The following is a 288,358-nucleotide window of genomic DNA, read 5'->3' as shown; positions in this document are numbered from 1 at the left end:
AATCAATCAATGGTTTATTTATTGAGCTCTTCCTGGGTGCAGAGCACTTGGGAGAGTGAAATACAACAGAGTTGGCTCATGGTGCAGAGGGGAGAGGGAGCAGGGGGAAGTGGGGAAGGCCTCTTGGAGAAGAGGTGACCTTAGTAGTGCTTAGAAGGTGGGGACAGGGGTGGTCTGGCTTATATGGAAGGGGGGGAGAGGGAGTTGCAGGTTAGATGGAGGGCGTGGAAAGGGGTCGGCGACGAGATAGATGAGATCGGAGCACAGTTGAGCAAGCTGGCGCTCGAGGGGCAAAGTGTGCAGGCCAGGCTATAGTGAAAAAAATTCCACCTACACAACCTCAACACTTCTCTGTCTTGCCTTGAGATCAGAGTTTAAAACCTTTCTACTAAGCTGTCTAATGTCATCAGTGCAACTAAGGCGTAGGTGGAATCTGTAAAAATAATTTTCACCCCGGAATACGGCTTACCTGAAGTGGGCACAGCTTGGCCAGTGTGCTTTGAAAGGAACATCGAATGGAACACTGGCCATCTTTGACCACAAAGACTGAGGAGTCACAAGTCCTGGGTTTCATTCCTGGTTCTGCCACAGACTTGCCTTTTGACTTCTGACTGCAACTCAGTGAAAAAATCAGAATATAAGACTGCTGAGGCTTTTAAATAAAATGCATCTCATTCATATAACACCTATTGCTTAATTCCTAAAATACTATCGCTTTCATTACCCGTCAATGAAATAAGCCTCTGTGGCATAATGAGATGTAAAACTACTGCATTATTTATTAGGGATCAATAGAGAAACTCACTTGTCCCTTTCTTTGCCTTTCTTTCTACTGATTGGTCTGCTTGTGGCAGCACTAAATTGCTACTGTTAGGCATTCCCTCAGTTATTGACACACCAATAGGCACATTAAGTCCAGCCTTGTAGGTAAGGACAAAAGAACAGTATTGATCCCACAATATATATATTTTTAGCTAGTTCACCCGCCCCTAATTTTACATCCTCCTCAAAGAAATACAACTCAAGATCACGTGCTTTTCTGTGGGCTCATGGAAATTATTTGTTTCTGACTTAAACCTCAAAGAAGTGTTTTTTCTTAACAATTTAAGTTCTTGAACAATACCACAAGGTACTACTCTGTCATCTGAAAATGGCTTTTCAGTGGAATGAAATGAAAACTGTACATCCTCTTTAATAGCAGCATCTGCTTTAAGCTAAACTAAATAGCAAAATAACATAATCACCATCATGGATTAATATCGACTGTGGTACTCTGGATAGATTAATCAATCGATGGCATTTATTAAGCATCAACTGTGGGCAGAGTTCTGTACTAAGCACTTGGGAGAGTATAGTACAATGAGTGGGTAGGCATGATCCCTGCCCACAGAGAGTTTACAGTAGATTAGAGGGAAAGAGAAACATGAAAAGAAATTACAGACAGATATATACATAATTGCTGTGGGGCTGGGGTGAAAAAGTGCTTACTGGGTACAGACCCAAGTGCATAGGCCATGGAAAAGGGAGGTGAATAAGGGAAATGAGGGTTTACTCAGGGAAGGCCTCTTGGAGGAGATGTGCTTTTAGAAGGGCCTTGAAGATGGGGAGAGTAGTGGTCTGTATGAAAGGGGTGGGCGATCCAGACCACAGGCAGGGCCCAGGCGAGATTGAGGTACACTGAGAAAATTGGTGTTAGAGGACTGAGGTGAGCATGCTGAGTTGTAGTAGGAAATCGGGGAGGAAAGCTGAGAGAGGGCAAGGTGATTGAGTGCTTCGAAGTGGAGGGTAAGGAGTTTCCGTTTGATGAAAAGAGGGATGAGCAACCCCGGGAGGTTCCTGAGGACTGGGGAAACGTGGACTGACCCTTTTTTTAGAAAAATAATGCAAGCAGCAGAGTGAATTATGGACTGGAGTGGAGATAGACGGGAGACAAGGAGGTCAGCGAAGAGACTGATGCAGGAGTCAAGTTGGGATACGGTAAATGATTGAATCGCCATGGTAGCAGTTTGAATGAAAAAGAAAGGGCAGATGCTAGAGGTGCTGGGCGGGTGACAGGATTTGGTGACAGACTGAATATGCGGGGTGAATGAGAGATGAGTCAAGGATAATGACAAGATTACAAGCTTGTGAGGCAGGGAGGATGGTAGTGTTATTTGCAGTTATGGGAAAGTCAGGGAGAAGATGGGACTTGGGTGGGAAGATGAGGAGTTCTGTTTTGTCGTGTGGAGTTTGAAGTGTCAGCAGGACAGCCTAGTAGAGATGTCCCAAAGCCAAGAAGAATTGTGAGATGGCAGAAAGGGAGAGAGATGGCACTATATAAAGATATGTGTAGAGGATGAATTAACAGGAGCTAAAGAGGATGAACTGAACAACCCTGCTGCTCACGTGGATTTTAGAATCTAAGGGAAAGTCTTTTATGCTATCAAACTGGGAGATTTCCCACATTTACAAAATGCAGAATGCATGAAGTGGTTAATGTGGATATAAATCCATTTCTTTTAATTATATATGAAGTCAGCAGCAATATCAAATACCCGTTGATGTTCTTCTTCTTATTGTTGTATTTATTAACCCTGCTATTGGTTGGGTTTGAAAGAGCAACATTCTGGAAATCAGAAGACCTGGTTTCTATTCCTGGTTCTGCCCACTGGGGCTATGCCAAACACACCTAGGACTTGTCACCTGGTGGTCAGAGCCAGTAACAATGCTGAAAAATAGCTAACAGGGATGACAAAGACCACAGTACTTGCCAAGACAGCTGCTTTGGTATCTTGATGTATGGCAAATTGCCAGCTTTATGTTGCCTTGTAGATTGTAAACTCCCCCTCTAGACTGTAAGCTCCTTGTTGGCAGGGAATGTGTCTACCAACTTTGATAATAATATTAATAATAATAATAGCACTTGTTAAGCACTTACTATGTGCCAAGCACTGTTTTAAGCACTGGGGTAGATACAAAGTTATCAGGCTGGCCGCAGTCCCTGTTCCATTTACTCTAAAAACTACGACTGACTAGTCTCTATATTGTGGAAATGATAAGCAAATTGCATTCTCTGCCCTTCTCCTTCTCTCACCTCTCTCCCATCATTCCAGTATTTACCACGGGGCACAGCGACTGTCTTGTCAAATGAACAGGACGCCAATACAAGCAAACAGAACTGCTGTTGCCAGTGTAATTTAGTATCATCTTTGGACTACATGCTATCTTTTAGCCATCACATTCGTTGTGTCTCTGAATCTCGCTGGTTCTTCCTCCTCAATGTCTCTCCGATCCCCCCCTCTCTTTCCACCCCAAGTTGCCTCTACTTCACCTGAAGCTCTCACGGCCTCTCAATTATTTTAGGGTATTATCCCTGTCTCCAACTTCTTTCCTCCTCTGACTGTGCTATAGACACACCATGGCCCAGATCATCTTCCTAAAATGTCATTCCATTCACCTTTCTCTCCCCTGCAAAAACCTCCCAAGCCTCATTTTCCTCCCCAACCAGCCAAAGCCCCTGACCATTACCTTTAAGGCTTTCCATCAGCTCTCTTCGTACTTACATGCCTTCTTCATTCACTACTCCTTACTCCGCTAAAGCAAACTTCTCTCTCCCTTTTCTCATCTCTCCTGCCTCTGGCCCACTGCTTATGCTTTCCCACCGCCCGGAACGGCCTCCCCTTTCAAATCCACCAACCCCAGCATTGGCCATCTTCAAATCTCTCTGGAAATCCCACCTTTCCTCTAGACTGTAAACTTACTGTGGGCAGGAATTGTTGCTGTTCATTGTTGTATTGTACTTTCCCAAGAGGTTAGTACAGTGCTCTGCACATAGTAAGTGCTCAATAAATATAATGGAAAGGATGAAGCTAACCCTAATAAATTCCCTTCTATCCAAATCATATTCTCCCAACAATATCTCAGCATGTAGACTCAGAGCCACCCAAAGAAGCACTTATTTATTCCCCTATCCTTCTCTCCAGTTTCTTTTTCCTCTTTTTCTTTGATATGTAAATAATTTCGCATCTATCTTTTCTGACATCCTTCGGGCCAGGGATGGTGCCTTTTTCCCCTATTACCTGTCCTCACCACTTAGGAGAGGGTCCTGCTGTTAGTCCTGTGGTAAGAACCATGCTCTGGGAATCAGGAAACCTGGGTTCTAGTCCTAGTTTTGGGTTTTTTTTGTTTTTTTAATCATTATTTGTTAAGCACTTACTAGGTGTCAGGTACTATATTAAGCAGTGGGGTAGATATAATCTAATTAGGTTGGACACAGCCCCTGTCCCACACGAGGTTCACAGTCTTAATCTCCATTTTCCAGATGAGGTAACTGAGACCCAAAGAAGTGAAGTGACTTGCCCTAGGTCACACAGCAAGCAAGTGGCAGAGCCTGGATTAATAATAATAATTATAATTAAGCACTTGTTAAGTGTTTACTATGTGCCAAGCACTGTTCTAAGCACTGAGGTAGATACAAATTAATCAGGTTGGACACAGTCCCTGTCCCAGATTGGGTCCCTGTCCCAGATTGGGTCCCTGTCCCAGATTGGGCTCACAGTCTTAATCCCCATTTTTTACAGATGAGGGAACTGAGGCACAGAGAAGTGAAGTGACTTGCCCAAGGTCACACAGCAGACAAGTGGTGGAACCGGGATTAGAACCCACCACCTTCTGACTCCTAAACCCATTTTTTATCCACTACACCATGATGCGTCTCTATTTACTTTGTTAATGAGGTGTACATCCCCTTGATTCTATTTATCGTGATTACGTTGTCTTGTTTTTGTCCATCTGTCTCCCCGGATTAGACTGTAAGCCCGTCATTGGGCAGGGATGGTCTCTATCTGTTGCCGAATTGTACATTCCAAGAGCTTAGTACAGTGCTCTGCACATAGTAAGCGCTCAATAATTACTATTGAATGAATGAATAAAGAATCTAGCTCCTCTACTCCCAAGGCCAGCTCTTTCTACTAGGCCACTCTGCTTTTGGGGCTAAGCCATCAGTGGTAAAAGAACTGGACTGAAAAACCATCTGGTCTTTCTGTGAGGTAGACGGACCCGGCAGAAATTTTAACTAGTAGCTGGCTAGCGCGGGCACCAGAGACACCCCCTCCCCTGGCCCCCTGCAGCTACCAAGGCAACCGCCTTCTGGGTCATAATGCTACCGTACAACCTCAGCATTATGCCAGGCTCACTTCAGCTGCAAATGAGTTACTGCACTGAAAATATCTTTGTGCACACTTCGCAATGTACACAGTGCATACTTGCTGCATTCTGTGCTCCAGTGGAAACGGGACTGACTGAGAAAAGAGTGTCACTCGATCGTTTTTATGGAGCGCTTACTATGTGCAGAGGTTGGGGGAGTACAATGGAACCAGCACAAAGCACTTAGGGTCATATCTGTAATTTTATTTATTTGTATTGATGTCTGTCTCCCCTACTCTAGGCTCGTTCTGGGGAGGGAATGTCACTGTTTACTGTTGTATTGTACATTCCCAAGTGCTTAATACAATGCTCTGCACACAATAAGCGCTCAATAAATACGATCGAATGAATGAAGGAAATTAATGGAAATATTCTCTGCCAATAACTGAGAAAATTATTAGCACTATAATCAGTTTGTACACCAATGAACTACTGTATTGTAGAGAGTAAAAGAAAATAGTACCATAATAAGAGTAATAATGATAGTATTTATTAAGCACTTATTTGCCATGCACTGTGGTAAACCTGGGGTAGAGACAAGACAATCAGGCCAGACAAATGGCCCTATCCCACACAGGGCTTATAACTAATCAATCAATGGTATTTCTTGAGCATTTACTATGTGTAAAACACTATACTAAGCCCTTGGCAGAGTACAATTCAACAGAATTAGCGGGCACGTTCCCTGGCCATGAAGAGCTTACAGTCTAGAAAAGGAGGGAGAACAGGTACTTCATCCCCATTTTATAGATGAGAAAACTGAAGCTCAGAGATGTTAAGTGACATGGTCAAAGTCACACAGCAAGCCGATAGAGGAGTCAGACTAGAACTCAGATTCCCAGTCTAGTACACTTTCCTCTAGGCCAAGAAGTCAAAACCTATGTGTTGTGCAGCTAAAACAGCATGAAAATTTAGAAACACTACAAATGTCATTCAAATATCAGAGACGCAGTGTGGCCTAGTGGAAACACCATTGGTCTAGGAATCAGGAGACCTGGGTCCTAGTCCTCTCCTTTTGGGCTGCTGTTTGAACTTGGGCAAGTCATTTAACCTCTCTGGGCCTCAGTTTCCTCATAAGGATGTTGTGAGGTTGAAATGAAATAAAGCTGTGTGACTTTGGGCAAGTCACTTAACTTCTCTGTGCCTCAATTAACTCATCTGTAAAATGGGGATTAAGACTGTGAGCCCCACATGGGACCACCTGATTAACTTGTATCCATCCCAGCGCTTAAAACAGTGCTTGGCACATAGTAAGCACTTAAATACCATCATTGTTATTATTATTATAAAAGTAATAATCAAAAAACAAAGTATTATCATTAGGATTATTATTGTAACTCAAAACATTTTAAGTAGGGACTGTTTGTATCCAGTTCCATAGTGCTTTCTGGCAAGATAAAAATGTTAGGGATAATTGGGGCCGCACAGAATCATTTCCCACAGCAGCTGCAAAATTCTCTTCCTTTTTTTTTAAAATGGTATTTGTTAAGCAATTACTATGTGCCAGAGACTGTACTATGCACTGGAAGAGATGCAAGTTTATTAGGTTGGGATGTAGTCCATGTTCCACATGGAGCTCACAATCTTAATCCCCATTTTACAGATGAGGTAATTGAGGCACAGAGGTTAAGTGACGTATCCAGGGTCACACAGCAAACAAGTGGCAAAGCCGAGATTAGAACCCAGGTCCTTTGACTCCCAGGCCACTGCTCTTTCTGCTAGGTCACTCTATTTCTCAAGGAAAATTTACTCAAAGAAAGTTGTAGTTGTTGTACCCACGCATGAAGAGAAAGAAATAAAAATGTTCAGAACTGTTTTAATTAACATTTTCTAGCTTCTGGGACAGAAATCTTATTTTTAAGATAAGCAGTGAGGAAAAAAGGATTTAATTTTCCTTGGAAATGATGGTACCTCTCAGGTTCCCTTGGCACTTTCCCTTTGTTTTTTCTTATAACTCTGAATAGGTTATTGCAAATTCTATCTGAAAAAAATATAATCCCTATCCCTTTTGAAAAAGTTTCTTTTTTCCTTAAAAATTCTAAAACATTTAATGCATTTCCTCTACCCATTTCAGAGACAGCAGAAGCTCTAGTTTCTGAACTTTGATTTCCGGGATGCCAGAGGGTACCTTTAGTATGAACTCCCTAAGCAATCTCTTTAAGTGGTGTGTTTCTTACCCTCTGCCTTAGTGCGCATTCAAACCTGGATAAAACCATTTTTGACCAAAGTGACAATTCATAGTTTTTCCTCATTCTCCCCTTGGAGTGTGAGCTCCTCGTGGGCAGAAAATGTGTAATTTCTTTGTTATGTATTACCACTCCAGGACCAGGAAGAAGAGGATGGGGTGAGGGGGAAGGGGGTCACTAACCAAGAGATCCAACCACGGTGGTCCTCTGGCTCTCTATTCTGTGACTCTCTGCCAACCCTTCCGGCTCCCCAAGGTCACTTATGATGCTGCCATACTTTCCGCTTTGCTGCTGTCCACTCTGTGGCTCTTTTTCCTAATGGTGTTTGTTAAGTTCTTACTATGTGCCAGGCACTGTACTGAGTGCTGGGGTAGATACAACAATCCCTGTCCCACAGAGAGTTTACCATCTTAATCCCCATTTTACAGATAAGGTAACTGAGGCACAGAGAAGTGAAATGACTAGCTGAAGGTCACACAGCAGGCAAGTGGCAGAGCTGAGATTAGAGCCCAGCTCCTCTGAGTCCCAGGCCTGTGCTCTTTCTGCTACGTTATGTTGCTCTTTCACCAAAACTATTTATTCTTATCACCCTCATCCGTCGCTTTCTTCCCCCTACTACTTCAGGCCCCCTATTCCAAATCATTTTGGGGGGCTTTTTACATTATCACAGACATGAAAGGAACTAACCTAGGGAGAGGTAGTCAGAAGGACCTAGGTTCTATTGCAGCTCTGCCACTGTGTGACTACAGGCAAGTCAATTGACTTCTCTGTGCCTCAGTTACCTCATCTGTAAAATGGTGATTAAGACTGAGTCCCGTGGCTGAAACAACATATTTGACTCTGTCCAACTCGATTAGTTTGTATCTACCCCAGAGCTTAGAATAGTGCCTGGCACATAGTAAGTACTTAAAAAAATGCCATGAAAGAGAAAGAGAGAGACAGAAAGAGGTGGTTCAGGAAAGGCACTGGGGACAAAACAAAAAGGAATAATGATAATAATAAGAAGAAGAATATGAACAAAACACTGGGGTGGATATGAGCAAATCGAGTTGGACGCAGTCCCTGTCCCAAGTAATAATAATAATTGTGGTATTAAGCTCTTACTATGTGTCAGGCACTGTACTAAGTGCTGGGGTGGATACAGACGAGCTCGTTGTAGTTAGGGAATGTGTTCGATGCTATATTGTACTCTCCCAAGCGCTTAGTACTTAGTACTTTTCACAGAGTAAGCGACCAATAAATATGATTAATAATAATAAGAGCAAATCAAGTTGGACACCGTCCCCATCCCAAGTAATAATAATTGTGGTATTTGTTCAGTGCTTTCTATGTGCCAGGCACTTTACTAAACGCTGGGGTGGATATGAAAATGTAAGCTCGTTGTGGGCAGGGAATATGTTTGATGTTATATTGTACTCTCCCATGCACTTTAGTATAGTGCTTTGCACACAGTAAGTCCTCAATAAATATGATTAATAATTTATGAAGTGCTTACTGTGAGCTAAACCCTGAAGTTGATACAAGATGATCAGATTGGACAAAATCCAATAGCCTAAACTATAGCATATGGCATTTAGGTAAGAAAAAGAAAGAATTTACTGACAGGCAGGGAATGTAAAACCTGGAAATGATTATCGAGGATGGTTTGACCATGATGGAGACGATGATGAGGACAGCACTGTAGATAGACGCCTTTAAAATGGAAGATAGAAATGGACTGCTCTCTCAGCATTTCTTATAGCCCTCACATCCTGGCATATTAGGATTTCCTAGGCATAATCATCCTCTGCATCAACTCCATTTATAGAGCACTTACTGTGGTGGGGGACAATAGACAGTAATACCCTGAGAATGAGAGAATAGTTACATGTAGTAGATACAAGGGAATAAATAACATATTTGCATAGAGGTGTTGACATGTCAGATGAGATGGCTTGACTAAGGAAATGAAGATTAGAACAGGCCTCCTGGAGGAGGAGGTTTTTTAAGAGGCTTTAAAGGAGTGAAAGCAGTGTGGTCTAGTGGATAGAGCATGGGTCTGGAAGTCAGAAGGACCTCTACCACTTGCCTGCTGTATGAACTTGAGCAGGTCACTCCACTTCTCTGTACCTCAATTACCTCATCTCTAAAATGGGGATTATAATTGTGATCCTCATGTGGGACGAGGGCTGTGTCCAACCCGATTGGCTTGTAACTGCTCTGTGCTTAGTACAGTGTCTGACTCACAGTAAGTCCTTAACAAATACCATATTAAAAAAAAAAGAGAGAAAGAGAGAAGGGCAGTATTTGGTGAAGCTGACTGGGGAAGGTGATCTGGGCAAGGGAAAAGACGGGAGCCAGGGATCAGAGATGGGAGACTCGGGCAAAGTGCAGTTAGGGAGGTTTCCCTATTAGTTTGTATTAATGTCTGTCTCCCCCTCTACACTGTAAATTCAGTATGGGCAGGGAATGTGTTTATTGTTCTATCGTACTCTCCCAAGCACTTAGTACAGTGCTTTGCATATAGTAATTGCTCAATAAATACCACTGACTGACTGACTGAAAAGCAAAGAGGTCATATGGGGGCGGGGTGGCACAGGGGAGCAGACCCGCAAAGGGGAATCACCCCTACAGATGACTGGCCAGGGGAGATTTTGTTAAGTTTGAACCACATGGCACCCCTGGCTCTGGCCCCGCCTGTCTGCCTATACCCCCTTGGCACTATTTCTGGGCTACCAGGGAGCGGGCCAGTCAGCCCATCCCTAGCTGGTGGGGGCCCTGGGCAGAGCTCCAACGAGCCGTTTTGTTTTGTGAGCTGCCGGTGCCAGGTTGAAGCCCATTTCCTCTTGTTCTATCCTCTGTGGAGATGGCGAACAGCTGGTGACCATCCTCGGTATAATAATGATCTATTCCAATCTCTCCATTGCTGGCGCCTGACCAGGAACCAGCTGAATCCAGAAAAACGACACCATTAAGGAAACCTCAACTCTCCTCTAGTCCGAAGATGCCCAACCAACAATCTTTCGGCTCCTGGCACGCCTGACAACAGACTTGAAGTCGAGGCATCGCCTGAGCTTAGAGCCCCCTCATCTGTGGGGGTAAACGGCTGTTCCAGCCTGACCCAGTGAAGCAAGGCCAAGGAAACTAGCAAAGGAGAAGCAGCGTGGCCTGGGAGTCAGAAGGACCAGGGTTCTGATCCTGGTTCCACCAGTTATCTGCTGCGTGACCTTGGGCAAGTCACTTGACTTCTCTGTGCCTCAGTTACCTCATCTGTAAAGTGGGGATTAAGATTGTGACCCCCCCACGTGGGACAGGGACTGTGTCCAATCTGATTAGTTTGTATCTCTCCCAGTGCTTAGAACGATGTCTGGCACATAGGAAGCGCTTAACAATGTTGTGGGCAAGGAATGTGTCTGTTTATTATTGTACTGTACTCTCCCAACACTTAGTACCGTGTTCTGCACATGATAAGTGCTCAATAAACATGATTCAAAGAATGAATGAAATGCCCTAAAAAAATACAAAAACAGAAGACCGAGCGCCAAGTGGACAAAGGAGAAGCTGATAAGGGCTTTGGGCATGGAGCGACATTTGGACATTTACACTTTTAATAAATAAGAGGGAAATAATCTGCTCTATTACTGTGGGAAGACCGATCCTCGGTTAACAGAAACCTGGGCACATGAAGGTTTTGATCAATCCGCATCGGCCCGGATGCTTCCCTTGGGGAGACTCGGGAGGGTTGGTGGGAAGATCAGGTGGAGGAGTTCTGCTGAAGAGCGGCAGGGGCTGGGGAGAGACGGAGCCACGGGAATCTGGAAGAAGGCCTTGCTCCGGATCTCTTTGGAGCCGTCAACACAGCTCTCTGGCTGCGGAGCTGGGGAGAGGCCAACTGAGTTGGATCCCCCTGGCTGGTCTCCCACCAGCCTGTCTGCTTCTCCCTCTGCAAACTCCCTTGCACCATCTCTCTGACTGCCTCTCCTTCACCCGACCTCCTCCCTGCCCCCCGTCCCACCCCCAGAGCCACCCCTCTGTCATTTGACCAAGTCTTTGGACTAAAGTCCCCACAAATTCTGTAAGACCCTGCAGCCCGCATCTCTCCCCGACTCCCAGCAAACTCTCAGTCCTCCACGATAATAAGAGATCAGACTTTCCACAGAGAATTCAAAAACCAAATTACTCCAAAGGCCAATTACTTCGACCTCCCTGACCAAACGGCTTGTCTGAGCTACTTCCAAGCAGCAAAAATAACTGATTTGAGTTTCATTTCCTTTTATTTCCCCTGTCCCCCTCCTTCCTTCCCTCCCTCTCCAGGGAGAGGGGTTAATAAACAGTAAAATGAACCAAGGCCAGAAGGCGGAGTGGGGGGAAGGGTAATAAAAACTTCCAACCTGGGGGATCAGCCCGCAGAAACCCAAGAGTTGGCTAGGTGGGACTTTGTAGCAATCGGAGGATGAGTTCAGGCAGGGTGAAGAGAGATGCTATCTCTTCCCCCTCCCCAGACGCTAGCTCCGTCTTTGGGATGAATCTGTGGGATAGACTCAATTGGTGGGGAAACCAGTACAGCCTGAGGGGAAGGGAAAGTAGCAACCTACTCCTTGGAGAGCCATGAGTTTTGGGTGGGCGTCTTTTGTTTTTTTGTGTGTTTTTTTTGTTTTGTTCTTGGGTTTGTTTTTTTCCATTAACACCAGTGCTTTTGGCTGGAACCAAGCCAGTTGTGCTGGGTGATTCTGTTTTGAGCTTCCTGCTCTGCCCAGCACAGCTGCAATCTGCCATCATCTCATCTTAGCATTGCATCACGGTGTATCATTGCATCAACCCCAAAAGCTATTAGGGGAGAAGCCTGTGGTGTGTGAGTTACTCACTGGAGTCTGAGAGAGAGTGAGAGGGTGGGAGACTCGAACGGGGACACCACAGGGTCTGTAGTGGAAATCTGGCAGGGGCTCTGTCCTGGGGGAGGGATTTTTTGGGGAGAGGTCTCTCACATCCCAGTGATCTGAAGGCAGTGAGCCCACCCCCCCCCCCCCGCTTCCATAGCAGGCTAGAAATGGATTGAGGTTCACTAAAGATCCGTGAGGGTTTCCAGGGGGTGGCTTCCAGGCAGAGCTCCAGTGGGGTATATAGAAAACGTTTGCTCCATTTTTAGCTTTCTCCTTCCACCACACCGAGCCATCTAAAAATTCCCATCGGCCCCACTCGCTCAGGGAAACCCAAACGGCAGATTGAAACAATCCGCCTCCCCATCCACCTCTGTCTTCACAGCCCTCACTGTTTCTGAGTCATTAGACAGCTAATGCAGGACTTCCTCCCTGCGCTTTTTGTCCCGGTTCAGTCAAAAATAAAGTTTTCACTTCAAAGAAGGGATTGACTTTGAAGTCCCCCATTTTTTTAATGGTATTTGTTAAGACTTTACTATGTGCTAGGAACTGTACTAAGCACTGGGGTAGATACAAGCTAATCAGGTTGGACACAGTCCCTGCCCCACACGGGGCTCACAGTCTTCATCCCCATTTTACAGATGAGGTAACTGAGACACAGAGAATTGAAGTGACTTACCCAGGGTTACTCGGCAGACAAGTGGCAAATGAATTGGCAGATGTTGGATTAGAAGCCAGGTCTTTCTGACTCTCAGGCCCCTGCTCTATTCACTAGACCACTCGCCTTCTCTGCCTCTCCCATGCCCAGTCTTGGGAGTTCAATCGATCAATCGGTGGTATTTATTGAGCTCCCTACTGTGTGCAGAGCACTGGACTAAGCCCTTGGAAAAGTACAATATAACAGAGTGGGAGTTACCCTGAAGCTAAACCAGGGAATGCAGGAATGAATGATAGGTCCAAAGGGCAGGTGGGTTTAATTAAGAGGAAAAATATTATCTCACTCAGGGAGTCCCATAAGAGGGTCTAGGAGCTTCTAAGAGATACCTTCCCTTCCTCATCAATTCATGAAGTGGCCCCAGGGCTAATGGCTGGGAGCCATGAGAGTCTGCAATGTAAGGAGGAAGTAGGCAGGGGATTTCCGATTGGAAAGGCGCAGCTGGGAGAGGGAAGAAGGAGAAAGAAAGATCTGGGCCCAGAGACACATAAAGGTAAAGACTGAGAGCTTTTAAGGGAAGGAAAAGGTAGAACTGAATGTGAGACAAGGCTTGTGTCCAACCTGATTAGCTTGTATTTACCCCAGTGCTTAGTAAAGTGCTCGGAACAAAGTACGCGCTTTACAAATACCATAAAAAAGGCACAACTTCTCTGTGCTTCAGTTACCTCATCAGAAAATGGGGATTGAGACTGTGAGCCCTATGTGGGCCGGGGACTGTATCAAACTTGATTAGCTTATATCTACCCTAGTGTTTAGTACAGTGCCTAGCACATAGTAAGCTCTTACTAAATACCCTGGAACAGAGTAAGCAGTTACTATATACCCTGGAACATAGTAAGCACTTACTATATACCATTAAAAAAAAAACTGAAGAGTTGGTGGGTTTCTGGAGGAAAAGACTGGGGAAATTCTACCTCCTATTGGAGGACAAACTCATTTATCAGTCAGTGGTATTTATTAATAATAATAATGTTGGTATTTGTTAAGCGCTTACTATGTGCAGAGCACTGTTCTAAGCGCTGGGGTAGACACAGGGGAATCAGGTTGTCCCACGTGGGGCTCACAGTCTTCATCCCCATTTTACAGATGAGGGAACTGAGGCACAGAGAAGTTAAGTGACTTGCCCACAGTCACACAGCTGACAAGTGGCAGATTTGGGTTTCGAACTCATGACCTCTGACTCCAAAGGCCAGACTCTTTCCACTGAGCCACACTGCTTCTCTTTATTAGCACTTAGCACAGAGCTTGGCACATAGTAAGCACTTAACAAATACCACAATTATTATTATTAATATTGTTGACCAAGATCACAGAGAACTGTAATTAGAGTCTGAGACACCTGGCTCCCAGTCTCCTGGTCTTGCTATTAGACCACACCACTGTACAAAGCGCTTGGGAGAGTACAATATAACGGAGTTGGCAGAAACGTTCCCTGCCCATAATGAGTTTATCTGATGGGCAAGGTCCAGTCGGTAGGGCAGCTTAGCTGCTGCAAGCTTGCAGGGGGTCTTCGTAGATAAAAAACTCCTGGTTTACTCACCCTCCCAGTTGGTGGTTCCACCCCCGTACCAGCCTTGCTCAAAACAACACCTTACATTCCTTGTTGACTGACTACAGAGGAGGAAGCTTGAGCAAGCCCTTAGTACAGTGCTCTGCACCCAGTAAACACTCAATAAATACCACCGATTGATTTCCAGTCTGAGAGGTTTATCTTAAAGTGAAGCACTTCCCATACTTTCTATCTAGACTGTAATTTCACTGTGGGCAGGGAACTCTTCCAAGTGCTTAGTACAGTGGGTAAGGATTATCTCTAACTGTTGCCGGATTGTACTTTCCAAGCACTTAGTACAGTGCTCTGCACACAGTAAGCGCTCAATAAATACAATTGAATGAAGGATCTGCACGCAGTAAGCACTCAATAAATACCACCGATTAATTGGCTGATGCTCCCTGAGGATCATCTCATGAATGAGCAGGAGTTGCCTTCCAACTTTCGAGCAGGAATGAATACTCCCTCGCCAAATTTGATCATTTAGGTCTGGGCTACATCTCTCTCTCCCCCTTTCCCTGGGGCGAGGGAGTTCTGGCAGACAATGCCAGTGGAAAGCAGTATGGCCCAGTGGGAAGCAGCGTGGCCCAGTGGAAAGGGCCTAGGTCTGGGAGTCAGAGGGCTTGGGTTCTAATACCGGCTCTGCCACTTGTCTGCTCTGAGACCTCGGGCAAGTCACTTTATTTCTCCGTGTCTCAGTTACCTCATCTATAAAATGGGGATTAAATCCTTTTCCCTCCAATTTAGACTGTGAGCACCATGTGGGACAGGGACTGATTATCTTATATCTACACCAATGCTTAGCAGAGTGGCTTAGTGGGAACAGCGCGGGCTTGGGAGTCAGAAGATGTGGGTTCTAATCCCGGCTCTGCCACTTGTCTGCTCTGTGACCTTGGGCAAATCACTTCACTCTGTGCCTCAGTTAAGTCATCTGTAAAATGGGGATTAGGACTGTGAGCCCCACGTGGGACAACCTGATAACCTTGTATCTCCCCCAGGGCTTAGTGCTTGGTACATAATAAGCATTTAACAAATATCATTAGTATCATCATAATTACTACAGTGGCCGGCACACACTAAATGCTTTAATAAGCACCATAAAAAAAAAAGGAGGGGGAGGGAAGGTGAGCCTGGTTAGGCCACATCCCTGCGCACCCCTACCACTTTTGACCTTGTGATGGTCCATCTCGATCCGTGTCCCGGTGGAAATGAGCCGCGGAAGATGAGGATGGAGCCAGATCTGGCTCCAGGGAGGCAGCAAGGAGGCAGCAAGCGAGGCCGGCTCCTGCACGTCCAGCTGGGACTCTCTAGTCTCGTCCCACCAGGGACAGCTGCGGGACCTAGGCCAACCGCAGTGCAGCCTCCTCCTCTTCCTCAACACTGGATCTTGGCAAATAGAAAGTATGTGGGGACAATTATGCTTTTGAAATGACTCAAACTTGGCAAAAAAAGAAGGACCAACCCAGAAGCATCACCATCAACCCCGAGTGGCATGCTGGATAACAGACTGTCTGATCAGCTCCGAACCCTTGGCTGCAGCAAAGCAGCAGCAAAGCAGCATGGCTTAGTGTGGATAAAGCACGGGCCTGGGAGTCAGAAGGACCTGGGTTCTAATCCTGACTCCACCGCATGTTTGCTGAGTGACCTTGGGCAAGTCACTTCACTTCTCTGGGCCTCAGTTACCTTATCTGTCAAATGAGGATAAGACTGTGAGCTCCCATGTGGGACAGGGACTGTGTCCAACCTGATTAACTTGTATCTACCCTGGTGATTAGAACAGTGCTTGGCACATAGTAAGTGCTTAACAAGTACCATAATTATTAGAACCCTGATATAGAGTGATCAGGTCAGACACAATCCCTGTCCCACCCAGGGCTCAGTCTCAGTAGGAGTGTATATATATATAATTCTATTTATTTATAACAATGCTACCGATGCCTATTTACTTGTTTTAAGGTCTGTCTCCCCTCTTCTGGACTGTGAGCCCGTTGTGGGGAAGGATTGTCTCTTTTTGTTGCTGAACTGTACTTCTCAAGTGCTTAGTACAGTGCTCTGCACACAATAAGTGCTCAATAAATATAATCATAATCATAACTATATCATAAATATAATCATATACTGACTGAATGAATGAATAGGAGGGAGAACGGGTATTGAACCCTTATTTTACAGATGAGGCAACTGAGGCACGGAGACGTCAACTGACTTGTCCAAGGTCACACAGCAGACAAGTGGTGGAGCCAGGATTAGAACCTAGGTTCTCTGCCTCCCAGATCTGCATTCTTTCCACTAGGCCACTCTGCTCCTCTGGGAGAGTTGCAATCTAAGGGAGGGGTTTGCTGCATCCTGGGGGTTCTAGCCCTGCCAAGGAGAATCAAAAGTCAACAAAGCACACGGGGCAGGAGCTTCAGTGTGGGAATTTCAGCCCATCGAGAAAGGAGGGAAATGCACGACAAAGCTGCATTTCAGCTATGGGACAGCTGAGATCGTGGGATTCCAAGTGCAGGCACTTAGTTGGAACCAGCAGTGGTTCAGCAGTGGTTCAGGAGTGAGTGATTACTGTATGCTGAGCGCAATACTGTACATTCCAAGAGTTTAGTACAGTGCTCTGCACATAGTAAGTGCTCAATAAATACGATTGAATGAATGAGTGAATCCTGGGAGAGTCCAGCTGAGTAAGAGTCATGGTCCTTGCCCTCAAGTGTCGTACAATCTAACAGGGGAGACTGACAGACATAAATCTATAGAAATGTGGAGGAGAAAGAAACAAGGCTTCAGCTGTTCCTCAGCATCTGTAAAATGGGGATTAAGAATGTGAGCCCCATGTGATGCATGAACTGCATCCAACCTGATAAGCTTGTAATAATAATAATAACAATTATGGTATTTGTTAAGTGCTTACTATGCGCCAGGCACTGTACTAAGCACTGGAGTGGATATGAGCAAATGGGGTTGGAGAGTCCCTGATCCACATGAGGCTCACAGTTTTAATCCTCTTTTTACAGATGAGGGAACTGAGGTCCAGAGAAGTGAAGTGACTTGCCCAAGGTCACACAACAGACAAGTGGCAGAGCTGGTCCTAGAACCCATGCCCTTCTAATTCCCAGGCCTATGCTCTATCCACTACACCCCAGCTGTATCTACCCCAGTGCTTATTAGAATAGTGCCTGGCAAGTGCTTAACAAATACCATAAAAAAGTGCTTAAGGGGTACAGATCCAAATGCTTAGGAAACAGAGGGGAGGGTGGATAGAGGAAATGAGGGTTTAGGGAATTCATTCATTCATTCAGTGCAGAGCACTGTACTATACCAATAAACTGGCACATTCCCTGCCCACAACAAGCTTACCATCTAGAAGGAGGAAGGCCCCTTGGAAGAGATGTGATTTTAGGAGGGTTTGGAAGGTGGCGAGAGTGGTGGTCTGTCGTTCAAAAAGGGGGAGGGAGTTCCAACCCAGAGGGAGGACTTGGGCAAGAGGTTGGCAACGGGATAGGTGAGACAACGCAGGGGGCAGTCAACTGGGGCAGATAAGCCCTACCTGGCAAGTGGCCTTCAGGAGACATGGGCCAGCTTCTCTAGCAGAGGGAAGATCAGGTGGCCAGAAGGCGGATTCGGAAACAGCAACGGATACCTCCAGTGTAAGGTGACCGGACATACCAGTTTCATAAAGATGCCCCTCTCTCCCTCCTCCTTCTCCCCTTTCTTTCCCTCTCTACACCAGCTTCAAACACAAGGGACAGAGCTCTTTAGCTGTTAAAGAGAAGGAGCACAGCCTAGTGGATAGAGCACGGGCCTGGGAGTCAGAAGGATCTAGGTTCTAATCCCACCACCGCCACTCGTCCGCTATGTGCCCTTGAGCAAGTCACTTCGCTTCTCTGTGTCTCAGTTACCTCAACTGTAAAATGGGGGTTAAGACTATGATATGGACTGTGTCCAACCTGACTTACTTGTATCCACTTAGTACAGTGCCTGGCATGTAGTAAGAGCTTAACAAATACCACAATTACTATTTTTATTATGTCCATTTAGTTGTTCACAATTTGTTGAGTATTAGTAATATTCTAGGCCTTGCTCGCAATGTGGAAGCTTTAGGAGGCTTTCAGTATGCTAGGGCTCTTCAGGAACTTCCAAGTGGTCTTTAACCATGAGGTAGCATGCTCTAGAGAAAAGAACGTGAGATCGAGAGTCAGGAAATCTGAGGTCTGATGCCACCTTTGTTCCTGACCCTCTGTGTGCAAGCTGGAAATCACTTAATCATTCTATGCCTCATTCTCCTTATCTGTAAAACGGGAACAAGATACCCACTCTTGGAACCTCTTCGATTGTGGAACAGATTTGATTTTGATTAACTCGTGCTTAGCACAGAGCTTAGCCCTTAGTTAACATTTAATAAATCCCATAAGTACCTTTTGATCTTTGCCATCCTTTGGGTTAGGGTTTTGCTGGGCTTGTTAGCACTTGACTTGCACTTGATTAGCATTCTCAATCCTCTAGTAATTAGCAGTTATGCTATAAAGTCCTCTGATAGGCAGTGACTCTATGGAACATAAAATTAGACACAACTGCTTACATTAAGTTCCCAATCTGATGATGAAGGGCAACTCATGCGTGGAAAAATACAAAAGGGGAAATGGGATCCTGGATGATCTCAAGAAAATCCTTCAGGTCATGTGGGATCCAAGCCCTTGGTGTTGGCAAGGTCACCCCAAATCAATCAATTAATCAATCAATCATATTTACTGAGTACTTACGGTGTGCACTAAGTGCTTTAATCAAACCCAACCACGGCAGGCCACACCTCTTGACCCACCTTAACCTTTTTTTGTTGTTATGATAGTTGTTAGGCACTTACTATGTCCCTGTCTCACATGGGTCTCACAATCTTAGCTCCCTTTTGACAGATGAGGTAACTGAGGCCCAGAGAAGTGAAGTGACTTGCCCATGGTCCCACAGCAGACCACAGAGAAGCAGCGTGGCTCATTGGAAAGAGCACGGGCTGGGGACTCAGAGGGTCATGGGTTCAAGTCCCAGCTCCATCGCTTGTCAGCTGGTGACTTTGGACAAGTCACTTAACTTCTCTGAGCCTCAGGTCCCTCAACTGTACAATGGGGATTAAGACTGTGAGCCTCACGTGGGACACCTGATGACCTTGTATCCTCCTCAGTGCTTAGAACAGCGCTTTGCAAATAGTAAGCACTTAACAAATGCCATCAGCAGCAGCAGCAAACAAGTGGCAGAGCAGAGATTAGAAACCAGGTCCTTCTGACTCCCAGGCCCGTGCTCTATCCTCTAGGCCACAGTGCTTGACCTTGGGTAAGTCACTTCACTTCTCTGGGCCTCACTTCTTCTGTAAAATGGGGATTGAGACCGTGAGCCTCACCTGGTTCAGGGACTGTGCCCAACCCGATTTGCTTGTATCTACCTCAGTGCCTAGTTCAGGGCCTGGCATATAATAAGTGCTTCACAAATACCAAAATTGTTGTTGTTATTATGTGTTTGGTTGGGGTTGGCCTGGATTGGAAATGTCTGGAAGGAGGGGGTGGAGGCTTGAGTATGTAGGAGGGCATCCAGCCCCCACCTCAGACACTTTCCTGAGAATCGCAGTGTCCCTGGAAATGTTGTCATTTCCCATCCAGATGGGCTGACTTGGTCTTCAGCGGCTGCCACGCTGCAGTTGGAACTGGGTCAAGCATGAGAAGAGTCCGGACCAGGCTGGGCCAGGCCTCAGCTTTCCGACCCATGCAGAAGTCAGTCAGTCAGTCAGTCAGTGGTGTTTATTGAGGGGTTATTGTGTGCCAAGCACTGTACTAAATGCTTGGGAGAGTACAATATAACAGATATATTCCCCACCCACAGTGTGCATAGTGGAATGTGCACGGACCTGGAAGTCAGAGGCACTGGGTTCTAATTCACTTGCCTGCTGTATGATCTTGGACAAGTATTTTACTTCTCTGGGCCTCAGTTACCTCATCTGTAAAATGGGGTTGAAATACCTGTTCTCCCTCCCCCTTAGACTGTAAACCCCATGTGGGACAGGGGCTGTGTCTGACTTGATTAACTTGATTAACCCCAACACTTAGTAGAGTGCTTGACACATTTATCAATCAGTCAATCAATGGTATGCATTGAGCACTTGCTTGTGCTGAGCACTCTACTAAGCATTTGGGACAATCCAACACAGTAGAGTTGGCAGGTTCGATTCCTGCCCACAAAGAGCTTATGGTCCACAGGGGAAGTTAGATATTAAAATAGATTAGAGATAGGGGAAATAGAGTTCAAGAGTATTTACACAAGTATTATAGGACTGGGTAGAGTATCAAAGTGAATGCTTAACATATGCATAAGTAAGTGCTTAACAAATATTATCATTATTATCATTGTAATTAATATTCCAATCTCTATCAGTGGTCCAGAGCAAGAGCACATTTCATCCTGAAAAGTAACATAAATAGTAACTGAAGAATCAATCAGTCATACTTATCGTAGGCGCCCTGTATGGAGAAGACTGTACTACGTGCTTGGAAGAGCACTAACAGAGTTGGTAAATAGAGTTGGCAATTAGTTGAAGATACTTCCCCCTCAAAAATATTCTTTGTCACAAACAGAAATCAGCGGGCTCCAGTGTAGCATACCAACAGATTTCAGGCATATCACTAAATTTGCAGAACACAAATTTAACCAACAACTAAGTTTTCTGGTTGCTTAAGCAAACAGAAACCTGATTATAGACTCTTCATCCAGATTCTCAAGACCACCCCGAACACCAAGCACACACGATCCCAGTTCTTCTACAGGTCAAACACCTCTGGCGAGCGTCCTTAAATCGTAAACTCCAGGAGGGTAGGGACTGTGTCGTTTTGTTTTTGATTTCTCTATCATCCAACTGAATGCCACACACTCTCAGACCTTGAATCAATTATTTTGCAGATGATCTGGAAATGGAGGAGGTTGTTCCAATAAACTGTGCTATTTAAAGAGACCTTTCATCCTTTTTGTTTGAGTGAAGGAGCCCGAAGACTCAAGAACTGACGACTGAGATGTGTTACGACCCTGAGGAGAAATGTGTGTTACCTAAACAGATGTAAACTGATCAGCACCGGGCTAAACCACATCGCCCTAGTCCCCGGCAGCTCAGAGCCAGCAGGTTCTCCCCTTCCCTAGGAAGGAGAGCCCCCAAGAGCCAGGGGACAACTTTGAAATGGAATAATCACATGCCAAAACAGCTAATTAATTCCAGAGCTGAGAAAGCTCTCAGTTCAATCATAGCCAGGAGTATATGGCACCAAAAGTCCCCGAAGTTCCATTTGGAAACTAGTTTCTAAAACGGATGATTATAAGATTATACGACTTGGCCGGATTCTTAGAAGATGTCTCTTTCATAGTGGATGGGGAGGTGGCCTGGTGGGAAATAGCACAGCTTCTTGTGAGCAGGGAACGTAGCAGCATGACCTAAAAGAAACAGGCCTGGGAGTCAGAATCACCTGGGTTCTCATCCCGGCTCCGCCACTTATCTTCTGTGTGACCTTGGGTAACTCTCTCAACATCTCTGTGCCTCAGTTAACCTCCTCTATAACATGGGGATTAAGGCTGTGAGCCCCACATGGGACATGGACTGTGTCCAACCTGACTAGCTCATATCTACCCCAGAATTTAAAACAGTGCTTGACACATAGTAAGTGCTTAACAAATACCATCATTATTATTATTATTATCTAACAAATCTATTGGATTGTACTCTCCCATGCATCTAGTACAGTGCTTGGTCCAGAAAAAGAGCTCAATAAATACCACTGATTAAATGGCAAATCGATATATTAACCTCTAGTCTGTAAGCTCATTGTAGTCAGGGAATGTGTCCACCAGCTCTATTAAATACTGTTATATAGTATCAATCAATCAATCAATGAGATTTATTGAGTGCTTACTATGTGCAGAGCACTCTACTAAGCGCTTGGGAGAATACAATATGGCAGAATTAACAGACGTGTTCCCTGCCCGTAAAGAGCTTACAGTCTAGATGGGGAGATAGACTTTAATATGAATGAGTAAGTAATTTATAATATATAATTCAAAGATGTGTACATAAATACTGTGGGATTGGGGGTGGGGTGAAAATCAAATGACCCAAAGTCACAGATCCAAGCGCTTAGATGATGAAGAAGGGAGAGTCAGGCGATAAAAGATGGCTCAATCAAGAAAGGCTTCTTGGAGGAGATGTGGCCTTAATAATGATTTGAAGATAGAGAGAGTGATGATGTGACATATATGGAGGGGAAGGGAGTTCCCCTCCCAAGGCCTGCAAGGGAGTCAAGAGACCTGGATTTAGCTAGTCCAGCTGTCCTGTGTGACTTTAGGCACACCACTCAACCTTTTTAAACTTCAATTTCCCCATCTGCAAAATGGGGATAATAGCAAACCTGCTTCTCCTTTAATATGGTGTGGATACAAGGAGATAATTGAGGTCAAAGATTTTGGAAAAATGAAAGTACTGTACAACTCAAGGTAATTTTTAAAAGTGCATTTGTAACATAAAAAGCAGGTTGTTTGACCTAAAACAAGCCTGATTTTCACATATAGCTATGCATGCATTTTCTGAGAACCCATTTCGAGATCTTCAGATGGAAAATGTAAGTGCAACAGAGTGTGAAAAAGAAGTTGGAATGGATTTGTAATAATCTCATGAATCCATTGACTTGAAAGTATTGTATCTGTAAAGATTGGAAGGCCCCAAAATTTGATTTTATTATCAGTAGGTCTGATAAGAAAGCTTAGGTCTCAGAATTTGGCTTTAATATTGTCTTCTTGAGATTTAATGTTGAAGTCCAAAGTTCACTGTAAGTCAACAAAGCAATATAAATATATTGTAATTAATGTGAATACTCAGTGTGGGAAAACTTGGAAAGAAAACTGATTTCTTATTTTCAGGGCCCACTGAATATCACAAACAACAGTATACCCTAGTGGATACAGAACGGGCCTGAGAGAAGGACCTGGGTTCTAATCCCGGCTCCACCACTTGTCTGTTGTGTAACCTTGGGCAAGTCACTTCACTTCTCTGTCTCAAATGCCTCATCTATAAAATGGGGATTATGACTGTGAGCCCCAGGAGGGACAGGGACTGTGTCCAACTCGAATACCTTGTATCTACCCCAGCACTTAGAACAGTGTCTGGCACATAGAAAGTGCTTAACAAATGCAATAAAAAAAGGAACTATTCTTTAAAAGACTGTAAACTCATAGCGGACAGGGAATATGTCTACCAACTCTACTGTATTATACTCTCTCAAGCGCTTAGTATGTGTTCTTTATGCTCTGCACATAGTAAACGCTCAATGAATTCTAAATAAAGGAATGAAAGCTACCTTGAGCCTATGCTCAATTGCTGAGGAAACCAAAGTCCCACTTCTTTCATGCCTTTTTTTCACCACTCTAACAAAAATGTTAACACCATGGCAGGTGTCTTCTAAAGGCAATCACTGGAAAGGAAATATGGTATTCAATTGATATTTTACCCCCTCTCTCCCTTTCGGGAGTGATGAAGTGAAGTATTTTCCAGGGGAGAGGGCTGTGCAATCTCTGCAGAATTTACCCTTTCACTGCCACAAAAATCCAGACTTTTCATCCTCAAACCTTTAGGGAAAGTGCATTTCATTTTGTACTTGGTAGTTTTGACTGATAGGAGAAACAGTCATTAGTTTGCCGATAAATGGTAATTCACCGGACACACCATTTTCATAGATTTTATGAAAATCTAAAGAGTTGGGGCTTGAAAAAAAAATGTACCTTTCACATAGTCGCTTCTACCCTCTTTGGTGTTGCTAGAATCTATCTTGAGATGTTAACCCAAAACAGAGAATGCTGAAAGCTTCTGCATGATTTTTTTTCTGAAAAAGCTGAAGGAATATTTTGTTCCTACCCAAGAAAGTACAAGCAGGTTTCCATTTCGGTATAGCTTGGACTGCAGTCTTTCTTCCAATTCTTCCAAAAGGCAAAAGAGAGTTAATGGTCGAATGCAACTCTTCTCTCTTCCTCCCCATTCTGATTCCTGCAGACTCATGTCAGGAAGAAGATGATTCAGCTAAGGGTTTAGAGAACCCTCCATGAATGGGAAAGTTTTAGCAAGAGCTTTTCCGTGCAGGAGCACTGTATATTTAGATTGATTGACTAATTCCCTATGATTTCTGCTTTTAAACTCTCTGGGCACTTGTACTTTTCTAAATATATATTTGCCATCTTCCTGAGGACAGGAAAAGACTCTGCTACATCTTCACAAAACCAAATTTCAATATACAAAAATAATTCTCCAGAAAATTTAGGAACATATAAGAACGGTGTAGCCCAGTGGAAAGAGCACAGACCTAGGAATTAGGGGACCTGGGTTCTAAACCTGGCTCCACCTCTTGTCTGCTGTGTAACCTCAGACAAGTCACTTAACTTCTCTGTGCCTTGGTTTCTTCAGATGTAAAATGAGGATTAAATCCTACTCATCATCATCAATGCCATTTATTGAGTGCTTACTGGGTGCAGAGTACTGTACTGAGCACTTGGGATAGAATAATACAATAGAGTTGGTAGACAGGTTCCCTGTCCAACAATGTGCTTATTAATAATAATAATAATAATAATAGTAATAATTCTGGTATTTATTAAGTGCTTACTATGTGCCAGGCACTGAGCTAAGCACTGGGGTGGGTACAAGCAAATTGGGTTGGACCCAGTTCCTGTCCCGCATGGGGCTCACAGTCTCAATCCCCACTTTACAGATGAGGTAACAGGCACAGAAAAGTTAAGTGACTTGCACAAGGTCACTCCACAGACAAGTGGCAGAGTCAGAATTAGAACCCATGACCTTCTGACTCCCAGGGTCATGTGCTATCCATTATGCCATCCTGATTTCCATAAGCTGCTTACAGTCTAGGGGTGAGGCAACAATATTAACAAGTAATTTATAATGTATAAATTATAGGTATGTACATAAGTCCTATGGGGTTGAGGGTGAAGCAAATATCAAATGCCCAAAGTTCACAGATCCAAGTATATAGATGATGCAGAAGGGAGATGGAGCCAGGGAAAAGAGGGTTTAATCATAGAAGGCCTCTTGGAGGAGAGACAACCTTAATAATGCTTTGATGGGGGAAGAATGGTGGCCTGGCATATCCGGAAAGGGAGGGAGGGAGTTCCAGACCAGAGGGAGCACGTGGGCAAGGGGTCAACAACGAGATAGGCAAGATCAGAGCACAGTGAGTAAAATAGCGCTACAGGAGTGTTGTGTGCGGCCTGGGATGTAGGAGAGTAGTGAGGTGAGATAGGAGGGGGAGAGCTGACTGATTTACTATTATTATAGTAAATGCCACTACTAGAATTTTTCTCCACAGTAGCACCAGGGTGCTTAGCAGCACAGTATGCTGGTTGCCCTCCAGGACCCCTTCCTTATCAATCAATCAATCAAGCAAGCAAGCAATTAATAGTATTTACTGAGTGCTTACTGTGAGCAAAGAACTGTAGTAAGCACTTAGGAGAGTACGATACAACACTACGACTGCCCTTAAGAGGCTTACAGTTTAACAAACCAGCCAACTCCTCCACTTTTCCCCTATCCATCCCTGACTTTCCCTCCAGCGACCCAGCCTGGACTGCTCATCCAAGGACCCATGCCAAATCCCCTTGGAATTTACTTATATTTACACACTGCATAGCTCTCTGTAGGCATCAATCAATCAATCCATCCACAGTATTTAGTGAGCACTTACTGTGTGCAGAGCATTGCACTAAGCTCTTGGGAGAGAACACTATAACAGAGTTGGTGGACACATTCCCTGCCCACAATAAGCTTATGGTCTAGAGGAATTAATTCCATCTGTTGGAAATGCTTCATCTTGCAGTGTGGCCTAGTGGAAAGAGCACAGGCCTAGGCTCTGCCACATGTCTTCCGTGTGACCATGGACAAGTCCCTTCACTTCTCTTTGTCTCAGTTTCTTCATCTGTAAAATGGGGATTAAGACTGTAAGCCTAGTGTGGCCAGGGATTGCCTCTCTAATGCTAAACTGTACTTTCCAAGAGTTTAGTACAATAAATATGACTGAATGAATGAATGGGACAGGGACTGTGTCCAACCTGATTACCTTGTATCTACCCCAGTGCTTATTCATTCATTCATTCAATAGTATTTATTGAGTGCTTACTATGTGCAGAGCACTGTACTAAGCGCTTGGAATGTACAAATCGGTAACAGATAGAGACAATCCCTGCCCTTTGACGGGTTTACAGTCTAATCCGGGGAGACAGACAGACAAAAACAATAGCAATAAATAGAATCAAGGGGATGAACATCTCATTAAAACAATAGCAAATAAATAGAATCAAGGTGATGTACATCTTACTAGCAAAATAAATAGGGTAATGAAAATATATACAGTTGAGCGGACGAGTACAGTGCTGAGGGGAGGGCTTAGAAGAGTGCTGGGCTCATACATGGTAAGCACTTAAATACCACAGTTATTATTATTATTATTAGAATCTACCTCTCCCTCTCCATCCATGCAAGCCCTTCTCATTTCCCGTCTCAGCTATTACATCAACCTCCTTGTGGGTCTCCCTGCTTCTTGTCCGTGTTTCACTCTGCCACCTGGGTCATTTTTCTAAAAGATTGTTCAGTGCTGTTCTCCCTCTCCTCTAAAACCTCCAGTGATTGCTCACCTTCTCCACTTTAAACAGAAACTCCTATCCAATGCCTTTAAGGTACTTAATCTGTTCTCTACCCCTTCCCCCCTCCACAAGTATCCTTATGTCTCTACCATTACAACCCAGCCGTTATGCTCTGCACCCCCCCAAGCCAACCTATTCACTGCCTTGTTCTCATCTCTCTTGCTCCCTCCCTTCTTCACATCTGGTAGACCTCTGTACTACACATTCTCCCCATCTTCAAGGCCCTTCTGAAGGATAAAATTGTCCAAATAGTTTCTACCTCTCCTCCAGAAAGCCCTCCTTGGTTAACTTCTCATTTCCCCTCCCTATAACCTCACCCCACTTCTCCAACAGCCATTTCAGCATTTCTACATACTTTAAGCATTTGGATACTCACATAGCCTCAGTACATTTAGGTACAAGAAGCAGTGTGGTCTAGTGGATAGATCACAGGCCTGGGAGTCGAAAGGACCTGTGTTCTAATCCCAGCTCTGCCACTTATCTGCTCTGTGACCTTCAGCAAGTCACTTCACTTATCTGGGCCTCAGTTCCCTCATCTGCAAAATGGGGATTAAGGCTGGGAGTCCCATGTGCAACAGGGATGGTGTCCAACCTGATTGACTTATATCTACCCCAACTCTAAGTATAGTGCTTAGCACACAGTAAGATCTTAACAAATTCATTCATTAACTTAATTCAATCATATTTATTGAGCGCTTACAGTGTGCAGAGCACTGTACTAAGCGCTTGGCAAGTACAATTTGGCAACAGATAGAGACAATCCCTACCAACAATGTGCTCACAGTCTAGAAGGGGGGAGACAGACAACAAAACAAAACAAGTAGACAGGCATCAACAGCATCAAAATAAATAAATAGAATTATAGATATATACACATCATTAATAAAATAAATAGAATAATGTTGTATATAACAACAAATACCACAATTATTATTATTATTATTATTACTATGAATATTGCTACACCCTACCAGCAATTTATTTTAGTGTCTATCTCCCCAGCTAGATTGTAAATCCTTTGAGGAATTATGTCTACTAATTCCATCCCAAACTCTTGCTACAGTGCACTCATTAAATACTTTGGATAGATCAGAGGAAAAATTCAGCCTTTTGCAATATTTGAAACTCTATGTTAGCTTTGTATATTAAGCACAAACATTTTTCCAGTACACATAAGTCTTTTCTAAATCCAGAGGGGTCTGAGCCATGGCTGGACTTTAGGAATGTTTGCAAAAACTTCTGGCTGTCTCAGCTACCCTGGAAACACATGTTGGTTTTATTGCAGTGTAGGAAACAAATGTTATTCTTGGCGATCCTTTCCTGGCGAAACAAATGTTTGCTTCTGAAATCTATACTTTTTTTTCAATGGTATTTGTTAAGCACTCACTATGTGCCAGCCACTATACTAAGTGTTAGGGAAGAGAAGCAGTGGAGTCTAGTGGATAAAGCAAGGGCCTGGGAGTCAGAAGGATATGGGTTCTAATCCCAGCTCCACCACTTTTCTGCTGTGGGACCTTGGGCAAGTCACTTCACTTCTCTGAGCCTCAGTTACATCATCTGTAAAATCCCCATTTTATTCTTAATCCCCATTTTACAGATAAGGTAACTGTCAGCTCCATGTGGGACAGGGACTGTGTCCAACCTGATTAACTTGTATCTACCCCAGTGTTTAGTACATTGCCTGGCACATCCCTATTGTAATTGCTGAACAAACACCGTACAAGCTAATCAGGTTGGATTCGGTCCCTGTCCCACATAGGGCTCACAGTCTTAATCCCCATTTTATAGATAAAGTCACTGAGGGTCAGAGAAATGACGTGTCTTGCCCAAAGTCATACAGAGGACAAGAGGCAGAACAAGCATTAGAATTTAGGTCCTTTAGATCGTAAGCTCATTGTGGGCAGGGAATATGTCCGTTAAAGTGTTGTATTGTACTCTTCCAAGCGTTTAGTACTGTCCTCTGCACGCAGTAAGCCCTCAGTAAATATGACTGACTGATTCTGACTCCCAGGCCTATGTTCTTTCTAGTAGGCCCTGCTCCTTCCCTGGGACTGCCAGGTCAGAACCTTGCAACCAAAGGAAAGTGAAGAGTCAAGCAGCTGCCTGGGAAATTTAGTTGGGTAGGCAAGATAACAAACCTTGGAGACTGAAAACCCCTGGCCTTGAAGAGGGTCCACAGGAGGTGGCCACAAAAGACCACAAGTGGGGAAAGAGCAGAACCCAGAGGACCTGGGTTCTAATCCCGGCTGTGCCACTTTCCTGCTCTGTGATCGTGGGCCAGTCCTTAATTTCTCAATATCTCAGTTTCCTCATCTATAAAATGGGGATTAAATCTGTGAGCCCCATGTAGACTGTATCCAAACTGATTATGTTGTATCTACCCAGAGCTTAGTGCAGTGCCTGGCACCTAGTAAGCACTTAACAAATACCATTTAAAGAAAAAAACCAGAAGAAACTTGTATCTACCCCTGTGCTTAGAACAGTGCATGACACATAGTAAGTGTTTAACTAATGCCATTAAAAAAGCTGGAAAGAACTTGTTTCTACCCCTGGGTTAAGAACACTACTTGACACACAATAATAATAATAATAATTGTGGTATTTGTTAAGCACTTACTTGGTGCCAGGCACTGTACTAAGCGCTGGGAGTGGATACAAGCAAATCAGGTTGGTCACAGTCCCTTTTCCAAGTGGGGTTCACAGTCTCAATCCCCACTTTACAGAGGAGGTAACTGAGACCCAGAGAAGTGAAGTGACTTGCCCAAGGTCACACAGCAGACAAATGGCAGAGCTGGGATTAGAACCCACGACCTTCCGACTCCCAGGTCCATGTGCTATCCACTATGCCATGAACAGACTAAGCACTTAACAAATACCATGAAATAAACAAACAGAAGAAAACTTGTATCTACCCCTAGTGCTTAGTTCAGTGCCTGGCACGTACAAGTACCACAGTTATCATTAATTATTATTCTACCCACTGCTCTATTTGCTGCACCAGGGCCGAGGAATCAGTGAGAGGAGCTAGTAATCCTTCATTCTTCCCTGCTCAGCTGGGAAGTAAGGGGAGTGGACCAAGTTTTGGGGGTATTTTTAATGGTATTTGTTAAGTGCTTACTATGTGTCAAGCACTATTCTAAGCACTGGAGAGAGACAATCTCTGCCCACAACGGGTTTACAGTCTAAGTCCATACTTCACTCTGCTGTCTAGATCACTTTTCTAAAAAAATTCAGTCCACATCTCCTCACCCCTCAAGAACCTCCAGAGGTTGCCCATCCACCTCAGCATCAAACAAAAACTCCTTTCCAATGGCTTTAAAGCACTCAGTCACCTTGCCACCTCCTATTTTACTTTGCTAATTTTCTACTACAGCCCAGCCCACATCCTTCACTCCTTCATCCTTCACTTCAAGCTCATTATGCCTAGATCTTGTCTATCACATTGACGACCCATTTCTCATATCCTCCCTCTGGCCTGGAACTCCCTCCCATTTCACATAAACCAGACTCACCCCACCTCAAAGCCTCACATCTCCTCCAAGAGACCTTCCCTGATTAAACCTAGAGAAGCAGCATGGCTCAGTGGAAAGAGCACGGGCTTTGGAGTCAGAGGTCCTGGGTTCGAATCCAGGCTCTGCCACTTGTCAGCTGTGTGACTGTGGGCAAGTCACTTAACTTCTCTGTGCCTCAGTTCCCTCATCTGTAAAATGGGGATTAAGACTGTGAGCCCCACATGGGACAACCTGATTCCCTTGTGTCTACCCCAGCGCTTAGAACAGTGCTCTGCACATAGTAAGCGTTTAACAAATACCAACCCTCATTTCCCCTACTCCCTCTCTCTTCTGAATCATCAATATACTTAGATTTGTACTCTTTAAACACTTGAAGCACCCCACCCTCAACCCCATAGCACTTATGAAAAATAGCCATAGCCCATTTATTTATGCTAATGTCTGTTTTCCCCTCTAGGCTGTAAAGCTCCTTGAGGACAGGGAATGTGACTGTTGTGTTCTCCCAAGCAGTGTGGCCTAGTGGAAAGAGCACAGCCCTGGGAGTCAGAGGAGAGGGTTCTAATCCTGGCTCTGCCTATTAATTGCTTGCTGTGTGACTTTGGGCAAGTCACAACTACTCCAAGCCTCAGTTTCTTCACTGTAAAATGGGGATTAAATCCTACTCCCTCCTACTTAGACTGTGAAGCCCGTATGAGATGGGGATTGTGTACAACCTGGTAAAGGTGTATCTACCCCAGCACTTAGACACGCTGACACACTGTAAATTCTTAACAAACCTCTTAAAAAAAAAAACCCACTTAGTAGAGTGCTCGGCATACAGTAAGTGCTCAATAAATACCATTGATTGATTGTTTGCCCCAGTCATCTCTTGCTCTTAATTCTTTCTCCTCTGACCATCCCTCCTAAACTCTGCCAAACCACAACCCTACTCTCTTTCAAAGTCCTTCAAAAAGTCACCTTCACCCAGAGGCCTTCCTTTTTTATTATTAATAGTATTTGTTAAATGTTTACTATGTGCCAGGCACTGTGCTAACCACTGGGATAGATACAACCTAATCAGGTTGGACGCAGTCCATGTTCCACATTCATTCATTCAATCATATTTATCGAGTGCTTACTGTGTGCGGCACTGTACTAAGCGCTTGGAATGTACAATTTGGCAACAGATAGAGACAATCACTGCACAACAATGGGCTCACAGTCTCAAAGGGGGAAACAGACAACAAAACAAAACCAGTAGACAGGCAGCACATGGGGTTCACAGCCTTAATCCCCATTTTACAGCTGAGATAACTGAGGCACAAATAAGTGAAGGACTCGCCAAGGTCATACAGTCAACCAGTGGCAGAGCTGGTATTAGAAGAGCTGGTATTAGCTGGTATGAGAAGCAGCGTGGCTCAGTGGAAAGGGCACAGGCTTTGGAGTCGGAGTTCATGGGTTCGAATCCCAGCTCTGCCCCTTGTCAGCTGTGTGACTGTGGGTAAGTCATTTAACTTCTCTGTGCCTCAGTTCCCTCATCTGGAAAATGGGGATTAAGACTGTGAGCCCCATGTGGGACAACCTGATTCCCTTGTGTCTACCCCAGTGCTTATAACAGTGCTCAGCACATAGTAAGCGCTTAACAAATACCAACATTTATTAGAACCCAGGTCTTTCTGAGTCCCAGGCTTATGCTCTATCCACTAAGCCGCACTGCTTCCCTGAGTAGTACTCGCATCTTCCCAATCTTGTCAGACCAGCAGCTACTTTGGGGGCCATGTTTATGGCTTTCCAGCCTGCTCTGCACCCGCCGGGCTGGAGATAGAAGCTGCTTTCTCATACTCTTGGACTCTTCTGTTGCCACCTTGAAAAGCATCCATGGTAACTGCTACTTTCCCCCCTCCAAGGGTCCCTGCTCCCGGCAGGCTCCCGGCATATGCTCCATGCACGCCTGAGCAGGGACAAAAGCCAAGACGTCAATCTCCCCCGAGACTTTTAGTCTATTTGTGTGTTTAATGTTTCAATATTCCTGATGTGTCTGTCTCCAATCCCTTCTCCCCACTTTAACTCTTACTTGATGAGCTCCCCGAGGGTCAGGGACTGTGTCTAATTCTGACCTGTATATTCTCTCCTAGGGCTTAATACAGTCCTCTGCACACAATAAGCATTTAATAAATACTAGGACTACTACTTCTAGTATTTATGTGTTGTTGATTAATAATGATAATATTAATAATTATGGTATTTGTTAAGCACTTACTATGTGCTGAGCACTGTTCTAAGTGGTGGGGTAGATAAAGGGTAATCAGATTGTCCCACGTAGGGCTCACATTTATTAATCCCCATTTTTACAGATGAGGCACAGAGAAGTTAAGTGACTTGCCCAAGGTCACACAGCAGACAAGTGGTGGAGCTGGGTTTAGAACCCAAGACCTCTGACTCCCAAGCCCGTGCTCTTTCCACTATGCCACACTCGTTTCTGTGTTCCAAGAACTCTGCTAAGCACTAGGATAATAATAGTAACAATGGTAATTATGGTATTTGTTAAGCATTTACTATGTGCCAGGCACTGTACTAAGTGCTGGGGCAGATACAAGCAAATCAGGTCGGGCACAGTCCCTGTCCCACATGAGGCTCACAGTCATGATCCCCATTTGACAGATGAGGTAACTGAGGCCCAGAGAAGTGAAGTGACTTGCCCAAGGTCACACAGCAGATACGTGGAGGAGCCGGGAATAGAGCCCATGACCTTCTGACTCCCAGGCCCGGGCTCTATCCATTGTGCCAAGATCAGTTTGGACAGAGTTCCTGATGCTAACAGGGCTCACAGTGTAAAAGGGAGGGATGGAAGACAGATCTTTTATCCCCATTTTACTGGGCACCAAGAAGTTAAATAATAATAATAACAATGATAATTATTTAAATACCAATTAATTGTTAAAATTGTAGCAATTTATAATTGTTAAAATACCAATGTCTGTGGTATTTGTTAAGTGCTAAATATGTGCCTGACACTGTATTAAGCAGTAGGGTGGATTCAAGCAAATTGGGTTGGACACAGTCCCTGTCCTACATGGGGCTCACAGTCCTAATCTCCATTTTACAGCTGAGGTAACTGAGGACCAGAGATGTGAAGTGACTTGTCCAAGGCCACACAGCAGACAAGTGGCAGAACCAGAATTAGAACCCAGGACCTTCTGACTCCCAGGCCTGTGCTCTATCCAGTAGGCCATGCTGACTTGTCCAAGGTCATACAGCAGGCAAAGATAGGACTAGAACCCATGTCCTCTAACTCCCAGTCCCATGTTCTTTCCACTAGTCCAAACTGCCTTCGCTATATCAGGTTCCTCTCCTCCAATTGACCCCCTTCCAATCTGGCTTCCATCTCCGTTCACTCCACAGAAACCTCCTTCTCAAGGGTCACTAATGACCTCTTTCTTGCCAAATCAATAGCTTCTATTCCATTCTAATCCTCCTTGATCTCTCAGCTGCCTTCAATACTGTTGTCCACCCCCTTCTCCTGGAAACATCCAACTTCTGCTTCACCGACACTGTCCTCTCCTGGTTCACCTCCTATCTCTCTGGTTGCTCCTTCTCAGTCTCTTTAGCAGACTACTCCTCCGCCTCCCGTCACCTAACTGTGGGTGTCCCTCAAAATTCAGGTCTGGGCCTTCTTCCATTCTCCATCTATACCCATTCCTTTAGAGAACACAATGTTTGGCACATAGTAAGTGCTTAACAAATATCATTATTATTTACTCCCATGGCTTCAACTATCACCCCCATGCAAATTATTCTCAAATCTATATCTCCAACCCTGAACTCTCTCCCTCTCTGCAGTCTCGCATTTCCTCCCACCTTCAAGACATCTCTATTTGGATGTCCTGCTGTGACATCAAATTTAATATGTCTGAAACAGAACTCCTTTCCTTCCCACCCAAACCCTGTCCTCCCTCTAACTTTCCCATCCCTGCAGACAGCACCACTGTCCTTCCTGTCTCACAAGCCCATAACCTTGGTGTTATTCTTGACGCATCTCTCATTTCACCCACATATTCAATCTATCACTAAATCCTGCTATTCAACCTATACAGCATCGCTAAAATCTAAACTTTCCTCTCCATCCAATCTGCTATCATGTTAATCCAAGCACTTACCTTATCCCACTTTAATTACTGTCTCAGCCCCTTTCTGATCTCCCTGCCTTCTGTCTCTCCCCAGTCCAGTCCATACCTACTCTGCAGGCTGGATGATTTTTCAACAGAAACATTCAGTCCATGTTTCCCCAGACTTCAAGAACCTCCAGTGGTTCTTGAATAAACAGAAACTCCTTACTATTGGCTTTAAAGCTTTCAATCACCTTGCTCCCTCCAAACTCATCTTGCTACTCTCCCACTACCACCTAGCCCTCACACTTCACGCCTCCAATGCCAAGCTACTCACTGTACTTTTATCTCATCTATTTCACCACCGACCTCTCCCCACATCCTGCCTCTGGCCTGGAATGCCCTCCCTCTTCATATGTGACAGATAATTACTCTCCCCACCTGCAAAAGTTTACTGAAGGCACAACTCCTCTAAGACGTCTTTCCTGACTAAGCTCTCATTTTCTTTTCTCGCATTTCCTTTTGTGTCACCCTGACTTGTTCCCTTTATTCACCCCCACTCCAGCTACACAACACTTCTGTCCATATCATAATTTATTTATTTATATTAATGTCTGTCTGCCTCTCTAGACTGTAAGGTCACTGTGGGCAGGAATGTGTCTATGTTGTTGTGTTGTACACTCCCAAACACTTAGTTCAGTGCTCTGCATGCAGTAAGCGTTCAGTAAATATGAGTGATTGATCGGTTGATTGAAACTACATACTTTTATTATTATCTAGTCCCCTGCTTTTTAAACTATTGTGCATTTGGTGGACCAGGGAAGGGGCATGGAAGGGAGATGATTGGATAAGTCCCCAAAGAAAGTCAGCAAACAAGTAATTTGTCCTTGCTTTTTAGGAGTTGGCTGGTCCCTCTTTATTCCCTCCATTTTCAGAGACTGTAGCTCATTTCTGGAATGTAACTATTTAAGCCAAGTATAAGATCTGGGTTCAGAACTCCAAGCTAGCAAACTCACAGAAACAATCTCAAAACTGCATTTCTAGAATTGCAGAAAAAGTGTCCACGAGAGTAACTACAGTAGACTATAAGCTCGTTGTGGGCAGGGAATGTGTCTGTTTATTGTTGTGTTGTACTCTCCTAAGCACTTAGTACAGTGCTTTGCACACAATAACCGATCAATAAATGAGATTGATTGAATGAATAAATGAATTTGTTTGTCGATGTCCACTTTTTTATGATATTTGTCATGTGCTTGTTACGTGCCAAGCAGTGTTCTAAGTGCTGGGGTAGTTACAAGGTTATCAGGTTGGATGCAGGCCCTGTCTAGATAGGAGGGGGAACTGGTGTTGAATCCCCATTTTGCAGATGAGGGAACTGAGGCACAGAGAAGTTGTGACTTGTCCACAGCAAAGTGGCAGAGTTGGGATTAGAACTGAGGTGCTCTGACTCCCAGGCCCATTCTCTTTTCACTAGACTGCTTACCTCCCATACTAGATTGTAAACTCCTTGAGGGCAGAAACCTTGTCATTTGTTTTTGTTTGTCTTCCAAGTCGCAAGTAAGTCATTCTGCACACACAGAAGGTACTCAGTCAGTACAGCTGAAAACTGTAATTTGATATGGAAGAGTTTTCCAGCATAGAGGTGGTGGTTTTTGCATAATTAGTATTGGGAAGCAGCGAGGGCCTGGGAATCAGAGGACCTGGGTTCTAATCCCAACTCTGTCCCTTGTGTGCTGTGTGACCTTGGGCAAGTCATTCACTTCTCTGTTCCTTAGTTACCTCACCTGTAAAATAGGGATTCAATACCTGTTCTCCCTCCTACTTAGACTGTGAGCCCCATGTGGAAGCTGATGATCTTGTATCTTCTCCAGTGCTGGCACAGTGCTCGACACATAGTGAATGCTTACTAAACACCCCAATTATCACAATTATTAGTTTCTCAGTCTATCCTGACTTACTCCCTTTGCTCTTTCCCCCACCCCCTGCCCCAAAGCACTTATGTATATGTCTGTAATTTTATTTATCTGTATTGATGTCTGGTTTCCCAATTCTATACTGTAAGCTCATTGTGGGCAGGGAATGTTGTATTTTCAACAACAAATTATTGTTGTATTTTCCCAAGGGCTTAGTACAGTGCTCTGCACAGAGCAAGCTCCCAACAAGCAGATTCTTCAGTAAATATCCTTATGGTGGAAATAGATTAAAGCACTTAACAGTCAAGCAATCAATCAGTGGTATTTATCGAACACTTCCCGTGAATAGAGCACCATACTAAGGGCTTAGGAGAGCACAGCAGAATTGGTAGAAGTGATCCCCTCCCACAAGGGGCTTATAGTCTACAAGGAGACATGGATATTAAAATATATTACAAATAGGGGGAGTGGCAGAGAATAAGAATACTGACATAAGATATAAACAAATTAAACATGTCCACAAAAGAACTCCTCATCTTCCCACCCAAACCCAGTCCTTCCCTTAGTCTTTCCCATCAGTGTAGACACTACACTAGCCTCCCTATTTTACAAGCCCATTATCTTGGCATTATCCTCCATTCACCGCTCATTCAACCTACATATTTGACCTGTCATCAAATCCTGTCAGATCCACCTCCACAACTTCACTAAAATCTGCTCTTTCCAGTCTACCCAAACCGCTGCTATGCTAATCCTGGGCTCTGCCACTTGTCAGCTGTGTGACTGTGGGCAAGTCACTTAACTTCTCTGTGCCTCAGTTACCTCATCTGTAAAATGGGGATTAAATGTGAGCCTCATTTGGGATGACCTGATTACCCTGTATCTACTCCAGCACTTAGAACAGTGCTCTGCACATAGTAATCGCTTAGAACAGTGCTCTGCACATACTAAGCACTTAACAAATGCCAACATTATTAATCCAAGCACTTATCCTAGCCCACCTTCACTCCTGCATCAGCCTCCTCACTGACCTCTCTGCCTCCTATCTCTCCCCATTCCAATCAATCAACCAATCGTATTTATGAGAGCTTACTATATGCAGACCACTGTACTAAGCACTTGGGAGAGTGCAGCAGACACGTTCCCTGCCCATAATGAGTTTACAGTCTAGAGAAGAGCTTGTTTTCTAGAAACGTGTTTACACTCCAGTCCATACTTCACTCTCCTTCCCAGGTCATTTTTCTAGAAAGAAGTTCAGTCCTTTTTTCCCTACTCTTGAAGAACCTCCAGTCTTTGTCCATTCACCTCCGCATCAAACAGAAACTCCTTACCTTCAGTTTTAAAATGCTCAATCAACTCGCCCTCTCCTACTGTACCTCACTGATTTCCCACTACAGCCCAGCCCACACACTTTGATCCTCTAATGCCAACCTACTCACTGTTCCTCAATCTCATCCGTCTGGCCGCCAACCCTGTTTCCACATCCTTCCTTTGATTTGATTTGAAACTCCCTTCCCCTTGGTATCCAACAAACCACCACTCTCCTCACCTTCGAACCTTATTAAAATTACATCTCCATGAGGCCTTCCCCGATTAAGCCCTTATTCCTTCTCCTCTCTGGCTCCCCTACATGCTTATAATAATAATAATTATGGTATTTGTTGAGTGTTTACTATGTGCAAAGCACAGTTCTAAGCACTGGGTTTGATATAAGGTAATCAGGTGGACCCACGTGGGGTTCACAGTCTTAATCCCCATTTTACAGATGAGGTAACTGAGGCACAGAGAAGTTAAGTGACTCGCCCAAAGTCACACAGCTGATAAGCAACGGAGCCGGCATTAGAACCCATGACCTCTGACTCTCTTTATCTGAACCCTTTAAGCACTTGCTATTCAACCTATCCAGAGCCCCACAGCACTACCCATAATTTATTTATTTGTATATGTCTGACTCCCCCTCTAGACCATAAGCTCCCTATGGGCAGGGAAGTTGTCTACCAGCTTTGTTCATTCAATAGTATTTATTGAGCACTTACTGTGTGCAGAGCACTGTACTAAGTCCTTGAGAGAGTACAACATAACAATAAACAGACATATTCCCTGCCCACGACAAGGTTACAGTATAGAAATGAGCTTACAATCTACAGTGTCTTGTTGTAATGTTACTCTCCCAAGTACAGTGTACAGTACAGTGTTCTGCACACAGAAAATGCTCAATACAGTACACACCATTGACTAATTGATTGGTAAGTACCGTGGGGCTTGTAGAGTGCTTCCTCTGTAAATGCCCACACCTCGACCTGGGATGAGCTGAACCAATTTTCACAGAGACAAATTTGGACAGCCTCTGTGATTAAAGAGTTAAGAGAAAGAAACAAAATAATACCACGTAAGTTAACAGACTGAAATGGTAGCTATGGTGACAGAACATAGACAAAGAACAAACCATTCCAGTTGAATTCGCCTGACAGACTCTCCTAATAAGCTGTAAATATAAACTTTTGGATGGATAATCACATTTCTCCAGTGAGAGAAATGCTGACCGCCTCCCCACCCTCATTTAACTCCTTCTGACCCAGCCACTCTGTCCTCTCATTCGGATGACCCAATTAGTTGGGAAGATTTGTATTTACAGGTGTTTTTTCCACATTTCACTTCCCACCGTTCCTCCGAAGCCAGCTGTGGGATGTCGCTAGGTTGAAGGGTTCCTGTCAGAGCAATGGGGAGATCAGTTCCACCCAGAAGGAGAGCAGATTTCCCAACTGGAGAAAAAGGTTCAGAACAAGGGGCCCAGAAATGTGTCTTCCCCGTGACCCATCCTCGCTCTCATGGTGGAGCCCAAACCCAGTCTTGCGGGGTGGGGACAGGGGAATAAACTGATGAGATGTTTGGATAATTAGGGATTTCGCCCTAAGGGAGAAAGCCACAGGATCAAGCCGCGGGGTTATATTTAAAAGCCACAGCATCCCACAAGTAAATCCGTTTTTAGCAAGATGATTCTAAAAGCAAATATTTTCCACAATCCCGAGAAGCGGATGATGCCAGAAGGTCAGGGGAGTCGAGCCTCCTGTCTTGAAGAGAGAATTGCGTGCAGAAACCCAGAGGAACAAAGAGACCGAGAAAAATGGAGAGAGAGACAGAGTCCTAGCCTAGATGGGCCATCAGGCTGACCCTGGATGGTCAAGCCAAGGGGACTAACATTCCCACCCCAAGCCAGGCTACAAGCTACCTCTGGCCTTGTTTTGCTCCACTTCACTTTGGCGGCATTGTCTTACCCAAAGGCTGTGAATTCACTTCACTTCTCTGTGCCTCAGTTACCTTATCTGTAAAATGGAGACTGAGACTGTGAGCCCCACATGGGACAGGGACTGTCTCCATCCCAATCTGTTTGTATAAACCCTAGTGCTTAGTATAGTGCCTGGCACATAGTAAGACCAAAAATACCATTAATTATTATTAATTATTATTATTATTATCTTTCATGTTGAGCCTCTGCACCCTACATCTCATCACCTAATCCAGCTGCTTGCAGATGCTCTCAAAAAACTACTTGCTCTACAGGGACCCAGTCAATCAACCAATAGTATTTATTGAGGGCTTATTGTCCTGTTGTAAGCCTCTTCAGTTTCTTGCTCATTTGTGAGCATGCTATTGAATTGGAAAGCTGGTATTTCTTAGGTGTACTTTCAACTCAAGATAATGCTGCCAAGTTAACCTTAATCATAAGTATTAATTTTACATTATTATGGTACCTGTTAAAAGTTTACTATGGGTCATGCACGGCACTAAATATTGGGGTAGATACAAGATAATCAATTTGGACAGAGTCCCTGTTCCACACAGGGCTCATAGTTTAAGTAGGAAGGAGTAGGATTTAATCCCCATTTTACAGATGAGGAAAGTGAGGCACAGAGAAGTGAAATGACTTGACCAAGGTCACCCAGCAGACAAGTAGCAGAGCGAGATGAGATTCCAGGTCCTCTGACTCCCAGAACCGTGTTCTTTCCATTAAGGTATGTTGCTCCCTTGACTTCAGCATTCATCAATCAATCAATGGTATTTAATGAGCACTTACTACGTGCAGACCACTGTACTAAGCACTGTACTGTACTAAGCATCTCCCTTCATCTCCCGCTGAAGTATTTTGACCGACTTGAGAAGAGTGATTGAAGTCTACTTCAGTGTAGTGTCAGGTAATGATAGATCTAGTTAGCATAGGTAATGGCAGATCTCTAATATGTTAGGACAGGAGACTTCTGTTGCATAGGTTGTGAAAGAGAAAACATTTATAATTAATTATTCACTTATATACAAGATAGCAAATATCTAATCTTTTAAATGGCATTTGTTAAGCACTTACTATGTGTCAAACATTGTTCTGAAAATTTGGATAGAGACAAGTTAAGTTGGACGTAGTCCCTGTCCCGCATGGGACTCACAGTCTAAGTAGGAAGGAGAACAGGAGAACTGAGGCACAGAGAAGTTAAGTGACTTGCCCAAGGTCACACAGCAAGCAATTGGCAGAGCTGGGATTAGAAGCCAGGTCCTCTGACTCCTGGGCCCTTGCTCTTTCCGCTAGGCCCAAGCTGCTTCTAATTCCAAGTAATTTACTATTGATGCATATTTACATTGCTATTGGATCATGTAACTATTACTAGTAATGGCATTTATTAAGCATCCGCTCCCTGAGTGCTTGGGAAAGTACATCTGAAAGAAGAGACACTTTCCCCGGACATTTATTACAAATTGAGCAATCAGATTGAATAACTAAATGTCCAGTTGAATAAACATGAACACAAGTGCTGAGGTTGGGTACAAATAATTCCATAAGCATTAGAGAAGACTTGGAATTAATAGGCAAGGGGGAGGGATGTTGGGAATTAAATCGGAGGTAGGATTTTAGAGGGCTTTGGACAGGGAGAGCTGTGGTCTGCTGGATTTTAGAACGAAGGGAGTTTCTGACTGAGGAACTGTGGGAGTGAAGAGACAGAGGCAGGAGAGACTATTTTATCATTTTCAACATAAGATTAGAGAGCTTGTGTCAATTTTTTTGAATGTTGGAAATAAATTGTACTTTACATTATGTCTTATGGGAAACAGTACTCTGACGTGCTATTTTCATGGAACCAATCTAGAATGCTAAGGGGATTATAGCAGTACTAGCCCGCCACTTGTCAGCTGTGAGACCTTGGGCAAGTCACTTAACTTCTCTGGGCCTCAGTTACCTCATCTGTAAAATGGGGATGAAGACTGTGAGCCCCATGTGGAACAACCTAATTCCCTTGTATCTACCCCAGTGCTTAGAACAGTGCTTGGCACAGAGTAAGCGCTTAACAAACACCAACGTTATTATTATTATTAGTCTTAGCAAAGCAGAGTGGTCTCGTGGAAAGACCATGGGCCTGGGAGTCAGAGGCTAATCCCTGCTCTGCCATTTGCCTGTTGCATGACCTTGAGCAAATCACTTAACTTCTCTGGGCCTCAATTTCCTCAATGGTAAAAAGAGGATGCAGTATCTGTTATCCCTTCTATTTAGACTGTGAGCCCCATTACTCTGTATCTACCCCAGCACTTAGAACAGTGTTTGACACACAGTAAGCACTGAACAAATACCATTAAAAAAAGCCCAAATAGTCCCTCTGACTCCAGAAACCCAAGCCAGCCCACAGAAACAAGACACTAGTGTCATGAATCCCTGGTCCACATATCTGTGATTCATGCTTAGCTCTCCTTGTAGGAAAGAATTGGACTTTTACTTGGATTTTCCTGCCCCCTTGCCCCTATTCATTATCGAGAGAAAGAGAGAGAGAGTCACGTGAGACCTAAAGGACTTCCATTTTCCATTTAGTTGATTAAAAAGAAAAGTCCATTGGCAGGAACTTATTAGCAATGCACATCAGAGAGAAGAGAAAAACAAGTCCATGTCCATTGGACTCCCTCCCTCACGGGTCCAGAAACTGCTGAGCTAATGCCGAAGAGAGAGGCTTGTTTGCTGTTACTGGCTTCCAGTTTCTGGAGGTCTCCCTACATGTCTGACAGACCAGCACTCTCCCCATCTTCAAAGCCCTATTGCAATCATACCTCCTCCAGGGAGCCTTCCCAGAGTAACCTCTCACCCCCCCCCCACCCTATTATTCTTCCCTCCCGTCTCACCCATGCCCTTTGCTCCTCTAATGCCAATCTCACTATACCTCGATCTCATCTCTCTCGCCTCCGACCTCTCACCCATGTCCCGTCTCTTGTCTGGAATGCCCTCCTTCCTCATATGCGACAGAAAGTTACTCTCCAACCCATCAAAACCTTAATGAAGGCACATCGCCAAGAAACCTTTCCTGGCTAAGCCCTTCTTTCTTCTTCTCCCACACCCTTCTGCTTCCCCCTGATTTGCTCCCTTTATGGAGAAGCAGCTTGGCTCAGTGGAAAGAGCACAGGCTTGGGAGTCAGAGGTCATGGGTTCAAATCCCAACTCAGCCATTTGTCAGCTGTGTGTCTTTGCGCAAGTCACTTAACTTCTCTGTGCCTAGGTTACCTCATCTGTAAAATGAGGATTAAGACTGTGAGCCCCATGTGGTATAACCTGATCACCTTGTATCCTCTCCAGTGCTTAGAACAGCGCTTTGCACATAGTAAGCACTTAACAAATGCCATCATTATTATTATTTACCGCCCTGCAGCCCCACAGCACTTACGTACATTGTTTATTGTTTATACCGTTTATTCATGTATATGTTTACATTTATTGTTATATTGTACTCTTCCAAGTGCTTAATACAGCGCACAATAAGTGCTCAAAAAGTATGATTGACTGACTGACTTAGCCACCTCTCCAAACATTTAGGTACTCCCGCCCACCTCACCACACTTCTATACATATCCTTATCAATATAAATTATATATTATAAATTACCCATTTATATTAATGTATGTCTCCCCCACTAGATTGCAAGCTCACTGTGGGCAGGGAACGTGTCTACCAACTCTGTGATTTTATATCTCCCAAGTGCTCAGTAAAGTGCTCTGCACACAGTAAGTGCTCAATAAATACAATTGATTGACTGATGGATTGATTAATCATTATACTAAGGTGCTTTCCTTACCTGTAATTTATTTTAATATGCCTCCTCCAATAGACCTTAAGATCCTTCAGGGCAGGGATTGTATTGACCAACTGTAGCGTACTCGCCCAAGCCCTTAGCTCAGTGCTCTGCACCAACGCAGCACTCAACAAATGTCATTAATTGATCAAACGATTTTTCCCCTGAAGCACTTCTGAGAACAGGTCAATCACTGCCTCTCCCCGAGGGATATTCTCCATCTACCAATCAGTCAACTAATGGTATTTATTGAGTGCTTACCATGTGCAGAACACTGTACTAAGCGCTTTGAAGAGTACAGTATAACGGAGTTGGTAGACAAGTTCCCTCGTCCCCAAGTTCCCTCATTCCCTCGTCATCCTTGTGACAGGTGCCAAACTAATGGAGCGTGGGAGGCAGAGGAGCCAGATGCCCTCTGCCCTTCCTTGCCTGGGACCAGACCAAGAGTAGTGTCCCCCAGAGGGACGAACACCCTCCCCCGCTGGCAACCTACCTCCTGGTCTTGGGATCTTAGCTCTGCAAATAGACCTGGGAGCGTATATGTTGAGAAGTCAGGAATCTGAATATTGCCTCTCTAAATCCACTGAAGCTAAAACAATGAACGTAAATGACCAAATCAAATAGGTCCACAGTGCAGGCCCCAGCTTCACGGGGGTAATAGGGGTGGTCTCCCCAACCTTGGATTTCCAGCTGGGGCAAAGCCATTGCTTCCCCACAGCTGTCTGGGCCCGACTCCCAACCTCGCTCACCCCCCCGGGGCTCTGCCCAGGCAGGAGAAGCAGTGAGTCCTAGTGGCTAGAGCAGGGGTCTGGGAGTCAGAAAGACTTGGATTCTAATCCCAGCTCTGCCACTTGTCTGCTGTGTGACCTTAAACAAGTCACTTAACTTCTCAAGGTCACAGATATCTCCTCTTTATAATGGGGATTAAGACCATGAGCCCTGTGTGGGACAGGGACTGTGTCCAACTGTATTACCTGTATCCACCCCAGTGTTTATAACAGTGCCTGGCACGTAGTAAGGGTTTAATAAATACCATTAAAAAACGAAAAAAAAAGGAGAGCTTCAGCACATGATTTACAGTCCTCTAGACCGAAACCTCCTTCTTTAGCCTGTAAACTCCTTATGGGCAGAGAATATGTCTACTAACTCTGTTACACTGTACTCCCCCAAGCACTTAGTATGGTGCTCTGCACACCGTAAGAGCTCAATAAATACCACTGATTGATCGTAAAGACCTCCGAATCAGGTCTTCCGTATCCAAGAGCATGGGGTTAAGGCACTGCCAGTCCCAGGAGTCCGTAAAGAAGACAGGGAAGAGAGAGCAGAGTTTCGACTGGCTCACTGAGCAAAGGCTGTGAGCTGGTTGTGGGCAGGGAATGTGTCTGTTTACTATTATTTTGTACTCTCCCAAGCGCTTAGTACAGTGCTTTGAACACAGTAGTGCTCAATAAATATGATTGAACTGAAAGACTGAGCACTCATCTCTGCTCTCAGAACAATCCTGTCTACCCATTCTGCCTCCAGGGCTCTCTGGGTCTCCACTCCTTCTGCTGTACCATGTTGGCATCTAGGCCAATGGTCTCCCCCCAGCCTCCCAGGGTGGCTCTGGCCCCCTCCCCAACAATAGCAACAGTCCCATTGCAGCAGCTCTTCTCCCCAGGGGACCCAGGCTTATTAAGTGCTTTCAATGGGCCAGGCAATGTTCTAAGTGCTGGGATAGACATAAGGACATCAGGTTGGAAACAGTCCCCATCTCGCATGGGACTCATAGTCTTAATCCCCATTTTTCAGATGAGTAACTGAGGCCCAGAGAAGTGAAATGACTTGGCCAAGGTCACACAGCAGACAAGTGGCAGAGCCGGGACTAGGACCCAGGACCTTCTGACTTGGAGGCTCTTGCTCTATCCGTTAGGTCACACTGCTTCTCTTAAGATCCCTCCACTGGGGCCTGCGGATGGAACACCCCCAGCCCAGGAGCAAGAATGCTGGCAAAGCCGGAATGTGGGATCAGGCCCAGCCCGGGGGCTGGTGAATTGACCCGAGATTGTGGAACCCAACCCAGGGAGACTGTGGCCACGCCACCAAGCCCGATCCCAACATACTTCTGTGCTCTCCCATCTAGACCGTAAGCTTTTTGTGGTCAGGGAATGTGTCTGCTTATTGTTGTACTGTACTCTCCCAAGCAGTTAGTACAGTGCTCTTGCACACAGTAAGCACTCAATAAATACAACTGAGTGAATGATGGCTCCAGCTCCAAAGAAGAAGGGAAAGGGAATGGCATGATCCAAGGACCCCTACTCTGCAATGGGGCAAAGTGCCAATTTGCATATTTCCTTTTCCTAAATATGTATACTGGGCTCCAGCCAGTCCTACCTCCAAGGCTGCAAAATGAAAACAAAGCCAATGGCTGCTATTCTATTCAGTCTCAACACCTGAAGCCCTTAGAGCAAGACTCGCTAACTAAGGAGCTCCATTTTTCTTAAATTAATCAATTTAATCTTATCCCAAATCAGGGATTGGACTAGATAGGGAGACAAACAGGTAAACTAGACCTTACAAAGGTCAACAGGAGGAGCAAAGATCGCTACTCACCCTCACCGGTTCTGCTCCAGCCTGGATGGGTGCTAATCCAAGGACCGGGTTAATGAAAGAGTGGGACTACGGGATGGGTATCTCAGGACCCCTTGGCACTAGTGGGCATCCCCCGCTGGCTCGGCATCATGGACACGAATTTTTCTAACAGGTCTTTCAGAGTGGGCGCCACGTAGTCTAAAAGAGCAATGATAGCATTTGTTAAGTGCTTACTATCTGCAAAGCGCTCTTCTAAGCACTGGGTAACTACAAAGTTATCAGTTTGGACACAGTCCCTGTCTCACATGGGGCTCAGAGTTGAGGCAGAAGAGAGTAGGATTTCATCCCCCATTTTTTCAGATGAGGAAACTAAGTATCAAAGAAATGCTATATGAGTGATAATAGTATTGACAATTACTAAATATCCACACTGTGCAGTGCATTGTGTTAAATGCTTGGTAAGTAACATAAAAAGAAGTCAAGGATTCCCCACCCTCAAGAAGCTTAAAGTCTAATAGTAGAAACAGACATAAAAAGACACTCAAAAAAGAGTAGTCGAGATTAACGAGACTAGGAGACAGAAGAGGTAACAGGGCCGGACAAATATCTGTCTCCCCCGCTAGAGTGTAAGCTCGTTGTGGGCAGGTAATATTGTACTCTCTTAGTATAGTGCTCTGCATACAGTAAGCACTCAATAAATATGATTGACAGAGTAACTGACTGTACTTGTTTTGATGTCTGTCTCCCCCCTTCTAGAACGTGAGCCCGTTGTGGGCAGGGATTGTCTCTCTCTGTTGCTGGATTGTACTTTCCAAGTGCTTAGTACAGTGCTCTGCACCCAGTAAGCACTCAAAAAACATGATTGAATGAACACGAAGAATGGCCTTTTTGTGTGTACAATGTGGCCATGACTGTGGGTCACTTCCTGATCTTTTCATCACACATGATGGCAATGATGGTATTTGTTAAGCATTATTCTAAGCGCTGGGGTACATACAAGCTAATCAGGCTGCACACAGTCTCTGTTCCACATGGGACTCACAGTCCTAATCCCCATTTTACAGATGAGGTAACTGAGGCACAGAGAAGTGAAGTGACTTTCCCAAGGTCACACATTGGACAAGTGGCAGAGCCAGGATTAGAACTCAGGTCCTTCTGACTCCCAGACCCATGCTCTCTCCACTAGGCCAGGAACCTCACTGTCAGTGGTGTCTTCTAATGTGAAGGACAACGCTATAGCTAGTCAAATTACATAATTGAATGTTCAATCATTTAATAAACATATATACAAAAGTGCTGAGGATGGGTAGAAATAAATTCATAAGTACAAGAGATGGCTGTTAGGTTTAATAATTGTAGCATTTATTAAATAGCTTACCATGTTGCAGGCACTGTGTTAAGTACTGGGATTTATTATTATTATTATTATTATTATTATTAAATGTTGTTGAGTTGTATACATACAAGATAATCAGTTTCCATATGGGGCTCATGGTCTCAATTGGAGGAATAACAGTCGTTGAGTATCCATTTTGCAGATGAGGGAACCGAGGCACAGAGAAGTAAAGTGACTTGTCCAAGGTCACACAATAATAATAACGATGCCATTTGTTAAGCACTTACTATGTGCCAAGCACTGTTCTAAGCACTGAACAGACAGGTGACAGAGCCAGGATTAGAACCCAAGTTCTCTGATTCCTGGGTCCATGCTCCTTCCACTAGACCAAGCTGCTTTGACTCACAGTATTGAATTAATCAGGGAAGCTTGCTGGAAGAGGTGGAATTTTAGGGTGGGCTTTGAATACGTGGTTTGTCAAATTTGGGAAGGGAGTTCTAGGCTGGTACAGCAATATGAGCGAGAGGACGGAGGTGAGTCAAGAGTGAGGTACAATTAGAAGGATGGCTTGGGAGGGATGAACTGAACGAGTTAGGGAATGGTGGGTGAACGGAGCAGAAAGGTAAAATGGGACAAGTTAGAGAAGAGCCTTGAAGACGATTGTGAGGAGTTTTCATTTGATGCCGAGGGACAGAAGAAGTTAAGAGGGGGTTTTGAGGAGAGGAGAATGATGGGCAGAGCAGCGCTTCAAGAAATGATCCATCCGGGAGTGTAAAGTGTAGACTAGAGCAGGGAGAGGGCCTGAGGCAGAGAAAACAGTGAGGAGGCCGACTCAGCCGTCTAGCCAGAATATGACCAGAACCCGCACAAGAGGGGTAGCTGTTTGGGTGGAAAGGGAGGAATAGAACCCTATTTCAGACAGGGACTGTGTCCAACATGAATGACTTGTATTTGCCGCAGTGCTTAGAAAAATGCTTAGTGCAGAGTAAGTGAATAATAAGTACCAATATTATTATTATTATTAGAATCAGGGAGAACAGGCAGATTTGAAGTAGACTAAACTTAAGAGTTGATATACAGTAAAGATGAGGATGAAACTGAGGTTGTGGGTTTCTGGGGCAGGGAAATGGTGGTGTGTTAGGTTGAAATAGGGAAGTTAGGAGGAGGAAGTTTATTCCCCCTCTACAGTGTAAGCTTCCTGTGGGTCGGGATCATATCTACCAACTCTACTGGAGCATGACCTAGTGGATAGAACACGGGCCTGGGAGTCAGAAGGTCATGGGTTCTAATCCCTGATCTACCCCTTGTCTGCTGGGTGACCTTGGGCAAATCACTTCACTTCTCTGGGCCTCAGTTACCTCATTGGTAAAATAAGGATCGAAACCGTCAGTCCCATTTGGGACATGGACTGTGTCCAACCCGATTTATTTGTGTCTACCCCGGCACTTAGTACAGTACCTGGCACATAGTAAGCTCTTAACAAATACCACAATTATTATTGTTATTCTTGGTGATTCAGTTATCTCATCTGTAAAATAGGGATTGAGACCATGAGCACCATGTGGGACAGGGATTGGGTCCAACCTGATTTGCTTATATCTACCCCAGCGCTTAGTACCATGAATGGCACACACTAAGTGCTTAACAAATACCATAATTACTATGATTATTATTTTATGGTACTCTCCCAAGTGCTTAGTACAGTCCAACAGTAAGGGCTCAATAAATACCATTGATTGACTGTAGACTCTAAGCTCATTGTGGGCAGGGAATGTGTCCGATCATTGTTGTATTGTATTCTCCCAAGCGCTTAGTGCAGTGCTCTGCACACAGTAAATGATTAATAAATACCATCGAATGAATGAATGAATGAATGAATGGGGAAAAGATGAGCACTCTGTATTAGATACAGAGTTTGAGTTTGAGTTAGAGTTTGAGGTACCAACGGGATGGCCTGGAGGTACCAGGAGATGTCCTGGAGGAAAGAGAAGATATGGGGTCATAGAGCAAGTGAGGGGTTTGGGCTAAGGAGATGGATTTGGAAGTTATCCTTATAGAGGGAGTAGCTGAAGCAGATGCAGCATGGCCTAGTGGAAAGAGCACAGGCCTGGGAGTCAGAGGACCTGGGTTCTAATCCTATCTCTGCTACTTGTCTGCTGTGTGACTTTGAACAAGTCACTTCACTTCTCTGTATCTCAGTAACTTCATCTGTAAAAGGGAGGTTAAGACTGTAAGCCCTCTGTGGGACAGGGGCTTTGTCCAACCTGATTATCTTGTCTCTGCCCCAGTGTTTAATACAGTGTCTGGCGGATAGTAAGCACTTAACAAATGCAATTTTTTTTAAAAAGCCATAGAAACAGATGAGTTTTCCAAGAGAGGGAGATAGAGCAAGAAGAGTAGGGTTCCCAGAGCAGAGCCTTGTGGGACACCCACAGAAAAAGAGAAAAAGAGGTAGAGGAGGAGCCAGAGAAGGAAACTGAGAAAAAGTGGTCAGAGAAGTCAGAGGAGAACCAGGTTTGAACTGGGTCAGCAAAACCAAGGCCAGATAGTTGTTTTGTAGTCTTAATGGTACTTGTTAAATGCTTACTATGTGCCCAAAACTGTACTAGTAAAGTAGGAGGGAGTAGAATTTAATCCCCACTCTATAGTTAAAGAAACTGAGACCTTGAGAAGTTAAGTGACTTATCCAAGGTCACACAGTAGAAAAGTGATGGAGCCATGTGGGACAGGGACTGTATCTGTCCTGATTTTTTTTAATAATAATGTTGGTATTGGTTAAGTGCTTACTATGTGCCAAGCACTGTTCTAAGCACTGGGGTAGATACAAGGTAATCGTGTTGTCCCACGTAGGGCTCACAGTCTTCATCCCCATTTTACAGATGAGGTAACTGGGGTAGAGAGAAGTTAAGTGACTTTGCCCAAGGTCACAGAACTGACAAGTGGTGGAGCCTAGATTAGAACCTATGACCTCTGACTCCCAAGCCCGTGGTCTTTCCATTAAGCCATGTGTAATAGTATTTGTTAAGTACTTACTATATGTTAGGCACTGTGTTAAGTGCTGGCCTAGATACAGGCTGTCAGGTTGGACACAGTCCATGTCTCATGTGGGGCTCACATTCTTAATCCCCATTTTACAGATGATGTAACAGGCATAGAGAAGTTACGTGACTTGTCCGAGGTCCTACAGCAGACAAGTCAGTCAGTCAGTCAATTCTATTTATTGAGCATTTACTATGTGCAGAGCACTGTACTAAGCACTTGGGAGAGTACAATCTAACAGTAAACAGACACGGCCCCTGTCCACGACGAGCTTACAGACAAATGGCAGAGCCAGCCTTCGAACCCGGGCCCTTGCTCTTTCCACTAGGCCACGCTGCTTCTCGTCTCAACTTGTAACTCTCCCTGAGCTTAGAACAGTGCTTGACACAGAGTAGGTACTTAATGAATATCATTAAAAAAAGTGACAGAACTAAGATTAGAACCCAAGTCTTCTGACTCCCCGTCCCTGCTCTTTTCCACTAGGTTACAGTGTTTCTGCCTCATGGGAGCTGAGTGTAGTTTAGGAGACTGGAAGGATCCCTCCTACAATCAGAAAGCTGATTTTGCTCAGGGCTGGTCTCTGGGGGGAGAGGGGGTTTAGAGGAGCCAAGGGAGCTGCCCTTCTAACTACAGGGTTGTGAAGGAGCAGGGATTTGTGTGGTAGGGGTGTGAGGTTTGCTGGCCTCCCAGCCTTAGAGAGCAAAGAGCAGTATATATCCATCTGTCTATGTCCCTCATCTACATATCTCTATTAAGATCCCCTGAGGTTTATCTCTTAGAAGGTGGATTCCCAGTTCCACACTCCCCCACCTCTAGCACCAGCTTGCTCACCGTGTCTCCATCTCATCTATCTCGTTGCCGACCCCTTTCCCATGTCCTCCCCGTATTCTGGAACTCCCCTCCCCCTCCACATATTCCAGACCACCACTTCCCCCCACTTGCAAAGCCTTATTAAGGTCACATCTTCTCCAAGAGGCCTTCCCCTTCATTTATTTATTTATTGTGCACTTACTACATGCCAAGCACTGTTCTAAGCACTTGGAAGAGTAAAACAGAATTAGCAGACCTATTTCCTGCCAGTAATGAGCTAAGCCCTCTATTCCCCAGCTTCCTCTCCCTTCTACGTCATCTACGCCCTTGGATCTGTGACCTCTGGGCATTTGATATTCACCCAACCCTCAACCCCACAGCCCTTATGTACACATCTTTAAATTACATATTATGAACTGTTCATTTATATCAGTGTCCGTCTCTCCCTCTAGACTGTAGACCTGTTGTGGGCAGGGAATTCAGGTGCTGAATTTTATTTTCCCAAGCACTTAGTACAGTGCCCTGCACATATTAAGTGCTTAATAGATACCACTGATTAACTAAATGAGAGGGACGATGGAGTGCCTGATCAGCAGGGAGGAGAAGAGGAGGTGGGGCATGGGGAGACAAGCAGGAGGCCTAATCGCCGCTCCAAAGATTCAAGCTGGATCCCAGCTCTGCCATTTGTCTGCTGTGTGATCTTGGGCAAGTCACTTCACTTGTCTGGGCCTCAGTTCCCCCATCTGTAAAATAGGGGTTGAGTCTGTGAGCTCCAAGTAGGTCAGGGACTGCATCCAACTTGATTATCTTATATGTAATAATAATAATAATGTTGGTATTTGTTAAGCGCTTACTATATGCCGAGCACTGTTCTAAGCGCTGGGGTAGATACAGGGTCATCAGGTTGTCCCACGTGAGGCTCACAGTTAATCCCCATTTTACAGATGAGGGAACTGAGGCACAGAGAAGTTAAGTGACTTGCCCACAGTCACACAGCTGACAAGTGGCAGAGCCAGGATTCGAACTCATGACCTCTGACTCCCAAGCCCGTGCTCTTTCCACTGAGCCATGCTGCTTCTCTACCAGCGTTTACATGCCAGTGCCTGGCATGTAGTAAATGCCTAGCAACGACCATAAAAAAGAGGCCTTCCCCCACTAAGCTCCTCATTTCCCCTACTCCCTCTCCCTTAAGATTCACCTATGCTCTTGGATCTGTACCCTTTAAGCCCTTGATATTCACCCCACCCTCAGCCCCACAGCACTTACGTGCATAACCATAATTTATTTTAATGTCCATCTTCCATTCTAGACTGTGAGCTCCTGGTGGGAGGGGAACGTGTCCACCAACTCTGGGTTTTGGACTCTACCAAGTGTTTAGTACAGTACTTTGCTCAGGATGAGCATTCAGTAAATACACTGAACGATTGCTTGATTAGTAGTAGAAATAGTATAGTAGATACCCACCTTCAGCCCAACTTCAACACCCATAAAGTGCTCTGCCCATAGTGGGTACTCAGTACATACTGCTTATAAATAATAATTATGGCATTTGTTAAATACTGACTACGTGCCAGACACTGTACTAAACACTGGCATACATACAAGATAATCGGGTTGGACACCATTCCTATCCCACATGGGGCTCACAGACTCAACCCCATTTTACAGATGAGGTAACTGAGAAGCGAAGTGATTTGCCCAAGGTCACACAGCAGACAAGTGGCAGAGCTGGGATGAAAACCCAGGTCCTTCTGGCTCCCAGGCCCATGCTCTATCCACTACGCAACACTGTTTCACTTGGAGATTTGATTTTATTAAGGCTTATCCTACTTCTACTCATAATAACGGTATTCATTAAGCATTTACTATGTGCCAAACACTGTACTAAGCACTGGGGTAGACACAAGATAATCAGATGTTCTACTGTGAACAGAGAACTATCCCGTCAATCACTTGTGAGCAGAGCACTGTACTAAGCACTTGGGAGAGTACAACATAGCAGAGTTGGTGGAAATGTTCCCTGGCCACAACGAGAAGCAGAAGGACAAGTCACTTCACTTCTCTGTGCCTCAGTTACCTCATCTGTAAAATGGGGATGAAGACTGTGAGCCTCATGTGGGACAACCTGATTACCCTGTATATCCTAGCGCTTAGAACAGTGCTCTGCACATAGTAAGCGCTTAATAAATACCAACATTATTATTATTAAGGACCTGGGTTTTAATCCCAGCTCTGCCACTTGTCTGTTATGTGACCTTTGGCAAGTCACTTTACTCCTCTGTGCCTCAGTTACCTCATCTTTAAAAAGGGATAAAGACTGTGAGCCCCATGTGGGACAGGGACTGTGTCCAACCTGACAACCTTGTGCCAGACCACAGTGCCTGGCACATAGTAAGTGCTTAACAAATACCATTAAAAAATGACGCTTTTACAGTTCAGAGGGGCAGACAGACGGTAATATAAATAAATAAATTACAGATATATACATAAGTGCTGTGGCACTGAGTGAGGAGTGAAAAAAGGGAGCAAATCTACGTGTAAGGGCAGCGCAGAAGGGAATAATATTAATAATAATGGAATTTGTTAAGCGTTTACTATGTGCCAAGCACTGTTCTATGCTCTGTGTAGAAAAAGAGGACATGAATGCTTAGTCAGGGAAGGCCTCTTGGAGGAGATGTGCCTTCAATAAGGCTTTGCAAGTAGGGAGAGTTAATTGTCTGTCGGATATGGAGAAGGTGGGCGTTTTAGGCCAGAGGCAGGATATGGGCAAGAGGTCAGCTGTGAGATGGATGAGATTGAGGTACAGAAAGTAAGTTATCATTAGAGAAGCAAAGTTTGAGGGCTGGGTTGTAGTAGGAGAGTAGTGAGGTAAAGTAGGAGGGGGCAAGGTGATTGTTTTAAAGCCAGTGGTGAGTTTCTGTTTGATGCTGAGGTGGATAGGCAACCAGTGGAGGTTCTTGAGGAGTCGGGAATGTCTTGAGCGTGTATGTATGTGTGTGTAGAAGCCTCCATCTCGCCTTTCTCGCCGCTGACCCCTAGCCCACCTCCTGCCTCTGTCCTGGAATGCCATCCCTCCTCAAACTCACCAGACAATTATTCTCTCCTCTTTCAAAGGCTTCTCAAGGCACATCTCCTCCAAGAGGTCTTCCCAGACTAAGCCCCCCTTTCTTCTTCTCTCACTACCTTCTGTTGCTTCCTTTGTTCTTCCCCCCTTCTTGGCCCCACAGCACTCATAATAATAATAATGCTGGTATTTGTTAAGCGCTTACTATGTGCAGAGCACTGTTCTAAGCACTGGGGTAGATGCAGGGTAATCCGGTTGTTCTATGTGAGGCTCACAGTTAATCCCCATTTTACAGATGAGGTAACTGAGGCCTAGAGAAGTGAAGTGACCTGCCTACAGTCAAACAGCTGACAAGTGGCAGAGCTGGGATTTGAACCCATGACCTCTGACTACCCAGCCCGTGCTCTTTCCACTGAGCCACACTGCTTCTCTATAAATATAATTATATAAATATAATTATAAATATATCTGTAATTTATTTATTTGAATTGATATCTCTCCCCCCTCCCTAGACTGTAAACTCGTTGTGAACAGTTAATGTGTCTGTTTATTGTTGTATTATACTCTCTCAAGCACTTAGTAGAGTGCCCTGCATATAGTAAGTGCTCAGTAAATACAATTGAATTAATGAATGAATGAATAAGGACCTCCTGTTGAGAGCACTGTGCTAGACACTTACCATATACAGAGTACTGTCCTGGGCGCTTAGTGCAGAGCTATTTACAAGGTGCCTAGTGAATGGCAGTGTGACTTAGTGGAAAGAACATGGGATTGGGAGCCAGGAAAGTTGGATTCTAATCTCTGCTCCTCCCCTTGCCTCCTGAATGAGCTTGTGCTTTATCAGATTGTGAACCCCCGGAGATGGTGTCTGATTCCTACTTATGTATCTTTCCCAGTTCATTCATTCATTCAATAGTATTTATTGAGCACTTACTGTGTGAAGAGCACTGTACTAAGCGTTTGGAAAGTACAATTGGGCAATAGAGACAATTCCTACCCAACAACGGGCTCACAGTCTAGAAGTGGGGGAGGGACAGACAACAAAACAAAACAAGTTGACAAGCATCAATAGCATTAATATAAATAAATCGAATTATAGATATATACACATCATTAATAAAATAAATACCCGGTGTTGGGTAGAGATTGTCTCTGTTGCCCAGTTGTACTTTCCAAGGGCTTAGTACAGTGCTCTGCACACAGTAAGTGCTCAATAAGTACGATTGAATGAATGAATGAAATAGAATAATAAATATGTACCTATAAACACAAGTGCTGTGTGGCAGGAAGTGGGGTAGAGCAGAGGGAGGGAGTCGGGGCAATGGGGAGAGGAGGAGGAGCAGAGGAAAAGGTGGGGCTCAGTCTGGGAAGGCCTCCTGGAGGGGGTGAGCTTTCAGTAGGGCTTTGAAGTGGGGAAGTGTGATAGTTTGGCGGATTTGAGGAGGGAGGGCATTTCAGGCCAGAGGTAGGACGTGGGCCAGGGGTTGAAGGCGGGACAGGTGAGAACGAGGCACAGTGAGGAGGTGAGTGGCAGAGGAGCGGAGTGTGCAGGCTGGGCTGTAGAAGGAGAGAAGGGAGGTGAGGTAGGAGGGGGCAAAGTGATGAAGAGCTTTGAAGCCAATAGTGAGGAGTTTTTGCTTGATTCGAAGGTTGAAAGGCAACCACTGGAGACTTTTGAGGAGCGGGGTGACATGCCCGGAGTGTTTCTGTAGAAAGATAATCTGGGCAGCAGAGTTAAGTATAGAGTGAAGAGGGGAGAGACAGGAGGTTGGGAGATCAGAAAGGAGGCTGATGCGGTAATCCAGTCAGGATATGATGAGTGATTGTATTAATAAAGTAACGGTTTGGATGGAGAGAATAGGGCGGATCTCAGCGATGTTATGAAGGTGAGACCAGCAGGTTTTGATGACGGATTGGATATGTGGGGCAAATGAGAGAGCGGAGTCAAGGATGACACCAAGGTTGTGGGCTTGTGAGACGGAAAGGATGGGAGTGCCATCCACAGTGACAGGGAAGTCAAGGGAGAGGGCAGGGTTTGGGGGGGAAGATAAGGAGCTCAGTCTTGGACATGTTGAGTTTTAGGTGGCCGGCAGACATCCAGATGGAGGTGTCCTGAAGGCAGGAGGAGATATGAGCCTGGAGGGAGGAAGAGAGAACAGGGGAGGAGATGTAGATTTGGGTATCATCCATGTAGAGATGATAGTTGAAGCCAGGGAGGGGGAATGAGTTCACCAAGGGAGTGAGTATAGATGGAGAACAGAAGAAGGCCAAGAATTGACCCTTGAGGAACCCCTACAGTTAGGGGATAGGAGGGGGTGAGGGAGCCCACGAAGGAGACCGAGAATCAACTGCCAGAAAGATAAGAGGAGAACTAGGAGAGGACAGAGTCCGTGAAGCCAACGTTGGATAACGTGTTGAGAGAAGGGGCTGGTCAACAGTGTCAAAGATAGTTAACTCTCTGTGCCTCATTTGCCTCATCTGTAAAATCAGGATTAAATCCTCTTCCCTCTGATTTAGATTTGGAGCCCTATTGCTGTACAAGGAGCGCTTCCAACCTGATCATCTTTTTTTAAAATTGTAAAGCAATTTTACAACTGGTTAAGTGCTTTACTATGTGCCAGGCATTATTTTAAGCACTGGGCTAGATACAAGCTGATCAGCAGGTTGGACACAGTCCATGTCCTACATGGGGCTCATTCTCTTAATCCCCATAAGGTAACTGAGGCACAGAGAAGTTTAGTGACTTACCCAAGGTCACACAGCAAACAAGTGCTAGAACACTGCTTGGCACACAGTAAGAGCTCACTTCCCTGTGCCTCAGTTCCCTCATCTGTAAAATGGGGATGAAGACTGTGAGCCCCATGTGGGACAACCTGATTCCCTTGTATCCCCCAGCGCTTAGAACAGTGCTCTGTACATAGTAAGCACTTAACAAATACCAGCATTATTAATAAATACAACTGAATGTGTGAATGAATGGAAGTGGCAGAGCTGGGATTAGAGCTCGGATCCTTCTGACTCCCAGACCCATGTTCTATCCAGTAGGCCACGCTGCTTCCTCTTTATTTTATCTATCCCAGCACTTGGAGTAGTGTTTTACAGATAGTAAGTACTTAACAAATACATTTAAAAAAATCCTTCAATTTCCTCCTCTGTAAAATGGAGATAAAATGAATAAATGGGAACAAAATAAATAGCTGCTCCCCCTCCTTCTTAGACTGTGAGCCACATATGGGACAGGGACTGTGTCTGATCTAATTATCTTTCATCTACTCCAGCACATAGCAATGTGCTTGGCACACAGAAGGTATTTAATAAATACCATCCCTATTATTACTGGGTGGCTAATGTGTGCAAAGCATGGACGGAGCTGCTATTACGGGCAGAAAGCTGTCCTGTTGAGAGTCAGTTTGGGTCAGGGCCAGCAGTTGGCTCCGTCTCCTCCTCTAGACGAGCCCACCTCTCCAGACGGTCTGTCTTTCGGCCGGCCGGTCCTCGGACGAAGTCGTCCGGGACTCTGACCGGAGAAGGTTTCAGCCGCCAGAGCCCAAGATGATCTTTTCCACGGGCAGCCCAGACAGTTATTATAATGGCGTCCTCCTCACCACGGTAATTAATACCAGCGCGTCCATTATAAACCCCTTTACGGGGACTATAAACTCTCCATACATGTCCATCGTGAACCGAAACCCGGCAAACATGTTTTGCGGGCACCCGGGACAGCCGGTCCAGTCAGGTTTCCTTCTCAGTAGTGGGGGCGGGAGTTCAGCCAGCCCCCGATCAACAGGTCTTGACTGACCATCCTCGGGGCGGGAAGCCCTGGGCCAGCACGGCAGCCTGGAGTCACGTTCAAGTTTTCGAGCCGGCTCAGTCCTGCTCACGGGGACTGAGCTCAGTAGCACACTGATGGAACTGAGGACCAGTGTGGCCTAGAGGCTAGAGCACGGGTCCAGGCAGAAGTCAGGGGACCTGGATTCTAATCCTGGCTCTGCCACATGCTTGTCGGGTGACCTGGGACAAGTCGCTTATTTTCTCTATGCTTCAGTTTCCTCATTTTTTAATTGTATTTGTTAAACACTACATGTCAGCACTGTATTATATACTAGGGTGGATATAAGATAATCAGCTGGACCCAGTCCCTGTCCCACATAGGTCTAGCAGTCTTAATCCCTACTTTAAGGATGAGGTTACCGAGGCAAAGAGCAGGGAAGTGACTGTAGAATGAGGATTCAATACCTGTTCCCCTTCCTACTTAGCCTGTGAGAATGTGCCTGACTCCATAATCCAGCGTTATCTACTTCAGCGTTCAATACAGTGCTCAGTGCAGAGTAAGCCCTAAACAAATGTCACTATTATTGTTATTATTACAGGGGGCACCTGCTCTGATGGGAAGACAAATAAGACAAACACACAGTCACAGTAAACTCAGTCATGACAGAATGGAGTTGAAAAGGAACCAGAAGGTTCCAGATTGGGTTTGGATTGGGTGGGAGAGAGTTCATCAGGGCAGGTTTCCTGGAGAAGGTGGCCATGAGTTGTTGCTCAATCAATTAATCAGTGGTATTTATTGAGCACTTACTGTATGCAGAGCACTGAACTAAGAAGTGGGAGAGTACAATATAATAGAGCTAGCAGACTCTGGTCTCCCTCTAGACTAAAAGCTCACTGCAGGCAGGGAACGAGTTGACTTACTTTGTTGTGCTATTACACTGTACTCTTCAGAGAGTTTAGTATAGTGCTCTCTAAACACAATAAACGCTCAATAAATACGACTGCTCAATTAATTACAATCTAGATGGGGAGACAGACATTAATACAAATGAACACATTACAGATATGTACATAGGTGCTGTGGGGCTGAGGGAGGGGTGAATCAAGTGTACCAATCCAAGTTCAAAACCAACATGGAGGGAATGGGAGAAGAGGAAGTTAGGGCTTAGTCCAGGAAGGCCTCTTGGAGGAAAAAGATTTCAAAGATTTAAAGGAAGGGGAGGAGGAGGAGGCAGGCAGTGGGAGTGTGAGTGGGGAGGCTGTGCCTTATTTGGTGGGGACAACTGGGCAGAGACTTGGAGACAGGTGTGCCCAGAGGGCTAGTGAAGTGTCCACTAGCCTGTACCTTGAGGCCTGTAGAGAAGCAGCATGGCTTAGTGGAAAGAGCCTGGGCTTGGGAGTCAGAGATCATGGGTTCAAATCTCGGCTCTGCCATTTGTCAGCTGAGTGACTTTGGGCAAATGACTTCACTTCTCTGTGCCTCAGTTATCTCAACTGTAAAATGGGGACTAAGACTGTGAGTCCCACGTGGGACAACCTGATTACCTTGTATCTATCCCAGCCTTAGAACAGTGCTTGGCACATAGTAAGCACTTAACAAATACCATTGTTATTATTACGATTACCCTCTGGGCAAGGGAAGTATGGTCAGCTGCTGCTGCCTGCGGCCCCGGGGGCCCTGGCTGTGTGTGGGGAGATGCCTATGGCAGAAGGGGCAAAGGGTTAAGGGGAGAGACGGTCTCTCTTGCCTGTCTCATTTAAATAGCTCAGCTTTTAATAAAGGAGCATTTTCATTCATTCATTCACTCAATCGTATTTACTGAGTGCTTACTGAGTGCTTGGGAAAGTACAATAATCAGACACATTCCCTGCCCATAACGAGCTTCCGGTCTAGATTTTCCTGTAAGGAGGGTTTGGGCGGGGTCCCAAGAGCCCAGTGCCCGGAAAAGGGTGGCAAGGGAGGAGCCAACAGATACATCAGTAGCCAAAAATACACACACACACAAACACCACCTTATTAATAATAATAATAATAACGGTATTTGTTAAGCGCTTCCTATGTGCCAAGCACTCTTCTAAGGACTGGGGTAGATACAAGGTAATCAGGTTGTCCCACATGGGGCTCACAGTCTTAATCTTCATTTTACTGATGAGGTAACTGAGACCCAGAAAAGTTAAGTGGTTTGCCCTAGGTCATACAGCGGACAAGTGGGGGATCGGGATTAGAACCCGTGTCCTCTGACTCTCCAGCCCGTGCTCTTTCCACTAAACCACGCTGCTTCTCACCCAACACACATGCACACACACAGACACACACACACACTCATATATCTATAGACACACAAATACATGTACACACATACATACTAAAATCATTCTAGCACTGATTTTTCAACTCAAGACCCTGGATTAGGTAGGGGTAGAATCCTCCACCCAGATAAGGCTCGGAGGGTGGGAGGGGCGGCAGTGCCAAGGGTGCAGCACATGGGGAAGGAGCATGGCCTAGTGGCAAGAGCACGGACCTGGGGGACAGAAGGTCATGGGCTCTAATTCCACCTTCACCACTTATCTGCTGTGTGGTCTTGGACAAGTCACTTCACTTCTCTGGGCCTCAATTATCTCATATGTAAAATGGGAAATATGAGCCATAGGTGGGACTGGACTAACCCAGGGACTGTGTCTAACCCAATTTGCTGGTGGTTGCCACTCCAGCACTCAGTACAGTGCCTGGCACATAGTAAGTGCTTAAGAAATACCACAAGTATTATTATCATCTTATCCTTCCAAATACCAGCTCAGCAGTTATGCACTCAAAATCACTCATAGCACTTAATAATGTTGGTATTTGTTAAGCGCTTACTATGTGCCGAGCACTGTTCTAAGCGCTGGGGTAGACACAGGGGAATCAGGTTGTCCCACGTGGGGCTCACAGTCTTAATCCCCATTTTACAGATGAGGTAACTGAGGCACCGAGAAGTGAAGTGACTTGCCCAAAGTCACACAGCTGACAAGTGGCCGAACCGGGATTTGAACCCATGAGCTCTGACTCCAAAGCCCGTGCTCTTTCCACTGAGCCACGCTGCTTCTCTATATATGCACTTCTGTATATATGAATCAATTAATCAGTAGCATTTATTGGGCACTTTCTGTGTGTAGAGCACTGTATTAAGTACTTGGGAAAGTACGAAATAAAAAAGTTGATAGACATATTCCCTGCACACAAGGAGCTTAAAGTCTATCAATTTACATATTCTGCTTAGTCAATCGTATTTACTGAGTCCTTACTGTGGGCAGAGCTCTGTACTAAGTGCCTGGGAGAGTACAATATAACAATATAACAGGCACATTCCCTAACCATCCTCAAGCCCTTCCTCAGCCACATGTCCTTTCCATTCTCATCTTCCTCTATCTGTAATTTATTTTAGTGTCTGTTTCTCCAATTTAACTAAGCTCCCTGAGGGTAGGGATTGCTTCTTCTAACTCCATTCTACATTCCTGAGCTCTTAGTAGAGGGTTTTGCATACAGAAGGAACACAATGGGTACTATTGATTGCCTGATCAGGTGGGTGGGTAGGTACACACCCTCACTCACTCCCTAGCATGAGGCTCAGGTTGGCATGTGTGGAGAGGGCTGGAATGAGGTTCGAGATCATGCCAAGGGGGTCTGCAGATACAAGATGGGTCCATGTTATCTTAGACCACTGCTATTTCATTCATTCATTCAATAGTATTTATTGAGCGCTTACTATGTGCAGAGCACTGTACTAAGCGCTTGGGATGAACAAGTCGGCAACAGATAGAGACAGTCCCTGCCGTTTGACGGGCTTACAGTCTAATCGGGGGAGATGGACAGACAAGAACAATGGCAATAAATAGAGTCGAGGGGAAGAACATCTCGTAAAAACAATGGCAACTAAATAGAATCAAGGCGATGTACAATTCATTAACAAAATAAATAGGGCAATGGAAATATATACAGTTGAGCGGACGAGTACAGTGCTGTGGGGAAGGGAAGGGAGAGGTGGAGGAGCAGAGGGAAAAGGGGAAAAAGAGGGCTGCGGAGAGGTAAAGTGGGGGTGGCAGAGGGAGTAGAGGGTGAAGAGGAGCTCAGTCTGGGAAGGCCTCTTGGAGGAGGTGAGTTTTAAGTAGGGTTTTGAAGAGGGGAAGAGAATCAGTTTGGCGGAGGTGAGGAGGGAGGGCGTTCCAGGACCGCGGGAGGACGTGGCCCGGGGGTCGACGGCAAGATAGGCGAGACCGAGGGACGGTGAGGAGGTGGGCGGCGGAGGAGCGGAGCGTGCGGGGTGGGTGGTAGAAAGAGAGAAGGGAGGAGAGGTAGGAAGGGGCAAGGTGATGTAGAGCCTTGCAGCCTAGAGTGAGGAGTTTTTGTTTGGAGCAGAGGTTGATAGGCAACCACTGGAGTTGTTTAAGAAGGGGAGTGACATGCCCAGATCGTTTCTGCAGGAAGATGAGCCGGGCAGCGGAGTGAAGAATAGACTGGAGCGGGGTGCGAGAGGAGGAAGGGAGGTCAGAGAGAAGGCTGACACAGTAGTCTAGCCGGGATATAATGAGAGCCTGTAGCAGTAAGGTAGCCGTTTGGGTGGAGAGGAAAGGGCGGATCTTGGCGATATTGTATAGGTGAAACCGGCAGGTCTCGGTAACGGATAGGATGTGTGGGGTGAACGAGAGAGACGAGTCAAGGATGACACCGAGATCGCGGGCCTGAGAGACAGGAAGGATGGTCGTGCCATCGACGGTGATAGAGAAGTCTGGGAGAGGACCGGGTTTGGGAGGGAAGATGAGGAGCTCAGTCTTGCTCATGTTGAGTTTTAGGTGGCGGGCCGACATCCAGGTGGAGTCGTCCCGGAGGCAGGAGGAGATGCGAGCCTGAAGGGAGGGGGAGAGGACAGGGGCGGAGATGTAGATCTGCGTGTCATCTGCGTAGAGATGGTAGTCAAAGCCGTGAGAGCGAATGAGTTCACCGAGGGAGTGAGTGTAAATGGAGAACAGAAGAGGGCCAAGAACTGACCCTTGAGGAACTCCAACAGTTAAAGGATGGGAGGGGGAGGAGGCTCCGGCGAAGGAGACCGAGAATGACCGGCCAGAGAGGTAAGAGGAGAACCGGGAGAGGACAGAGTCCGTGAAGCCAAGGTGAGATAAGGTATGGAGGAGGAGGGGATGGTCGACAGTGTCAAAGGCAGCAGAGAGGTCAAGGAGGATCAGAATGGAGTAGGAGCCATTGGATTTGGCAAGAAGGAGGTCACGGGTGACCTTAGAGAGAGCAGTCTCGGTAGAGTGGAGGGGACGGAAGCCAGATTGGAGGGGGTCTAGGAGAGAATGGGAGTTAAGGAATTCTAAGCATCGATTGTAGATGACTCGTTCTAGGATTTTGGAAAGGAAGGGTAGTAGGGAGATAGGGCGATAACTGGAGGGGGAAGTGGGGTCAAGAGCGGGTTTTTTTAGGATGGGGGAGACGTGGCCATGTTTGAAGGCAGCGGGGAAGGAGCCATTGTAGATTGAGTGGTTAAAAATAGAAGTTAAGGAAGGTAGGAGGGCAGGGGTGATGGTTTTAATAAGGTGAGAGGGAATGGGGTCCGAGGCGCAGGTGGAGGGGGTGGCACTTGCGAGGAGGGAGGAGATCTCCTCTGAGGATACTGCAGGGAAGGATGGGAAAGTAGGGGAGTATTTGGTCTACAGGAAGCAGCGTAGCCTGGTAGAAAGTGCACAGGCCTGGAGTAAGAGGATCTGGGATCTAATCTCTGCTCTGCCACTTGCCTGCAGTGTGTCACTCAACTTCACCGTGCCTCAGTTCCCTCATCTGCAAAATGGGGATTCAATGCCTGTTCTCCCTCCTACATAGACTATGAGCCCCAAATGGAACCTAATTAACTTGTATCTACTCCAGCACTTAGTACAGTTCTTGGCCTTTAGTAATTGCTATTGTTCTTTTATTGTTATTGTTCCTGTCTGTCCGTCTCCCCCGATTAGATTGTAAGCCCCGATTAGACTGTAAGCCCATCAAAGGACAGGGACTGTCTCTATCTGTTACCAATTTGTACATTCCAAACGCTTAGTACAGTGCTCTGCACATAGTAAGCACTCAATAAATACTATTGAAATACCACAGTTATTATTATACTCAAATGACTGTGCCCACAAAGCATACCTTCTCTCCCCAGTGAAGACAAACACAGAATCATGATTGTGAGCCGATTTGCGTCAATCAATAGCTGTGGATTGTGATAATAAATCTGAGGAAAATCAACCTGCACCAGGGATATCCTCACACACAAAGATCTTCACTGGCAAGCGAAAAATGCAATCACAGAATTCTGTAATCAAGGCAGCTCACTGCCCAGCAATTGACAAGGTAAAAAAAAAAGAATCAAGCAGGCTAGAATATTCTTCGGAAGATTGTCAGAGTGTGGCACTAACATGTCATCAAATCTTCAAACAAAACTGAAGATTTAAGAAGTGCAATCCAAACATCTAAATGGTCGGGAGACTTGGACCCATCCCAAAAGTCACATCTCTACACTGAATGCTCGTTATGGGCAGGGAACCTGTCTGCTAATTCTGTTGTATTGTAATAATAATAATAATAATGGTGGTATTTGTTAAGCACTTACTATGTGCAAAGCACTGTTCTAAGTGCTGGGGGATACAAGGTGATCAGGTTGTCCCACGTGGAGCTCACAGTTTTAATCCCCCTTTTACAGATGAGGTAACTGAGGCCCAGGTTCTACTCTTCCAAGTGCTCACTACAAAGCTTTGCACTTAGTAAGCTCTAGATAAATACCACTGATTGACTGATTGATTGAGCCTTCTCCCTGATCAGTTTTATTAATGTCACATAACAATAATAATAATAATAATTGTGGCATTTGTTAAGTGCTTACTATGTGCCAGGCACTGTACTAAACTCTGGGGTAGATACAAGCAGATCAGATTGGTCACAGTCCCTGTCCCACATAGGGCTCACAGTCTCAACCCCCATTTTACAGATAGGTAACTGACTCCCAGAGAATGATGATGATTTTTGTTAAGTGCTTACTATGTGCCAAGCACTGTTCTAAGCCCTGGCGTAGATACAAGGTAATCATATTATCCCACATGGGGCTCACAGTCTTAATCCCCATTTTACAGATGAGGTAACTGAGGCACAGTCAGAAGTGAAGTGACTTGCCCAAGGCCACCCAGTAGATGAGTGGTAGAGCTGGGATTAGAACCCATGACCTCCTGACTCCCAGGCCCACTACGCCATGCCGCTTACCCAGGTCTACACTACAAATCAAGTGGCCCGACTGGATCACAAATCAGAAGTCATGGATTCAGAAGCCATTCTTCGGCTCTGCTCACCTCAACCCGACTGGGGGGGCCGCGTGAGGCGAGCAGGTGGCCTTGGAACCACAGAACAGCTGCTCTAGTGCAAGCCGGAAAGCTGAGACCCAGAGCCGGGAGGCAACACGTGGGGACGTGGTAAAATGCGGCCTCGGTCAAAGCTGTGTCCCTAAACTGGGAGTCGGCTGGGGCTGACAAACCAGCCAGGTGCACCGGGCCCAAAAAGGAGTGGCTCGTGGCAAGTAGAAATTCTGAGTGGAGGGTTGTATCACAAAGAAAGTGAAAACAGCACCAGATGCTGCAAATAGCGAGCATGAACGCACAACAGGGGCAGTATGTGTGTGTGTGTGTTTTGGCGGGGGGGAGGGGAGGTGCGCACATACATGTGTAATGGTTCAGAACTAAGGATCCCACATCCCACACATAGGGGAACTTCATTGCCATAGAGAGATCTCCAATCTATACGTTATCCCACATAGACAGCTGTCTGGCCTATCCAAAGAGAAGCAGTGTGGCCTAGAGGAAAGAGCAGGGGCTTGGGAGCCAGGCAATGTGGGCTCTGATACCAGCTCTGTCCCTTGCAAGGCTGTGTGGCCTTGGGCAAGTCACTTAATTTCCCTGCGCCTCAGTTAGATCACCTGTAAAATGGGGATTAAGACTGGGACCCCCATGTGGAACATGGATCGGGTCCAATCTGATTAGCTTGTCTCTACCCCAGAGGTTAGCGCAGTGCCTGGCATATAGTAAGCACTTAACAAATACCATAAAAAGAAAAAAAGAAGCAGTGTGGCCTAGTAGAAAGAGGACGGGCCAGAGAGCCAGAGGACTTGGGTTTCGATCTCATCTCTGCCGCTTGCCTATTGCATGACCTTCAGCAAGTCACTTAACGTCTCTGTGCCTCAGTTACCTCAACTGCAGAAGGGGGATTCAATACCTGTTCTCCCTCCTACTCAGACCGTGAGCCCCATTTCATTCATTCAATAGTATTTAGTGAGCGCTTACTATGTGCAGAGCACTGTACTAAGCTCCTGGAATGGACAATTCGGCAACAGATAGAGACAGTCCCTGCCCATTGACGGGCTATGTGAGTCAGGGACTGTATCTGGCCTGACTAACTTGTATCTACCCCAACGCTTAGAAGAGTGCTTGACACTTGGTAAACGCTTAGCAAATATCATTCCAAAAAGGACAGAAAGAGAGAGAAAAAGACAAAGAAAGAGAATGCTCCAAGGTTAGAGACAGTCCAACCTCCCTGGGGACAGAGAGGTAAGTGGTACAAAGAGATGCTGAGGTACCCCTGTACGCCACTCAGAGGCAACTGTGCGTACCCCTAAATCCAGCTGTACAGTGAGCTCATTGGCTGGTGATCCCCCAACTCTTGGCCATGGGGGAGGGACATGGAGGGACAGGGATGGACCCTCCATCATCAGCCTCAGCCCCCTCTCCAGGACCCCGTCTGAAAGCCCCCAACTCCCGCGCAGGAGTGGAGGGAGGGTTGCAGAGACCTCAGCTTTTCTAGATGTTTAGAAAACCAGACTGAGGGGGGAGACGAGGAGGGGAAGGGGTGAGTTAGGTGCCTGCTGGGTGATCTTGGGCAAGTCACTTCACTTCTCTGAGCCTCATTTACCTCATCTGTAAAATGGGGGTTAAGTCTGTGAGCCTCATATGGGACAAGGACTGTGTCCAACCGGATTAATTGGTATCTATGCCAGCGCTTAATATAGGGTCTGGCAAATAGTAAGCGTTTAACAAACACCATTTTTTTTAAAAAAAGGTACAAGGTGATGCCCCCAAAAGTTTGCTTTGATATTGTCAGTTTCATTTCTATTTGTGTCCTCACTTAGATTATGAGCTACCTGTGGGGAGGGACTGGCTTCAACTGATGTAGTTTTTCTGTATTCCCACATGCCTCACTCCTACCATTGTCAGAACACTGAATTAGGGATCTATTGAGTTTAGAGCACTGTTATGAGCACCTGCTGCTGGCCGAGCACCATACCAAGTGCCTAGTGTATGCCAAGCATTGTATCGGGGAACCGACTGGCTTTTTGTTGTTGTTGTTTTGTTTTTTATGGTATTTGTTAAGTGTTTAGTATGTGCCAGCACTATGCTAAGTGCTGGGGTAGATATAAGCTAATCAAGTTCATTCATTCATTCAATATTGAGCGCTTACTATGTGCAGAGCACTGTACTAAGCGCTTGGAATGTACAGATCGGTAACAGATAGAGACAGTCCCTGCCCTTTGATGGGCTTACAGTCTAACAGGGGGAGACAGACAGACAAGAACAATGGGTTGGGTACAGCCCATGTCCCACATGGGGCTCAGGGTTTTCATCCTCATTTTACAGATGAAGTAACTGAGGCCCAGAGAATTGAAGTGACTTGCCCAAGGTCACACAGCAGATAAGTGGTAGAGCTGGGATTAGAACCCACATCCTTCTGACTCCTAGGCCCATGCTCTATCCTCTAGCATTCTTTACAGTGTACTCATTAGTATACTGGCTGCCTATTTTGTGCAGAATGCTGTCTTGGGCATCTAACAATAATAATAGAAGCAGCGTGGCGCAGTGGAAAGAGCATGGGCTTTGGAGTCAGGGCTCATGAGTTCGAATCCCAGCTCTGCCACTTGTCAGCTGTGTGACTGTGGGCAAGTCACTTAACTTCTCTGTGCCTCAGTTCCCTCATCTGGAAAATGGGGATGAAGACTGTGAGCCCCACGTGGGACAACCTGCTTCCCCTGTGTTTACCCCAGCGCTTAGAACAGTGCTCTGCACCTAGTAAGCGCTTAACAAATACCAACATTATTATTATTATTATTATTAATAATGTTGGTATTTGTTAAGCGCTTACTAGGTGCAGAGCACTGTTCTAAGTGCTGGGGTAGATACAGGGTAATCAGGTTGTCCCATGTGAGGCTCACAGTCTTAATCCCCATTTTCCAGATGAGGGTTACTGAGGCACAGAGAAGTGAAGTGACTTGCCCACAGTCACACAGCTGACAAGTGGCAGAGCTGGGATTCGAACCCATGACCTCTGACTCCCAAGCCCGGGCTCTTTCCACTGAGCCACACTGCTTCTCTACTGTGTGCTGAGCACTGTACAGAGTGCTTATGTCTGTAGAGCTGCACTAAATGCCTGGGAGCATACAATAGGAATAAAGGATCAATCGATCAATGGTATTTATTGAGCTCTTACTATGTGCAGAGCACTTTATTAAGCACTTGGGAGAGTGCAGTGCAGCTGAGTTGGTAGACACATTCACCTGCCCACAACAAGCTTACGGTCTAGAGATGTCATTCTTGTCCTAGAGGAGCTTGGAGTCAAATGCACAAAGCAGTCCCTTTCAATCGTACTTACTAAGCACTTACTGAGTGCAGAGCACTGTACTAAACACTTGGAATGTACAATTCGGCAATAGATACAGACAATCCCTGCCCAACAACGGGCCCTTAACAAGTAAATAACTGGGGGTGGCAAGGAGTGGCCCAAGCAGAAGTGAGAATCCTTGTCGTGTGCTCCGAGACCTTAGTAGCAAGACAGTACCCTGTTTAGGTTGGGTTTTATTGTGGCGAAGGGGGCCCAGGCAGCCTCCATGAGCAAAGATGATCAATCAGTCAATCGTATTCACTGAGCACTTACTGTGTGCAGAGCACTGCACTAAACGATTGGGAAAGTACAATAGAACAATATAACAGACACATTCCTTCCCACAGTGAGCTTATGGTCTTTCCCCTCACAGTGACCCTCCCGGGACTAGGCTGGACCTGGTTGGGATTTCCATTCTTCAGGCACATCAAGCATTTCAGGGACTTGGGTGGTTTTTTTTTTATGATATTTGTTAAACATTTACTATGTGCCAAGCTCTGTACTAAGCACCGGGGTGGATACAGGCTAATTATGATGGACACAGTCCCTGTCCAATGCGGGGCTCAGTTTCCATCCCCATTTTACAAAGGAGGGAGCCGAGGCACAGAGAAGTGAAGTGACTCGTCCAAGGTCGCACAGCAGACAGAGAAGCAGCATGGCGTAGGGGATAGACCACAGGCCTAGGAGTCAGAAGGTCATGGTTTCTAATCCCGGCTTCACCACTTGTCTGCTCTGTGGCCTTGGGCAAATCACTTCACTTCTCTGTGCCTCAGTTACCTCATCTACAAAATGGGGATGGAGACTGTGAGCCCCATGTGAGATAGGGATTGTGTCCAGCTCGATTTGCTTGTATCCACCCCAATGCTTAGTACAGTGCCTGGCACATAGTAAACACTTAACAAATACCATTATCATGATTATAATTATTGCTATTAAGTGGTGGAACCGGTTTCAGAACCCATGACTTTCTGACTCCCAGGCCCATGCTCTACGTACTATACTATGTTGCTTCCTCAAGCAGCAGGAGGGTCTGGGTCCCCCCAAATCAGGGGCGGGAGTGGGAGAGTTGGGATGGGAGGTTTGTGTTTTCCTTTCCCTCTCCGCTTCAGCTCCCTGAGGCGGGTGAGGGTTTTCTTCCTGCCATGTGGAGCTGCTGTATAAATTAGGCTATTTTTAGAGCAGCGAGTAGTTCTCCGGGCTGCTTGCCGTTACTGCTGCCGCTGCTGGCAGCTCCGGAAGGATGGATGAATTGAATTAGGAATGTTCTGGGCCCCTCAGGGGCGCGGCCCTGGGGTGTGGGGTTCCTCCCCATCCCCCAACCCCACCCCCAAATCCCGTGCCCCTTGGAGACGACCCATCTGAGATCCCTCCAGAGCGACAGAAAACAGAGCAGAACCTCCAGCCTCCTCAAGGGATCCCCAAAGAAACAAGGGGGCCATCCATCTGGGGGCTTTTCGAACCAGTATTGGACGGGTGCCCACCCAGTGGTTTCGCTGTGCTAAATTGTAAGTTTGTTATGGGGAGGGAACATGTCTGCTAACTCTGTTGTATTGGACTCTCCCAAGTGCTTAGTATAGTGCTCTTTAAAATGTTCAGGACAAGTCACCCCCCTTCTCAAAAATCTCCAGTGGCTGTCTATCCACCCCCATATCAAACAAAAACTCCTCACCATTGGCGTTAAAGCCCTCCATCACCTTGTCCCCTCCTACTTCTCTCCTTCTATAACCAGCCCTCACACTTCACTCCTCTGGTGCTAACCTTCTCACTGTGCCTCCATCTCTCCTGCCTCAGCGCCAACCCCTGGCCCACGACCTGTCTCTGGCCTGGAACGCCCTGCCTCCTCAAATCCCACAGACAATTATGCTTCCCCCGCTTCTAGGTCTTACTGAAGGCACATCTCCTTCAATAGGCCTTCCCAGACAAAGCCCTACTTTTCCTCATTCATTCATTCATTCATTCATTCAATCATATTTATTGAGCGCTTACTCTGCGCAGAGCACTGTACCAAGCGCTTGGAAAGTACAATTCAGCAACAGATAGAGACAATCCCTACCCAACAATGGGCTCATGGTCTAGAAGGAGGGAGACAGACAACAAAACAAAACAAGTAGACAGGCATCAGTAGCAACAGAATAAATAGAATTAAAAATAAAGACGCATCATTAATACCTCATCTCCAACTCCCTTCTGCATTGCTCTAATTTGCTCTTCCTCCCTCCCAGCCCCAAAGCACTTATGTACGTAGCTGTAATTTTATTTACTTGTATTGATGCCTGTCTCCCCGCTTCTAGACTGAGCTTGTTATGCGCAGGGATTGTCACTGTTTATTGTAATGTTCTTTCCCCAGTGTTTAGTACAGTGCTCTGCATACAGTAAGCGCTTATTAAATACAACTGAATGAACGAATGAATTCTCTGCACACAGTAAGCAGTCAGTAAATACCACTGATGGATTGAATGGAGGATCCCCACAAGGCCATCCCAGAGCCAGACTGGCAGGAGCCGTGTCAATCTCAGCCAAATGGGATCCCACACTGTCCAATCTCCAATTTAATTTCCCCCTTTGGGCTCCTCCTCTGCACCTTAAAATTGGAGAGGGCCTTCAGGGGCCATCTGGGCCAGCCCACTGCCTCCAGGCAGGAGAGTACCTAAATCATCCAGATGAGATGGACACCGGTTGTTCAGGGACAAAGATGCCACACTTTCCCTAGGTCACCCAACCCAGGCTTTTGTTCTCCCCATCACCCCAACCCCCCACCCGGCTATATCATCTTAATCACTGTACTTATTAAGTGCTCATTATTTCTCATTACATTAGAAGTAACGTGGCCTAGTGGAAAGAGCTCGGGCCTGGGGTCAGAAGACCTGGATTCTAATCCTGGCTCTGCCATATGTCACACAGCAAGTCACTTCACTTCTCTGTGCCTCAGTTACCCCATTTGTGAAATGGGGATTAAATCCTATTCCCTCCTACTTAGACTGTGAGTCCCTTGTGGGACAGGGACTGTACCCAACCAGCTTAACTCATATCTTCCCTTGGAGCAGTGCTTGGCACAAAGTATTTGCTTAATAAGTACCATTATTATTAAGTCAAGCACTTTGCTAAGCACTGGGGTAGGTTCAAAATAATGAGCTCAGCCACAGTCCTTGACCCATACAGGACACACGATCCATGAGGGAGGGAGGGAGAGCAGGTATCTTCTCCCCATTTTGCAAATGGGAAACTGAGGCCCAGAGTTTAATGACTTGCCCAAGGTCACCCAGCAGGCCAGTTGGAAGTAGAGCAGGGTTTAGAATGCAGGTCTCCTGATTCGCAGAACTTCATTCATTCGATCGTATTTACTGAGGACTTACTGTGTGCAAAGCAGCATACCTCTGTTGTTTCCCCTAAGCTCTGTTTTCTTATTATTTAGCCGTCCTCCTTCTTGTTGCAGGGAAGTCCAGTTCCAGTCCCGCTTCCCACTGGACCCCACTCCAGCTTCCTCCTCCTCTTCTTCCTCCTCTACCTCTTCCTCCTCTTCCTCCTCCTCCTCCTCCTCCCTCCCTCCCTTCAGCTCACTGACTGAGCATTGACAGTGTGGCATGACATTGTCTTGGGGGCAATACAGCATCTAGTGCCTCCCCAGAGTGAAGCACCATACTGGGTCTTTCCCTGTATGTAGCACTGTACTGGGGGCCATCTCTGCTCAGAGCACTGACCTGAGCATCTTCTGTGTGTGGAGCGCTGTACTGGGGGCCTACTCCACTCAGCGCACCAGAGTGAGCATCTTCTGCCTGCAGAGCACTATACTGGGGACCGAATCTGCTCAGGACACTGGACTGAGTGTCTTCTATGTGCAGAGCACTATACTGGGGACCGAATCTGCTCCGGACACTGGACTGAGTGTCTTCTATGTGCAGAGCACTGCACTGAGGGCTGATTCTCCTTAGAGCATTGGACTGAATATCTTCTGTGTGCAGAGTACTGTACTGGCCTTCTAGGAACATTCATTAACAGTTAAAGGGCTCCTTTTTAAACAACCATGATTTCCCTCTCCAGATCCTTCCCCAGGCTTCCTGCCTCCCTGACTTCATTTCCTATTTTCTCCCGCAGCCACCGGGGCTCCTGGGCCGGAGCCAGGTTTTCTGTTCTGTGCATCTCCTGCAGCTGCTGCTCCTGCCAGAAGGGAACGGGCAGGACAGGCTGAGCCGGGCAAGCTGAGTGAGCGGGACGGGCAGGGCTCTGAGTGATTTTTGGGGGGGCCGCGGAGAGATTGTGGGCTGGTGAGGAGGCCCAGAGAAGGTCAGGTCAGTGGCAAACACCCACCATTTCCTCCACCCATGTTCAGCAGGAAGCTGGGGTAATGGCCAGTGGGGGTGCAAGGGGGGCGGGCAGGGAAGCTGTGCACACAAGGGATGGGGCTAGGAGCAGGATGGCCTAGAGGAAAGAGCCTGGGCCTGGCAGTCAGACAATTACTCTCCCCTGCTTTTTGAAGGCACATCTCCTCCAAAAGGCCTTCCCTCACTAAGCCCTTCTTTCCTTTTCTCCCATTCCTTTCCATGTCGTCCTGATTTGCTCCCTTTATTCATCCCCCCTCCCAGCCCCACAGCACTTATGTACATATCTGTAATTTATTTATTTATATTAATGTCTATGTCCCCCTGCAGACTTGTAAGCTTGTTGTGGGCAGGGAATGCATCGACTTATTGTTATATTTTACTCTCCTGAGCCCTTAGTACAGCTTCTGCACACAATAAGTGCTCAATAAATACGATTGACTGACTGACAGAAGACCTGGGTTTTAATGTTGGTGCCACTACTTTCCTGCCCTGTAATCTTGGGCAAGTCATTTCACTTCTCAGTACTTCAATTTCCTCATCTGTAAAATATGAGTCTCATGTGGGGCAGGGACTGTGCCCATTCTGATTGACTCTTACCTACCTCAGAGTTTAGTTCAGTGCTGGTCCATAGGAAGGTCTTACCAAACACTTTAGTATTATCATTATTATTATTATTAACAACAGGGAGGGATGGAGAGGGACAGAGATCTGACTGGCAGAAAACCATTTCTCTCCAATCTATTTCACCAAGGGATGGGGTCCTGGTGGCAGCCAGCCCTAAGCTCTCCATGGACTCTAAGAGCCCAGGCAAGTGTCCACAAGCCCCAGAAACCATCCAGACCCATCCTCTGCTCTCCCCAGACAGCTCCTCAGGTGCCTGCCCCATCCACTGGTGTTGCCTCAGTTGGCTTGGCCCTGGGGCCAAGGTGACCGTCCAGCCAGCCGGCTGAAGGTCACTCGTTCATTCATTCATTTAGTTGTGTTTATTGAGTGCTTACTGTGTGCAGGGTACTGTTCTAAGTGCTTGGGAGAGTATAATATAACAATAAACACACCCATTCCCTGCCTGCAAAGAGATTAAGGACTAGAGAGAGAGATGTTAATATAAAAAAAATCACAGATATGTATATAAATGCTGTGGGACTGGGAAGGGGGATGAATAAAAGGAATAAGTCAGGGTGATGCAGAAGGGAGTGGGAGAAGAGGAAAAGAGGGCTTGGTCAGGGAAGGCCTCTTGGAGGAGATTTGCCTTCAGTAAAGCTTTGAAGTGGAGGATAGTAATTGTCTGTCAGATATGAGGAGGGAGGGCATTCTAGGCCAGACTCAAGAGGTGGACGAGAGGTCCATGGCAAGATTGATGAGATCGAAGCATAGTGTAAAGGTCAGCATTAGAGGAGCAAAGTGTGCAGGCTGGGTCTTAGTAGGAGAGTAGTGAGGTGAAATAGGAAGGGGCAAAGTGATTGACTGCTTTCAAGCCAATGGTGAAGAGTTTTTGTTTGATGTGGAAGTGGATGGGCAAGTACAGGAGTTTCTTGAAGAATGAGGAAACATGGCCTGAATGTCATGCAGCTATTCCATTCCCACCTCTCAGAGCAAACTGCCGCATTGAGACTGTGAGCCCCATGTGTGTCCAACCCAATTTGCTTGTATCTACCCCAGTATTTAGTGCAGTGCCTGGCAGATAGTAAGCACTTAACAAATGCCACAGTTAATATTATTATTCTGGGGTCTGAGGGGGACTTGGGGAGCTGCTGGTCAAGGGCCGGCAAGGTTAGTGCACATATCTTAAGCCTGTCCCGGAGCCAGGAATCAACAGTCTTACTGTTAGATCGAAATGGCCATGCTGGTGAGGCGGTGAGGGGCAGTGCTGAGAGAGTCCAAAGGGGTGAGCCGGTGGTCCACAGGGAAGGGCTTGGGCCATTAGAGGGCCCCTGGATGTAACCCAAGAACTGGGGGGTGGGGGGGAAGAGGGAGCAGGCTCCAGGAGTCCTGGGGCCGGCCCACTGTGGGTCCATCCCTGCCACAGAGCAGAGGTTCTGCCTACATTACATCATTGCTTCCTGTGGGGATGGCAGACTCTGTGCCAGTGATTCCCCCACACAGGGTTCCCCCTGTTCCTACTTAAAGCACTCCATCACCTTGCCCCCTCCTACTTTACCTAGCTTTGCTCCTTCTATAACCCAGCCCACACACTTCAGTCCTTTGGTCCTAACCTTCTCACTGTGCCTTCATCTCGCCTGCCCCACACGACCCCTGGCCCACTCCCTTCCTCCTCAAATCTGACAATGACTCTCCCCCTTCAAAGTCTTATGAAGGCACATCTCCTCCAAGAGGCCTTCCCAGACTAATCCCCGCTTTTTTCTCATCTCCCACTCCCTTCTACATGGCCCTGACTTGTTCCCTTTTCTCTCCCCATCCCAAAGCCCTTAGCACTTACATACATATATCCCTGTAATTTTATTTATTTGTATTGGTGCCTGTCTCCCCCTCTCTAGACTGTGAGCAGGGACTGTCGCTGTTTGTTGTTGTACTGTTCTTTCCCAAGCACTTAGTATAGTGCTCTGCACCCAGTAAGCCCTTAATAAATACAATTGAATGAAGGAAAAAAGGAATGAGAAAGTCTTCCCCAGCCACAGGCCCATTCAAACTCTTCTCCAGGGGCATCTGAAGGAACAGGGAACATGGGGGCCTCACTCTGGCTTTGTCATGTCAGCACAGACTTCCAAACCCCCTTTTCACTTCCTGCCTCACAAACTAGATTAGCGATCCGATTCATAACCATCAGCAAAACGCACATGCTAAATGTGTTCTCAGCCCTTCTGGATCTTCCCTGCAAGAGAACAGATCTCATGAAATCCAGGAAGTGTCTCCCTGCCCCTTCCCACTGCCTCATTCATCCTTTTGCTTTATCCTCCGGCTGCATTTCCTTTCCTAGGGAGCAAACAGTCCAACCTGCATTCCTCACCATCAGCTGACCCCTGAGAGAGGGGCCCCAGAATTTAGTGCACTGTACAGGATAGCTGGGGGTTGGGTTCTGGTCCCAGCCCCTCCACTGATATGCTGAGAGACCTTGACCTCTCTGGACATCAGTTTCCCAGGATGGCAAAGTGGATAGAGCATGGGCCCAGCAGTTAGAAACTCATGGGTTCTATGCCTGGTTCCACCACTTGTCAGCTGTGTGACCTTGGGCAAGTCGCTTCACTTCTCTATGCCTCAGTTACCTCATCTGTAAAATGGGGATTGAGACTGTGAGTCCCACATGAGACAGGGACTGTGTCCAACTCAATCTGCTTGTATCTATTCCAGCACTTAGTGCTTAGCCTGGCACTTAGCTAATAAGCCCTTAACAAATACCACAATTATTAGTACTATTATTTCCTGCCTCTCCAATGGGGAAAATTCTGCTTCCTTCTCTCTCTCCCCACCTGACTCATTCATTCATTCATTAGTATTTATTGAGCGCTTACTATGTGCAGAGCACTGTACTAAGTGCTTGGAATGTACAAATCGGTAACAGATGGAGACAGTCCCTGCCCTTTGACGGGCTTACAGTCTAATCGGGGGAGACAGACAGACAAGAACAGTAGCAATAAATAGAATCAAGGGGAAGAACATCTCATTAAATCAATAGCAAATAAATCAAAGCAATAGCAAATAAAATAACTCAAGCATCTCCCTCGCCACAAGAGGAAGTTGAAAGGATGTTGTCTGTGTTCCCTTGGAGGAATCTCATGTGTGGGATGAATCCAGAAGGGAAAATTCTCCCCTAGCAAGTTCAAGAATTAGGCTGGGTATCAGCGATGTCGGCATCGAAGCTATCTGGTCGGTTCAAATGGAATCAGCAGGATCCCTTGCCAGCATCACTATTTAGCCTGACACTCCTCATAACAGCTCCTCTTTCATCAAGGCTCCGGCCCTCAAGCACCAACACAGCACAAAAGTTAAAATTCAAAGAAGAAAAAAGACTTGTCCCATTTCTTTGACCATCTTAGTAAAGTGACTGGTATACATTAAGTGCTCAATGAACACCACAGTTATATTCTTATCCCTGTTGGTTTGTGTTTTTTAAGGTATTTGGTTAAGTGATTACTATGTGCCAGGCAGTGTACAAATGCTGGGATAGATACTAATGCTAACCTTCTCACTGTGCCTCGATCTCATCTATCTCATCGCCAACCCTTGGCCCATGTCCTGCTTCTCGCCTGGATCGCCCTCCCTCTTCAAATCCGACAGACAATTACTCTCCCCCACTTCAAAGTCTTACTGAAGGTACATCTCCTCCATGAGGCCTTCCCTGACTAAACCCCACTTTCCTCTTCCCCACTCCCTCTGCATCACCCTGACTTCCCCCCTTCCATTTCCACAGCAATTATGTACATATCTGTAATCCATTTATTTTATATTTCTGTCCATCTCCCCTGCTTCTAGTCTATAAGTCTGTTGTGGGCAGGGAATGTGACTGTTTCTTGTTTTGTTTTGCTGTCTGTCGCCCCCTTTTAGAGTGTGAGCCCATTGGATGACAGCGATTTTCTCTGTCTGTTGTCTAGGTGTACATTCCAAGCACTTAGTACAGTGCTCTGCTCACAGTAAGCACTCAATAAATATGACAATGAATGAATATTGTACTCTCCCAGGCACTTAGTACAGTGCTCTGCAGACAGTAAGAGCTCAATAAATATGACTGAATGAATGGTGGGACACGGTCCCTGGTCCACATAGGGCTCACGGACTTAATTCCCATTTTACAGGGAGGTAACTGAGGCTCAGAGAAGTAAAGAGACTTGCCCAAGGTTATACAGTAGGCAAGTGGCAGAACCAAAATTAGAACCCAGGTCCTCTGACTCTCAGGCCTGTGCTCTCTCCACTAGGCTATGCTGCTTCTCACTAGGCCGTTCTGCTTTCCAATAAGAAGTTGGTAACAGACTAGTGGATGGAACCTGGGCCTGGGAGCTTTGCAGCTGGTCTATTGTGCTTATCTGGCATCCAGCATCCAGCAGATCTGTGGAACTTGAAGAACCATAAATCCACAATACAAATCCAGTTTCAGTCATCTGACCACCTGGGGACGTCACCATGCTACACTGTGTGCCAGGGGCTGCCAGTTGCCGAGAAGGAGGTTCACAGACAGTATGGATTGAAGCAGTGAGGCCTAATGGCTAGGGCACGGGCCTGAGACTCAGAAAGACCTGGGTTCTAATTCTAGCTCCATCACTTGTCTGCTGGGTGACCTGGGGCCAGTCACTTCACTTCTCTGGGCCTCTGTTCCCTCATCTGCAAAATGCGGATTAAGACTGTGAGCCCCATGAAGGAGCATGCGGATTAAGACTGTGAGCCTGTTGTGGGCAGGGAGTGTCTCTCTTTATTGCTGTATTGTACTTTCCAAGTGGTTAGTGAAGTGCTCTGCACACAGTAAGAGCTCAATAAATATGATTGACTGAATGAATGAATGAATGAATGAATGAATGACAGGGACTGTGTTCAACCTGATTAGCTTGTATCCACCCCAGTTCTTAGTACAGTGTCTTCTTAGTACAGTGTCTGGCACATAGTAAGCGCTGAACAAATACCAGCATTATTATTACTGATTTGGGAAAAGGAACGCAGCATTCCTTAAGGCAGCATTGGGGGAGGCAGCAGAGAGTGACATCTGGGAAGTCCATCCAAACTCCAAAACTTGAGTGTTTCTCTGGGGAGAACCAACTACCCACCCCTTTCTTCAGAACTACTGAGTACCATCCTACATTCCCGTTCAAACAGATGCTATTTATGACTGGGGCTGGGCACTTTCAAGTTTTAAAACACCACCGCCACCCTGCCATTGCACCCCCCCTCACCCTCCCTGCCCCTCAAGGGCACACCCTGAGGCGACTGCTTCACCTGGTTAGCGTCTGGAGCCGGCCCCATTTGTCTGGGCCTCTCGGTCTTGCCAAGGGTATGGGGAATATGGTGCCCGTCCTTGGGATAGTCTAGTCCCAACACCCCCGATCCTAGGAGGTGTTTTTTGTTTTGATTTTTAATGGCATTTGTTAAGTGCTTACTATGTGCCAGGCATTGTACTAAGCACTGGGGTAATAAGTGACTTGCTCAAGGTCACACAGCAGACAAGTGGCAGAGCCGGGATAAGAACCCAAGTCCTTCTGATTTCCAGGCCGGTGCTCTATCCACTGGGCCATGCTGCTTCTCACGGGAGGCAGGGGGCAAGGAGGGAGGTGGCATCCCCTCCAACCACCCACCCCTCCGCTCCACTGCCCAGCCCAGGCAAGAGGCCAGGAGGAGGAAGAGAGGAAGGAAGGAGAGGAGGGTGAGACGAGATTGTTGCCCCAGGTGCAGGATGAGCTAGGCAGGCCTGAGCCCACAGACACCCAAGCAGGCTTACCTGCTCCGGGCAATCCCAGTGAAAAGGTGAATCATCGGGGCCGGAGAGAGGTCATGATCCCAGGCACAGCCCAGTGCCCTTCCTTCCCTCTCCCCACAAGCAGGGCCCTGGCTGACTATCATTTGGGCCCAAAGCTGAACAAAAGCCTTGGGGAGGAGAAGGCACAGATTGGGTAGGGAGCCAGACCTGGAGACGTAGACAGCTGCCATGTTTTCCTGAGGACGAGGAAGCCCCCTCTCCTGTCAGAAGAAATCCCCTAGAAAGCAATTTAAAAGACAGAGATACCCCAGCGAGCATTAAACTAATTACTCGGGGCGTCTTAGATCGGGGCAGAGGGATCTGCAGAAATAGGGGACAGGTGCCCCTCAGAACCCACCGAGACAAGCAGGGACCTCAAGGGGGAGGGGCAAACAGGGTTTTTTTTCTGGAGAAAAAGATGGGATCGCTGCAGTGGAAATTTTTCCAGTTTCTTGCTGCACGTGGGAACTCAATAGTTGTCAACAGTCTCTCTGGAGGGCACCCCCATTAGCCAGGGACCCATAAGGGACTCGCCCCCTATATGTCGCCTAACAAAGCCGGGTCCATCTCTGCCACCCCACTGCCTCACTGGCTGACACCTCATAGCTTGAGTACGGAAGGAGGACCTGGAGGACAGATTAAGCATGACAGGTCGGCCGGCCCAAAGAGCATGGCTCAAAACCCCCTACTTTGTCCTAAGAGGAACAGCCTCCCTCCCTGGGGTTGATGCCCTCCTGGTTCCTGTCGCTGCCCTCGACCTCCATGAGTTCAGTCTTCAGTCCATCCGACAGAGGTCTTTTCTTGACCTCACCCACCTCGTGCCTCTGTGATAGCAGCAGCACCTTCTTTGGAGAGGTGGGCAGATACCAGCTCCCTGTTCCTTCTGCAGGGTGAGCTGATGGGAGATGGCAAGGGGACTTGATTACTTTCCCCATTTCACAGAGAAAGCTGAGACCTATGGGGGCAGGGGGGTCATAATCTGCCAAGGTCGTTCAGCAGGAAAATAGCGGGGTAGGATTTGAACCCAGGTCTTCTGACTTCCATCTCTGGGCTCTTTTTACTAGGCCACTGTTCCTACTAGGCCTCAGTCACCAAGGCTGGGCCTCTGGAAGTTGTCCAAGATCTTTCAGTCCAAAAAAGCAGACTTTGGCAAGAAATTTCACCATATCTCAGGCCCATAGCGACCATATGGGAGAGGCTTCGGGGAGGAAGAGCTAAATACCAAAATAGGGCATTTTGGGCTGACAGGGATTTTCAGATCCACTGGGCAGATAACATGTGTGTGCAGAACTCGCAGAGTGAGCAGGGGGCAGTTGCCGGGGGAGGTTAGGGCAGGGTCTCCCAAGGTCCAGGTTAGGAGCTGTGAGAAGGCTCTTTCACAATGTTGGGACCGAGGGGCTCCTCAGCTGCAGTCTGTCCCTGGCCCTCTCTCTCTCCCCACAGTGGCTTGGCACTCATCTGAAGCCCCAGGTGTCTTCTCTGTTCCAACTGCCCCTCTGTTCCTGGGATTTGTGTTGGACTCCTCCTGCCCCTAGATGGATAGCAGGGCCAACCAGAGCAAATCAAACTGCTGCTCTGCATTGTTCAAGGTCAGAGGCCCTAGCCGTGGGCTGGGCTGGACATCTGGCCTGGTGTTGGCTGGCACCCAGGACCCTTAGAGGCCCCTTAGTGTGGAGCTCACAACTGCCATGCAGACTTGCACAGCTGGGGGTTCACCAGGCTGTGCAGGGGCAGCTGGAGAGCTGGAGTGGTAGGGAGGCAGCTGGGGGTGCTCAGGGTTCAATATCGCCAAGATCTGCCCTTTCCTCTCCATCCAAACCGCTACCACATTAGTACAATCACTCATCCTATCCTGACTGGATTACTGCATCAGCCTCCTTTCTGACCTCCCAACCTCCTGTCTCTTCCCACTTCAGTCCATATTTCACTCTGCTGCCCGATTTATCTTTCTACAGAAACCCTCTGGGCATTTCGCCCCTCCTCAGAAATCTCCAGTTGTTGCTTGTCAACGACTGTATATATCTTTATCAGCCTATTTATTTTGTTTATTTTGTTTAATGAGATGTACATCACCCTGATTCTATTTAGTTGCCATTGTTTTTATGAGATGTTCTTCCCCTTGACTCTATTTATTGCCATTGTTCTTGTCTGCCTGTCTCCCCCGATTAGACTGTAAACCCGTCAAAGGGCAGGGACTGTCTCTATCTGTTGCCGACTTGTACATTCCAAGCGCTTAGTACAGTGCTCTGCACATACAGCGTGGCTCAGTGGAAAGAGCATGGGCTTTGGAGTCAGAGGTCATGAGTTCGAATCCCAGCTCTGCCACTTGTCAGCTGTGTGACTGTGGGCAAGTCACTTAACTTCTCTGTGCCTCAGTTACCTCATCTGTAAAAGGGGGACTAAGACTGTGAGCCCCATGTGGGACAACCTGATTCCCCTGTGTCTACCCCAGCGCTTAGAACAGTGCTCTGCACATAGTAAGCGCTTAACAAATACCAACATTATTATAGTAAGCGCTCAATAAATACTATTGAATGAACTCAGGCTACTGGTTGTATCATAGCTTCAGCTGTTCCTGCTCCTAACAGGGAGTGCCAGTCTGCTACAAAGAGAAAATAACATGGAGGAGAAAGAGTGAGAAAGGGATAGATCCAAGCTAATCGGGTTAGATACAGTCCATGGTCCCTCTTGGGGTTCACAATCTTAATCCCAATTTTACAGATGAGGTATTTGAAGCATAGAGGAAGTGCAGTGACTTGCCCAAGGTCACACAACAGACAAGTGGCAGAGCCAGGATTAGAACCCAAGTCCTTCTGACTTCCAGGCCTGTGCTCTATCCACTAAGCCATGCTGCTTCTCAAGGGAGACAAGGGTCAAGGAAGGAGGTGACATCTCCTCCACCCACCCACCTGCCCTCAGGGGTCAGAGAGGGACAGAGTCAGAAAGGGACACAGTCAGATAGGGACATAGAGAGGAACAGAGTCAGAAAGGGCAGGGTCAGAAAGGGACATTCAGAGTGTCAGAGAGAGAGTCAGAAAGGGACAGAGTCAGAAAGGGCAGGGTCAGAGAGGGACAGGGTCAGAGAGGGACAGGGTCAGAGAGGGACAGGGTCAGAGAGGGACAATCGGAGATGGACAGAGTCAGAGAGGAGAGAGTCAAAAAGAGACAGTCAGAAAGGCACAGAGAGGGAGAGAGGCACTAAGTCAAAGGGAGACAGTGATATAGGCAAGTCAGCAATTGAAAGAGAGATAAAGTGGCAAGAGACAGGAGGAAAGAGGCGTAGAGGAAGAGAAAGAATAAAAAAAAGGGGGACATAGAGGAACCAGAAATTGAGAGAGAATCAGAAAAAGAGACATAAAAAGAGAGATTAGATTCAGAGAGAGACAGAATCAGACATAGAGACAATCAGGGAATGAAGAGAAACAGAGTAGGTGATAGAGAGTGAAGTCCTGCAGATACATTCCCAAAAGCCAGGGAAAGGATCCAGGGGAAACAAACTCAAATGATTTTTACAAATGATTTAATATGGTAAAGAAGTTTCACTGAAGCAGGAGAGTCGTAGCCTAGACTTCAGGAAGAACTTCCCACAGATGGCTGAGTTAAACCCCCTTTCCCTGGGTTGGTCTGGAGAATTGACAAAATGACTTCTCCTAATCCCTTCTAGCCCAAGAATAAAATGTCAAATGAAGGACAACTTTCTTTCTCCCTGGCTGCTCCTGGCAGAGCTGGGGTGCAGTTTGATGGCGGCGGGGAGGGTGTTTTCCTGGAGCTGGTCAGTAAAATGCCAGACTCTGTAAGATCAATCAATGGTATTTATTAAGCACTTATTGTATGCAGATCACTGTACCAAACACTTGGGAGAGGACAATACAACCGAGTTGGTAGACATGTTCCCTGCCCACAACGAGCTTACACTCTAGACCCCCCAAGACTGTAAACTCATCGTGGGCAGAGAATGTGTCTGTTTATTCTTGTATTATACTCTCCCAAGCGCTTTGTACGCTGCTTTGCACACAGTAAGTGCTCAATAAATACGACTGACTATGAATACAAATACCCTTCTTTTAAAACTCTGAGCTCAATATGCGACAGGGAGTAAATTTGCTGTATCTACCAAGTGCTTGGCACAGAGTAAGCATTTAAATACCCAGTTATTATTATGAGTAGAGAAGAACATGATTTCAGGGATTTTCCTCCCTGAATGGCTCGGGGAAGAGCAGACAGGTGAAAGATTGTGTGTGGGCTGTGAAAATGTGTTCTCATATACGAGGGTGTTTGAAGGTGGGGCAAATTGGGGAGGGGGAGAAAGAAGGAGGGGCAAGGAGGGGGAGGTTACACTCACTGACCCAAAGTCTGAGAGGAAAGGTGCTCCTACAATCAGCATCTTATGTATATATCTGTAATTAATTTATTTAAGTATATTAATGTCTGTCTCACCCTTTGGACTATGAGCTCTTTATGGGCAGGGAATGTGTCTGTTGTTATATTGTAATCTCCCAAGTGCTTAATACAGTTCTTGGCACATAGTAAATGTTCAATAAATGCGTTTGAATGGATTAATAATAGTAATTGTATTCGTTAAGTGCTTACTATGTGCCAAGCACATAGTTCTAAATGCTGGGAGCGGCAGGTGGAGGGAGGAATACAAGATAATCAGGTTGTCCCAAGTGGGGCTCACAGTCTTAATCCCCAATTTACAGATGAGGCAACTGAGGCACAGAGAAGTAAAGTGACTTGCCCATAGTCACACAGCTGACAAGTGGCAGAGCCGGGATTAGAACCCTCGACCTCTGACTCCCAAGCCCATGCTTTTTCCACTAAGCCACGCTGCCTCACATATAGTAAATGTTCAATAAATATGTCTGAATGGATGAATGGATGTTCCTTCTTCCCAACCACTGTGGCCAAAGCTCCCAGGTGCTTTATTACCACTTTTTGGCTAGTATTCTCATATTAATGTTCTCACAGTAGGGCACTTGGGAAGAGGGGGTTTGAACTCACTCAAAACAGCCACCTGTAATGAAGATAAGGGGCTGGAACTGGATTGGGAGCTCTTAGTTGGTGGGAAGAAAGCTGTAAGGTGTGTGGCCCCAGAAAGCCTTGGAGACAGACTTGGAAGGACTACAGCCTAGCCCATACCCTTCACTCCTCTAATGCCAACCTTCTCACTGTACTTCAGTCTCCTCTATCTCACCACTGATGCCTTGCTCAGGTCCTACGCTTCTGTCCTGCAATGCCCTCCCTCTTTATATCAGTCAGACCATCACTCTGCCCACCTTCAAAACCTTATTGAAGGCACATCTCCTCCAAAACGTCTTCCCCGACTAAGGCTTCTTCTCCCACTCCCTTCTACATCATCCTGGCATTTGGATTTGCTCCCTTCATTCACCTCTCCCTCAGCTCCACAGCACTTATGTCCATATCCATAATTTATTTATCTATATTAATGTCTATCGCCCCCTCTAGCCTGTAAGCTCACTGTGGGCAGAAAATGTGTCTTCCAACTCTCTTACACTGTACTCTCCCAAGCAGTTCATACAGTGCTGTGCACAAAGAAAGCACTCAGTAAATATGATTAACTGACTGCCAGTCGGCTACCCAAAGGATTCTCTGGTTTATGTGAGAAAGTGGTTCGGGGAGCCAGGCTGGAGAGAAATATGGTCCCTGGAACTTTTCCTTCCAGGAATGAAAGCACTGCATCGTTTTCAGATGGGCTGGCCCTCAGAGAAGACAGATGGATCAGGATGCATGACTCGTTCTCTCGGCCATCCCGGGCACGGGCTACGTCCCGGGTGGCTTCTAGGGTGTGTCTGCCTGACCTTTTTGAAAGACACTGACCCTCAGCTGAACAGCAGTCAAAGGGAGTAGAGAAACAGTGGAGGAAAGGGGAAGAAAGAGAGGGTGAAGGAGAATGGGGAGGGAAGGCGGAGGAGAGAGAAGAAGATCAGTGTGACCTAGTGGATAGAGCACGGGCCTGAGACTCAAAAGGCCTGGGGCTTAGAACCCTTGGGCAAGTCACTTCATTTCTCTGTGCCTCTGTTACCTCTTTGTAAAATGGGAATTAAGACTTTGAGCCCTGTGTAGGACATGGACTGTGTCCAACCTCTATCTACCCCAGCACTTAGTACAGTGCCTGGCACATAGAAAGCACTTTACAAATAGCAAAGAAAAAAAGGTGGAGGAAAGCGAAGACAGGGGTGAAGAAGGGGGAGAGAGAGGAGAAGATGGGGAAGAAAGGGGTGAAGAAGAAAAAGAAGGAGATAAGAAAAGGGGTGAAGGGGAGAGAGAAGTGAGGGGTGAAGAAAGGGGAAAATAATAATAATAACAACGGTATTTGTTAAGCATTTACTATGTGCCCAGCTCTGTTATAAGCACTGGGGTAGATACAAGGTAATTAAGTTGTTCCACGTGGGACCCACAGTCTTAATCCCCATTTTACAGATAATGCAACAGGCAGAGAATTTAAGTGACTTGCCCAAAGTCACACAGCTAAGTGGTGCTCTGCTCTTCCCCTTTCCCCACCCTTCAGCACTGTGCATATTTGTATATATTATTTATTACCCTATTTATTTTGTTAACGAGGTGTATATCTCCATGATTCTATTTATCTTGATGATGTTGTCTTGTTTAGTATTGTTCTGTTTTTGCTTTGCCATCTGTTTCCCCCCTTTAGACTGTGAGCCCATCACTGGGCAGGGATTGTCTTTATCTGTTGTCGAATTGTACATTCCAAACGCTTAATACAGTGCTCTGCACATAGTAAGTGCTCAATAAATACTATTGAATGAATGAATGAATGGTGGAGTCAGAAGTAGAAGTCACGACCTCTGACTCCCAAGCCCGTGTTCTTTCCACTAAGTCACACTATTTACAGAGAGAGAGGTAGAAAGGGAAGAGAGAGGAGTAGAGAGGGAAGAGAAGAGTGAAGAAGGAGGAAGAGAGTGAGAAGAAGAGGGAGAGATAAAACCCGCCTTACCTTTCCTTGATGATGTGTTAATTACAGTGTGTCCCAGCTGGTCTCCACCCACCCCTGCCTCCAAAACCCAAACTTCAGATGGAAGACCTCAGTCCCCGTTGTCCCCCAGCTCTCCCTCCCCTTCCAAACCCCAGGGGGGAAAGCTTTAATCTCTTACTGTGCCAGCTTGCTCCTTAGGGTGCAGGGAACTCACTCAAACAGGGAGTTTGGGATTCACTGGTGAAAGTGCCAGGAGTGGGAGAATGACGGGCAGAGGTCAGTGGAGGCCCTTCTGCTCAGGATGGGAGGATGCTGCCTTGTAAGACTCACCAGCAACTGGAGAGCAATCCCCTCCAGTTTCCCTATCTGTGCCACTCTCAGACCTCAGCCAGCACATAATAATAGTAATAATGTTGGTATTAAGCATTTACTATGTGCAGAGCACTGTTCTAAGCACTGGGGTAGATGGAGAAGCAGTGTGGCTCAGTGGAAAGAGCACGGGCTTTGGAGTCAGGGCTCATGAGTTCGAATCCCAGCTCTGCCACTTGTCGGCTGTGTGACTGTGGGCAAGTCACTTAACTTCTCCGTGCCTCAGTTCCCTCATCTGTAAAATGGGGATTAAGACTGTGAGCCCCACGTGGGACAACCTGATTCCCCTATGTCTACCCCAGCGCTTAGAACAGTGCTCGGCACATAGTAAGCACTTAACAAATACCAACATTATTATTATTATTATTATACAGGGTAATCAGGTTGTCCCACGTGAGGCTCACAGTCTTAATCCCCATTTTACAGATGAGGTAACTGAGGCACAGAGAAGTTACATAACTTACCCACAGTCACACAGCTGACAAGTGGCAGAGCCGGGATTCAAACCCACGACCTCTGACTCCCAAGCCGTGCTCTTTCCACTGAACCATCCCTCCCCACTGCCCAGTGCCCGGTGCCAGCACAGCAACATAAACCAAGCATGGGTCTAAGACTCCCTGGACCTGGTCTATTCCCAGGCTTTGCCATTTGCCTGCTCTGTGACCTTGGATAAGTCACTTCACTTCTCTATGCTTCAGTTTCCTCATCTGTAAAATGGGGATACATGTTCTCCCTCCTACTTAGACTGTGTCCCTGTGGGGACAAGGACTGCATCCAACCTGATTATCTTGTATCTACTATAAGATTTGGTGCATAATAATAATATAATAATAAGCCAAGCACGGTTCCAAGTACTGGGGATAGATACAAGCACTTAATTATTAAGTTCTTAATTATCACCATTATTACGATCTTGCCCCTTCCTGCTCTCCCCCACACCCTGCAAATTTCTTCTAGTACTCCCTGCCCAGCCCCAGGGATCCAGGCCCCAGGGGTTGTCAGTCAGCCCAGTAGCAAATTCAGAAAATGGAGCATATTTCAGGAATCAAGAACCTTCACTCCACACATATGGGAACCGAAACTCCCCTACCAGCTCATGGCAGGATGGCATCCACCTGCTTCTTTTCATTCATTCAATAGTATTTATTGAGCGCTTACTATGTGCAGAGCACTGTACTAAGCGCTTGGAATGAACAAGTCAGCAACAGATAGAGACAGTCCCTGCCGTTTGACGGGCTTACAGTCTAATCGGGGGAGACAGACAAGAACAATGGCAATAAATAGAGTCAAGGGGAAGAACATCTCGTAAAAACAATGGCAACTAAATAGAATCAAGGCGATGTACATTTCATTAACAAAATAAATAGGCTTCTTCTTCCCCCAGCTAGGACAAGCACCCTCACTGTGCCCCTCTCATCCAGGACTCTTCCCAACCAACCCTTTGTCCACCCACACTTCTCCCCCTGAATTCCCACTGCCTCTCTCTCTCATCCCATCTCCATTCCCGCCCGCCCCCACTTCCACCCCCGGAGATCACCACCAGGCATCTCCCCGCAGGCGAAAAAGAATAAAATTCTTTTTCCTGACTACTCACCCAGGATGAACAGGACCACGCCTCCGGTGAGCAGCTGTTTGCAACCCTCTTTTATGCGTCATTCCAGTTCCAAGGGGCCTGAGGATCTGTATCTAGTCAGGGAAAAACCAGAGCTGGCCTCAAATTCATTCATTCTTTTCATCGTATTTATTGGGCGTTTACGGTGTACAGAGCACTATATTAAGTGCTTGGGAGAATACAATATAACAATAATCAAATTCCCTGCCCCCAATGAGTTTATAGTCTAGAGGGGGAGATGTCAGCAGGGGGGCTCACCAATCAAACTGGTAGCCCTAAACCAAATGGGATTTTGTTCTCAGGCAGTTGGTAGACCAAGCTTTTGTAGATGTGGACCCTCTAGACTGTAAACTCACTGTGGGCCAGCAAAGAGTCTAACAACATTTTTAAATTGTACTCTCCCAATGCTCTGCACACAGTAAGTACTCAATATGCTTGGTTGACCTAAGACAACCTCTCTCTCTAGTAATAGTAGTAATAATAATAATAATATTTGATAAGCACTTACTATGTGCCAAACACTTTATGAGAAGCAGCGTGGTTTAGTGGAAATAGCACGGGGTTGGGAGTCAGAGGTCAAGGGTTTTAATCCCGGCTCCTCCGCTTGTCAGTTGTGTGACCTTGGGCAAGTCACTTAACTTCTCTGTGCCTCAGTTACCTCATCTGTAAAATGGGGATGAAGACTGTGAGCCCTACGTGGGACAATCTGATTAGCTTGTATCTACCCCAGCGCTTACAACAGTGCTCAGCACATAGTAAGGGCTTAACAAATACCAACAATACTATTGTTATACTCAGCACTGGGGTAGGTACAAGATTAGCAGGTTGGACAAGGTCTCTGTCCCACATGGGGTTTCCAGTCTAAGCTGGAGGGGGAACAAGTAGGGAATCCCCATTTTACAGATGAGAAAACCAAAGCTCAGAGAGGTTAAGTGACTTACCCAAGGTCACACAGCAGGCAAATGACAAAGCCAGGAAAAGAAACCAGGTCCCCTGAGCTTTAGACCTGTGCTCCTTCCACTAAATCACATTACTTCTCCCTTCTTTCCCATTCCCTAGGGCTCCAGCAGAGGAAGTCCCATTGTCGGGGTTAAGCCACCAGTACTCCCACCCCCAACCCCACCGCCTGCAACAAATCAGCTGGGTTTGACTCCTCCCCCACCCATTCTCCACCTAGAAACTTCCCATGGACAACAAGTTTGATAATGATGATTATCCTTAAAAGCTCCTCCATTAGTTTTAATGCCCTAGGGGGCATATCGTGTCTTGTAGTTCTGTTGTACTTTCCCAAGAGCCCAGTACAGTGCTCTGTACAGTGGTCCACCCCAGTGGGCATCAAGCAGAGTGCTCTGTATGTAGTGAATGCTCACTATGATCTGACTCAAGTACTCATTTGAATGTTACAGGACAGCAGAATATTGTTAAGTGCTTACTATGTGCCAAGCACTGTTCTAGCCTGGTTCCGGGAGAGGGGTGAGAAATCCACACCCATAGGCCTTCCTAGAGTCAGGTGGGGTCAGACAGATCGTTATGTCTCTTGAACTTAAACTCCTCCACATCTCCCCTTTGGAGTTCTTTCCGGGATCTTCTATGTTCCAGTATATCAGAGGAGAAATGATGTAGGCCCAGAGAAGTTAAGCAACTTGCCTGAAAACACACAGTAAAATTAGTGACTGAACCAAGATGAAGACCCCAGGTGAACATCTCCCCCACCACATCAATACCCACCCTTGTTGCCCCAACTTGTAGCATTCAGCTGCAGCCTCATATTCCCTCCTGACAGTGGGCTGCAAGGGAAAGTGTAGCCTAATGGAAAGAGCACTGTCCTGGGAGTCAGAAGATCCAGGGTCCAATCTGGGCTTCACCACTTACCCGTTGTGTAACCTTGGGTAAGTCACTTAACTTCCTTGTGCCTCAGTGTGTCCTCATCTGTAAAATGTGAATGCAGTACATGTTCTCCCTCCTAGTTAGACTCTGTCCATATGGGGACAAGACCTGCATCCAACCTGAATATTACTAAAAGCCTTGACATATAGTAAGCGCTTAAATACCACAGTTGTTATGATCTTGCCCCTTTCTGCTTCCCCTTCACCCTGCAGGTCATCTCTTTTCTTGCCTCTCCCTTCGGTCCTTCTCTTGCCACCCACTTTCCCTCCAGCCAACATGCCGACTCAGGTTTTGCATTTTTTATTGGTATTTGTTAAGCGCTTATTATAGGCTAAGTGCTATAAAAATAAAAAATAAATATTGATATTTGTTAAGTGCTTACTATATTCCAGCACTGTTCTAAGCGCAGGGGTAGATACAAGGTAATCAGGTTATCCCACGTGGGACTCACAGTCTTCATTCCCATTTTACAGATGAGGTAACTGAGGCACAGAGAAGTTACGTGACTTGCCCAAAGTCACACAGCTGACAAGTGGCAGAGCCGGTATTAGAACCCACGACCTCTGACTCCCAAGTCTGTGTTCTTTCCACTAAGTCACATTGCTTCTAAGCTGTACTAAACCCTGGGGTAGATACAAGATCATCAGATTGGACACAGTCCCTGTCCCACGTGGGGCTCACAGTCTTTACCTCCATTTTACAGGTGAGGTAACTGAGGCACTGAGAAGTGACATGCCCAAGGTCACCCAGCAGGCAAGTGGCAGAGTCAGAATTAGAACCCAGGACATTCTGACACCCAGGCCCATACTTTATCCACTATACCATGCTGCTTCTCATAAGGTTTTAGAAAGCAGCAGCCTGGCCTTTCAACAGACCTGAGAACTGGGAGATGTGCTGAAGGAAGGGAGGAGGGGGAGGCAAGGAGAAGAAAGGAAGGGCACGGAGGAAGAGAGAGAGACAGAGGGATAGAGGGAGGGAGGGAGGAAGGGTGGAAGGGGGAGAGGAAGTAGAAAAAAGGGAGGAGGGAGGCTGCTTCTATAAGCAGACAGAGTCGTCGGCAAACCCATCCATCTGCTGCCTGGGTTTCTCCTTGCTCAGCATCCTCTCCCCTGCGGACCGCTCAGGGCTTTGAGTCATCCTGAGAGCAGAGAGCAAAATGGACATACCAATCTCTCAGCCCCTTATGGGACCTCTCCAGGGTGCAGCTTTGGACAGAGTTGGGTCAGGGTACTCCAGGTAAAAGAAAATCAGGAAGTAGATGAACTCATTAGCAGCTCTCCCTTCCTTCCCCCTCCCCCTGCCATTTCTAGTTTCCTGGCTCGAAGAACCTACCCCCACTATCCCCTGCCTCTCCCCACCCCCAACCTCCAGACAGATCCCAGCCCCTCACCCTTGACGGAGATCCAGGATACATGGGCCAGGATTTTCCTCTCTTCCCACATGTTTTCTTATAGTTTTAGATGTATAGATTCTAGAAATATTAATAGTATTTATGGACACAGCCCCTGTTCCACATGGACTGCAGCTTAGTGGAAAGAGCACAGGCTTAGGAGTCAGAGGTCGTGGGTTCTAATCCCGGCTCCGCTGCTTGTCAGCTGTGGGACTTTGGACAAGTCACTTAACTTCTCTGTGCCTCAGTTACCTCATGTGTAAAATGTAGATTCAGACTGTGAGTCCCAGGTGGAACAACCGATTACCTTGTATCTACCCCAGTGCTTAAAACAGTGCTTGGCACAGTAAGCACTTAACAAATACTATAATTATTATTATTATCCCCATTTTACAAATGAGGAAACTGAGGCATAGAGAAGTGAAGTGACTTGCCCAAGATCACACAGCAGACAAGCCTTGGAAGCCCCGCTACCCGGCACTGCTGCTGGCAAGGCGGGGTAAGGGGCAAGATTTAAGATCTAAGGAATGTCTTGGCCCCACTGGCCCTACCAGGGGACCCTAAGAATCTGCCCAAGGTCAGAGATCTCACTCCCAAACTAGAATGTACTGATAGAGAGCCCCTACCGCTATACTGACTGAGAGGCTCTCTTCCTGTCCAGCTCATCCTTAGATTGTAAGATCTTTGAAGGCAGGGACAGTGCTTGGCACATAGTAAACACTTAACAAATACCATCATCGTCTTCCAGTATGCTCTCCCTAGTACTCAGAATAGTCTCATTTTCTATGGTATTTGTTAAGTGCTTACTGTGTGCCAAGCACTGTACTATCTATGTGCGGAGCACTATTCTGAGCTCTAGGGTGAGTACGATATAGCAATCGACATATTCCCTGCCCACAGCGAGCTTACAGTCTAGAGGGAGAGACAGACGTTAATATAAGTAAATAATCATTCATTCATTCAAGCATATTTATTGAGCATTTATTGTGTGCAGACTGTACTAACTGCTTGGGAGAGTACAATACAAAACTAAATAGACACAATCCCTGCCCACAAGGAGCTCATAGTCTACAGGGGAGACAGACATTAATATAAATAAATTACAGATATGTACATTAGTGCATAAGTCCTGTGGGTGATTAAGAAGGGAGTGGGAGAAGAGGAGAGGAGGGCTTAGGTAAGATCTCTTGGAGGAGATGGGTCTTCAAGAAGGCTTTGATATCGGGGAGAGTAATTACCATTTACTGACTGGCCACTGGGTGCAATACACTGCAGTAAGCCCTCGGGAAGTTCACGACAAGTAATGGACACATTCTCTCCTTAGAAGGAGCTTGCACTCTAAATGGGAAGACAGTCATAAAGTATTTAAAGAGTAATCAATATAAATAATTGAATGTATAATCCAATAAACCGATAAACTCATGCCACCTACCACAGCATGGAGACTGGAGCCAGCCTGACTCCCGGCCTTTGATATTTTGTTACTGACACACTGACCCAACCTAAAAATCCGTCAGACACATACTATGAAGCTCCCACCAACAGACAGTAATTGACCAATCACTCAAGCTTTCCAGTCCACCCATTTTCCCATCCACCTAGGGCACCATTTCTGAAGAACTTTGGGGAAATAGCACAGCCTAGCAGAAAGAGCAAGGATCTGGGAGTCCGAATGACCTAGGTTCTAATCCCGGCTCTGCCACTCATCTGCTGTGTGACCTTGGGAAGTCATTTCACTCACTGTGCCTCAGAGAAGCACAAATACCACTTAACAAATACCATTAAAAAAATCCTTTCCATAACTTACCCCCTCCCAGGACTGGCAAAAAAAGGGGGTGTTGTGCCTCCGCCTCTTTTTTTAAAAGGTATTTAAGCCCTTACTATGTGCCAAGCACTGTACTAAAGCCAAGGTAGACACAAACTAATCAGTTTGGACACAGTCCATGCCCCAAACAGGGCTCACAGTCTTGATCGCCATTTTTACAGATGTGGTGACTGAAGCCCAGAGAAGTGAAGTGACTTGCCGAAGGTCACACAGCAGGCAAGTGGCAGACCTGGGATTAGAACGCAGGTCCTTCTGACTCCCAGACCCATGCTAACCCCTGTCTGATGAGGACCCCAACCCTCCAGCAGAGGGAAGGGGTCATTCCTCACTGCTGCGCCGATTCAGTTCAATCCCCTGTTTTGGGGAACGGCCCAGAATAACCCTTAGTATGGGAGACAGAAAAGAACATGCAGCACCCTGATTCCTGAAACACTAGGCCAGGATGTCTCTGTAGCCAGCCTAATTTGTCAACCCCCTGGGGCAGGAGGGCTTGTTTGTGGATTCATGTGGCAAAGGATTTCCCCCAGGACAGGAGGATTCCTTAGCCAGGAGTCATAAGCCATTGTTCTAAGTGGTCGGGGAAACTTAGAGTATGTCCTGGGCTGGTTTGTCTCTACAATAGCAAATGGACCCCGTGTTACAGAATTCACCCAGAATTCACCCAGAATTCAAAAAACGTTTCCCAAGGCAATGGGCCAGGGTCTTTGAACCCTGGAGATTTCTTCCAAAACTCTTCTTGGCCCTAATTCCCTCTTCCCCTCAACCCCTTCTCCCCTCCCTTAAGGGTCTCCGTGCTTGGAAATAACAAGTCAAATTCTTAGGCTGGGGTTGTTGCTGCTTATTAATCAAACCACTCAGGCAGCCGGGACACCCAGGGGCTTTAAACTGCACTTTGTTTTCCCCTCTCTCCCAGAGGTGGAATGTCCTGGGGGGAAGTGTGAAAATTATGGAGAATTCCTGCAGCTAATTGTTTTGATTGATCTGGGGCATTTGTGGGGAGAGAGCTGGGGACTAAGTTGGTCATGGCCTCATGAAGAGCAAGGAAGGTTAGGGGAGATGTGGGTTTTGGAGCCAGGGTCTGGAGAGGCAGCATTTCTCCCCACTCCAGTCCATACTCCATTCTGCCATTTGGAACATTTTCCTTCCAAAACGTTCAGACCATGTCTCCCCGCTCCTAAAGAATCTCCAGTGGTTGCCCATCCACCTCCACATCAAACAAAAACTCCTCACCATTGACTTTAAAGCACTTAATCACCTTGCCCCCCCTCCCCCATCTACCTCACCTTGCTACTCTCCTACTACAACCCAGCTAGTATATTTCATTCCTCTAATGCTAACCTTCTTACTGTAATTACCTATCTGTAATTTATTTATATTAATGTCTGTCTCCTTCTCTGGTTCATAAACTCCTTGTGGGCAGGCAATGGGCTTATCAACTCTGTTCTTTTGTACTCTCCCAAGCACTTAGTACAGTGTTCTGCACACATTAAGTGCTCAGTAAATACGACTGAATGTTAGAGGACGAGAGGGACATTAATGCAAGCAGGCACAAAGTGACAACTATACAATGGTGAAAAGAACATGAATAGAAAGTAGAAATAACAAAATCAATCATTTGTATTTATTGAACGCTTACTATATGCAGAGCACTGTACTAAGTGCTTGGGAGAGTACAATACAATAAAATCAGCGGACACGTTCCCTCCCTATAACAAGTTTACAGTCTGGAGGAGGAGACAGGCATTAATAATAATGTCATTTATAATTTATAATTTAAAGATATGTACATAAGCGCTGTGGGGTTGGGGATGAGGCAAATATCAAATGGCCAAAGGTCACAGTTGGAAGTGCATAGACAAGGCAGAAATGAAAGCAAGCCGGGGAAAAGGGCATAATCAGGGAAGGCCTCTTGGAGAAGATTTGACCTTAGTAATGCTTTGAAGGTGGAGAGAGTGGTGACCTGGCATATATGGAGGGGGAGAGAGTTCCAGGCTAGGGGGAGGACATAGGGATGGGGTCAGTGGTGAGATAGACGAGATCGGGGCACAATGGTGGTGCTAGACGAGAGGAGTGTTTGAGCTGGGCTGTAGGAGGAGATTAGTGAGGTGAGGTAAGATGGGGCAAGCTGATTGAGTACTTTAAAGCCAGTGGTTAGGAGTATCTTTTTGATGCAGAGGTGGATGGGCAGCCACGGGAGGTTTTTGAGGAGTGGGGAGACATGAACTGAACATTTTTGATAAATGATTCATGCAGCAGAGTGAAGTATGGATTGGAGTGGGGAAAGACAGGAGGCTGGGGGATCAGCGAGGAGGCAGATGGGATAGGATAAGTGCTTGGATCAGCATAGTAGCAGTTTGGATGGAGAGGAAAGGGCAGATTTTAGCAATATCGTGATGGTAGAACCAACAGGATGTGATGACAGATTGAATATGTGGGTGGAATGAGAGAGATGAGTCGAGGACAGCCCAAAATTAAGGGCTTGTGAGGTAGGGAGGATAGTGGTACTGTCTACAGTGATTGGAAAGACACGGGGAGGATAGGGCTTGGGTGGGAAAATAAATTTAGTGAACAAGTGAACAAATAAAGCCATAATAAACTGAGAAGGGCAGAAGGGTGATGGGCGATGTGTCTGGGGAATTAATCAGGGCAGGTCTCCTGGAGGAGATGGTTCAATCGGAGGCAATGAAGGAGGGGAGGGTTTGTCAGAGGTGAGAGGTGAAGGTGGTCCAGACAAGGGGGCACAATCAGTCAGTCAATCATATTTATTGAGTGCTAACCATGTGCAGAGCACTGTAATAAGAACTTGGGAGAATATAATATAAAAAAACCCACATATTCCCTGCCCACAACAAGCTTACAAATCTAGAGGGGGAAACATACAGCAAAAGAAATTAATAAATTACAGATATGTACATAAATGTACAGAGATGTACACAATGGGTCAGAGAAAGGAAGAGCGGAGGAAGGACGAGGACTTGCTAAGAGTGAGCTTCAATTTAACCAAGAGTGCAAGCTGGGGTGGAGCTGGAGAGGAGAGCAGAGGCGCAACCAGAGGAGAGCCCGGAGGCTGATGGTCAGATGACGGGGGCTGGGCGAAGGTGAGGGGAGGTTAGTACAGTACCTGGCACTTAGAAGGCGCTTAACAAATACCATTATTATTATTATTATTATCTGGTTCAGCCCTGACCCCTGACTCCAAAGCATCCCTTCCAGCAGTGCTCCCCACTCAAAGGACCTGCTTCACTGCAGGCCCAGGACCCAGGAGTTCCCAACTTCCCAGCTGGAGCTGACAACTCCACACTCCTCAGTAGCTGAGGACCCAGGAGTCCCTGCTTGGTTTATAGCTCTACACCACTCAGCTGTGAGCTGGCTGTGGACAGGGATAGTCTCTATTGCTGTATTGTACTTTCCCAAGCGCTTAGTACACAGTACTAAGTACTTAATACTCTGCACACAGTAATCATTCAATAAATACAATTGAATGAATGAATAAAAGCAGCTGAGGACCTCGGAGTTCCTGGCTTTGGTTTATGTCTCTACATCCCAGGAGTTCCTGGCTGGGGCTCATGGCTCTACATAATAATAATTATTTTGGTATTTAATATGGTATGGCTGGCACTTAGTATGTGCCAGCCATTGTACTAAGCACTGGGCACTGCAGCAGCTGAGGACCCAGGAGTTCCCAGGTTTGACTGATGGCTCTATATCCCTCAGCAGCTTAGGATCCTAAGCGTTCCCAGCTTTCGGACTGGAGTTGACTGTCTCTAAGCAGCGTGGCTCAGTGGAAAGAGCCTGGGCTTCGGAGTCAGAGGTCATGGGTCAACTCCCGGCTCTGCCACTTGTCAGCTGTGTGACCGTGGGCAAGTTACTTCACTTCTCTGTGCCTCAGTTACCTCATCTGTAAAATGGGGATTAACTGTGAGCCTCACGTGGGACAACCTGATTACCCTATATCTATCCCAGCGCTTAGAACAGTGCTCTGCACATAGTAAGCGCTTAATAAATACCAACATTATTACACCCCTCAGCAGCCAAAGACCCCTGGAGTTATTGGCTTTGTTTTATGGCTCTACACCCCAGGAGTTCCCGGCTGGGGATCATGGCTCTTCACCCCTCAACAGTCAGTTGAGGATCTAGAAGTTCCCAACTGGGGTTGACAACTCTATACCCCTCGGCAGCAGCACGGTGAGTTCCCGCCTTGCAAGAGACCTTCTGAATGCTTCCATCTGTTACATCTTCAAGGAGCTCTGCAGGAGTTCCGGTGTCCCGTCCCCTCTGCCCCCTTCTCCCCTTCCAGCTAAGGGGATCCCCGGCTTAAACCCTGTCCGATCTCACAGAGGACCGTTTCTTGAACCCCGGCAACCACCACCAGTCCCTCCCCAAAGGTGTGACAGATTGGGGAGGGGGAGAGAATCCCGGAGCAGGCGACACATCTAATTGTCAATTAAGATGTTTTTGTGCTAAATTTTGTGGCTCTGTTGTTTTCTTTAATTTGTTGTGCTTCGGGAGCAGCTCCCTGTTTCCACCCCCATTGGGTCTCCCCCAAATCCTCTCCCTGGGGCCCTTCGGGACCCCCCGACTCTTGGCTGATTGGCGATATTCACTGCTGAGCATGACTCCCCCTCTCTCCATCTCCCTCCCACTCCCCCCCGGACAAGGCCACTGCAGCTCATCTCATCATCACAGCCCCCTGCCCCCACATCTCTCCATTATCCCTCCCCCTGCTCCCTTGCAGAGGGATGTCTCCGGCCAGCCAGCCAGTCTCTGAGCGATAACACTGTTTGTACATTGGCCAGGTACTGACCCCAGCAGCCCTGGACAGGGTCAGTGGGGCTGAAGAGGAGGCTGCAGTAGGACTGAGTGACTAAGCCTTTCTTTCTCATTTTTTTCTTATGGTATTTGTTCAGCACTTTCTATGTGCCAGGTGCTATACTAAGCTCTAGGGTAGATAATAATAATAACGATGATGATGGTATTTGTTAAGCGCTTACTATGTGTCAAGCGTCCACGTCCCACATGGGGCTCACATTACTAATCCCCATTTTACAGATGAGGTAATGGAGGCACAGAGAAGTTAAGAAACTGTCCTAGGTCACACAGCAGGCAAGTGGCAGAGCCAGAATTAAAACCCAGGTCCTTCCAACTTCCAGGTCCATTCTCTATCCACCAGGCCACGCTGCTTTCTGGTTTCTTTCCCACTCTCAGTGTGCCCCTAAAGCCTCCACCTTCTTATCCACACCTACACAGACTGTAGTGTACCCACCTAGTGGGATAACTGACTGTGAATTGCTAACTTTACCATACCCTCCAGACGGCCCTGAGGGCTAAGGTCACCAAAGACTGAGGAGTCTAGGAGGAAGTCCAGGTCCCAAAGGGCCTGGCTGAAGGTAGGATGCTTTTAGATTTTTTTTAAATGGCATTTGTTAAGCACTTCCTACATGCCAGGCACTGAACTGAGCCCTGGGGTAGATACAAGCGTGACTTAGTGGATAGAGAAGGACCTGATTTCTAATCCCAACTCTGCAACATGTCTGCTGTGTGCCTCAGTTACTTCATCAATAAAAAATGGGGATTCAGACTGTAAACCCAGTATGGGACAGGGACTCTGTCCAAGCTGATTAACCTGCATCTACCCCAGTGCCTAGAACAGTGCTTGGCATATAGTAAGCGCTTAACAAGTACAATAATAATTACAAAGTAACCAGCTTGGACACAGTCCATGTCCCACATGGGGCTCTCAGTCTTGAACCCCATTTCTCTCTAGACTATAAACTCATTGTGGGCAGGGAATGTGTCTATATATTGTTGTATTGTATTCTTAGAACAGCATTTTGCACACAGTAAGCACTCAATAAATATGATTGAGTGAATGAATGAATGAATGAATGAATTTCACAGATGAGGTAAGAGGCATAGGCCATGCCGCTTCTCAACTGGCAACTAATGATAATGATAATAATTATGGTATTTATTAAGTGCCTATTGTGTGCCAAGTACTGTTCTAAGTGCTGGTGCAGATTCATTCATTCGATCATATTTATTGAGCACTTACTGTATGCAAAGCACTGTACTAAGCACTTGGGAGAGTACGATACAACAATAGACGAGTTCTCTGCTCACAAAGATCTCACAGTCTAGAGGGGAAGACAGACATTAATATACATAAATAAATAAATTACAGATATATAAATATGTGCTGTGGACTGGAAGGGAGGGTCAATGAAGGGAGCAAGTCAGAGTGACTCAGAAGAGAGTGGGAGAAGAAGAGAGGAGGCTTAGCCAGGGAAGGCTTCCTGGAGATGTGACTTCAATAAGGCTTTCAAGTGAGGGAGAACAATTATCAGTCGGATATGAGGAGGGAGGGCCTTCCAGGCCAGAGGCAGGATGTGGGCAAGAGGTCGGCGGCGACATAGACGAGATCGAGGTTCAGTGAGAAGGTTAGCATTAGACCAGTGAAGTGTGCGGGCTGGGTTGTAGTAGGAGAGTAGAAAGTGGACATAAAGTAAACAGGTTGGACACAGTCTCTGTCCCACATGGGGCTCACAGTCTTCAGTCCCATTTTACAGATGAGGTAACTGAGGCACAGAGAAGTTAAGTGCCTTAAGTTAAGGTCACCCAGCCGACAAATGACTAACCAGCCCTGTGACTTAGGCCCGATCCCCTCTCCCCAGATTGGCCTCAGTCTCCCACTCTGGGGAATGGGAGCAGGTTTGGTGAGGGATCAGGGGAACCTTGGCTGAGGCCAGAGGGCCGGCCCCTCCAGGGACCGGAGAGCCCCCCCCGAGAGGCTGAGCCTCAGGCTCCGTTCCTACTCTCTGATTCAAAGGCAGAGCCAGCCAGGACTGAACCAGGGTGTCTGGTCTCAACTGAAACACCAACCCAGTGGACACCAAAGCTCATCCACCGAGACACCCAGCCCAGGATGGTCCCAAATCACTCGGATGCAAACTCCAACTCGGCCCCACCCACATTCCCCAGATCCCTTCTCCTTGCGTCTTGACTCAGTCTGCTTCACTTCCTGGACCGTCAAAAAAAGGGTAAGGTGACTCAGAGGAGGGATGGAGTCCTGGGTCAGAGGGAGGGTGGGAGTCCAAAAGACTGTCATTTCCCAAAACTGGAAGGTAGTGGAGATGCATCGAGAAAGGACTGAGCAGTAAACTCTCAGGTTCTGGAACAAAGCCTCAAGAGGTCATCTGGTCCAGCCCCCTGCAACCAGGAAGCTGATAAATCACAACTAAACCGTCCAGGTAGCTGCCAATTTGTTTTTCCAAAGCCTCTGGGGTGGCAATTCAGCACTATGGGGGTGGGGGAGAGAAGGGAGGGAGAGAGGAGGCAGGGTTCCTGGGGTCTAATCCCATCACAGTCAGTGTACTTTCCCAGGAGTCTAACTCAGCTCCCCCTGCTGCAGTCAAAGCAATTTCCTCTTTTTTTTTAATGGCATTTGTTAAGCACTTACTATGTGCTAGGCACCAGAGTAGAAGCTAGATAACTAGGTTGGATGCAGTCCACGTGGAGCTCACAGTTTTAATCCCCATTTTACAGATGAGAAAACTGAGAAGGATCTGGGTTCTCATCCCAGCTCCACCACTTGTCTGCTGCGTGACCGGGGGCAAGTCACTTCACTTCTCTGTGCCTCAGTTACCTCATCTGTAAAATGGAAATTAAAACTGTGAATTCCGTGTGAGACATGAACTGTGTTCAACCAGATTACCTTATATCTACCCCAGCACTTAGTACAGTGCCTGGCACACAGTAAGCGCCTGGCACATAGTACGCATTTAACAAATACCATTAAAAAATAAAAAAGGATCTGCTAACTCTGTTGTATTGAACTCAGACTCAGGGTCCCCGGGACCATGTCAGAGGGGCCTAATTGTGCCATTCTACATTCCTTGGCAGTCAGAAAAGTTCAGCTCTGCATTGCTGGCTTACTGAAAGTGGATCCATCTTCCTGGTGACGATCACAAAGATATATTATTGTTGGTTGGAAGATCTGGTTCCTTGTTTCTGGATCTCTGACCCTGCCCCTGCCTCCTAGAGCCGTAAGAAGCAGGGGGAGCACTTTAAGGCCTGTAACTTGGCATTTATAACAGCATTTTACATCTGCAAAGTGTTTTGCAGTTATCTTTATTAGCTATATAAAAGGGAAAGCTTCTGAGTCCTTTATCCAAACAGGACTCAGATGGCATTTGATTGGTGGTGGCCAGAAGCTAAGAAGTAGGAGTCAGATGAGGTAACTGAGGCATCAATCACTGGTACCTGTTGAGCGCCAGTTATGTACAGAGCCCTGAACATACATGGGAAAATACATGATCCCTGTTCTCAAGGAGCTTACAATCTAACAGGGGAGGTGGGCAAAAACAAAATGATTTACAGTTAGGAAGAAAAAGAGGATGAAAAATTGGGGAGGTGAACTCCTTAAAGAGCAGAGTGTGTAAAACAATGCATTCAGAGTTGCTAGGGATGACTGTGAGTAAGTGCTGAGATGGGAGAAGAGAATTAATCAGGGAAAGCCTCCTGGATGAGGTGGGATTTGGGGGGAGGACTTTGAAGATGGGGAGAGTTTTGGTCTGGCAGATTTGAAGGGGAAGGGAATTCCAGGCAGGAGAATAGCATGAGCAAAGGATAAAGGCAGGTGAAAAACACCATGGCCTAGTGGATAGAACATGAGCCTGCAAGTCTGAAGGAGCTGGGTTCTAATCCCAGCTCCACCATTGGTCTGTTGTGTGACCTGGGCAAGTCACTTCACGTCTCTTGGCCTCAGGTGACTCATCCTTAAAGTGGGGACTAAGATTGGGAGCCCTATGTTGGACATGGACTATGTCCAACTTGATTAGCTTGTATCCACCCCAGCGCTTAGTAGAGTGCCTGGCATATAGTAAGCTCTTAACAAATACCATTTAAAAAAAACAAGTAGGAGAAAAGACAGTTGAAAGGTTCACTTGGGAGGAGTTTTTAAACCTCCTGTGAAATTCTGTTAAGGAAAAAGATTCTGAGCCCAGCCAGGATGAATGTCATTGGGAATGCAGTCATTCACTCACAGTTACCACATTTTCCCTCCAGACTTTAAGCTTGTGGGCAGGGAACTTGTCTACTAACCACTCTCCCAAGTGGTTAGTACAATGCCCTGCACACAGTAAGCACTCAATAGATATCATTGATGGATTCCCCTTCTTCCCCTCTCCTTGCTGAGATGTCTTTGTTGTCCCTCATTTCTTCTGCCCTACAGTTCACCATATTCCCCTTCTTATCATCTCCTTTCTTCTTCCTTCCTCATTTCAAACAGAAACTCCTTTCCATCGTCTTTAAAGCAGCCAATCAGTTCACCCCATCCTATCTCGCCTCAGTGATCTTCTTCTCCAGCCAGCCTGCACACTCCACTCTTCTAGTGCCAGCTTACTCACTGTGACCTGATCCCGTTTATCCTGCCGCCGACCCCCTTCCCACATCTTCCCCCTAGCCTGGAACTCCTTCCCCCTCCAAATACACCAGACCACCACTCTCCCCACCTTCAAACCATCATTAAGGTCACAACTCCTCCAAGAGGCCTTCCCCAATTAAGTTCTCTTTTCCCTGACTCCCTCTCCCTACTGCGTCTAGGCACTTCAGTCTGTGACCTTTGGACATTTGATATTCACCCCACCCACTTATGTACATATGTACTTATCTATAAATTATATATAATAAATTATTTATTTATATTAACGTCTGTCTCCCCCTCTAGACTGCAGTAAGCTTGCCGTGGGCAAGGAACGTGTCTGCTAACTCTGTTGTATGGTACTCTCCCAAGCACCTAGTACAGTGCTCTGTACATTGTAAATACTCTGTAAATACCAGTGATTGGCTGATTGATGAACTTTTCTGTATTTGCGGGTTTCAATTAATGTAGTGTATTTGTCCAGGTCACCCTGAGGAAAAGGCCTTGGCTTCAGCTCTCCCACGGAGGGCATGTACAGCAAACAAGTCGGGGTTGGGTCCAGGCCCTCACACAGGGGTATGGTCGGCAGGGAAAGATGGGGCACTTGCTGACTTGGGAGATGAGGGCTTGTGGAGGAGGAGAAGGTAGAGAAGGAGAAGGGGCAAGATGCCAACCATGCCCACCCCGTCCTGCCCAGCGAGGAAGGACGAGAGGCTGGAGGTCTGCAAATATGCCCCAAGAGGGCCACACCAGGGACTCAGGGAAGTCTAGGCCCAGCCCTGGACATGCCTCTGGCTGGTTTCCTCAACTGTTCCTTTGTTGGCTTTTTTAATGGTATTTGTTACAGGCTTGCTATGTACCAGGCGTTGGGAGAGATATAAGCCAATCAGGTTGGACTCAGCCCCTGTCCTAATACTATTGAATGAATGAAAGTGGAGCTCACAATCTTAATCCCTATTTTACAGATGAGTTAACTGAGGCACAAAGTGAAGTGACTTGCCCAAGGTCCCACAGCAGACAAGTGGCAGAGCCGGGATTAGAACTCAGGTCCTGACTCCCAGCCCCTTGCTCTTTACAGTAGGGCACACAGTTTCTCAACTGTGTCTGGAGAACTAGCCTGGAAACTCATCTCCCCTGCTACTCCACCAACAGCCCTTAGTTCTGTTTTAACACCTCCAATTAGGTTAATTTACACTTGGGAGCAGTTTTTTTAATTATTATTATTAAATGCCGGTCAGTTTAGCATAACAAAAAGAGCATAGGCCTGGAATTTAGGGGACTTGGGTTCTAATCCCTCCTCTGCCACCTACTCACTCTGAGATCCTGGACAAGTCACTTAACTTCTCTGTGCCTCAGTTTTCTCATCAGTAAAATGGGGATTCAATACCTGATCTTTCTCACCTTTAGACTGTGAGCCCCACTTGGAAGAGGGACTGCAACCTATCTGATTACCTTGAATCTACCCTAGCGTTTAGTTCAGCGCTTGGCACAAAATAAGTGATTAACAAGAACCACAAGGATTATTTTTCTATTTCTCCTTCCATACTCCTGCTATCAACAGCTGCAACATTATTCTTTCTCCTCCCGCTATTTGTAAATTATTTGGATCTGCCTTCCTCTCCTTAAGATTGTAAGTTCTTTGAGGTCAGAGACTCAGCGAGTGAAGTCATCGTGTCTTTTACCTGTACGGTATTCTCTGAATTGTAGAATGCTTGGCACAGAGATGGAGAGTACAATCAGGGATGACAGATGGACCTCAGTCGTCAGGATGAAAAACCTGTGTTGAAGAATTGCTTGAAGTGGTAGTGATTTGCCTGGCACCATTCACCCTCTCTTGTCTCTGCCAGTCATGTTCCCACTAGCAGAATGAGGAGGCAGACAGGGTACTGCATTTTGCAAGGAGCATATGAAGCCTTTAAAAAAAAAATGTTGGGATGGTGATTGGATCCCAACACTGGGGCTTTTGCCAAATCTGACTTGGCTTACTGTTAAGTGCTCACTATGTGCCAGGCCCTTTACTAAGCACTGGGGTAGGTACAAGATCATCAGTTTGGACACAGTCCCTGTCCCACATGGGGCTCACACAGTCTTAATCCCCATTTTACAGATGAGGTAACTGAGGCACAGAGAAGTGACTTGTCCAAGGTTACACGGCAGGCAAGTGGCAGAGCTGGGATTAGAACCCAGGTGATCTGACTCCCAGGCCTATGGTCTTTCCACTAGGCCACACTGTTTCTTTGCCTACATTGGCCAGCTACAGGCAGAACCAGAGATAAGACCCAAGTCTCCTCATTTCCACATCAGGACTCTACCCACTGGATCAACCATGGGCTATTATCCAGAGCTGGCACTCAATAAATAAATAGTACAGGCTGGGGCATAGCAAGTGTAAAGGGCAGATAACTGAGGAGAGAATGGGGGGCTGGTGGGGAGGGTGGCCTTGAAGCCTATGGCCAAGAGTTTCTGCTTGATGCAGAAGACGATAGGTAGCCCTGGAGAGCTTTGAGAAGCCACTTTCCTGCTCTGTGCCTCAGCTTCCTCATCTGTAAAATGGGCTTTAAATACCTGTCTCCCTCTACTTAGACTGTGAGCCCCATGTGGGACAGGGACTGTGTCATACCTGATTATGTTGTATTTACCTCAGCCCGTAGTACAGTGCTTGACACATAATAACCGTTAAATACCATAGCTCCTGTTATTTTTGAGGAGGGGAGAGATACGAACAGAAGGACTTTGAAAACCATCGAGATTATTCTGTGAGACGCAAGAGGCAGGGAGACAAGTGAGGAGGCTGGCTGGCTCAGAAGGGGTTAGGTCCCTAGCAGTTTGGAGGAGTCCCTGGGGCAGGCTGAGTGAATCAGGGAGGATATGAGGATGGTGATTGGGTCCCCAAACCGGGGCCTTTGCCAAATCTGACTTTCGGCAGTCCAGATTTAAGAGAACCACTCCTTTCTGCATCGCCCTGACATGCTCCCTTTGCTCTTACCCCCTCCCAGCCCCACAGCACTTATGTACATATCTGTCATTTTATTTAGTTGTATTGATGTCTGTCTCTCTCCATTCTAGATTGTAAACTAGTTGTGGGCAGGGAATGTCACTGTTTATTGTTGCATTGTACTCTCCCAAGTGCTTAGTACAATGCTCCACACACAGTAAGCGCTTAATAAATTAATTGAATGAAAAAGGTGGCTGGCTGGACAGATTTGGGCAGCAATCTTGAAATGTCAGGTTCAGATTTACCCCTCCTTGGGTCACAAAAACTCTAATGCCAAACTTTCAGATTGTAAACTCATCTCAATGGGACTGTCTCTATCTGTTACCGATTTGTACATTCCAAGCGCTTAGTACAGTGCTCTGCACATAGTAAGCGCTCAATAAATACTATTGAATGAATGATGTGGGCAGGGAACGCATCTGCTAACTCGGTTGTACTGTACTCTCCCAAGTGCTTAGTACAGTGTTCTGCACACAGTAAGATCTCAATAAATACCACTGATTGATTTCATGATTGGAAAAATAAACTATTTTTATTTTATTTATTTTATTTATATTTTATTTATTAAAGGTGATTACTGTATCATTCTCCTTGCTGACCTACCAAAAACCTGTCTTTTCCCATTCCAGTCCATACTTCACTCTGTTGCCCAGACTATTTTTCTACAAAAATGCTCAGGCCATGTTTCCCTACTCCTCATGAACCTCCAGTGATTGCCCATCTACCTCCACATCCCATAGAAACTCCTCACATTGGCTTTAAGGCAGTCAATCACCTTGCCCTCTCCTACCTCCCCTTGCTACTCTCCTTCATAACCCAGCCCGCACACTTCACTCCTCTAATGCCAACCTTCTCACTGTACCACAATCTCATCTATCTCGCCGCTGACCTCTCACCCACATCCTCCCTCTGGCCTGGAATGCCCTCCTTCCTCACATCTGACAGACAATTACTCTCCTCCTCTTCAAAGCCATCTCCTCCAGGAGGCATTCCCTGACTCTTATCCTTTTCTTCAACTCCCTTCTGCGTCACCCTGACTTGCTTCCTTTATTCATCCTCCCTCCCAGCCCCCATAGAACTATTGTACATATGTGTAATTTATTTATCTATATTAATGTCTGTCTCCCCCTCTAGGCCATAAACTCACTGTGGGCAGGGAATGTGCCTGTTATATTGTTCTATTGTACTCTCTCAAGCACTTAGTACAGTGCTCTGCACACGGTAAGTGTTCCATAAATATGACTGACTGACTGAGAGGCAATTGTAGGGGCCACATAGGGAGGTCTCTAGGAGAGGAGGGGACTGAGAAGAGGAGTAGAGGAAGGCAGCCATGGCGGGAACATGGGCCAGTTCAACCAGGGCCAGCGCTTGGCCACTGCGCCCTGGCAGAATTGGTGGTCCAGCCTCCATCCTCCCCAGGTAATAATAATATTTGTATTTGTTAAGTGCTTACTATGTGCCAGGCACTGTACTCAGCGCTGGGGTGGACACAGTCCCTGCCACACGTGGGGCTCACCGTCTCAATCCCCATTTTACAGATGAGGTAACTGAGGCTCAGAGAAGTAAAGTGCCTTGCCTAAGGCCACATAGGAGACAAGTGGTGGAGTCAGGATTAGAATCCATGACCTTCTGACTCCCAGGCTTGTGCCCTATCCACTACACCATGCAAGTCTGAGCCATAGCTGCCAGACAGGCGCAAGGGCTGTCTCTTACCCAGCTATCACTCCTAATTCCCTTTTTCTGGCCCCAACCTCTTTGACATTTTCCGAATCTGCCCTGCCTAGGGTGCCCAGATTTCTGGACCCTCTGCGTTCGGGGCTCAGCAGAGTCTGGAGAAAATTCCATCCCGCAGAGTTCTGTAAATATGCCTGAGACTCTGGGTTCCCGCCAGGAGAGCAGCTGTGCAGCTCGTGTCTCAAGGTCAAGGAGAAACATCTGTTTGTAAACTGTGAGCGTGTATGGCGGAAAGGAGAGGAAGCGCAAGACATCAGCGTGAGGGCCAGGAGAGGTCTGACGTGGGGAGAGATGGGCCAGACCCATCCTTTTCCTCACTTTTTTCCAACTTACAGAGTCCCCTGAGGCTGAACCCGAACCCCTCCACCTCCATCAGGCTTCTTTGGCTGGTCCAAGGCCGGTTCCCATCAGACTCTCCAATCAGCTAGTCAGTCAACCATATTTATTGAGTGCTGTGTGCAGAGCACTGTAGTAAGCACTAGGGAGAGTACAATATAACAATAAACAGACACATTCCCTGCCCTTAATGAGCTTACAGGGAAAGGCCAACATCCACTCTAATCTCAGGGTCACCTGCCCCCCCAAAAGGGACCTGAATGGGGGAGAAAGTGGCCAACCAAGGCTGTTGGGTTTGCTATTTCTGGCCTTCTGCTTGAGCAACTCTTGATCATCCATACCAGTGGAGGAGAAGGGCACAAAATCTGGCAATAATCCAAAAGCCTCCTTTCAATCAGTCAATCAATCAGTGGTATTTATTGAGCGCTTAATATGAGCATTTGGGAGAGTATGGTATTGGGAATGACGGTATTAAGCGCTTGCTATGTGCCAGGCACCGTACTAAGCAGAGGGGTGGTTACAAGCAAATTGAGTTGGATACAGTCCCCTTCCCACCTGGGGCTCACAGCCTCAATTTCCATTTTACAGATGAGGTAACAGAAGCACAGAGAAGTGAAGTGATTTACCCAAGGTCACACAGCAGACAAGTGGCGGAGCTGGGATTAGAACCTATGACCTTCTGACTCCCAGGCTCATGCTCTATCCACTATGCCATGCTGCTTCTGTTAGCAGACATGCTCCCTGCCCAAAGCGAGCTTACAGTCTAGAGTGGGAGACAGACATTAATGAAAATAATTTGAGAGCTTAGTTCTAACCACCTCGCCCCACCCAACCTCAGAGCTAAACTGCCTCTGGATAATTGAGCCCGGGCTGTATTCTTTGTTTATCTTTCAGCTGTTACAGTCAATCTACTGCTTAATCATGCTGTGTCTTCCTACAGAGCATTTTCCAGATTCTACCCTTTTTCTCCACCCAAACAGCCACTATCGTGGTCCAACTGTCTTCATATCTCACCTAGACTATTGTATTAACCTCTCCGCTGGGCTCCCTGCCTCCAATCTCTTTGCCCCTCCCCACAGCCTATATTACACACGGCTGCACAGATCACAAACTCTATCTTGCTCTCCTCTCTCCTACTTCCATCTGACTGACCTGAAACTCCCTTCCCCACAAATCCAACAAACTACAGCTCACCCCACATTCAAAACCTTTCATCTTCCTGCCTCCAACTCCTCCCCGCCCCTAACCCCCAGCTACATGCCTAATCTACACCACACAACACTGCACAGCTCACTTAACTGTATCTTGCTCTGGCCTCTCCCATCTCCAGCCCCTTGCTCACACCATTTCCCTAAACTGGAGCCCCCCATCCCCCCCAGTCCAACAGACCACTGCTCTCCCCTTGTTCAAAGCCCTCCTAAAATTTCATCACTTCCCTCAGGCCTTCCCCGATCAATCCCCAACACCTTGAGTCACATTTACCCAAAAACCAGCATGGCCTAGTGGAAAGAGTGTGGACCTGGGTTCTAATCCTGACTCTGCCAGTTGCATGTGGTGTGACCTTGGGCAAGTCACTTAACTTCTCTTTGCCTCAGTTTTCTTGTTCTCTCTCCTATTTAGACTATGTCCAAGCTAATTAACTTGTATCTACCCCAGCACTTAGAACAGCGTTTGACACATAGTAAGCGCTTAACAAATACAATAAAAAAACTCTAGCATTTATGAATTTATTTATAACCATCCTCAACACTTGCATATTTATGCATATGCAATTATCTATTTTGATCACTCTACCCTTGGATATTTTTATATCTCTTTCCCCATTAGAGTGTAGAGAGGTTGTAAATGTATGTGAGTGCATAAGCCCTTGTGCGGTTTAACTTTGTGTGTGTTAGATATGCCGTAGAGTAGACAGGATGGGAAAAAATATTCCATCAGCCTTTGATACAATTACATTAGAGACACCTAGACTGCTCCCAGCTGCTGTGCACAAAAAACTCTTCGGCTTCGACAGTAAATCTCACCTGTCACCGTTTTTGATCAATTTGCACATTAGTGACGACCCCGGCTAGAAATGGGCCCCGCAAACATGCTGCAACCTTACTCAGTTTGGTTTTCTATGTCACTCACAGACTGTGCCCATGAAAAGCACATCCAAAGTTGTCAACGTTGAAGAGTGTACGGGGGTGGTAGAAAGAACCCCCACCGGTGTGAGTGGTTGGGAATGGATATGGGAAAAGAGGTCTGCACTTATATTTGAGCATGGGCACGTGTGTACATGCAGGATCTTGGATCTGTGTGTGTACATGAACGTGTGTGTGTGTGTGTGTCCTGCTGGGATTAACAGGGCCAGAAAGCTCACCTCCTCCAGGAGGTGTTCCCAGCCTGAACCCCCCTTTTCCTCTGCTCCTCCTCCCATCCTCATTGCCCTGACTCCCTCCCTCTGCTCTACCACCCTCCCCGCCCCACAGCTCTTGTGTATATATGTACATATTTATTATTTTATTAATGTTATTAATGAAGTTTATATATCTATAATTCTATTTATTTATATTGATGCTATTGATGCCTGTCTACTTGTTTTGTTTTATTGTCTGTCTCCCCCCTTCTAGACTATGAGCCTGTTGTTGAGTAGGGATTGTCTCTATCTGTTGCTGAATTGTACTTTCCAAGTGCTTAGTCCAGTGCTCTACACAAAGTAAGCGCTCAAGAAATACAATGGAATGAATGAATGAATAAATGAATGAATACCTCAGGGAAGGGAAAAGTTAACCAGATAAACCAGACTCCAGGCACCCTCCCTTGAAAGCTTGAGCCCAGGAACCTGCCCAGTCCTGCTGTCTCCATCCTCGGACTCTGGACCCATTTACAGCCCCGAGGAGTTTCCTCCTTTTCGACAGGCTCCAAAACGTCACCCCTCTCCTCCCCCACCTCACCACGCCCCCACTTCTGAATCACCCCCGACCCCTCCCCACCCCTCATCACTCACTACTGAGGGGCAGAGTAGGTGAGAACCAGAGCACTGGGATGGGAAGCAGTATGGCCTAATGGGTAGAGCATGGACCTGGATGTCAGAAGGACCGGGCTTCTAATCCCAGCTCTGCCCCTGGCCTGCTGTGTGACCTTGGACAAGTCACTTCACTTCTCTGTGCCTCAGTTATCTCATCTGAAAAATGGGGATGAAAACTGTGAGTTCCATGTGGGGCAAGGACTGTATCCAACGTGACTGGCTTTTATCTACCCCAGTGCTTAGAACAGTGCCTGGAACATGGTAAGTAATGGCTTAACAAGTACCATTAAAAAAAAACACACACAGACCTTCCCCTAGCTCTGAGCCTTTAGGGCAAAGTTGTACCCAATCTTACCCCTAACCCCAGTGGAGTTAGTCAAATTTGGTAAGAAGGAGGTCACTGATGACTGGAGAAGGCAGTCTCAGTGGAGCAAAAAGGGCAAAACCTGTGGAAGACAAACAAGAGTTCTGGGCATCGGGACAGGAAGTGGAAGGAGAGGGTGACTATAACCCATTTGAGAAGTTTGGACAGAAATGGGAGGAGGGACATAGGGCAAGAGTGGCACATTGAAGTGGGGTCCAAAGATTTTTTTTTTTTAGTTTAGAAGAAACATGGGTATGGTTGAAGGCAAAGGGGAAGGAGCCCTCAGAGAAAAAGTGGCTGAGAAGCAGTGTTGCTCAGTAGAAAGAGCATAGACCTGGGAGTCAGGAGACTTAGGTTCTAATCCTGTTCCGCTACTTGCTGCTGCGAGACCTCAGGCAAATCAGTTAACTTCTCTATGGCTCAGTTTCCTCATCTATAAAATGGGTGTTAATACCTATTCTTCCTCCCCCACAGAATGTGATCAATCAATCATATTTATTGAGTGCTTACTGTGGCAAGGCACTGTACTAAGTACTTGAGAGAATACAACCAACAGTATAACACACATATTTCCTGCCCACACCAAGTTTACACTTTAGAAGGGGAGACTGATATGAATATAAATAAATTGTTTTGGGCCTGGGAGGGGGGATGATTAAAAAGAGCAAGTCAGGACAATGCAGAAGGGAGTGGAAAAAGAGGAAATAAGGGCTTAGTCAAAGAAAGCCTCTTGGAGGAGCCATGTCTTCAATAAGGCTTTGAAGGTGGGGCGAATAATTGTCTGTTGGATATGAAGAGGGAGGGCGTTCCAGGCCAGAGGCAGGACATGGGCGAGAGGCCGGACAACGGCAGCAAGATAGTTGAGATCAAGGTACAATGAGTAGGCAGGCATTAGAGAAGTGAAATGTGCAGCTGGGTTGTAGTAGGAGAGTAGCGAGGTGAGGTAGGAGGAGGCAAGGTGATTAATTGCTTTAAAGATGATGCTAAGGAGTTTCTGTTTGATGTAGAGGAGGTGGATGGGCAGCTACTGGAGGTTCTTGAGGAGTGGGGAAACAGGGTCTGGATGTTTCTGTAGAAAAACAATCTGGGCAGCAGAGTAAAGTATGGACTGGTACGGAGAGAGACCTGACGCAGGAAGGTAAGCAAGGAGGCTGATACAGTAATCAAGGAGGGAGAGGATAAGTGCTTGGGTTAACATAGTAGCAATTTGGATGAGGAGGAAACGGCGGATTTTAGTAATGTTACAAAGGTTGAACTGACAGGATTTAGTGATAGGTTGAATATGTGGATTGAATGAAAGAGAGGAGTCAAGGATAATGCCAAGGTTACGGGTTTGTGAGCTAGAAAGGATGGTGGAGCCGTCTACAGTGATGGGAAGGTCATGGGGAGGATAGGGTTTGGGTGGGAAGATAAGGAATTCTGTTTAGGACATGTTAGGTTTGAGGTGACAGCAGGTCAACTAGAGATGTCTTGAAGGCAGGAGGAAATCTGAGACTGTGGAGAGGGAGAGATGAGGGCTGGAGATGGAGATTTGGGAATCAATTGCATAGAGGTGGTAGTTGAAGTCTTAGGAGTGAATGAGTTCTCCAAGAGAGTGGGTATAGCTGGAGAACAGAAGGAGATCCAGAACTAAACCCTTTAGGGACACCCACAGTTAGAGGGTGAGAAGCAGAGGAGGATCCCACGAAAGAGACTAAGAATGAGCAGGCAGAGAGAATAAGAGGAGAACCAGGAGAGGACAGTGTCGGTGAAGTCGAGGTTGGATAATGTTTCCAGGGGAAGGGGGTGATCAACAGTGTCCAAGGCAGCTGAGAGGTGGAGGAGGATTAGGATGGAGTAGAGGCTGTTGAATTTGGCAAAAAGGAGAACATTGGTGATCTTTGAGAGGGTGATTGCTGTGGAGTGATCCCCATGTGCGGGAGGCACTGTGTTTGATCTGTTTATATTTTATCTATCTCAGAGCTTAGTACAAGATTTGGCACCTAGTAAGTCCTTAACAAACACCACAATTATTCTTATTATTATTAAGATGGCGGGGAACGTGTCGATCAACTTTGTTGTATTGCACGCTCGCAATGCTTAGTACAGTGCTCTGCAAACGGTAAGTGCTCAGTAAATATGATTGATAGATTGATGGCAGTCAGGGAGAGGAAGAGAGTGAGCACAAGTATTTTTGGAAGGTGAGAAAGAATGGAGCTGGGGGTACTAGTGGAGGAGGTGGATTTTGAAAGTAGGTGAGCAATCTCCTCTCAAAAGTTGGCCGAGGAGGATGAGAGGGTGGAGGAGAGGGTGGGAGGGAAGATTTTCTATGCCTAATCGTTTCCATTTTGTAAACAAGGCAGTTGGCAGGGTCATGAGAGGCAAGAAGGGAGCAGGTAGGAGTATGGGAGTTTCAGGAAGGGGTTCTGGAGGAATTGGAGCGGGCTTCGGGCCGGGAGCCGATGAAGAGAAGAGAAATAATGTTGCCGAGATAAAGGGAGGGCAGAATGACAGCAAGCAACGTTGAATTTGAAGTGACCCGAGTTGGCTGGTGCTAGATTCCTTCCCACGCTGAGAAGCAGCATGACTTAGTGGATAAAGTATGGGCCTGGGAGTCCAAAGGACTGGGTTCTAATCCTGGCTCCACCACATGTCTGCTGTGTGACCCTGGGGGAGTCATTTGACTTCCCTGTATCTCAGTTACCTTATCTGTAAAACGGAGATTAAGACTATGAGCTCCATGTGGGATATGGAGTGTGTCCAAACTGAATGACTTGTAACTACCCAATGCTTGGAACAGTGCCTGGAACATAGTAAGCACTTAACAAATACCACAATTATTAAGTGACTTGCCCAAGGTCACACAGCAGGCAACTGGCAGAGGTGGGATTAGAACTCAGGTCCTTGGACTCCCAGGCCAGAGCTCTTTCCACTGAGCCATGCGGCCCCTCCGCCCTGCCCACAACAAGCTTATAGTTTAGGGGACAAGCTTACAGCTTATAGTTTAAGAGGACAATCTTACACCTTATAGAGAACAAATTTACACTCACCCTAAAGCCCTGAGTCTCTGAACTGCTCCAACCTGTGAGTCCCCACAGCAAAGTGCTATTCTCCCTCCTACTTAAAATGTGAGCCCCATGAAGAACAGGGACTGTGTCCAACCTACCACAGTGCTTAGAACAGTGATGTATAGTAAGCATTTAACAGATACCTTAAAGAAGAACGTGGCGGGTGGGGTTTGACGGCCACTTGAGGGGGTGGGTAACTTTGGGTGGGCTTTGCATTGAATGAATCGAAGAGCAGCTGCCATGGGCATCAAGGTGCCTAGGGTGAGTACTAGCCGTTTTGACATTTTTGCCTTTTTCCCCCACTTATTTATCCCCTCCTGGACCCCGTCCACCCCCACCCACCCACCTCTTCCAGCCCCACCTCAGTCGGCACCACCTTATCCAAGACCGCTTTGACCTGGGAGAGGCCAGAAGGGTGCCAGAGTGGCCATCCAGCGACCCCCATAAGCTCATGGATGGACACCCTGCCGTAGGAGCCTGTGGTCTGCCCGGCCAGATCTCACGGATCGGAGGAATCGCCGGAATCAACTATAAAAATGCAAGTCGGGTGGGGTGGTAAACTTTTTGGGCGAGGTCAGGTATGGATACAATAGTCCTGGTGCAGGCCTCTCTCCTGGTGGCCAAGCCCCAGGGAGGGGAAGTGGCCAGTGGCCTGGATCCAGTGGAATCTGACACGGGTGTGGCAAGGAGATACTGACATTGGTTCACCAATCTGTAGAGTGGGGGATGGGGTGCATGTGATCTGGGAAGGGGCTCTGAAAACAGCCATCACCAGGAATTCCCTCTCACCCAACCACCCACCCACCATGCCTCTGAGCTGCAGTGGGGGTCTGGGGAGATAGGAACAGGCAGGGCTGAGTGGGAAGGATCCCCAAGCACCCCCCACAAGGTCTTCACCTGGGTCTGGGGTCCAACAGCACCCTTACAGGAGGAGACATATTTTGCCGTGCATCAGCTGCACGCGATGTTCAAGGACGGATGTTTTCTATGGAGCCCCCCTCCCCGTCGCCATGGTGACACTGACACATATGCCAAGTTTCCCCGTTTTATTCAACAATTAGGTCCGAAAGAACAGGAGAATGAGACCACCCATCTCCTCCTCCCCCTCCAATCCCATCCCTCCCTCTCCTCCCCCAGCCCCGCGTCGTGGGAGGCTGAACAATGTAGGGCCTTTGCTTTTTCTGGACAGGAAACCCTGTAGAGTTTGCTGAGGAAGAACGTTTGTTTTGAGGGGTGCCGGGTCCTTGAGTTTTGCCGATGGGCCTCCAGCTGCCCGCCAGAGCAGAGCCACCATTCCACCTTGTAGCTGCTTCCCCCGGCTCCTCCCCCGACACCGCTTAAACAGGGGAGGGGGAGGGATTGCTTCATTCAGTTGTATTTATTGAGCGCTTACTGTGTAAAGAGCACCGTACTTAGTGCTTGGGAGAGTACAGTAAAATAGATACATCCCCTGCCCACAACGAGGTTACAGTCTAGAGGAAAAGGATACCAGCCTCCATCCACTACTCCTGATTGGATGGGCTCAGCCCTGACCACCTCCTCTCCCTCCTCCACAACCCTGGCACAACCCATCTACTGGCATTTTTAGAAAGAGGATGCTGGGGGCATCATCAGGCTCTGGGAGGGAGGGAAGAGTGGTGACAGGGCACAGGTGCCCGATCTGGGAGGATGATGGGGTCCAGTGCCCCCCTCCCCCCAGCCAGTTCCCAGCTGTGGGAGGGGAAACCTCTGTTTCCTGCCCCCATCGCTGTCAGGCGGGACTCCCAGCCTTGCTCACTCCAGGTCTCCAAACAGGTGCGAGAGCTTCCAAGTGTGCCTGGAAAAATCCCAACCGAGGCTCGCCTGGCCTGCTACCCACCTGGAGTCCACCTGCTCCTCTCCAGCCCCATCCCTCTTGCTCTCCATCGAGTCCTGCCCCCTCTTGCTCTCACCCTATCACCAGGAGCAAACTCATAATAATAATAATAATAATAATGGTATTTGTTAAGCATTTACTATGTGCCAAGCACTCTTCTAAGCCTTTTGAAGGTCAGAAAGCTGCATTCTCAGGGACTGGAAACTGCAGTCTTTCCAGACTAGCGAGTTCAGCATGACCTTACCCACCCCTCCTTCTATTCATCCCATCCCTGTTTTCCTATCTTTTTAAATTCTTTTTTCCTGTATTCACTACAGGCTAAGCACTATACTAAGTGCTGGGGTAAATACAAGATAATCAGGTTGGACACGGTCCATGTCCTGCATGGGGCTCACAGTCTCAGTCACCATTTTAGAGATGAGGTCACAAGAGAAGTGAAGTGACTTGACCAAGGTCACAAAGCAGACAAGTGGCAGAGCCGGAATCAGAACCCAGGTCCTTCTGACACCCAGGTCTGTTTTCTATCCAGTAGGCCACACTGCTTCTCTCACCGGCTTCCAAACCAACCACCCCTAGGGTTTCACCCTGTCAGCTCATTCCCATCCAACCAGAAGCAAGGTCAAAGAAACTAGGTTCTGATCTCAGCTCCACCACTCGTTAGCTGTGTGACTTTGGGCACGTCGCTAATGTTTCCATGTCTCAGTTCCTTCATCTGTAAAATGGGAACTAAGACTGTGAGCCCCATTTGGGACAGGGACTGTGTCCTGAACTGATTACCTTGTTTCTAATCCAGTGTTTAGTAGAGTGATTGGCACATAGTAAGCACTTAACAGATACCAGAATTATGATCATTACTCTTATCATCATTCAGTAGGCATCACTTCAGCCAAAGCCCGATGCAGGCTGGGGATTTCCCCATTGGCCCTTCGTTCCTATGTTAAAACCAGGACAGAGGAACCCCATCGACCCTTCGTTCCTGCGTTAAAACCTGGACAGCGGAAACAGGAAACAGAGGCCGGGAATCCAAGACGATACATAAGCCCCAGAAGGTCAAGGGTTGAATCCAGTACTCCACTGATGGAAGGAAGAGGAACCCTACAGGGTGGCCAGTGAGGGCAAAGGAGTGAAAACTGCGGGGCCAGATCTGAAATTGGGATTTCTGGATTCAAAACATAATAGAGGGGTGAGAAAGGGGAAGAAACATTGGTTCTGGATAGGGGATTGGGGTGAGGTAGGGAGAGAGGCCTTAGTCTGGCTGCCCGCCCCAGAAGCTCCCAGTTGGAGCGATCTGCCCTACCGAGGCTAATTTTTTGTTTTCAGGGTGGGGGAAGAGTGGGACAAGCTTCAGGGACTAAACAGAGACCCAGTTGGGGGGTCATTCATTCATTCAATTGTATTTAAGAAGCAGCGTGGCTCAGTGGAAAGAGCACGGGCTTTGGAGTCAGAGGTCATGAGTCTCTGCCACTTGTCAGCTGTGTGACTGTGGGCAAGTCACTTAACTTCTCTGGGCCTCAGTTACCTCATCTGTAAAATGGGGATTAAGACTGTGAGCCCCATGTGGGACAACCTGATTCCCCTATGTCTACCCCAGCGCTTAGAACAGTGCTCTGCACATAGTAAGTGCTTAACAAATACCAACATTATTATTATTATTATTTATTGAGCGCTTACTGTGTGCAGAGCACGGTACTAAGTGCTTGGAATGTACAATTCAGCAACAGATAGAGAATCCCCCCAACAACGGGCTCAGAGTCTAAAAGGGGGAGACAGACAAAAGAACAAAACCAATAGTCAGGCATCAGTATCATCAAGATAAATAGAATCATAGATATGTGCACATCATTAATAAAATAGAGTAATAAATAATATATACAAATATATGCAAGTGCTGAGGGGAGAGGGAGAGAGTAGGGGGAATAGGGAGGGGAGAAGGGGTGGAGGGAAAGGGAGGGCTCAGTCTGGGAAGGCCTCCTGAAGACCCCGGGTGAGCCTAGACAATTTGCCAGGGAACTAATAATGACGGCATTTGTTAGCCGCTTATTATATACCAGCTTTCTATATGCCAACCACTGAACTAAGCACTGGGGTGGATACAAGCAAATCAGTTTGGACACAGTCCCTGTCCCTCTTGAGGCTCACAGTCTTAATCCCCATTTTTAGATGAGGAAACTGAGGCCCAGAGAAGTGCAGTGACTTGCCTAAGGTCACCCAGCACAGCGTGGCTCAGTGGAAAGAGCACGGGCTTTGGAGTCAGGGCTCATGAGTTCGAATCCCAGCTCTGCCACTTGTCGGCTGTGTGACTGTGGGCAAGTCACTTAACTTCTCTGTGCCTCAGTTCCCTCATCTGTAAAATGGGGATTAAGACTGTGAGCCCCACGTGGGACAACCTGATTCCCCTATGTCTACCCCAGCGCTTAGAACAGTGCTCGGCACATAGTAAGCGCTTAACAAATACCAACATTATTATTATTATTACAAGTGGTGGGGGCAGGATTAGAACCCAGGTCCTGCTACCTCCCAGGCCTGAGCTCTAGCCACTAGACCATGTTGCGTGTAAGCTCGTTGTGAGCAGGGAATGTGTCTGTCTATTGTTGCATTGTCTCTCCCCAGTGCTTAGTACAGTGCTCTGAACATAATAAATTCTCAATAAATAAGATGTGTTACCTCATTTTGCAGATGAGGTAACTGAGGCCCAGGGAAGTGAAATGACTTGTCCAAGGTCACCCAGCTGACAAGCTCATTGTGGGCAGTGAATGTGTCTGCTTACTGTTGTACAGTACTCTCCCAAGCGCTTAGTACAGTGCTCTGCATACAGTAAGAGCTCAATAAATATATGGTGTAGTGGATAGAACCCGGGCCTGGAAGCCAGGTCCGTGTGTCTGGTCATGAGTTTTAATCCTGGGTCCACTATTTGTCTTTTGTGTGGCCTTGGGCAAGTCACTTCGTTGAGGCTGTAAGCCAGTCATTGGGCAGGGATTGTTTTATCTGTTTCCGAATTGTCCATTCCAAACGCTTAGTACAGTGCTCTGCGCCTAGTAAGTTCTCAATAAATACTATTGAATGAATGAATGAACTTCCCTGGGCCTCAGTTACCCCACCTGGAAAATGGGGACTAAGACCCTGAGCCTCAAGAGGGACAGGGACTGTGTCCAAGTCCAACCTTTCATTCAATAGTATTTATTGAGCGCTTACTATGTGCAGAGCACTGTACTAAGCGCTTGGGATGAACAAGTCGGCAACAGATAGAGACAGTCCCTGCCGTTTGACGGGCTTACAGTCTAATCGGGGGAGACGGACAGACGAGAACAATGGCACTAAACAGCGTCAAGGGGAAGAACATCTCGTAAAAACAATGGCAACTAAATAGAATCGAGGCGATGTACAATTCATTAACAAAATAAATAGGGTAACGAAAATATATACAGTTGAGCGGACGAGTACAGTGCTGTGGGGATGGGAAGGGAGAGGTGGAGGAGCAGAGGGAAAAGGGGAAAATGAGGCTTAAGCTGCGGAGAGGTAAAGGGGGGATGGCAGAGGGAGTAGAGGGGGAAGAGGAGCTCAGTCTGGGAAGGCCTCTTGGAGGAGGTGATTTTTAAGTAAGGTTTTGAAGAGGGAAAGAGAATCAGTTTGGCGGAGGTGAGGAGGGAGGGCGTTCCAGGACCGCGGGAGGACGTGACCCAGGGGTCGACGGCGGGATAGGCGAGACCGAGGGACGGCGAGGAGGTGGGCGGCGGAGGAGCGGAGCGTGCGGGGTGGGCGGTAGAAAGAGAGAAGGGAGGAGAGGTAGGAAGGGGCAAGGTGATGGAGAGCCTTGAAGCCTAGAGTGAGGAGTTTTTGTTTGGAGCGGAGGTCGACAGGCAACCACTGGAGTTGCCTGAATTGCTTGTATCCACCCCGGGCGTTTAGTACAGTGCTTGGCACCTAGTAAGGGCTTAAGCAGCATGGCTCAGTGGAAAGAGCCCGGGTTGGGGAGTCAGAGGTCATGGGATCGAATCCCGGCTCTGCCACTTGTCAGCTGTGTGACTGTGGGCAAGTCACTTCACTTGGAGAAGCATTGTGGCTCTGGAAAGAGCCCGGGCTTGGTAGTCAGAGTTCATAGGTTCGAATCCCAACTCTGCCACTTGTCAGCTGTGTGACTGTGGGCAAGTCACTTCACTTCTCTGTGCCTCAGTTCCCTCATCTGTAAAATGGGGATGAGGACTGTGAGCCTCACGTGGGACCACCTGATTACCCTGTATTTACCCCCGCGCTTAGAACAGTGCTCTGCACGTAGTAAGCGCTTAACAAATACCAACATTATTATTCACTTCTCTGTGCCTCAGTGATCTCATCTGTAAAATGGGGATGAAGACTGTGAGCCTCACGTGGGACAACCTGATTTCCCTGTATCTCCCCCAGCGCTTAGAACAGTGCTCTGCACAGAGTAAGCGCTGAACCAATATCAACATTATTATTATTATTAAGAAATTGCACAATTATTATGAAGTAGGATTGAATGAATGGGGGTGGGGTGGGCAGGCTGTCTCAGGGCTGACTCCTTTCAGTGGAGTCAAGATCCAGAAGGGTCTTGAGGGTTGGGGTGGGGAGCCTGCCTCAGTTTCCCCGGGGGAGGGGGGAGAGGCCAGGGCGGTGGCCCCTCCGCCCAGTGAGTCAGGCAGGCCCGGCTGGGGCCGCAACCCGGAGCCCGGATTAAGGATTCCGGATTCAGGAGCCCGGGGCCCAAAACCCGGAGCCCGGAATCCTGCGGACGGGAGCGGGGCCGGAACGTGGCTTGGCCGATGACGTCACCCAAACGGCACCAGAGCCCCCGGGGGGAGAGACGCCGCCTGGCCGGCGGGCTACTGCCCTCTATGGGCCGCGGCGGGAACGGCGCCGCCAAAGCCATAAAAATGATAACCGTGGCATTTAATAATCATTCATACATTCAATAGTAATAATAATAATGTTGGTATTTGTTAAGCCCTTACTATGTGCAGAGCACTGTTCTAAGCGCTGGGGGAGGTCCAGGGTCATCAGGTGGTCCCACGTGAGGCTCACAGTTAATCCCCATTTTACAGATGAGGGAACTGAGGCCCAGAGAAGTGAAGTGACTTGCCCACAGTCACACAGTTGACAAGTGGCAGAGCCGGGAGTCGAACCCATGACCTCTGACGCCGAAGCCCAGGCTCTTTCCACTGAGCCACGCTGCTTCCCCGATTTAGTGAGCGCTTACTATGTGCAGAGCACTGTACTAAGCGCTTGGAATGGACAATTCGGTAATAGATAGAGACAATCCCTGCCCATTGACGGGCTTACAGTCTAATCGGGGGAGACGGACAAAAACAAGACAACTTAATCACAATAAATAGAATCAAGGGGATGGACACCTCAGTAACAAAATAGGGTATTAAAAATAGATACAAATGAGCACAGTGCTGAGGGAGAGGGGGAGGGGTGGAGGGAAAGGGGGGAAAGGGGAAATAATAATGTTGGTGGTGGTATTTGTTAAGCCTTACTATGTGCCAAGCACTGTTCTAAGCGCTGGGAGGAGATACGAGGTCATCAGGTAGTCCCACGTAGGGGTCGCAGTTACCATCCACTTGGCTTAGTGGAAAGAGCCCGGGCTTGGGAGTCAGAGGTCACAGTTCAAATTCCAATGTCAGCTGTGTGACTGTGGGCAAGTCACTTCACTTCTCTGTGCCTCAGTTCCCTCATCTGTAAAATGGGGATTAAGACTGTGAGCCTCATGTGGGACAACCCGATGACCCTGTATCTACCCCAGTGCTTAGAACAGTGTTCTGCATATAGTAAGCGCTTACAAATGCCAGCATTATTATTATTATTATTTTACAGATGAGGTCACTGAGGCCCAGGGAAGTGACTTGCCCAACGTCACACAGTTGGCAATGATAATAACCGTGACATTTAATAATAATAATGGTGGTATTTGTTAAGCCTTACTATGTGCCAAGCACTGTTCTAAGCACTTGGGGGGATACGAGGTGATCAGGTTGTCCCACATGGGGCTCTCAGTTATAATCCCTGTTTTACAGATGAGGGAACTGAGGCCCAGAGAAGTGAAGTGACTTGCCCAAAGTCCCACAGCGGGCAATCATAATAACAATGGCATTTAATAATAATAATGGTGGTATTTGTTAAGTGCTTACTATGAGCAAAGCACTGTTCTAAGCGCTGGGAGGGATACAAGGTGATCAGGTTGTCCCATGTGGGGCTCACAGTTTTAATCCCCATTTTACAGATGAGGTAACTGAAGCAGAGAGAAGTGAAGTGACTTGACCAAAGTCACACACCTGACAAGTGGCAAAGCCAGAACTAGAACCCATGGCCTCTGACTCCAAAGCCCAGGCTCTTTCCACTGAGCCATGCTGCTTCTCATTTCTTCATTCAGTCGTATTTATTGAGCCCTTACTGTGTGCAGACACTGTACTAAGCACTTGGGAGACAGTATTAAAGTGTCTTCGAATCGTTTCTGATTCCTAGCAACTCCATGGATATACTTTGTCCAGAAAGTCCTGTCCTCTGCCATAATAACAATAATGTTGGTATTTGTTAAGCTCTTACTATGTGCCGAGCACTGTTCTAATCACTGGGGTAATAACAATAAGGTTGGTATTTGTTAAGCTCTTACTATGTGCCGAGCACTGTTCTAATCACTGGGGTAATAACAATAAGGTTGGTATTTGTTAAGCACCTACTATGTGCAGAGCACTGTTCAAAGCACTGGGGGAGATACCGGGATTTGAACTCACAACCTCTGACTCCCAGGCCTGGGCTCTTTCCACTGAGCCACGCTGCTTCTCTAAATATAAGGTAATCAGGTTGTCCCACATGAGGCTCACAGTCTTAATCCCCATTTTACAGATGAGGTAACTGAAGCATGGAGAAGTTAAGTGACTTGCCCAAAGTCACACAGCTGGCAAGCGATGGAATCGGGATTAGAACCCACAGCCTCTGAGTCCCAAGTCTGTGTTCTTGCCGCTGAGCCACGCTGCTCCTCCTAATAATCCATAACCTTTCCAATGGTTCTTCCGTTGTTATGGTGTCTATCTGTCTAGCTGCCAGTCTGCCTCTTCCACGTTTTCCTGGACTTTTCCTAGCATCACTGTCTTCTCCAGAGAATTGGTCCTCCTGGTTATGTGTCCAAAATATAAACAGTCACATTTCCTGTCCACAACGAGCCGGTCTGCTGGGTGACCTTGAGCAAGTCACCTCACTTCTTTGGGCCTCAGTCACCTCATTTGGAAAATGGGGATTGAGACTGTGACCCCCATGTGAGACAGGGACTGGGTCCAACACGATTTGCTGGTATCCACCCCAATGCTTAGTACAGTGCCTGGCACATATTAAGCACTTAACAAATACCACTATTATTATTATTAGATGGAGCTTACACTCTACAGGGAGCTTGCTAAGTGCTATGTATCTTAGTACAGGCACTGTACTAAGCACCGGGATTGATACAGGGGAATCGGGTTGGACACAGTCCCTGTCCCACATGGGACCCAGGTCCTTCTGACTCCCGGGCCTGTGCTCTATCCACTAGGTCACGATAGCAATAATAATAATAACACGTGATATGTTAAGCACATATTCTGTTCTAAGAGCTGGGGTAGACACAGAAAAATTAAATCGGAAACCGTACCTTTTCCACTTGGGGCCCACAGCTCATCAATTCACTGGTATTTAGTGAGACCTCACTTTGTGCAGAACACTGAACTAAGCACTTGGGAGAGTACGATACAAGAGAGTTGGTAGACACATTCCTTGTCCACCATGAGCTTCCAGTCTAAAGCGGGAGACAGACATTAATATGAAGGATTTACGTATATGTACGAAAATGCTGTGGGGCTGAACATGGGGCCTAAAGGGGCATGGAAAGGAGGTATTTAATCCCCATTTTACAGAGGAGGAAATTGAGGCACAGAGAAGTTAAGTGTCTTACCCAAAGTCACACAACAGGCGAGAAGCAGAGTTGGGATGAGGATCCAGGTCTCCTGACTCAAAGGCCCAGGTTCTTTCCACTAGGCCACACTGCTCCAGAGATCAGAGCACTTCTTCAGCCTAATATAAGGCCCTCACACAGGGAGCACAGTACTGCCTGAATGGGCCTCTTTCCACCCCAGAACCCAGAGCAAGGAAAGTCCTTCTCTTAGCTGAGAGACTCTCTGAGCAACTCGCTAAAATCCGCCCTTTCATCTCCAACCAAACTGCTACCACGTTAATATAATCACTCATCCTCTCCTGCCTAGATTACTGCATCAGCCTCCTTGCTGACGCCCCAATCTTCTGTCTCTCCCCGCTCCAGTCCATACATCATGCCGTTGCCTGCATCATCTTTCTACAAAAACACTCATGACATGTCCCCTCCACCTCCCCCCCCGAAAAACAAATTTCTAATGATTGCCTATCTATTGCCGTATCAAACAAAAACTCCTCGCCATTGCCTTTAAAGCTCTCCATCATCTTTCCCCTTTCTACCTCATCTTGCTTTTCTTCTTCTACAACCCAGCCTGCACACTTCACTCCTCTGGTGCCACTACCCTTCTCACTGTGCCTCCATCTTGTCTGCCTCGCTGCCAACCCCTGTCCCATGTCCTGCCTCTGGCCTGGAACGCCCTCCCTTCTCAAATCTGACAGATGATTGCTCTACCCCCGATTCAAGGCCCTATTGAAGGCACATCTCAAATAAGCCTTCCCTGATTAAGTCCCACTTTTCCTCATCTCCCACTCCCTTCTGCGTCGCCCTGACTTGCTCCCTTTGCTCTCGCCCTGGCCCCAGCCCCACAGCTCTTATGTATATATCTGTAATTTTATTTGTATCGATGACTGTCTCCCCCCTCTAGACTGTGACCTCAGTGTGGGCCGGGATTGTCACTGTTTATTGTTGTATTGTTTTTTCTCAAGCACTCAGTACAGGGTTCTGCACACAGGAAGCGCTTAATAAATACGACGAATGAACGAATGAACTCTCACAAACAGCAGCAAACTGGGTCTGAAACTCAGTCTATTCCAGGAAGGGTGGGAACCCCAGACAATTGCCCCAAACCTGTTTCCTGGATCCCTGCTCACAGGAAAGAGCCATTTAAAAGAGCCTTTTAAAAGAGCCATTTGGCTCCCTGACAACCTATCCCACTCTTTCCACATGCCAGGACCACCAAGCTGCAGAAGAAACAGAAGTGCCGGTGAAGACAGCCATCTTTACTCAGTTTTCCCCAGAATTCCTCCAGCACCACAGCCCAGTTTTTTTCCAGGCTCTGAGTCCAGAGTTCATTTCCCCGCACCTCACCTTGATTGACTTGACCGGCATTTCAAAGACTGGTGGGCCAGTGGTGCTTCCTCACAGCTTTTCGGACACCGGTGTAGGCAAGGGGAAGAGGATCCGAGTCAACTCCAGTGGGCTGCAGGGGTCACCCTCCATCAAGAGGGTGGGGCAAAGGTGGGGGTGAAGAAGAAAATAAGGTCTGAGAGACACAGAAGAGCTGAGGAGAGTTTATGGGTCCCGAGAGATCTGATTTGGGGACTTTCCTGCTTTAAAGTTTTCAGATGAATCAATCAGTCCTATTTATTAAGCACTTATATATAGAGCCACCTTACTAAGTGCTTGGAAGAGTACAATATAACAGCATTGGTAGCTACGTTCCCTGCCCACACTGAGCTTACAGTCTAGATCTTGTCAGAGGCCTGATCTTAGTAAGATGAGGATAAAGCTGAGTAGGTGATGGGGGACCTAAGGGTTCCCCTTCACAGCTGGGAGCCCAGGGGGCACAACCTCCACCACCCTCATGGGGCTGGCACCTTTCCCTACCAAAAGTAAGAGTGGAAGTACCCACCGTGTAAACAATGCAAATGGGGAAGGAGGAAGGGAAAGGAGGGAGAGAGGATGGGTCCTGATGGAAAGCAGGGTTGTTTGGACTTAATGACGATGGCATTAAGCATTTACTATTCCAGAACTGTGCTAAGCACTGGGGTAGATGCAAGATAAATCAGGTCAGATGGATTTCCTGGGAGTCCCTTGGGGCTCATAGTTTAAGAGAGAAACTGCTCCTCCTTAATCTGGAATAATAATTATGGTATTTTGTAAGCATTTACTATATGCCAAGCACTGTTCTAAGCAGTGGGGTAGATACAAGGTAATCAGGTTGTCCCACATGGAGTTTACAGTCCTAATCCCCATTTCAGATGAGGTAACTGAGGCACAGAGAAGTTAAGTGGCTTACCCAAAGTCACACAGTAGACAAGTGGCGGAGCCCAATTAGAACCCACGTCCTCTGACTCCCAAGCCCATGCTCTTCCCACTAAGCCACGTTGCTTCTCAGTGGAATACCCGTTCATTCTTTCAATAATATTTATTGAGCACTTACAGCATGCAGAACACTATACTAAGCACTTGGGAGAGCTCAATATAACAGTAAACAGATACATTCCCAGCCCACAACGAGCCAGTCCTTCTCTTTAGCCACACAACTGAGCCAGGCATCAGGACTAAGATATGTGGTCAGCTGACGGTCAAAGCACAACCATCCTTTGGAGACTTTCCACTGAAGGACTTTCCTCCTGGGGACAAGGGAGCCTCTAAGGATCCAGCACATTAATCGTGGGGTGATGGAGACCCTGATCCGTGCTTAGTAAATCCTGAGCCCTGAGTAAATGCAACTCTTGCTGACACTCCATTTTCCCTCGATCGAGAGTGAGGCTAAGATCCAGCCATCTCCGCTCCAGAGAGAAAATGGAGGAAGTGGTGATGCCTGGGCTTTGATGTGGTCCTAGAAATCATAAATAATTCATGCCCTTTAGAGTCTTAGAGCAGCCAGACAAATGATCCACGTTTCTTCCTAAGGAGGGGCTGTTTGATTTTATGGACTTTTATGTGTGCTTCAAAGCGAAGGGTTTCAGGCCACCAGCTCCCCGAATAGAGTGGTTTTTACATGAGCTGGTCGGGTTTTCGACTGGTCTGTTCCCTGTGCGGTACTGATATGGCCCTGGATGCTTTTATTTGATATGACCTCTTTGGCTCATGCAGCCAAGTCCCAGAGTTCAGAAGCAAGCAGACCTGGTTACAGCGACTTTCTCTAGACTGTGAGCTTGTTATGGGCAGGGAACATGTCTTCTGTTGTACTGTACTCTTCCAAGTGCTTCGTACGGTGCTCTGCACACAGTAAGTGCTCAGTAGATGCCACTGCTGACTGACCTGGGGAGGAAACATAACAGTTTTGAAACAAGGGGGCGTGGCCATGGGGAACCCCTGGGGAGTCACACTCTAGGTTCTGTGGATTTCCATAAAAGGTTCCAAATAACATCGATCAGTGGTATTCATTGAGCTCTTACTAAGGGAAGAACACTGTACTAATCTCTTGGGAGGGTAAAACAGAATTGGTAGATCAGTACATTACATTACCTAACCTGCATAGTACACATTTCTTTTAATGGTACTTAAGTGTTTACTTTGTGCCACACGCTGTACTAAGCACTGGGGTACATACAATAATAATTATGGAATTTGTTAAGCACTTACTATGTGCCAAGCACTGTTCTAAGTACCGGAGTAAGGTAATCAGGTTGACCCACGTGGGGCTCACAGTCTTAATCTCCATTTTACAGTTGAGGTAACTGAGGCACAGAGAAGCAAAGTGACTTGCCCAAGGTCACACAGCAGACAAGTGGCAGAGCCGGGATTATAACCCACATCCTCTGTCTCCCAAGCTCATGTTCTTTCCAATAAGCTATGCTGCTTTTGGTCCCTGTCCTAGGGTTCACAGTTTAAGTAGGAGGGTGTAGGATTCAATCCCCACTTTACAGATGAGGAAACTAAGGTGATATTACTTCCAATCAATCAATGGTATCTATTGAGCACTTACTACATGCAAAGCACTGTACTAAGCATTTGGGAGAGTACAACACAACAGAGTTGGTAGATACATTTCCTACCCGCAAGGAGCTTACAGTCTAGAGAGGAACTTAGCGTCTAGGTCAGGAAAGAACCATTTGGTCCCCACAAATGCAGCCAATGGTCACCCTATCTCCCCATCTCCAAATCTTCTACTCACCCTCCTTAGATAAATTATGTATTTTCAAAAGATTTGTCTCTACAGGGTTACAGAAGAAAGATATCCATCTCCCCCTCTAAACTGTAAGCTCATTACGGACAGGGAACGTGTCTACCAACTCTGCTCTGTATTGCACTCTCTCAAGCGCTTAGTATAGTGCTCTGTGCACAGTATGAACTCAAATACCACTGAAGATAATGATGATGAAAGAAGTTAACTGGGTACTGCATTTGGAGGGTTTCATTTTTATTTAACCTGGTGACAGGTATCACTGCTAGACTCCGGGCTCTGAAAGATGTCTTGGACTAAGAAGCAGTGTGGTCTAGTGGATAGAACATGGTCCTGGGAATCAGAAGAACCTGGGTTCTAACTCCAGCTCCATCACTTGTCTGCTATATGACCTTAGACAAGTCACTTAAATTCTCTGTGCTTCTGTTCCCTCACCTGCAAAATGGGGATTGAGACTGTGAGCTCCACGTGGAACAGGTACTGTGTCTAACCTGATGTGCTTGTATCTACCCCAGCACTTAACACGGTGCCTGGCACAGAATAAGCGCTTAACAAATACCATAATTATTAAGATCCCGAGACTGCAATTTTAGCCATGAGGCCTTCAGCTGAAGATGCATTACCCAGGTTAGTAATGAAGAAAAGAGAAAAATTCACAAGACCTCCAGTCAGAGCTCAATCTCAGATCTCAGACACAGAAGTTTACCACCTGGGAGATGAAAAAAGGGGAAAGGTAAAATAGTGCCCACACCCTATTATAAGCAAGTAACTTTCCTTAGATTGATGAAAGCCTGAGCGCATGTACTTGCAAATCAGTACACGGAGCAAGACATTTCTCGAAACAAACCAGAAAGTGGCCTGGGAGAAAGGAAGAGAAAAAGCAAGGGTTCCCTCTGCTGTACATACAAGCTCTGCCCAGCTTGCTAATTAGATGTGAGATGAAAGGAGGAGGAGGAGTATGTCATCTCATTCCCAGAGGATTCTGGAAAATGCAGTTCTCAGGCAACGGGTCAGCCAAGGTATGTTTCCTACTTCCCTTCTTCCTCCTTGGCCTCAGTTCCCCCTCCATTAGGGGCCTGAACAGTCTCCTTAACAGGCTCCACAAGTTCTCAATCCCTACTGAGGAAGTAGCACCATGGCTGAGTGGAAAGAGCAAGGGCTTGGGGGTCAGAGGTTATGGGTTCTAATCCCACCTCCGCCTCTTGTCGGCTGTGTGACTTTGCACAAGTCACTTTATTCTCTGCAACTCGGTTACCTCATCTATAAAATGGGGACTAAGACTGTGAGCCCCACGTGGGACAATCTGATTACCTTGCACCTACCCCAGTGCTTAGAAGAGTGCTTGGTACATAGTAAGCGCTTAACAACTAGGCCACTTGTCAGCTGTGTGACTTTGGGCAAGTCACTTAACTTCTCTGTGCCTCAGTTACCTCATCTGTAAAATGGGGATTAAGACTGTGAGCCCCACGTGGGACAACCTGATTCCCCTGTGTCTACCCCAGCGCTTAGAACAGTGCTCGGCACATAGTAAGCGCTTAACAAATACCAACATTATTATAACAAATACCATCATTATTATTACTGATTGAGCTTCCTCTGGTTGCACCTTCTGTGGGTTGTTCCACAGGATCGAGGTGCTGTCCCAAGTCTCATAGAGATCTGATGGGGGAAGCAGGGAAGACACAAAGACACAACCAAAAATAAACCCAAAAGGGAAAACCCAAAATGTCCCCCACCCACCAAGACAACAAACCATGGGAACAATGGGGATAGTCTTAAGTGAGTTATAAATAAGTGGTGTAAATCAATCAATTTCTACTCTTTTGTGCACGTCACATTGTGTTGCACCCACTGCCCCACTGAAAACATTTCCTTTTCAGGGAAGAGAGAGTAATTGGCACTGCACAAGCCACCTGCTCTAAACTCAGTTCCTCTATGCAGGTTCTCTGTCCTCCAGTCTCAAGGAGGAGGATCTTCCCCCTCTAGATTGTAAGCTCTCTGTGGACAAGGGAACATGTCTACTGATTCTGTTCTCTCCCAAGCACTCCACACAGTGCTCTCCACATAGTAAGTGCCCAATAAATACAATCGATTGATTGAACCATCTTTCCCAACAAGATACTTTTTCCCTTTCAGCCTGCAACTTTCTACCTTGTGGCATTTTTTAAAATGCTTATTCATTCATTCAATTGTATTTATTGAGTGCTTACTGTGTGCAGAGCACTGTATCAAGTGCTTGGAAAGTACAATTCAGCAACAGATAGAGGCAATCCCTACCCAACAATGGCTTTTGCGCCAGGCACTGTTCTAAGTGCTGGGGTAGTGTCCCAAGGTGACCCTGGGGTATCCACCATCACCAGGTCAAATGCCTTCTCGGGACCGCCTGAGCCAGCAAGGCGGAACTGGAAAGTGTGGGGGGATACCGCCCCCGACAACCCAAAACCGCTAGATTGACAGCCCGGGCCGGGAATACAGAAGGTGTCTCTCAACCCCCACCAATCAAATTAGGAAGGGAGGGGGGTTATTGGAGAAACTGAGGAAGGAAGGTGGAGTGGGATCGAAGGCCAGGTGGTGGGTGGATGGGCGCGGCCTGTGCCCTTGCGGAGCAGGGAGCACGAGGGCCGCTGTGCCCAGTCGGTGGGTGGGCTGCCCGCCCCGGCCTGCACCCAGTGAGGAGCTGGGGGAGGGCGCAGAGGTCCGGCCCACTGGATGCCACGCTCGGGGAGCTGCAAGCCAGACTGCTCACACACCCCTGGCCTGAGCGAGGGGGCACGACCAACCCCAGTTCTCCTGACTGGCACGGGCTCCTGGGCCTGGAATAATAATAATAATAATGATAATGGTATTTGCTAAGCACTTACTATGTGCCAAGCACTGTTCTCAGTGGTGCTTCTCCTTGGGTAACGCAAAGCTCACCTCCTCCAGGAGGCCTTCCCAGACTGAGCCCCCCTTTCCCTCTGCTCCTCCTCCCCTCCCCATCACCCCGACTCCCTCCCTCTGCACTACCCCCCTCACCACCCCACAGCACTTGTGTATATATGATCTATAATTCTATTTATATTAATGATGTGTATATATCTATAATTCTATTTATTTATTTTGATGCTACTGATGCCTGTCTACTTGTTTTGTTTTGTTGTCTGTCTCCCCCCTTCTATACTGTGAGCCCATTGTTGGGTAGGGATTGTCTCTATCTGTTGATGAATTGTACTTTTCAAGCGCTTAGTACAGTGCTCTGCACACAGTAAGCGTTCAATAAATATGATTGAATGAATGAATGAATGAATGAATGAATGCGTGGATTCCTCCCGAGTGGGAAACTTTCGTGGGTGGGAGGCAGTCTCCTCACCAAGTGCGAACAGACCATAAGTGAATTCCTCCTGGGATGGGCCTGGGGATTTTTTGCCATGCACGAGTAACACATAAGTATATTCCTGCCAGGAGGGAAGCTCTAATATCATTAAATAATCATATCTCTCCCGAAAGGGAGCGTCAATTCGCTGCATCCAAAATAATCAAATAATTCAATTCGCCTTGTCCAAAATCATCATAAATTTTATATAAAACTCAGTCCTTTCTGTCCCCGCTCTCTCTCTACTCTGATTCCTGAACGAACCCGTCCCGGAGTGATGGGTAGATCCCAGGTATTAGGGTGGGACTCAGTCCCTTTCCTACATGGGGCTCAGAGTCTTAATTGTCATTTTACAGATGAGGTAACTGAGGCACAGACAAGTTAAGTGACTTGCCCAAGATCACACAGCAGACTCAGGTCCTTCTGACTCCAAGCCCCGTGCTCTATCCACTAGAAGAGTCTCTCTAAATCTGCCTTCAAAAGACTGAGAAAAGTGGACAGCTGACTATACATTAGGGTTCGAGAGTGGGGACTCAGGAAGATAAGCAAGCATTACCCTCTAGCCTGAAAGCCCCTTGTGTGTAAGGAATGTGCCTACCAACTAGATTGAATTTTACTCTCCCAAGTGGTTTTTTGGGGCTTTTTTTAGTATTTGTTAGGTGTTTACTATGTGCCGAGCACTGTTCTAAGCTCTGGGGTAGATACAAGGAGATCAGGTTGTCCCACGTGGGGCTCACAGTCCCCATTTTACAGATGAGAAACTGAGGCACAGAGAAGTTAAGTGGCTTACCCAAAGTCACACAGCTGACAAGTGGCGTAGGTGGGAGTGGGGAGGTGCTTAATATAGTGCTCTCTACATAGAAAGACTTCAATAAATATTATTCATCGACTGATTGAATGTTATGTGTGAAGTTCTGTAATTTCTGAAGGTGTATGAGCAGAGCCCACTGTGGGCAGGGATTGTCTCTCTGTTGCTGAATTGTACTTTTCAAGTGCTTAGTACAGTGCTTGGCACACAGTAAGCGCTCTATAAATACAATCGAATGAATGATTGGCAATGGCATTTATTGAGCACCTACTGAACACATGGCAGTGTACTCAATAAATATAACTGATTGATTGATACTAAGCACCTGGGAAGTATACCAAAAGCAAAAGATAAGTTCCCTCCTTACAAGGAGTTTAGAGTCTACTGGGGATTCCAAGCACTGGAATCAGAATAAATAAATTGTTCAATTGACCTCACATGTATATACACAAATGCCAAAGATGAACAAAAGGAGAGCTGGAATCTCTGTACAGATATAACAGAGGAGGCTCAGTCCTGAAACTGCAGAACTGAGAATCTGGGTAGAGGATGTGCCAATGGTTTGCCTGGCACCACTGGCCCTCTCTCAGCCCTGACAGTCCCGTTCCCACTAGAATATGAAATGCAGTGAGCAAATAGTGGAACAGGGATGCAGCTCACTGTTTCATGCACGTGAAGATTTGACTGCAGTACCATAGTATTAGAAATTATATTAGTAGTAGGAACACAGAAGCAGTGTGGCCTCAATCAACCCATCAGTCATAATTATTGAGCACTTATGTTGTGCAGAGCACTGTTCTAAGTGCTTGGGAGAGTACAATACAACAATATAACAGACACATTCCCTGGAAAGAACACAGGCCTGGGAGTCAGAGGATCTGGCTTCTAATCCCAGCTCCTGCCTGCTATGTGACCTTGGGCAAGTTACTTCTCTGAGCCTCAGTTATCTGTAAAATGGGGATTAAATCCTACTCCCTCCTACTTTAGACGGTGAGCCCCATACTGGAACAGAGAATGTGTCAAACCTGATTATCTTGTATCTAACCCAGCGGTAAGTATAGTGCTGGGCACATAATAATAATAATGATGGTATTTGTTGAGTTCTTTCTATGTGTTGAGCACTGTTCTAAGTGCTGGGGAAGATACAAGCTAATCAGGTTGGAAACGGTCCAAGTCCCAAGTGGGGCTTACATAGTGCTTAACAGGTACTATAAAAAACAGTGTTTATCAAGCATTTCTTGTGTGCTGAGCACTAGAAAAGAAAACAAAGGTGGGAAAGTGGGAATTAGAGCCAGTCGCTGTGCTGATTCTGTGCCGTAGCGATGAGAATCAGCAGGCTTTATCGGCTGCCATCTTCACCCACTTCAGCCATAAACAGACCCAGCAGCACAGGAGGCAGCTGAAGGGGTAATAAGATTTGGGCTTCTAAGGATTAATCCATCAATCAATCAGTGGTATTTACTGAGTGCCCACTATGTACAGAGCACCATACTAAGCGCTTGGGAGAGTACAACAGAACAGAATTCACAGAATGAGCTCACAGTCTAGAAGAAGCAGCGTGGTTTAGTGGAAAGAGCATGGTCTTGGGATTCAGAGGACTTGGGTTCTAATCCCGGCTCCGCCACTTGTCTGCTGTGTGAACTTGGGCAAGCCTCTTAACTTCTCCATGCCTCAGTTACCTCATCTGGAAAATGGGGATTAAAACTGTGAGCCTCAAGTGGGATAACCTGATTATCCTGTATCTACCCCAGCACTTAGAACAGTGCTTGGCACATAGTAAGCGCTTAATAAATACCTTAATAATAATAATTAGGTGGGGAAGGCTTACTGGAGGAGGTGGGATTTTAGGAGGGCTCTGAAGATGGGGAGGGGTGAGGTGGGGCAGGTTTGTCCCATGTCCCGTTTGTGGATGCAGTGGCAGAAGAGGAAGGGAAAATTTTAAAAATTAAAGAAAGAGATGATATTCATAATGCAGAGGAGGAGAAGAAGCGGGTGCCATCTCAACAACTCCTCTTCTTTCTGAGTAGAGCCATCTGCTTTTAAGAACTTCAAACGGTGCTTTCTGCTGGGCCTAACCATTAGAGGTCACACTTGCCGCAGAAGCCAAACAGTTTGGAAAAACGAAAATACATAGCTCGCTTACCAATAACGAGACTGGCCTCTTCTATCCTTCCCCAGGGCAATCGTGACTTTTGTGGTTTTTTCTTCTGACCTTTGATCCATCCACTGGAATGTCTCTGTGGCTGGGGCTGGGGTCCAAGGTGGCCTGGAGATTTGTTCAGCTGATTTTATGGCACACAGTTCACAAAAAGCCTCCAAAGGAAACTTGGAACACGAGGCTCACTTAAACTGTAAGTCCTATATGGGGCTGAGACTGTGTCCAGCCTGATTAATTTCTATCGATACCAGTACTAAGAACAGTGTTTCATCATCATCATTATCAACAGTGGTATTTATTAAGCACTTACTGTGTGCAGAGCAATGTATTAAGTGCTTGGGAGAGTACAATAGACTGATAGACATCATTCCGGTCCACAATGAACTTACAGTCTAGAAGGAGAGACAGATAGTAACATAAATACATAATTTATAATATATAATTTATAGATATAGGGCCAGGGACTCAAGTCTACAGGGATAGAAGACAACACCCTCCCCACCCCACTCCCAACACCCACCCCCCACCACCACACTGCAGCACACACCCTGGATTTTACCTAAAGGGCCACTGCTGGGGGAATTATAATAATAATTATTATGGTATTTGTTAAGTGCTTACTATGTGCCAAGCACAGTTCTAAGCACTAAATAATTATGGTATTTGTTAAGTACTTACTATGTGCCAAGCACTGTTGTAAGCACCAAAGTAGGTACAAGGTAAATAGGTTGTCCCAGTATTAATCCCCATTTTACAGATGAGGGAAGTGAGGCCCAGAGAAGTTAAGGGGCTTGCCCAAGGTCACACAGCAGACAAGTGGCAGAGGTGGGATTAGAACTCACTACCTCTGACTCCCAACCCCACGCCCTTTCCACTTATGAAGACACTGTTTTTCCCAAAACATGCTGGCGAGGCTGACTTTTAAAGGGGCACTGCCCTTTAAATTGCAGGAAATGAGTAGGAAGAGCAAGGAGCTTCTTGCCCGGAATTCATCTCAGGGAGGCCTGGGGCTGTTTCTTTAAAATCCTCAGGGCCTCAGCCTCCTGTTTTTCTCGATGAGCCAGAACACGAAATGGAAATGGGACTGTGGGGGTGTGGGTGACTAACACAAATGGGGGCCAATCACCCAACCAGCCCTAGCTCATCATCTCTGGGCCCCCAGGAGGAATCTTGTTGAATCTGTGCTGGGAGGAGGACTTGAAAGATAATGAAGAGAGAGGGAAAAGTGGATTTGACGTTTAAGAGGCAGTATGGGGATTAAGAGGAGAGTTAGAAGATTCCATGGAGCAGAAGTCCCCCTCGGGTTTGTTTGGATGTGTTTGTTCATTGCAAAGCCTCCCCACTGCCCTGCAAGATGTCACTGTGACTGGAAAGATGAGAGGGATCCCCTCCACCACTCTTTTACCCCCCCACCTTCCTGCCCAGCAGCTCTCTTTGCTTCCAGAAGGGAAAGCCACAGGGTGATGTGTGGAGAGGGGAGGCACATCATGAAATAGGACTTGGTCACAGGAGGGTCCTCCTGACTCCTTTTCCCTCCCTCAAGTGCTCCCCACAGACAAAAGGCCTCTAGGCTGCCCAGTTCACCTCCAGTTCCCCTATATTTCTGCTGCCAGTCTGGCTGGTGGAGCTACACTGATGTCGTGGAGAGTCATGTGGTAGGAAGCACCCCTCTAGAGGAGCCAGTCCTGAGCCAAGATTTCAGGTAATGCAGCCCTGATGCAAAGGCCCGGAAGAGCATTTCTACTGGCTGGGGTGGGGCTACCAGATTCCCGGGTCAGATTGACCTCCAGGGATAAGGTTTCTGGGAGTGGAGCTTCCTGGGAAGTGGGCTTTAGGGGTGTCCAGGGCTGCAAATCACTTGCACCCCTATCCTCAAGGCTGAATTCCACCTACACTCAAGGAGTCAGTCAGTCAGTCGTATTTACTGAGTCCTTACTGTCCTAAGCACTTGGGAGAGTACACTATAAAGATATAACAAACACATCTCCTGCCCATAATGAGGGGAGAGAAAAGTTGAGGTGAATTTTGGATGTCTCTCAGTCTAGAAGCCTTAGCCTTCCTGCAACAGAAGGGCCTCAGGGAATGTTGGGGAAGAAACTTTACCAGTGCCCTTTGGACGATTATTGTTTTTATGGTATTTGTTGAGCACTTGTCGCTTACTATGTGCCAGACATTCTACTAAGTGCTGAGATAAACATGAGCTAATCAGGTTGGACACAGTCCATGTTCCACATCTCTCCTATGAATCAATGCTTTATGGTGGCAGGAGAGTTTGCATATGCCAACGAAACTTAGAGCTATGCCACTGAGAGCTATTCTCTCACCAGGGTTACCCATAATGGAAAGATCTAAGGGGAAGACAGCAGGCACAGTAGGCTCACCCATGCCGGGCAGCAACAGCAGTCATGACGGATGGATGATCGACTGATCAAAATGTTGATCGAAGACAACGGCAGAGACCGACGCTTTTACTGTGTGGACAAAGGCAATGGTAAATCGCTTCTGAATTTTTTACTGAGAGAACTCTATGGATGTACACCTCGGAACGACTACGAAAAAGTGAAGATGGGACATTCTGGAGAAAATGTGTCTTTAGAGTCGTTACGGATAGGAAACGACCCGTTGGCATTTGGTGATGATGATGAAGTCCCACGTGGGGCTCACAGTCTTAAATCCCCGCTTTACAGATGAAGTAACTGAGGCCCAGGGAAGTGAAGTGACTTGCCCAAGGTCATACAGCAGGCAAGTGGTGGAGACAGGACTGGAACCCAGGTCCTCTGACTCTCAGGCCTGTTCTCTTTCCACTAGGCCACGCTCCTTCCCTGGGCCTGTCTTTATGGGCGGGGAACGTACCTGCTCATTCTGTTGTATCATACTCTCCCAAGTGCTTAGTGCAGTGCTCTGCACATGGTAAGAGCTCAATAAATACCACTGATGGACTGATTGATAGGAGACTGGCTGCACCCTCCCAAGGGAAGTCAGGTCGATCTGGGAGCCAGGACACAGCGGGTGAGCCTAGATCAAAGGAAGCAGAGAGAGTCGCCCCCCCAAAACTGAAGAGAAGTCGGTCACTGGCTGCTCTGGGCTTCCTGCTGCTCTGGGCAGGCCAGCCTTCGAGGGCCTCTGTCCGCCTGCCAGCCCGGGATAATGGTCCATTATCAGGCGGCAGCTACAGTGGAAAGTTACCAGGAGAGCCAGGGCCAGCGAAGAGGGAGATGGAGCAGACAGGCTGAGCGGCCAGGGCCCGGTAGGCGGAATGGGCAGAGCCCAGCTTTCAGCTCACAAGGTTCGGCCGGGATGAGTCACCGTCCGGGGGCCCAACTAGGAGAAGGAGCCTGGTGGTCAGGCCGGCCATCTGGCCAGGCCCTGATACTTTTCTCAGAGGCCCAAATGTCTATTTACTCCAGAAAGCCCCCACCAGATAGCAATCGGGGTGGGTACAGTGCCTTTCCCATGTGGGGCTCCCAGTCTCAATCCCCATTTTCCAGATGGGATAACTGAGGCCCGGAGAAGTGAAGTGACTTCCCCAAGTTCACCTAGCAGACAAGTGGTAGAGGCTGAATTAGACCCCATGACCTTCTGACTCCCAGGCCTGTGCTCGATCCACTGCAGATGACCGGTTTGTGACGGGGGCCACGGAAGCTGCTGAGTAAAGAGAGGTAAGTGAACTGGGGTAGCAGTGTGACCTGGTGGAAAGAGCACGGGCTCAGAAGTCAGAAGAACTGGGTTCTGATCCCTGCTCCACCACGTGCCTGTTGTGAGACCTTGGGTGAGTCCTTTAATGGCTATGTTGCCTCCGTTTCCCCCTCTGTAAAATGGGCATTAAATATCAGTTCTCCCTCCCATTGGGCCTGTGCGCTTCAGGTGGGAGAGGGCCTGGGATGGACCTGATTCTCTCCACAAATACCACCACTGGTTAGAGAAGCAGCGTGGCTCAGTGGAAAGAGCACGGGCTTAGGAGTCAGACGTCATGGATTCTAATCCCGGCTCTGCCACTTGTCAGCTGTGTGACTTTGGGCAAGTCACTTAACTTCTCGGTGCCTTAGTTACTTCATCTGTAGAATGGGGATTGAGACTGTGAGACTCACGTGGGACAACCTGATTACCCTGTATCTACCCCAGCGCTTAGAACAGTGCTTGGCACATAGTAAGCGCTTAAATACCAACATTATTATTACAGGGATTCTGTTGGGCCAAGACAGTGGGCTTGGTTTCTATCGGGTGTGGGTGGCAATGAAAAGCGTGGTGGCTGGGGCACCTCTACTCAATCGCTCAGGTGCAGGACCGTGTGGGCCCTGGCTGGGATTCCAAACCCACAAATGCCCATGGGTGGGGCTGGGTGGGTGACTCCCTGCCCCTAAGGAAAAGCAGGGGTCAGGCTGGTTCCGGGCCCCAATTTTGCTGGGCTGGGCTTGAGCCCAGGAGTGTGGGCCCCCGCCAGGACTCCAGGACCCTGGTCTCCCGCTCTCCCCTCTGCTCCCACCTACACCCCTAAGGCAACACTTCTGCCCTCTAATAATAAGAAGAATTGTGGTATTTGTTAAACTCTTACTATTTACCAAGCACTCCACTAAGCACTGGGGTAGAAACAAGACACCCAGCCCCTGTCCCACATGGGGCTCGCAGTCTAAGTAGGAGGGAAGACAGATATTGAATTCCCTTTATACATTTGAGGAAACTGAGGCACCGAGCAGTTAAGTGACATTCCCAAGTTGACACAGCAGGCCCAGACTAGTCCCATCCCTGCTCTCCAGGTGGCCACTGGCAATGCTCAAGAATACCAGCTATCCCTTTAATAATACTAATAATAATAACAATAATAACTGTGGCATTTGTTAAGGGCTTACTATGTGCCAGGCACTGTTTTAAAAATTGGATGCTATACTACAGACTGGGGTAGATACAAGGTCCCTGTCCCTGTCTCACAGAGGGCTCACAGTCTTAATCCCCATTTTAGAGATAAGGAAACTGAGGCCCAGAGAAGTGAAGTGACTTGCCCAAAGTCACACAGCAGTCACATGGTGGGGCTGGGATTAGAACCCACGTCCTTCTGACTCCCAGGCCCTTGCTCTATCCACTAAGCCATGCCACTTCTCCACGCTTTGCCAGTCCCTAGTCCATAATAATGATGGTATCTGTGAAGTGCTTACTATGAGCCGAGTGCTGTTCCAACACACAGACACACACACTGCCCCGGACAGAGAAATGAAAAACTGAAAACTGGTCTGTTGGGTCTGAGGCAGGATGAATGACCGCTCTATCTCTGAGGACTGGGGCAGGGGTGGGGGGAAGGAGGAGGGGAGTGGAGGCCCCTCTCTAGATCTCTTGATTGGATGGGAAGCCGAAGTCCATTTTCCCAAAGTCCACCATCCCTGTAATTGCTTGGGTTTTGCAGAAAGGGAGAGGAGGGGTCTGGACTCACACTCCAGGATCTGGCTGCACCCTCACTCCAGACCCCCATCTCTAAACAGCTTTGGGAGAGTTCGGACAAAAGAAAACAATAAGGCCCTCCTCCAGCTCCGTGATCTGTCATCAAACAATGCTTTCATTTCCTTTTCAGCCGAGATCACTGGAACCAGAAGAGCACTATTGTGGGAGTATCTGAATGGAAGCTACAGGCCTTGGCCTCTCTCCCCTTGGGCTCCACTGGGCCCCTCACACAGGAACCTTGGAAAGAGGTGCAGTGTGGCCAAGTAGACAGCATAAGCTTGGGAGTCAGAAGGTCACGGGTTCTAATCCCTGCTCTGCCACTTGTCATCTGTTTGTGGGCAAGTCACTTACCTTCTCTGTGTCTCAGTTACCTCATCTGCAAAATGAGGATTAAGCCCGTGAGCCCTCTGTGAGACAGGGACTGGGTCCAACCTAATCAACTTGTATCCACCCCAGCATTTAGTACGGTGCTTGGCACATAGTAAGCGCCTAACAAATACAATAAAAAAGGAAGTTCCTGGAGTCAGTCGATCAGTAATATTGACTGAGTACTTAGCACTTCATTCATTCGAGCATATTTACTGAGCACTTACTGGGTGCAGAGCATTGTATCAAGCATGGAGAGTACAATACAACAACAAACAAATCGCTTGCCTATAATGAGCTCAAAGTCTAGTTGGGGAGACAGACATTAATAATAATAATGTTGGTATTTGTTAAGCGCTTACTATGTGCCAAGCACTAAGCACTAGTCTAAGTGCCCATGTATGTACAAGTGAGTGTACTGTGGGTCTCTACTTGCGTACGCCTGGATGTGTATGCGTGTCTGTGCCTACGTGTCCTCATTTGCTTAATGCCCTGTGAAGAATGCCCTCCCTGGCTCAACTGTGAATGGCAAATTCTGATGATGATGATAGGTTATGATGTTGACAGTGATGTTCACTGTCCACTGAGTTTTTCCAGGAACTCCAGGTTGCAAACAAGTCAGGGCGGGCCCCTCCCCCGGCCACCCACCCCAGGAATCCTGCTCCTAACAGGGTGTCGGACCAATTTCCCAGCTGCCCCTAACCAGTTCCCTCCTTCTCTCCCACCCTCCAGATCGGGCTCCATCCCAGAGAGCCCAGGGTCCCTTCCCTCCTATACAGACAGCTGTCCCTCAGCTATGCATTTCTGGCCCTCGCTTACGCCTCGCACAGTCCCAAAGCCTCTTGGGCAGGGGGCGGAAGGAGGGATAGGGTGGCTCCCCGACCCCAGAAGTTCTGCCTGCCTTCCAGATCCACCGGCTCTGGCTCCGTAGTGCCCGAAAACCAGCCCACCCCAAGCGGTGTATGCTGGCCTGCCAATGCCCCTGGCACTGTCTGTATGCGTCGGGCCTCTTGGTGATCTGTGCCCAGTCTGAGCCTCTGAGCTCCACCTCAGCCACCGCGCTCCCCACACATTTGTGACTAGCCGGCAGAGCTGATAAGGTTACAAATGACCTTTTCCCTGGAACGATATTTAGTCCGGGACTGGTGATCGGGATGGGGCGGGAGGGAGGAAGGGAAGGGTGTGGAGAGGAAGAGGAGGGCAGGCCCCAAATGGCTGAGTTTGGAATCCAGGAGTGGGAAAACAGACTATTCTTGGCAGTTGAGCATCACCCACCCCTCCCTGCCAATCTCCCTAGAGTGGCTCAGGGGTGACCTTGGGCTGTAGCCCTTCACCTCTCCAATTTTGGTGTTTTCCAATGTGCCAGCTGGCTTTAAACCAGAATGGCCCCGCCTCCCGGAAGACAGGGCATGGTTTCAGGGGTTTACAGTGGCTGTGGGTGGGGTGAATATCAAGCGCCTAGCAGGTTGGGGGAAGTATGCTGAGGTGGGGCAGGTGGCACTGACCCCTAGAAGGAAGTAGCAGAAGCAATGCGGCCTGAAAGAAAGAGCACGGGCCTGAGAGTCAGAGAACCCAAGTTCTAATTCCCACACTGCCACTTGTCTGCTTTGTGACCTGGGGCAGATCACTTCACTTCTCTACGCCACATTTACCTCATCTGCAAAATGGTGATTTAACCCTTCTCCCTCCGATTAGACTGTGAGCCCCATTTTGGATGGGGATTGTGTCCGAGCTGATTACCCTGTATCTACCCCAGAGCCTATTATAGTGCCGGGCACATAGTAAGTGCTAAACAGGTACCATAAAAGAAAAAAGGGCCATGGATCTGGTCCCCTCTTCAGAGGTCCTGGAGAACTCTGGGCCCCAAAATGTGGCCCTGGGTGGGGTCAGACTCATGCCACTGAGACCCTCCATCTTGTGCCCATCAAACCGGGGAATCCTGACTCCATTCTGTCCAGGGAGGGAGTTCCTGTTCCTCCATGGAGGGGACCAACCCCGGAGGCTCCCGTGGACTCGGTGGCTCTTTCAGAGCCATAAGAGAAGAGATGTGGGGTGTTGTGGGCCGGATCAGGAGGAGGGAGTCAGGAGCGAGAGATCAGGTGCGAATCAAGCCCAGTTTGGATTCCATCCTCCCCACCGTGAACATCTCCGGAGGACAGAGCAAGGAACCAGACACTTGGACTGTCATAAGTGTAAGATGTGATCCCTTCCCTCGAGGGGCTGACAGTCTTACAAGAGGCTTCGCGCCTGGTCTCCTCTTGTCCCTCCTCCCTCACAAGTACCAGACCAGCAACCTGTGGTTCGAGGTGATCCTAGCTAGGGGATAATTCCTGGAGGACTTGGGTACTAATCCCAGCTCCGCCACTTCTCAGCTGTGGGACCTTGGGCAAGTGACTTAACTTCCCCTTGTTTCAGTCGACTCATCTGTAAAATGGGAATTAAGACCGTGAGCCCCCTGAGGGACATGGACTGTGTCCAACCTGATTAGCTTGTGTCTACCCCTTGAGAAGCAGCACGGTTCAGTGGAAAGAGCCCGGGCTTGGGGGTCAGAGGTCATGGGTTCTAATCCCGGCTCCACCGCTTGTCAGCTGTGTGACTTTGGGCAAGTCACTTAACTTCTCTGTGCCTCAGTTACCTCATCTGTAAAATGGGGACTGATTGTGAGCCCCACGTGGGACAACCTGATCACCTTGTATCCCCCAGCGCTTAGAACAGTGCGTTGCACGTAGTAAGCGCTTAACAAATATCATCATTATTATTATTAGCCCAGCGTTTAGTGTAGTGCTTGGCCCATAGTAAGGGCTTAACAAATGCCATAAAAAAAGTAAGAGGAGGGGTCTCCCTCTCATTACACCAACTGGGTCTGAGAAGAAACTGCTGCAGTCAGCATTTCCCTCGACTGTACTCTCCCAAGCACTTAGTATAGTGCTTTCCACACGGTGAGTGCTCAATGAATACGACTGACTGAATCAATAAATGAATGAAGAGCAGGAGAGGGGAGGTCACCCTGGGGCCCGGCTGAGAATACCCTCTGATCAATCACTGCCCAGGAATGCCCTGTAATGATTCTGGACTCTGGAATGCCCTCTGCCCTGAGTCCCATACTATTTCCACTGGCACAGAAAGCTTCTCGCCAACCCACCACCCCCAGCACCCAATGTGTGCACTCCATAGTCTCCCAGCCTCACATCCCTTAGGGCTGGAGGAGTGACTGCACCTGGTCTTTATCTCCGCTGGCCTTGTTGGCTTTGGGCTCAGAGAGGAGATGGAGATGGAACTACCCCGCTTTGAAATCACTAAATCAAAGATCTCCAGTTTCAGGTTGAAAACCACTGAAGTCATTTTGGGAATTTCCAGGACACCCGTGCCCAGCCCCCAGGCCACCTTGAAAATAACAGATGGTTTCATGCCACGCCAGAGAGTTGAGGGGGAGGTCCCTACCCACGTAAGGCCCTTTGAACAGTCCCCGGTGCTCCCTCTGGCCACTACTTGTGTTTGTTAAGCGCTTACTATGTGCCAAGCACTGTACTATGTTCTGGGGTAGATCATCAGGTCCCGCATGGGGCTCACAATCTAAGTAGGAGGGAGAACAGATATCGAATCCCCATTTTGCAGATGAGGGAACTGAGGCACAGAGAAGTGAAGGGACTTGTCCTAGGTCACACAGCGGAACCGAGGCGGAGCCAGGATTAGAACCCAGGTCTTTCCACTGGGCCACTCTCTCCAACACTCTGGGAGGCAGTGCTGGAAGTTCTCCCTCGAAGGTACCGGACCCTCAGCCTTCTAGCACCTCTGGCCACTCTTCTCTTTTTCAGGGTCCTCTTGGCCTTGAAATCAGCTTCTCCCCAGCCGGGCCAGGCTCAGAGCAAGCCCACGCCAGGAGAGAAGAGTCCACCGTGTCACTTGCCCACTGACCTCCCTGGGCAGCCTCCCGTGGAACCTAATGGGTTGGAGGCCAGGAACTGTACTAAGCATTGGGATAGATACAAGCAAATCGAGTTGGACACAGTTCCTGTCCCACATGGGGCTCACTCTTAATCCACTCTGACCTTTCAGCACACATCCCTGACCTGAGTGGGGTGAATCTGGAAAAACAGAGTTTAGTGGTATTACTAGGGTTGTGCCTTTATTTTGAAACTGGTTGCAAACTCATAAGCTTGAGACCTCCTTGGGGGTTAGGGAACATTTCTTCCAATTCTATTACCTTGTACATTCCCAAGCACTTAGTACAGTGCTCTGCACATAGTAAGTGCTCAATAAATACCACTGATTGACTGTTTGCAATTCTAAGATGGTATGGCCTAATGGAAAGAGCATGGACCTGGGAGTCAAAGGACTTGGGTTCTAATCCTGATTCTGCCAGTTGTCTGCTGTGTGATCTTGGATGAGTCACTTCACGTCTGTGCCTCATCTGTAAAATGAGGATTAAATTGGTCTGTTCTCCCACCTACTTAGACCGTGAGCCCCACATGGAACAGAGACTGTGCCTGATTTAACTTGTATCTACCCCAGTGCTTAGAACAGTGCTTGACACATATTAAGTGCTTAACAAATACAATAACAATAATAATAATAATGATAATCTTTCCCCTGGGCCCACTGTGGGTGTTCAGGAAACACCAGCTGAAATGCCTGCAGGACTAGATTCTTTAATTGATTCCCCAAGAGGAACCAAGCTAAAATGGGAAAAGTGGGATTGAGCTTCTGTATTGGCACCCAAATCAATTCTGAAATTAATCAATCAACAGGGTTTACTGAGCGCTTACTGTGTGCAGAGCACTGTACTAAGCACTTGGGAGAGTACGCTATAACAGAGTTAAATAGGAAATACTCTAGAACCCCCTCTTTTGGACAATGCAGGGGCCAGGGTCAGCTCAGCCTAGAAGTTGAGTGAAGTGAAAATAGGGAGAAATGAAAAGCGCTGCAGAGGTTCAAATTTAACAGTGCAGAAAGGAACAGTCTTTACCTGCGCATGACGTGGACGGGACCGCCTCCTCACTCATACGTCTAATCAGCCTTCCCTGAAAACTGATAAAATCTCAGCTCCGGCCCTGGTGGCACCATCTTCGAAACCAAAGGTCAGCTCTTACGGAAAAATGCTGATCGTCCAAGTTTACCTCTTCCACGCTCTTGGCCTGCCCCTGTTTGGTGACTCCTCCAGAATCTTCAAACGCAAAATTTCCAGTTCAAGATGTGAGCTCCTCCCAGTTATGTGGCATGTGGGGATTTTGTTACAATTTGAGAAAATTAAATCCATCTATACAATGGCTAACTACTAAATCAGGGGGGCTTTTTTTTAATAGTATTTACTAAGTACTGGAGTAGGCACAAGATAATCAGGTTGGACACAGTCCCTGCCCCCATCTGGGACTTATAGTCTAAATTGGAGGGAGGAGGATTTAATCCCCATTTTACAGATGAGGTAACAGAGGCCCAGAGAAGTGAAGCGTCTTGCCCAGGGTCACACAACAGACGTGAGGGGGAGTCGGAATTAGAATCCAGGTCTTCTGACTTCCGGGGTCATGATCTTTCCACTAGGCCACGCTGCCTTCGGTGTGGTGGGCTTGAGGAGGGGTTTTAGAGCCCTGGCTCAAGGTTCTAAGGATTAAATTGGAAGGACTCGGATTATATGGTACTGTGGTTTCCCAATAGAGCTGGAGGACAAGTGTCTGGATCTATAAGAGAAATGGAATCTCACAGGGCTTCTTCCTGAGGCCACAGGTTCCGGTGATCTGAAAAGGCAAAGCCCTTCCAGCCCTGCCTAGATGGGAAATCTCCTCGCCTCCCTAATCTGACTCATCCCACCCCCGCCTAGCCAGCCAAAGCAAGCTCTAGCGGAGCCCCAGACTTTGGCATCTGAGCCCAGTCCAGGTGCAAACGGGACAGGAAAAGATGCCAAGGCCAAACCAGGAGCAGGGAGGTGCTGGGGCATTCATTCATTCATTCAATCATATTTATTGAGCGCTTACTGTGTGCAGAGCTCTGTACTAAGCGCTTGGAATGTCCAATTCGGCAACAGGTCGAGACAATCCCTGCCCAACAACGGGCTCACAGTCTAAACGGGGGAGACAGACAACAAAACAACTGAACAATTGAACAATTGTTCAAACTGGTCAATGGGCTCCTGGGAACTGTAGTCCCAGCAGTCCAGGAGAGTCAACCGAGCAAGGATGAGATTGTTCTGGGACATCACCTGAGGGATGGTACGGCAGCAGTCAGGGTGGGGGCTCTTCCGGATCCCTCCCACAATCACAGAATCCCTCACGGGCTTTGACTGAGCTGCCCTGGACCTTAATTCATTCATTCAATAGTATTTATTGAGTGCTTACTCTGTGTAAAGCATTGTACTAAACGCCGGGGGGGGGGGGGATACAAGGTGGTCAGGTTGTCCCACGTGGGGCTCACAGTTTTAATCCCCATTTTACAGATGAGGTAACAGAGGCACAGAGAAGTGAAGTGACTTGCCCAAAGTCACACAGCCGGCAAGCGGCGGAGCCGGGATTAGAACCCATGACCTCTGACTCCCAAGCCCTGGCTCTTAGTATTGCACCGAAGATAGGTCTTGGGTTTGGGCCTAAAATTTCCCCAGAGTGTGATTGGGTGACAGGGACTGTGACTGATCTTTCATTTATTCATTTGTATTTATTGAGTGCTTACTCTGTGCAAAGCACTGTACTAAGCGCTTGGGAGAGTACACTATTACAACGAATAGATACATTCCTCCCCACAGTGAGCTCACGGTCTAGAGGGGAAGACAAACATTAATATAAATGAATAAATAGGTAAATAAATAAATTACAGATATATACATATGTGCTGTGGGGATGGGAGGATGGATGAAGGAACAAGAGCAGCGCAGAAGGGAGTGGGAGATGAGGAGAGGAGGGAGTAGTCAGGGAGGGCAAATACCACAATAATAATAATAATTGTTATTATTATTATTACATATAGCCCAGAATACATCTACCTACCTAATGCCTGGTAACAAACCCTAAGAACACAGGAGGTGGGTTGCCATACTAGCAAACAGTACTAGAGAAGCAGTGTGGCTTAGTGGAAGGAGCCCGGGCTTGTGAGTCAGAGGTCGTGGGTTCTAATCCCAGCTCTGCCAGTTGTCTGCTGTGTGACCTTGGGCAAGCGACTTAACTTCTCTGTGCCTCAGTTGCCTCATCTGTAAAATGGGAGTTTAAGACAGTGAGCCCCACATGGGGCAACCTGATTACCTTGTATCTACACCGGCGCTTAGAACAGTGCTTGGAACATAGTGAGCGATTAACAGATACAGTCATTATTAGTGTCATGAGGATGGTGTCTGTTAAGAGCTTACTTGGTGCCGAGCACTGTACAAGGCGCTGGGGGAGATGAAAGGAAATCACCGTTGAAACTCGAATTGTTTTATTCATTCATTCATTCAATCGTATTTATTGAGCACTTACTTTCATTCATTCATTCGTATTTACTGAACGCTTCCTGTGTGCAGAGCACTGTACTGAGTGCTTGGGAAGTACAATTTGGCAACAGATAGAGACAATCCCTGCCCGACAACGGGCTCACAGTCTAGAAGGGGGATTCCAGAGAAAGTGGCAGGGGGTGGTGGGCGGAAAAACCTGCAAGACGGGTCTCTCCAGCATGATTCAGTGGCAAGAGCCCGGGCTTGGGAGTCAGAGGTTACGGGTTCTAATCCCGACTCCACCGCTTGTCAGCTGTGTGACTTTGGGCAAATCACTTCACTTTTGGTGCCTCAGCTCCCTCATCTGTAAAATGGGGATTAAGACTGTGAGCCCCACCTGATGACCTTTTATCCCTCCCCGCAGCGCTTAGAACAGTTCTTGGCACATAGTAAGCGCTTAACAAATGCCATCATTATTATTAACAAATTCCACTGTTATAATTATTACTATTATTATTATCACCTGGCCGGCCGCACAAGTCGGGTGGAAGTCTTTCTGTGAGCCCCACGGGGGACAACCTGATGACCTCCCCCAGAGCTTAGAACAGTGCTTGCCACATAGTAAGCGCTCCATAAATCCCACCACCATCATCATCACGCTGAGAAGCAGAGTGGCTCAGTGGAAAGAGCGGGGACTTGGGAGAGGTCATGGGTTCTAATCCCGGCTCTGCCACTGGTCAGCTGTGTGACCTTGGGCAAGTCGCTTCACTTCTCTGGGCCTCAGTTCCCTCATCTGTCAAATGGGGATGAAGACTGCGAGCCCCACGTGGGGCAACCTGATGACCCTGGATCTCCCCCAGCGCTTAGAACAGGGCTTTGCACATTGTAAGCGCTTAACAAATACCAAAATTTTACCACCACCACCATCATTATTATTATCATTATTATTATTATTATTATTATTATTATTATTATTATTATTATTACCTGGCCGGCCGCACAAGGTGGGTGGAGGTTTTCCCCTCGGAGCCCCGCCCCTGTGTCCCCGCCCCCCTAGGAGCCCCGTCCAATCAGAGCCCGCCCCTGAGAGCTCCGCCCCCGTGTAGCCCCGCCCCTCGGAGTCCCGTCCAATCAGAGCCCGCCCCCTCGGAGCCCCGCCCCCGCGTCCAGTGACGCACACAATGGTGCAGGGCCCGTCCCCCGGGCGGCGGCCAATGGGCGGCGGCGGAGTCTCCGCCGGGAGCCAATCAGCGGCCGCTGGACAGTTCCGCGGTCCTGACCGCGGCTGCACTGCGCCGGGAGATAAAAGGGGCCGGAGCGGGGCCGCCGGGCTTCGGCTGTCAGGAGGCCGCCGGGCTGGGCCGGGCGAGCGCAGCGCCGCGCCGCCTTCTTCCTCTCCTCCTTCTCCTCTAGCTTCTCCTGCTTCTCCAGCTCCTCTAGTTGCTCCTGCTTCTCCTGCTCCAGCTCCTCCATCTCCTGCTCCTGCTCTTCCAGCTCCTCTAGCTGCTCCTGCTTCTGCTTCTCCAGCTCCTCCAGCTCCTGCTCCTGCTCCTCCAGCTCCTCTAGCTGCTCCTGCTCCTCCAGCTCCTCTAGCTGCTCCTGCTCCTGCTCTTCCAGCTCCTCTAGCTGCTCCTGCTCTTCCAGCTCCTCTAGCTGCTCCTGCTCCTCCAGCTCCTCTAGCTGCTCCTGCTTCTCCAGCTCCACCTCCTCTAGCTGCTCCTGCTCTTCCAGCTCCTCTAGCTGCTCCTGCTTCTCCTGCTCCTGCTCCTCCAGCTCCTCTAGCTGCTCCTGCTCCTCCAGCTCCTCTAGCTGCTCCTGCTTCTCCAGCTCCACCTCCTCTAGCTGCTCCTGCTCTTCCAGCTCCTCTAGCTGCTCCTGCTTCTCCTGCTCCTGCTCTTCCAGCTCCTCTAGCTCCTCTAGCTCCTCCAGCTCCTGCAGCTCCTGCAGCTCCTCCAGCTCCTGCAGCTCCTCCAGCTCCTGCACCTGCTCCTGCAGCTCCTGCAGCTCCTGCTCCTGTCTTCTCCCGCGCCCGGCGCCACTGCGGGAGAATCGGGAGAGCCTTCTCCGGGGCTGAGGTGAGGGGCGGCCGGGGGAGGGGGTCACGGGCCGGGCTGGCTGCTTGCCCAGGGGCTCCCTCTCCGCCTCTGAGTGTGTGCGTGTGGGCTTGCTCCCCTCCCCTCGTGGGAGCCCGGGATCCCCCCCCCCCCACCACACACGATTCAATTCAGTCGTGTTGACGGAGCGCTTACGACCTGCAGAGCACTGTACTAAGCGCTTGGAAAGCACAGCTCACCACTACATAGGGACGATCTCTAGCCAACAGCGGGCTCGCAGTCTGGGGCCGGGGGGAAGACGGACAGCAAAACAAGTAAAGGGGCATCAATATAAATAAATAGAATTATAGCTGTATCCATCTACACATAAGGGCTGGGGGGAGGGAGGGAAGAGCAAAGGGAGTCAGCCGAGGTGATGCGGAAGGGAGGGGGAGAGGAGGAAAAGGGGGGCTAAGTCCGGTCCTCTCTTCTCAGCGCTTAGAACAGTGCTTGGCACATAGTAAGCGCTTAACGACCCCCATCGTTATTATCATTATTATTGTTAAGCGCTTAACAACCCCCATCTTTATTATCATTATTATTGTTAAGCGCTTACTATGTGCCAAGCACTGTTTTAAGGGCTGAATATCATCATCATCATCATTATTATTATTATTATTATATATTATATATACTATGTGCCAAGCACTGTTTTAAGGGCTGAATACCATCATCATCATTATTATTATTATTATTATATAACCAGGGCCGGGCCTGCTGGATGATTCCCACATGCGTGTCCCCTGAACTCTCACACGGGTGCACACGCATGATCACAGAGACACCCCCTTCCCCACTTTATCCCACAGGCCCCCCCGCCTCTCCTCCCTCCCCACAACTTTTCCTCTCCTTAGTTGCCTCCCCCTGGCCTGGGCCGGAGACCCCCGGGGTGGGTGATGATGAGGATGGTGTTGGTTAAGCACTGTGAAGCACTGACCTAAGCGCTGGGGTAGATTCAAGGTAATCGGGGGGGGGGGCTCTCAGAGAAGCCGGAGTCCCTGGTGAGGCCTAGTTGCCATCCGGTGTTGAGGGGGTGTTTGCCTGCCTGTGGCGAGCAACGTAGAAGCGGCCTTCCCGCTGGCGTGTCCAACCCTGGGGTCTAATTCCACCACCATGGGATCCAGTCCTTGTCTCACATGGGGCTCACAGTCTTAATCCCCAATTTACAGATGAGGGAACTGAAGCCCAGAGAAGCTAAGTGACTTGCCCAAGGTCACACAGCAGATAAGTGGCAGAATTGGGATTAGAACCCATGTCCTTCTGACTCCCAGGCCCGTGCTATATCCACTACGCCGTGCTGCTTCTCTGAGACCGGAGAGGTCCCACCCGAGACCCCCCCCTCCGCCATCTCTCCCACAGGGGAGGAGGGGCTCCCCGGGCGCCCGCAGGAGGACCCGACAGGCCTGAGGATGGTTCGGGTCTCCTCCAGGTTTAAAAAGCCTGGGGGCAAACCATCCTCCCTTGACGCCCTCCCTGGTGCCCTCCCAGACTTTACTGCCCCAATCTCCACAGCGGTGAAAACTTCAGTGGGTGGAGGGAGAGCAGGCCTGGGCTCCCAAGTCTCTCCCACAACTGGCCCCTGAAGTTGTTGCACAAGGGCTTAGGGTGGAAGAACCTCTCCCGGTCCCCACCCCCATCTTAGCGTCCAGTGCAGTAGCTTTATTTCCCCTGCCTCTCCCCCCAACCCCAAGCCGGACCAACCCTGAGGACATCCACCACCTAACGGGGCCATTCTTCAGGTTGGCCTCTGGTCTCCATTTTCAGCCTGCTTTGCTCTGTGACCTTGAGTGACAGCCTTCCCTTCTGGAAACCTATCTGTTGCCATCTATAAAATGGGACGAGGGGGAAATTCCTCCCAGATTTGGTGGGGTCGGGGAGGAGGATTGGGAAATAGAGTTACCTCATTCTAAGCATTTACTTATTGGGCATTGGATGGACCGAGGTCCCCGCCATCTGGGGACAAGGCTGGACTCAGCTGAGCGAGTTGGGGTTGGAGCAGCAGTCTGGCTTGGTCAGGTTGGTTTCCTCCCCGTGAAGCCCCAGAGCTGAACTGCCCAGGTTTATCTGCCCCAACAAGCTCCTTATCGGGTTTTGCAATGTCACAGCATCACCTCCCTCTCCTCCCCCTCCCTCCTCTGCAGGCTGAAGCTGGGGCTGCCGGAGGGGAAGTCCTGGACTAATTGTAGCGTTTGGCAGGAAACAACAAGCCCCCACCCCCGGAGAGGTCTATATCTTTTTTCTTTTTAAATGGTACTTGTATAGCCCTTATTATGTGTCCTACATTGTTTTAAGTGCTGAGGTAGGTACATGGCAGACGGGGTTCACAGTCTACGTAGGAGGGAGAAGAGGTATTGAATCTCCATTTAACTCTCGAGGGAACTGAGGCCCAGAGAAGTTAAGCGATTGCCTGAGGTGACACAGCAAGCAACTGGCAGAGCTGGAACTAGAGCCCAGATCCTCAGACTCCCAGACCCGGGCTCTTTCCACTAGCCCACCCTGCTTCCCTTCTCAAGTGCCCAGCAGTCTCTTCAGAAGGAACCAGACACTCCCTGGACAGGGGGGCTCTCAGGGAGGCCGGACTCTCTGTTGAGGCCTGGTTGCCGTCCGATTTCGAGGGGGCGTTTGCCTGCCTGTGGTGAGCAACGCAGAAGCCGCCTTCCTGCTATCGTGCCCTGCCCTGGGGCCTAGTTCCGCCACCACGGGAAAGGATCGGTGGTTCTCTGACACAGTTTCAGGGCCGCGACCTCTCACTGGGCCGTGATCCCGTTGGGAATCCGTCTCCCTGCTAGAGAAGCAGCGTGGCTTAGTGGAAAGAGCCCGGGCTTGGGAGTCAGAGGTCATGGGTTGTAATCCCGCCTCTCTGAGCCTCAGTTCCCTCATGTGTAAAATGGGGATGCAGACTGAGCCCCACGTGGGACAACTTGATAATCTTGTATCTCCCCCAGCGCTTAGAACAGTACTTGGCACATAGTAAGCACTTAACAAATACTGTAATTATTCTTCTTCTTCTTTCCAAGATGGCAGAGTGGCATCACGTGCGTGATCTCATTGATTCTTCCCCCTCTGGCCATGTGAGAGAGGAAAGGGCAGAGAAGATCAGACCTATGTTTACAAGTGAGGCTCAGAGGGGTTCAGCACTTAGAACTTAGAGAAGCAGCGTGGCGCAGTGGAAAGAGCACGGGCTTTGGAGTCAGGGCTCATGAGTTCGAATCCCAGCTCTGCCACTTGTCAGCTGTGTGACTGTGGGCAAGTCACTTAACTTCTCTGTGCCTCAGTTCCCTCATCTGTAAAATGGGGATTAAGACTGTGAGCCCCAGGTGGGATAACCTGATTCCCCTGTGTCTACCCCAGCGCTTAGAACAGTGCTCTGCACATAGTAAGCGCTTAACAAATACCAACATTATTATTATTATTATCACTTACCTGAAGTTCCACCTCAGATCAGAACCAAGCCTTTCTGACCCCTAGGAAAGTCCCCCTTCCCCCCAGGCTCCAAGCAGAACCGCAATTGTCTAAACCCAGTGGGAACCTGAAGTGGAGGCCCCTAACCCTTTTTTTAGCTGCAGGAGAGGGATACCTGTTTGATTTAGGATGGTGTTTCTGATGGTTAAGGAAAGCCTGTAATCCAGCTCAGCGAGGTCAAGGGTGGGGAGTGGGGAGAGGAGGCACAGAGCATCACAACAGGAGAAGATGAACATTCATTCAATAGTATTCATTGAGCACTTACTATGTGCAGAGCACTGTACTAAGCGCTTGGAATGTACAATTAGGCAACAGATATAGACAATCCCTGCCCGGTGACGGGCTCACAGTCTAGTAAACATGAAGGGCAGTGAAAGGGATTTGGGTTTGAAGCAGGAAGAACTCGAAACCCATTTCTGGCAGACTTTCGGCGGCTATCGTTTTCCTCCTTCAGTTCACCTCCCGAGAAACAGGTGTGGCATTTATCTGGCAGGATGTGTAGGCTCTTTAGTAATAATGATGATAATAATAATTGTGGTATTTTTTAAGCCCTTGCTATGTCCCTGGCACTGTAGTGAGGGTTAGGATAGAAATGAGATAATCAAATAGAAGATAATCAGATCAGATACAGTGTCTGTCCCACGCTGGATTCACTGTCTAAGGGGAAGAGAGGCAAGTTTTACAGATGAGGAAACTGAGGCCCAGCAGAGTTAAGTGACTCACCCAAGGTCACACCGGAGGCAGAGCAGGGACTCCCAGGCCCCTGTTCTGTCCACCAGACCACTCTGCTTCTCTTTCTGGGGGCAAAGCCAATAGCGCAGGCAGATTTCCACAGTCCTCTGCCATTACGTCAGACTTCTTGAACTGTCGTTGCCATCCTCGGGATGTCTGGAAGGTCCAGCGGGCCTGGGTGCCTTGAACTTTGCCCTTTCCATTTGGAGACAGTGCCGCCGGCAGAAAGACTGCATCCATGGGGGTTGCTCCGGGATTAGAATCTCTTGCACCCGGAGCTGTGGTAGACGGGCCCTGCTGGGACTTTGCTTCTCGAAAGCAGGTCGCCCATGGTGGTCCCTAGGTCCCCGCTGCTGGTCAGCCATGTGCTGACCAGAGGCCAGAGTGGTTTGCTCAGGTGTGGCGGGTGCCCGGGCTCCCATCCGATGTCATCCTGTCCTAACTGCTGTCGAGGCAAGGCGAGCCCACCGGCCGAGTCTCCCATCAGGAGGGATGGGTTCGGAGGATCCAGGTCCACTCCCGGCAGGGAGAGCCCCCCCCGCTGTCCCCCAGGTTGCCCCTCGGTCGGGAGTGACCGGAATCTCCGAGCTCCGACCCTAGGAGCCACCGTGGGGAAATCTGCCCACGGCCTGAGTGCCCACAACCCATCAGGGCAGAGTCTGCCGGAGTTGATGTGGGGCTGCCGGTCCCAACGTGGAAAGAGAGGCGGGACCCACAGGTTTTTAAGGGACTCGGGAAGGGTCGTGATAAACGGTGCACGAGGAGAAAGGGTGAAGGGAAGGAGACAACTCACTCCGTCTGCAAATAAAGGCTAACTGGGAATGCGTTGGCTGCTATTCCCCCAAACGGAGAAGCTGAGAATCAGCGTTACTTAGTGGATGGAGCACTGGGTTCTAATCCCAGCTCAGCCACTTGTCTGCTGTGTGGCCTCGGGCAAGTCACTTCACTTCTCTGTGCCTCAGTTATCTGTAAAATGAGGATTAAGACTGTGAGCCCCATATGGGACAGGGACTGTATCCAATCTGATTACCTTGTATCTACCCCAGTGCCTGGCACCTAGTAACCACTTAACAACTACTATTTAAAAGAAAAGGGGGGCTGAGACATTGTCCTGGACCCTCTGCTCCCAGCCCTGAAACAGGCCCAGCAAGAGGAGGGAGCAGGAAGGGAATCCAGTGAAGGGGAAAGAGGTGATAGTAGATGGGCGGGATTGTCTCTATCTGTTGCCGAATTGTACTTTCCAAGCATTTAGTACAGTGTTTTGCACATAGTAAGCGTTCAATAAATACTATTGAATGAATGAATGATGGGAAAGGGATGGGAAAGGCTGGGGAGTGCTGATGTGACTGTGGGGAGTTGGATGGGTGGAGCAGAAGCAGGGGTTGGGTGGGTTCCGTCCACGAAAAGCAGTGTGGCCTAGTGGATAGAACACAGGCCTGGGAGTCAGAAGGACCTGGGTTCCTACTCCTGGCTTTGCTACGTACCTGCTGGGTGACCTTGGGCAAGTCACTTCACTTCTCAGTGCCTCGGTTACCTCATCTGGAAAATGGGGATTAAGAGTGTGAGTCCCATGTGGGACAGGGACTGTGTCCAATCTCATTAGTTTGTATCTACCCCAGAGCTTAGAACAGCGCTTGGCACACAGTAAGTGCTTAATACCATAAAAAACTTAACAAATACTATTGTCATTATTATTACTGAGTCCCTACAGCAGAGCCTTGCCCAGACAATGGGTTTCCCATACAACCCGATTGTACTTCTCCGAAGTCGAGCCCAGCGAGACCCAGGATGGGTTCAGCTACCCTGTCCTCCCCCCTCAGAACTCTGTGACCTCTCCCTGGTTCACAGCACCTGGGGTTGGACTGTAAGCTCCTTACAGGGCAGGGAACATGTCTACCAACTCTGTGGTACTGTACTCTCCCAAGCGCTTAGTACAGTCGCTTAGTACAGTGCTCTGCACACAGTAAGCGCCCACCGCTGATATCGATCTGGGTGTCTCCCTCCAACCGGAGTACAGAACCTCACTTCCAAGGGGCAGTGACCGGGTCAGAGTCATTCTGGCTGCTGGAATTGCAACTGGCAGCAGGCCACTGTAGCCACGTGGTAGCCCCCTGCAGCGGTGGGCCCAGCTCAGGAATTGGACACTGGACCATGGAGCGCTGGCCCATGCGTCTGATTCTCCGGGGGGTGTCCCGGGCCTCAGCTAGGCTGCTCGGGGCCCAGCTTGACCTTGAGACGCCTCCTTGTCTAACGTGGGAGAAAAAGACAGAGCCCAAAATGAACCTCAGAAATATAACCATGCAGATTCAGAAGGGAAGGCTTGTGGAGGAGGAAGGGGGATCGGTCGTGAAGAGTGCTAGTGCGTAGGAAGCGAGATGAGGAAGTAGCAGAATTCATTCATTCGTTCGCTAAGCACTTGGGAAAATATAATACAACCGAAAACAGTGACATTCCCTGCCCAGAACGAGCTCACGGTCTAGAAGGTGGGGGAGACAGATCAATACCAATAAATAAAATAACAGATATATACATAAGTGCTTCTGGAGGAGGTGGTCTTGGGCCGTGTGCGTTTGTGACCAGGGTCTTATCGGTTTGAGGGGTTTTGGGGGTATTCCTTATGTGCCAGGCACTGTTCCGAGCGCCGGGGTAGATACAGGCAAATTGGGTCGGACCCAATCCGTGTCCCAAACGGGTCTCACGGTCTTAATCTCCATTTGACAGATGAGGTAACTGAGGCCCAGAGAAGTGATTTGACTCATCCAAGGTCACCCAGCGGCCGAGTGGCAGAGCTGGGATTAGAACCCAGGTCCTTCTCACTCCCGGGCTCTGTCCACCACGCCCCGGAGGCTTCCGTGGGCCATCACCGCCTGCCTGACCCCGCTGCTTCCCCTCAACGTTTCTTCCTCCTCTCTCCAGCAGGGCTCCCGGTAACGTGCGTGGAGCCCGGCATGGGCCGGGGTTCCCCGTGACGCCAGCCCCTCGCCCCCACCCCACCATGCCCTGGGACGTGAAGAGGCAGAGCAGCGGCCCCGGCAGCCGCGCCCAGGAGCGGGCTCAGAAGCAGTGCAAGAAATCCTCCTTCGCCTTCTACCAGGCCGTGCGGGACCTGCTACCCGTCTGGTTCCTGGAGGACATGCGGGCCACGGAGGCCTTCCACTGGGAGGAGGGCGGCACGGCCAGCACCTACTCGCCCTCCGAGGCCCTGCTGTACGCCCTGGTCCACGACCACCGGCCCTACGCCCAGTACCTGCTGGGCAAGTTCGCCCAGCGGGCGCTGGCCGTGCCCAGCCCGACCTTCAGCTGCTGCCAGGCCCCCTCCCCTCACCTGGCCATGGCCGTCCGCTACAACCGCGTCCACATCCTCTGCCGCATCCTCCGGGCCGTGCGGGACCTCCCGTCCGGCGAGCGGGCCGGCTACCTGGACCGCCGGGGCTGCGGCCGGGTGGAGGGCGGCCAGACGTCGCTGCACGTGGCCTGCGAGCTGGCCCGCCCCGAGTGCCTCTTCCTGCTGCTGGGCCACGGGGCCTCTCCCTGCCCGCGGGACGCGGCGGGCCACACGCCGCTCGACCTCGTGCTCCAGCAGCTCGGGCGGAGCTCGGGCGCGGCCCCCCGCGACCAGCTGCTGCTGCTGGACCTGCTGTTCCTCTACGTGCCCCACGGCTTCCCCTGCCCCATGCGCCCGCAGCTGCTGGAGAACAGGCGCCACTGGCAGACCCTCGTCGGGGAGCCCAAGTTCCAGTGGCTCGTCGGCCTGGCGCCCCCGTCCCTCTTCTCCAGGGCCATGCAGGTCCTCGTCCGGGCCATCTCTCCCCGGCACTTCCCGGAGGCGTTGGACCAGCTGCCCCTGCCCGCCTTCCTCAAACCCCTGGACCTGAAACTGAAAAGCTAGGGGACGGCCCGGCTGGCCGGCTGAGGGGGCCCGACCCGGATGCGGAACGACTGTCGAGCTGCTCTTCCTGCACGGGAGGATAAACATGCACTTGTTTTAAGCGGGGAAAAAAACTATTTTTCAAAGAGTTGGAATGGCACTTTACATCTATTTTATTAAAAAAAAAAAAAACCCCTCCATGTCCACAAATGCCTGACGTAGCAAGATTTCGACCCCAGTAGCATTCACAGCAGCAGCCCCTCTGCCTGAAAATAAGCCACAAGCTCAGTAACGGGAATAATAATTATGGTGTCTAAGCACTTTGCTGCCAAACCCTGCGGTAGATACAACATATTCAGGTGGGACACAGTTTCTGTCCCACGGGAGGCTCACGGTAGGAGGGAGGAGGAGTTAGTCCCCATGTCCCAAGATGAGGAAACTGAGGCACAGAGAAATGAAGTGACTTGCCCAAGGTCAACAGACAAGTAGAGAAGCAGCCTCAGTTCCCTTTTCTGTAAAACGGGGATGAAGACTGCGAGCCCCATGTGGGACAAGGACTGTGTCCAATCTCATTAGTTTGTATCTACTCCAGGGCTTAGAACAGTGCTTGGCAAATAGCAAGCACTTAAATACCATTAAAAAAAATGGTGGAGCTGGGATTAGAACCCAGGTCCTCTGACTCCCAAGCCTGTGCTCTTTCCACTAGGTTGTACCGCTTCCCTGAAGGGCTGGGAGTGCAGCAGTCCCCTCGGCAGGGCCCGGCCTGCCCACTAGCCCCCTGCCCGCCCGGCACCCAACAGCAGTGACACTGTGGGTCGGGGGAGAAAGCGGAGCCTTGGTGGGCGAGGCTCTGGGCTTGCTAGGCAGCAGTTTGGTGGTGCCAGTTACAGGCAAGGAAGACAGACAAACACACACAGGCACACCATTCCTCCCTGTGACCCACTGGACCAGCGAGCAGAGTCGGCGGTAACAAGATGAACAGGTGCACACCTGCCAAAGATGACCTGGACACTAATTTTAGTTTATTTGATGATGATGGTATTTGTTAAGCGCTTACTATGTACCAAGCACTCTTCTAAGCGCTGGGGGGATACAAGGTAATCAGGATGTCCCACGTGGGGCTCACCGCCTTATTCCCCATTTTACAGATGAGGTAACCGAGGCACAGAGAAGTTAAGTGACGACCAAAGTCACACAGCTGACAAGTGGCAGATCAGGATTAGAACCCATGACATCTGACTCCCAAGCCCCGGCTCTTTCCACTGAGCCACGCCCTTTAAGGTGCACAATGCTTATTTTCCCAAAGAGAGCTCTCAACAGCCCCATCATGGAGACAGAGAAAAGCAGGAAGTATTAACTTTGTTTAAATATGAGGAAACAGAGGCACAGAGAGGCTTAAGTGAGTCATCCAAGGGAAAAAGCACACAGCAGGTCAGGGCCTGTGCTGGGAAGAGAACGCCAAGTGTGACTTTTTATTCTCCTTCTTTAGACCGTGAGCCCCATTGCAGGGAGGAAGAGCGTCCGACCTGATCACCTTGCACCTTATCCCGGCGCTAAGCACAGACTCTGGCACATAATAATAATAATAATAATGTTGGTATTTTTTAAGCACTTACTCTGTGCAGAGCACTGTTCTAAGGGCTGGGACAGATACAGGGTCATCAGGCTGTCCCGTGTGAGGCTCACAGTTAATCCCCATTTTACAGATGAGGTCACTGAGGCACAGAGAAGTTAAGTGACTTGCCCACAGTCACACAGCTGACACGTGGCAGAGCTGGGATTCGAACCCATGACCTCTGACTCTCAAGCCCAGGCTCTTTCACACTTAAGAAGTCCCACCAATATCATTTTCAGATCCTTTGCTCTGTCACTGTTGTGCTTGACTCCCAGCAGCCTTCTGGCAGACAACCCACCAGGAGCCAAGAATTAATCTATCAATAATATTTATTGAGTGCTTACTGTGTGCAGAGCACTGTATTTGAGCCCCTGGGGGAGTACAATAGAACAGAAAGCTGGCAACAGCGGGCTCTAAATGTGCATGGGGTGTCTGGTGCCATTTGGACCAAGTAGAGCTGCCCGGCCTCTCCTTTAGGACTGGAATTCTCCCCTTTCTACTGGAGAACGTTAGAAAGACGCCTGTTGGGAAAGAGCACTGGCTTTCAGATTGGTCACCAGCATGCCTGCCCTAATAATAATTATGGTATTCGTTAAGCTCTTCCTGTGTGCCAAGCACCATTCTAAGCGCTAGCCTGGATACAAGCAAATCGAGTTGGACACGATCCCTGTCCCGCTTGAAGCTCACAGTTTCAATCCCCATTTCTCTCTGAGGCACAGAGAATAATAATAATAATAATGTTGGTATTTGTTAAGCGCTTACTATGTGCCGAGCACTGTTCTAAGCGCTGGGGTAGACATAGGGGAATCAGGTTGTCCCACGTGGGGCTCACAGTCTTAATCCCCATTTTACAGATGAGGGAACTGAGGCACAGAGAAGTTAAGTGACTTGCCCACAGTCACACAGCCGACAAGTGGCAGAGCTGGGATTCGAACTCATGAGCCCTGACTCCAAAGCCCGTGCTCTTTCCACTGAGCCACGAAGTGACTTGACCCAGGTCACCTAGCAGGCAAGTGGCGGAGCTGGGATTAGAACCCATGAGTTTCTGACTCCCAGGCCCACGCTCTATCCATCACACCATGCTCCTGGACCAGCAGGGACCTTCAACTCTAAGTAGGTCAATCATATTTATTGATCGTCTATTATGTGCAGATTACTATACTAAGCGCTCGGGAGAATACAATATGACAATAAACAGACACATTCCCTGCCCACAGTGAGCTTCCAGGTTCGCTAGACTGGGCAGCCCTAGGTTGGAGCCTACATCAGCTCTCCTCCCTGGTCTCCGTGCCTGGAATTCAGCGGCTCAGGGAAACTCAAGCTGCCGCGTGCTTCGGAGGGCAGTGCAAATATTGACGCCGTGACCAGGATCTTCAGCTGGACACCCTTCCAACAAACAGACTCTATAATGGTCCCGGGCACAAATAGCTCCAGCCCCCAGGTTGCCGACAAGGTCACTGACAACAATAATAGTCATCGTGGTATTCGTTAAGCTCTTGCTATGTACCAAGCAGGATACTAAGCCTTGGGGTTGATTCAAGAGATGCCTTTGGGGCACAGTCTCTGTCCCACAGAGACAGAGAGAGAACAGGGACTGAATCCTCGTTTTACAGCTGAAGAAACTGAGGCATATGGTCACAAATCAGGCAAATGGTGGAGCTGGGATGAGAACCCAGGTCCTCTGGCTCCCAGGCCCTTGTTCTTTCCACTAGGCCATTCCTCTCCATATGAAGCAGAAATTCAACCAGCTCTCTCCCCTCTACTTAACCTGGCATTCAGCTCCAGCTCGCGTGGTCTGCTCCTCTCACTGTGCCTAGTTCTTGTCTCTCTCACCGCTTATTTCTTGCTCACATCCTCCTTTTTGCCTGGAACTCCCTCCCCACTCACATCCGGCAGACTACTGCTCTTCCCATCTTCAAAGCCCTTTGGAATCACATCTCCTTCAGGAGGCCTTCCGGGACTAATCTCTCATCTCCACTCCCTATTTCCCCCACTGTTTCCATTTCACTAAGGACTCCATTGTACTCTTCCAAGTGTTTAGTACAGTGCTCTGCACATAGTAAGCTCTCGATACCATCGATTGACTGACTGGTAGGACAGGACCTCCCCACTGCTGACCACCTGGGTTCCTTACCTGCTCAGTGGATCGGGCAAAATACTCAGGTAATCCAGGCTTGTGAGGAGGTGGAGAAGATGAAGAGAGGGAGAGTCTTTTGCGGCTGGAGGGGGTGGGGGTGCGGTCCCCTGGCAGGGGACGGAAGCTTCTGGTGGTCAGGGTGAGGAATGAGCCGAGGGCAGAGCTTGGCAGACCAGAAGCCCCCAGTCTGACTGCCCCAGGAACCACCAGGTGCATGCTAGAGTCTCTCGGCAGAAGTCCGCCTTTGCTCCGGTGTCCTGTGCGATTCATTCATTCATTCAACCAACTGTATTTATTGAACGCAGAGCACTGTACTAAGCACTCGGGAGAGTACAATATAACGATAAACAGACTCATTCCCTGCCCACAATGAGCTTCCGGAGCCATAGAGAGCTGGCCCAGAAATCTTGTCTTTTGCTGTCGAGTCGTCTTCGACCCACGGCGATGCCATGAATGCATCTCTCCCAGAACACCCCACCTCTACCTGCAATTGTTCTGGTAGAGGATCCATAGAAATTGGATAGCAGTGTTAAAATAGGGTGCCCACACTATGATTTGTGAGTGGATTTTCCACTGGGGGCTGCTCTGTGGCACATTATCCCCAGTTGTCCCCTGCTGCAACACTACCCCGTGAGCCCCACGTGGGACAACCTGATGATCTTGTATCCCCTCCCCAGTGCTTAGAACAGTGCTCTATGTGCTTGGCACATAGTTAAGCGCTTAACAAATACCATCATTATTATTATTACCCCTCTCTGGCTCTGCTGACCCTGGTGGCGGGGCTGTCTTTCTGTCACTGACAAGCCCTGGATAATAGTAATAATAATAATAATAACAATGGTATTTGTTAAGTGCTTAGTATGTGCCAAGCACCGTTCCAAGCACTGGAGTGGATACAAGGTAATCTCAAGTCTCCCCCCTCAACCCACGCTGTCCCTCTCCTACTCTAATATTTTTTCTAATTATCTAATATTATATTTTATATATCTAATATTTTATTCCCCATTACTACTCCCTTTCACAATTGTAGATAGAGACTCTTCAACCAGGAGCATAAAAGCCTGAGCTTTGCCAGACAGGAGATCCATGAAAGATAGCCCTTCAAAGTTCAGGTCCTTCCTTCCCCATCCTCCTGGGTCCTCAGGTGCCATCTCTGCCTTGGGGCCTTTTTCAGGGCAATGGGGAGGTGGGAGTGGTGAGGGGACAGTTGCTGGTGCTGGGTTGGGGGGGGCAGTAGGGAATGAGGGGGGAAACTTTTGAGGGAAGGGAAGGACTTGTACAGGAATGGAAACCCCAGAGGAGAGAGATTGCAAGACCCAAATATTAATCCTAAATTCTAGTGCACACAATCCTCCCTCCCCCAACAAATTCCCAGCAGCCTCAGAAAGAGAAGGAAGATTCCCTTCCCCACCCCCCGAAAGACACTCAGGACATCTCAGGTGGCCAGGACCCTGGACCAGGAGACCCCCACCTTCCCTGCCATGCTACTGCTGGCTGGTGAGGACACCCTTCAGTCACCTCCCTGATGGGGGTTGCTTTGTAGAGGGGGATGGGGTGTCCAGGTTGCTCCCCTGTGCTTGACAGCATCCCAGGTTGGGTGGCTTTGGGATAGGGTTGGGGCTCTCTGGCGCCAGCCAAGACACCTTCCTTTCCATGGCAGGGACTGATTCCCCCTGCTTCCCCCCACCAGCCATTCTCAGAGTTCAGCAGGGACTTGGAGGGGGCAGGTCAAGGTTGGAGCCCCTATTCGAGGCTGGGTGGCTCCTGGGTGAAGATCAGAGAAGCAGCATGATGTAGAGGATAGAGCACGGGTTTGTGAGTCAGAAGGTAATGCGTTCTAATCCTGGCTCTGCTGCTTGTTTGTGTCCTTGGGCAAGTCACTTCATATCTCTGTGCCTCAGATATCTCATCTATAAAATGGGGATTAAGACTGGGAGCCCCATATGGGACAGGCCTGTGTCCAACCTGATGACCCCATATCTACCCCAGGGCTTAGAACAGTGCTTGGCACATAGTAAGCACTTGACAAATACTATTATTATTAATGTGAAAGCCAAGCTGTTCCTGCCTCCTGAGGCATAGTGTCCCTCCTTGTTTTCTATTAATTTGCCATTTGCCATTTGCCAGTTGAAAGCGCGCGTGCGCACACACACACACACACACACAGAGTCTCCCCATCCCCTAATTCTGATGAATTATTCAAAAGTGAGCATTGTCAAATCTGCAAAAAGAATCAGACCTAGGAGCTGCAAAAGAGGTAGGGAGGGAGAGAGAGGGAAGTCCTGATTTCAACCCAGTAACCTGAAGGGGCTGTGGGGTTGATTCTTGGTGTGGAGCAGTGAGAGAGAAGCCAGACAATGGGGAGACGCCTTCCTTTGGAACTGCTCCCAGCCACTCTCGGTTCCTGAGTTCAAAGCAAATTCCTTTTTGTTTTTCCTGTGTGGATTTCAATATTTTAAGCTCCAACTGACTAGAGATGCCTACCCCGCAACCTCACCAAAGCCCCTCGTAATGATAAAAACTCAAATTCTTGACTCCCTGTGACACTGCCAAGCTAGCCTCCTGACCCCATCTGGACAGAATTCACTGGCCAACCAAGTCTCCCCGCCCAGCCCAGGGCTCCCAGGGTTGCCATTCCTCTTGCCTAGGGTAGGACTGTTTTCCTCCCCAAATTTCTGACTTGGGTTGGTTAAATTGGAGTTTACAGGTCTTTCCCAGGCTGGATTTCCATATCCTCTTTCTCCCCTTTAACTTAAAGGTCTTTCCAAGCAATGTCCTCACACCAAGCCCCAGAGGCAGGGAGGCCTGACGTGATGCTCTCTATCATCCAGATGAGGAATCAGAGGTCCAGAGAGGTTCGGTGGCTTGTCCGAGGTCACACAACACACGCAGGGGTGGAGCCCAAACCTAGAGCCCAGCCGTTGATGGGGTCTGCTCCAGGAATCTCCTTCCCTAATTTTGATTAGCCGGCCAAGCCAGCCAGACCCTTTCCTTCCCCCAGGTAGGGCAGACTCCCTAGACCTGAACCCTGCCTGGAGGAGGCAGGCAAGTCTGGGCCAGGTTGCACCTCTAGCCCAATCTATCAGTGGTATTTATTGAGAGCTTTTTGGGTGCAGGGTCCTGTACTAAGCGCTTAGGAGAGTACAATATAACAGAGTTGGTAGACATGTTCCCTGTTCTACCCTCACTCTCTTATCCCATTCACTCTGGGTACAGTAAAGCCTGTTCTTGAGCAACCAGCCTCCTCCTGAGCGTTTTGGCTTAGTAGCTGAAACTAAGCGTTTTGTCCTCAACAAACTGAGGATGATAAACACCAAGATGACAAAAGCATTTAAAACTGGTTGACTTCACTGTGTGCGCATGCGAGTGTGCTTGTGTATGTGTGTGTAGGAGGAGCAAGGGGGCAACCACACAGGGAAATGTCACAGCAGTGGCTGGCTGCAGACAGAAGGGAAGATGAAAACACAACCCTTGCCCAGGGAATTCGAGGCTCAGAATGTCACTAAACATAGCACCCAATGGGTCAATTATGCTTATCAAAGCCATCTCAATTTAGGGAGGAATGAACTGCCGAATTCATTTACACTGGAGACCAGAAAGTGTCTGTGGGGGGCAGGGAGGGGAGAATGGGGGACAGAGTAGAGGATATTCTGATGCTGGGATGACCTCTTCAACGTAAAAGTGTCCAGTCTGTGCAGTAACATTAAAATCATAATTACAACAGCTACAATTAATTCCTCCAGAGGATCAGAGCCTGTTCCCTTTTCTTGGATAACTGAAATCTCAATATAAGTGCTACTTTTCTTTTGATGTCTCAGTTCTCTCATCGGCAAAATGGGGAATTCAATGCCTGTTCTTCCTACTTAGTCTGTGAGCCCCATGTGGGACCTGAATATCTTTTCTCTACCCGAGCACTAGTGCTTGGCACATGTGCTTAACAAATACCACAATTATTATTATTATTATTATAGGAAATGACTTCCCATATATCTTAAATGGGGTGGATCTGCTGATAAGTGATAATAATAAGAATTGTGTATTTGGCTTTACTAATAATCATGTGGTATTTGTTAGGTATTTACTATGTGCCAAGCACCCTACTAAGCACTGGGGTAGATACAAGCCAATTGGGTTGGACACGGTCCCTGTCCCACTTGGGGCTCACAGTCTAAATCCTCATTTTACAGATGAGGTAACTGAGGTACAGAGAAGTCAAATGACTTCCCCAAGGTTATACAGCAGATATTAACTTCCTCATTTTCCGTTAAGGAAACTGAGACCCAGAAATGAAGCAACTTGACCAAGGTCACACAGCAGGCAAGTGGAAGAGACAGAATTAGAACCCAGGTCCTCTGACTCCCAGGCTCGTGTGCTTTCCACCAGGCCAAGTTGTTTGACTCAGAATCAACTCTGTTTGACTCGAGTGCCCATGTGCAATGTTCCTAAACAACAGGCAGAAAGGCAGCCATAAACTTTTATACTCTGTGTGCTAACCCTCTGGCAGAAGATCCTTTCTGATTTTTGATCTCGGAGATACTTTCATTGTTTCCCACCTCACAGGGACAATATAAAAAGAATGGCTGGTTTTTGATGTGAGGGTGTTCCATCCCGAGACAACTGGGGCAAACCTTCAGAATCATTTACTTCCAACCCTAACTGGTTATTTAATTTGGCCAATGCCATCTCTACAACACTGGGCTAAGACTCCAGGGTAAACCAAATGATTTGGTTGTACTCTGAATCCCCGTAGCTACTTGGCATCAAAGATTTTGCTTCGGAACATTACATTCATACCTCTGAGCCAAACAGGCCTTATTTAACATTTGAACAGTGCGATGGGGTCTCTAAATAAATTCTGTGGAAAAGGATATTTTAAATCTTGAATAATATTCAGCTAGAGAGATCCCCTTGCGTGGGGGCCAAGAGCCCTGGGGAGAGAACAGATGTTGAAAACTATGTTGATTTATTTCATTCTCTCGCTATGGATTTTCCAACAAGAACCCGCAGGGTTCACTGCAATGAGGAGCAAATGGGGTGAAGGTTTGCTGATGAGGCAAGTGGTGTGAGACAGGGGACAGGAGGTAAAAAGCTACCTGCTGTCCCCTAGACCCCACCTCCAACTTTCTGAACCATTTGGATCCCTTTCTTACATTCTTTCTCTTTGTCCATTGTTCCTTGGGGACATCCATATCCACGTGGGTGTTCCCGACAACACTTCTGCTGCCCATTTTCTCTCACTCCTCAAATCCACTGGTCTCCAGCTCCACCCCACCTCACCTGCTCACCAACTTGGACGCACACTTGATTCAATCATCTCAAGTCGCTGTATGATCTCTACGCGACCACAACCTCCTCTCCCCCGAAAACACCCTTCCTCGCAAATCTGTCCTATTCCCCCATGGAGAGCTCCGATCTTTTGATCTGCGCCGATTTTTTTCAAGACATCATGTTCCATTTAGCCTCTGTACCCAAACTACCTGCCTTTGATGCACTGATTGACTCTCTCACCACTACCCTCTCTACTGAACTCAACTCGTTCCCGTCTCTTCATCGATCCTCCCTTTCCTCTCCAAATTGTTTTCACATTCGTCCAAGCACTTATCCTATCCTTACCCTCATTATTGTATCAACTTCCTTGCTGATTTCCCTGCCTCTTATCTCTCCATACTCCAGTTCACACTTCCCTCTGCTGCCTGGATCATTTTTCTACAAAACAGTTCAGTCCATTTTTCCCCACTCCTCAATAACCTCCAGCGGTTGCCCTTCCACCTCTGCATCAAATAGAAACTTCTTAATTGATCTTAAAACACTCAATCAGTTCACCCCCACCTACTGTACTTCACTGGTTTCCTACTACAACCCAGTCCACACACTTCGCCCCTCTCTAGTCAACTTACTCACTGTACCTCAAGCTCACCTATCTCACTGCTGACCCCTTGCCCACATCCTCCCTCTGACCTGGAACTCCTTCCGCCTCCACATATAACAGGCCATCACTCTTCCCCACCTTCAAAACCTTAGTAAAAATCACATCTCTTTCAAGTAGCCTTCCCCAACTAAGCTCTCATTTCTCCTACTCCCTCTCCTTGCACTTGGACCCTCTACAGTACTCTCCCAAGTGCTTAGAAAAGTGTTGTGCACATAGTAAGCACTCAATAAATACCACTGATTGATCGATTGATTCACCCCACTCTCAGGCTCACAGCACTTTTTTACATATCCCATATTTATTTGCACTGTTCTAAGCACTGGGGCAGATTAAAGGTATACAGGTTATCCCACGGTGGGGGGTGGTTTCCACAGTTTTAATCCCCATTTTACAGATGAGGTAACAGGCACAGAGAAGTTACATGGATTGCCCAAGGTCACACAGCAGACAAGTGGTGGATCCAGGATTAGAACCCAAGTCCTCTAACTCCCAAGCCTGTGATCTTTCCACTAAGCCACACTGCTTTATAATACTGTCTCCCCCTCTAGACTACAAGCTCCTCCTAGGTAGGGAATGTGTTTACCACTCTGAGAGAATGAACTCTCCCGAGGGCTTAGCACAGTGCTCTGCACAAAGCACTTAATAAATACCAATGATTGACTGATAATCTTTGACCTGAACAAACAACAAACAAAAACACACTAATTCAGATTTCATTAGCAATTCATTCCTGGGCAGATATTTATGTCAGACTTTCCCAACAGTACAGCTTCGCCCATCAACCAGCAAATACTAGGTAAATCCCCCTGCTGAAAAAAGGGAAATAAACAAGTGAAATGGATAACTGTATTACTGAACCAAGAAGGACACTAGGCATAAAACAGGACCAACCGACAAGCTGTTTTGGAAAAAAGTCTAGTTTATTGCACTGTCTCAAAGCGCAGCAAAAAAAAAAAAAAAATTTTTTTACAGAGCAAAGAAGCTAAAAGTCTTTCAGACTACTGTTAACCAGGCTCAAGTACAATTGCACTAAAAAGTCCCACTGATTTAAAAGGCCTTCAACACCAACGAATGAACCAAGCAAGGCACAGGATATACAGCACGGAAAGGATGATCCAAGCCGGGTTTCTGCCAACCCGTGCTTTAATTAAAAAGAATCCTATAAAAATGTCAAGTCAAAGAATATTTGGGGATTCGGCCCCTCTCCTGGATCAGCAAGGTAAGCTCTCGGCTCCTCCTAGCCAGCTCGGTTTGGAAACGGGCTGTTTCCAGGCTGTGTTTCCATAGACAGGGTTTCCACAGCACCCTGTTGTGCGAGCATAAACAGGCCCGGCGGCCTGGGCCCTGTGCCAAAGGGAAGCCTAAAACGGGCAGCTCGGTGGCAACCTCCATTTAAGACTGAGGAAGGGGAAGGCGTGAGACCCGAGGGCCGTAGTGGGGAAACCCGCCAACGGCTCCTTCCCTCAGCGACAGGTGGTTTATATCTCGCCTCAGCGAAGATTCTTTATGGCCCAACGCCTGCTGCAAATGGAGTGCAGCCCACCAGAGGCTTCTTGTCCCAGGGTCCAGAGACCGGGGTTGGGGGGAAGAGACCTTCTCTTTTGGGGTACGGACCACCTGACATTGAGGCTTCTCATTCCCTTTTCCCCAGCCCCTACTTTTCTGCCGCGCCCTTCCCTCCCTGGCCCGAGATCGGCTCGTTTGAAGTTATGACTACAGATCAAGAGTCCAGGATAAACTGAAAGGGAAAAAAAACACAAGTCTTTCCATTAGTTGCTGAAAACAAACTTCTACCCTACATTTGCAGGGTGTGTTGAGGAGAGGTGAAAATGAGGTATATTAGAGGTTTCAAACAAAAGTAAAATGACAATAATCACCCAGGATGTTGCCTTGTTTTATTATGCTTGTTTGCAACCTCTGTTAAATAGGACTAAAGAGACACGCTAAACTCCCGTCACCATTAAATTCCTCCCTAAAACTTCACGGGCTCCGTGCATGAGACATCCCAAACGGAAAATGCAGACAAGGTCAGAGATACCTTCGTTCTATTACCCTCTTTTTAAATAAAAATGGAATTGCGTTCTTCCAGACACAGGACACAGAGGAGGCTTTGGGAGAAGGATTGAAGCTCAGTTGTGAAATGGTAGGACACTTGTTCTTACTGATCGTTCTTGAAGCCAGTCACTATGGGTGCAAGCTGCCCGACGCCCAGCGGGTTCAGGAGAGGGGGCGGTTCACGCGACAAGGCGACACTGGTCAAACCGGTCAAACAGGCCGCCTTTTAGATGGCCGTATCTTTTTACCCTGCTGAAGATCTCAAGTGTCTCTCCTATGCGCGTAGAGTATATTTCACTGGACTTGGGGTGACAACCGGGGAGAAGCTGAGGGAATAGTAAACTTGTCTGAGGTTGAGAAACCTTGTATGTTAGAGTGGCCCCCGCCTCCGTGTAAATGAACCTCCCCCCCCAACTATTAGTGTGCATGCAGTAACAGCAGCTGCCATTACCAGTAAGGTGAAAAGTAAGTTAATAGTTCCAAAGGAGCTGCCATAACTGAGACTGTTTAATTCCAGTCCGCCACAGCTACTAGTTTTCAAGAGATGCTGAAACAAACATGTGGGTGTGTGCGTTTCAGGAGGGCTGGGTGGATCGGATTTTAGTGTAGAGGAGCTAACGGGGCGTGGCGGGAGACAAGCGGCTTTTAAATCCATCACTTCCCGTCCGGGAATCCTCGGTGGCTCTGGCCGCTGGGGCTTGGACCGGCGACCCTTCAGATGACTTCCCATTCGTCTTCAAAGTCTTCTAGGTGAAGCAAGACGGAAGCGTCGCTGCTTTTCTGAAAGCCAGGTGAATGGCTGAAGGTCTTTGTCAGCCGCTGAAGGAGGTAACCTAAAGGGCCCACGGCCCACAGCTCATCGAACGGGGACACTGCAAAGGAAATGGCCAGCTTTAACCTCCTCTCCCGACTCCCGCAACTGGTGATTCGTTTGGGCTGGCCCCCATTTCCCTCACTGGAGCGTAAGCTCCCTGAGGGCAGAAACTGTGTCTCTGACTTCTACTAAATACTCCCAAGCGCTTAAGTGCAGTGCTCAGCACATGGCAGGCACCCAGCACAGGGGTCTGCACCCCGCAGGAGCTCGATCGATATGACTGATTGATTTGAAGATCCAATCATGTACTAGGAGCTCATGCAAGCAAAGAGTAGTCACGCTGGGTTTCAGAGTCCAGGGATGAAAGCAAACTTTGTTATAGATGCATTTTTTTTAATGGCATTTGTTAAGCAGTTACTATGTGCCAGGCAATGTACTACATGCTGGGGTAGGTACAAGCTAATCAGGTTGGACACAATCCCTGTCCCACATAGGCCTCACAGTCTTTAATCTCCATTTTGCAGTTGAGGTAACAGGCACAGAGAAGTAAACTGACTTGCCTGAGGTCCCATAGCAGACAAGTAGCGGAGCTGGGATATTGCTATGCTGTCCTCTCCCAAGGGCTTAGTACAGTGTTCTGTACATAGTAAGCACTCAACAAATGCGATTGGTAAAGAAAATGGAAAAGAAGTTCCCTTAAGCTCTGCTCTTCACTTTTCACTGTTGCCATACAACTCTGTTAAAACCACCAGACAACCCGGGAGGAGGCCTGTACTTCACATAGGCCACATTTCTTCCTGCTCCGGCAGGCCGGGAGAAACCGCTACGGGGCTTGAGAGGAAGGAAGAGCGGCCCGGGCAGGGAATGTGTCTGTTTATTGTTGTATTGACCTCTTCTGAGCGCTTAGTCAGTGCTCTGCACACAGTAAGCGCTCAATAAATCTGACTGAATGAATGAATTGGAAAAGGGCCTACCCGCCCGGTGGAGAGGATCACACGACCATTTAACTTGCCTGTTAAACAGGACATGTTCCCAGGAATTTTCTTCCAGTAGTCTCCGGCCGGGTTCTTGTCAGTGATGCCGTAGCGGCGAGCTACGTCTCCATTGGCACATCGGGCCCAGACGGTTCTTGAGCTCAGAGCCAAGTGACAGGCCTGTAAACCTAGGAAGCAAGCATACAGTCAATCTTCCCCATCACTGGGATCCATCTAGGTAATAATTATGGCACCTCTTAAGCGCTTACTCTGTGCCAGGCACTAAACTAAGCGCTGGGGTGGAGAGAAGCAAATCAGGTTGGACACAGTTCCTGTTCCATGCGGGGCTCAGAGTCTCAGTCCCCATTTTCCAGATGAGGTAAGTGAGACCCAGAAAAATGAAGTGACTTGCCTAAAATCACACAGCACACAAGTGGCAGAGCCGGGATTAGAACCTGTGACTTTCTGACTCCCAAACCCGGGAACTTTCCACTATGCCATGCATCTATGTGACTTTGTCCCACCCTCCTCAGACCAGATGATCCTTCAACACAAAGAGATGTGCTGGGGACACTCTCCCTATCTTCAAAGCCTTATTAACTAACACCCCATCTCCTCCAAGAGGCCATCCCCAGCTAAGCCCTCATCTCCTCCACTCCCACTTCCTTCTGTGTCATCCTCGCACTTGGATTGTTTGCCGGCCCTGTGGTACTTGTGTCAATATCCATAATTCATTTCTTTCTATTAATGTCTGTCTCCCCCTCTGGACTGTAAGCCCCTTGTGGGTAGGGAATGTGTCTACCAAATCTGTTATACTGTACTCTCCGAAATGCTTAGTACAGTGCTCTGCGCACAGTAAGCACTCAATAAATACCACTGATTGACTGACTGGGGAGTACTGGGGAATTAATGTGGCATAGCGGAAGAACGGTGGCCTTAGAAGTCGGAAGATCTGCCCTCTAATCCCACTCTGTCATTTGTCTATTGGGTGTCTTTGGGAAAGCTGCTTAACCTCCCCAGGCCTCAGTTTCTACGACAATCCAGCCTGTTCACTTCACTACTCTAACACCAACCTGCTCATTGCATCTTGATCTCATCTATCTCGCCACTGACCCCTTGCCCGTGTCCTGACTCTCACCAGGAACTCCCTTCCCCATCATAGCCAACAGACCATCACTCTCCCCACCTTCAAAGATTACGATCCTATCTTCTTCAAAAGGCCCTCCCTAAGTTATCATTTCCTCTACTCCCTCTCCCTAATGCGTCATGCCTGCGCTTGGATTTTACCCTTTGGTCCCACAGCACTTAGGTAGGTATCTGTAATTTATTTCAATTATATCTCCCCTTCTAGAGTGTAAGCTCCTGATGGGCAGGAAACATGCCTACCAACTCTATTATACTGTACTCTCCCAAGGGCTTAATACACTGCTCTGCATATGGTAAGCGCTCAATAAATACCACTGATTGGTTAGTTGTAAGAAATCTCTCAATCTGCAGCCCAAAGGAAAGGTGCTTAGGAGAAATCATGATGCCCAATAGTTTGGGAGTTTGTGCAAAACCAAAATATTCTCATGCTTGAGAGCATGAAGTACTGAAAAACCTTGAGTAATATGGCAGTTGCATTACTGGAAAATAAAGGAGTCATTGAGTAAATGGAAATTAGGATCTCTGCCAACTGTCTGCTGTGTGACCTTGGGCAAGTCACTCAACTTCTCTGTGCTTCAACTTTTCATCTGTAAAACAGGGATTCAATCCTACTCCCTCCAATTTTGACTGTGAGCCCCATGTGGGCCAGGGACTGTGTCCAAACTGATTAACTTGTATCTACCCAATCAATCATATTTATCGAGTGCTCACTGTGCACAGAGCACTGTACTAAGCGCTTGAGCTCAGAGACTGGTGGGGGAGACAGACATTAATATAAATAAATTACAGATAAATACATAAATGCTGTGGGACTTGGTGGGTGAATAAAGGGAGCAAATCAGGAGGATGCAGAAGGGAATGGGAAAAGAGGAAATGAGGGCTTAGTCAGGGAAGCCCTCTTGAAGGAGATGAGCCTTCAATAAGGCTTTGAAGGTGAGGAGAGTAATTGTCTGTCAGATATGAAGAGGGAGGGCATTCCAAGTCAGAGGCAGGACGTGGGTGAGAGGTCGGAGGCAAGACGGTCGAGATCCAGGTACAGTAAGTAGGTTGGCATTAGAGGAGTGAAGTGTGCAGATTGGGTTATAGTAGTAGAGCAGTGAGGTGAAGTAGGAGGGGGCAAGGTGATCAAGAGCTTTAAAGTCGATGGTAAGGAGTTTCTGTGTGATGTGGAGGTGGATGGGCAAGCACTGGAGGTTCTTGAGGAGTGGGGAAACACGGACTGCACATTTTTAAAGAAAAGTAATCCGGGCAGCAGAATGAAGTATGGACTGGAGTGGGGAGAGACAGGAGGCAGACAGGTCAGCAAGGAGGTTGATAGAGTAATCAGGACAGGATAGAAGAAGTATTTGGAATAATGTGGTAGCAGTTTGGATGGAGAGGAAAGGGTGGATTTTAGCGATGTTATGACGGTTGAACTGACAGGATCTAGTGATAGATTGAATATGTGGGTTGAATGAGAGAAATGAGTCATGGATAACGCCAAGGTTATGGGCTTATGAGTCGGGAAGGATGGTGGTGCCATCTACAGTGATGGAAAGTCACGGGGAGGACATGGTTTGGGTGGGAAGATAACCCCAGTAGTCAGAATGGTCACCTGACACAGTAAATGCTTAACAAATACAAGAATAGTAATAATCAGATTTTTCTTTTGAAAATAGTATTTTGACAAGATTTTAAGAACAGGACAAAGTTAAAGTGGTTAACTTTTATATGTTTGCTTGTCTGGGGGTGAAGGGGGGCTGTGTGTGTGTGTGTGTATCTGCTTGTTTTCAGTGTCTGTGCCAAAGCGTCTCCATGCATTACTATTTCTTGGTGCCTCTGCCTGTCTCTTTAATAAAGAGCAGAGGGGAAACAGGAAATGCTACCCCCTCTTCTCCCCCTGATGCTGCTTTTCCCCACCGCGCAGCACAGCAGGAATAATCCACAGTTACCGGAGTCTTTTGTTAACCTCCGTGTAGCACAGACGCTTCCTAGTTCAGATCAAAACCTGCCTTCCTTTGGAAGGCTTCGGTCAGATAGAAACTACTTTGTTCAGGAACTAGAGGGGGAGGATATCAATTCCCTTTTCTTTTAATTGCATTGAGTACATTTGGGTACATTCCCTCTACGCCAGGTTCTACCACGGAGCTCGTAGTAGTCCTAAAATTAAGGTGGGAGAGAGATGACTGGAAACCCTATGGCTTCTATAGATCAGACTGCACTACTGGGGACATTGTGAGGGAAGATGAAGCTAAAACGCTGGCAGTAGATTTTAACAACCCTGGCAATCTGAATAACACCATGGTAACAGAGAAGAGTACAATAACATAGGATGGCTGGAGCTGCAACGGTGTGCTAATAAATCAGATGAAATTTACTGAGGAGAGGGCTGTGGTTCACACGTCTTTCCTCTTACCGGGTACATGTTCCCAGTCGGTGCCCACGGGCATCTCTTCGGTGATTCCGACTCGCACATGCACATTCCATTTGCTGTCGATAGCCCACAGCATCTGGTCGTTGGGGCTGGAATGGATGCTAACGAGGTTGACTCCCACAGGCTGGAAAGAGGGAAAATAATTAGGCGGGGACCCCAACCTCCTAACTCAAGAGGCGGTGCTGCGCCTTCTCTCAACATGCCCTACGATCGATCGATAGTATTTATTGAGCACAGTGAAGGTGCTTTGGAGATGGGTGTCAATGAACTGCATCTTTGCCAACGATAAGCCCAGAAAAGCAGTACAATGCACCAGCACAGCCCCGTATCATCGGAATAAACTGGGGAACTGGATCAAGCAGGATATGGGAATCATCAGGAAGCTGAGGAGAAGCAGTGTGGCCTAATGGAAAGAGCACAGGCCCGGGAGCCTGGGAATCTGGCCTCTAATCCTGCTCTGCCTCTTGCTACCGTGTGATCTTGGGCAAGTCATTTACTTCTCTGTGCCTTAATTTCCTCATCTGTACAATGGGAATTCAATACCTGTTCGCCCTCCTACTTAAACTGGGTGCCCCATGAGGGAGAGGGACTATGTTCCAACTGATCACAACTCCTCCAAGAAGTCTTTCCTGATTAAGTCCTCTTCTTCTCCCACTCCCTTCTGTGTCATCCTGACTTGCTCCCTTCATTCATTCTCCCTCATATCCCCACAGCATATACATATATATATATCTGTAATTTACTTATGTATATTAATGTCTGCCTCCCCCTCTAGACTATGAATTTGTTGTGGGGGGGAATGTATCTGCTGTATTGTAATAATAATAATTATAATAATAATGGTGTTTGTTTAGCGCTTACTATGTGGCAGGCACTGTACTAAGGACTTAGATGGATACAAGCAAATCGGGTTGGACATAGTCCCTTCTCCCATGTGGGGCTCACAGTCTCAATCCCCATTTTACAGATGATGTAACTGACGCACAAAGAAGTGAAGTGACTTGCCCAAGATCACACAGAAGAAAAGTTGTGGATCTGGGATTAGAGCACAGGTCCTTCTGAGAAAGCACTGAATGAATACCATTGATTGACTCATTTACGGCCATCTGAAATCCATTTGGTTCATCAGAACGTTCTTCTTTGATTAACTTACTGCCTTTCTTCTTGTGAATTCAAAGCTTTTCTTGTATGTTATCTCATTTCGTTCTAGACTGTACCTTGATCTCAGCTATCTTGCTATTCACCTCTCGGCCATGCCCTGTCTCTGGCCTGAAAAGCCCTCCCTCCTCATATCCGACAGACAATTTCTCTCCCCACTTTCAAAGCCTTACTGAAGGCACAATGCCTCCAAGAGGCCTTCCCAGACTAAGTCCTCCTTTCCACTTCTCCCACTCCCTTCTGCATCAACGACTTGTTCCCTTTATTCATCCCCCTGCCCAGCCCCACAGCAGTTATGTACATATCTGTAATTTATTTCTTTATATTAATGTTTGCCTCCCTCTCTAGACTGTGAACTCGTTGTGGGAAGGGACGGTGTTATATTGTACTCTCCCAAGTGCTTGATGCAGTGCTCTGCACACAATAAGGGCTCAATAAATATGACTGATTGATTGTGACTCCCGGGTCTGTGCTCTATCCACTTAGTCATGCTGCTTCTCTAGCTAGCTTTCCTAGCACATTCTGCCTTTACCTTGATTTCCCTCACATACATTCCTCCCGGCTACAAAACCTAATGGCAACACATATACAGAGTGGCATTCTCTTACTACCACCTGCCCTCTCTACCCCAGTAAAAGTTCTGGCCTGTTGCTACTTCTGCCTAAGCTCACCCAACTTTTCTGAGGCCGACTTATCCAGAGATAGAAGAATCCCTCCAGTTCAACCCCAGTGTCTGACCTTCCTACTGAAATCTTGCTTTCTGACAAGGAATCGCTTTAATGATCTCTACTTCAAATTCTTCTCTGATCTCTAAGGCTTGGATGACAAAGAAACTTGCCAGAGTTTTCAGGCTGAACGCTTCCCAACCAATCAATCCTATTTATTGAGTGCTTACTGTCTGCAGGGCACTGTATTAAGTGCTTGGGAGGGTATTATATGACAGAGTTGGTAGAAACATTCCCTGCCCACAATGAGCTTACAGTCAAATACTGCTTGTAGGTATTTGATTCCTCCTGGCCACAGTGAGCAGAACATCACCTATCCTGCTGGGAGAGAAACATTTCAGCATAAACTAAATCCACTTTACTTCAGTAGGCCCCCTCCTTAGCTAGACTGAAGGGTGTCCTCTAATTAGTACCTGTACACAGTAAGCACTCAATAAATACAATTGATTGACTGATTAGTGGCCACTCTACGAAATACCTCATGCTCTGGAAGGCAGGTGACTTCAATAATAAAAATAGTAATAATTACAACATTTGTTAAGCCCTTATTATGAGTGAAACACTGTTCTAAGAGCTTGTTTAGATACAAGATAACCAGGTGAGACAAAATCCCTGTCCCAGATGGGGCTCGCAATTTAAGTGGATTGAAGCCTTCCTAGGATACTGTGCTTAGAGTTCAACCTCTGATCAAATATCTTTTTTGTTTTAAAACAAAATTTCATAAAGGATGATAATAATAATGGTATTTGTTAAGTGTTTACTATGTGCCAGGAACTGTACTAAGTGCTGGGGTGGAGACAAGCAAATCGGGTTGGACACAGTCCCTATCCTGTATAGGGCTCGTAGTCTTAATCCCGATTTTCCAGATGAGGGAACTGAGGCACAGAGAGGTAAAGGGACTTTCCCAAGGCCACACCGCAGACAAGTGGAAGAGCCGGGATTAGAACCCATGACCTTCTGACTCCCAAGCCTGAGCTCTACACTATGCCATGCTATTAGTGACTCAACTTCAATGCTTTTCTTTTTGACATTTCACATTTTCCTGCTGTTTTCCACTTCCGCTGAACTGTGCCTTGCAAAGCAGACTAGGGCCAGAGACGATATATTTAAAATATTGAATGAGATCAGAATTATTCAGTACTTTGAAGATTTTCTAATATCCCAAGCTGAAAAATTTGTATGCGGAAATAACTGCTTGCAAAAGGGATCTAGCACTCTGATGGAAATATAAAATGCAGAGTTTTAGAAGGTGAGTTAATCCTATCTTTTACATTCAGTTGATTTTTCCCTAGCAAAAACAAACACACTCCACTAAATTTCCTTAGGACACTCTTAAAATGCCTCCCTGACACCTGTTGGCTAAAGCCTACCCAGTATACTTCAGAAATCAGTTCCAAAAATCATACAGGAATCTGACGTGTTTTCAAAGTGCCTTTTACAGAGGAAAACGCCAATTCAGGGAAGTCTTTGAGAGGTCAATTCTCCTCCAAAAGGCCTTCCCTGACTAAGTCCTCTTTTCCCTGACCCCTCTCCCTCCTGCGTTGTCTACCCATTTGGATCTGGACCATTTGGACATTTGGTATTCACCCTCAGTCCCTCAGCACTTATGTACATATCCATAAATTATTTATTTAGATTAATGTCTGTGTCTCCCCGTAAAACGGTAAACTTGTTGTGGGGAGGGAACATGTCTACCAACCCCGTTAGATCGTACTCTCCCAAGTGCTTAGTACATAGCACTCTGAACATAGTAAATGCTCAATAAAAGCCATTGAGTGATTGAAATCTCTAACAGTATATTGAGAAATTTTCTTCAGCCAAGTTCCCCTACAGGAATCCATACACTTTCTCCAGGGTCAGAAAATCTGTTTGTTTTGCTCTATCATTACCCAAAACACATGGCACTCCAGAATAAATTGCTATTTCAAGTCAGTATGGCATAGTGAAATGACAAATCCTGGAACAAATTCACGGCATGGGAAGAGGGAGGGATGGTGTCCATTAAAGCAATTAGACTCTAATTCATAAGATTGGAGAAACATCTATTTAAATGGTTTTTCTCAGAAAAGAATAAGCCCAGCTATTCAAAACAATCAAGGTTACAAGCTACTACCCACGCCATATATTTATATAAAGCTTGAGCTTGCAATAGCTGAATGCCATCTTTAATGTACAGTGCACATACACATGAACTAGCTAATAGGAAATCATTTTGCTTTTGAAGAACTATTCTGGGGTGGCCCTTACATAAGGGCCTCAATGTAGAACCTTATTTTCTTTCTGCAATGAAGAAACCATTAAAAACTAAAACAGAAGCGAAAGAGCTTTTGCCCGAGTGGCTGAAAAAATGGCTTTGTACATTTCAAGACTCAAGAGCTACACGCAAGCTGTGTGCCTGGTGAATGTAAATACAGATGGATATAAGGCTCCATTTTCCTGTTGCACTTCATGAGAAGCCCAGAAAGCCCAATCATAACCTCCCAAAAGGCAATCGTGCATTTTTAGTTCAAGCACCTCACCTTAAAAAAGACACACATATACCACTCACCCGCCACAGCACACACACACACACACACACACACACACACACACACACAAACACACACTCCCTCCCCAACGCCCAAAGTCCCTGTCCTCAAAGAGCCATTCTGTGGGTTATAATTGGCCTCGTTTCTACTCCAGGAATAGAACACTAATGTTAATGGCTTTCCTTACTCTGTCTCAAGAGGAAAACCGATCTTTCTAGCTGTGTACACATTCACCAGACAGACAGTCAGACACACACACAGAGTGTGCTTGAGTGTGAATCTCTTCAGTTGTTTTGGAAATTTATTCAGAAATCTTTGCAGCATATATGCAGTAAAAGGTCCCAGAAACAGAGAGTTTGGTAGAAAACAAGTCTTTCCAAAGAATTCATGACCTAATGATCCAGTTCTCATTTAAACCAGGTGCAGGGATGAAGTATTTTTCTAAAGCCCAATTATGTTCACAAAAGCAGCATATATTTGGGATGGTTGAGATGAGACTCTAAGAACCACTAATCAGAAATGGATACAAGAGGTGGCCAGGACACCTTTGGCCTACATTCCCTCACTCATCATCATCAGATTAATTGAATTCATCTACAAAATAGTATCTTCACAAGGAAAAACTACTTCCTGCTGCAAAAGTAAGGCAACAATATTGAATTACGACACCCAAAACAGCAACGACGAATATCTGGTTGAGGGTGAAGTCATTAACACATTCATTTTTTTTCAAAAGCAGTTGTTGCAACAGGCCCTGAATGTCAACACATGAGGCTTTACTGGAGCAAAGCTACCCAAAACAAAAACTTTTATGGAAAATTCCAATGGGTTCCACCTAGGAGGATGGGCTCCATGTGGGAGCTGGCAATAGGAGTTCTCCAGTGAGGTTTAGGGGGAACAGCCCAGGCCTGGGAGTCAGAAGGCCTTGGATTCTGATCCCAGTTCTACTACTTGTCTGCTGTGTGACCTTGGGTAAGTCACTTAATCAAATCAATAGTATTTACTGAGTGCTTACTACATGCAGAGTAATAATAATAATAGTAATGATAACATTTATTAAGCACTTACTAGGTAATTACTGTAATTTCCTGAACTGGAAAATGGGGATGCAATACCTATTCTCCCTCCCTCTTAGGCTGTGAGCTCCAGGTGGGACAAGGACTATGTTGGAACTGATCGTCTTATACCTACCCAGTGTTTATTAGCACAGTGCTGGCACATAGTATGTGTTTAATAAATACTATCATTATTAGGACCAAACAAAACGGGATTTGACTATTTTAAATATGCTTTTGCCTGATTTGGTTTGGATAACCAAACCTTTTTCTTTATTCAATTTGAGCTCTATTTATCATGATTAAGTTGTCTTGTTTTTGTCCGTCTGTCTCCCCTGATTAGACTGTAAGCCTGTCAATGGGCAGGGATTGTCCCTATCTGTTTGCAAATTGTACATTCCAAGCGCTTAGTACAGTGCTCTGTAAATAGTAAGTGCTCAATAAATACTACTGAATGAATGAATGAATGAGCTGATTCACCTTGGATAGGAGATTGGCATATTCAGATAGACTTTCCATTGCAAGAACTTCTGGGTGTGCGCGTGCCACCCTCCCGCCCCTGCCCACACACAAATGCTCTCTTTCAAAGGCTTTCAGTCTGTAATAAAGAAAAAGGATTCAGATTTTTGGAGTACCACACCGAAAATATGAATCAACCATATTTAATGAGCACCCGTGGGCAGAGGACTACACTAAGCTACAGAGAGACTACAGTTGGTAGACAGGATCCATTCCCTCAAGGAACATCAAGTCTTTTCACACATACATATACTTAATCATATTTATTGAACACTTACTGTGTGATGAGCACTGTATTGAGTGCTTGGGAAAAGATAATTGCAACAATAAACGGTGCCATTTCCTGCCCACAGTGACATACATGTGCCAATGTAAATATTTTTGTGGCTTCTTATATCAACCAATCGCATTTGAGCATTTACCATGTGCACAGCACTCTAAGCACCTGGGAGAGTACACGACAACAGAGTTGGTCGACACAATCCCTACCCACAGGGAGTTTACAGTCTACAGGGATTATAAATCTCAACCTTGCAAATAATTTTGGATATTTGATTGGGTAAGTAATTTTTTCTCTAGGCTCCGTTACAAAGACTGTAATTTATTTTTCTCTCTCAACCTCCTCTGAAGGAGGGAGGCTCGGATGTCAAGCAATTGGAGGGCTTGTGGTAGTCATGAGAGGGGCCAATTTTTTATTTTGTGGGTGGGAGTGCAGAGCGGGCAAGGATTTTGGGGAGGGGGGGAGATGAGAACTAGGATGGGACAGACTTCCAAGAGCTAATAGGCGAGATAGCTACTACTTAGGGTTTTGTCAGTCCTGATTTGGAAACTTTTAGGTCTTCTTTAGACACTGGGATGAGCACGTCTGGGAGACTGTGTGAAAAAGCCGTGGGGGCTATTACCCCATTGTCCCAGTGAACTGAGCAATTTATGAAATCTCTAGAATCCCCTCATTCCCTCTCCACCACACTGCTATCACGTTGATCCAAGCCCTTATCATATCCCACCTTGATTCCTGCATCAGCCTCCTGGCTGACCTCCCTGTCTCCTGTCTCTCCCCGACTCCAGCCCACATTTCATTCTACTGCCTGGATCATTTTTCTCAAAAACAAAAAAAATAAAACTCCCACTCCATCCACACTTCCCCTCTCCTCTAAAACCTCCAATGATTGCACATCCATCTCCGCCACAAACAGAAATTCTTTACCATAGGCTTTACAGCACTCAGTCAGCCAGCCCCCTCCTACTTTACTTCACTGATCTATTACGACCACACCCATCCACTTTGCTCCTCTAACACCAAGTCACTGTACCTTGATCTTGTTTTTCTCGCCGCTAGTCTCTTGCTGACATCCTTCCTCTGGCCTGGAACTCCCTCTCTCTTTATATCCAAAAGATCACCATTTTCCCCACCTTCAAAGCCCTACTAAAATTACATCTCCTCCAAGAAACCTTCCTTGACTAAAGCCTCCTTTCTGCATCACCTTTGCACTTGAGTCTGTACCCCTTAAGCACTTTGATATTCATCCTACCACCAATCCCACAATATACCTGTCTGTAAGTTATTTTAATGCCCGTCTTCCCCTGCACCCTGAAAGCTTTTTACAACAGACCAACTCTGTTGTAGTGTACACACACAAGTAGACAGGCATCATGTCTACCTGCTTTATGTATTATATTCTCCCAAGGACTTAGTAGAGTGCCCTGCACAGAGTAAGCAGTTGATAATTACACCTGACTCAGTGACATGATTGAAATTCTCTCAACTGGTTTCCGACCAGGCTACATGATTTCTTGTACCATCCCCAATATTCTTTCAATAGCCATAACCACCAGCTTCCTTAGGCCAGAAACCCCACTACAGTCTCACTGCCTTACACTGTGGCCCCAGAGAACAAGAACCCTAACAACCATAAATAATCATACTTGTTTGAGGAAACCAGAACTCATCTTTGTGCCGCTAAAAGAAAATATATTACACCCATGCAATATTAATGGTGAAATTTTAAATTTCCTTTATGTTCCACATACTCATCTTTGCAAAATGTAACACGTTTTATCTGAATTCAATCCAAAATCTTTCCATGTAAAAATATTATCCTATGATCAAGGATACATGAAGCATGCCATTTCCAAAGGTAGCAATTTCAAAAAGTTATTTTCAGGGTTTGCTTTGAGATGATTACAAAAGTAACCATGGAGATATCTAATGAATATGAACATTCATGAACATTCTAGAAAGAATGAAAAACGTCACATAGCTTTTTGCTTTTAGCCAAGTTGAGTGAAGCTCTGCATTCCTAGTAATCAACAAATGAGCGATTACGTTCAATGTTCGTATACGCAGGACCAAGTCCCAAAGCAACTAGTATTTACTAAAGTATTCTACTTTGCCAAGTCAGAAATTGCTTCTCTGAGATCAATAAGAAACCTAAATCGACAAACATGTCATGTGTAAAAGAGTAAGAACATAGACAAATGATGGGAACAAAAGTAATAATAGAGTACTTGTTAAACATTTATCTTGTCTTATGCCGTCGAGTCGTAACCGACCCATAGCGACTCCAAGGACACATCTCTCCCAGAACGCCCTGCTCTCCGTCTGCAATCGTTCTGGTTGTGCCAAACATTGTTCTATGTGCTGGGGTAGATACAAGTTAGTCAGGTTGGACCCAGTCCCATAGGGCTCACACTCTTAATCCCCATTTTCCAGATAAAGTAACTGAGGCCCAGAGAAGTGAAGACTCATACAGCAGACACATGGCGGAGCGCAGATTAAAACTGAAGACCATCTCACTCTCAAGCCCCTACTCTATCCACTAAGCCACACTGCTGCTCCAAGTAAGGAATAAAATCAACAGACACATCCATGAGTGTTACGGAGGCTGATGGGGATGGCACAACTAGGACTGGGGGATATTAGCCCGGGAAAAGGCATCAACACCTGTCTTTTCTTGAAGGTTTCTAGGAATCTGGGGTTTCTAGGTACTCTGAGAGGCATCTGGCCTGACAGCATAGACAAAGTGGTCCTACTTCTAGATGGCCAATCTCAGCAGGCAGGACCCTGTGCCCAGGAATGTTGCTCAAAACAGTGGCAAGAGCATGGGCTTGGGAGTCAGCGGACATAGGTTCTAATCCTGACTCTGCCACATGTCTGCAGTGTGCCCCTGGGCAAGTTACTTAACTTCTCTGTGCTTCAGTTCCCTCATCTGTAAAATGGGGATGAAGACTGTGAGCCCCATGTGGGACTGTGTTCAACCTGATTAACTTGTATCTACCCCAGCACTTAGAACAATATTTGTCACATAGTACATACTTAAATACCACAATTATTATTATTAGCTAGAGAGAGAACTTTCCTGGACCCCTTCCCTGACTCACACTGAGGAAAGTTCTGCATGCTATGCCACCATTCTCCAACTGGAAATGTTGCCGTTTTCAGGCCAACGCCAAAACTTTCAAATAATTCTAGGGGAGATCTCTCAAAACTAAGAGAACTTCCTCTCCAGCATCTGGTGAGAGGAAAAAACCAAGAGGAGGGAAGTGAAGAGGAAAAGGAAGGAGGAAAGGGAGGAGAACAAAGTATAGAACATGCCTAGAATATATTATTCTTATGGTCAAGCCTCTTCATTCAGAACTAGCTCAAAAATAAAAAGGGCAAAAAAATAATGTTTTAAAGAGATAAAAAGGCATAAAAGCTCACAACTTCAATGGAAAAGATGAAACAGAATAGACAGTTTCAATCCAAAAGAAACATTTTGAGGATGTATGAGATTCAGTAGAGATTTATTATTTTTTTCCAAACATTAAATATTCTTTCATTTTTAATTATTTTCTGGCTTGCACAACATACTGCTGTGCTAGTGAAAGGATCTCCTGCTGTGAAATAACTTCTGTTAATTTTGATTCTCATGGGCCCCAGCTTTTTGTACAGAGAATAGAAAAAAAACATTTAACATACAAAACTGAGTGCACAGTGGCACCTGAGGATTTTAAAATCAACCATATTTATTAAGCCCTTACAGTGTGCAGAGCACTGTATTAAGCGCTTGGGATAGTGCAATACAACAGATTTGGCAGATATGTTCCCCACCCACACAAGTTTACAGTCTAGAGGAAATGCAATTAGGAATGAAGAGTCAAATCTGGATGATGGACCGATTGTGAAAAACAATCCCTGTTTTTTAATGTGATATTAATGGACTGCAAGATTGGGGCATCCCTGAAACGTGTCCCAACCTTTCTGAGTGTAGCACCCATCCATTTGCCTAGAGGATGTGATCATTAGTGATGCTGAATTGTTTCTTTATTATTTTAGGAATCATTTGGTACTCACAACTCAAAATGCCCACTAGGTACCTTACGGGATTTTATTCATAAAGAGCCTCAAGGAGCGGGGCAGGGGAAAGAGCTCTACACTGACCCATGTCATCAAAAACATATTATTCCTAAATTCTGCAGGGAAAAATGAACAACTGATTGTACCCGGCAGATAGTGACACTTGGCAGTCCACTTTCCCCATGTTTTTCCTTCCAAACGCCACAACATATTTTGTAGTCTGGAGCACTCGCTCCAAGTCATCGACCCTGGGAAGAGTAGAGCCACATGGTAGAAGAGAAAAGCAGAGGAGAGGAGGCAAGTCACTTAACTTCTCTGGGCCTCAGTTACCCCATGTATAAAATGGGGATTAAGACTGTGAGCCTCACGTGGGACAACCTGATTACCCTGTATCTATCCCAACGCTTAGAACAGTGCTCTGCATATAGTAAGCGGTTAACAAATACCAACATTATTATTATTACTTTCCCAAGCGCTTAGTACAGTGCTCTACACAACGCTCAACAAATACAATTGATTGATTGCCAGTTTTTGGGTGACCGATTTTATTTTATTTCCCCAACTTTCCTCTTGGGAGTCACTGATCCTGGGAGTGTCACTGGCAGACTTCCAGATAAAGGCAAAACTTTGAGAATGTTTTCCAGACACCGGAAGAGCTGACCTAAGGCTGACCTAAGGATGGTGGGAAAGAGGAAGAGGGAGAGAAAAATGAGGCATGACCATATTGGTTTGGATCTGGTCTCATTGAAGGTTTGGTAAGCTCATTGTGGGCAGGAAACGTGTCTCCCAAAAGCTTAGTACAGTGCTCTGCACACAGTAAGCACTCAAATACCATGGATGAATATGCCAGCTCATTTGCATCTCCACTTTTGTGAGCGCGGGGATGCGGATTTCAGGCCTCAGGGTTATGTTTACAAAAATAACATCAAACCTGTGTGCTGTGACAACATATGCTGCTGCAAGGGTTTCCTGCTTAAGCCTGGTAGCCTAAAAACTGTTCAGACAAGTTACCATTTAGAAATCAACTGGATTATTGTATTGTACTCTCCCAAGTGCTTAGTACAGTGCTCAGCACATAGCATTCAATAAATACCACCGATGATGATGATGACAGTAGATGCCCAGAGAGTTCTAAATCTAGATGGAAACTGTGCCCCTGCTTTACAGTAACATATCTTCTTTTTCCTGCTGGCCTCATTCAAGAACTCAACAAACATTTTAACGTTGACCAAGTTTGCTTCCCGAACTATGCTCTAAACTAATAAAATAATGGTACTTGTTAAGTGCCTACTCTGTGCCAGGCACTATTCTTAAGGGCTGGGGTAGATACAAATTAATTCAAGTTGGACACAGTCCCTGTCACAGTCTTAATCCCCATTTAAACGGATGAGGTAACTGAGGCACAGAAAAGCGAAGTGACTTGCCCAAGATCACCCAGAAGACGCATAGTGGAGTGGAGATTAGAACCCAAGTCCTTCTGACTCTTGTCACTCGCACACACATACACAATCGCGCAAAAATGAAAAATTTCCAACTTCACCAAAGACTCTGGGTTCTAGTCAACTCCGATATCTGATAACTATAAGCCCGTGACTGGGCAAGGATTGTCTCTCTCCGTTGCCGAATTGTACGTTCCAAGCGCTTAGTACAGTGCTGTGCACAGAGTAAGTGCTCAATAAATACTATTGAATGATAAAGCAAAAAAGCACACAGCTGCTACTATAAATTCAGGCTCTAAATAATGAGACTTGAAGGACTCGTAATCTCTTTTTCCCTCCTGTGTCCCTCTGGTTGAGTACCCAAATCTTTGGCCAAATACTCCAAAGTTAAACATCATTCTTTCATACCTTCTCTCATCACTCCAAATAATGCTTTATTAAAGCCGTGGGGAAGCCAGCTATTGGCATAGAGCATGAGCCTGGGATCCAAAAGGACCTGGGTTCTAATTCCGGCTCGGCCACTTGTCTGTTGTGTCACCTTGAGCAAGTCCCTTCACTTTCGTTAACTCATCTACCTCATCTGTAAAAATGGGGATTAAAACTGTGAGCCCCTTGTAGTGTAAACAACCTGATTAGCTTGTATTTATCTCGGCACTTATAGTAAATAGTAAATGCCTAATACGACTTCATAAAAATAAAATAAAACCCGTGAGCCGAGGATAAAAGCAACCACCAGACACTCTTAGGATCCTCCATCGTATCTGAGAAAAGCATCTGAGAATACCGCCGCTGTCCCTCCTGCCACTGAGGGTCCCTGCTCCCGATATGCTCTGTGTGCTTCGGGTCGGGAATAAAAGCTGCTGCTGCGTGATGTCTCCCCTGTCTCACCAACAGCCAGCCAGCCATCCTGCCTCCTCGGGAACTGGCAGGGATTCTCCCGTGCGCCATCGAGGAGATCCACCCTCCCACCCTGCCTTCCACCAGCCTGGTGGGAAAGAGAGCAACACCTACAGCAGGGAGCCTTCACAGAACCCTGGGAAAACTGATGGCTGTTGTAACGGGCACCGCGGCTAGCCCGTCATTGGGCAGGGATTGTCTCTATCTGTTGCCGAATTGTATATTCCAAGGGCTTAGTACAGTGCTCTGCACATAGTAAGCGCTCAATAAATACTACTGAATGAATGAATGGCCGGACCCTGGATACTGAACTATGGGGAGCCAGAGATTCTGCTCCTCTAGCCACAGCCCCCTTCTCATCTTGGCTTTGATTTCGTGTATTTGTCTGGGTTAGATTTAACTGTTACATCATTCCTGATGTGTCTGTTTCCAGTCCCTTCTCCCCACATATTCCTAGATTGTGAGCTCTTCCACCACCCGTAAAGGGCAGGGACTACTTCTAATTCTCTGCCAGTGCTTAATCCAAGCACAGAAGTTGCTGAAGACAAGAACATCACCAACCCCTCTCTCAGATATTTCTCCCTTAACCAGATTACTCAGATTCCCGAGAAAAATCCTTGCTTGGTCTGGTTCAGACTAGCCCTACTTTATATGGGGAAAAAAGAGAAAGAGTTGTTAGTGTATAAAACAGATGTTAGAAAACAGAGCTGCAAATGCACTGCTTCTGTTCAAGAGGCTTCTGTTCTTCCAACCTTGTCACTTTGCATAAAATCATACTGAGTCTTGGTAATAATCATCCTTCACTCAGCATCTAGCTCCATTTCAGCCTGGAAGCAGTCTGAGGACATAGTTACGTATCACCAGTAAAGTAAGAACTGAAAACTGAAGACCAAATCAACTCATTTCCTTTCTAGTAAAAATAAAACAATGCTTTTACATTCAACATTTAAAAATAACAGGAAATGTTGTTAACTCTCTCCTCCTGCTCCTGGTTCACTTGGTCTTTAGGACCCAGAAAAGCTGCTCTGCCTTGAAAAACGTGGAGGTGTTTTCAAATTCAGATTCTGATTCAGCCAGTTGGGCAGAAGTGGGTAGAGGGGGTGTCTGTGGATGTCAGCCAGAGTCAACAACCTTTCCCTGGTTACAAAAGCACATTCATTGGCAACTGGGTCACATTCAATTGGGAACCAAGGGGTTGGGGCATTCAGAATTCACGGCCACACTATTGTTGCAAGGGAAATTTGCTGGAGAACAAACTCATCCTCTAAAACCAATTTGAAAGGGAAAGATGAATCATATTCAGACTTGCTCATAGAAAAATAGCGTTCTCTACTTTCACCCTCTCTATAGATTACTCGTAACATTTCAGCTAGTCCTTGAAAATATCATTTAACCCTCATGATATCTTTTAAAGGGTTGGTTTTGCTGGCTTTTTCTGCCCATCTGCTCTGCCCACTCGCTAGCTGGGGAGAAGCCTCTCGGTTTTGCTGCTTTGGATAAGATTTATGACATTTTGGAAATGCGGATGCTAGAGAGCAGAATGCCAGAGTATCTGAACAAAAGACCAGGAGTTTCTAAGGAAGGCCCCGGCCTAGCCATGTTGCTGATGGGGACAGTGAGTGTGTTCCCTCGGGGAGGGGACGTTGGGCTCTGAGCAATTCACGGGGAGGAAGGGATGGGCAGTGGTAACTGAGGAAAAACTTCTTGAAGCCAGGTCATGAATTATGAATTGTAAATGATTAATAATAATTATGGCATTGTTAAGCACTTACTATGTGTCAGGCACTGTACTGTACTGAGCACTGGGGTAGATACAAACAAATTGGGTTGGACATAGTCTCTATCCCATGTGGGGCTCGCAATCTCAATCTCCATTTGATGGGTGAGGTAACTGAGGCACAGAGAAGTGAAGTGACTTGCCCAAGGTCACACAGCAGACAAGTGGTGGAGTTGGGATTAGAACCCATGACTTTCTGACTTCCGAGCCCGTGCTCTATCCCCTATGCCATGCTGCTTCCACCACTCACTTATAGAAAGTGAGGAGAAGGGAGGCTGGTCCATGAGTAGATTGAAAACTAAGGAATATGTCAGCTAATTCCATTGCACTCAATAAACACCACTGAGTGATTAACACAATAGGCACCTCTGCAGTTCTCTGTTGGGGAATGGGTCCAGGAGAGCCAGGGTCCTTCTCAAACTCACACACACTGCTGCTCTCCTCTGCTACTTTCCTTCTCTCAAGTAGCTTAGAACAACTTTGGCCTTTTCTCAAAGGAACGTAAATGAAAAGACAAACACACACACCCCTTCCCCAGCTGTTACTCAATGCTCCATCTTCCACATTACCTAATGCGGGATCCTGCATGCAGTGAACACTTCATAAATGTCCCTTACAGCTAGCAGAAAACAACACACTCCATGCTGAAACTTGACCGAAAGGAAATGCTTGAAGGGAAAAAAACAGGTATTCATGGGCCACTCTAAATCAGCATGTAACCAGGATCTCTTGGTTGGAAGGCATTGTATTGTGTGCAGGGCTAGTTTCTGCCTGTTGGCTGCACCGAGGCAGGGAGAAATTTGCCACTGCTATACTCCCCACTTGCTATTTTGTTCAACATTTTGCCGCTTTGAACCTAGATGATTTCTCCAGGGGTATTCCTGATCCACTCTCTCTCAATGGCTCAAAAATTGCTGCAGTCCCAAGTCCCTATTCAGACAGGTGCTGCTCCTCCTGACTTTCCCATCACTGTAGATGGCATCACCATCCTTCCTGTCTCACAAGCCTATAACCTCAGCATTATCCTTGACTCCCCTCTCTCATTCAACCCATATATTCAATCCATTACTTAATCGTGTGGGTTCCAACTTCACTACATCCCTAAAATTCCTCCTTTCCTCTACATCCAAACTGATACCACGTAATCCAATCACTTACCCTATCCTGCCTTGATTACTGTATCAGCCTCCTTGCTGACATCCCAACCTCCTGTCTCTCCCTGCTCCAGTCCATACTTCACTCTGCTGACCAGATCATTTTTCTACAAAAACGTTCAGGACGTGCCATCCCACTCCTCAAGAACCTCCAGCGGTTGCCCATCCACCTCCACATCAAACAGAAACTCCTCACATTGGCTTTAAAACACTCAATCCCCTTGCCCACTCCTACCTCATCTCACTACACTCCTACTACAATCCAGCCTGCACACTTCACTGCTCTAAATCTAACCTTCTCACTGTACCTCAATCTTGTCCATCTCGCCCACATCCTGCCTCTGGCCTGGAACGCCCTCCCTCCTCATTATCTGGCAGACAACTACTCTCCCCGCCTTCAAAGCCTTGTTAAAGGCAGATCTTCTCCAAGAGGCCTTCCCTAAGTACCGGTGTCTCCACCCTTCTGATTTATGGCCGGATACAGCTGTCTTAATCATCTACCCTCTTTATTTTTAATGGTATTTGTTAAGCACTTAGTATGTGCCAGGCAGTGTTCTAAGCACTGGGGTAGATACAAAGCAATCAGGTTGGACAAAGTCCCTGTCCCACATGGGGCCCACAGTCTTAATCCCCATTTAACAGATGAGGTAACTGAGACACAGAAGTGAAGTGACTTGACCAAGGTCACACAGCAGACAAAAGGCAGAGTAGGTATTATTCGATCGTATTTATTGAGTGCTTACTGTTTTAGAACCCCGGTCCTTCTGATTCAGTTACCTCATCTGCAAAATGGGGATGAAGTCGGTGAGCCCCATGTGGGACACAAACTGTGTCCAACCTGATTACCCTGTATCCACCCCAGCACTTAGAACTATGCCTGGTATGTAGTAAATGCTTAAGAAAAACCATAAAAAAAATTCAACACCTTGCGAATATTCCAGTTTCAAGTTTAGGGAGGCAGCATGGCCTAGTGGATAAAGTAAGGGCCTGGGAGTCAGAGGACCTGCGTTCTAACTCTGCCACTTGCCTGCCGTGTGAGCTTGGGCAGGTCGCTTCACTTCTCTGGACCTCAGTTACCTCATCTGTAAAATGGGGATTGAGACTGTGAGTCCCATGTGGGACAGGGACTGGGTCCAACTTCATTTCCTTGTATCTACCCCAGTGCTTAGAACAGAGATTGGTACACAGTAAGTGATTAACCAATACCATTATTATTATTATTATTATAATACAAGTGGGCCATTACTTCCTCATACAACTGCCCTGAGGGGTGTTGCAAGCTGCTGTCTCTGTGACCCTAGGGATCACTGTGCATGCGTAAACTAGTACCATCATACGTGGAACACACCAGCTGAATCACACCCCATCCTATCCCCATAGGAGACACGTGAACTAGAACTTGACTCTGTGTCTGTTTCGCCCGGTGTCCCAGATTCAGAACTCCTGGTCCAGGCCCAGTCTGTACCCAGCTCCAAATGGAGTTACGGTTAGGTGTGCCAAGAAAACTGCAATGTGGCAAAGCCACACAGAAGACAATGAGATGATCCTGGGCTATGTGACCTCAATATTTCGAACTTTTAAAAAGTAACATTTGCGTTAAAAAAAAACCCACAACAAACCAGGCAAAATCTTTTCCTTGGCGAGAACATTACCCTGGAAAAAATGTGAATCTAGAATGAACATTCCAAAAAGCATTTTACAGCCTGACACTTGGCTTCCCCCACCTCTTAGTTCCAGGATTTTCTCTGGCCAGCTTGGCTCCAGTATTGATGATTCATGTTAGGCTGGTTGTATAGCAACTTTGTACATAGCAACTCACAGGTTCTCCAAGTACCTCCAAAAATGAGGATTAGCAGGTCACCAAACACCAACTACATTTTAAAACATGGCCTCTTAATTGTGAGGTCTGACACAAAAACACACTTACCATAGCAACAAAGCCTATTAGGTTGATAAGCACCCTTAAATGAGTCCATTGAACCTCACCCTCTCAGAAAGGGGCGAGATTGCCCAGAGATCAGAGTGTGGGACCAAAAAAACCAAGAAAAAAACTCCCAAAAAACAAAACCTCAAGAAAAACCGTCCCCAGACATTATGATAGTTTATGAACTGGCAGATCTGGGCAAAGGCTCGATGATGGATTTGCCCCCCAAGGAGCTGGGCTGCATCCCTCTGCACCGTTAGATTTGGAGTGAGACTCCCTGAATGTCTGAAAGTCATCGGCAACGAAGGCCAGACGAGGGAAAACGGGAGGGAAGGGCTTTAAGGAGGAAAGTAATAAAAATCCATTCTGAATGGCAAGTCTGAGCCTCACCCCATCCCTCTTACCTGGACTGGAGACTCTATCGTTATCCACGCAGGGAGCATCAAGCTCGGGTTGAGGGGTTGGGTGCCCACCCGGAAGTAGACGCCACCGCTGGAATCACAGGCCCAGATGTGCTGGTTCCCACAGGCCAAACTCGTCAATTTTATGGCTCCTACCGACAGATACGGCACTTGTTAACATGGCCAGGCCGAAAAATTTCTCTTGTAAAAAAAAAACCCAAGAGTCTTTGTTTCATTCTTCCCAAGGAACAAGAAAACCAAACTTTCAGGCAGAAGCCCATTGGGGACTGTGTCTAATTCCCATCTGTGTATTCTCTCCCCTGGCTTAGTACAGTCCTCTGAACACAGTAGGCCTTTAATAAATGCCATTACCACCACCACCAATTTAGCCAGAGACCCACCTCCACCTAGGTTTTGGGTTCACAAGGAGAAGACATTATCACAACACCTAAAAAGTTGCAATTTCGACAGGATGATGATGATGATGACATTTGTTAAGCACTCACTACGTGCCAAGCACTGTTCTCAGCGTTGGGGTAGATACAAGGTAATCAGGTTGTCCCAGTTGGGGCTCACGGACTCAATCCCCATTTTACAGATGAGGGAACTCAGGCAGAGAGAAGTGAAGTGACTTGCCCAAGGTCACTGAGCAGACAGGCAGCGGAGCCTTGATTAGAACCCACAACCTCTGACTTCCAAGCCCGTGCTCTTGCCACTAGGACACGCTGGAATGGAACAGTGAGCAGTTACCTCTTAATAATGATGGCATTTGTTATGTGCTTATTATGTCAAACACTGTTCAGAGCACTGGGGTAGACACAAGGTAAACATGTTAGACAGAGCCCATGTACCACAGCCTTAATCCCTATTTTACAGACAAGGAATTGAGCACAGAGAAGTAAAGTGACTTGTCCGAGGTCAAACAGCAGACAAGTGGCAGAGCCAGAATTAGAACCCAGGTCCTTCTGACTCCCAGGCCTGTGCTCTTTCCACTAAGCCATGTTGCCTCTCTATTACTGTTTTGAAATTTTGTTTTGCTATAAGCCAGTTACTTTTTCTCCCCTCCATTCCTTACTCTCTCTAGGGTGTGAGTCTCTTGAGGGATATCCACTGTATTTGAAATAATAGTGTATATTCCTCCCACAGCTTCGTGATTGCAAACTGTAATCACTTAATAAATGTTTCTGACTTATAGTCAAAAAGCTAAATTGGCTGATGTCTGGATAGCAACACACCTGAAAATACCAAATAATATGTAGAAAACTCTCTTGTACCGGCTTGGTGTAGGTACGAGATGTCTACTCCTCTACCTTGGGGAACTGTGTAGGCAGCCGAAGTAACTGGTTAGCTTCATCCTGGAGGCAATAGCTTCATGACCCTCATTAGCTTCACTTTAGGAGCAATGATTCTTTGAACCAAAGATTAGTAGGGCATAATGTAAGAGACAGAAACCACCACAACTGCACAATATGTGCTTTTTCCGGACTATAACTTCCTTGTGGGCAGGGAATTTGTTTACCAACTCTGTGAGAGTGTTCTCTCCCAAGCGCTCAGTACAGTACTCTGCACACAGTGAACACTCAATACATACCCTTGATTGAGGGATTTTTCCTATTTTTATTTCACATTCCACTTTGCTCAGTTAAACTCAGAGGGATTATTTGAAATGAAAAGCCTTTAAAGGAGGTAAAGTCTTTTTTTTAATCGCATCTTCTCAAAGAGAGTTAGAAGACCAAATGTTGGGCCATTGTTTTTTTTGGAACTGCTTAAAAATGGGAAAAAAGTTTATCCCATTCAAAATTTTACTGCCCTTTGCTCTGCGGCACTGTTTTGTGACTCTGCCCTTTCGGGTCAAGCTTGGCTCGTATGCATCCACGAGGGAACTACCTCAGCCCTGGGATATTTTGTGCTCGCTGCGGGTCCTGAGTGTTAACAGCTGACAGGCCTGCACAAACACCCTCCTCGGGATTCTTGCACTTGAAACATAGTTATCATGCACATAGGCATGACATTAATACCACAAATGTACCCCTGGCCTAAAGATAAATGTTCTACTACCATGTGGGTGCCTTAATGGAGACAAACCCCTCCAGCCTCTAAACATAACTTCTCTTTCACTGCCATTTACTGTTTTCCTCCCTGGTCTTTTTTGTTTCCATTATGGTATTTGTTAAGTAGTTACTATGTGTCAAACACTATTCTAAGCTCAGGGGTAGGTACAAATTAATTAGGTTGAACACAGTCCTCGGCCTGCATGGGACTCACAGTCAAAGTAGGAGGGAGAACTTGTATCCCCATTTTACAGTTGGCTTGCTCTGCTTTGTTTATACTTTAAGGAAGTCTGAACAAAATAACCAGACTTCCAGTGTTGGCTATTAAAAGAAATATTGCTAAGTGAAATGAACACAGTCCCTTTGGAAAGAGGAAGCATACTTCAAACATAAAACAAGTTATTTTTTGGTAACATTTATCTTGGGTCTAGGGATTTTTTAAGATGGCCTAGACTCAATTGCTCCATCACACTTCCAGAATCCTAATGTTAAGTCTATAAATACACATCAGGAGAAGCAAAGCAACATTCCAGAGTTCCCAGCAAATACCAGAGGTTTAATAGAACAGTCAGGTCAGCATTTCAAGGTTGATATGTGTCATTCTGACAAGATGTTCTGCCTTCAGCTTGAATATTTCGATACAAGTTGTATGCACTTAATATGAAGTAAACAAGATGCTGTGTCTTCAGATTGCATCTTCTGATACAATTTGTCTTCTTTTACTAGGAAGTAAACACGTGAAAAAGGGCAGTGGAACAGCTCTTCATTTTATCTTCTCCCCATTTAGCAACTACAAATACCAAGCATTTCAACTCTATTTCCAGTCGTTCCAAGGGAGGAAAAAGGCTTCATCTGTAGGTAGTAACATGGTTCCTACATATTCAACTTTTATACCTTACAATGTAGCATAAAAAATAAATAAGCCCTACCTATACTACTGTATCTCACTCACCTTTTTCTTCTAACATTAGTATTGTGTATTATTCAAAAGCAAAAACTTATAGATTTCTCCTTTATTAACTGCTCTAAGTACAAAGGTCTTTATATTTATATGATATTCATTATTTATTAGTAATAATATAATAATAATGATAATTGTGGAATGTATTTGTACTGATATCCATCTCCCTTTCTAGACTTGTAAACTCCTTATGGGCAGGAAACGTGTCTACCAACTCTGTTGCACTGTGCTCTCCCAAGTGCTCAGTACAGTGCTCTGAACAAAGTAAGCACTCCAAAAATACCACTGAATGAATATCATCGACTGAATTTGTTAAGCAGTATGTGTCAGGCACTGTACTAAGCACAGGTGAAGCTAAAATACAACCCGACTGGACATAAGCCTTGTTCTACAATGAGATTTCAGTAACACATGGAGGGAGGGAGAACAAGTATTTTATCCCCATTTTATAGATGAGGAAACTGAGGCACAGGGCATTTAAGCGACTTGCCCAAGGGCACAAAGCAGGCAAGGGGCGGAGTCCGGATTAGACTGCACTGAAAAGCTGTGTGGCTGCGTGGCTAGAGCACGGGCCTGTGAGTCAGAAGGACCGGGGTTCTAATCCTGGCTCTGCTGCATGTCTGCTGTATGACCTTGGGAAAGTCACTTCTCTGTGCCTCAGTTCTCTCATCTGTGAAGTGGGGATCAAGAATGTAAGCCCTATGTGGGACAGGGACTGGGTCCAACCTGATTATCATGTATCTACCCCAGCGCTTAGAACAGGGCTGGGTACTTAGTAAGCACTTTAACAGGTACCATAATTATTATTTTTACTATTATCTCCTGCCGTGGCCCATGCTCTCCTCAGTAGACCATATATAAATGTTAAACAGTATTCATGTGCATTAGAATAAAACAACTATACAAGCATCGCTCTGTAAGAGAAGACACCCTATCTTTGATGCCTCTTCTTAGCCCACACAAAAATTTTAGCAAATCTGTTCAAAATTCCAAAAATAAGTACATCGACAGAGGAAACCCACTGTTAAAACTTTGCCTTTAATTTCAGAATTTTCTGAATTTAATTCTCATGACAAGTCATTAGACTTTAAGCTTGCCGTGGGCAGAGAATGTGTTTATTGTTATACTGTCCTCTCCCGAGAGCTTACTACAGTGCTCAGCACCCAGTAAGTGCTCAATAAATATGACTGACTGAATTTAAGATTTCCTTTTTTCCCCAGAATATCTAAATAGCATTGGGATAAAGATAAAGAAAGTATAGGAAAGTTATGTCTATTAATTTACAACTCGAAGTAATAAAGTATTCAGGGGGCAGGGGGCAAGGGAATAAATCCAGAAGCTCTTAAGTATGTTCCCCGTTTGACATTTTGTTAAAGTCTCCAAACAATTTAAGATCCCTTTGAAACCTGCACCACCAAGGAGGTCTGATAGCAAAGGTCTTGTCACATGATGTCCCAGCTGTTAAAACATTTTGACCCTAATAAATATTCACGCAGTCAAACATGGCATCGCATATCACCTACTCAGGATTTCTTGATACTATTTACATCCGGAGGTTCTGCTTTTTCCTCAAACCACAAGAGAAGCAATTAACAACTAGGCATCCTAGCCCATCTGGAATTAGAGCACTTATCTGCAAGATTGCCTGCAAGTATAAAGGAGAATACTATCCACGATAGTGTCGTAGCAGAAGCATGAGGTTTCCACTAACTAGAGGGGAAACTGCATTTAACAATGCTTTTTCAGGTTGCATTTTAATCCAGAGTTTATGATATTTTAACTGTACCCATTGTATCTATTTTTAAGTCGTTTGACTTTACTGCTTTTTGAGAAGGCTTAAGTATCCACAATCAACTTTATGGTGAGTCGTTGGTTAAAATGAAATTACTTTAGCAACTCTACTCTTTGAAAATGGTCACGATGGCTTGCAATGTTTTCATGTTGTTTTAATCAATACCAATAAGGCATTCCAGATAATTGAGCCAGTACTTTAAACGTTTCCCAGACTTCCATAAATTATTTAGCAGCAGAATGGCTCTCCTCCAAGGCTTTCCTTACCAGTGAATCCCCACCTTGCAGCAGTATAATTTTTTGAGAGACCTGGGGTTTTGTTCCCTTCATAAGTCCGGCCTCCCCAAAGGCTGTCCAGCTTGTATCTAGAGAGGTGAGAAATTAAATCTCAACCTGCCGCTGATAACAGTCCCAAGCCTACGATACACATAAACTATGTTGGACCTCACAAACCTCTCATCATTATCATAATCGGTGGTATATACTGGGCGCTTTCTGTGTGATTAGTATATGAAGCACTTGGGAGAATACGATACAGCAGAGGTGGTAGGCACCATCCTTGTCCACAGCGGGTTTACATCCCTGAGATCAGACTATAAAAAACAGAGGTCCCAGACACACTTTTGATGTCTACAGTAGCGAAAACTGAATCGAAATCCAAAACAGAAAATCAAATGATGGTCAGAGGCACGTGCTCTCCTATAGAGTGTTCCGGCAACACTGAATTTTACTGCTTCTGTACAAAGAGTTAAAATCCAAAAGGCATAAAACTGCGGTGATGGAGAGGACTGCTCGGTCAGCAATATTGGTAGCACACCATAAGCCGTAGGCTCTGCTAGATTAGAATTATTGAGCGCGTTCAAAATCCGAACAGAGCCGACTGGCTTGAGATAAAATGGTGATTGAGAGAGTGAATCCGACTAAAATCTGGTCTGCGTCTTCCACCCCACACGACACCCTATAATAATACCAAAGGGCCTCAGGGGTTTCAGGGGCGGAGCAAATGATGCAGTCTGTGACCTATTTCCAGGAACGTTCAGGGACCTGGGAGCCTCCCCACCCAGCTCTCTTCTAGCACTTCTTGGGTGAGGTAGGATCCAAGAGCAGCCATCTTGAGTGGTTGGAGGAAGCAGAGAGAGAGTAGAAGCAGGTGAGAAGGAGAGCGGGTGGGTGGGGGAGAGCTTGGGTTTCTAAGGAGGCTGGCAGACCTCTCGCTTGCCTGCCCCCTGAAGCCCTCCTATCAGTTCTCATATCTGGGCATGGTGTGGGCAACTAAAACTGAGGCTAGGAAGTAAGTGGCCCTGGGGTTAAAAGAATGGCATGGACAGAGAGGGGAAAACAGAAAGAAAAGCAGATTGGCCTAGGGGAGAGAGCATGGGCTGGGGAGTCAGAGGACCTAGGATCTAATCCTGGCTCTACCACTTACCTGCTGTGTGACCCTGGGCAAGTCACTTAACTCTCTGTGCTTCAGTTTCCTTAACTGGAAAATGGAGGTTCAATACCTGTTCTCCCTCCTACTTGGACTGTGCTTCCATGTGGGATGGGGTTCATTCATTCATTCAGTAGTATTTATTGAGCACTTACTATGTACAGAGCATCATACTAAGCGATTGGAATGTACAATTCGGCAACAGAGAGAGACAATCCCCGCCCAATGATGGGCTCACAGTCTAATTGTGTTGTGTCCACCTAATTAACTTGCATCTACCCCGGCTCTTAAAACAGTGTTTGACAGAAAATAAGCAATGAACAAACACCATAAGAAGAGATAAGCTGGCTCAATGGGCCTTCCCGCAAAGCCTCCCACAGAGATCGTAAATATCCCAACTCTGCACTTGATGAGGTAGCCGCTTCTATTGGCAGCTCTTCCACAAAGGAAGGAAATATCAAGGGGAGATTGACTGTGAGAGCCTGTGCAGGGGAGGGGTTTGTATTCCCTGAGAATGTGTGTGCGTTAGTGTACACACTAACGTAGGAGAAATATGAGTGAAGGGAACGGAAACAAACATGCCCCGTGGGAGGGGTGCCAAGCACAGGTATCCAGCAGTTCCATCTCGACCGGATCACGGATTGCCGAGGAAAGGTTTTACAAACAGAATAAATACAAGGAAGAGGAGAGGAGGGAGGGCATTCCCTTCAAGCTCAGGGCTCGATCTGGGGCCAGTGCCCCTGTGGGAAAAGGGGCCACTCTGGAAGGGAGTGGCCAGTAGCACTGGACATGGGTGGGACAAGCTGAGAACCATCAGAAAGGAGTGAAAGGTGGAAGCCATTAAAGTTGATCTGTCTGTCCCCCTGCGATGGCTAGGTTGGGAAAAGCCAGTGAAATCGAACCACTGACCTACACCCGGAAACAGGATCCGGGCATGCAAGGAGCGGGTATATGGAGAAACGGGCAGTGTTGATTTCCCCTCTCTCCTTCCACACCCCAGTAATTTGAACCTAGATCCCCTTAGTCCCATGACCCAGGCACATCTTCTGCCCCACAGAGCCAGTCAGGCAGAACAGACTCCCGGCCCTAGCCAGGCTCCCAGGCACTTGCTGGGTTAAAAATGAGTAGCAGTGTGGCCTACTGGGTAGAGCACGGGCCTGGAAGTCAGAGGGACCTGGGTTCTAACGTCAGCTCAGCCGCTTGACTGCAGCATGGCAAGTCCCTGAACTTGCCTCAGTTCCTTCATCTGTACAATGGGTATTAAGACCATGAGCCCCTTGTGGAACATGGACTATGTCTAACATGAGTTATCTGTATCAACCCCAGTGCTTAATACAGGGCCTGGCACAAAGTAAGAGTTTAACAAATTTCATTAAATATGTATTCATTTATATGGAGAGGGTGGTTAAGCAGCAGTGGCCATGGCCACAGTAATGACACTCCTGTTGCCACTGTAGTTTACCGATATTTTTACGAGTAATAATAACATTTGTTAAGCGCTGGGCAGATAACGATACAATCCCACATAGGGCTCACAGTCTAAAAGTGTGGAGGGAAGAAGAATGGGTATTTAATCTCCAGTTTAAGGGTGAGGAAACTGAGGCACAGAGAGTTAAGTGACTTGTGCAAGGTCACAGAGCAGGCAAGGGGCAGAGCAGGGATTAGAACCCAGTTCTCTGACTCCTAGGCCCAACCTCTTTCCATTAGACCACGCAGATTGTTTTTATGGGCTAACTGGAAATTTACTGATGGTTGGCAGCTCTGCAAACCAGGGTGGTTCAGGTTTCTCCCCGCCACAGGTCTGGACAAAAAGTGGTTTCTGGGGAATCCTATTCCTAGGGCACTACACATTTTGAGACAGGTGGGTAGACCTAGGAAGCTCTTCCCACCCTCCTGCTTTCTTCTAGTCTTTCCATCTCTCCAACTCCATTTCACCACCTTTTGCATTTTAAGTCTTTTCTTTTTAGAGCTGAGTTCTTCCAAGTGCAGGGCTTACCCAGAAACCTGACACTTGCTTTTCCTGTTTAGTAGATAATGCAAATACTAAAGTGGTCATAGGGCTGACTCTGGCAGTGGATTCCTCTTACTTATAGAAGAGTTGCAAGACAGGATGGCAGCTGCATGTTATCTGGCACTGAAATCCGTACTAGAAGCAGCGTGGCCTAGTAGACAGAACACGGGCCTGGGTGTTCAGAGGACCTGAGTTCTAATTCCGGCTCTGCTACTTGTCAGCTGTGTGACCTTGAACAAGTCTATTTCCTCATCTGTAAAATGGGGCTTCTCCCTCTTATTTAGACTGTGAGTCCATGTGGGACAGGGACTGCTGATATCGTATATACTGCAGCACTTAATATAATATTTGGCATAGAGTAAGCATTCAAATGCCCTAATTATTAGACCATAAGCTCCTAGAATAATAATAATAATAATATTTGTTAAGTGCATACTATGTGCAGAGCACTGTTCTAAGCACTGGGGTAGATACAGGGTAATCAGGTTGTCCCACGTGAGGCTCACAGTTAAGCCCCATTTTACAGATGAGGTCACTGAGGCACAGAGAAGTTAAGTGACTTGCCCACACTCACACAGCTGACAAGTGGCAGAGCCAGGAATCGATCCCATGACCTCCCAAGCCCAGGCTCTTTTAACTGAGACATGCTGCTTCTCTAGAAGGCAAGGACCAGGTCCTTTTCTGCATTCTTATACAGCTATATTTACCTGTGGACCCGAATACCTACCACTTCATGAACATTATTACGAGATGTTAATCCCTTCCACGTACCCCTCTCGTGAGGGTTAAAGAACAAACTTTCAGGCAGAGTGGAATCAGTCTCCCCAAAACACAAAACACCCTAGTCTCAAATTTTGAGATTTTGGGTGGGGTTGGGGAATTTAGCTTGTTAGTAGTCAGGAATCAAAATGGGGTCTCTCAACGACTTTAACATTAGACCCAGAATTGGCTGAACCACCACACTGACATATGAGGCGCTGCGGTGAAACTTGAGATCAACTCAGGATACCCAATGCAGATATTTTGGGGGCTCCTAAACTGTAGCTGGCACAATCACAAGTTCCAACCTAATGACATCAGACCAACCATAATATATTTTCTTCTTCCCTTGTTTGAGCTCAATTTTTTTTTTAAAAAAGGAATTGTATAAAATAAGGCATTTTTTCAGGATCATTAATTTGGGAAATAGGTAACTCCCCTTCAAATCTGATACTCTTGCACTGAATTTGTTTGTTAACTGATTATCTAGTTCAACAGAGAAAGAGTGTGGTCTAGTGGAAAGACCACAGGCTTGGGAGGCAGAGGAGGTGGATAGAGCCCAGGCCCGGGAGTCAGAAGAACCTGGGTTCTAATCCTGGATCTGCCACTTGTCTGCTGTGTGACCCTGGGCAAGTCGCTTCACTTCTCTGGGCCTCAGTTACCTCATCTATAAAATGGAGATTAAGTGTGTGAGCCCCATGAGGAACAGGAATTGTGTCCAACCTAATTAACTTGTTTCTATCCCAGTGCTTAGAACAGTGCTTGGCACCCAGTCAGCGCTTAACAAGTAACATAATTATTGTCATTATTATTATTCTAATCCTGATTCTCCCAAATACTTGCTTTGTGGCCTTGGGCAAGTCACTTCTCCATAGCTTTGTTCTCCTGTTCTCCCTCCTACTTAGACTGTGAGCCATATGAGGGACTGTGTCCAACTTAATTCACTTGAATCTACTCTAGTGCTTAAAAGTGTCCGATACACAGTAAAGGCTTATCAAATACCATTTGAAAAAGCCCAGCAATTAGATGTGTAATCTACTCTTAAAAAATGATGCTCAGTTTACACTAGCAACAGTGGAGTTTAAAAATAATAATAAGAGGGAGAAGCCCCATTTTACAGATGAGGAAATAGACTTGTTCAAGGTCACACAGCAGACAAGTAGCACTGTCCTCCACTTAACCTCTATGTTGAGTTGAGTGAGTCTGAAGACTCTCAACCAACCTGTCCCCATTTTATATCTTTTCGCTCTATCTGCTACTCCCTAGCTCAGCCTCTTATTGTACCTCTAACTGTACCTCACTCTTACCTCTCCTGCTTTGTCCCCTTGCCCGTGCCATTTCCCAACTGTGGAATCCCCCCTGCTCCCCAAATCCAACATGCCACAGTTCTCCCCACACTCAATGCCTTCCTAACTTCCCACCTCATCCAACAAGCCTTCTGCAATAAGCTCCCAGCACCCCACCTCATACAAACCCACTATTCCCTTGTATATTTAATTATTCTGATTACTTGCTTGATAAATACTTTTATGTTTGACTCCCCAAATGGAATGTAAGGTCCCTGTGGTCAGGGAATGTGTCCCTTCTTCTGTTCTGTACTTCCCAAGATCTCTGGTACAGTCATTACTCCCAGTGGACACTCCACAAATATGAATCATACTTATTGAGTGCTTACTGTAGACAGAATATTGTACTACGCACTTAGGAGAGGACAATACAATAGAGGTGGTTAGACACATTCCCTGCCCACAATGAAATACTATTACCAGTTTACAAAAATCTCAGGACAGTCAGGCATTTTAAATGCCATCTCCCAAGATGAATGATTAATGTGGCCATCACCAGAGCATCAGCTGCCCAAGCCAAATGGACCGATTTCTCTCCAGCTCCACCCAGACCAACTGTCACTTCTCACCAAGCCCAACTCCGTCTAATAATCAATGGCAATTTACTGAGAGCTTGCTGCATGTGGAACGCTGTACTAAGCGAATGGGGGAGGTCAAGACAACCGAATAGGTAGACATGACCCCTGCACTCAAGGAGCTTACAGCCACCAGAGAGTCTCTTTGTTGACAAAGTCTGAGAGAGCTATATCATGAGTAAGGCTCTACTGACTGGAAAACTGAAATCTAACATCACACCAACAATTTTTCCAACAGCGAAGAGCTAAAAGGGTCATTGAAAAGTCATCTTGCCCTTAGATGGGATCTCTTACACAGATGAAAACCCAGTTTTAAAGAGTTCAGAAAAGAAAGATTTACCTACTGTAATGGGTTAGTCTTTGTGGACTGACTCTGTTGCACTTATTGTATTCACACAGGGGTGAAGGATTCTTTCAGCATATCTGTTAGATCATAAAATACTTGAGGGCTGAGGATTTGGTCTTTGACTTACTCTGTATCTTCCCATGCACGTTGGAGAGGCCTGGGCAGTGCTGATAATGTTCATTTTACTCTTTATACTCCAAAACCATTTCTTGTGCTCAGGGGCAAGTGTCCTGGCTACCAAACCAACAGTACCACTTCCTGGATTAGTAGGTAATCCCCTAATACATTTCTGTTTAGTCTGCAGAAACTATCAATCTATCAGTCATATTTACTGAGTGCCTACTGTGCGCAGAGCACTGTACTAGGCGCTCAGGAGAGGACGCTATAACAGAGTTGGTGACACGTTCCCCACCCACAGGGAGCTTACAGTCTAGAGAATAACAATTCTAATATGTTAAGAGCTTATTGTGTGTCAAGGACTATGACTAGAGCTGGGGTAGATAGAGGACAATCAGGTCCCACATGGGGCTCACAGTCTAAGTGCAGGCACTGAATCCCCATTAGGCAGATCATTCAATTCAATAGTATTTACTGAGCGCTTATTATGTGCAGAGCACTGTACTAAGTGCTTGGAATGTACAAATCTGCAACAGATAGAGACAGTCCCTGCCCAATGAGGGGTTTACAGATCAGGGAAACTGAGGTAAACAGAGGTTAAGTGACTTGCCCATGGTTCCCCAGCAAATAAGTGGCCGAGATTAGAACCCAGCCTAGGCCAAGCTGCTTCCAGTAATATTAAGATTTATTGTGAGGTCCTATTTGGTGCAATGCTCTGGGAAGTTCAAAACAAAGTGACACAAGGAGTTTTTTCTCTGTCAACAGGCTGCTCAAAACAAGGGGAAAACAACAGTATTTTTTACAAAGGCCTGTAGGAGACTCGGATGGACTCAACGGAATACAAAATTAAAGACTATTGAGACACGGCAAATATCTGAGGGTAAAATATAAACTTATACAATTTTAGAAATCTAAAAGTACATTTTCCTCTCTGTCATATTATCATGATTAATAATAATATTTAAGTGCTTACTATGTATCAAGCACCGTTATAAACGCTGGTATAGATATAGGTTAATCGGGTCAGACACAGCCTCCATCCCATATGGGGCTCACAGTCTAAGTGAGAGAGAGGTCAGATACTGAATCCTCAATTTACAGATGAGGATACTGAGGCCCAGAGAAGTGAAAATGACCCGTCCTAAGTCACACAGCAGCCATAAGGGGGATCCGGGATTAGAACTCAGATCTTCTGACGCCTAGGCCCGTGCTCTATCCGCTAGGCCATGCTGCTTTGTTGCTATTACGGTACAACTGCAGATATAAACAACTCTCTATAGCTGGAACCGAGAAAAACGAAGAAGTCGTACCTAGCTGAGAGAGATCCAGTCTCGTCCAGTGCATCCCCGTTGGGCAGCTTTTCGAGAGGGTCCTGATGAAAACCTGCCCCAGGCTATCTAAGCCCCAGATCGCGTCTTGGCAGGCTGAATAAGTCACCATTTCAGCATCGGGCGGGAGTTGCACAGTCGATGGCCGGAATTGTGGATTCTGGTCACTTATGCAGAAGAGATCCTTGCTGCTCTGGCACAGCCACAAAAAGCTTCCTGTGGGAAAAGGACCCAGGCCCATTGTTATGCCACTCTTCACAACACATTCATTCACCCTCGATGCAGGAGGAAACAATCGCTGTTGCCCTTTGCCCGGATTTCGGACAAATGACCTGACTTTGGAAATAGTGCTGGGAGCGGGGGGGTGGTCGGTAGCCAGGAAACTGGGTTCTTGCAACCGTCCTTCTAAATCTCGCTGTGCTGCCACATATTGATAGACAGGCTGGGGCGGCCCAGAGGAGAAGCCAGTTTGCAGCAACATGACAAAAAGGAACCTGCTCACCCGCTAGTAAAGAGGGGCACCAGAAATGCTTCTGAAAAAAGGATATGACATGGGCTGAAAAGACAGTATTATCTTACTGTAACTTTAAACACTTCATCATGATTTGGAAAGCCCTGAAGTAGAGCACTGCTGCCTGAGAGGAATTCATTATTCAGCCTGTTTAGGATTACCTTTTCATCCACAGTAAGACACATCCACAAAAATATCCCCTCACTGCTCCTTATATTCCAATTCTCCCCACACCTACATCCTGCCGGATGACAGCACTAGCCTTCATCCAGTTTGGGCCTCCTTCATCCTTGACTTTTTTTTTCCCCCACAACTATGAGAAGCAACATGGCCTAGTGGATAGAGCACAGGCCTGGAAGTCAGAAGGACCTGGATTCTAACCCCAGCTTTGCCACTTGCCTCTGTGTGACCTTGGGCAAATCACTAGACTTCTCTGTGCCTCAATTACCTCATCCATAAAACGGAGACTGATACTGTCAGTCCCATGTGGGACAAGGTCTGTGCCCAACTTGATTAGCTTGAATCTACCCCAGCACTTGGTACTCGGCTCTTAGTACAGTCCCTGGCACATAGTAAGCGCTTAATAAATACCATAATTATTGTTACGGTACCTGGCGCACATAAAGACTTAAATACCATTTAAATATAATAAAAACCCCTGGCCAAGCCACTTGAGGGTCCAAACAAGGGGACTTAACAAGGGGCAGAATCTCATCCTTGGCCTGGCCGACTGTCAATAACACAAGGAACAGAACTGTGCAGCCTGTTTCCATGTCTGGCTGGTCTGCTCAGCAAGACCATCATGCATGTCAAACCGGCCTCAAGCACTTATCAGGTGGAGCTGATTCCATTCCGCGGCCAACTTGTGCCATCGTTTTCTCAGCCAACCAGGATTCACCAACCTTCTTTAGTAGGCGCAGCTGAAGCCAAGACGAAAGCCCATTTTGTGGCAGAAGCGGTACCACGGGGAACAACGTTATTCCAGTAGGTTCCTGAAAAGAGTGAAAAGATCAACTGATTACCAGGGTTGGCACACAGACTATCTCTGGCAAAACTGATGGCCCCTGCCCCCGCAATTTTTTAAGTTAAACTCTGAATCATTTAGATTTTTACTTAGATCCCACATTTTAACCCCTTCCCTCCTTTCTCCTCTTTGCAAATTATTGCAGCGTCTGCTTCCCCCACTAGATTGAGAGCTCCTTGAGGGTCGGGATCATATCTACTAACTCTTTTATGCCCTCCTATGTGCTTAGTCCAGTGTTCTGGACAATGACGGGCTTACAGTCTAATCAATGACTTGATTAGAGCTGGACCTTTTAACACCGCTGACTTTTCCCTTCAAGAATCCATCATCCCTGACCCACTGGCCATTATTAATGCCAAACAAATTCAAGTCACTGTTGCTGAAAGCAGTAATAATCTAATCCCCTCTAGACTTTGAGCCCGTTGTGGGCAGGGATTAACTCTTGAGAAGCAGCATGGCTCAGTGGAAAGAGCCTGGGCTTGGGAGTCAGAGGTCATGGGTTCTAATCCCGGCTCCACCACTCGTCAGCTGTGTGACCTTGGGCAAGTCACTTTACTTCTCTGTGCCTCAGTTACCTCATCTGTAAAATGGGGATGAAGACCGTGAGCCCTATGTGGGACATCCTGATTACCTTGTATCTACTCTAGCGCTTAGAACAGTGCTTGGCACATAGTCAGCGCTTAACAAATACCAACATTATTATTATTATTTGCTATGTTGTACTTTCCAAGCGCTTAGTACAGTGCTCTGCACACAGTAAGCACTCATTAAATACGACAATGAATGACCGAAGACCAGACAGTTCACTTGGGGGTCGAAACAAATCTCTGAAGCTTCTTTTCCACAGATAATTTCTACCTCTATCCGTTTTGTCCCTGCATGCGAAATGTGTTTTAGAATGGAGTCGTCCATTAAAACCACCCTGGAGTAACCCAGGTCGGTCACTCACCTATTAGGCTTCCTTTAGAAACATGGAACTCGTTCTTGCCGGATGAGATCCAAACCCCACTGTTGTTGACACCCAGGAGGCTTGGTTGACACTGAAGCTGCTGGGACCAAAAGGCCATTCGGAGTTTGTCTGCCACCTTCTCCACTGGAGCCTGGGCTGCTGTCGCTACCGTGTGGGTTGCGTGGATGATCGTCTGGAACAGGCTGCACTGGTCGAACACCACGTAATCGGTAATGCTCACCTGGAGAAAACAACACGATCCCCACCACCGCTACCGTCAGCTCACTTACGAATCAATAATGGGCCATGAAATGTCCTCTAGACTGTAAACTCACTGAGGGCAGGGAACGTGTCTATTAACTCTGTTGTAACCCAGAGTTTCCAGGAGTCTCACGATACAATCATTTTATTTCTCAAATCCCAACTTCACAGATTCTGGAATAAGTGAGAAAGAACTCTTCCTATGCTTTGATGACAAGGCCACTCTGAGATGAACCTTCAGAAAGCCAGATGATCTAAGGACAGGTCAAATGACAATTCCTTTAGGCATAACATTTCTGGAAGCATTCCTGGGGTGGGTGGGGGACAGGAGGAAAAGGTGGGGGCGTGAACCTCTTTTTCCTAGAAATTGTCTTTAATCAAAGATCCTATTAGCAGTCTATTTTCACACATTTTCTCAAAATTTAATAAGTATCTGAAGCAGGATTTCAAAACTAGGCTTCCACATTTATTTAGCTGGAGCTAGTTTCTAACTTGAAAAGCAGTGACTATTTTAACTAAAAGCGTGCTGGAAGTTCATGTCCAAGGATGAAAATGAAGATGATGATAGTATTTGTTAAGCACTCATTCATTCATTCTCATGACAGCATTTATTGAGCTCTTACTGTGTGCAAAGCATGGGGTAGAGGGAAGCAGCACAGCAGAGTGGATAGAGCACGGGCCTGGGAATCAGAAGGTCATGGGTTATAATCCCTGCTCTGCCACCTGTCTGCTGCGTGGCCCTGGGCAAGTCACTTAACTTCTCTGTGCCTCAGTTACCTCACCAATAAAATGGGGATTAAGACTGTGAGCCCCATGTGGGCCAGAGGGTACGTCCAACCCAATTTGTGTGTATCCGTCCCAGAGCTGGTACAGTGTCTGGCACTTCGTAAGCGCTTAACAAATACCATACTTATTATTATTATTACTACTAAGCACATGGGAGAGTACAATTCAACAATAAACAGACACACTCTCTGCCCCCATTGAGCTTACAGTCTAGAGGGCGGGTTATCATCTACAGGGGACATACTATGTGCCAAGCACTGTACTAAATGCCAGAGTAGATACAAGATCATCAGGTCTCTCAGTCTAAGTAGAAGGGAGATACTGAATCCCCATTTTGCAGATGAGGGATCTGAGGCACAGAGAAGTTAAGTGACTTGTCCGAGGCCACGCGTCGATGTCATGATGCTGTTAAAGCATTCATGACGATATCATTCTGCAAGTCTTTAAAACAGTGATTCTGAATGTTACCTATTGAGTGCTCAACCTCTTCAGTCCCTTCTATAAATAAAGTAAAAAGGAGCTAGGATGGAGAAGAAGAAGCCACATGACCCGGTGGCCCTTTTGGATAGCTGAATGCCTACTTGCCACCAATGGTCATCATCTCCTTGCGGTTTCTTTGGAACAACACCAGTCCGGAACCACAGGTTGCCGTGGACGTCCAGAGCCCATATGGTCTGTTGGTCACCCAGAGTTATGCACACTGGTTCTAAAGCTTGCCTTTCACTGCCAAAACCAAAAGACAGACAGTATGCAATGAGATCATATATCTGACCACCCAATATTCACACAATCAAACCCTCTTTTACACTGTAAAATTGGGGATGGGAGGGGATAGCTAGATTACCATAAGAACAATGCAGCGTGGCTCAGTGGAAAGAGCCTGGGCTTCGGAGCCAGAGGTCATGGGTTCGACTCCCGGCTCTGCCACTTGTCAGCTGTGTGACTCTGGGCAAGTCACTTAACTTCTCTGGGCCTCAGTTACCTCATCTGGAAAATGGGGATTAACTGTGAGCCTCACGTGGGACAAGCTGATTACCCTGTATCTATCCCAGCGCTTAGAACAGTGCTTGGCACGTAGTAAGCGCTTAACAAATACAAAAACAAATACCAACATTAACAATGGGGGCTACCCTGAATTCAATCCAAATGCAAATTAGCAAACATGGAGAAGTAGATTTACAAGCCACAACCCCAACATCCTAGGTCTCACCTGCACACCTTATCAACTCATCATCGGTTTTAATTAGCATTTACTGTGTGCAGAACATTGTACTAAGCGCTTGGGAGAGTACATTACAATCTTCATCTAGTCCATTCCTCCTAAACCAGTGACCAAAATAGAGTGTAAAACATTTGGCCCTATAGCACTACAAATTCCATGCTTTAAGACCTTAACAAAGCTCTATATGTACATTTGTGTTTATATATATATATGTGTGTGTGTGCATGTATATGTATGTATGTATGTATATGTATATATGCATATATGCATGCATATGTGTATGTGTACATACGCACGTATATACAGATACATACATACATACATGTATGTATGTATGTATGTATGTATGTATCTGTATATATGCATATATGCATGCATATGTGTATGTGTACATACGCACATATATACAGATACATATATACAGATACATATATACACACACACACACACACACACATATATAAGAAGTCAGACATGGTAGAACACTTTCTTCCACTCAAGCCACAGTCCCCAAAATGCTCTCTAAACTAAATGCGAGGCAACATTATTTGTGCAGGCTGGGAGCATAATGTTCCATTTCCAGATCTTCTCATACACCAAGCCCCTAAAACTGCACTTAGCCCAAGACAACAGTGTTGCCAAGCTGAGGCCAGCCTTGAAAAACCTTCAAGAATCCAGCGGGGCAAGTGGGTTGTTCCCGCTCGCCTTCTGCTCGGCGGAAACAGAATAAGGTTTAAATCACAAGGCGCTGAATGAGCTGCTTACCGCTACCTTTTTATTACCTCACAATGTCACATTTCCACTGCTCCCCCTCAGGGCAGAAGCTACTCACTCCCTCGCGATACAACAGTGCCCGCTGCTCGCTCAGTGCCCACACCACATTGTTTCTAGCTGTGATCTGGGAGAGCGGATAGGGACAGTCGACTTTCACAGCTCTGGCACAGGGGCGATCCACGCTTAGACCTTCAGATAAAACAAACAAAATATACAGAAGGGAGAGAGAGGAGAGGAGAGCCCCAATTAACAATGCTTAAATATTTGCTTTATGATACCTTTAACACCACTGTATATTAACCTTTTTTTAAAAAAAAACAAACACGCCCCTACAGAGTTCAGAATCTGGGGAAAATCCCGAATAAACCCATTAGGTCTCCAGACGTCGTATGTGCACAAGGAACAAGAGAGGCAGCAGGGCCTCGTAGATAGAGCCCAGGTCTGGGAGTCAGAAAGCCCTTGGTTCTAACCCCGGCCCCGTCACGTGTCGGCTCTGTGACCTTGGGCGCGTCCCTTCACTTCTCCATGCCTTGGTTCCCTCGTCTGTAAAATGGGGATTAAGACTGTGAACACCGTGGGGGAAAGGGACTGTCTCCAACCTGGCTAGCTTCTATCTAGCCAGCGCTTAACAAATACCATAAAAACAACAACAACGAAACCAATGACGAGTCCAGGACGGCCTGCAGCCCAAAAGCCGCGTCGGGAGTTCTAAATGGAAGTGAGACAAGGAGACACATCCCAGGGACTAAGGCAGCGTGGCAGGACCAAGAAGCAGCGGCAGCAGCAGGTGAGCCACTCAGACTACAAGGACCAGAGCCCCCTGCGGACCAGACGGCTCTGTGGGCAGGAAGCCACAGTCATTAAGAGGCAAGGCAACCAGCTCTGCTCGGGGTTGATATCATCTGCCAGAACGCATCACCTAAGACCTGGTTCTCCCTTGACCTCGGCTTCCCCCATGGGACTCATTACCTTGACCTTACTCCCAGCCCCACGGACAGGCAGTGCCCAAAACTGCAGGTCCCTGGTTGTCTGCCTTTCCAGCTTCCGGTGAAGAAAACAAATATTTAAAACCATTGGGAACTGCAGGGAAGCTTGATTTAAGCTCTAGAGGATCTAAGCGGTTGGGTGCTACTCACTCCTTGCCTTCTCCTCCATCACTCCCATGTGGGATTTATTTTAACGCCTGTTTCACCTGCTAGACCGTAAATTCCTTGAGGGCAGGGATCCTGTTTCTACTGTACTCTCCCAAGTGCTCAGTACAGTGGTCTGCACTCTAAATCTCCAACACCTCGACTTAGGGCTAATGCCAAAAGTTGCTGTCGTTTCTGTCTTCTCATTGATGACGTTAACTTCCAGGCTTGGGCACTTGTAAGGTAGATTTTCATTTGATTCTTCGAGAGCTTTCAGATTTTTTAATGCCTGTTTCACTTGCTAGACTGTAAATTCCTTGAGGGCAGGGATCGTGTTTCTATTGTACTCTCCCAAGTGCTTAGAACAGTGGTCTGCATAGAGTGCTCAATCAATCCTATTGATTGACTGATTTTTTTTTTTAAATGATGCTTGCTATGTGCTTACTATGTGTCAAGCCCTGAACTAAGCACTAGAGTACATATACGATAATACATTGGACACGGTCCCTTCCCACCTGAGGCTCACAGTCTAAGCAGGAGGGAGTAGGATTGAACCCCCATTTGACAGCTTAGGTAACAGTCACAGAGAATAATAATAATAATTATGGTATTTGTTAAGCGCTTAACTATGTGCCAGGCACTGTACTAAGCGCTGGGGTGCATACAAGCAGATCGGGTTGGGCACAGTCCCTGTCCCATGTGGGGCTCACAGTCTCAATCCCCATTTTACAGATGAGGTAACTGAGGGCCAGAGAAGTGAGGTGACTTGCCCAAAGTCACATAGCTGACAAGTGGCCGAGCCGGGATTAGAACCCATGACCTCTGTCTCCCAAGCCCAGGCTCTTTCCACTGAGCCACGCTGCTTCTTACACTAAGTGACTTAACACTTAAGAGAAGTTAAGTGACTTGCCCAAGGACACACAACAACACAGCAGACAAGTGGCAGAGCCAGGATTAGAACCCAGTTTCTCTGACTTCCAGGCCGGTGTCTTTTCCACTAGGCCACGTGGCTTAACTTTGTGCTCTGTTTGATAATAATAATAATAATAATAATAATAATAATGTTGGTATTTGTTAAGCATTTACCATGTGCAGAGCACTGTTCTAAGCACTGGGGGAGATACAGGGGAAAGAGGTTGTCCCACATGAGGCTCACAGTCTTCACCCCCATTTTACAGATGAGGGAACTGAGGCACAGAGAGGTGAAGTGACTTGCCCACAGTCAAAGTGAAGTGACTTGCCCACAGTCACATGGCTGACAAGGGGCAGAGTCGGGATACGCTGTTTGGTTTACACTGCCCTATTGGCCAAAACCAACCTGATCCCTAAAATCACCCACGGTTTACTTTGTGCCAGTAACATGAAAACGCATCAGTATATATCTTTTCAGCGGGATTTCCTTTCGATCCACTTTCCGAGCGGTGTGGCCTAGTGGAGAGAGCACAGGCCTATGAGTCGGAAGGACCTGGGTTCTGAACCCTGCTCTGCCAACTGCTTGCTGTGTGACCTTGGGCTAGCCATGACTTCTCTGGGCCTCAGTTTCCTCAACTGTAAAATGGGGATATCTGTTCTCCCTCATACACATGTGGGAAAGGGACTGTGTCTGACCTAATTAACTTGTACCTGCCCCAGCACTTAGAAGAGTGTTTGACACATAGTAAACTTTTACCAAATACCATTTTAAAAATATATATGTATACATACACACACACACAGTATAGTTTATGGTCCTGAACAAAGTCCTAACAAGTGAGGATGCATTCCACCTAACCTGACTGGACAATCCATCCCCACGTTTAATCCATCAGTGGTATTTATTAAGCCCTAAGTGCAGGGCGCTGTACTAAGCACTTGGGAGAGTAGGGTACAACAGAATGAGCAGGCACTTTAAGACCTCTACCTGTTTGCAAATACAGGTCGCCATTTGTCCTGATGATCCAGGCGGTGTCATCGCTTAAAGCTACAAATACAGTTTGGGGCAGAGCTTCGTACCAGTGTCGCTTCCCTTTGATGGTCACTTTCCCGCAGGCAAACGCCTTGTTGGATTTCTGTTCGATCTTCCACAGAAGGGCCCCTAGAGGGAGAATTTGTTCAGAAAAAAACCAAGCCAAAAACCAATCACGGCACCTGGATTTTTCATCGGCTCCCGAAGTGGTAGAGAATATTAGATTTTTCTTTGAACGTTCATATTGTCTATTACGGGACACCAATACCATCAACTTGAATTAGTATTTCTGGGTGAAATTCCTCCACCCTCTATGGAATTTCCAGAGCTTTAAAATCATCTGCCCTCTTTTATGCACACAGCAAGGACCTCCTCACAGGGTCCTTATTTGGCAAATGAAATAAAAGGAAGCCTAGGGGTTAAAGGGCAGCTCAAAAGTCACTCAAGGGATTCATTGGCAAAGCCTACATCAGTGCTTCATTTCTGGAACCCCCTCTCTCTGGACCAATGTTTTAGCCATAAAACCTTGCTAGCGTGGAGAAACAGAAAATCCACTGTTATTCAGCATTTCTTTTATCCGCTTACCCATACTGAGATTTAAAAGCATGAGAAGTGCTTACTCAAAATATTTCAGTAATGGTGTCTGAAAATATGAACCTAATAGCAGCAATCACTTGGACTTAGAGAACTGCGCTCTGGAAATGGTAGAATACAGGAGGGTGTTTGAGGGTCAGGATCAGATGGACCAGTAAACTACCGCTCTGATATAACTATCTCCCTTGTTTAGACTGTGAGCCCGTCGTTGGGCAGGGATTGTCTCTATCTGTTGCCCAATTGCACACTCCAAGCGCTTAGTACAGTGCTCTGCACACAGTAAGCGCTCAATAAATACAACCGAATGAATGAATGGATGGATATAACTCCATGTTACACCCGAAGCAAATTATTGCCTCAAAGGATCTGGCCTTGCAAGAGTTAACTAAAAGGCAAATTGCAAGTGCTAAAAAAATGAAAGCACTCCAGAAATAGGCATTCCTAACAATACCGGCTTGTTCGCACTCTAATCAGACAGCGAGGTGTGCAGAAACGCACTGTGCCCTTTCTCTAGAATAGGCTGCAAACTGCCCCCTGTAAACTACCAATTCCAAGTCTATCATTCCAAAGGGAATCACCTTTACCTACTTTGGGCAAGTCCCTTCACCCCTCTGTGCCTCAGTTCCCTCATCTGTAAAACGGGGATTAAGACTGTCCCACGTGGGACAACCTGCTTACCTTGCATCCCCCCCACCCCGGGTGTTTAGGACAGTGCTTGGCACATCCTAAGCGCTTACCAAATACCATCATTATCATATGTATTGCTTAGGAAATAAGGAGGGCCCGGCCTTTATCGTGGCAGTTCTTGGCAACGAAAACGCAACCGGTTGAAGAGAAAGCAAATCAGAATATCACATCTCAGGCCGACTGTGCAGAACTCTAAATCTGCGTGCGTTTCCCAGTGTGTATACATCTTTCCGGTGGGTTACGCAGCTTGGCTCAGTGGAAAGAGCCCGGGCTTGGGAGTCAGAGGTCGTGGGTTCTAATCCCAGCTCCACCGCTTGCCAGCTGTGTGACTGTGGGCAAGTCATTTCACTTCTCTAGGCCTCATTCCCTCATCTGTAAAATGGGGATTAGAACTGTGAGCCCCACGTGGGGCAGCCTGATCACCTTGTATCCCCCAGCGCTTAGAACATTGCTTTGCACGTCGTAAGCGCTTAATATCAACATTATTATTATTATTACCCAAGGAGCCAGGGATTCTAACCTGAAGGTGATACTGCCACCTGCTGGACCGCATCTTCAAACTTCTGCCACCGAAGTCCGGCGCTAGGTAAACCGCTACAATACAGGCCGCCTCTGTAATCCAGACACCAAATATACTTCTCGGAGACGACCAGGCTGAGGATTCCATATCCGGGGCCAGAGTACCCCATCCAGCTCTCTGCAAACTAACGACTGGGGCGTCAGATCGGAGCCAGGCGTACTTACTTGCCGAAGACAAACGGGACACCGGCAAGCCGCGGGTCACGACGATGCCACACCGCCGCCGCCCAGGGATCCGGTCGACCGTGTTTACCGAGCGGTTACTGGGCACGGAGCACTGTGCTAACCGCTTAGGAGAGTACAATACAACAATATGAGAGACCCGCTCCCTGCCTACGGTGAGTTTAGTCAGTACTGTTGGACTCTCTAACCCGGGTTTCAACCCTCCCGTGATATAACCACCCTAGCCCCAGTATTATGGGGCAGCTTCTGACCTGGATTGAGATTAAGAGATCTCGAAGGAAGCTCTGCCCATAGTTCGGGTCAGAATTTCAGGGCGCGGAACAGACCCGGGAGCAGATAACCAGAAAAGTCATCGAACAGAAGTGGCAACATTTTAGAAACGGATGATGCAGATGCTAATGAGTTAACTGCCTCTCACTCGGAGGAATCATTGCCCAGTGAAGACCCCACTGCCTTCCAACAATCCAGTGCCTCATTGCACAATGCTGAAACAAATCAAGTAGTGGTTATGTTTTCTTGGTTTCTCCACCCCTTGCGTAAGATCTTGGAATTTAAAAGTTTTGCATCCATTTTCAAAAAAGGGGATGAATGTATATAAATGATTGAAGAAGATCCTAATGGAGAGGGGAATTCAAAGGTGCGGAGATGATCAGAAGCGTTATTCTGCCACAAAGTTCTTTCTTAAGGCAAAAGAGAAGGTAGCTGGCTAACCTTAATTGGATGAATTAGTCACTCAAGCTGACAGACCACTACCACAGTCAGCAGAACAAGATTCTACTTTCTGCAGACTCCTGCAAAGACTCATAATCCAATTTGCCAGTCAATTGATCTTGTCCAAAAAGAAGTCGGGGACTTTTGAGAAAACAGTACATTAGCCAAACAAATTTCTCCGGGCCCAAAGATAGACGCCTGAAGGACATTAGGCTAAAAGGAATTAGGAAGTAAGAAGTAGGAGATTTGATTTTATTAACTAGAACTGTAGTAGAGGACATTTTAAAGTCACTGATCCTGTGATCATCAGATGCATCAGCTAGTGAGGGTGCTATGGGCCGGTAAGAGTTCTGAACCTAAATCAGATAAAATCTGAAAGCTCTCGAAGAATCAAATGAAAATCTACCTTACAAGTGCCCAAGCCTGGAAGTTAAAGTCATTGATGAGGAGACGGAAACAACAGCAACTTTTGGCATTAGCCCTAAGTCGAGGTTTTGGAGGTTTAGATGGGGAAATATGGGAAATGATAAACCTGTCCACCACATCAATAAGGAATTTAATCAGAAACTCGTTACTTTTAAGCAAATACGTCACTGCCCTGCTGTGGTGAATTCACAGGAAGAAGAGGTGTCAGAACTCAAGTGACATAAGGGCAAGTACTTCAGGTTTAGGTGAGAGTCGCCTTTACCTAAACTGTGTTAATTCTCTCCTATTAAACCGCAAGTTTCTTGAGGGCCAAGATGAGGTCCTCTTTTTCCTTGACAATAGCCTGTTAAAAGGGCCAAGAAATGAACGGTGCCTGGCACTGAATACTCTGCTTGGCACTTATATATCTTTTATGCTCTCTATCTCTGTCATTGGTGATATGTGGATTTCTATCATTTTGGTTCATTTTACCAGTCCCATTAAATTGCAGATCACTTGAGGGTCAGGACCGGGTCCTGTTTTCTCTTTTGTAATTCCCACTAATGCCCCTACTGCTAAGCTGTGTGCTCAATATGTATGTAAGAAATCCTGGCAAATAAACCTAGCTCTAAGGTGCCTAAAAGTACAGGTGAGGGCTGATGGGACAGTTCAGTGAGGGCTCAAGTAAGCATTTATTCTGCTCGTGTAATGGTTTTGCTCGTGAAGAAGTTTTTGTAGCAAAACTGCCTGGACCAGGAAAGCAGCATGGCCTAATGAACAGAGCCTGGACTGGGGAGTCAGAAGCTGTGGGTTCTAATCCCGACTCTGCCATATGTCTCCTGTGGGACCTTGGACAAGTCACTTAACTTCTCTGTGCCTCAGTTACCTCATCTTTAAAATGAGGATTAAGACTGTGATCCCCATGTGGGGCAGGGACTGTGTCCAATCTGAATATATGTATCTACTTCAGGGCTTAGAAACAGTGCTTGGTACATAGTAAGTGTTCAACAAATGCCCCAGTAAAGATAATGCCCTGTGTTGTTTAGGTTTTCAATAAAACCATAATGAAGACGATGAAAGCATTCTTAGTTAATGCTGCATCTGACAGAGTCTGTCCAGTAACATGAACGACGTCACATTAAAAACCACCAATAAAGCATGAAAGACTCTTCTTAGACAAGCAAGGTATCACCCATGGTTTCGGCAAGGCTGTGACTCCTTTGACAACAAATGGTTGGTTTTTTAATCAAATCTATTTCAACATTCTTTAGGCACTCAATAAAAACATGATAATGAAGATGATGAAAGCATCCTTAATTAATGTTACATCTGACCAGGAGTCTGCTCAGCAACATGAATGAAGGCACATTAAAAACATCAATAAAGCAGGAACGACTTCTTAGACAAGCGAGGTGTCAACTCATGGTTTCAGCTAGGCAGTGATTCGCTCAACAACGAATGGCTGGTTTTTAAATTAAATCTTTCTTTTTTAATGATACCTGTTAAGCGCTTACTATGTGCCAAGCACTGTACTCAGTGCTGGGGTGGATACCAGCAAATCGGATTGGACTCAGTCCATTTCCCAGGTGGGGCTCACAGTCTCAATCCCCATTTTACAGGTGAGGTAAATGACGCACAGAGGAAGTGAAGTGACTTGCCCAAGGTCACACAGCGGACAAGTGGCAGAACCGGCATTAATAATAATGATGTTGGTATTTATTAAGCGCTTACTACGTGCAAAGCACCATTCTAAGTGCTGGGGGGATACAAGGTGATCAGGTTGTCCCTCATGGGGCTCATAGTCTTCGTCCCCATTTTACAGATGAGATAACTGAGGCGCAGAGAAGTTAAGTGGCTTGCCCAAAGTCACACAGCTGACAAGTGGTGGAGACAGGATTAGAACCCATGACCTCTGACTCCCAAGCCCATGCACTTTCCACTGAACCATGCTGCCATGACCTTCTGACTCCCAGGCCCGTGCTCTATCCACTACACCACGCTGCTTCTCTATTTCAACGGAATTGCTCGGAAAGAGAAACAGGTGCTTATTTTCCCCAAAGCTTATCTTTATTTCAGACATCAGTTCTGCGCAAGGGAATGATTTACCTCAAAGAATGATAGAAAGGTAGTGCAGTCCACTTGACTATTTCCCCTGGTCGCATTCAATAAAAACCCACCTGATCTGATTTCATCAATCCAGCTTCCTCGAGGCCCGTTCTTGTCATATCTTGGAGAGAGAGACTGCTACCAATTTCTGCTACGCTAGTCTCAGAAGATGAATAGGGCAATCCACGACCATAGATGTCCTCTTCATCACTGGATGTGAAAACCTGCTCCAGTCTAGAATCTCCCGCATTATTTGCCAGGGCAGGAATCTGGCTATTAGATTTGATTCCAACGCTGACCGAGTGAATTTCACAAATTGTATGCTCTTTCCAACAAGCGTTTTTTTCAGTGAGCTCAGGCTGGGAGCTGGAGTTGAGGTTTCCTGGGGCCATGGGTACGAGAACACACTCTGGCTCTTCTGACTTCTCCACATCACTTCCAACACTTCCCCTCTTGGCAAGGGATTTTTCCATTTGAAGCACGGTCCTACAACTTGAAGGCACTGCCTGGATATCAAGGAGGTTCATTACTGAAAAAGTCCTTTTGGCATGGAAAAGTTTCGTTTCATCCAAAGTTTCGTTTGCTCTTTGTTGTTCGGCAAAGTCATTCTGATCGGAGAAGAGTGACTGTCTGTCATCTGCAGTAGACGGTCTTTGTTTACATTCTATTTCTTCATTTTCTCCTAAATCTTCTGTAAGGGCCAGGCGCAAATCGGATACCAAACTATCTGTTTCCACTTCGCTTTCATGGGTACGCTGTGGTATTTTGTTTATACTTTCTCTTTCTTCCACCGCCAAATCGAGAGCAGACTCAGGAGTACCCAGCACACTAAAAGTTTCTGAGCCATTATTGCCCTGTGTGGCATTGAGGGATTCTCCTTCAAAGGTGCTGTCCCGATCAAGAGAAGTGGTACTCAACTGATCTGTACTGCTGCCTGGGAAACTTGAAGCTACAGAAAACAGGTCTGTGGTCGAAGAGTTTGGACTATCCCCCGAATACTGATGCTCATAACAAGGTGTGCCTTCAAGGGAGCTGAAATGGGGCTTCCTGGTACCGCTTTCTACGAGACCAAAAAAAAAAAAAGAGAAAATGGTTAATAAGAAACCCTTACACTCCATATGAAGAAATTTAAAAACTATCATTTAGCTGTTGCAAACAAGGAAATTCATCTTACAAAAAGCAGAACTGCTCAGAATTTTTCAAATGAACTAGAGTATTATTTGGTTAGGCAGAGAACTCTTAAATGTCCACAGTCTGTGTTCAGAACCCGGTAATATCACAAACTCATTCTTATTGTACTCACTAATAGAGACCTCCAAGGCCTCATGAAAGTGTGAATTCTAATGCAAAAACCAGTGAAAGAACAGAGCATTCTGATGGTATTACAAACTTAATTCTTTTCCTGATTAAAGCGCTTAAAATCTCAACAACAGGCTAAGCATTCTTTACTTTCAATATGGTGACCCTGTTAATTGAAATAAGGCACTGATCTTCAAACTACTACAATGTATTTGGGGTCAGAGGATAAAACATGGCAATAATTAGAAAAAAATGTTCAAGATTAATCCTTTTCTTGGAAATACTGCCACCAGCAAATGAAAAAGTTTAAATGTGAACAAATACGAAGTATTTTCAAGTTCACAAAGACTGTCCCCCTTGGACATTTATAGAAATTTCTTGCCAAGTAAATACATTCTATGCATGATTAAACCAAAGAACAAGGCATAAAACTGAAAACAAATCCAAAGGCTCCCAAAACAGTGCTTTAGCTTGGAGGCACTCAATAAGCACCTTTAATGCTGCACAGTATTCTTAAAAGGAACAGGTTCATTACATTAGAGCATTTTCCAAAACACCTGAAAGACCACAAGCATAGGTTAATTAACTACTCCAGGTCAATGACAAACTTTCAACAAGAGGTATTTTCTTCAGCAAGTACACAGATGCTACTCTCCTGAACAATAAAAAGACTAAATTTGTAAGTTGTTTGGATACTACTGGCATCATCATGGCTGGTGGGATTTTTGACCGAAAGAGCTAGCCTGCAGTGTGTTATAAACATCACAATACCTTGTCTTTTCTTTCTCTTCTTTTTCACCTTGATAGGCTTCACGATAAGCTCTTGGTCGAAGTCTTCCGAGCTAATTATACTGAATCTCTGGGAGGAAGGCAGATTTTCTTTCGAGGCTTCAGAGGATGCTTGATCTCCGGTTGTCATGAAACTGGAGCCACTGTCCACCGAATTTACCGAACTGCTCCTGCTTCTTGATTCACTCACTATAGACGAGCCCCTGGGCCTTGTTTCTCCGCTTAAGGTTCCTAGCTTATCGAGACTTTGAATGTGGAGTTTTTCTGAGCATGCCATTACTTCAAGACCATCTCTCACTGAAAAAAGAAGAGATTAATTTCATTTCTTGTTATTTGTAGAAAAAAATCACCAATGCTATATGTAGGTATGTTGGGCTATGAGCTTGGTGACACTCAGTAGTCCTTAAGTTCCATTTGAAACTAATAAAACAAAATTAATCATGAAGATTAAACGTTTAAAGGGACAATACCTACCAAAAGGCTACAAAAATAACTTTTTTTCCTGGGGAACTGGCCTGCCAAAACCAATAAAACTATTTGTTATTCTGGTATAGTGGTTTTTGTAACTGGATCAATACTAAGGAATTAAAGAGCATTTTCTTCTAGCTTCTATTTATGATTTAGTTATAACAGAATTGCCTGCGCATTATGAAAGAACAGAGAGTGATCAAATATTTAATTTGCTGCTGCATTTTAGGAGCATTATAAGTATTATGTCACAAATAATAGTACCCTGCACTTATATTTTGACTGCTTATATAGCACACATTTATAGGGAGGTGAACCTTCAGTAATAAAAACAAAATCAAGCCTCACTACATCCCCAAAAGATTATGGGCAGGAGTTATACATCAGTTTTCTAATGTAAAAACCAAGACACAGAGAGGCCTATTCTCATCCAATATCACACAGAAAAACAGTGGCAAAATGAGAATGAAAATGAATAGTTTAGATCTTAGTCCACTCTCCATTAGGCTAGGTAAGCACTTTAGAGCAATTGATCTGTGGTATTTTGAGCGCTCACTATGTGCAGAGCAATGATCTGAGAATTTAGGAGACTATAACCCAAGGGATTTCAGAAGAATAAATAATCACTGATGGCCAGGTTTCAAAGGGATCTTCCCGGGCAATGGTATGAAGGTGCGCAATCGATCCATGGTATTTTGAGCGCTCACTATGTGCAGAGCACTGTCCTTATAGCTTAAGAGACTACAACTCAGGAGAATTCAAAAGAATAGTCACGGAAGGCCAGGCTTGAGATAGAAGGGATCTTCCCGGGCAATGGTCTGAAGGTGCACATAAAGGGCTGGCAAAACCTTCTTCCCACTCTCCCAGCCGAGCATACCCTGATTCCAGTTCCTTCAGATAGGGTCAGGAACCCAGCCAACCATTAAGCTTTAAGTCAGGACCTGGCTGTGATCACTATGGCCTCTGGCAACAAACCAATCAGCCGTTGGGGCAGAATGATCCTCAATCCCTGCTTTCAGATGACATTATTCACCCACTAGGGCACCAAGAGTTCATTTATTTCATGCAAAAATACTGAAGGTTTTTTAAAATTAGTCTTATGGGTTGAGTTTCTGGTATAACAATCTACCAGATATGCTCGAAATCACCAAGGTCTAATTTCATTCAGTTGCAATTTCAGACCTAAGTTACATTTATCATTCATTATTTATAGAAATGGAATTGACTATTTTTTTAGAGCTAAATTCAGCTGTTACTCATTTGGCTTCTGGACTTTCTTGTAGAGTCAAAGGGCTTTCTCCGTGGACTATTAGCAACTTCGGTTCCCTTTTGTTGGCTGCCTGTTTTCTATTGTTTTAAATCACAAAGATCTCCAGGAAAGGAAACAATTGCAAACGATCAATCATTCTATTCAAGTTTACCTAATGTTATGGTTTGCATATCCAAAGAGGCAGCTGTTGAGCTGGATTTTCCACTCCCCAAAAGGCTCACTATCAAAGTTTTAGGAGAAAAGTTGTCTGCATTAAACCCTAAATATGTTAATGCCCCCCCTTCCAAGATTAAGTATTCATCCAATACTATTTTTTGAGTACCTACTAAGCACTGTAATTAACCACTAAAAAGCTTAGCAAAGGGACATGCACCCAGTGAGCTCCCAACTTTAGCTGTTGGGGTTGCCAGGAATAGCTAGATGATGCCTATAATGGAATTTGAGACTCGTAAGGAAAGAGCTGATTGGGGTGAAGGTGCAGTCACATAATGATGTACTCTGGATAGCCAGCAACAAAAACTGATGGTGTGTGGTTTGTTCAGTTCCTAGAACCAGCATTTGTGTGGTTAAAATAAAAAACAAAAACAAAAAAAACAACAAACATCCACATAAATGTGAGCCTGTTGTGGGCAGGGATTGTCTCTCTCTGTTGTCGAACTGTACATTCCAAGCGCTTAGTACAGTGCTCTGCACATAAGAAGTGCTCAAAAATACGATTGAATGAATAAATGGGCTAGATCAGAAGAGATCTGCCTCTCTTGTGGGGGCAGAGAGGATGATGAAGAAGGAAAGAGGCTGACAGAAAAGCAGTTTTAAGCCACTTTGAAATCGAGTTCCACAGTACTACTTTAGGATCCGCGGCTTCTCAGCTTCTTGCCCCTTTGCTTCCTTTTAACTCATTTTTTCTGTTAGGACTTTAGTGGCCAGATAAAATGTACTGAAGAGGCTAGATAATAAATGCATTTGTTAAATGCTTACTATGCGCTAAGCACTGGGGTAGATACAGGGTAACCTTGTTGGACATAGTGCCTGTCCCAAGTAGGAGGGCTGACCAGGCTTTAAATCCCCATTTTACAGATGAGGAAACTGAGGCACAAAGAAGCCCAGTGACTTGTCTCCAGTTACACAGCAGGCAAATGGCAGAGCTGGGATTAGGACCCAAAATAAATAATTCTATTTATTTATATTGATGCCCGTTTACTTCCATTGATGTCTGTCTTCCCCCCTCTAGACTGTGAGCCCATTATGGGCAGGGACTGTCTCTCTTTATTGCTATATTGTACTTTCCAAGCACTTAGTACAGTGCTTGGAACACAGAAAGTGCTCAATAAATATAATTGAATGAATGAATGAATGAATGAATGAATGAATGAATGAATGAAAGGTATTTTGACTCCCAGACCTCACCTCTTACCACTTGGCCACGCAACTACCCAAAGCTTTGTAATAATGTTCTTTGGTGAAAAAAACTTCCTTTAGGAATATCATTTTTATCACACTTGCAAACTGGACAGAGCCCTCTTCTCAGTGCCAACCTCTCCTTAGTTGCTCCAGAGCCACAGTGCCAAAATAAAATGAACCAATTGTACCACTGGGACTGCCTTTGAGCCAATCCCCCAGGGATACTGCACATCCACCTGATTCACAGGGGTTCCCTGGGAGCACAGGACTGCTCGAACCCAAGGCAACAGCTGCCAATCACACCGAATCTGAAGCCAATCAGGAGATCAGAAGAAGGATGCATTCTTAAGGAGGGTTTCCCAGGCTCCACAGGTTCAACTTAACATTTTTTAGCTCTGGTATAGTGAAGGGAGATCAAAATGACTAACTCCCATGGTTACAAATGAGACCATTTGTCTGTATCATTGAGCGATATGAGGGAACTATCAACTTTCTTTACATTTAGTTCTTTGAACTGCCAGGCTGCTTGTCTCATGTAAACTCTGAAACTTGGTCAGACTCTGTTCAATTGAAGTTCTTCTCTAAGGTGTCTTTGCAAGCAATAAATGGGTGGATGTATTTTACATAGAAAACATTTGTATTTGGCTGTTGTAATTTCTTCAAAAACCCAGGATGAGAATGTTAGCAATGTACTCAATACAATGAATAATTTTCTATAACTGGTAAATAACAGTTTCTAATGAATACTAACCTAGTCCTTCGGGTCTACTTGAAATTCTTATGATGTCCCTATCCCCTTTTAAGAGAAAGATTTCATTTTCAGTACAGGATACGGACACAATATCACCTGATCCTTCCAAACCTGCAATTGTTGCCTGTCAAAAAAACAAACAAAACCACAATCACATGTGTAGAATTCTCTCAACAAAGTCAAACAATAACCCTGTGCTCAACTGCAATAAATATTTTTCAGAGAAAATCACAAAGTAATGCAACAAAAATCTTAATTATACCCACAGAGCACTTCCAAAAAGCACAGTCCTGGAGAAGTAAATTCTCTTTAGATATAGGGACAAGATGTTGTTCAAAGCCCCCTTGAGATCTATATGTTATGAGGAATTTGAAACCAAAGCTCTAAATTTCTGAATCCTCGCCCCCAATTTCCAGTACATTCCTGGATCTACTAGAATGGATTACTCAGATGCAATTGTAGAGATGAGCTCAGATTCAAAGATACTGTAATTTTTTCCTAATATTAATGACAATTCAGAAGCTACATTATTTACTGATTCCTATCCCTCAGGGACCATTGCTATAAAGAGGTACATTTTGCAGCTGAAGTTCACTTAACTTTAAGATGGTTTATATGCCTTAGTTTCTCCATCTATAAAATGGAAAAAAAATAAGAACCCTCCCCCCCAGAAAAAGATGCTGGTAAAGCCCTGTGAGATTCTTTGATGAAAGGTTTTTAATGGGTGATTGCAAAGTATAACATCATTAATTACACAAAAGCTCCTGGATTTAAAAGGGACCCTTGGGAGAACAAAGAACTATATTCTGAACTCTTCCATGAGTAAGGAATTTTTTTATGGCATTTGTTAAGCACTTACTATGTGCAAGGCACTGTACTAAGCTCTGGGGTAGATACAGGCTAATCAGGATGTACACAGTCCATGTCCCTTTTGGGATTTACATTCTTAATCTCCACTTTACAGCTGAGGAAGCAGGCATAGAGAAGTGAAGTGACTTGCCCAAGCAGACAAGTGGTGGAGCCTGGATTAGAACCCAGGTCCTTCTGATTCCCGGGCCCAAACTCAATGCACTAGACCATGCTGCTTCTTTAGTAGGGATGATTACTACACAGACATATCAGGCTTAACATAACAGGTAGAACTGATAATGAAGATGGTTAACCAGGCTCAAAAAAGGGAAGAAGCCAAGTTTTTTTGAAGGAACAAAAAAGTCAACAAAAGACATCTTCACTTTTTGTCTGGGAAAAAGAAGGTATGAAAAGGAGCACAATGGGGCTGGGGGAGAGACCATTTTTCCTGTGGTTCTGCTTTCAGTTTCAGTGCCACCAAGACCCTGTAATCAAGGAATATTTCCAGAAAATGCTCCCAAATTACCATCTGCTCATGATCTTCTGTTATGCTCCCTTAAACTGGTGGATCATTTCTCTTCTGTCCATAAACAGTTCACAGGCTCCAGCAGAGTTTAAAAGATTAAAATCTTTATGACTTTTGAAAACTCACATGAAACATACATGTAATCATCATCTTGGGTAATTAAGTCATTGCTGTGACTACACCCAACTAATAAATATCAATTACACCCAAAAAATAAATATCGGGCAAAGCTTTATTCTGCCTCACGGTCTCGAAGGCAAAGAGTTTTCCCATTAAAGCCAACACTTTTCCTCTCATCATCACAGGAGAATTAGGGCTGAATGAGAGCATGTAGTCAGTAGAGCCTTTCCCAAGCTTCGGAAAGCAAAATACATGAGCGGGAAATTAACCAACCTGATTTATAGTATCTAATAAATAGATACTGTATTCATTCCAGCTCAACACCCAGCCTTCTTGAAAGAAGCATGAAACAAGGCCCAGGTGCTTCTCTTGAACGCCGCAACTTCTGTTGTCACTGCTCTCCAGCCGAGGATACAGTTCAAATGGTTTCACTCCTTCGGCAAATACGTCCTTTAATATAAACGTGGCCTGCACAATTCCGTGGGCATCAGATTTCCACAACCGTAGCCCAGGTCTCGAGGCATATAATGTGAGGTCGCTTTGCTTACACAGCCCTGGGATAAAGCAAGCTCCAAACTTCCCACTGCTAAAATTTGAAAATAAGAAAACAGAAACCAGAAATTTGGTTTAGGGTATTGTCATGCAGGTCTGTTCTTTGTCTCAAGCCATTCTGAGTGGGCAAATACCTATACTTAGGTTGGTTTTATCTTGTTTTCCTCTTACAACAAAGGCAATTAATTCGTTAGCTTCATTTTGTCTTAATCATGCCTTTTCTTGTTTATTTTCTAAGGGAGAGTGGCAAAGACATTTATTTTCATTTTTTTACTCTTCTTTCTGCAGCTATCTACTGTTCTTTTTCTTCTTCCACATCATAATTTTCATTCTTGGGCTCTTTCCCTCTCCATATTGTTGTCTCCACTTTGTCATTCACCTTCTCTATTCCTTTTACCACCCCCCAACTCCACCATCCGACTCTGTATCCCTCTGTCCCTTTCTCATTCATTCAATCGTATTTATTGAACACTGTGTGCAGAGCACTGTACTAAGCGCTTGGAAAGTACAATATAGAAATAAAGAGAGACAATCTGGACCTCTTATTTCACTTATACCTTATCTTGCCCATGTACTAACTTGTAAGTAACTTGCCCAGACCTTTGTGATTCTAAGAAAATTTACATGTGTATTTAAAATAGTTTGTGGTTACACATTTGGATCTGGTTTAGCATACCCCTTATCTCTCCTTGTACTTTCAACTAAACTTCTTTGTCTAAATTCTGAGTATTTGGGTACCAGAAACATTTCACAGGTTTCTCCCACAATAATTCTGGGAAACCCCCTCTCATTGAATATCACTTAAAAAGTAATTTACAGGCCTATGGCTTGGAATCGTGATCCAAGGGATCATAACGAACTTAACGGGTCCAAAAGTAATCCACAGCCAGTAATACTAAGCCTCTTGTTTACAGTCCCTTTCCTGATGATGCCCAGCACTGTGTCGCGAAGCAGTGTGGCTTAGTGGCAAGAGCACGGGCTTGGGAGACAGAGGACATGGGTTCTAATCCTGCCTTCACCACTTGTCTGTGCTGTTACCATGGGCACGCCATTTAACTTCTCTGCCTCAGTTACCTCATCTGTAAAATGGGGACTAAGACTGGGAACCCCACATGGGTACCTACCCCAACGTTTAGAACAGTGCGTGGCACATAGTAATCGCTTAACAAATACCATAATTACTATTATTATTATTGACTTTTTAGGCACACTGGACCAATTAATTGAATAGAAACAAGAAATGGGTCATGTCTCTTACCATCTTACCATCTAACAGACAAAGAAAACATAAAAAAGATAAGCAAGGACAATAAGGAAAAAAACAAGGTTTACTTCATGTGGCTGATATTTTCATTTAATTATTTCTTTTCTTGGGAGTGGAGGTGATGTGAGAAGACATTTAAAGAGCAAGGCGGAATAAAAAATACTGTGAGCCCCCGTTGAGACTGTGAGCCCGTCACTGGGCAGGGACTGTCTCTATCTGTTACCGAACTGTACATTCCAAGCGCTTAGTACAGTGCTCTGCACATAGTAAGCGCTCAGTAAACACTATTGAATAATAATAAATGGAAGAAGGTTGATTGGTGGGAAGAAAGTTCTTTCCAAAGAAGAGCACCAACAAGGAAAGATCACCACGCCAGGCTGTATGAGATCACCGATCCATCAGTAGTCTTTATTGAGTGCTTACTTGGTACAGAGTAGTTTACTAAGCACTTGGAGAAGGATAACACAACAGAGTTGTATTGGTAGACATGATCTCTGCCCATAAGGAGCTTCCAGTCTGGATGGAGTTGGCAAGGATGAGGGAATTGGGGCAAGAGAGCTCAGTCTCATCCCAGTCACCCCTCTGATACTGCTGCTGTGCCTGCCTCTGAAGTTGGGGATGGGGGGCGATAATGAGAGAAAGCCGGGGGGTGGTCTCGAATACTGAAGTTGAGACTAGCTGTTGCTACAGGCCCTTGTGGAAAAAGTGGGAGAAGAACCTGAGGGTAGAGTGCTATTTTATTTTGCATAACTAATCAGAGGTTCAGATCTGAGCGGCCTGAACATTTCTACATCTCTTACTTCTTTCTAGATTGGGTCCCAACTTGCTTGACGGATTTTTCTTCCGTGTAAAAAAGCAGACTTCTCTGGAGGGTCGAGACAAGCAGCACCTTCTGGCTGTAGTCCAGCTGTACTATTGAAGACGGTTCTTCTAACACCAAGTTGGAATTGCAAACACCCTGTTGGGGCGAGGAGGAAATAAACCACCACCGATTAAAATATAATGTATTTATTTAGTAGCCCCTCTTCACTACCTTTACCTGAAATGCATGCTTTAAATCTCTTTAAATTCAGTGATGTTTAACTGCGATTATTTGGAAAGTTCTTGCCTTAGCGTGAGGTTAAAGGGACTTAGCATCATCTATCCAATGTTCACTCACTCAATATCAGGAGCCTACTGAGTGTACAGCACTCTGCTAAGCGCTTGGAAAAACATCACAAAGATAAAAGATGCAGTTCCTGCTGCCCTCGAGGAGGACAAAACATCAAAAGGCCTTTTGGGGTTCACAGAAATGCTACTGATGGGAGGAATTCTATGTAGATCTATATCCATAACTTTATTACCCACATGAATGAAAAAGCCCTTTCCGCACCAATATTTTTTAATACTTTTTGTTAAGTGCTATGTGCCAGGCCCTGTACTAAGCATCGGGGGAGATATGAGTTACTCAGAGTGGACATAGTCTGTCCCGTCCTACATGGGACTCACAGTCTTAGTCCCCACTTTGCAGATGAGGTAACTGAGGCACAGAGAAGTGAAGTGACTTGCCCACGATCACACAGCAGACAAGTGGCAAGGTTGGAATTAGAACACCGGTCCTTCTAACTTCAGGCCCATACTCTAACCAATGGGCCAAACTGTTCCGTGGCCTTTATCCACCACATAAAGAAAAAGGTTATGCCAAGTTGCTCTACTGCACTGGCGTCCCACTGGATCTGCCATAATCTCTGCTCCATCGTCCTCTTGGGGTTGTGGTCTTCTCCAAGTCTCCGTCCTAAGAGGAACGGACCGTCTTTTGCTGCTGCCCCCCAAAGTCCATGGCTAGGTCACATCTCCCGGAGGTCGATGTCAATGTGTCTTCAAAGTATTTCACCTGGTTTTGATCCCCTTACATCAGCTCACCACCCAACGCAATAGTTTTCCTCAGGAGAGGATGATTTGTGATTTCTTCCGATAAACAGATCTCAAACAAGAGTCAGTGGAGAGCCACTTGCAGAAGCTAGTGTTGTCTACCTCCCCTTCTAGACTGTACGCTCATTGTGGGCAGGGAATATGTCTGCTTCTTGTACTCTCCCAAGTGTTTACTACAGTGCTCTGCACACAGTAAGCACTCAAATACGACCAAATGAATACTTTACTGGAAACAGCAATTGTTACTGAAAACAAATGATCAGAATGCACATAACATTATTGTGAGTACTGTCTCTTAGATTGCTATACCTTTTGTCCAAAGCCCAAAGTTCTTTCACATGATTTATCTCATGCCTCCCCATGCCATGAAGCGCCAAGCAGAGGCAGATACTATTATCTTCATTTCTGTGCTTTGAGCTGCAAGTACTCCCTGAAACTGCAAGCCCACTAAGTGCTTCTTCTGTTGCCTGTCCATAGCAAATCCTCAAAGTCTATAATTATCACCAGGAGCAGGAACTGTCAAGATGAATTCTGGGGATACAAGGTGGGAGTGCCTCTAGGCTCAGTTCCGGGTCCCCTTCTATTCTCCATCTACACCCACTCCCTTGAAGAACTCAATCGCTCCCATGGCTTCAAATACCATCTTTATGCATATGATTTCCAAATTTACCTCTCCAGGCCTGATCTCTCTCCTTCTCCGCAGTCTCCCATTTCTTCCACCCTTCAGGACAGTTCTACTTAGATGTACTGCCGATGGCTCAAAAATATGTCCAAAACAAAACTTCTCATCCTTCTGCTCAAACTCTGTCCTCCCTGTGTCTCCTATCACTGTAGATCACACTACCATCCTCCCTATCTCACAAGCCCGTAACCTTGGCATTATCCTCAACTCAGCTCTCTTATTCAACACATACTCAATCTGTCACAAAATCTTGTCACTTCTTCCTTCACAATATCACTAAAATCCATTCTTTTTTCTGCATCCAAACTGCTATTATGCTGATCCAACAACTTATTCTATCCCACCTAGACTACTGTATCAGTCTTCTTGCCAACCTCCCTGGTTCCTGTCTCTCCCCACTCCAGTCCAAATTTCACTCTGCTTTCCGGATCATTTTTCTACAAAAACTAGTCAGCTCACATCTCCCCACTCCTCTAGAACCTCCAGGGGTTGCCCATCCACCTCTGGACCCAACAGAAACTCCTTACCATTGGCTTTAAAACACTAAATCTACTTGCCCCTTACTTACCTTACCTTTTTGGTTTCCTACTACAAACCTGTCCTCACACTTCTCTCCTTTAACGCCAGCTTACTCACTGTACCTCAATCTCGTCTATCTCGCAGCTGGCCCCTTGCCCACATCCGCTCTCTGTCCTGGAACTCCTTTCCCCTCCATATATAAAAGACCACCACACTCTCCCCACCTTCAAAGTTTTATTCAAATCACATCTGCTCCAAGAGGCCTACCCTGATTGAGACCTCTTTTCCCCTATTCCCTGTCCCATCTGCGTCACTTGTATCTATCTGTACCCTCTAAGCACTTCATATTCACCCAACCCTCAGCCCCAGAGCACTTATGCACATACCCATTATTTATATTAATATGTGTCTCTCCCTTTAGACACATATTAATCTCCTTGTGGGCAGCGAATGCATATACTAACTCTATTCCATTGTACTCTCCCAAGTGATTAGTACAGTGCTCTGCATATAAGTGCTCAATAAATACCACTGATTGATTAACTGAATGATGAACTATTAGGACCATTAGCTCCAGTTCACCCTTGATGCCACCTTGCCTGGAATATTGGATTCCAGGATCTCAATCAAATCAGTGATATTTAGTGAACACTTCCAGTGTGCAGCGCACTGAACTGAGGGCTTGGCAGAGTACAATACATGAGAGTTGGTAGAGATGTTCCCTACCCATAATGAGCTCACAGTCTAGAGGGGGTGATAGACAAAATACAAATATGTACATACACGCTGGAGGGCTAAGGGTGGGGTGAATAACAAGTGCTTAAAAGGGTAGAGATCCAAGTACCTAGGTGAAGATGATGCAGAAGGAAGAAGCGGTGGGGGTGGTGGGGTGGGGGAGAGGCCTCTTGGAAGAGATGTGATTTTAGTAGAGCTCTGAAGGTGGGGAGAGTGCTGGTCTGTTGTATATGAAGAGGAAGGGCGTTCCAAGGACGGGCTAAGGGGAAAAAACTAATTTGCTCAACTTGGACAATAATAATAATAATAATTTTGGTATTTGTTAAGCGCTTATTATGTGCCAAGCACTGTTCTAAGTGCTGGGTAGAAACAAGACCATCAGGATGTCCCACATGAAGCTCACAGTCTTCATCCCCATTTTCCAGATGAGGGAACTGAGGAAGAGAGAAGTGAAGTGACTTGCCCAAAGTCACACAGCTGACAAGTGGCGGAGCTGGGATTAGAACCCATGACCTCTGACTCCTAAGCCCGGGCTCTTTTCCACTAAGCCATGCACAGCAGTGGGTACAAAGCTGGACCAAGTGGGTCATCACCACAACAGATATTCTCCTCCCTTCCTCCTCCAGCATGAAATCAGAAGGCTTCTGATTTCTGGAATCTAGTTTCTGGAATCCACTGTCAACTGAAATATTCAACCCAATCAATTGATGATATTTAACTGAATGCAGGGCACTATATTCAGGAAAGCACAATACAATAGAGTTAGTAGACGCAATCCCTGCCCACAAGGATTTTACAGACTACGAGAGGAGATAAAATTTAAAAGAGATTACAGGTAGAATTATTAGTAGAGTATAAGGATCTGTACCTAAGTGCTGTAGGGTTGGGGTGGAAATCAAGGTGCTTAAGGGATACACATCCAAATGTAAAATTGACTTAGGAGGGGAGTCGGGTAGGGGAATTGAGGGATCAGTCAGGAAAGGCCTCTTGGAAGAATTGTGACTTTAGGAAGTTTTTTAAGATAGGGAGAGTGGTGGACTCTCAGTTCTGAAGGAGTTCCAAGGATATGGGCAAGGGGCTGGCAGAGGTATGGATGAGATCAGCGTACAGAAAGCGGGTTGGTGTTAGAGGATCAGTGTGTGTGGATTGAGTCGTAGTAGATCAACGAGGAAAGGGAGTTCATTCATTCATTCAATAGTATTTATTGAGCGCTTCCTATGTGCAGAACACTGTACCAAGCGCTTGGAATATACAATTCGGCAACAGATAGAGACAATCCCTACCCAATGACGGGCTCACAGTCTAAATCGGGAGTGGGGAGAGAGTCGATTGAGCGCCTTTAAATTAAGGAGTGAAGGGTTAACGTGAAGGTGGATAGGCAACCACTGGAGGATTCTGAGGAGTGGGGAGATATGGACTGAATGGTTCTTCAGAAAAATGATCCAGGCAGCAGAATGATGTATGGACTGAAAGGGGAGAGACAGGAGGCAGGGAGGTCAGTGAGGAGGCTGATGTGGAAGTCAAGGCAGGAAATGGTAAGCGCTTGGATCAGTTCTTATAAGAAGAGCCGATAAGTGCTTGGACTCCTGCCAGTCACTAAGAGAAGGGCTTCACATCACTCCACAGTAACCTTCCCTAAAGATTACAAGGGGCCATGCACTTCACTTATTACAGGAGCTCTTTTGCAGAGCACAAATTGAGAAGGGAAGTGTGAATGACAACAGAGATAAAGGCCATCCTTTTACCTGAAGTTGAGTGGTTCTTTATATATGAGAAAAGACCCCTACAAGAAAGTTGAGAGATAAGGAGAACATCACCAAGAATACAAACTGACTTATAATAAAAGATTCTTGTATCCAGTTTCTGCCGCGATAAAGCGTTATTTTAGATTAGAACTTCAAAGGCCAACATTAACCTCTTTAGAAAACACCCACCTGGTCCAGATCAAGAGAGGAGTAGACAATTTTCCCTTTGTCATCTCCAGAGAACAATTTCATTCCATTGGGACTCCAAGCCAAAGCGGTAATGCTATTTTTGTGAATTCCGACCACGTCGAACCTCCGAAACTAGTAAGTGGCGGCAAGAGAGGGCACAAAAGTACAGAGGAAGAAGATGGCATGATGAGATTGGGGGAGAAGGGGGAAGAGAAACCACACTTCACTCAATGATTCAGCTCTACAGAAATACATACAGTAAATACAACTTTCTCTTCTGAATTAGCTGTCCACCTTCTGAACAGAGAGGAAGAGATCCCCTCGCCCTGTGACACCCTTCTCTACTCTCTGGTCCAGCCAGGGCCACCCACCATCCAGACCCAGCCCAAGAATGCTCTGGCCACTAACTCATGACCCTACTGGATGGGAACTAGGACAGTTCTGTGAAACTACTTCAGAGACAGCAGTACGAAAACAAAACCGCTGTCGTGGAGTTAACCGGTGGGTAGAAGCCCGCAACAGAATCGCAGCTAAGACAGAGCTGCCCGTGTGCCTGCCTCTTGCAGAGCTGTGCAGCCGAGGCATCCTGGGAGGCCTGCAGCCAGTCATCACTGACATGCCGCACTCATGGTGGCGGGGGGGGGGTTACATCCCTAAATTAGATCCATAAATTCGTATCCATAATTTATTACATCCGTATTATATCCGTAAATTATATTCATAATTTACTACATCCATATTATATCTGTAAAATATATCCGAATCCTTTATTACGTCTATATTATATCCAAAAATTACATCCAAAATTTATTACATCCTTATTTTATCTGTAAATTATATCCATAATTTATTATATTCCTATTATAACCCTAAATTATATCTGTAATTTATCATATCCGCATTTTATCTGTAAATTACAGCTGCCATTTATTACATCCTTATTATATCCGTAATTCATTAATTTCATCCATATTATATCTGTAATTTATTTATTTATATTAATTCCATCTCCCCCTCTAGACTCACTGTGGTCAGGGTACATGTCTACCAACTGTTACACTGTACTTTCCCACGAATTTAGTACAGTGCTCTGCACACAGTAAGCGCCCTGTAAATTCAGTTGATTGATTCCTCACCCCACCCACCAATCGACCCCTAAACAAGCCCACATGGATTTACTTCTGGTTGGGGGTGGGAATGGACTTAAATCTGGGGAACGGCTCTTACAGGATTTCGTTCTTAACCAAAAGATCTAAATTTTAAAATGCACCGGAATTCACAGTTCTAAATGACATAAAAAGCACAGAGTCAAGTTTTGGTGTGTTCTTGCAAGGCTATAAAACTATGCAACTTAACAGTTTTACGCCTGTGCCGATGATTCCAGAATCATGTGGGAATGTGCTAAAATGTTAAAACAGTCTAAAAAGTTGAAGACTTACCTGCTTGTTTCTTCCAGGCAATGAGGACACCAGCTGAAAAACTGCAACTCTCCCTGATGCTGTACCAACAGCAACGAGGTCATCAAAGCAGCTTAAGAGTTTCACAACCGTAATGGATTCAGTTTTCCCCTAGAGGAAATAACGGTTCCATAAAAACCAGTGGGATTGTTCATTAGGAGGCAAAGCAAAGGCAGCAATCACAAATATGGAGTAATATTTTTTTCAATGGTATTTGTCACACACTGAACTAAGCACTGGAATAGATACAAGCTAATCAAATTGGACAGAGGCCAGGTTTCACATGGGGCTCACAGTATTAATCTCCATTTTACAGACGAGATACCCGAAGCACTAGAAGTGAAATGACTTGCACAAGGTCACACAGCGGACAAGTGGCGGAGCCATGATTAAACCCGGGTCCTTCTGATTTCCAGGCTCATGCTCTATCCACTATTTATTTTGGCCAGAGAACTCTGTCATGTTTCCTATTTAGGTAGACTAGTCATGGCTAAATTTTTCTTGAAAACCTTCCTTCTCTCCATATAGGTTGCATATCTGAAATAACCAACAAGAAATCTCATGTCATGAAGAAACAACCGAAGACCCACGATCACATTTATATGAATGACATTAATCACTGCATTTCCGGCTGCTTAGGCAAACAAGTTGATTCAGCTCAAAATGGATCAAAGGAAAGAAATGTTTTTTCCTTTGCTTTGAAAACCACATCACAACAGCCCCAAATTCCTGTAAGTGCCTATTGTGTTTCAACTGCTTGCTTCATTCCAAACTCAAAACTTTTGTTTCTTCTGCGGGCTCCAGAATACCAATGTTTGTTCAACTGATTCAACACTGCTAATCTGCCTAAAAATGAAGTTCTTCCACCTATACAGATTATGGATGGTTCTGAAAAACTTCCTGATAGGCTTTTTAACGGATTGAGATTTTGAGCTGAAACTATTATACTGTATGGCTTGTAGGCTACATTCCCAAGAAACCCGAAATGCCAATGATGAACCCTTTGCTGTGGTTCTCCTAAAACTAGAATGACAATCTTTAAATCCCCTCACCGCAAACGTGATGAGAACTAGTTTTTTTTTTAATGGTATCTGTTAAGCACTTACTATGTGCCAGGCACCGTTCTAAGCACTACAGTAGATACAAGTTAATCAAGTTAGATGCAGTCCACGTCCCGTAAGGGGCTCAAGGTCTTAATCCTTATTATTTGAGGGATTAACTGAGGCACAGAGAAGTGAAGTGACTTGGCCAAGGTCACACAGCAGAAAAGTGGTGGAGTGGACATTAGAACCCAGATCCTTCTGACTTCCAGGCCTGTGCTCTATCCACTGGGCCATGCAAGCTTCTCATATTGAAGTTGTTTTCACTAACAGCACGGCCAACAAGCCTATGGAAGTGTCATTCATGTGGGTAAAAAAAGAAAGTAAAAGTGTCCTAAGCAAATGATTATCAGCCAATAGTGTGTATCCCCCTCCCTTGCCAAGCTCAGCTAGAGCCCTGCAGAGGCTCAAGAAAGACCCAAGCTCCCAGGGCTGGGTTAGATAGATAGAGCTGGTTCTGACAGCTCTCTAGTTCCCTGCGGCCCCTGTTTCAGGAAGAAAAGGGCAGAGGCACTCAATCATACTGGTTGACACCAGACCGGACGTGGTCAGAAACTCATTTCTAAGTGTCGCGTGTGGTTCTGTGCAATGTATCACCCCCCGTCTCTCAGCTCCTTCAGTCCAAGGGGTAAACTCGCACATCCCCGGAAGCAATGTCCATCCTCTTCTAGTTTGGCCCCGGGAAACAGGACTATCAGCTCCAAACCTCCCTGAACTAGGCCGTGGGTTTCCGGTATCTTTCTGGCCCTTTCGAAATAGGCTAGCCCCGTGGATTGTGCAGAACGTGAGTGGCAATATTATCTCAACTATCTTATCTCAAGTTTGACTTCAAACTGATTTCCAAGCAGCTGGCAATACCACTGCCATTTAAAATGCCCACCACATAAATGCACTCTTCCATCCAGCCTGCCGAGAGGCACCACAATTTTCACTCCCAGAATCACTCGTATTTTTTGAGCGCTCCCTATGAGCAGAGCACTGTCCTAAAAGCTGGGGAGAGCACAATCGAGTTGGTAGGCACGTTCCCTGCCCACAGGGAGTCTACAGCCTAGAGGGGAACGTCAATCCCAGAATGTCACCAACAGAACACCTTGCTCTACAGTAAATATCAGCTACTTAATAGAGGACATTTAAAGGAAACCATTGAGAAACTTAGCTTTTCTGGCCTACTGACAAACAGATAGGTAATATTACATAACTGAATCAACCAGAAAGTGATATTTGTAGTTAGTCCTTGTGAATGGTTAAATAAGGCATGGCTTTCATTATGAGACAGAACTTACTCTCCACCAAGTCCACAAGTATCTCAATCAATAATTTTGAGAATGCTTCAGGAGAAGACGGTAAATAAGGGATGGATGAGCCATTTGGCTTCAAAGAAATCGAAACACCTCCAGCTCCTAGAGGTACTCTTTCTTGAAAGATTACAAAATTCAACTCAATCACCCATCTGTGAAACACTTTTCAGTGCCCTCTAAATACATTAAAAATCGGTTACTATGGTTATACAACAGCAGGAACACAGACCACTGTTTGGTACTTAGTACAGTGCTTGGCACACAGTAAGTGCTTAAATATCATTATTATTATTAGTAAGTGCTTAATAAAGCATTTAAAAGGTCTGAACCATAAGACCTGCTGCAAATTAAAGTTACAGTACCACCTGGTCTTAACAAGCTCACTTAGTAGAAACGGAAGTAATAATAGTAGCTAAAGATACTTGTTGAGTGCCATACAGGGATTCATTCATAAGCGCATGCAACCTAATTTGCTTGTATCCACCCATTGCTTAGTACAGTGCCTGGCACATAGTAAGTGCTTAACAAATACCACAATTATTATGATTATTATTATAACGATTACTGCAGCTCTCACTTAGTCCCACTGAGTGTTTCTTTAAGCTCCAATACAACTCCTCTATCATGGTAGCTACAGAACTGAAAAACCACACTCTTGACTCTCGGAAGGTGCTAAGACTTTGAAAAAACACAAACAAACCTTCCTCTTGAGCATGGGGGGGAGGGGGAGAAAGAGCTGCCTGTTCTTTATCGAATGTTTCCACTGTCCCGCCTTCACACGGTTTTCTCTCAGTTGCAAAGGAAAGAGTTGGAGCGGAAAATGCATTTTCGACGATGGGAGTTGGTGCTGAAATCAGGGGATGCCCTGATTTGCTAGTTTATAATCTTACTGCCTCCTGCCCCCAGAAACTTTGATCTCTTCCCCCATCTCCTCCAGCTCCTGGGGAATACGTGGAGCAGCTCGGACAAACGTGGCTGGAGGTGGAGAAAACAACCCCCTTTCTCCTTCTACTCACAAAGGGGCAAGGAAAAGTGGGGGAGGCGGGTGGGGAGAAACAATCATTTCCATATGAGAGGAATGGGGGAAAGGTAATCTGAACACTAAGAGCCAAGAGCAGGGTCGTGGAATACGAGACAGAGAAGGCCTTTCTTGATTTGACTCTAGTGATACCAACTTCCCCATCCCTTAAATGTGGCTATTGCCAACTTTAAATGAACACTATCAAAACAAGTATTAGTTGGTAAAAAGCAATGATCCTATAAAGGGGGGCAAGTCTGACATTCTTTTGAATCAGTGGTACTTATTGAGCACTTTCTATGTGCAGAGCACTGCACTAAATGCTTGGGAGAGTACAATACAACAGAATTTTAGCAGTCACAATCCCTGCCCTTAATGAGTTTACAGTAGGAAAAATATGAAAACACCCCTCAACAACTGATACATATTCATATATATTTTATATATTCAGTCAATAATTTTTGTACCATAATATAAACTTCTGAGTAACTGTGGTGTTCAATGGCCGTGCATTATACTCTTTGTGCCTTTTCAAGCTATTTGAGCATTCGCTCATTGGCCCTGCTCACTGACTGCACTGTGCTTCATACCTTCCCAGATTAGTAATTCAGTTGCATTACTCAGGGCTTAATGTAACAGAGAATTTATTGTAACTGAGCTTTCAACACATTTACAGGATGCTGAACTGGACTTAAGGGAGCAAAGAAACTCAAACAGTTACTGCAGTCTAACAGAAGTTTCTTTGATTTTTCTTGTAACTTGGATGGCGTAACTAACAGTTTTTTTATAATAAAAATCATTTGCAGCCAATACATGTGCCTTCACTGTGCTTTCTCTTTTCTTCCTTCTGGGTAGGGATGACTGTTCACTCTGATCTGGAGGTGATCCTTCTATTAGACCTTTTTAAGGGCCTGCTATAAATGTTAATCACACAGCTTTCTGTGGGCTAACACTTTTTTTTAAATGATTTTTGTAAACCTTCTTGAATTTCCCCTGGGGTGATGGCAGCTGTGAAGTCCCTACCCTCTTTATCCCATAACTCTTTGATCTTGCCAAGTATGGGTACTTTTGAGAATCTCCGCTTATGAATAGGAAGGGAAAAGTGTCCCTGAAGATCTTAACTACAGTGAGTCTGCCCATAATGTGTGGTTCCACCATATGTTTTGAATAGGAACTGTAGGGGAATTAGAAGATGCTCTTTGAAGAGGATATGGCCCACCTGAACAGAACGTGCTGCAGTGGCAGGAGAAATGGTTGCATGTATACATGTGCCTAGCGTCAAAGCGCACACACTATAATGTATATTTTCTTTAATCAATCAATGGTATTTATGCAGCGTTTACCAAGTGCTTAGGAGAGTATAGCACAACAGAGTTGGTAGACAGGTCTCCTGCCCACAGGACGCAATCCTCCATATTTAAGGAGCACTGACTATTCCTTTTAAATTATTACCAGGCCAATAAAAACGTGGGAAGAAATGGGTGGTACGGAATATTTCCGAGTAAACCAAAATTACACTTAGCCCATGCTAATAATAATAATTATAGTACTTGTTAAGCTTTTACTGTGGTTCTAAGCGCTGGGGTAGATACAAGTTAATCAAGTTGGACAGAGTCTGTCCGACACTGGGCTCCCACTCTTAATGCCCATTTTCTGCAGATGAGGTAACTGCGGCACAGAGAAGTGACTTGCCCAGGGTCACCCAGTAGACAGCTGGTGGAGCTGGGATTAGAACCTATTTCCTTCTGACTCCCAGGCCCATGCTCTATCGACTATGCTATGCTGCTTCCCAAAGCAAGCAAGTCAGGAAAATGAGAGTGTGGAATATCATCTATGGATCAGGCACACATACCGATGCTGTGCAACTGAAAGCCAAAGAAACACTTACCTCAAAGTTGTATTTTTTCATCTGGTTTAACTGCCGGCAGTACAAGTACAGCATCCCAATGCTACTGCCCACAGCAATGTAGTCCTCATTGGTATCTAGGGCTGTGAGGTAAACCAGGATAGAGCGGAATCCCTTCTGGATCTTAGTCGGGATGGCATTCAGGAGATAATACAGAGGATAAAACTCCTTAAACACCACTGGCTCAGCCATAGAGGCCATGGCAAACTGCAGGAGTGGGCTTCAGGCAGGAAAACAAATGCTTGCTTTAACATTAAGGGAAACCTGTAGGAAAAAAACCAAAACAGCATTTTGTTCCCCAATAGCTGCATTCGTTTACCAAAATCACACAGCATTTAACGGCTGGAGGCAAATACATCTTAATAAGAATAAATAATGGCACTAATGAAGTCATGGACACTTGTTAAATAGCCGTACTCGGATTGTTCTGTGGCATCAAGCTACATGGTGGGGGTTTTTTTGGTATGGTATTTGTTAAGCCTTCTCTATAGGTGTCAGGCACTGTACTAAGCGCTGGGATAGAAACAAACTAATCAGGTTGGATACAGCCTACATCCCACATGAGGCTCTCAGTCTTAATCCCCACTGTATAGATGAGGTAAACGAGACCCCAAAAAATGAAATAGACTTGCCCAAGGTCACACAGCAGACACCCAGGCCCGTGCTCTTTCCACTCGGCCACGCTGCTTCTCATAAGGAGTGGGCAGATTTCATTCATTCATTCACTCATATTTGTCAAATGCTATCTGTGTGCAAAGCACTGTTCTAACTGCTTGGGAGAGTACAATATGACAATAAATACACTATAACAACATTTTGTGAAGAGGACAATGTCAGCATTACTATTTCCAAGGGATTCGGTTCCCACTTTCATGCTTCTCCTCCAGATTGTGTGGGACAACACCTAAAGGGCTTTGCTCCCAAAATAAGATCCCCACTCCACCTTAACAGCCTATTACAACCAGCCATGGCAGCACAGCTTTCCACCCACCCTTTTTTCCACCCTTAGAAACCTGTCAATTCCCAGATGCAGCCCGATGTCTTCTCGCAAGCAACCAAACTCAGAAGTATTTTTAAACACCCTGCCTGGCTCCTCCGTGCTATTCTCCTGGTTTTCAAAATACGAAGGGAAAGTCTCCCAACAGCACAGATGGGAATGTTTTGGGGAGCTGTCCATGTAGATCTCCTCAAGAATAACTGATTGAAAAGGAAATGATGAGAAACGCGTATCATCAAATTTACAGCTGATCGATGTAAGGGGAGAGAGCACAGCCAAGGTTCTCCACATCTTTCTGGGACCCACAGTCTCAGAGGGTCACAGGTCTTGGAGGGCCAAGGACAAAACAACCCCAGTGTTTGTGAAGGCCTAAATGCCAAATGAAATGTTCAATTCAAATATATTGGAGGGTGGGGGGAAAGACAGGATTAAATTCCTCAAATGAGGTTTTTAATAATTCAGAAGGAAGAGTATCCCAAATTACATACTGCCCTTAGGTGCCTGACAACTTGAAAAAAACGCACACAAACCCAGGACCAACAAATGTGGAAGCAGAGAGGCGTTATCATTTTTGATACAGGGAACGCCCAGAATTCTCAAAGGTACTATAGACTCATTCATTCATTCAATCGTATTTATTGAGCACTTACTGTGTGCAGAGCACTGTACTAAGCCCTTGGAAAGTACAATTCGATTCGGCTCCTTGGGACTATCACGAGAAGGGATGGTGTTGATGGCTCTACACCAGCATGGAATGGATTCTGGTTGGGGGACTCCCTTATGAGGGTCTTGGGGTTCTGTGTGAAATCTGAAATATCCAGGTCAGTCCAGACCCAAAGGAGTTCCTACCAACCTTCAGCTTCTCTCACTGAGTGTTGAGCTTTTGTTTTTGGAATGCTGACTTGATCTCCTGCCCTGAAGCAATCCTGGAATTGAGAAAGTTAGGACTGTGTGCTCAGTCAACTGCACATGAGAAAAACTGGAAACTGTTTCAATATAAAATTCTATTCCCCAGTATTTGCTAGAGCAACAGGCAAGAAAGGCAGCAAATACTGAATTAATCAAGTTCAAATCACAATCCCCTGGGCAAATAATCTTCTCCACCCATTTAATGGCTTGAAAAGTCCCTTCGCCGGCACTATCTTCAGGTGACCAAGCCCTCTTTACTGCTTGCTATTTATTCCCACCAATAATAGGAAACTTGGCAGCAGTTAGCTGACATAACTACTTCATCGGACTCCCTGCCCAGTAGGTCAGAATGTTCGGGGGACTGGTCTCCTGAAACCTAAGCGGGATTCTGGCACACAAAAATTGCCTTTTATATTGGCAATCAGACTTTCAGGGCTAGGGGCAAGAATGTCGATGGGACTTGGAGGCCAGTAAAGAGACTTTGAGACCTCTTTAAAACTCTACAAAAATGCTACATTAAGGAGAAAAAGTCTTCTTATTAGACTGCTTAGAAGTTCAACAGCTGTCTACTGTTTCTCCAAATAGTTGATCACAATAAATCAACAAGAAATGCAACTCGGGATTATATAGGAACTTGGTGGTCCCCAGTTAATCCTCAAAGGATGTTAACAGCAAAGGAGTGAACACTTACTAGGAAAAGATAAAGGATGGAGGGATCTAAAAAGCCTCCTTAACTGTATATCCACCAAATGAGGGACCACCATCTCAATCACCCCAGCCTGAGTCTTCAGTCAATCAAGCAGGAATATGGATTGACAGCCTACTGTGAGCACAGGACTATCCTAAACTCTTAGGAAAGTACAACAGAGGAGGAAGCCACTGAGAAACTTGCAATCTAATATGGGAGACTAAAACCCCAGCCTTTAATCAACTCCAACCAAACGTGATTCTGATAGCAGCCGGAGGACCCTTTTGGGAGAAGGAAAGCACTAGGTAGTATAGGCTAAATCTGCCACCAAATTATGATTCTGACCCAGCCTCTTAAAACATCTGCTCATATATATTGGCTTTTTCTTCTTCCTCCTCTCTGAAAATTACTTTAGTGTCCATTTCCCCAGTTAGATCAAAAACTATCTGAGGGCAAGGGTCATAACTACCAACTCTATTGTGCTCTAAATTATGACTGACTGATGTAATCTTCCGGTGCTTCCCAACTCTGCCCCAAAACCATACAGAACAGCTCTGGATATTAGATCTGTTCTCTGGCACATAGTAAGAAAAAAATACACGGATAGAAAACACACTTTCTAATGAAGAAAGCTAATCTCAGAAAATGATTTCTACCTTTGAGATTCCCAACTTTGGTTTCTGAAGCAACCTAATGGTTCCTTTACCATTAGTAAAGTGCTCTGTACCCAGTAAGCACTCAATAAATGCGACTGAATGAATGTCTCCACCCATAAATATCTCAGTGGGAGGCCAAGACAGAAGTCACTTCATAGACACAAGCTCCCTGGGGGTGATAATTCCCAATCCCCATGGTGTTAGAGCCCCTTTTCTGGTTCTGATTTTCTACATTTAATCCTTACATCTGCTAGACTGGAAGCTCCTTGTAGGTAGGGACTTACTGGCCTACGTACTCACCAGTGGGCTTTGCAGTGATTTTTGTTTTGTTTAATGGTACTTGTTAGGTGCTGTGTGCGAGCACTGCAGTACATACATGTTATTCAGGTTGGACACAGTCCCTATCCCACAATGGGGCTCACAGTCTAAGCAAGAAGGAGTAGAATTTGAATCCCCATTTTATAAATGAGGTAACTAAAGCATGGAGAGGTTAAGTGACTTGCCCAAAGTCACACAGCAGACAAGTGGTAGAGCCAGGATTAGAACCCAGGTCCTCTAGCTCCCAGGCCTGTGTGTTTCCTCTGTCTTCCTCAGCCTCTTTCTCTGCTCAGGGGACCTGATGCAATTTTCACCTGAGGTTGAATTTTTCAAAAGGAGGTTCTGAAACCCAAGGGCTATGAGGCAAATGGGACTTTATCATCAGCAGAGCAATGCAGATTCTCTGAAAACAACCTTGTTTTGATACTGCATGGCAATTTAAACCACAAAACAAAAAATACATAGAGTGGTAAAATAACATGCTGAGAAAAATGTTAATATGTTACCCAAGTTTGAGTTCATTTCCAGAAAAATGAGTTATGTTTAACCCCCTGAATCTTCCTTTCAAGTAAAAGACAATTATTGGCATAAGTGCAGAGGAAGGCTAGTGGGATGCAAATTCTTGTTGTGGCACTATACGAAGACTTTGGTCTTCTTAGAAGAATAAAACATTAGCAAAATATTTTCACGCAGTGAAGGTTTTGAAAACATAAGTTAAGGTGTGCACATTTGAAGCCACTAGTTTGTAGTGTATAGCCAAATGTGAAACTAACCCCATTTCACAAAAGAAAACCAGGGTTCGCCCACTCTGAAAAATCCACTTCTTAAAGATCTTTTTCTAATGGTGGGGAAGTGGGGGGAGCGGGGCCTGTGGTCACAGAATAACAAAAATAAATGTAAGGTCCAGCTACAAACATGGGCTAAGGAGAGGTTAATGGAATCATTCCTTATTCTCCCATGACACAGCCCAATCCAGTACTGCAATATTGTACTCCCCTAAGCACTTAGTACAGTGCTTTGCACACAGTAAGAGCTCAATAAATACGACTGAATGAATGAATCCGGCCCTGAGACTCCTGCCCTTACGGTTAACGATTTTCTGGGCCCTGTCAGTTCCTAGGCTCAAAAATTGGAAAATAGATGATAGTAGGTTTTGCCCCCTTAACTCACCCTGCCCTCTTATTTACATACCCATAACTTTTTTATTTACATTTATGTCTGTTTCCCCCTCTAGACTGTAAGCTTGTTGTGAGCAGGGAACATGTCTACCAACTCTGTTACACAGTACTCTCCCAAGCACTTAGTACAGTCCTTTGTACACAGTGAGTGCTCAGTAAATACAATTGATTGATTAGGATTGATAAATCTGTGGAGACCCAGAGAGCAAATCAGCTTTGCCCACTGCGGGACTGCCACAAAGATCATGGTGAAATCCCAGCTGGGCCCCGGCAGTTGAGTGGTCTTTTAGGAGCAGCAAGGCATAGTGGATACAGCCCAGGCCTGGATGGTCTTGGGTTCTAATCCCGGCTCTGCCACTTGCCTGTTGTGTGGCCTTGGGCAAGTTACTTCACTTCTCTGTGACTAAGTCACCTCATCTGTAAAACTTTAAGCCACAAACGGGACACGGACTGTGTCCAACCCGATTTGCTTGTATCCACCCCAGGGCTTAGTACAGTGCGCGGCACAAAAAATACAATTATTATTATGGGCCCTGTCTTGGAGACCACCTCCTCCCTACAGCTGTTCCTGTTTACATGGGGCTCCTGGAAGACGAGCATCTTCAGTAAAGCACGGGCTTGGCAGTCAGAGGATGTGAGTCCTCTCCCGGCTCCGCCACTTGTCTGCTGTATGACCTTGGGCAAGTCACTTAACTTCTCTGTTCCTCAGTTCCTTCATCTGTAAATGGGAATTAAGACTATAAGCCCCATGTGGGACAACCTTACCTTGTATCTCCCCCGGCGCTTAGAACGGTGCCTGGCACATAGTAAGCGCTTACACACCATCATCAACAGTGCTTGGCAGCTACTAAAGCACTTTCCAAATAATAATTATTATCATTACTACCAAAATAGCACTTACCAAATAGTACTTACCAAATACCACCATCATCATCATGATTATTACCTACCCCAGCGCTTAGAAGGGTGATTGGCACAGAGTAAGGACTGATCAAACACCATCCTCATCAACAGCGCCTGGCACCTACTAAGCGCTTACCAAATAATAACAATATTACTATTATCATGACCTAAATAGCACTTACCAAATACCATCATCATCATGATTATTACGTACCCCAGCGCTTAGAAGTGTGCTTGGAACAGTGTAAGGACTGGCCAAACACCATCCTCAGCAACAGTGCTTGGCACTTACTAAACGCTTACCAAATAAGAATGATTATTATAAGTGCTTACCAAATAAGAATAATTATTATTGTTACCAAATAGCACTTACCAAATAGCACCACCATCATCATCATGATTATTAACTACCCCAGTGCTTAGAAGGGTGCTTGGCACAGAGTAAGGACTGATCAAACACCATCCTCATCAACAGCGCCTGGCACCTACTAAGCGCTTACCAAATAATAACAATATTACTATTATCATGACCAAAATAGCACTTACCAAATACCATCATCATCATGATTATTACGTACCCCAGCGCTTAGAAGGGTGCTTCTAAGAAGCACTTCGAGAAGCAGCGTGGTTCAGTGGAAAGAGCACGGGCTTTGGAGTCAGAGGTCATGAGTTCAAATCCCCTCTCTGCCACTTGTCAGCTGTGTGACTGTGGGCAAGTCACTTAACTTCTCTGTGCCTCAGTTACCTCATCTGTAAAATGGGGATTAAGACTGGGAGCCCCACGTGGGACAACCTGATTCCCCTGTGTCTACCCCAGCGCCTAGAACAGTGCTTTGCACATAGTAAGTGCTTAACAAATACCAACTTATTATTATTATTGCTTGGCACAGAATAAGGACTGACCAAACACCATCCTCAGCAACAGCGCCTGGCATCTACTAAGCGCTTACCAAATAATAATAATATTACTATTATCATGACCAAAATAGCACTTACCAAATACCATCATCATCATGATTATTACGTACCCCAGTGCTTAGAAGGGTGCTTGGCACAGAGTAAGGACTGGCCAAACATCATCCTCAGCAACAGTGCCTGGCATCTACTAAGCGCTTACCAAATAATAACAATATTACTATTATCATGACCAAAATAGCACTTACCAAATACCATCATCATCATGATTATTACGTACCCCAGTGCTTAGAAGGGTGCTTGGAACAGAGTAAGGACTGGCCAAACACCATCCTCAGCAACAGTGCTTGGCACTTACTAAACGCTTACCAAATAAGAATGATTATTATAAGTGCTTACCAAATAAGAATAATTATTATTGTTACCAAATAGCACTTACCAAATAACACCACCATCATCATCATGATTATTAACTACCCCAGTGCTTAGAAGGGTGCTTGGCACAGAGTAAGGACTGGCCAAACATCATCCTCAGCAACAGTGCCTGGCATCTACTAAGCGCTTACCAAATAATAACAATATTACTATTATCATGACCAAAATAGCACTTACCAAATACCATCATCATCATGATTATTATGTACCCCAGCGCTTAGAAGGGTGCTTGGAACAGAGTAAGGACTGGCCAAACACCATCCTCAGCAACAGTGCTTGGCACTTACTAAACGCTTACCAAATAAGAATGATTATTATAAGCGCTTACCAAATAAGAACAATTATTATTGTTACCAAATAGCACTTACCAAATAACACCACCATCATCATCATGATTATTAACTACCCCAGTGCTTAGAAGGGTGCTTGGCACAGAGTAAGGACTGGCCAAACATCATCCTCAGCAACAGCGCCTGGCACCTACTAAGCGCTTACCAAATAATAACAATATTACTATTATCATGACCAAAATAGCACTTACCAAATACCATCCTCATGATGATTATTACGTCCCCCAGCGCTTAGAAGGGTGCTTGGCCCAGAATAAGGACTGGCCAAACACCATCCTCAGCAACAGCGCTTGGCACCTACAAAGTGCTTACCAAATAAGAGTTATTATTACCAGCGCTTACCAAATAAGAACGATTATTATAAGCGCTTACCAAATAAGAATAATTATTATTATTCTGATGATCAGATACCACTGACCAAATACGAGCAGCCACAGCACGGTCAATGATGATGATGAGAGGGAAGGGTGAAGGGCTGAGAAGGAGGGGGGTCGCTGGGGCCTTGGAAGGGGGAAGAAGGAGACGGGGAGGAAGGGCGGCCTAGGGGGGAGGTTGAAGGGAAAGAGGAGAAGGGAATGGAGGCGAGGGAATGGGAGGAGGAGGAGGAAGGAAGAGGAGGAGCGGGCCGTGAGGACTGACCTGCAGGCCGCGGGCCGGGCCCTTCATGGCCCCCGAGGGAGGCGCACAACAGGCCGCGGCGGGGGGGAGGACGACCCGAGAACGGCCGCTTAGCAACCGTCTCCAGGGCCGGCCGCAACGGCCGCTCCGCCCTCCGCCGGCGCATGCGTGCTGGGGCCTCGCCCCGCCGGGGGAGGGAGCGGAAGTGACGACACAACGCTTCCGGTGGGGGAGGCGACCCCGCCCCCCCCCGCTCGGTCTCCTCCGGGCGCCGCCTCCTCCGCGCAGCCCTCCTCCCGAAACGAGCCTTTCTTCGTCGGAGCGGTGAGGGGCTCGGCTTTTGCGGGTCCACGCCGTCGGGCGGCGCGGCTCGGGGGGGAAGAGCCCGGGCTGGGGAGTCCCAGGTCCTGGGTTCGAATCCCCGCCTCCGCCCCTGTGGGCCAGTCGCTTCTCTGGGCCTCAGTGTCAAATGGGGATGAAGACTGCGAGCTTCACGTGGGACAACCGATGACCCTGGATCTCCCCCGGCGCTTAGAACAGTGCTCTGCACAGAGTGAGCACTTAACAAATACCCACATCATTATTATTATTCTCTGGGCCTCAGTGACCTCCTCTGGAAAATGGGGATGCAGACTGTGAGCCTCCCGTGGGATCACCTGATGACCCTGGATCTCCCCCAGCGCTTAGAACAGTGCCCTGCATATAGTGAGCACTTAAATACCAACAACATTATTATTATTCTCTGGGCCTCAGTGACCTCCTCTGGAAAATGGGGATGAAGAGTGTGAGCCTCACGTGGGACCACTTGATGACCCTGTGTCTACCCCAGCGCTTAGAACAGTACTCGGCACAGTGAGCGCTTAACAAATACCAACATTATTACTATTATTCTCTGGGCCTCAGTGGCCTCCTCTGGAAAATGGGGATGAAGACTGTGAGCCTCACGTGGGACCACCTGATGACCCTGTATCTCCCCCAGCGCTTAGAACAGTGCTCTCTGCACATAGGAAGTGCTCAATAAATGCCAACATTATTATTATTCTCTGGGTCTCAGTGACCTCCTCTGGAAAATGGGGATGCAGACTGTGAGCCTCCCGTGGGATCACCTGATGACCCTGGATCTCCCCCAGCGCTTAGAACAGTGCCCTGCATATAGTGAGCACTTAAATACCAACAACATTATTATTATTCTCTGGGCCTCAGTGACCTCCTCTGGAAAATGGGGATGAAGAGTGTGAGCCTCACGTGGGACCACTTGATGACCCTGTGTCTACCCCAGCGCTTAGAACAGTACTCGGCACAGTGAGCGCTTAACAAATACCAACATTATTACTATTATTCTCTGGGCCTCAGTGGCCTCCTCTGGAAAATGGGGATGAAGACTGTGAGCCTCACGTGGGACCACCTGATGACCCTGTATCTCCCCCAGCGCTTAGAACAGTGCTCTCTGCACATAGGAAGTGCTCAATAAATGCCAACATTATTATTATTCTCTGGGTCTCAGTGACCTCCTCTGGAAAATGGGGATGCAGACTGTGAGCCTCCCGTGGGATCACCTGATGACCCTGGATCTCCCCCAGCGCTTAGAACAGTGCCCTGCATATAGTGAGCACTTAAATACCAACAACATTATTATTATTCTCTGGGCCTCAGTGACCTCCTCTGGAAAATGGGGATGAAGAGTGTGAGCCTCACGTGGGACCACTTGATGACCCTGTGTCTACCCCAGCGCTTAGAACAGTACTCGGCACAGTGAGCGCTTAACAAATACCAACATTATTACTATTATTCTCTGGGCCTCAGTGACCTCCTCTGGAAAATGGGGATGAAGACTGTGAGCTTCCCGTGGGACCACCTGATGACCCTGTGTCTACCCCAGCGCTTAGAACAGTGCTCGGCACATAGTAAGCGCTTAACAAATACCAACATTATTGTTATTAAGTCACTTCACTTCTCAGGGCCTCAGTTTCCTCCTCTGGAAAATGGGGATGAAGACTTCGAGCCTCCCATGGGACAACCTGATGACCCTGTACCTCCCCCAGCGCTTAGCACAGTGCTCTGCACATAGTAAGCGCTTAACAAATACCAACATCATTATTATTATTCTCTGGGCCTCAGTGATCTCATCTGTCAAATAGGAAGACTGTGACCTCACATGGGACAACCTGATGACCCTGTATCTCCCCCAGCGCTTAGAACAGGGCTCTGCACATAATAAATGCTTAACAAATGGGGATTAAGACTGAGCCTCCCGTGGGACAACCTGATGACCCTGTATCTCCCCCAACGCCTCCAACAGTGCTGTGCACATACTGAGCGCTTAACAAATATCAACATTATTATTATTATTATTCTCTGGGCCTCAGTGACCTCCTCTGGAAAATGGGGATGCAGACTGTGAGCCTCACATGGGACAACCTGATGACCCTGCATACATTCATTCAATAGTATTTATTGAGCGTTTACCATGTGCAGAGCACTGTACTAAGCACTTGGAATGTACAATATGGTAACAGATAGAAACAATCCTTGCCCAATGATGGGCTTACAGTCTCATAGGGGAAATTATCTACCCCAGCGCTTATAACAGTGCTCTGCACATAGTAAGCACTTAAATACCAACACTATTCTCTGGGCCTCAGTTCCCTCATCTGGAAAATGGGGATTAACCGTGAGCCTCATGTGGGACAATCTGATGACCCTGTATCTACCCCAGCGCTTAGAACAGTGTTCTGCACATAATAAGCACTTAACACATACCAATGTCATTATTATTATTACTTGTCCTAGACCGCTCCTTCCCTACCCGTCGCCAATCAATCACTCAATCACTTATTGACAGTTCGTGGGCTGCGGAGCAACGCTGTCACCCCACCTTTTCCCTGAAATATTGTGTCTTTCTATGCACAAATTTATGTGTATGTACATGTAATAATAATAATGATGGCATTTGTTAAGCGCTTACTATGTGCAAAGCACTGTTCTAAGCGCTGGGGTTGATACAAAGTAATCAGGTTGTCCCACGTGGGGCTCACAGTCTTCATCCTCGTATTACAGATGAGGAAACTGAGGCTCAGAGAAGTGAAATGACTTGCCCAAAGTTGCACAGCTGATAAGTGGCGGAGCCGGTATTAGAACCCATGACCTCTGACTCCCAAGTCTGGGCTCTTTCCACTAAGCCACACTACTTCTCCAATAATAATAATAATAATAATAATGGTATTTGTTAAGCGCTTACTATGTGCAAAGCACTGTTCTAAGCACCGGGGTGGGGGGGAATACAAGGACATCAGGTTGTCCCGAGTGGGGCTCACAGTCTTCATCCCCATTTGACTGTGGCTCAGTGGCAAAAGCCCAGGCTTGGGAGTCAGAGGTCATATGGGTTCTCATCCCAGATCCGCCACTTGTCAGCTGTGTGACTTTGGGCAAGTCACATCACTTCTCTGGGCTTCAGTTACCTCATCTGTAAAATGGGAATTAAGACTGTGAGCCCCACGTGGGACAACCTGATCACCTTGTATCCCCCAGTGCTTAGAACAGTGCTTGGCACCTAGTAAGTGCTTAACAAATACCATCATTATTATTATTATTTGACAGATGAAGGAACTGAGCCACAGAGAAGTGAAGTGACTTGCCTAAAGTCACACAGCTGGCAAGTAGCAGAGTCCAGATTAGAACCCATGACCTCAGATTCCCAAGCCCAGGCTCTTTCCACTGAGCCACCCTGCTTCTCGTGTGTGTATTGCATGGATCAACCCTCAATTTGCATCTCCCTAACTCGCTTCCAGTAGTAATAATATTCATTATGTGCTTACTGTGTGCAGAGCACTGTACTGAGCGTTAGGAAAGAGAACAGAGGAGGGACTTGAACACAGACCCCGTCCCCTGGGGGCTTCCGCATAAGTATCCCTCGTGCACATTAAGCTCAATATGTCGAAAACTGAATTCCTCATCTTCCTTCCCAATCCTCTCCACCTTATTCCCAGCCCAGTTGTGGCCTCTGACATTGCTGCTCCAACATCAGAGCAGCATCATCAAATATGTTTATTTAGCATCTTCTGAGACCAAACCCCTGTACTTGTCAGTCAACCTTAGTTTTGAGCACCAGTATACCAAGCACTGTGCTTCTTGGAAAATGCAAGTGTCAGACCAGGCTAGGAATAGTTAAAGATTTGGGAAAGTCAGGCCAGGTTGTGAATATCCAATCTGTGTAAGGATCTTCAGTGTCTGCCGTGGGTTGCTTTTGCTTTTTTGTTTGTTTTGGGTGGTGTTTTTTTTAATGCTATTTGTTAAGTGCTTTCCATGGGCCACGCACTGTACTATGTGCTGGGGTGGACACAAGATAATCAGGCCGGACACAGTCCGTGTCCCACATGGGACTCAGTTTTAATCCTCATTTTTCAGATGCGGGAAATGAGGCACAGAAGTTAAGTGACTTGCCTAAGGTCCCAGAGCAGAGAGGTGGCAGAGATGGGGTTGGAACCCAGGTCCTCTGGCTCCCAAGCCTGTGGTCTTTCCACTAGGCCATGCTACTTTCAAACTCTGCAGGTGGAGAAGATGGTTAGGACGAGGAGTCAACTACCTAAGCTGGGACTGTGAAATGCCAAATTGATAGGTTGTATACTTTATTAATCTAGGGACTGAAATGTTTCAACTCCATATTTCCCATTATTTTATTCATGATAGTTTAATATTGATAGACAATTATTTCTGCTCCCCTCCAGTCTAGTACAGTGACCTTGAGGTACATTAATATAATTCTAGGTCTCTCTGTCTTTTAGGAGGTAATCTTCGTACTCCAGTAAGATTGATCTTCTCTTCCAATGCCAGGGAAGTTACTGGCAGTACAGTTATACCTTGTGAGTATATTGAAACTTCCAAAAATAACTTTGTTCCGTAGAGTTCCCTTCTCTTACATGTTTTGCATTTTAGGATTTAGCAATTTAACTTCATTGAGCAACAGCTTTCTAATTGGATGGGAAGACACAGGACACGAAATTTTCCTTGTGATTTAAAATTGGATAAACGGGTCATACTGCATGTGCAACCTAAGGGAAGTCAACTATTTTCAGGAAGGAAAAATAAGAAAATGAAGCACAAGTATGCAAGAGGAGTTTCCTAGATTTCCTGTAGCAAAGCCCTAACTTTAGGTTTCCACTGCTTTGTATTTCTATCTAGGACCGAAGACAATAAAGTGAAACTAAAGTGCAGTTCCATCACTTCAAACTCAGAAACAAAATCCAGCCTGGATCTAGCAAGGAATTCGAGGAATGGCTTGGTACTTTGACAGACACGGTAGGGCCCCTGAGGAGAGGCTCTCTGTGCCTAATAATCCCTGACCTGCTGGCTACCAGATCTTTCTTTTAGGATCAGGAGAGGGCTACAGTATCCTCCTCTGGCCTGCAGGACCTCCCCTTACCTCTTCCCAGGTGCTCCGGGGCCCCTTCCCTCCCCGCCTTGGCCACCATGGGAGCCAAACAATCACTTGTTTGGCACAGACAGCTTAGCTCCAGAGAGCTTCACAACGGATCTTGGAAAAATAGCGGCAAAATCACCACAAAGTGGGGAGGAATGAAGTAGTTGAGAGGAAGGGAAGCAGCGTGGCTCAGTGGAAAAAGCCTGGGCTTGGGAATCAGAAGTCATGGGTTCTAATTCCGGCTCTGCCACTTGTCAGCTGTGTGACTGCGGGCAAGTCACTTAACTTCTCTGTGCCTCAGTGACCTCATCTATAAAATGGGGATTAACTGTGAGCCTCACGTGGGACAACCTGATTACCCTGTATCTACCCCAGCACTTAGAACAGTGCTCTGCTCATAGTAAGCGCTTAACAAATACCAACATTATTATTATTATTAAGGGAGAGAGGTGAGCGGAAGACTGACTGCTTGTAGACAACCAAATCCTACCAACGGCCTGACATTCTAGCATCATCCCCAGCCTCCACTCAACAGTGAGTCTGCCCCTGATCTGGGTCCAACTAAAGTGAAAGTTTTACATTCGGCCATGTTTTCCCTCTCCTTATTTATGATTACTGTCCTCCTTTACTGCTAACCCAAAGCCTGAACTTCCTTTTGTTTTCTCTTGTCCCATCAGTGATGTTCTCAAAAAGGAAACGAATCGTGCTTTCCTTAAATGATAAAGCCTCTATCATTAAGAGACTGACAAAGGGTGAGTCTGGAGCAAGCTTAGCCACCGAATTTGGGGTAGGAAAATCCACCATCTCGGACATTAAAAAGAACAGCGAATCCATCCTAAAATTTGTATCGGATAGCGAAGAGGGGAGATGTGATCGGAAATCCATGAAGAAAGCCAAAAACGGCAAAGTAGAAAATGCCGTCTATCTGTGTTTCTTCAGAAAAGAGCAGCTGGGCAGCATATCTCCGGGCCACTCATTTGTGAAAAGGCTTTATTGTTTAACCAAAAATTGAACGGCAGCTCAGAATTCAAAGCCAGCACCGGTTGGCTGAAAAGATTCAAGGCCCGCCATAAGATACGGGAGCTGGAAATCCACCGAGAAAAGCGGGCGGCTGGGGTTCCTGCCGCTCACAGTCTTGTAACTAAAATCGAAGACTTTGTCCAGCATGAAGAGTATGATAAAGATTTCATTTACAATGCCGATGAAACTGGCCTGAGCTGGAAGTCCCCGCCAAGCAAAACACTGGCTTCATGTCGTGAAACCGTTGCGTCCAGAATCAAGGACAACAAAGACAGGGTTACCATCATGGTCTGTGCTAATTCGAGTGGCAGTCACAGGTTACCTCTGCTTTTGATCGAAAAATCCAAAACTCCGAGACCCTTTAGGAACGTCAAAAAGTTGCCTGTGGTTTATCGCAACCAAACAAAAGCTTGGATGAATACCAACGTCTTTCTTGACTGGTACGACAACTCATTCATCCCCGAAGTGAAAGCGTTTCAGAAAAAAAATGGTAAAGAAGGCAAAGTGTTGTTGATTTTGGATAACGCCCCTACTCACCCCTCAACCGCTCTTTTGGAACGGGAGAATGGCAACTTTAAAGTCCTGTTCCTACCCCTGACCGTGGCTTCGGCGATTCAGCCAATGAACCAAGGAGTAATAGAAACGTTAAAGCGTTTGTACAGGAAGCAGTTGCTAAGGAGACTCCTGATGGCCGAAAGTGCCGACGAAGAAAACACCGTCAGGTTTTTCAAAAGCCTAGATTTAAAAGACTGCTGTTACATGTTGGCCGATTCTTGGGATTCGGTCAAAAGCTCCACCCTGAAAAACTCTTGGAATAACATATTTAAAACACCAGGAATCGCATTCTCAAGACACCCAGAGGCCAATGGCAGGGATGAAAATAGCGAAATTATGACAACCCTACAAGAGATTCCTGGCTGCTCCGACTGTGGCTTGGACGACGTCAAGGAATGGTTGAACTGTGACTCTGGGGATCCTGGGTATGAAATTCTCAGTGAAGAGGAGATCCTGGCAGCAGTGGAAAAAGAAAACCGAAACGAAATAAAAAATGATGAAGAGAAAAGTGATGTCATCCCTTCTCATTCCTAAGCCCTGGAATGTTTAGAAACTGCTATGAAATGGGTAGAGCGGCAAGATGAATGCAATGCGGCACAACTTTTATGTCTAAAGAGACTAAGGGACATGGCTGCCACCAAAAAGAGGTCTTCCCTGCGAAAAACTTTAATTAAAGGTTACTTCGGTACATGAAGCATGTTTGGTAACTATGTAACTTATTTGATTTTTTTTTGAAAATTCAACCTATGTAACTTATTTTTTTTTTTAATTCAACCAAACTGACTTTTTTTGACCATAGCATTGTGTTTGGTGACTTGGAATTTTTAATTCTCCAAATCAGCCTCGGTCCCCGTTCGTTCAGGTTGTTAGAAGCAGCATGGCTCAGTGGAAAGAGCAAGGGCTTAGGAGTCAGAGGTGGTGGGTTCTAATCCCGGCTCCACCACCTGTCAGCTGTGTGACTTTGGGAAAGTCACTTGACTTCTCGGTGCCTCAGTTCCCTCATGTGTAAAATGGGGATTAAGACTGTGAGCCCCAAGCGGGACAACCTGATTACCCTGTATCTACCCCAGTGCTTAGAACAGTGCTCGGCCCATAGTAAGCGCTAAACAAATACCATTATTATTATTAACAACACTGCATGCCAGGTGGCTGCCCAACGCTTGGCAAGCTTCAATGTTGCCATGACGGTTTTAGCTTTCTCGTTTGTCATTTGTGAAGTGTTGCTTGACTTCACCTCCCACCCCCCGCAAAAAACTCCATAATTTGCCTAACATGGTGCTCTTCTGGTCCAAAACATTTGCCCAGCTGGAGCCTGGTTAAAAGGGCAGAATCCTTCTGCCAAAGATTAGATTGTAAACATCTGGGGCCTTCAAGGACTGTGCCGCTTGCATTGACTGTTGTCTCCAAAGCGCTTAGAATATAGGGTTTATATACTATATAAACTATGTAAATTATATAGTATATATATACTATATATATACTATATAGGTATATAGAAGCAACGTGGCTCAGTGGAAAGAGCACGGGCTTTGGAGTCAGAGCTCATGAGTTCGAATCCCAGCTCTGCCACTTGTCAGCTGTGTGACTGTGGGCAAGTCACTTAACTTCTCTGTGCCTCAGTTCCCTCATCTGTAAAATGGGGATTAAGACTGTGAGCCCCACGTGGGACAACCTGATTCCCCTATGTCTACCCCAGCGCTTAGAACAGTGCTCGGCACATAGTAAGCGCTTAACAAATACCAACATTATTATTATTATTAGGGTTTGGCACTCAGTTGATGTTTAAGTTCAGAAGCAGCTTGGCTCAGTGGAAAGAGCAGGGGCTTGGGACTCAGAGGTCATAGGTTTGAATCCTGACTCTGCCACTTGTCAGCTGTTTGCCTCATTTACCTCATCTGTAAAATGGGGGTAAAGACTGTGAGCCTCACGTGGGACAACCTGTATCTCCCCCAGCGCTTAGAACAGTGCTCTGCACATAGTAAGCGCTTAACAAATACCAACATTATTATTATTATTATTAAGTACTATTAACTGAAGCAGCAGTGGGGTCAATGCCACCCGCCTGCAGGTCCAGGTGGCACATGCCTCCTATGCCTGGGGAGGAAGAGAAGGACCCTCTCCTCCCTCCCCAAGCACCTGTTAGGATCTAACGGGCAAATGTCAACACTACACCGTACTGCTCACAATGCACCGCACAGGACTCCCGCACAGGACTCATCTTGCTGGAAGCTAAATGATAATCCCTAGAAGAATCGTGAGGGAGGGAGGGAGGGAAAAAACACAAACACACCCCCAACCCGCCCCTCTCTGCCCCTGAGGTCATCATCTCATATACCGGCACCAGAGCACCCTCGTGCAGTGGGTCGAAAGAGATACAATTTCCACCCACTCCCCTGAAATTCCTAAAGATAGTCATCCCCTAGACTAGGGCGCAGTGGGACTTTTTTTTGTAAAAGTTACAAGCTGTGGAAAAATAAGAAATTGCCATTCTGCCCCCTTCCCTCAAGGCAACCAAAAAGGTTTGTGCTATTTAGCTCCTACATCTGACTTCCAATGCTATAGTCACACATGGAAATAGTATCCAGACCAGGACCAGCTTGGCCAAACAAACTATTTGCCTAGGGCACTGTTTATCAAGGAGCATCTGTTGTTTTCCTTGCCAGTCTCTCTCTGTGGTTCAACTGCCTTCGGTGACCTTTCCATTTACCTCAAGCCCCACCCCCCATGCTAACCCTCCACTTTACTTCGACAACGGTTAGGGCAGAAGCCCTTTCCCTTCTGCACCCCAAGACAACGGTTGCCACAGCCCAAGTGTGATTTCTAACCTTCTTGTCTACTTCCAGCCGCCAGAGATAGTAGAAATTAGGGTATTCTTTTCTCACTTGGCTTAACCTCCCGTGGAGCGACGTAACTGGATTGTAGTTTTCTTCTCAGACTGTACCGACCAGTTTTTCCGTGCGGCATTTTTGTCCCATGTTAGGTGAGAGAGGCACGTTCCTGTCACTGATACTGTATTCACTTTCCAACACCTGGGCAGTATATAATTCGGCTGTGTACAGTTGTTGACTTTGGGACTTTTACGTTAACATATTGACTAGAAGACTGCGCTTGTAACCTGCAGGACCGGATTGAACACCAGCCTGCGGGTATTTGCCTGTGGCCCGGCCGCAGAGGTAGTGCCGGACGTGGGTCCGACTCCCTTCCTTCTTAGCATCAGGGTCATCCGACTCCACCTGTCCCTGCCACGGCATACGGTCCCAGGGGCCTGGCTTCCCCTTCAACGATCAGCATCGCAGGCCAATTCCAGAAACCCCATGAGCCGGGCACCGTCTTGGGCCACCACCAGGTTAGGTCCCTTCCTTGGCATCCCAAAAGACTTCATACTAAGATGAAGACAGAATGGAGGATTAGAGAGAGCTGGGAGGAAGAGGGGTTAAAGAGGTAAAAGAGCATGAAACGGAAGCTGCGAAAAAAGCTGAGAGGTTGTGGAAGTCTACGGTTGCCTAGTTTTCAGGTCTTGGATTTGAGGTTAATTAGAGATTTGAAATTGTAATGTTCGATTCCAAATAACCACCTCCCCAAGACCAAAATTCATGTGAAAACGGAAATGTCTTCCACCACCACAGAACCTGAGAGCTTGTTTTGGGCAGGGTATATGTTCGTTTATTGTTATACTGTACTCTCCCAAGCACTTAATACAGTGTTGTGCACATAGTAAACAATAAATACCATTGAATGAAACTTACAACCTTGACTTACAACCTGAGTTCTCATCCCGGCTCTGCCACGTGCCTGCTGTGTGAGCTTGGGCAAGTCACTTAACTTCTCTGTGTCTATGCCCTCAACTGTAAAATGGGGATAACAACAACATTGATGGTTTTGTTAAGGGCTTACTAGGTGCCGAGTACTGTTCTAAGAGCTGGATTTAATACCTGTTCTTTTGCGCTCCCTCGCTCATAGTCTGTAAGCCCCTGTCTGATCTGATTATCTTCTATCTACCCCAGTGGTACAATGCTTACACACAGTAAACACAAATATAATTATTATTATTCTTAGACATCTCCCATTAACTGAAAACTGCCATAAGTCATTTTGATGACGACTGTCGCATTCGTTAAGGGCTTACTATGTGTTAAGCACTATCCTAAACACTGGGAAAAACACAATATTAGCAGATCAGACACAGTCCCTGACCCACAGTCTATGAAGAACAGGCATTTAATCTCCACTTTACACATGAGGAAACTGAGGCACACAGAAGTTAAATGACTTGCCCAACATGCCACAGCAAACAGAGCTAGAATTAAACCCAGGTCCCTTTACTCCCAGGCCCGTGCTCTTGTTCTTTCCACTGGCTGCAGTGTTCACCCTCCACAAGGCTGCCTGCCTACATCTGTAATATGTTGTCCTCAAAATAGTTTGGGTTTCAGGGGAAAATAAACAGTCAAGATTGCACTTGGAAACAAGGTCTGAAACAGATAAAGAGTGGAAGGGAATGGAGGGAGGTCTTGTTTGCTTTGAATTCCTCAGAGCTAGCAAAACACTTCAAAAAAGGCCCTTGAGGAAGGATTTAAAAAAAAACAAAACTCTTGGAAAATCATTTAGGTTACAGGAAAGGCAAAGACCATAGAGAAAGGAATCCTCTCCCTACCCTTTCTCCTCAAGAAGAAGGCTGTATCCATTTAAGAGGCTTTGCCTATTTCTTTTCTGGAAAAAAATGATTTCCATTATAATCTAGCTGCACCATGGACTCCTAGGAGAGCTTTAAATTAGCAAAGACAAACCCCTTCATAAAAGTACTCTGCAAAGCTTGGGTGGAAATAACTGAGTTTGGGTTTTTGTCATTAAAAAAGCTGATACTCTCTGGGGCTATTGGACCCTTTATTTTCCAGAGGTCAAAGAGGTCACATGTCCTCATAAATCACTGGTGCCTATACTGACGGTGGAAACAGTCTTAGGCAGGATGGGTCTGATCGGGATGAAGTTGTCTCAGATTTATGACCATTTAAACCTGGTGTCCAGAAACTGGAAACTAATGTTGTGTGAGATTGAAAAATTCTTACATGATGCAAGTGAAATGCTTCAAATTATTGCTAATGACTTGAGATAAAAGCTGAAAACTTGATTTAACTTTTCATTTTATGCCAACGTTTCTAAGTAGTATACTCTAACACACCTCAACCACAATAAGGAATTTTTTTTTTCCGGTAGAAAAATCCATTTGGGGCCTGCAATTACTTGGGCCCTCGCAGTGACCCTAACAATAACAGGGACAGTTAATTAACAGTTAGTCGTGGCTGTATCTGTAATAATCACTTGCCACTGGCCCTACCTCCGGACCTAGGGAATCTGGCAGCATCTCATCTGCTTGAGTGACTGGAGCATTTCAAACCCACCCACCCACTTTCCCCTCTCCTACCACACTCCAGGTGTCCACTACAGTCTCCAGAATCCAGGCCGATTGCAAGGTCGGGGGCCGGGGAACTCAGGGCGGACACCCAAGCTGAGATGGATTTGTTCTTTTGCCACCCAACCAATCGGTGGTATTTACTGAACAGAGCCCTGCAATAAGCACTTAACATATAAGCTTACTGCTGATCTTAGTTTTGTTTTTTAAGGCATTCCCTTGAATAATTTGCTTCATTTAGTGTCGTTCAAACGGGGCTACTTAATCATGAAAGTGAAAGGGTTATTAATAATAATAGTGGTATTTGTTGAGTGCTCGGTGAAATACAAGATAATCAAGTTGGACATAGTCCCTATCCCACATACAGCACAGTCTTGATCCCCATTTTACACTTGCGGGAACTGAGGCACAGAGAAATAAAGTGACTTGCCCAGGGTCACACAGCAGACACATGGCGGAGCTGGGATTAGAACCCAGATCCCTCTGATTCCCTGGACTGTGCTCTATCCATTAGGCCATGCTGCTTCTCAAGGGTTCCAGAAGGTCTTCAAACAATTGTACTTACTGAGTGCTTACTCAGTGCAGAGCACTGTCCTAAATTACTCCAGCCCTCTGCCTTCAGGTAGGTGAATGATAAAATGCTGTAGTTATTCCCTTCTCACAAAATCTCCAAGAATGGAGGCACCACCACCTTTCTTGAACATGAGAAGCAGCGTGGCTCAGTGGAAAGAGCACAGGCTTGGGAGTCAGAGGTCGTGGGTTCTAATCCCAGCTCTGTCACTCATCAGCTGTGTGACTTTGGGCAAGTCACTTCACTTCTCTGTGCCTCAGTCACCTCATCTGTAAAATGGGGATTAAGACTGTGAGCCCCATGTGGGGTAACCTGATTACCTTATATCTCCCCCAGCAATTAGAACAGTGCTTGGCACATAGTAAGCACTTAACAAATACCATCATTATTATTATTATTATGTGTGCTAATGTTTCTCCCACCCCTGGAAAGTGAGGAACTTCTTCCTCCTTAGCAGTGGAAGCCCCTTCTGCTTTAAAGTCCATTTTTTCCTTCACTTAGTGGTCAGCATCCTCCTTATATAAATCCACCCTAAGATACGGAACCACCTTCCAAAAACTGAATAACCTTCTCTTTTTTTGGACCAAACAACCCAATTTAGCCTTGAGGGAATCTATTTTCTGATTATTATTTGTTATTTGTCATCTAGAGAAGCAGCAAGGGGCTGTAAATGAGGCGATCTGAATCTAATCCCAGCTCTGCTATTTGACTGCTGAGTGTCCTTAACCAAGCCACTAGACTTCTCTGGGCCAGTTTGCTCATCTGTAAAATAGGGATTCAATACTTGTTCTCCAACTCCCATAGACTGTGAGTCCACATGAAATAGGGACTGTCTGACCGGTATATCTTATATTCCCCACAGGGCTTATACAGTGCTTAACCAATTCCACAATTTAGTCTTACTCTTCACTAGACCCACTCATTAAGGACTGATACGGTTCTTACACGGTATATTATTTTATTAATAAATTTCAGGATCTTGTTGGCTTCTTTAATGTGGCCTTAAGGTGTTACCTCATTCAGCTGATGATTAGCTACCGTTTTCTACTACCCTTGTGATAACCTCTTCTCCCTATCCCGTATTCATGGTGCTTGCCTTTTGGCTCCTTTAGATATTAACCTTGCCCTATTTCCTTCTGAATTTTATCTTGCTGTTGTAGGACTCTTTCTCTAATTATTAGGGTCACTTTGAATTTTGCTTCTGTACTCCACCCTGCCCAACTGAGAAAATAGTCTTTGAAGACGATCACAGTGCCTCCTCTCCTAACTCCCTGTTACTGAATTCCATCCAAAGATCAGACACAAGCCAATGTTTATCTCCTTGCCATCTTTCTGGCAACAGATGCCTCATTTTTAAAAGCACAGATTTTCCATGTGCTCATGAAAAATGAATAGGCTTTCCAGGGATAAACTACGCCACCTCAAAAACGTAGCCCCTGCCTTCATTGAGCTAAAATTTCATGGGCAGTAATGCTTATCTTTCCCCATCTCTAATCCATTATGAAAAGCCCAGAAATCAGAGAAATGGTTAACTTCGCCTGCTACAAAAAACTGAGTGTTTTGCGCTGCTTACTAAGGCCCTGGCAGGGGACAGTACTTAAAAATCTGGGGGTCTAGTTCAGTTTTGATTCAGTGATCTTGGACAAGTAACTTAGTTCAATGCCTGGCACATAGTAGGTGCTTGACAAATACCATTAAAAAGAAAAGTAGCTTGAAACATCAATGTCTCAATCCTCATCTGAATTCTGTATCAGTTCCACCTACTTTCCCCTCGAACACCTCACAAGAACCAATAGGGAAATACCTAACTTGTTTTTTTTTTCTTTTACTCTCAAAAGACGCTTCCGGTACAGGCCGAACAACTGTCAAAATGCAGTAAACTAGCCGGGGTTGGTGGTCGAGGCGGAGGTGAGGAGTGGGGAGTCAGTGGTATCAAGGAAGAGTGCAATACTGTTCACGGCAACTCAGCAGAAGCTTTTGATTTTAAAATGGAGGACGCACAGTGGAAGTCCTCACCGATTCTGGTTGTAATATTACTGCCATTAATGGATACAAGATATAAAAGTAGTACATATCATAGAAATGAGTTCTTCTTTACAAATAAGTTAAAAGATTCCTCTTTCAGTACCCATATTAGAAAAATATACATTACTTGAAATAGATCACCATCTCCAGATAAATCTACAGTACTCTATGTGCCTGGTTCCACTGCACTGTGGGAGATCAAAATGCCTTGACCCTGATTGTTGGCCTCCATCGCCAGTAATGCCTCCACCGTTTCTAAAGGAACTCCACCTGGCGTCTGGATGTGCATCGTAGTACCGTCGGCTTGGGTGACGATGACGATACCGTCCGTCTGAGACACGACTGTACCCGGATGGGACAGAAGGAGCCCATCTGAAGTTTGAATAAAGATCCGTTCATGTTCCCGAGACAACAATTCATGGCTCTCACCGGTAATTTCAAATGCCACGGTTTCCCCCACAGCAACGATGCTCTCCAGCCCACCTCGTTCCTCAATCCCACAGGGAAACTGGTTCAAGGTTTTGTCGGGAGAATCGAGGTGCCCCTGAGGTGGGCCCAACCCTTCCGCCCCGGGAGCGTGCTGCGGTTCCGAGAGAGTCCTGTACGAATGGTCTAGTGGCACCAGGTTCCCCGATAAAACCTTTTCAAGCTGCTGGGCCTGATCAACCACGTTCGCCACCTTACACTGATCAGGATGTTCACGGTTAACCCGGTGCTCCTGGCTCTCATTCTCATCGCGGACCTCCTCGTTCCTCGAGATGTCGCTTTTTAGAAGATCCGCCAGCCCGCCTGCTGTTTCGACGCCAGAGGCGTCGGAAGCGGTGAGTCGGCCTGATGCGTTCTGGTCTGGGGAGTGTGCTGGAACTATTTCTTCTAGTAGTTCCAACGTCTGTTCATGGGCCACGGGGCCTGGACTTCCTACCTGAGCATAATTAAGGGTCCCTGGACCAGCTTCAAAGAGGTTCCCAGAACCTGCAGAATCCCTTCCAGCTTCTAAGTCGGCCAAAACTGAAATTTGCTGCGTAGTCTGTAACGTCGTTCTTCCAACATCAGGAAGCCTCCCACCACAAGGTTCTTCGGAAGACTGAGGCGTTCTCCCAGGTAGCTGGCTGAAACCTAAGCAGGGTAGAAAACTCACATGAACACACACATATATTACAATTCCCGAGTTGGGCACATTTGGTGGCAAATTTCTTTTGCAGTGGTTTTGTAGATTTAGCAATGTTAGATTTGCTAAAGCAATAATGCAATTTTGCATTCAATGACAAGGGGAGAATGAGCAGGCTCAGTGTCTAAACATGGGGGGCCAAAGCAGGAAAAAAAACATGGCAACGGGAAAAGGCAAAGGAAAAAAACTAATTTAGGGTTCTTCATAAACCAAAGTCCCTAAAATTAATTAATAAATCTGCAAATAAGCATAGCAAAGCATAGCAAAGTATTGCCTAGCAGAGCATTTTCCCCTGGCTCTCAGTTTCTCTAAATTTCAGATACTTAATTCAAAGCCAGATTCTGTTCATTTCCCAACAATGGAGCTACACACTTTTCTAACTGGGAGAAATAAGTTTACTCTCGGGAGGCAGGATTTTGACAACTTAAATGATGATGATGGCATTTGTTAGGTGCTTACTATGTGCCAAGCACTGTCTCTAGACTATAAAGTCACTGTGGGCAGGGAATGTGTCTACCAACTCTGTTGCACTGTACTCCTTCAAGCGCTTACTACAGTGCTCTGCACACAGCACTCAATAAATACCATTGATTGGTAAGAAATTTGGCTGATTTCTTTGAGCAGTAACTACTGAACTCTGGAGAGGTCTAGACCTACTCAAGTTTGGATTAGATGAAAGGAAAGTCAAGCAATATTTAACATCACAGAGGACTAAGATTAGCCTTCAGACAGTGGGGCAAAGCATCACTAGTTGATTACACAAGAGAAATCACTTAACTACAGTAAACCTTGGTTATAAAGGCCCCAAAATCCACATTACTCTAAATTAGTTCCACCCTAAAGTGGAATCCACAGAGTAACTGGCCTGACAGAAAAATAACATGGCCTAATGGAAAGAATATAGGTCTGGGAGTCAAAGGACCTGAGTTCTACTTTGGGCAGGTCACTTTATTTCTCTTTGCCTCAGCGACCTCATCTGCAAAATGGAGATTTAATCCTCCTCCCTCCGGTTTAGAGTGTGAGCCCCAAGGGGACAAGGATTGTGTCCACCCTGATTATGCTGTATCTACCCCAGCACTTAGTAAAGTGTCTGGCACATAGTAAGCACTTAACCGGGACCATAGAAAAAAGTGTAAAGGGGAAAAAAAATCCCTATCAAGTACAGAGTAATAGATACCCCCTCCTAAGGGCTTGTGGGGAGAGGGCAGTTTAGAAGAGGTCACTGATAAGTCTAGGCAAATCCCAGAAGGCGAAATGGCCCTTTCAATTCAAAAACCCAGGACTATGTACAGACTAGTCTGATATTCAAGAACCCTGGATGGTACTGATGCCTGTCTACTTGTTTTGTTTTGTTGTCCGGCTCCCCCTTCTTGACTGTGAGCCCGTTGTTGGGTAGGATCGTCTCTACCTGTTGCCAAATTGTACTTTCCAAGCACTTAGTATAGTGCTCTGCACACAGTAAGCACTCAATACATATGAATGAATCAATGAACCCTACAGAGAATAATTCCCAAACTGTTGTATAATAACCGGGTTTGGTGCAAGTCAAAACAAATGTCTTTTCCTCCACTGGCTGTTGAATTTTCAACTATAATTTCACAGTCTTTCACATGTATAAATACTGCCGATGTCAGCTAAGCCATGAGGTCCCTTAACTGCAAATTTTTGAAAAAGTTCATTTACCCTCATTTACAACAGGTGAGGACAGTTGTAGACTTGTCTCTGTTGGTCCATTATGACTAATGTGACCTCCGGTCTGGTGCTGATCAACTCGTATTCTCTTCGCAGGGGTCACCGTTTCCTCTGGCGTCTGTGAATAAAAGACTCAATTCACTCAAGTGGGAGCGAACGTTTTGGGGGTTTACAGTCTAAAACATCCACTCATCAAGTGCGTTTTGGCTGAGAAGAAAGCGCACACCTCATTTCCTCGCTTTTGCTGGCCACTTTCTGCAGACCCTTCTTCAGCTGATGTGTGAACTGATGTGCCTTCCATCTGTGCCTTTTGCTTTCTCAGAAGTTCTTCTGTAATTCCTAGGGAATCAGCAACCTAGAAAGAGTTGGGGAAACAAGCAAGACATCAACTGAGCTCAAATATATAAAAAGAATCCTCACTATTGTGGTAAATTATTTGGTTATCAAGTACCTAGAGTTCATTCTGGAAGATAAGTAGCTCTGCAACTCATAAGAATAAAGGCAAATTCCACGTTGGATTGAATACAAATGGAGCAAGTTGATGGGTCATCTTCAAAATTAAATCATTGTGTTAGCAGCCAAGTTTAAAAGAGGACACTGTTAGGGTTCCTTCGTGACTTTAAAATAAAGTTTTCCTCCTTAGTAGTAGGCTATTATTGGTAATAATAATTGTGGTATTTGTTAAGTGCTTACTACGTGCCAGGCACTGTTCTAAGCGCTGGGGAAAATACAAGGTGATCAGGTTACACATAGTCCATATCCCTCCTGGGGCTCGCAATCTTGATCCCCATTTTACAGATGAGGTAGCTGAGGCACAGAGAAGTTAAGCGACTTGCCTAAGGTCACATGGCAGACATGAGGCTGAGCCAGGATTAGAACCCACAACCTCTGGCTCCCAGGCCTGTGCTCTTTCCACTAGGCCATGCTGCTTCTATTTAACTTAAAGTTAACTAAGTTAAATTTAAAATTAAGGTAACATTCTTAATTCACTCTCCCTTTTCGTCCTTTCTCTGGTTTGTTTCATTCTACGTGCTCATGCGTTCTCGGCTAGTGGAATCGTTTTTCTCAGAGTTACACTACCACCACAGTGTGGGCGTCAGGGGGGAAGGTTACACAGACACTACAGGCAAATCCGAGAAAATTAACAGAAGGCAAAGGATCAGCCAAGTGTGGAGCCTACCAACCTTGACAGTGTCCCCTTAAAAACTGATGCAATTTCATATCGCCATAGAGGACACTTCATTGCTGGACCACCTATAAAAGATGGATTTAGATGTACGTTGGTCACCCTACAGTTGCAGCCTAGGAAATTTGAAGTAAAATGGGGTGGGAGCAAGTCTGTTTGACTTACTCTGAAAAGAGGCCAGAGTTACATGGCTGGACTCTTCAAAAATACTTTATGATAAAAAAAGATCATTTCTGCCAATAACATCCTCATCAACAATACTTGAGATCCATCTGTGCCCAGTGCTGTACAAAACGTGTGCCTGGGGACAATACTGAAGTTTAGGACATAGTACCGTCCCTCGGGGAGCCTGCAATCTAATGTGCAAGAAAAATGGGGGGCGAACGGGGGGGTGAGGCAGAAGTGAGGGGAGACTTTCCAGAATAGGATAGGAAGAGGAATGGCAAAACACATGAATCAGAGGTGGGAGAGCAGAATGAGTAACCAGTGAGTTCTTTGGATCTTACTGGCAAAAAAGTTCATACGTTTCCCAGCCCAAAGACACTTATTAAAACATACCTAACAATATATCTAAAACAGGATTTCTTAAAATTACAATAATTCTTGTCATGATCACTGTTGGACTAGCTTCCTGTTCTGACAACCAAAATGAAGACTTTTTTTAAGAAAACTATGACTCCAAAATCCCCTTTTCCTATAAGTGCTATGGCAATACCTCATTATTGATTATTTCCAGGGGCTTCTGAAAACCCACGATAGAATTACTGAAGTGGTCTTGACACAGTTTCTTAATCATTTTGTGCAACTCTTCAAATTCTTTATACACATCTGCGAAAAATGGCTTGGTTGAATGATGTCTTTCAACCTAGGAGAACAGAAACAAGAAATCAAACAGTTAAGACAAGTGTGTAAAATACAACAAAAATTAAGCTAACAAAATTTTTCCCCAGTCCTAGCCGTTTATCAACACTGAACACGTCAATGGTTTTCACTCATATACTTTTTGAGACTATCAGTCATGGCTGTGAAAAACCTGGACAGCTTCCAGCATTCAGTTACTTGAGATAAGCCAGGCACAAAAATAAGAAATTGTTCAGCCACTTACTTGTCTTCCCAGAATTTCTTCAACTGTACGTGGAACTGGTAGGCAAGGAGGGAAAGTCAGGGAAAGCAGGAGAAAGAGGGGTCGTGAGAACAAGCTGAGAAGCAGCAAAGCTTAATGGATAGAGCATGGGCCTGGGAGTCAGAGTCTAATCCCAGCTACGCCACATGTCTACTGGGTATCCTTAGGCAAGTCGCTTCACTTTTCTGGGCCTCAGTTACCTCATTTGTAAAATGTGGGGTTAAGGATGTGAGCCCCATGTGGGACAGGGACTGTGTCTGACCCAATTAGCTTGTACCTACCCCAGTGCTTAAAACAGTGCTGGACAGCATAGTAAGTGCTTAACAAGTGGTAATTATTATTTATTATTATTACAGCAGCTTTGTGAAGGCAAAGCTGTGACTTCACTCCTTTCTCACAGGGTCAAAATAGTACAGAGCCCAGACACTGGAGCACCTTCCAATCTGCAAGCCTGGGTCCAGAATATGGCTTGTACTCAAATCCCAGGACACATTTCACCGGACCAATCAATCAATTGTATTTACTGCACACCTACTATGTGCAAGCCACTGTACTAAGCACTTGAGAGAGTACAATGTAACAGTTGGAAGACACGTTCCCAGCCCACAGTGAGCTTACGGTTTAGAGGAGATGGGTATTAATAAAATAAATTACAGATATATGCATAAGTGCTGTGGGGCTGAGGGAGGAGTGACTAAAGGGTGCAAATACTAGCGCAAGGGTGAAGCAGAAGGGAATGGGAAAGATAAAATGAGGTCTCTTGGAGGAGATGTGCCTCCTGGATAGAATGGGAAACATTCCAAATTTTCTTTTTATCTTTAAATGAATACCATTACCAACTTGTAAATAAATGAGGATTTATGTTTAAGATAAACAGTCACCTTCATCAGAAGAAACTCATACACAGTTATGAGTTTTGTGAGGCGGGGTAGAGCCAGCTCCATTAAATCCTCGTCATCACATTGCTGGAAGAACTACCAAAAGACAAGCAATCCATGTTTTGAAAACCTTGTAGGAACTTCCACCTAACATTAGTGAGACAGTTTCACTTTATTCTTTCAATCAAGAAAAGATACAAGCTGATACTTTTTGTAAACAGATTCAATATAGAAGTATTACACAGGTATGCATAACTGAATTACCATGTCCAATGCTGGACTTCACAACATAAGGAAAACGGTGCATTTTGAAGGCAACTCACTGAGAAACCCAGAAGATATGAAAACTAAGGCCTGTTTTTAGTGGTATTCATTAAGTAATTTCTGCGTGCCAAACACTATACTAAACGCTGGGGTAGATACAAGATAATCAGGTCAGACCTAGTCCCTCATCAGGCTCACAGCCTTTGTTGGAGGGAGAGCTGGTACTGAATCCCTATTTGACCGATGAGGAAACTGAGGCCCAGAGAAGTTAAGTGAGGTGAGTGGCAGAGCCAGGATTAGATCCCAAGTCCTCTGACTCCTAGATCCTTTCCACTAGGTCATGCTGCTTCCCCAGGACCTAGTTTATGAACTTACTTACACCCTCCTTTGCTCTCAAGTATATCTCTGGGTACTCAATTATTCCTTTTGACCCCTCAACTTTTATGTCTGTCTTCCGCTTAAGAGAGTATGCTCCTTTCGGGTAGGAAACCTGTCGCTTCTTTATTCTGCTCTCCCCAAAACACCTAGAACAATGGACCCCACTGAGTGGGTGCTCGATAAATGCTACTGCTAGTATACTTAGGAAGATGTGTAGAACTACCTGGGATTATTCAGACAGGAGAAGCCAAGGGTGAGAAGGGACTGAATAGTGGGCTTCCGACAGTATAAAAGACTTACCTGGAAGGTTATGAACTCATCTCCCCTGACGGCAGTGCATGGAAATGGACTTGCACTGCTGCAGGAAGGATTCAGATTCAAAAGAAGGAAAATAATAAAGGAATGGCTCCCAAATGCCCTTTTCTCCATGACCTCAGATGAGGATGATATAAAAACGGGCCTGCCGGGAGGTGGCCGGATGTCATGGCAGAACCTTATACAACCGAGATTTGCTGCCACCCGAGTCCTTGTCTGCTTTGGCCCAGTGCCACGCACAGCACAGATATTTCGCTGCTGGGGAAAAAAAAGTGGCCACCTCTTCCCATTCCCCATGTGATTCATTCACTCATTCATTCAATCGTATTTATTGAGTGCTTACTGTGTACACAGCACTGTCCTAAGCACTTGGAAAGTACAATTCGGCAACAAATAGAGATAATCCCTACCCAACAATGGGCTCACAGTCTAGAAGGGGGGAGACAGACAACGAAACAAAACAACTAGACAGGGATCAATAATGTCAAAATAAATACACAGAATTATAGATATATATACATCATTAATAGAAAAATAAAATAATCATACACAGCACTGAGCAAAGGTCCGTCTGAACGGCATCTCTCTCATCATCAAGTAGGTTCCAATACCCCAACGTCTGCCCCACTGGTTACGTATCACAACCCTGCTGCTTCCATCTTAGGTTCAGGGAGGGAGACACATAGCACTGGCCTACACCATCTCTTGGGGGAAAGGAAGGGGAAGCACACTCACTGTCCATCTGATGCAGGCCTTGTCAGGGTCTCCGCCAAACCAAAAGTGATTTGGTCCAAACTAGAAGTGAGCTCAATGGGTCAGCCCAGTGACAAGTCATTCCAGTAGAAATCTAATTAGACCAGTTTAGATCATGAAGATTTCAATTACTGAAAAAGATTGTGTTTGGTTACTTTTGGAACCAATTTTGATCCACTGGGAACCTTTTTTTTTAAAAAAAAAAAAACAATTTAGTCACGCTGGCCTGGATTCAGATCACCAGTCAGGTGGAACCTCAGAAATTCAGATAACTGGCTTGCTTCTCTACCGACTTGTGGCTGAATGGGAGACTCTTTAGTTAGAGTTTGATATACTGTTCTGAGATACTCTAATGTAGTCCTTTCTCTGCAAAGTGGGAAAAAGTTTTACCCCCCATTTTCAAACCTGCTTCTGTACACATGGAGCCTAAGTGCTTCAAAACCTATACAGGCAAGTAACATTTGCTTGCAATCGCTGAGGACACAAGGCCGTAAGCAGTAACCATCGTTAGTGGGCTAGATCCATCTGTTATCAGCAGTAGAATATATTGAGTGCCTACAAAAGCAGCGTGGCCTGGTGGACAAAACATGGGCCTGGAAGTCAGCGGGACGTGGGTTCTAGTCCCGGCTCTGCCACCTGTCTGCTGTGTTATCTAGGGCAAGTGCCTTCACTGGTGTGTGCTTCAGTTCTCTGACAGGTAAAATGGGGATTGACACTGTGAGCCCCATGTAGGACATGGACTGAGTCCAACCTGATTACCATATATCTACCCCAGTGCTTAGAACAGCTCCTGACACATAGTAAGCACTTAAATACCATTAAACCCGCCCCCAAGAAACTCTTCAAAAGCTAATCATTTAATGGCCTTCCACCTATGCTTGGATTTTTGTTGACACTTTACCAACTACTTGAAATATCATCTGAATATTTTATTTTTAACTACAGATGGGTTTGGGGTATATGAGTGCTTCTCCAAACCAAAACCCAGGTTTTGGAACTGACAAAATAGGTATGAGACCTACCTCCTTGAGTCTTGCCTTCCTCTTCACTACGGTCTGTTCTGCCGACGTGTCAGGAAGAGAATTCGGTCGGAAGCCTGAGCACCTTGGCTTCCTAGGGATACTTTGCCGCCCACGCCTTTTAGCTCCTCTGGGTTTTCCTGACCGAGTCACAAGGCTTCCATTTTCCTGACCCGCCTCCAATAACAATCCAACATCTGCAGATCTGCTCATCTGAATGAGTGCAACACAAAAAATGCATCATACTTTAACCCCCCTACCACAGTAAAAGTTAATACAGAAAAAGCCAGATCAAAAATAAGCACTTAATAACAATTGCAGTTACAATGCATTTCTCCCTAAACCCAAGTCATGCTTTACATGTACCCCACAACAAAGGCTCTTGTTTCTACACACCTCCCTCTCTTCTGTCGTCTTCTTTTAACAGAGCCTTTAAATATCCATCTCAACCCTGAATCTTTGGCTCAGTCTGGCATCTTTCATTGGTGTGTATTTTCCCAATCTCTCTGCTGGACCCACATCCAGCAGGGTCGCAAGCTTTTGAGGTGCAGGTCAGTGGCGGCCTGAGTCCCAACGAATATCCAAGCCAGATGAATCCAGGACCCAACAACACCCTAATGATTTTCATGGCGGAGTTTACAAGGGCAATGTTCACCAGACTACCTTCTTCACCCATAGGCCAACACTAACACAACCCACCGCTGCATGTTTCTGGATTAATGAGAAATTCGAAAGCTGTAAAGGAATCTGAAACATTCACAAAGATAATCAAAAATGGACTCAAGAAAAAGGAGGAGAAGGAAGCAGGGAGTTTAGGCAAAACAAACCTAAGGAGGTACCCTCTGATGGCATATACATTTGTTAAACACGTCAAAACAGAAATATGATTTATCAGATTTGTTTCCAACTGTAGTTTTAGAGGATTCTGTGCCACCTCAAACTTTCACGAAAGAATACTAATTAATCCAGGCTTTTTTCTAGTTTTTTCATTTTGCCACCAGCCAAATTTCCCGTTACCACTGCAGAAAGCTCAGGATTCTCTTACCAAGAAGCACCACTGCAATTAGCAGCCTGCTCTCCACCCAGACATTTAGCAAAGGTTTCAATATGCCATGGCAACAAAATCACTGGTCCCCAGAGCACTGCTTTGGGCACATGCAATTTCTGTTCTGATCAGACTAAGTTGGAGGGTTGCATTCCTCCGAGCGAATGTGTCTCAAACACTTCCCAAGCACCTGCAACGAGGAACGTTCAAGATTAAATCTTCACAACCATCTTAGGTCACATCTTTTCAGCAGTTGCCTAATGTTAACCTGGTTTCCAACAGCACATAGTATGACCTGGGAAAAATCTTACACTCTTCATTTAACTCTCAGGTGATACACCATTTCTACCTAGAACTGAATTCAGGCCACTGGCTGAGGATGGATAGCGTTAAAAGTTTGTAATTCTGTCCTGGCCCTGAGACGTGAGACAGTCATGCGCCAAGAAAAGTTACCTGTGGCCCATTCGGGGTGGGATCTGGCTCCGTTGCGCAGCCGGGGTGTGGACCTTCAATTCTGGCAACAGCTGAAATCGGAGGGGATTCGGCAAGCATTTTGCTATTGACTCCCATTCCCTCTGAGCTCTCCTGCTCGAGGATTCCGTTAGGTTTATCTGAAGGGAACACTCTGGGCAACAAGGCTTCCAGCTGCCCGTGGCTCGGATTGAGTTTATAATGGCGGGCCAGTCCTCCTTTCCCGATGTATGACTTTTCACAAAGTTGACACTTAAAGGCTTTGGGCCTCAGGTAACATCCAGAAGAGCTAAACAAGGCATCCTTTTCCCTGTCCCTTCTGTCCTCTTCGTCTTCCACGCTTAGTTCTGAATAGTCATCAGAATCTGACGGGTGCCCGTCGGCCAGATCTTCAGTTTTGATGAATTTGTAATCCCTGGCTTTATATTTTGGAGGCCGGGAGATTCTCCCCGAACGAGTTTTCACTTTTAGAGACTTCTTGAGCTTCTCGGTGTGGTTTTTTTCCAGGTTAGGAACAAGTGAATCTGCTGAACTGGATAAAACTGATGGAATAACAGGGGTAGCCGCAGGAGACACAGGAGCCAACACGATTCTTTGACCATTAAGGAACTTGGGTGCCGCGATCTTCTTCACAGAAACTGGTCCAAGAGGGGGCAGGGGCTTCTGCACAAGAAGCTGAAGGGAAGGGTTAGCCGAGCTATTTAATAAATACTGTTGCTGCCCAGTCCCCGAAATTGGCTCTATCTTAAGAATCTGAGGGTTAATAACGCGGAGTCCTGACGGATTGGGATTCCGATGTAATGGCTGATTCAATGTTATCGTTTTAGGCTGGATTGCCGCAAGAGGGGGCATAGGCCTTTCTTTTTCTTTCACCTGGTTGTCTTTTACTTGGACTTGAATGGCTTCTAGTTGCTTTAGAACAAAAAGACAAAAGAATGAGGGTAAGCGAAGAAATACTGTCATGTTCAAAGTCAGTGAAATGGATGACCGGTCAATCGGTGGCATTTCTTACTGTGCACTGTACTATGCACTTGGGAAAACACAAAACAACCAGAGTTGGTAGACTACCTACCCACAAGGAGCTTACTGTCTATTGGGGAGAAAGGCATGAAAATAGATTACAGAGAGGGGAAACTGTTACGAATATTTACATGTGAGTATTGTGGGGTGGGGTGAGTATGACCTCATAGCACTAAACAATACATCAACCCAGTATTCAGATTTACATTTCATTAGTCGCTCTTATTCAGCCACTGATTTGGCAGCAACAAATACATCTGTGAAAAAATTTGCTTTAACAAAAGGGCTGTGCAAATGGAGAACTGGAAGTCCCGCAGAATTTACTCCCGCAAGGAAAAGAGGCAATCTATACAAACCAGCACTTAATGTATATCTCCTTATACTCTACTCTTTCCCAAATTTATTTTAATGTCTGTCTCCCCCTGAAGACCAAGCACCTTGTCGGTAGGCATAGTGTCCACTAACTCTATCGTATGGTACTCTCCCGAGCACTTCATACACTGCTCTGCACACAGTAACTGCTCAATAAATCCCACTGATGGCTTGATTAATTGATAGATACAAATTCGGGCCCCAACCCGCCTTTCACAGTCACCAACTGCAACAGCACTGAACATGTGCTGGAGAAGCAAATTTGCTGGTGAAGCATTTGCTGGAGAAGCAGCGTGGCTCAGTGGAAAGAGCACGGGCTTGGGAGTCAGAGGTCATGAGTTCGAATCCCAGCTCTGCCACTTGACAGCTGTGTGACTGTGGGCAAGTCACTTAACTTCTCTGTGCCTCAGTTACCTCATCTGTAAAATGGGGATTAACTGTGAGCCTCACGTGGGACAACCTGATTACCCTGTATCTACCCCAGCGCTTAGAACAGTGCTCGGCACCTAGTAAGCGCTTAACAAATACCAACATTATTATTATTTGCAATTTTGAGCTGCAATAAAAGGGGCCGCGGGCTCTCCGACCCCATACACCTCACCTCTCCCCTACCACTCCCTCACCCCTGCACCTCCTCAGCTCCAGGTGCCCCCATCCTGGCTCAACTTCTGAGAAGACTGTGAGCCCCATGTAGACAGGGCCTGTGTCCCTCCTGATTAAATGCTACCTCAGGGAGAACTGGAAGTCCCACAAAATTTATTCCTGCAAGGAAAAGGGGCAATCTACACAAGCCAGAACTTAATGTATATACTCTTATACTCTACTATTTCCCAAATTTATTTCAATGTCTGCTTAGTACAGTGCCTGGAACATAGTAAGCACCTAACAAATACCACAATAACGGAACCTAGTACCACAAATCACTGAGAAATTGTAGAGGCTTCAGCAGAAGTGTGATTTGAGTTAAACAGGAGGAGGAAAGTGTGGCTTGGTCTTGCCTAATCTGGCAATGAAAAAATACCCAAAGCCATTCTTTTTTAAAACCCAATCGGTACGAACCCATGACAAAATCCTACTAAAAACCTACCGCCTTCAAGAAACCTCCTCGAACACCATTTCCAAATCCTATTCCCCCCTCTCTTCGCCTATGGATTTGGGTCTGAACCCCATCAGCATAGTCATATTCACCCCTCTCACAGCACTTATTCCCCAATTCCCCCTACTCCCTCCCTCTGCTCTACCCCCTTACCCTCCCCACAGCACTTGCGTATATTTGTATATATTATTACTCTACTTATTAATGATATTTCTAGATCTATGATTCTATTTATCTGTTTTGATGGTATTGATGCCTGACTACTTGTTTTGTTTTGCTGTCTCCCCGTTTTAGACTGTGAGCCCATCGTTGGGCAGGGATTGTCTCTATCTCTTGCCGAATTGTACACTCCAAATGCTTAGTACAGTGCTCTGCACACAGTAAGCGTTCAAAAAATACGACAATGAATGAATGAACTTATGTACATCTCCTTATACTCTGCTGTTTCCCCTGTCTAATTTTTTTAAATGTCCCTCTCCTTAAGGGCAAGGATCATGTCTACCAGCTGCATTATAGTGTACTCTCCTTGGCCCTTAGTACCCTGCTCTGCATAATAAGCGCTCAATCAGTACCACTGATTGAGTTTTGCCTTTTCCCATTTACACCCGAATGGTCTCATTGACATGCTCTGAGGCAGGAGGTGGGAGGCGACTCCTGAACCCCCAAAATAAAACTCTTCCCAACTTCCCTCTCTCAAACGTGGCCCAGTGGCAAGAGCCGGGGCCTGGGAGTCAGAGGACCTGGATTTTAATCCCTGCCACTTCTCTGCCGCGTGACCTTGGGCAAATTACGTGTCTGGACCTCAGTTTCCCTCTCTGCAAAATGGGGGTTCAACACCTGTTCTTCCTCTTCCTTAACCTATAAGCCCCATGAAGGCCAGTGACTGTGCAGGGCCTCTCGTGGTGATCTAGAGCTCAGCACAGTGCGTGGCACATTCATTCATTCATTCATTCATTCAATAGTATTTATTGAGCACTTAATATGTGCAGAGCACTGTACTAAGCGCTTGGCATGTACAAATCAGTAACAGAGACAGTCCCTGCCCTTTGACGAGCTTACAGTCTAATCGGGGGAGACAGACAAAAACAATAGCAACAAATAGAATCAAGGGGATGAACATCTCATTAAAACAATAGCAAATAAATAGAATCAAGGTGATGTACATCTCATTAACAAAATAAGGTAATTAAATATACACAGTTGAGCTGACGAGCACAGTGCTGAGGGGAGGGGAAGGGAGAGGGAGAGGAGCAGAGGGAAAGTGGGGAAAAGAGGGTTTAGCTGAGGGGAGGTGAAGGGGGGGCAAAGAGGGGGAGCAGGGGAGCAGAGGGAAAAGGGGAAGCTCAGTCTGGGAAGGCCTCTTGGAGGAGGTGAGCTCTAAGTAGGGCTTTGAAGAGGGGAAGAGAATTAGTTTGACGGAGGTGAGGAGGGAGGGCATTCCAGGATAGCGAGAGGACGTGCCCAAGGGTTGACGGCGGGACAGGTGAGAACGGGGGACAGTGAGGAGGTGGGCAGCAGAGGAGCGGAGCGTGTGGGGTGGGCAGTAGAAAGAGAGAAGGGAGGAGAGGTAGGAGCAGGCAAGGGGATGGAGAGCCTCGAAGCCTAGAGTGAGAAGTTTTTGTTTCGTGCGGATGTCGATAGGCAACCACTGGAGGTTTTTAAGAAGGGGAGTGACAGGCCCAGAGCGTTTCTGCAGGAAGATGAGCCGGGCGTCGGAATGAAGAATAGAGCGGAACGGGGAGAGACGGGAAGAAGGGAGATCAGAGAGAAGGCTGACACAATAATCCAGCCGGGATATTATGAGAACCTGTACCAGTAAGACAGCCGTTTGGGTGGAGAGGAAAGGGCGGATATTGGCGATATTATAAAGGTGAGACTGGCAGGTTTTGGTGATGGATTGGATGTGTGGGGTGAATGCGAAAGCCCAGTCAAAGATGACTCTGAGGTTGCGGGCTTGAGAGACAGGAAGGATAGAGTAAGCAAACGCTGAGCAAGTACCATAGTTAAGAGGGAACTCCGGGGAAGGCCATAAAGTCAAACTCAAAATGACCTGGGTTCTGATCCCGCCTCCGCCACTTGCCTCCTATGTGACCTTGGGCGAGTCACTTCATTTCTCTGTGCCTAAGTTCCCTCCTCTGTAAAACGGGGGTTAATTAAGACTGTGAGCCCTATGTGGGACGGGGACTGTGTCCACCTGATTTTTTTTATAAATGGTATTGTTAAGCGCTTGCAGCGTGCCAGGTGCTGTTCTAAGCGTTGGGGTAGACACAAGGTGATCAGACTGGTCAAGGTCCATGTCCCACTTGGGGCCCTCAGTTTTGATCCCCGTTTTAAAGATGAGGGAACTGAGACCCGGAGAAGCGAAGTGCCTTGTCCAAGGTCACAGGGCAGACCAGTGGGCGAGCCAGAATTAGAACCTGGGTCCTTCCGACTCCCAGGCCGTGATTACCCTGTATCCCCCCCGTGCTTAGAGCTGTGCCTGACACATAGTAAGCGCTTACCCAGTAATAATGACAATAATAACGCTTACTATGTGCCAGGAGCTGTTCTAAGCGCTGGGGGGACACAAGGTGATCAGGCTGTCCCACGTTAGGCGCACAGTCTTCATCCCCATTTTACAGATGAGGGAACTGAGGCCCAGAGAAGTGACTTGCCCAAAGTCACACAGCTGATGAGTAGTGGAGCCGGGATCATTCATTCAATCGTATTTATTGAGCGCTTACTATGTGCAGAGCACTGTACTAAGCGTTTGGAATGGACAATTCGGGAACAGATCGAGACAATCCCTGCCCAATGACGGGCTCACAGTCTAAATGGGGGAGACAGATGGCAAAGCAAAAAATAATAATGGTATTTGTTAAGCGCTTACTATGTGCCAAGCATTCATTCATTCATTCATTCAATCGCATTTATTGAGCTCTATGTGCAGAGCACTGTACTAAGCGCTTAGAATGTAGACTTCGGCAATAGATAGAGACAATCCCTGCCCGACAACAGGCTCACAGTCTAAATGGGGGAGAAAACTCTCTTCACGGTCAGAGAACTCATGAGGCTGTCCCGCAAAGTGTCCAGTGGAGGGTCAAGCAGCGTGGCTCAGGGGAAAGAGCCCGGGCTTGGGAGTCAGAAGTCATGGGTTCTAATCCTGGCTCTGCCGCTTGTCAGCTGTATGACTTTGGGCAAGTCACTTAACTTCTCTGTGCCTCAGTTCCCTCATCTGTAAAATGGGGATGAAGACTGTGAGCCCCACTTGGGTCAGCCTGCTCACCTTGTATCCCCCCAGCGCTCAGAACAGTGCTTGGCACATAGTAAGCGCTTAACAAATGCCACCATCATTATTATTATTATTACTTCGTTGGGCCTCAGTGACTTTATCTGGAAATGGGGGATGGAGCCCGTGAGCCCCACGTGGGACAACCTGATGACCCTGTATCCTCTCCAGGGCTGAGGATGGTGCTTGGAGCATATGAAAAGAAATAGGATTATTATTGTTATGATTGATCGGGGGGGGGGGGGGGCTGGGTAGGAGGTGTCACCTGCTGAGGACGGGGCTTAGTAAGCGCTTAAGAAATAAGATCATTATTGTTATTCATTCAATCGTATTGAGTGAGCGCTTACTATTTATTCATTTATCCATTCATTCAATAGTATTTAGGGAGCGCTTACTATTCATTCAGTCATCCATTCATTCAATAGTATTTAGTGAATGCTTACTATTCATTCATCCATCCATCCATCCATTCATTCATTCAATAGTATTTAGTGAGTACTTACTATTCATTCATCCATCCATTCATTCAATAGTATTTACGGAGTGCTTACTATTCATTCAATCAATCGAATTTAGTGAGCGCTTACTATTCATTTACTCACTCAATACTATTTAGTGAGCGCTTACTATTCATTCATTCATCCATCCATCCAACAGTATTTAGTGAGCGCTTACTATTCACTCATTCATCAATTCAGTAGTATTTAGGGAGCGCTTACTATTCATTCATTCAATAGTATTTAGTGAGCGCTGACTATTCATTCATTCATTAAACAGTATTTAGTGAGCGCTTCCTATGTGCAGAGCACTGTCCTAAGCGCTTGGAACGGACAACTGGGCCACAGATCGAGGCCATCCCGGCCCCAAGACAGGCTCACGGCATGGGCTTGGGAGCCAGAGGTCATGGGTTCGAATCCCGGCTCTGCCACTCGTCAGCTGGGTGACGGTGGGCAAGTCACTTCACTGGGCCTCAGTTCCCTCATCCGTATAATGGGGATGAAGACGGTGAGCCTCCCGTGGGCCCAGCTGATGACCCTGTCTCTCCCCCAGCGCTTAGCACAGGGCTCGGCACCTAGGAAGCGCTTCACAAATACCAACATTACGATTATTAAAATGGGGATGCAGACTGGGAGCCTCCCGGGGGACCAGCTGATGACCCTGTCTCTCCCCCAGCGCGCAGAACAGGGCTCTGCACATAAATACCAACAGGATGGCCAGCTCGTTAACCAAATCAAGAGGGTAATAAGTAAAAGAGACAAATGGGGGGGGGAGGGGGAGGGGGGAGCGTCACCTGGGTGGGCGTGTGGCGCCGGAGGGCGGCATGCTGGGCGGCCTGCTGCAGCCGCCGCGCCGCGGGATGGAGGGGGCCGGCGGGGCCCGGGCTGCCGCTCACTCTCTGGAGAACCCGGCGGAGCTGGTCGGGGCCGAGGGGCGCCACGAGGGGGGCCGGACCGGCCGCCCGGGATCCCGCCGGCCCGCCGCCGTCCTCCCCGCCGCCGCCCGCCATGGCCGCCGCCGCCCAGCCCCCGCCCGGCCCGCGCTACGGAAGCCCCCGAAGGCCCAAACACGCCGCCCTCCGGAAACGCCCCGGCCCGCGCTACGGAAGCCCCCGAGGGCCCAAACACGCCGCCCTCCGGAAACGCCCCCGCCCCCCCGCCTGCCTCCACTCCTCCCTTCACTCGATCGTATTGAGGGAGCGCTTACTAGGCATTCATTCATTGGAGTCAGAGGTCATGAGTTCGAATCCCGCCTCTGCCACTTGTCGGCTGTGTGACTGTGGGCATGTCACTTCACTTCTCTGGGCCTCAGTTCCCTCATCTGGAAAATGGGGATGAAGACTGGGAGCCCCATGTGGGACCACCTGATTCCCCTGTGTCTACCCCAGCGCTTAGAACAGTGCTCTGCACATAGTAAGCGCTTAACCAATACCAACATTATTATTAGTAGTAGTAGTATTTAGTGAGCATTTACTATGCATTCAATCATTCAATAGTATTTAGTGAGCGCTTACTATGCATTCAATAGCATTTATTGAGCGCTTACTATTAATTCATTCATTCAATAGTATTTAGTGAGCGCTTACTATTCATTCATTCAATAGTATTTAGTGAGTGCTTACTATTCATCCATTCATTCAATAGTATTTAGTGAGTGCTTACTATTCATTCATTCATTCAATTGTATTTAGTGAGCGCTTACTATTCATTCATCCATCCATTCAATAGTATTTAGGGAGCGCTTACTATTCATTCATTCAATAGTATTTAGTGAGCGCTTACTATTCATTCATTCATTCGTTCGTTCGTATTTATTGAGTGCTTACTAATCATTCATTCATTCAATAGTATTTATTGAGCGCTTACTAATCATTCATTCATTCAGTAGTATTTAGTGAGTGCTTACTATTCATTCAATAGTATTTATTGAGTGCTTACTATGTGCAGAGCACTGTCCTAAGCGCTTGGAATGGGCAATTCGGCAACAGATCGAGACCATCCCTGCCCAATGACTGGCTCACGGTCTAAACCGGGGAGACAGACAGCAGATCAAAACAGAACAAAACAAAAACAAGACAACATCATCGAGATAAATAGAATCAAGGAGATATACACCTCATTAACAAAATAAATAGAGTAATAAATAATAAATTCATTCATTCAATATGCCCAGTAACAGGTTCACAGTCTAAACACCCGGCTCCACCACTTGTCAGCTGTGTGACCTTGGATAAGTCACTTCACTTCTCTGGGCCTCAGTTCCCTCATCTGTAAAATGGGGATGAAGACTGTGAGCCTCACGTGGGACAACCTGATGACCCTGTGTCTCCCCCAGCGCTTAGAACAGTGCTCACCACGTAGTAAGCACTTAACAAATGCCAAAATTATTAATATTATTAAACGGGGGTGACAGAGAGCGAAGCAAAACAGAACAAAACAAAAGCAAGACATCATTCATTCATTCATTTGTATTTATTGAGCGCTTACTGGGTGCAGAGCACTGTACTAAGTGTTTGGTAATGGATAATTGGGCAACAGAAAGAGACCATCCCTGCCCAACGACGGGCTCACAGTCTGATGGTGTTAATTTCTTCCTGTCTCTCTCCCTGCCTGTCTCTCTCTCTTGGCTCTGTCTCTGTCCCCATCGCTTGACTCTCTCTGTCCGTCTCTGTGTCTTTCCTGCTCTAGCTCTCTGGTTCTCTCTCTGTGTGTCTCTCTCTATGGCTCTGGTTCTCTCTCTGTCTCTCTCTCTGTCTCTCTATGGCTGTGATTCTCTCTTTGTCTCTCTGTCTCTGTCTCTCTATGGCTCTTGTTCTCTCTCTGTACCTCTCTTTGGCTCTGATTCTCTCTTTTGTCTCTCTCTCTGTCTCTGTCTCTCTATGGCTCTTGTTCTCTCTCTGTATGTCTCTGTGGCTCTGGTTCTCTCTCTGTCTCTCTGTTTCTGTCTTTCTATGGCTCTAGTTCTCTCTCTGTGTCTCTCTCTTTCTCTCTGTGGCTCTGGTTCTCTCTCTCCATCTCTATCTCTCTATGGCTCTGGTTCTCACTGTCTCTCTCTCTGTCTCTGTCTCTCTGTGGCTCTGGTTCTCTCTCTGTGTCTCTGTCTATGGCTCTGGTTCTCTCTGTGTGTCTGTGTGTGTGTGTCTCTCTGTGTCTCTGTCTATGTTTCTGGTTCTCTCTCTGTGTCCATCTCTGTGTCTCTGTCTGTCTATGGCTCTGGTTCTCTCTCTCTGTCTCTGTCTATGGCTCTGGTTCTCTCTGTGTGTCTCTCTGTGTCTCTGTCTATGTTTCTGGTTCTCTCTCTGTGTCCATCTTTGTGTCTCTGTCTGTCTATGTTTCTGGTTCTCTCTCTGTGTCCATCTCTGTGTCTCTGTCTCTCTATGGCTCTGGTTCTCTCTGTGTCCCCATCTCTGTGTCTCTGTGTCTTTCTCTCTTAATGGGTCTGGCTCTGTCTCTGTCCCCCTCTCTTGACTCTCTCTGTCCATCTCTGTCTCCCTTGCTCTAGCTCTCTGGTTCTCTCTCTGTGTCTCTCTATCTCTGTGTCTCTTGTCTCTCTCTGTCTCTATGGCTCTGATTGTCTCTCTGTCTCTGTCTCTCTTTGGCTCTGGTTCTCTCTCTGTGTCTCTCTCTCTCTGTCTCTATCTCTCTAGGGGTCTGATTCTCTGTGTGTGTGTCTCTCTCTGTCTCTGTCTCTCTATGGCTCTTGTTCTCTGTGTCTTTCTTAATGGGTCTGGCTCTGTCTCTGTTCCTCTGTCTTGACTCTCTCTGTCCATCTCTGTCTCCCCCGCTCTAGCTCTGTCTCTGTCTCTCTATGACCCTGGCTCTCTCTCATTCATTCATTCAATTGTATTTATTGAGCGCTTATTGTGTGCTGAGCACTGTACTAAGCGTTTGGAATGTACAATTGGGCAACAGATAGAGACAATCCCTACCCAACAACGGGCTCATAGTCTAAAAGGGGGAGACAGACAACAAAACAACAACAAAAAAAAACAGCTGACAAGTGGCAGAGCCGTCCTTCTGACTTCCAGGCCTAACCCCAGCTCTACCACTTGTCTGCTGTGTGACCTTGGGCAAATCACTCTACTTCTCTGGGCCTCCATTACCTCATCTGAAAAATGGGGATTGAGACTTTGAGCCCCAAGTAGGACAGGGCCTGCTTCCAACCCGACGAAAGTGTATCTACCCCCAGCGCTTGAAACAGTGCTGTGCACATAGAAAGCGCTTAACAAATACCATAATAATACGTGTCCAGAAGCAAAAAAAAGATAAAGTTAAAGGACCGGAAAGCGCCCGCGGGGCTCGAACCTCCGAAGAGATTTAGTGGAAAGTAGCACTTTCGTTCGAAGTAACCGCTGAGCTAGAGCCGGCCCGGAAAAATGTCCTCGGCATAAATCCTAAGAGGCTTCAGATCCGGATACGTCAGGGGGCGGAGGCTTTCTGATCTTGATCAGGAACCCTGGGAGGGAAGGAAGTGGGAAGGAGTAGAGCAGACTGGTCGAAAGGGCAATCAGGCCTCTAGAATAATGAAGATGGCATTTGTTAAGCGCTTACAATGTGCAAAGCACTGTTCTAAGCGCTGGGGGGGGAATACAAGGTGATCAGGTTGTCCCACGTGGGGCTCACAGTCTTCATCCCCATTTTACAGGTGAGGTCACCAAGGCACAGAGAAGTTGTGACTTGCCTAAGGTCACACACTCTAGCTCTCTCTCTGCCGCTCTGGTTCTCTCTCTGTGTCCGTGTCTCTGTCTCTCTGACTCTGTGTCTTTCTCTCTTAATGGGTCTGTCTGTCTCTGTTCCCCTCTCTCGACTCTCTCTGTCTGTCTCTGTCTCCCTCACTCTAGCTCTGTCTCTCTTTCTCTATGTCTCTGGTTCTCTCTCTGTGTCCATCTCTCTGTCTCTGTGACTTTCTCTCTTAATGGGTCTGGCTCTCTGTCTGTCTCTGTTCCTCTCTCTTGACTCTCTCTGTCCGTCTCTGTCTCCCTCGCTCTAGCTGTCTCTCTGGTCTCTGTCTGTTTCTGGTTCTGGTTCCCTATGTGTCCATTTCTCTGTCCCTGTGTCTCTTTGTTTTTCTGTCTTTGGGTCTGTCTCTGTTTATAATAATGTTGGTATTTGTTAAGCGCTTACTATGTACAGAGCACTGTTCTAAGTGCTGGGGTAGATACAGGGTAATCAGGTTGTCCCACGTGAGGCTCACAGTTAATCCCCATTTTACAGATGAGGGAACTGAGGCACAGAGAATCTCTCTTGGCTCTGACTGTCTCTCTCTCTCTCTTGGCTTTGCCTGTCCCTCTCACTTGACTCTCTCTGTCTCGGTCTCTCCCTTGGCTCCCAGTCTGTTCCTCTGGCTTGACTCTGTCTCTGTCCTCTCTCTAACTCTATCTTTCAATGGTTCTGGTTCTCTGTCTCCTTTCACTTCCTCCCCTCTCTTTTCCTTCTCCCTTTCATTCTACCTTATTTTTCCATTTCTTAGTAATAATAATAATGGTATTTGTTAAGTGCTTACTATGTGCCAGGCACTGTCCTTCTTCTTTTCTCTCCTTTTATTACTTTTACCTGTAGCGGTGAATGGTAAAACCTGTCTTGTTTCCCTCCTAGTCTGCAAATATCATATCCCCAATGCAGAGGGTATAAATTTTCAATCTGGAGTCTTACCTGATAAATTTAGATACATCAATCAACCGATCATATTTATTGAGTGCTTACAGCATGCAGAACACTGTATTAAGCACCTGGGAGAGTACACTATAGCAGACTTGATAGACACATTCCCTGCCCACGCGAAAATTTGTGGGATTTGTTCTTGTGTTTGAGGATTCTCTTTTAGTACTGGATCATTTTCCCAGTGAGAAACTATGATATTCAGAAACTAATATTTTTCTAATCAAATTTTACCCAGGATTGGATTTGCCCGGATGATATTCTGGACATTTGTTGCCTGAGGGTAGAACCAAAAATGCTGCCACTTGGCCCCAATGTAAGATGTCCAACTTTGGCATTCCTAATCTTCGAAGGCAGACTTCCCTTCCCCCCCCCCAAAAGCTCGTCCCCTCCTTTTGCAGTTCCTCCGAGGGCCAACAACACTACTTACTACCGTGACGCTCCAGCTGCCTGGGGAGAGACCGTCTAAGTGTTACTGCTGTCTCAATTCTGAGACCTCTCTGGGACGCTTCACAGGATTAGTTCTGTGGTCAGGTTTCTCCAGAGGCAGATGAATCAGCTGTGTCAGGCCCTCATTTAAAGCATCCCTGACTAATATCTCTAAAAGTTTACAGGAAAAGCTTCATAACTTTCCCCAGTAAACATCCCGGTGCCTTCGCAACCCTTGTGGTGGGGAACTGCTTCCTAAATTCTTCCTAACGTCAATTTACTTACTGTACCTCTATCTCTCCTCCACAGCCATCAGCTCCTTGCTCATGTTTTTGTCTGTCTGTCTCCCCCGATTAGACTGTAAGCCCGTCAAAGGGCAGGGATTGTTTCTCTGTTACTGATTTGAACATTCCAAGCGCTTAGTACAGTGCTCTGCACATAGTAAGTGCTCAATAAATACTATTGAACGAATGAATGAATGAATCCTCCCTCCGGCCTGGAACTACCAACTGGATTGTCCTTTCTCAAGCCTTCAGAACAGTTCTCAGAAAATAAACACTCAATAAATACCATTGCTTGCTTGCTTGTTTGATGGGTGGATTGGAATTCCCTCCTCCATATCAACAGAACACCACCATCCCTATCTTCAAAGCCTTACTAAAAAAGCCTTTCCTGACTGATCTCTCATGTTCCCACCCTATCTGCCCTCCCTTCTGTGTAGGATCTTTACCCCTTGAACCCTTTGACCCTCACCCCACCCCCAGTCCCACCGCATTTAGGAATTTACCCTTATACTCCGCTGCTTCCCCCAGGTGTCTTTTATTTTAACATCTCCTCTGCTCTATTGTAAACTCCTTGAGGGCAGGGAATCATGTCTACCAACTCCATTATCTTGTACTCCCCAAGGGCCTAATGCAGTATTCTGCGTCCAGTAAGCCCTCAATAAATACTACTGATTGGTAATTTCAACTGTGAGTCCGATGAAAAACAGGGACAGTGTCCAACCTGATTATCTTGTA

General features: G+C 46.4%; 4 protein-coding genes and 1 long non-coding RNA gene across 15 annotated transcripts in view; 2 read left to right on the top strand and 3 right to left on the bottom strand.

Moving 5' to 3' along the window:
• The window catches only part of LOC120638377, a 1,615-nt gene extending 1,020 nt beyond the window's left edge, over positions 1–595 (bottom strand). The window contains exon 1 of the long non-coding RNA XR_005660019.1: positions 470–595. This is a non-coding gene — a long non-coding RNA (uncharacterized LOC120638377). The remainder of the gene's footprint in view (positions 1–469) is intronic.
• Positions 596–150,103: 149,508 nt separating this feature from the next.
• ANKRD9 (ankyrin repeat domain 9) lies at positions 150,104–158,520 on the top strand. Of its 3 annotated transcripts, XM_007669391.2 has the most exons (3): positions 150,104–150,237; positions 152,397–152,479; positions 157,366–158,520. In XM_007669391.2, exon 3 carries the CDS (start codon positions 157,445–157,447, stop codon positions 158,336–158,338), a length of 894 nt encoding a protein of 297 aa, XP_007667581.1. In that variant the 5' UTR covers positions 150,104–150,237; positions 152,397–152,479; positions 157,366–157,444; the 3' UTR covers positions 158,339–158,520. The 3 variants fall into 3 exon arrangements, with proteins under 3 accessions (XP_007667581.1, XP_001513645.1, XP_007667580.1); XM_001513595.3 differs by lacking the exon at positions 152,397–152,479 and having other exon boundaries at positions 157,369–158,520; XM_007669390.2 differs by lacking the exon at positions 152,397–152,479.
• Positions 158,521–168,897: 10,377 nt separating this feature from the next.
• TECPR2 (tectonin beta-propeller repeat containing 2) lies at positions 168,898–249,837 on the bottom strand. Of its 6 annotated transcripts, none has more exons than XM_029058552.2 (20): positions 249,735–249,837; positions 241,729–242,010; positions 236,407–236,535; positions 234,968–235,099; positions 229,987–230,144; positions 227,644–227,956; positions 225,876–225,999; positions 221,968–222,282; positions 219,969–220,957; positions 216,434–216,617; positions 214,588–214,761; positions 211,566–211,746; positions 210,143–210,284; positions 208,515–208,755; positions 207,444–207,533; positions 206,013–206,246; positions 193,320–193,468; positions 175,383–175,524; positions 171,880–172,029; positions 168,898–170,925 (listed from the first exon to the last, which is right to left on the bottom strand). In XM_029058552.2, the coding sequence occupies exons 2-20, from the start codon at positions 241,945–241,947 to the stop codon at positions 170,768–170,770; spliced, it is 4,224 nt and encodes a 1,407-aa protein (XP_028914385.1). In that variant the 5' UTR covers positions 241,948–242,010; positions 249,735–249,837; the 3' UTR covers positions 168,898–170,767. The 6 variants fall into 6 exon arrangements, 5 of the variants coding, with proteins under 5 accessions (XP_028914385.1, XP_028914393.1, XP_028914399.1 ...); XM_029058560.2 differs by lacking the exon at positions 249,735–249,837 and adding an exon at positions 249,468–249,601; XM_029058566.2 differs by lacking the exon at positions 249,735–249,837 and adding an exon at positions 249,287–249,394.
• Positions 249,838–249,933: 96 nt separating this feature from the next.
• LOC100083029 (jerky protein homolog-like) lies at positions 249,934–257,401 on the top strand. Of its 4 annotated transcripts, none has more exons than XM_029058910.2 (5): positions 249,934–250,037; positions 254,495–254,572; positions 254,892–254,991; positions 255,571–255,663; positions 255,807–257,401. In XM_029058910.2, the coding sequence occupies exon 5, from the start codon at positions 256,435–256,437 to the stop codon at positions 257,236–257,238; it is 804 nt and encodes a 267-aa protein (XP_028914743.1). In that variant the 5' UTR covers positions 249,934–250,037; positions 254,495–254,572; positions 254,892–254,991; positions 255,571–255,663; positions 255,807–256,434; the 3' UTR covers positions 257,239–257,401. The 4 variants fall into 4 exon arrangements, with proteins under 4 accessions (XP_028914743.1, XP_028914742.1, XP_028914756.1 ...); XM_029058909.2 differs by having other exon boundaries at positions 254,892–255,008; XM_029058923.2 differs by lacking the exon at positions 255,571–255,663.
• Positions 257,402–263,623: 6,222 nt separating this feature from the next.
• Positions 263,624–282,129, bottom strand: ZNF839 (zinc finger protein 839). The gene is made up of 7 exons (XM_029058908.2): positions 282,047–282,129; positions 274,982–275,911; positions 273,487–273,696; positions 269,469–269,618; positions 267,794–267,922; positions 267,559–267,685; positions 263,624–265,823 (listed from the first exon to the last, which is right to left on the bottom strand). Exons 2-7 carry the CDS (start codon positions 275,849–275,851, stop codon positions 264,874–264,876), a joined length of 2,436 nt encoding a protein of 811 aa, XP_028914741.1. The 5' UTR covers positions 275,852–275,911; positions 282,047–282,129; the 3' UTR covers positions 263,624–264,873.
• Between the last annotated feature and the right edge of the window lie 6,229 nt (positions 282,130–288,358).

This window comes from Ornithorhynchus anatinus, chromosome 1, assembly GCF_004115215.2.
Source record: "Ornithorhynchus anatinus isolate Pmale09 chromosome 1, mOrnAna1.pri.v4, whole genome shotgun sequence".
Lineage (NCBI taxonomy): Eukaryota > Metazoa > Chordata > Mammalia > Monotremata > Ornithorhynchidae > Ornithorhynchus > Ornithorhynchus anatinus.
Note: the sequence above shows the minus strand (reverse complement) of the source record. Positions and strands in the feature narration are given on the sequence as shown.

Coding starts and splice junctions, on each gene's coding strand:
- LOC100083029 (XM_029058923.2), top strand. CDS start 256,435: ATGGTCTGTGCTAATTCGAGTGGCAGTCACAGGTTACCTCTGCTTTTG.
- ZNF839 (XM_029058908.2), bottom strand. CDS start 275,851: ATGCCCCCTCTTGCGGCAATCCAGCCTAAAACGATAACATTGAATCAG. Junction 273,697..274,981: donor CCACCCCGAATGGGCCACAG/GTAACTTTTCTT, acceptor GCACTCATTCAG/ATGAGCAGATCTGCAGATGT. Junction 269,619..273,486: donor GGAAGGCAAGACTCAAGGAG/GTAGGTCTCATA, acceptor CTGTTCTCCTAG/GTTGAAAGACATCATTCAAC.
- ANKRD9 (XM_001513595.3), top strand. CDS start 157,445: ATGCCCTGGGACGTGAAGAGGCAGAGCAGCGGCCCCGGCAGCCGCGCC.
- TECPR2 (XM_029058552.2), bottom strand. CDS start 241,947: ATGGCCTCTATGGCTGAGCCAGTGGTGTTTAAGGAGTTTTATCCTCTG. Junction 210,285..211,565: donor TGGAAATGTGACATTGTGAG/GTAATAAAAAGG, acceptor TGGTTTTGGCAG/TGAAAGGCAAGCTTTAGAAC. Junction 172,030..175,382: donor CGACTGGGAACATGTACCCG/GTAAGAGGAAAG, acceptor CTTGCTTCCTAG/GTTTACAGGCCTGTCACTTG.